Below are 280,702 nucleotides of genomic sequence, written 5' to 3'. Positions count from 1 at the left end.
CTACACTGCCTGGTGCAGGTAAAACTGACAAGAGATGAATTGTCCTTTCCTCCATTCTTGAGGTCATTGCTATTAGCATTTTGTGTGTACCATCTCCTGCATTGTAGGATGTTCAGCATTTTTGGTTTCCGCCTACTAAATATCAGTTGGGCATGCCAGTCGTGTGACAGCCAAAAATGAAGTGGGGGGTACCAGCTTCTGTTATTAATACCCTCAGGCCTGTGATCTCCTGGCTCCTTACAGCTCTTAGGAAGGGGACAGTAGTCCTTCCCTGCACATTGTTCTGTGCAGTTAGTAGCGACATACACTGACGCCCCAGGCCAAAGTTCCTACTGTGTCCTACTTGAAGGATGATTTTGTTTTCTTGAGACAGGGTCTGGCTCTGTTGCGTGGGCTGGAATTCAGTGGCACAATCTCAGCTCACTGTAAATTTCGCCTCGTGGGCGGATCTGTCCAAAGGATCCTCCCACCTGCATCTACCGAGTAGCTGGGACAACAGTGTGTGCCACACCAGGCTTTTTTTTTTTTTTTGTAGCGGGGAGTTTCACCATGTTTCCCAGGTTGGTCCCAAACTCCTGGCCTCAGGCGTTCCACCAGCCTCAGTCTCCCAAAGCCCAAAGTGCTAGGATTACAGGCATGAGCCACCGCGCCCAGCCTTAAAAGACTTTTTCAGGCTTTTTTTCAGTGTCTTTTTACTTAATGAAAACGAGACAGTTGCAGTTACCCTGTCTAGAAGGGTTTTTTCCTCTAGAGAAGACGGTGGGCTAGATGTCAGAACCTGGATTTGTCCTGTGCCACTGACATCTTGCGCACAGCTCAGCCTGTTTCCCTTTCTGGAAAGTGAGTTAAGACCACGTCAGGAAATTCGAGGAACTGGCAGATGGGGCCGCTTCATGTTCACATCCATCTGTTAGGTACTGGGGAGTCATTTGGGGAGCAGCAGGATCTGTTGCTGATTGGTTAGGCCATTGGTCTAGGGAGTCCTGGGGGCCCTTCCCATCCAGCTCCAGGCAATGACGCTTTCTCTTCCTCCCCACAGAGGATGTCACCCCCATCCCCTCTGACAGCACTCGCAGGAAGGGGGGTCGCCGTGGTCGCCGTCTGTGAACAAGATTCCTCAAAATATTTTCTGTTAATAAATTGCCTTCATGTAAACTGTTTCAACTCCAGTCTTCTCTCCTTCATAAGGGGCTACTCAGGCATTTGATTTCTTCCTCCTATTTGGCTTCTTGGGAGAAGGAACCTGAGGAGAGCTGAGATCCTGGTGCTGCATTTGGGGTCTTTTCCATGCTACTTGCGGCATTAAGTTGCCTTGGTCATCTAAAGCAGACCAAGGCGTTGGAGACCTCGTTTTGAGTGGAGATGCTGGTTCTAAATATGGACCAATTCTTAAAGAGCCAGAGTGGGAACTGTTGATCCAAGTGTAGCCTGAAGCGAAAGAGGAGCCTTCCAGACCCATGCCATATATAAACACACGTGGGTGTGCATTCTCCCCCCACACCTTCTGTGCAAAGCTGGGAGCTCACTCCACTGCGTCTTGCTTTTTTTCACTTGGCAGATCTTGGAGATTGTTCCACATCAGTACATAAAGTACATAAAGATTGTCACCCCACAAATACACACCAAGTCCTATTTTCATCAGCGATAAAAAAGAAAAGTTCTTGCTTTCCGGAAGCTTGCATGCGGCTCTGAGTACCCAGTGACACCAGATGGTACTCAGCGTTTTGCAAGGGATTACCACAAGGCCCCGTGATGGTGCCTGCCATGGTTAGGACAGGCTGGTGGCTGGGTAGGGTTAGTGAGACCCGGTGGAGAGGATGCTGTGTGTCACAGGCTGGAGAGGTGAGACCATTGAGGTAGTCAGTTGTAGAGGAAAGAAACCAGCAAGAGGGGAAAATCTGTTGGGATGCTGCTTTTAGCCTTTGATGGCGTGTTCCAGGCAGAGGGAATAAGCAAATAAATGGGTCCTGAGACAAGGGGTTACTGTGATGAGGCGGCGTTGGTTACATGCCAAACCTTGCTAGGGATTTTAATAATAACATTGAATCTTAACCTGATGAAAAAGATAACTGCTATGCTCATCATACAGCTAAGAAAACCAGCATGGGAAGTCACTTGGCAAAGGTCACAGCTTACAAGAGGATAACAGTTCTGACTCAAGTAATTTACATACAATTCACCTATAAAATGATTTCTAGCACTGTAGATTATGAAACAATCAAAATGAGCTTTAGGGCATTTCACACCCTGCCCCCCCAACCTCCACACGCACCAAAACCCATTAGCAATCTGCTCCTTCCCCTGCCTTGAACAATCATTAGTCCATCTATAAATTTGCCTATTGGCATTTCATATACAATTATGCATTGCTTAATGATGGGGATACATTCTGAGAAATGTCAGGTGATTTTGTGCAAACTATACTTAACAAACCTAGATAACACAGCCTGTTGATCCTAGGCTTCAAGTCAGTACAGCATGTTATTGTATTGAATTCTGTAGCCAATTATAACAATACTATTTGTGTATCCTAACTTAGAAAACGTAGAGTTAAGGCCGGGGGCTGTGGCTCACGCCTGTAATCCTAGCACTTTGGGAGGCCGAGGTGGGCGGATCACGAGGTCAGGAGATGAGAGACCATCCTGGCTAACGCGGTGAAACCCCGTCTCTACTAAAAATACAAAAAAAATTAGGCACATGGTAGCAGGTGCCTGTAGTCCCAGCTACTCCCGAGGCTGAGACAGGAGAATGGCGTGAACCCGGGAGGCGGAGCTTGTGGTGAGCCGAGATCGCGCCACTGCACTCCAGCCTGGGCGACAGAGCAAGACTCCGTCTTAAAAAAAAGAAAAAGAAAAGGTAGAGTTAAAACACAGTATAATCATGGGACCCCTGGTGTGTGTATGGTCTTTTGTTGACTGAAACATTTGGTGCATGACTGTAAGTGAAATCTACTTTGTATGGTCTCATGTAAGTTCCTTTTTTATTGCCAAATGATAATCCGTTGTCTGGATGTACAGACTGCACTCCACAACTCTTTTTTTCCCCCTTCGACAACCTTTTTGAATCTCTCTTTAGACAAAGTCTGGCTTTTGCCCAGGCTGGAGTGCAGTGGTGTGATCACGGCTTACTGCAGCCTCAATCTCTGGGGCTCAAGCAATCCTCCCACCTCGGCATCCTGAGTAGCTGGGACTACAGGCGTGTGCTACCATGCCCGGCTAATTTTTTTCTTTTCTTTTTTTTTTTGGAGACACGGTCTCACTGTGTTACCCAGGCTGGTTTTGAACTCTGCTCAAGCGATCCTCCTGCCTGTCTTCCAAAGTGCTGGGATTACAGGCGTGAGCCATTGTGCCCCACTGAATCCCTTCATCTTAAAAGGGTGTGGGCTAAGCACAGTTGCTCGCATCTGTAATCCCAGCACTTTGGGAGGCCGAGGTGGGAGGATGGCTTGAGACAGAAACAGCCTGGGTAACATACCGAGACCCCCGTCTCTTAAAAAAAAAAAAATTAGCTGGGTATGGTGGCGCTTGTCTGCAGTCCCAGGTACTCTGGAGACTGAGCCCGGGAGGTCGAAGCTGCAGTGAGCTGTGATTGTGCCAGCGTACTCCACTCCAGCCTGGGCAACCAGAGACCCAATCCCACTAAAAAAAAAAAAAAAAAAAAAAAAAAAAAAGGTTTTAAATAAAGGATGTGTTTAAGCCAAAAGCATAAGATAAATGAGTCTGTGTTGATATTGATGATTTTAATAAATGGGGGAGAAGGTACAGATCTTAGAATTCTAAATAATATAAGTAGATACTCACCTCTTCAGTTAAGTGGAACTGCCCACCCCTTAGGGTGTAGGTTGAACTTAGTGATTTGCTTTCCTAAGAACAGAATATGGAGGAAGGAAATAGTAACTTTACTGTGGAGAAACTTGGCACACGCTAATTTAACCAAATTGAGGTTGACAGCGCTTGTGAAAAATCACATTGATACATACTCTGGTTTCACATGATAAGAAGAGCAGTTCACCTCTGATATTCTCCTAAAAACCCATAACCCAGTTAGAGGATATCTACAAAATAACAGTACTCCTGGGGAGGCGGGAGGGATAGCATTAGGAGATATACCTAATGCTAAATGACGAGTTAATGGGTGCAGCACACCAACATGGCACATGTATACACATGTAACAAACCTGCACGTTGTGCACATGTACCCTAAAACTTAAAGTATAATAAAAAAAAAAGCTTGCAAAAAAAATATAACAGTACTCCTTAAATTGTTAAAAGTCATGAAAGTCAAGGACAGGAGATTAAGGAGGCGTGAAAACTAAATGCCCATTGTGGTATCCTGGATTGGATTCTGGAACCAGAATAGGGTATTAGCATAAAAACTAGTGAAATAGGATAAAGGCAGGGCACAGTGGTTCACGCCTATAATCCCAACACTTTGGGAAGCCGAGACAGGAGGAGGGATTGAGCCCAGGAATTTGAGACCAGCCTGGGCAACACAGGGAGACCCCATCTCTACAAAAAATAAAAAATTAGCTGGGCATGGTGACACATGTCTGTACTGCCAGCTACTTGGGAGGCTGAGGTGGGAGAATTGCCTGAGCCTGGGAAGTGGAGGCCGCAGTGAGCCGTGATTGCATCACTACATTCAGCCTGGGTCACAGAGCAAGATCCTATCTCAAAAACTAAATAAGTAAACAATAAATTAAAAAATATGAATAAAGTCTGGAATAAAGCTAGTAGTAATGTACCAGTGGTTTCCTACTTTTGGCAAATGTATCATGGCGATGTAAGATGGTAACAGGTGAAACCGGGTGAGTGGCACACAGAAACTGTATCTTTGCAACTTTTTGGTAAACTTAAAATTATTCCAAAGTCAAATTATTAGGGAAAAAAATGAGGGGTGCTTTTATACTGTCAGTCTGGTTTCTAAGGCAGGATGTGGTGCACAGACCCTCAGGAGGCAGACACACCTGGAGGAAAATCCTATTCCACAGCTTCAGACCGTTCAACCTTAGGCAAAGTACTTAACCTCTCAGCCGGTTAGTGGAAACTCCTGTGATGATGGCTGCCTCAGATGGAATCACACAAGATCAAAGTGTTCAGCGCAGTGCCTGGCACTGAAGAAGCTGCTGCTATTCTTACACTGGTGCAGGTCTTGTGCCAAGCAGCATAAAGGACAGCTGGCTGGAATCGTGGTAGAAAAATGCTGCCAGTCGCCGGAGCATTCTTTTTATTTCCTGTGGTGAGACTGTAACTTGTCCTGCTCTTTCCTGGTAACCAGGGATGCAATCAGCCGGGTCTTTGAAAGCAGTTCCTTTCGGGGGTTTTGCCTGAAAGGAGAGCCAAGTTGTGGTGTGGCTCAGGTGGGAACGTAGCAGCCTATTGACCGCAGAGGCGGCTGGGCTGCTGCCCACCTGAGACTGCAGCCTGCAGCAGAGGCGCCTGAAGCTGCGACTGCAGCCCCAACCAGGCCTCTAGAGACAGTCGCTGCCCCTCTCCCCTGCTCCCCTTCTGGCTGCCTTCCCATGCCAAGGTTTCCTTCCTAGCGTTTCCCAGTCTTCCCTCTGGCCTCTGCCTATCTCTAGACCACATTGCAACATGCCGTCTAAAACTAACTGGATTCTGTCACTCCCTGCTGTTTTCTTTGAGACAGAGTTTCGCTCTGTCACCCAGGGTGGAGTGCAATGGCATGATCTCAGGCTCACTGCAATCTCTGCCTCCTGGGTTGGAGAGATTCTCCTGCCTCAGCCTCCCAAGTGGCTGGGATTACAGGTGCCCGCCACCATGCCTGGCTCATTTTTGTAGTTTTTAGTAGAGTTTCACCATATTGGCCAGGCAGGTCTCAAACTCCTAACCTCAGGTGATCCGCCTGCCTCGGCTTCCCAAAGTGCTGGGGTTACAGGCATGAGCCACCACGCCTGGCCCTCCCCTGCTGTTTTATCACTGCCCTCCCTGTTGTCTTTAGAATAGGATCCAATCTCCTCAGTGAATCTCCTGTGTTTTAGCTGGCCCCACCCCATCCTCTGCCCTCCTCTCACTCTGCCCAAGCCAAGCCTGGTTCCCTCAGTTCTCCCCTCCTCCATGCCTTCTCATACTTTCAGCCTCTCCTCTGTGTCTTCCTTCCCAGCTTGGCTCATGGAGCATCTACTCTCCCCAGCTTGGCCTCACTATCATCTGCTTACCTGTTAGAATCTGTTTTGTTTTGTTTTGTTTGTTTTTGAGACTGGGTCTCACTCTGTTGCCCAGGCTGGAGTGTAGTGGCACAATCACGGCTCACTGCAGCCTTGACCTCCTGGATTCAAGTGATCCCCCTCCGCCTCAGCCTCCTGAGTAGCTGGGACTACAAGTGTGCATCACCACACCCACCTATTTTTAAATTTTTTGTAGAGACTGGGTCTCCCTGTGCTGCCTAGGCTGGTCTCGAACTCCTGCCTTGGCCTCCCAAAGTGCTGGGATTTACAGGCATGAGCCACCGTGCCTGGCCTGGAATCAATTTTTCATCACTGTCTCAAAAGTATCTTCCTGGAGGCTAGGCGCAGTGGCTGACACCTGTAATTCCAGCACTTTGGGAGGCCGAGGCGGGTGGATCACCTGATGTCAGGAGTTTGAGATCAAAAGGTATCTTCCTGGATGCCTTCAAGGTACCTCTCCACTGAATTCTCATAACACCTCTATTCCCCCATGGTACCACTGGTCACCCTCTATCACAACAGCCTACTGACCCCCGCACTGCCAAAGTCTATGAACCCTGAGAGGGAAGGGAGTATGTCTTGTTCGATGTCTGCCACATCAGCACCCAGCCTGCTGAGGCAGAAGAATCACTTGAACCCGGAAGGCGGAGGTTGCAGTGAGCCGAGATCATGCCATTGCACTCCAGCCTGGGCAAACAAGAGCAAAACTCCATCTAAAAAAAAAAAAGAAGAAAGGAAAAAAGAAAAAACCGAATGGAAAGCTGCAGGCGAAGAATGGTGGAGAATCCTGGAGAGCGGCTAGGAGGTTACACCTAGGTTCTATCACTCCCCATCCCCAACCCCAAACAAAGTGAGGGAGCTGAACTTGACATTCACATTAAGCCCTAAATACTCTGATTTCTGGGCTAGCGTGAGCCCAGGTAGGAGTGTCCTTGAGCTCTTCACAGAAGCAAAAGCACATCCTCTCTGAGTAAAGCCCTTGACAACGGAATCCCTCCAGTTTCCCACACATTAGGTAAAACTAAATATGGGCCCACTCCCTGCCCTCTCAGAGCTCATAGAAAAAAATCAACACACATGCAAATAAACCACCAGAATGAGGCAGCAGAAACAACAAACAGATTTAGATACCCAAAAGACTTCTGATGATATTCGAATTAGAATATAACTACATATGAAATGTTGAAAGAAATATGCAATGGAACAAAAAGAGTGGACAAAACCTATTAAAAAAATCATGTATATTCAAAATGGAACCAGAGAAAACCCTCAGAAAGAAAAATACATATGATCAATGAAATGAAATGCTCAGTGGATAGGTTAAATGGCAGATTAGAGCCAGCTGCAAGAAGAGTTACTGGCCAGGTGAAGTGGCTCACGCCTGTAATCTCAGCACTTTGGGAGGCCGAGGGGGGCAGATCACGAGGTCAGGAGTTTGAGACCAGCCTGACCAACATGGTGAAACCCCATCTCTGCTAAAAATACAAAAATTAGCTGGGCCTGGTGGCGCGTGCCTATAGTCCCAGCTACTCAGGAGGCTGAGGCAGGAGAATTGCTCAAACCTGGGAGGTGGAGGTTGCAGTGAGCCAAGATCGTGCTATTGCACTCCAGCCTGGGTGACAGAGCAAGACTCTGTCTCAAAAAAAAAAAAAAAAAGTTACTGAACTGCAAAATAAATCTGAAGAAATTATAAAACAGAGAAGATTCCAAGAGGATTTGGAACTGAAGACAATTCTGCCTGAGGGAGCACCGGCCTTGCCAGCCCCTCTGGTGCCCAGTGAGCCTCCATTCACCTGGGGGACCTTGCAGTGACCCCCTGTTGTCCAGAGAGGGCACTAGCAAGGCCATCCTCAATCTCTTGGTGCAGGATCAGGAAAACCTTTCCCAAGATGTGGCTGCAAAGGAGGGTTATTTACTTTAAATGGGCCAAAAAGGAAAACGTATAAGGGATTTCAAATAGGTAAAGTTCTGTCTCAGGGAAGAGGCAGCAGTGTCGTTATGTGTGGTCCTACAATGGTAGAAGTTGGCTAGGGAAGGAGTTGTAGAGAGGTAGACTTGACATCAAATAAACAGGGGTTTCCTTCCTTCCTTCCTTCCTTTCTTCCTTCCTTCTTTTCTTTTTCTTTCTTCCCTTCTTTATTTATGTTTATTTTTTTTGAAGACAAGACCTCTGCCCAGACTGGAGTGCAGTAGTGTGATTGTAGCTCACTGCAGCCTCCACCTCCCAGGGTCAAGCAGTCCTCCCACCTCAGCCTCCTGAGTAGCTGGGACTACAGGTGTGCATCACCATTCCCAACTAATTTTTTCCCCGCTTTTTGTAGAGATAGGGTCTCACAATGTTGCCCAGGCTGGTCTCGAACTCCTGGGGTCAAGCAATCATCCCACTTTGGCTTCCCAAAGTACTGGGATTACAGTTGTGAGCCACTATCCCTGGCCTAAAGAGGAGTTTTTTATTTTTATTTTTATTTTTTTGAGACAGAGTCTTGCTCTTGTTGCCCAGGTTGGAGTGCAATGGCACCATCTCTGCTCACTGCAACCTCCGCCTCCCAGGTTCAAGCAATTCTCCTGCCGCAGCCTCCTGAGTAGCTGGGATTAACAGGCACCTGACACCACACCCGACTAATTTTTGTATTTTTAGTAGAGATGAGGTTTCATTATATTGGCCAGGCTGGTCTCGAACTCCTGACCTCAGGTGAGCTGCCTGCCTCGGCCTTCCAAAGTGCTGGGATTACAGGCGTGAGCCCTGCGCCTGGCCTAAAAAGGAGTTTTCTAAAAGAGCTGCTCAGAGATTTAAACTGCTTCATGAGATAGTGATCTCTCCATCACTGGAGGCATACACGTGTAAAAGACTTCCAAAGGCTAGTTATATCAGAAACACATAAAAGAGAAAGGTGCAAACAGTGAAATTCAAATGCTCCCAAACCAAACATACCATCTCTCTTCTCCCCTACTGAAAACAACAATAAAACCCACTAGAATTAGCACCAAAGAAATACGACGTAAGCCACAAAAGTGAACCACATATGTAATTTCAAATTTTCTAGTAGCCATATTAATAAAGTACCAAAAAGTGACATTAATTTTAATAATATATTTCATTTAACCCAATATGTCCAAAATATTTTCACTTCAACATATAATCAAAATAAAAATTATTAATAAGATGTTTTACTTTTTTTTGTGGTAAGTTTGAGATTCATTGTACATTTACACTTATAGCACACTTCCATTTGGACTTGCCACATTTCAAGGACTCAACCACCATGTGGCAGAGATAATTGTGTCCCAGTATGCTTTCTCTTCATCTTCTATTGGAAATAGGAATCTCAATTTTTAGCTGCGTGTATGGCTGATCAGAATGAAGACGACATTTTTATGGAGGATGGTCTGAGCAACATTAAAATAGAAAAAAAAGAAGAAACATAGAATTAAGAGAAACAAGGAATAAAGACTACAATTTCCAGCCCCCTCCCAGGCAGCTAAGTGTCACTCACACAACTAAGTTGTGGCCAGTGAGAAGTAAGCAGAGTCATGAATGCAGTCTACAGTCTACAGGGAGAGTCTTGAAGAGGAGATGGCATGACCTTCTTCTCTTTCCTCTAGATACTCACTTTTAGATCTCTGCTGGAAACTGTCGCCTTATCAGACAAACTTCCCTGACATCACAGATCCATTAGCATCCCTCACCTCTGCCCATCATTCTCAAGCTATTTATCCATGTATGCGGCCAAATGTGTAGATCTTAGCCCCACTTGGTATTAACATCTATATCACCAAGTCAGTGGTTCTCAAACAAGTATGCATCAGATTCAGATTGCTGGGCTCCCACCCCGAGTTTCTGATTCAGTAGATCTGGGATGGAGGCCTGAAGATCTGCCTGCCTGCCTGCCTGCCTTCCCTTCCTCGCTGCCTTCTTCCTTCTTTTCTTTATTTCCTTTCTTTCTTTCCTTTTTCTTTTTCTTTCCTTCTTTCTTTCTCCTTCCTTCCTTCCCTCCCTCCCTGCCTGCCTCTTTCCTTCCCTCCCTCCTTCCTTCCTTTCTTTTCTTTTTCTTTCTTTCTTTTCTTTCTTTCTTTTTCTCTTTCTTTCTCTTTTTCTTTCTTTCTTTCTTTCTTTCTTTCTCTCTCTCTCTCTTTCTTTCTTTCTTTTTCTTTCTTTCCCTTCCTTCCTTCCTTCCATCTTTCTTTCTTTTTCTTTATTTAGAGGCGGGGTCTTGCTATGTTGCCCTCACTGGTCTTGAACTCCAGGGCTCAATTGATCCACCCAACCCAGCCTCCAAAATGCCGGGATTATAGGCATGAGCCACCGCACCCGGTCTGAAGATTTGTATTTCTAAGTTCCCAAGTAGTGCTGATGTTGATGGTTCAGAGACCACATTTTGAGAACCACTGGGCTTGGTGACTACTGGACTTTTCCGTTCAGGTCACTGCTGTCCCAGCACCTGAGACAATGCGTACCTGGTATCATATAAATATTTATGACTCATATTACAAGTATTACCTCATTCAGTCGCTTTGAGGTAAGTACTGTTATTATCAAAATTTAACATGTGAGGAAACTGAGGGTCAGAGAGGTTAAGTGACTCGTCCAGGGGCACACAGCTGGAAAGGGGCAGGAGCAAGGATTCAAACATACATACGCTTGTCTATAACCACAGACCGTGCCCTTAATCGCCACACTCTTTCACTTCTAGCAGGCTGGGGCTCAGTGCAATCAGGCTACCAAGGAAGTCGAGGAGGAAGAGGACCCGCCCTGTCTTAGCATCTCTTCAGAGGGCTGCGAAGTACACGGTAGCAGAGTCCTGTCCCTGAAGGGAGCCCCGTTGCCGTGGGAGCTTACATCAGTCATATATAGGTGGCCACCAGGTGGCAGCATTGTTCTGACAGGAAGCCGCCTGCTGCCTTGCTGTCTTAGTTCTGATCTGGGTTCTGCCACCCCTGGTTCAGTGGCCCTCAGCCTATCCATTTCTTATGTGCCTCCGTTTCCTCATCTTTACAAAAAGGAGATTGCATCTCTGTGATCTCTAAAGAGCCCTTGCACCTCAGATACCGTGTAAAAGAGAAAGGTGCAACCAGTGAAATTCAAATGCTCCCAAACCAAACCATATCTCTTCCCCCCACCACTGAAAACAACAATGAAACCCACGAGAATTAGCACCAAAGAAATATGATGCAAGCCACAGAAGTGAGCCACAGGTGTAATTTCAAATTTTCTAGTAGCCATACTAATAAAGTATCACAAAATGACATTAATTTTAATAATATATTTCATGTAACCCAATATGTTCAAAATATTTTCATTTCAACATATAATCAATATAAAAATTATTAAGATGTTTTACTTTTTTTGTGTGAAGTTTGAGATCCATTGTACTTTTTTTTTTTTGAGACGGAGTCTCTCTGTCACTCAGGCTGGAGTGCAGTGGCACAATCTTGTCTCACTGCAACCTCTACCCCCCGGGTTCAAGCAATTCTCCTGTCTCAGGCTCCCAAGTAGCTGGGATTACAGGCACCCACCACCACACCTGGCTAATTTTTGTATTTTTAGTAGAGACAGGGTTTCACCATGTTGGTGAGGCTGGTCTCGAACTCCTGAACTCAGGTGATCCACCCGCCTCAGCCTCTCAAAGTGCTGGGATTACAGGCCTGAGCCACTGAGCCCGGCTGGTCCCTTATATATTTACACTTATAGCACACTTCCATTTGGACTAGCCACATTTCAAGGGCTCAACCACCATGTGTAGCTAGTGGCTGCCATGTTAGACAGCACAGCCTTAGATATTAATGTCAAACATTTATTGAGATAGGTACTATGCCGAGTGTTTTACATGCATTCTGTCTCTTTTTTTTTTTTTTTCCGAGACAGAGTTTCGCTCTGTCACCCAGGCTGGAGTGCAATGGCACTATCTCGGTTCACTGCAACCTTCGCCTTCCGGGTTCAAGCGAGATTCTCCCCTTCAGCCTCCTGAGTAGCCAGGAGTACAGGCACCTGCTATCATGCTGGCTAGTTTTTTGTGTTTTTAGTAGAGATGGGGTTTCACCATATTGGCCAGGCTGGTCTCGAACTCCTGACCTCATGATCCACCTGCCTCGGCCTCCCAAAGTGCTGGGATTACAGGTGTGAGCCACTGCACCTGGCTGCATTCTCTTAATCAATCTTCACAACATGCTATGAAGTAGGCAAGATTATTATTATTATTAGTCCTGTTTTGCAGATGAGAAAACTGAGGCGTACTTAGGGAGACTAAGTGCCTCAGCCAAGATCACACAGCAAGTAAGTGGAGGAGTCTGGATCTGAACTTAGCTCTGTCTGGCTCCGGAGTCCGGGCCCTTCATCATGACATCATCCTGCCCTGATGGCAGATGCTTAGGGTATGCTGTCAGAGAGGCCCACCGACAGGGATTCCAAATCCAAGTAATGCAAATTCCTGGGAGTAAACAATCAGGCCTGTCAGGGCAGGAGGGGAGGCCCTGAAGCTACATTCTCCCACCCGCCACAGTTGTGTGTCTGGCAAAGTTGAGCTTGCCTGGCAAACAACCAATGACTCTGACAAGAAGAAACCATGATCTTGGGGAAATTATGTTTGCATGATGAAAAATGGAACTTGCGAAAAGAAAATCTGGCATCAAGTGGCTGGGCGCAGTGGCTCAAGCCTGTAATCCCAGCACTTTGGGTGGCCAAGGCAGGCGGATCACTTGAGGTCATGAGTTCAAGACCAGCCTGGCCAACATGGTGAAGCCCTGTCTCTACTAAAAAAAAAAAAAAAAAAAAAATTAGCCAGGTGTGGTGGCAGTCATCTGTAATCCCAGCTACTTAGGAGGCTGAGGCAGGAGAATTGCTTAAAGCCAGGAGGTGGAGATTACAGTGAGCCGAGATCATGCCACTGCACTCTAGCCTGGGCGACAGAGGGAGACTCCATCTCAAAAAAAAAAAAACAAAATAAAACAAAACCAAAAACTCTGGCATCAGGAGAAAATTAAAATTGAGAAATGGACTAGGGTGGCTCACGCCTGTAGTCCCAACACTTTGGAAGGCCAAGGTGGGCGGATCACTTGAGCCTAGGAGTTCGAGGCCAGCCATGGGGAGACTCTGTCTCTACAAAAATACCAAAATTACCGAGGCATGGTGGTGTGAACCTGTTGTTCCAACTACTCAAGAGGCTGAGGTGGGAGGATGGCTTGAGTCCAGGAGGCAGAGGTTGCAGTGAGCTGAGATGGAATCACTACACTCCAGCCTGGGTGATGGAGCAAGACTCTGTCTCAAAAAAGAAAAAGAAAAATTGAGAAATGCAGAACAATAGGAATAACCTGCAGGTGAGTGCGAAAGAGGGTAGAATTCCAAGGGACAGAGCTAGACCTAAAGTATGGAAGTTACAGGGAGGCAAGCTGTAGTGCGACTTTAGGGAAAATAGCACTAACTATACTGACGATGTTATACAGCTGAAATTTATTAAGCACTTATCAAGCAACTTAAATGTAGCAGCTTATCGGCTGGGTGTGGTGACTCACACCTGTTATCCCAGCACTTTGGGAGGCTGAGGCGGCTGGATCACCTGAGGTCAGGAGTTTGAGACCAGCCTGGCCAACATGGTGAATCCCAGTCTCTACTAAAAATACAAAAGTTAGCCAGGCATGGTGGCGCACACCTGTAGTGCGAGCTACTCAGGAGGCTGAGGCAGGAGAATCACTAGAACCCAGGAGGCGGAGGTTGCAGTGAGCCAAGATGCCGTTGCACTCCAGCCTGGGTGACAGAGTGAGACTCTCTCTCAAAAAAAAAAAAGTAGCAGCTTATTTAATTCTCATACTCACAGTAGGAAGTAGCATGCAAGTAGACCATCAGAGGTGTAAGGAAGTAGATACTGCTATTATTACCCTTTTTGTTTTTGTTTGTTTAGAGACAGGGTCTTGCTCTGTTGCCCAGACTGGAGTGCAATGGTGTGATCATAGCTCACTGCAGCCTCAAACTCCCGAGACTATCAGAGATGTGAGGAATTAGGTATTGCTATTATTACCTTTTTCTTTTTTTTTTTGAGATGGAGTTTTGCTCTTGTTGCCCAAGCTGGAGTGCATTGGCACCATCTCAGCTTACGGCAACCTCCACCTCCCAGGTTCAAGCAATTCTCCTGCCTCAGCCTCCCAAGTAGCTGGTATTTACAGGCATCTGCCAACTTGCCCAGCTAATTTTTATATTTTTAATAGAGACAGGGTTTCACCATGTTGGCCAGGCTGGTCTCAAACTCCTGACCTCAAGCGATCCGCCCACCTCAGCCTCCCAAAGTGGTGGGATTACAGGCGTGAGCCACCACACCTGGCCTGCCTCTTTTGGTTTTGCTTTTTCAGAGATAGGGTCTTGTTCTGTTGCCCAGGCTGGAGTGCAGTGGTGCGATCATGGCTCACTGCAGCCTCAAATTCCCAGGTTCAAGTGATCCTCCTGCCTTAGCTTTCAGAGTAGCTAGAACTATAGGCACACACCACCATGCCTGGCTAATCAAAAAAAAATTTTTTTTTTGAGATGGAGTCTGGAGTGCAGTGGTGCAATCTTGGCTCACTGCAAGCTCCGCCTCCCAGGTTCACGCCATTCTCCTGCCTCAGGCTTCTGGGATTACAGGCGCCCGCCACCACGCCCAGCTAATTTTTTTGTATTTTTAGTAGAGACGGGGTTTCACCGTGGTCTCGATCTCCTGACCTTGTGATCTGCCCGCCTCGGCCTCCCAAAGTGCTGGGATTACAGGCGTGAGCCACCGCACCTGGCCTAATTTTTTTGTTTTTAAGAGATGGGCGTCACCCTATGTTGCCCAGGCTAGTCTTGAACTCCTGGGATCAAGGCAATCCTCCTTCCTTGACCTCCCAAATTATTGGGATTAGAGGGATGGACTACTGTGCCAGGCTGTTATTACCGTTTTACAGATGAGGAAACTGAAGCACAGGATGCTAGTAGGCAGCAGAATTGAGATTCAGCCAAAGCAACTTAAGAGCATAGACTCTAAGCTGTCATGCAAAGCCTACTGCCTAGAATGGGTTACTCATGGAGATAGTGAGCTTTCTGTCTCTGGCGGCATGTAAGTAGACCGTCAGGCATGTGAGGAAACGCTCAAAAAGCATCATTCCTGGGTAGGAAGGAAGCCTGGAGGACTGATATTAAGTTTGTCTCGAAAGTACTAGAGGTAGGAATTGCCCATAAGAAACAATGATTGGGAAGGAATCCCATCTGCCTGCCTAATCCATCCCCGTGGGAACAGAGATTGCAGGTGACCTGATCCTAAGACTGCTCGAAGTAAGAAGCCTGCGGGAAGCAGTATGACATGGGGATTGAGAGGAAGTGCTCTGGAGACAGCTCAGACCTGGCTTCAAATCGTGGCTTTGCCACTTACTAGCACTCAGCTGGTGCTTATGCAGCTCATTTAATCCCCTGAAACTCACAGGGCTTGTTGTGACAATAAAATGAGAAGCCAAGTGGGAATAATTTACACTCAATCAAAGAGGTGAGGCTCAGGAGCCAGGGCCTTTGTGGGATTTGGAAGTTTCACTTTCCCTTCAAACCCAGCGGATGGGAACTGTGGTGGCAGCATTAATCAGAGAGCCTGGGCTGTGCGGGACCATTCACTGATTGACTGATTGACACAGGGTTTCCCTATGTTACCTAGGCTGGTCTCGATCTCCTGGGCTCCAGTGATTCTCCTGCCTCGGCCTCCCATAGTGCTGGCATTACAGGCATGAGCCACCGCACCCGGCCTGGACCCCTCCTTTGCTGCCTCCCCTCGTCAGCATCATTGGCTCTCCCTCCCCACGGAGTCACTCCCTCTGCGGACAAGCATGCTCGCACCCGGGGCTGCATCTTGTCCAGCCACTGCCTCACCTCCTGCCGCTGCTCCCAGTGCTGCTCCACCCAACCTCAAGCAGTTCACAAGCCTGCTCTTGTCAGCATCGCCGGCAACCTCACGTGCCCAAGTCCACCAGGCTTTCCTCTGCGCTTGTCTGACTCGTCCTCTCAGCGGTATCCGACACAGCTGACCACACCGTCCTTCAAGTCTTTCCTGGGACTATGGTGGCCCCTCTCCCAGGTTTCCTTCCACCTCCCTGCCCCTCCTCCTCACTGATCAGAGCTGCTCCTCCATCCACACTCTTTTTTTTTTTTTTTTTTTTTTTGAGACGGAGTCTGGCTCTGTTGCCCAGGCTGGAGTGCAGTGGCGCGATCTCGGCTCACTGTAAGCTCCGCCTCCCGGGTTCACGCCATTCTCCTGCCTCAGCCTCCCGACTAGCTGGGACTACAGACTCGTGCCGCCATGCCCGGCTAATTTTTTGTATTTTTTAGTAAAGACAGGGTTTCACCATGTTAGCCAGGATGGTCTCCATCTCCTGACCTCGTGATCCACCCGCCACGGCCTCCCAAAGTGCTGGGATTACAGGCGTGAGCCACCGTGCCTGGCCTCCGGCCCCCTTAAATCTGTGTGCTACGCATAATTTTCAAAGACAAACCAGACCCAGAACCTCCCGCCTGGCCCTCTGAGGGCTTCCCATTGTTCTTGGAATAATCCCCCAAGAGACTACCAGGCTACATGACCTGGTCCCAGCCTGTCTCTTCATCTGAAATGCCTCTCCCCGCTCATCAGACGCACTGCGCTCTTTCTGTTCCTCAAATGAGCTAATGCCTTCCTGCTTTTATGAATGACATCATCTTCTTTGCCACCTAAACGTAAAAGCTCAGTGGCACCTTGGTCCCACCCCTACCATACACAGTCTGGCCTGTGGTGTGTGGCCTTCTCCTGACCTCCACAGCCCCCAGCAGGCCTTGCCTCTCCAGCTTGACTTTCCACAGCCTCTTGACTGGGCTGCCTGACTCCAGCAGTGACCTGACCCCAGCCCCAGATGGACTCTTGACCCTAAGTCCAACACCAGCCTTCAGTAGTGTGGCCTCTAACACTTGACTCCTGCACAGACCGACTGAGCCCCACCAGAGACCAACTCCTCCAGAGATCAACCCCACCAGAGACCAACCCCACCAGAGACCAAACCCCACCAGAGACCAACCCCACCAGAGACAGACCAACCCCACCAGAGACCAGCCCTACCAGAGACCAACCCCACCAGAGCCCAACCCCACCAGAGACCAACCCCACTAGAGACCAACCCCACCAGAGACCAAACCCCACCAAAGACAGACCAACCGCACTAGAGACCAGCCCCAGCAGAGACCAACCCCACCAGAGCCCAACCCCACCAGAGCCCAACCCCACCAGAGACCAGCCCCGAGACAGACCAACCCCACCAGAGACCAAACCCCACCAGACGAGACCAACCCCACCAGAGACCAACCCCACCAGAGACAGACCAACCCCACCAGAGACCAACCCCACCAGAGACCAGCCCCACCAGAGACCAAACCCCACCAGACGAGACCAACCCCACCAGAGACCAACCCCACCAGAGACAGACCAAACCCACCAGAGACAGACCAACCCCACCAGAGACCAGCCCCACCAGAAACCAGCCCCAACAGAGACCAGGACTTAGCCCTTGCCAGGTGTCTCCCAATGTCTCTAGGTCCCAGCTTCTAGTCCAGATCAGTGCCTGGCCCATAACTGGCACTTAACAAATATTTGTGGAGTGAATGGATTTTCAGGGGAGGACTCAGTCCCGGTCAGCCGCACTACAGCCATCACAGGTCCAAAGGCTGCACTACTTAGCCACCTGCCAGATGGTATTTGCCCTGGGAGAAGAGTGGGAAGTCCCCGATCTTGAATTGGTTGTAGAACATATGACCCTGGGCAAATTATAACCCTCTCCTGAGCTCCACTGACCCTTCAATAAGACGGTTGTGAGCAGAGCCACTCAGCTCTCTCTCCTGGAAGCCCTGTAACCACACTCAGGGCCTTTTGTTTCTAAGCATTTCCTTGTCCAGTGTCCCCCCGTGACCTTCACAGCAGCCCGTGAGGCACGGGGATGATCTGCCCATCTTGTACAGATCCCCCACGCAGCAGCCCTAGCCACCCTTTCACAGCAAGAGTCAGGAGGCGACTCCTCTGCTCAGAGCTTTCCCACGGCTCCCGGCTTCACTCGGCATAAAGCCAAAGTCCAGTGGGTGGCTGCAGGATCTGGCTGCACACCTCGTGACCTGCCGTCTGTCCCTCCCTCTCCCTTTTCCTCTCAGTCGCTCCACCCCAGCAATGCTGGCCTCCTTGTGGTTCGTCAACCAGGCCGGACACATTCCCACCATGGGACCTCTGCTCTGGCTGTGATTTCTGCCCGGTTGTGGGCTTGGTGAACTTCCTCCCCTCCTTCAGGCCTATGCTCAAATCTCACCTTGTCAATGAGGCCCATCCCAACACCCTATCAAAGACTACAACCTGCCCCCAACCCTGCATCTCCAGAAACAACTTTCCTTTCCTCCATAGCACTTACCACTCTCTAACAAAAGGATAATTTACTGACCTGTCTCCTGCCCCTGGAATGTAAACTCCATACGGATGGGGATACTTGTCTGCCTTGTTCATCCATGTATCCCAAGCTCCTAGAACAGTGCCTGGCATAAAGTATTCAATAAATAACTGCTGAACAAGTGAGAGAAGGGATGATGTATACTTGCCTGGGGCACATATGGAAGGTATAGGACTAGAGCGCAGGCCTGCTCCCTCCACACAAACAGCCCCCTTTCCAGCCCCTTATTCGTGGCCAAGGTGTACTGGGGTCCAAGAGGCCCCACACAAGATGGGTGGGCTGGGCCATGTGGGCCGGTGGGCAGGGCTGGGTGCACACTGCCTGCCTGCTTCTTGAGGCAGTTCATCAGGGACTCAGGGACCAAGAAGGAGAATGGGGAAGGGGAGGTCTCAGGAGACTCCACCTGCCCGGCTCACCCAGGGTGAACTGGTAGGAACTCACACCTCTGGGGCCTGGAGTGTCCAGACCAAAAGAGGGCAGACATCTTAGAGAGTCACTCAGACTAGCTCAGGGGTGACACCAGGGATGAGACTCCCGAGATGAGAACCCCAGGAAAGTCCAGAGAGGGAGGATGAGGCTCCCTCTGGCTCTGTTGAGCAGCTCCAAATCTCTGAACATGCACAGGGTCCCAGATTCAGAATGAACATGTTTATGGAAAAGAACATATTGCTGAACTCTCTGACATGTATTGCACGCTGTCTCTATGCCAGCCATGTGTGTATTACTTCACTCAATCCTTTCGCAACCCAATGAGATGGGTTCTATTAGCATGCCCATTTTACAGGTGAGGAAACTGAGGCACAAAGGATTTAAGTAACTTGCTAAAAATCATACATCTGGTAAGTGGTTTGACTTGGAATTTTTTTCCTATGAAAATAGAAAACTGGCAGTGTCTCATGTCTGTAATCCCAGCACTTTGGGAGGCTGAGGTGGGCGGATCACTTGAGGTCAAGAGTTCAAGACCAGCCTGGCCAACATGGTGAAACTCCATCTCTATGGAAAAAAAAAAAATTATCCAGGCATGGTGGTGGGCACCTATAATCCCAGATACTTGGGAGGCTGAGGCAATAGAATCACTTGAACCCGGGAGGCAGAGGTTGCAGTGAGCCAAGATCGCGCCACTGCACTCCAGCCTGGGTGACAGAGCAAGACTCCATAAAACAAAACAAAAAACGAAACAAAACAAAAAAACACAAAACTGAAAAACAAAATAGAAAACTTCTCATAAAGTACTGAGACATTTTGATGAGGATTAAAACACACATTATGGGCCAGGCATGGGGGACCATAATGTAATCCCAGCATGTTGGGAGGCTGAGATGGGTGGATCACCTGAGGTCAGGAGTTCAAGACCAGCCTGACCAACATGGAGAAACCCATCTCTACTAAAAATACAAAATTAGCTGGGCGGGGGTGGCGCATGCCTGTAATCCCAGCTACAGGCTGGGAGGCTGAGGCAGGAGAATCGCTTGAACCCAGGAGGCAGAGGTTGCAGCAAGCCGAGATCGCGCCATTGCACTCCAGCCTGGGCAACAAGAGCGAAAATCTGTCTCAAAATAAAAAAAAACCACACACACATTATGTGCCTATGCTGTGAAAGAGCCCATTGTCCCCCAGTTGTCAATATAACCACAATGGGAATGAACAATGTCTTCTTGGCAGTGAGGACAATTCCTGTACAAAGGAAACTGAGTTTGTACATAATTGACTTAAAATTTTTTCTAACCATTTATTATGAAAAAATTTAACATACGGAAAAATTGATCAGATACCCACCACTTAGCTTCAACTACTATCAATTTCACTTCTCTCTCTGTGTTTTATTTTATTATTATTATTTTGTTTTTTTTTTTTTTTGGAGACAGGGTCTTCTCCTGTCACCAAGGCTGAATGAAATGCAGTGGCACAACATAGCTCACTGCAGCCTCAATCTCCTGGGCTAAGTGATCCTCCCACCTCAGCCTCCCAAGTAGCTGGGACCACAGGCACATGCCACCATGCCTGGTGAATTTTTTATTTTCATTTTTTCTTTTTTCTTTCTTTTTTTTTTTTTTTTTAACATTTTTTGTAGAGATGGGGTCTTTCCATGTTGCCCAGGCTTGTCTTGAACTCCTAGGCTCAAGGGATCCTCCCATCTTAGCCTTCCAAAGTGTTGAAACTACAGATGTGAGCCACTGTGTCTGACCTCTTACTTTTAATTTTACTTATTATTATTTTTTGAGACACGGTCTCACTTTGTCACCCAGGCTGGAGTGCAGTGGCATGATCTTGGCTCACTGCAGCCTTGACTTCCTGGGATCAAGCAATTCTTCTGCCTCAGTTCCCCAAGGAGCTGGGACTACAGGCACGTGCTACCACATCTGGCTTATTTTTTGTAGAGATGATGTTTCACCATGTGGCGCAGGCTGGTCTCGAGCTCCTGAGCTCAAGTGATCTGCCTGCCTTGATCTCCCAAAGTGCTAGAATTACAGCATGAACCACCATGCCTAGGTCTTTATTTTTAGTTTTTTGAAACAGGGTCTCTGTTACCCAGGCTGGAGTGCAGTAGTGTGATCATGGCTCACTGCAGCCTCCATCTCCTGGGCTCAAGCCATCCTCCCATCTCAGCCTCTCGAGTAGCTGGGACTACAGTTGTTTGCCACCAGGCCTAGATAATAAAAAAAAATTTTTGTAGAGATGGAGTCTCACTATGTTGCCCAGGCTGGTCTTGAACTCCTAGGCTCAAGCAATCCTTCTGCCTTGGGCTCCCCATGTGCTGGGATTACAAATGTGAGCCACTGCATCTGGCCTTTATTTCTATTTTTGAGAGAGAGTTTTGCTCTGTCACCCAGGCTGGAGTGCCATGGCATGAACACAGCTCACTGCAACCTCGAACTCCGGGGCTCCAGCGATCCTTCTGCCTCAGCCTCCTGAGTAGATAGGACTACAGGCACGCACTACTATGCCTGGCTAATTAAAAAAAAAAAATTTAAGAGGCAAGGTCTCTCTATATTGCCTAGACTAGTCTTAAACTCCTGGCCTCAAGCTGGCTTCCCAAGCAATCCTCCCACCTCAGCTTCCGAAAGTGTTGAAATTAACAGGTATGAGCCACCACACCCGGCCACTCTCTCTCTCTTCTCTAAACAATGTGAAAATAAGTTCAAACATCATGTCATGTTACCTCCAAGTACTTCAGCCTCATCTCCTAAAAAAATTCTCCTACCAGACTAAAACTTCATTATCATACCTAAGAAGATCAATAACAATTTCCAAATGTCCATCTGATATTCAAATTTCCCCGCTTTTAAAAAAATCTTTACGGCCGGGCGCGGCGGCTCAAGCCTGTAATCCCAGCACTTTGGGAGGCCGAGGCGGGCGGATCATGAGGTCAGGAGATCGAGACCATCCTGGCTAACACGGTGAAACCCTGTCTCTACTAAAAATACAAAAATTAGCCGGGCGTAGTGGCGGGCGCCTGTAGACCCAGCTGCTCGGGAGGCTGAGGCAGGAGAATGGCGTGAACCTGGGAGGCGGAGCTTGCAGTGAGCTGAGATTGAGCCACTGCACTCCAGCCTGGGCGACAGAGCCAGACTCCGTCTCAAAAAAAAAAAAAAGTCTTTTATACTTGTTTTTTTCAAATCGTACATCTTACAAAGATTTACAAATTGCATTTAGTTTATTGTTTTTTAAATCCTTTAAAATACAGATCCCCATGTATCTACACATATACACCTTTTTTTGTGACATTGATTCTTTGGAGAATGCAGGTGTTATCTTTTTTTTTTTGGAGACGGAGTCTCGCTCTGTCACCCAGGCTGGAGTGCAGTGGCGCGATCTCGGCTCACTGCAACCTCACCTCTCGGGTTCAAGCAACTCTCCTGCCTCAGTCTCCTGAGTAGCTGGGACTACAGGTGCACACTGCCATGCCCGGCTAATTTTTTGTATTTTAGTAGGGATGGGGTTTCACTGTGTTGCCCAGGCTAGTCTCGAACTCCTGAGCTCAGGCGATCCGCCCACCTCGGCCTCCCAAAGTGCTAGGATTACAGGCGTGAGCTGCCGTGCCTGGCAGCAGGTGTTATCTTATAGGCTGTCCCTGGATATATCTGATTGTTTCTTCATGGTGTTATTTAACTTGTTCTTCTACCCCCTGTATTGACTCTAAACTGGAGTTTAGGTCCAAAGCCAGATTCAGGCTGGGTGTTGTGGCTCATGTCTGCAATCCCAGAACTTTGGGAGGTCAAGGTGGTAGGATCATGAGGTCAACAGTTTGAGACCAGCCCGGGCAACATGGTGAGACCCTGTCTCTATTAAAAATACGCCCCCCCACCAAAAAAAAAAAAAGCCAGGTGTGGCTCTGCATGCCTGTGCTCCCAGCTACTTGGGAGGCTGAGGTGGGAGGATTGCTTGAGCCAGGGAGGCAAGGAGGTTGCAGTAAGCCAAGATTACCCCACTGCACTTCAGCCTGGGTGACAGAGTGAGACTCTGTCTCAGAAAAAAAAAAAAAAGGCAGATTCAGGTGAACAATCTTTGGTAAAGATACTGCCCAGCTCATGCTGAGTATTATTATTATTATATCCCATCCAGAGACACATGTCAGATTGTTCCACTATTGATGATGCTAAATTTGATCACTTGTCTGAGGTGGTGACAGCAAGACTGCACCATTTTTTACTACTGTAAAACACCTCTCCCCTTTGGCAACCAGCAAGAGGCTTCAGGTGGACTCTTTGGCATGTGACTGTTCTGTCCTCCCCTAGCCTTTCATCCCAGGGTTCTGACTCCCTGGATAATCCTGTCAATTATTATATGATCAATTATTGATCAATTATTTTACAAAGGGTTACAACAAGATGATTTTCTATTTCTGTCTTTTCTTCTGCAGAAATGCAAGAAGCTTGCACTCTTCTGTAAAGAAGAGTTTTTTTCTCATCAACTGGGATTGAACTACAGCTCCTTCTAAAGAGGCAGGACAAATTATTATTACTATTATTATTATTATTTTGAGATAGGGTCTCTTGCTCGGTTGCCTAGTCTGGAGTGTGATGACGCAATCACAGCTCACTGCAGCCTCAACCTCCTGGGCTCAAGCCATCCTCCCACCTTAACCTCCCAAGTAGCTGGCACTACATGTGTACACCACCACGCTTTTGCTAATTTTTAAATTTTTTATAGAGACAGGGTTCTTATGTTGCCCAGGCTGGTCTTGAACTCCTGGGCTCAAGCAATCCTCTCGCCTCAGCCTCCTGAAGTGCTGGAATTACAGGTATGAACCACCAGGCCTGGCCAAATTATTCTTATTGAGGCTGGCATTGTTCCGTATTTGGCTGGCGGTGCCCCTTCAAGTTGGCTCCTGGGTCCTTCTTTCAATCCCCAGGAGTCTTTGAGAACTTCTTGGCTTTCTGGAAAGAAAAAAACAAAGATGTCTCAGCATCACCTGCATTCCCCCATCTCCAGCCCTGAAACCAGCCATTTGGAAGCTGGGATGTGGCCCCAGGCAGTCTGCCTCAAGTTCTTTTGTTTTTCACACTCATGGCAAACTGCAGGGGCCAGTTCCAGTTCTGGGGACCTTGCTGTGTGACCTTGGGCCAGTTCCTTTCCCCTCTCTAAGTCATACTTTCTCTGTATGAAACTCTGTGGAGCTGGGTTCCACCTTACTCCATCTCCCCATCAGGGTGTGGCATCCAAGCCCCACTGCTTCCTGTTACTCTGTCTCCCTCCTCCTGTGGTCAGAGGTAGGTGGGACAGGGCTCCTCCCCTGGGCGGTGGAGCCTGTGTCACAAGTGAGAAACTGGGACTTCTTACCCTGTAAGGAAAGATGCAGGGAGCCATTGTCCAGGCCCTCTGGGAAACTCAGTCTTGGGACCCTCCCTCCTGGCTGGCATCAGTCTCTAACCTCCAAGGGCATGGGCAGGATGACCGTGGGATTTCCCTCAGCTGTGTCCTGAAACTGCTGCACAGAGAAAAGGGTTTGGACTGCCATTCTATCACCATTGGTTTAGAATCTAGTGACTGTGATGCATTATTCCCTTTATTTTAAATTTAGGCTGGGCGCGGTGGCTCACGCCTATAATCGCAGCACTTTGAGAGGCTGAGGTGGGCGGGTCATTTGAGGTCAGGAGTTGGAGACCAGGCTGACCAACATCGTGAAACCCCGTCTCTACGAAAATACAAAAATTAGCCAGGCATGATGGTAGGCACCTGTAATCCCACCTACTCAGGAGGCTGAGGCAAGAGAATCGCTTGAACTCAGGAGGCGGAGGTTGCAGGGAGCTGAGATCACGCCACTGCACTCCAGCCTGGTGACACAGTGAGACTCCGTCACTCACACACACACACACACACACACACACACACACACACACACCCCCCAAAACAAAAAGACTATAAATTTAGTTTTACCTTGTATTGAAGTTGTAAATTCACATAGTCTAAAGAATCAGGCCGGGCGCGGTAGCTCACGCCTGTAATCCCAGCACATTGGGAGGCTGAGGCGGGCAGATCACCTGAGGTCAGGAGTTCAAGACCAGCGTGGTCAACATGGTGAAACCCTGTCTCTATTATAAACACAAAAAAATTAGCCTGGCATGGTAGCACGAGCCTGTAGTTCCAGCTACTAAGGAGGCTGAGGCAGGAGAATCACTTCAACCCAGGAGGCAGAGGCTGCAGTGAGCCGAGATCGCTCCACTGCACTCCAGCCTGGGCTACAGAGTGAGACTCTGCCTCAAACAAACAAAAAAGCATCAAATAGTTCTACAAGATTTGCTGTAAAATGAGTAGCAGATCTTCACCATCCTCTTTACATCAGTTTCAAACTTAAAAAAATTTTTTTTTTCCATCTCCGTCCCCAAACCGCCTACCCAATTTAAAACTTTTTCAGCTGGGCATGGTAGCTCACGCCTGTAATCCCAGCACTTTGGGAGGCCAAGGCAGGTGGATCATCTGAAATCAGGAGTTTGAGACCAGCCTGGCCAACATTGTGAAACCCCATCTCTACTAAAAAAAAAAATACAAAACTTCGCCAGTGGTGGTGGTGGGTGCCTGTAATCCCAGCTACTTGGGAGGCTGAGGCAGAAGAATCACCTGAACATGGGAGGCAGAGGTTGCAGTGAGCTGAGATTGTGCCACTGTATTCCAGCCTTGGGTACAGAGCGAGACTCCATCTCAAAAAAAAGAAAGAAAGAAAAAAAAAGAGAAAGAACTCTAAAGTCATTCTGATTCCTAATCTTCTGATTCCTAATCCTTTGTATCTGTCTTGATTTTTCCTTTCTGGAAATTTGCAGAATCTTCTCTTTGTTCTTATTTTGCTGAAACTTCACAACAGCATCCCTTGCTGTGAAATTGCTTTCACACCTTGTCCTCAGTGCTCACTGGGCCTCTTCAGTTTGGAAATTTATGTCCTTGAGTTCCGGAAAATGTATTGACTTATTTCACTGATGATTTCTTCCCCTCTATATTTTCTGTTCTCTATTTCTGGAACTTGGTATTTGGCTGTTGGGCCTCCTGGACTGGTGTTTAATTCTGTTATCTTTTCTGTCTGATTTTTAAATTTATCTTTGTGGTCTACACTTTGGGAGATTTTAAAAAAACACTTTATCTTCCATCTATTGACTGTTTAATATCTGCCCTCATATTTTAAATCTTCAAGAGCTATGCTTTGTTCTTCTATACTACTTATACTTTTATAGCATCCTATTCTTGTTTCATGGGTGCAGTATCCTCCTTTTTCTCCCTAGGGCTATTAATGACAGTTCATTTCCTCCATAGTGCTTTTTTTTTTTTTTTCCTGTGTGGTTGTATTGTTCACTCTCTTTTATGTTAAAGGCTTTCTTTAGATGTCCCAGGATTCTGGATTATCTAAAAAACCTGATTGTCTAAGACAGCTGTGACCCATGAGTAGGACTTATCCACCAAGGGCTTCCTATAGGGTATTCTGGTTGAGTTGTTTCATCAGGAAACTCCCAGTGTCAGAGTCCTGAGGCTTTTTTTTTCCTGGGATGGTCATGCTCCACAGAGAAGCTTCCTCCAGGCTGTGGCTTGGGTGAAGGCCTGGCTTTCACACTGTGGGTAGGGGAGAACACTGGGCCTCTCAGCTTCAGTACCAGGCTCACGTTCTTTATTTGTCTGGGAAAGACACTTGCAATTTTCCCTCAAGGAGGGGGATGGGTGGCCCTTGGGGAGGGAGAGGGCGTGGGTATCTCACTGCCTCAGAAACAGACTTCCAAACTACCTTCCTCTTTTTAGCCCCACCTCTACTCGCCACCCAGGTACCCAACACACCAGTTCCTGAGTCTGTTCTGCCACCTAACTACGTGGCTTCTCAGTTTTTCTAGCCGCAGGTTTAGGATGCAGTTTTTTTGGGGTCTACTAAGGGACTTAACACTTGCTCACCTGCTTTCCTGCTTCTCAAATTCTATTGTTTTCTCATCTCCTGTTCTCTTTGTTCTTGTAGATTTACACTTAAAACAACCTATGGTCATTTTAGTGACAAAAGCAAAGTGAGAGAGGAAGCAAAAGTAAATGTGTGCTCTATCCATCATTACAATCTTCAAAAAATGAGACCTAATTCATGTACCATAACATTCACCCTTTAAAAACTGTATAAAATTCAATGGTTTTTTGTACATCCACAAAGTTGTGCAACCATCATATCTATTCTAGAATATTTTCATTACCCAAAAGGGAGCCCCATACCTGTTAGCAACCACTCCCCCTCCTTTCTTCCCCACAGCCCCCAGCAACCCCTAATCTATATTTTGTCTCTGTGGATTTGCCTATTTTGGGCACTTCTCATAAATGGAATCATACAATGTATGCCCTTTTGTCTCTGGCTTTTTTCACTTAGCATAATGTTTTCAAGGGTCATCTATGTTGTGGTATGAATCAGTACTTCATTATTTTTTAAAGTAACAGTTTTATTGAGTATTCATTCCTCTTTATGACAGAGTACTATTTCATTGTATGGATACACCACATTTTGTTTACCTATTCATCAGTTGAATGTTTGGGTTGTTCCTACTTTTTTGATATTATGAATAATGGCCCTATGAACATTCATTTGTGGGCAAATTTTTGTGTGGATATAGGATACCATTTGTCTTGACTACACAGAAAATAGCTTAATAAATATTTGAGCTGGGCACAGTGGCTCACGCCTGTAATCCCAGCACTTTGGGAGGCCGAGGCGGGTGGATCAATTGAGTTCAGGAGTTCGAGACCAGCCTGGCCAATGTGGTGAAACCCCATCTCTACTAAAAATATAAAAAAATTAGCCAGGCATGGTGGCGCACAGCTGTAGTCCCAGCTACTCAGGAGGCTTAAGCATGAGAATCGCTCGAACCTGGGAGGTGGAGGCTGCAGTGAGCCGAGATCACATCACTGCGCTCCAGCCTGGGTGATAGAGCAAGACTCTGTCTTAAATAAATAAATAAATAAATAAATATTTGAACAGTACAGTTTCACTTTTTTTTTTTTTGGTGGGGGTAATATCCATCATCTCAAACTTTTATCATTTCTTTGTGTTGGGAACATTCAATATCCTTTTTCCAGCTGTTATTGAACCTAGCGAGGTTCTGCTCACATGGCATCATAAGGCCAAATATTTATATCGAGGTTTGTAGTGGAATAAAAGAGGGTATTTATTTGTAGATGACCAAGTAAAAGAATTGGGCATCTCATGCTTAAGAGCTGACCTTGGTTGGGTGCAACAGCTCATGCCTGTAATCCCAGCACACTGTGGGGCCAAGGCAGGAGGATCACTTGAGTCCAGGAGTTTGAGACCAGCCTGGGCAATATAGTGAGACACATGGTCTCTACAGAAAAATTAGCTGAGTGTGGTGGTGTGTACCTGTATCCCCAGCTACTTGGAGGCTGAGGTGGGAGGATCCCTTGAGCCTGGGAAGTTCAGGCTACAGTGAGCCATGATTGCATCACTGCACTTCTTCAAGGGGGACAGAGTGAGACCCTGTCTCAAAAAACAAAACGAAACAAAGAAACCCATCTCCAATGAGTGGCTTATAAGCAAGGATTTTTTTTTTTTTTTTTTTTGAGACAGAGTCTCGCTCTGTCACCCAGGCTGGAGTGCAGTGGCGCGATCTTGGCTCACTGCAAGCTCTGCCTCCCGGGTTCACGCCATTCTCCTGCCTCAGCCTCCAGAGTATCTGGGACTACAGGCGCCTACCACCACGCCCGGCTAATTTTTTGTATTTTTTTAGTAGAGATGGGGTTTTGCCGTGTTAGCCAGGATGGTCTCGATCTCCTGACCTCATGATCCGCCCGCCTCGGCCTCCCAAAGTGCTGGGATTACAGGCGTGAGCCACTGCGCCCAGCCATAAGCTAGGATTTTAAAGGCAGGGGTAAATCTGAGGAAAGCAGAAGTTATAGGCAAAATTCTAAATCAATACATGAAGGTTATATATTGGTTTGACCTAAAAAGGTGGGACATCTTGAAGTGGGGGTCCACAGGTCATGGGTGGATTTAAAGATTTTCTCATTTGTCATTGGTTAAGGACACGAACGTTTGTCTAAAAATCTGGGGTCAGAAAAAAGGAATGTTAGCTCTGGCCTGTGGGCATGACCTCCAGGCCCCTCAGAAAGAAATTTATTTATTTTTAATGTTTAAAATGTATTATTTATTGAGATAGGGGCTCACTCTGTCACCCAGACTGGAGTTTAGTGGGACAATCAGTGCTCACTGTAGCCTCAAACTCCTGGGCTCAAGTGATCCTTCTGCCTCAGCCTCCCATCTAGCTGGGACTACAGATATGTGCTGCCACACCTGGCTAACTAAATTTTGTTTTGTTTTGTTTTGTTTTTGTAGAAATGCGGGGGGGGGTCTTGCTTTGTTGCCCAGGCTGGTCTTGAACTTCTGGCCTCAAGCAGTCCTTCCACCTTGGCCTCCCAAAGTGCTGAGATTACAGGTGTGAAAGGAAGAAATTTAGAGCAAAGACTGGTGGTTAGAGTTTAGTCCTCTGCTCCCCCTTGTCTGAGATCTATGAGCCAGTGGATCTGTTTGGTGGGGGTCTGGGTTTATGAAACGCAATGCAGGGACATAAGTTAAGATGTTATCTTTAGTTTTTATAGGGAGCCAAATACCCCATGATTCTAACTTTTTTGGCTATTGTCTTAAGTTATTACTATATTTTTGTTTATCAGCTTGCTCATTTACTTCTCAAGGCTAGCTAGGTGCCTGAAATACTTTTGAAGAAACGTAAGTTTCTTTTTCTTTTCTTTTCTTTTTTCTCTTTAGAGATGGTCTTACTCTGTCACCCAAGCTGCAGTACAGTGGCATCATCACAGCTCACTGCAGCCTGGACACTCAAGCCTCCGGGGATCCTCCTGCCTCAGCCTCCTGAGTAGCTGGGACTACAGGCACGTGCCACCACGCCTGGCTAATTTTAGAAAAATTTTTGTGGAGACGGGGGTCTCACTGTGTTGCCCAGGCTGGTCTCGAACTCCTGGCCTCAAGCGATCCTCCCACCTTGGACCTGCTAAAGTGTTGGAATTACAGGTGTGAGCCACCATTTCTGGCCTAGATTTTTCTCTCTTTTTATGTTGGTGGGGTGCTCGGCTGGCCCCTAAGAAGAGTCCCTGCTCTGTCTCACAGCTATTTGAAACTGTATGTTATTGTTAACTATAGTCATCCCACAGGGGTATAGAAAATGAGAACTTAGTCCTATCTAGTTGCAATTTTGTATCCTTTTGCATCCCCGTCCCTCCCTTCCCCCTACCCTTCCCAGCCTCTAGTATCCTCTGTTCTACTTTTCACTTCTATGAGTTGAACTTTTTTTAGCTTCCACATATGAGTTAGAACATTCTGTGTTTAACTTTCTGTTCCTGGCTTATTTCACTTACAAAATGTCTCCAGTTCCATCCAGTTTCATATCTTCAGCATCTTCTATGGTGCGAGGCTCTGGCTAAATGCTTATTTAGTCTAACAGCTCTGCAAGGCTAGTATTACCATCCCTGCATTACAAAGCAGAAAGCAAAATCAGAAAGGTTGAGGGGCCAGGCGTGGTGGCTCACGCCTGTAATCCCAGCACTTTGGGAGGCCAAGGCAGGCAGATCACGAGGTCAGGAGATCGAGACCATCCTGGCTAACACAGTGAAACACCATCTCTACTAAAAAAATACAAAAAATTAGCTGGGTGTGGTGGCGGGCACCTGTAGTCCCAGCTACTTGGGAGGCTGAGGCAGGAGAATGGCATGAACCTGGGAGGCGGAGCTTGCAGTGAGCCGAGATCGTGCCACTGCACTCCAGCCTGGGCAACAGAGCAAGACTCTGTCTCAAAAAAAAAAAAAAAAAAAAAGAAAGGTTGAGGGACTGGTTCAGGGACTCACATGCCTAGGATGTTTCTGACTTGGGATTTGAACTCAGGTCTGGCCACATCAAAGGCCATGTCTGCTCTTCGCTCTCCTCCCAAAATACATGTACTATCTCATTTGACTCTTGAAATCCAAAACTCATTGAACCTTCGAACCACAAGTCTAAATTTATTTTTAAAAAAAATTATTAATGCAAATTGTAAAGCACACACAATACATAAAGATTAATAAAACAAATATGGTATATAAAAGGAAACTTGTTTTTTTACACTTACAGCACTTCTGACACCAAATGTGTGGATTTTTTCTACACCAACAACAAATGTTCTAACTCTCTGGACACCAACTGGGCATCCTACAATTCAATTCTGTTCAGACACTATCTACCTGGGGTTAGCATCTGAACCCATAGGTTGAGGCTCAGTCAGACAAGACTCATCCACTTCAGATGCCAATCCTAAGTCCCGGGACTCCAGTACTTCTGATGACTTGGCTGCAAATTGGGAGTTCCCACGACTCCCTCTTCATACTTGACAAATGGCTACAATGGCCCACAGAACTGAGAAGCACTTTACTTACTATTACCAGTTTATTATAAAGGATACAGATGAGCAGCTGATGAAGAGGTCCATAGCGTACGGCATGTGGGAGGGGTCCTGAACACAGCAGCCTCTGTCCCTGTCCTTGTGGAGTTGGGGTGCACCACCCTCCTGGCACATGGATGTGTTCGTCTACTCGAAAGCTCTCCAAACCTAGTTGTTTGGGATTTTTATGCAAGTTCCATTATGTAGACATGGTTGGTTAAATCACTGATTGAACTCAACCTCCAACCCCTCTCTCCTCTCTGGAAGTCGGGGTGGGGCGGGTGGGGGTGAGGTCTGAAAGTCCCGACCCTCTCCTCACATGGCACCCAGCCTCCATCTGAAGCTCTCTAGGGGCTTTCAGCCACCAGCATTTCCTGAATATATAAAAAAAGACATTCTCCTCACTCTGGAGATACTTTTTTTTTGAGATGGAGTCTCGCTCTGTTGCGCAGGCTGAAGTGCAGTGGCGCGATCTCGCACCTCCGCCTCCAGGGTTCAAGCGATTTTCCTGCCTCAGCCTCTCGAGTAGCTGCGATTACAGGCACACGTCAACATGTCTGGCTAATTTTTGTGTTTTTAGTAGCGGGGTTTCACTATGTTGGTCAGGCTTGTCTCAAACTCCTGACCTCATGATACACCCGCCTCGACCTCCCAAAGTGCTGGGATTACAGGCGTGAGCCACCGTGCCTGGTCTTTTTTTCTTTTTTTTCTTGTTTTTTTTTTTTTAGACAGAGTCTTGCTCTGTCACCCAGGCTGGAGTGCAGTGGTGCGTTCTTGGCTCACTGCAGCCTCTGCCTCCTGGGTTCAAGCAATTCCCCTGCCTCAGCCTCCCAAGTAGCTGGGATTACAGGCGTGTGCCACCATGCCTGGCTAATTTTTAAATTTTTTGTAGAGACAGGGTTTCACCATGTTGGCCAGGCAAGTCTCGAACTCCTGACCTCAACTGATCCTCCCGCCTCAGCCTCCCAAAGTGCTGGAATTACAGGTCTGAGCCACCACACCCAGGCTTACTCTGGAGATTCTTTGGTTCTCAGTGGTCCTTGTGTCAGGAACCAGGGACAGAGACCAGAGACGTTTTTCACTATGTCACAGCACAGGAGCCTTGCCAACACAGTCCCATCCTCCCAGGCACCCTTTCCCAGGCTGTCCTCTTCCCTCCCAGCACAGGCCCCCATTCTCCTGGATCTGAACCACACAAGGAGGCAGAGGGGTAGAGTGGTTAAAAATGCAGGCGCTACTACTTTCTGGAGGTGTGATCCTGGACAAGAGCCCCTGTGTCCCTATCTGTAAATGGAGATGATAAAACACTCCTCAAAGGGCCTCCGTAAAGATCACAGGAAACAAAGCATGGACAACGTGCCTGGCACGAAGGAGGGCTTGGTAAGTGGAGGCAAGTCTGAGTGCCAGAGCCTTAAAACCATGGACTCTTAGGTTTGAAGGAAATCAAAATATTCCTCTCTAAAAACCTGCAGATTTTAGTTAAAGGTAAAAGGTTAAAACCCAGGGGCACCCTCTGCCCCTTCTCTCTGTCTTGATCAGCTCAGAAGCAGAGCTCAGAGGATCCTGGATCAGACTTGACTCTTCCCATACATTCACCTTCCCACATTTCCAGCCCTTTGGAACCCTGAAGATATCCTCTTCTCTGTCCTGTCACTCTATGGGACTTACGGCTCTTTGTTAAAATACTATTTAAGCAAGGCCCCTAAGCCACTGCCTTGAGAGAGAAATACTTCTCAACTGAGGCCTCTACTGCATAATGGGTACAGCATGTGTTAATCAACTTTGGCTGATTTTTCTTTTGTTAAGTTGACTTTTGTTTCCAGGGGAGCGTGTCAACTAAGAACCTAAACAGGGAAAGAAAAGAAATGTTTTCACCCCTGCACGTCGTCCAAACTTCCTCCTGCGTGTTTGAGACGACATAACGGAGGCCAGAGAAGAGGACTTGTCTGAGCTCACCGAGGGTGCACAGCCCCTTTCTGCACCCACTCATCTGTGGATGAGAAGGGGAGACAAACAAAGGTGTCTTCTGTTTCAAAGTGCTTTCCTGTCTAGGGAGTGGACATTTGCCTGTTTCTTGAAACATTCAAAGAGCCTTATGAATCCAAAGGCCTGCCCAGAAACAAGTGATGAGGGCCCTGGGCAGCCAATGGGATCGTGCTGGCCTTTCTACCTGCCTGGGGAGCCCCCCCGCCCCACATCCTGCCCCGCAAAAGGCAGCTTCACCAAAGTGGGGTATTTCCAGCCTTTGTAGCTTTCACTTCCACATCTGCCAAGTGGGCGGAGTGGCCTTCTGTGGACGAATCAGATTCCTCTCCAGCACCGACTTTAAGAGGTGAGCCAGGGGGTCAGGGTCCCAGATGCACAGGCGGAGAAGCAGGAGCTGTCGGGAAGATCAGAAGCCAGTCATGGATGACCAGCGCGACCTTATCTCCAACAATGAGCAACTGCCCATGCTGGGCCGGCGCCCTGGGGCCCCGGAGAGGTATGTGTGAGCACCAGGAAAGGGCACACCGATCCTGGACTGCAGAGCCGTGCGCATGTGCTGGGAAGAAGCACTGGCCAGGAGTCACAGGAAAGAGGGATTCAGGCTCTGACTCTAACATTGACTTTTTGGGTGATTTTGAGCAAGTCTTTGGCCTGCTCTGGGCTCCGGCTCCCTCTCTTGTCAAATGAGGGGGTTCCTTTAAGAGCAGGAGTTTGTAACTTTCCTTGCATCACACCCCCTCCTTCTGAAAAGCAGAAGAGAGCATGGGTTCTTTCCCTAGAGTTTCACATGCTATGCAGGGGCTTTGAGACCCCACTAAAGCTGGGCTGTGAATGCTAGGTTAGAGGCCTTGGAACAGGCTGTGCCTGGTGGCTCCCGCCTGTAATCCCAGCACTTTGGGAGGCTGAGGCGGGCAGATCAGCTGAGGGCAGGAGTTCGAGACCAGCCTGGCCAACATGTTGAAACCCCATCTCTACTAAAAATACAAAAATTAGCCAGATGTGGTGGTGTACACCTGTAATCCCACCTACTTGGGAGGTTGAGACATGAGAATCACTTCAACCTGGGAGGCAGAGGTTGCAGTGAGCCAAGATTGTGGAACTGTACCCCACCCTGGGTGACACAGTGACACTCTGTCTCAAAATAAATAAATAAATAAATAAAGACCTTGCACCAGATTTTGAAAATGTTGAAGATCCCAGTGGAGAAAGAGTTTCTAAAAGAGGATGGTAGAAGCAGTTCTTCACAGAGGAGTTCTCTCCTAATTACCACGGATCAAGGGAATGATAGTTGCAGGTGTCTGTAGAGTAGATGGAGACGTCTGCCATCACAGGAGGGATTGTGAGATGTTGGGGGCAGGCAAGAAAGGAGGGACAGGCTCTGGTTAAATTTCTGGAGGGGGCTCAGGGTTGACGGGGGTCATGTCCTTGCCTGTGCCCCTCTCCCTTGCAGCCAGAGGCCAGCACAGCCATCCAGGGGACCCCAGGCCCCCACTTCCCAGCCCCAAAATAGCCTCACCCATGTGTTTCCCTCAAAAAGGGCTAGAAGGCTATTACCCCAATGCCCCTGCTACCCCCAGTCTCCAAAAAGTAATTTGCGATCTACAGGGACTTACAGCTAGGTGTGATGTCAGCTGTTGCCAGGCAGAAAGGGGTTTGGGAGAGCCCTGCAGAGATGTTATGACAAGCTATGTTCTGGGGAACAAGGTAACCTGCTGCAGACCATTAGAGCTGTGGCCTGTGAAAACCCCAGGGAATCCCATGGCAAGGAGGGAGACTGTTTTGTGAGGAATGGATTCAGGTCTAGGCCACGCGTGACCTTGGATAAATCACTGCCTCTCCCTGAGTCTCAGTAATAATATAATAGCCATAATAGTTCTCATCCACTGTGTACCTGTCACCAGGCCTCAGCCACTGTTAGTTAGTACTGTGATTATTTACATACGTAAAGGCTAAACTCAATTTTAATTCTTACAGTCACCCTATGAATCAGGTACTTTTGTTGTCCCTTTTTACAGAAGAGGAAATTGAGGTCATATTGGTAAGTGACTTACCCAAGTAATCATAGCTAGTGAGTGGTTGGAGGCAGAATTTGAACCAGGACTAGTCTGACATCAAAGTGTTAGCTCACTCCACCATTTGGCCCCCTTTCAGAGGTGCATTTTGTGGGAAGGGGAGGTGAGACCCCTCTGAGCTCAGACCACTCAGTGATCTACAGACCCAGGTGGGCTCAGTGTTCAGAGTGCATGTCCCCTTGTCTAATCCTTGTCTAGTTTTCCCTTTATTCAGTTACTGCTTCTAAAGCTGGCCATGTGTGCTTAGGCCATTCCAGACTGGAGCCTGTTTTGGAGGCTTTTGTGAATGCTTCTGCCTGGCAACATCTGTGTCACGATTCCTGCTAGCTCTGGTTGGCTCCTGACTTTGGCTTTTTTTTTTTTTTTTTTTTTAATTGCAGAAGAAGGTAGTGTAAATGAGGAAATAAAGAGGGGGGTGACAAGAGTTGGCACTCTACCAGAACCAGGGGACAGGCGTTCAAGATGCATAAAGAGGAAGAAAAGCAGATGCTAAACTTAACTACGAACTCCCCTGAGAATTGCACTGAGTGTAATTTATTTATAGAGTGCTAACAATGTGCTAGGTGTGGAGCCAAGAGCTTTACCCTCATCATCTTATTTAATGTAACAGCCCTTGGAGCAGATGTTTTACCCGATTTTACTCACACAGAGGGTTAATCAACTTAGATGGTCCCAGAACTAACCGACTCCAGAGCCAGGATTCCAATCTAGGTTATGTGGTCTCGTCTTCAGGGTGAATCTCTAGGTTCTTAGGCCTCCTGAGGAACTGTGGTGCAGACAGGGGAAGGTACTGTCCCATGTCATGTGTGGGAGGTAGAGCTGGGGCTAGAATTGGGTGTGGGGTTGCAGAAGCACTGAACAGGTGGAGGATGAGGCTGGAGAGCCTGAACACAGGCCAGGCCACCCCTGTTCCTTGAGAAGGCCAAGAAGTAGAATTTGTTTTCCCTTCCTGTCTGGTCTCCCCACATCCCCCCCGCCCCCCCCCTCCCCCCGTCGGGTTTTTGCTGTTTCCTTCCTGAATAACTCTCCCTTGGGCTGGGTCTTATCCCAGAAAGCACAGACTGGCACACAGCAAGCCAATGAGAATGAGCCAGTCTGTGATGTCATGAGTTACCAGGCACAAGGGACTCCTGGAGCGTCCTAAACTATCCTTGCTGGTTGCTGGAGTAGGCAGGGTGCAGCCTCATCCTTGCAGTTCCCAATGGGTCTGTTTTAGTCCATTTTGTGCCGCTTTAACAGAATACCACAGACTGCGTAATATACAAACAAACAAACAAACAAAAAAACACCCAGAAATTTATTTCTCACAGTTCTGGGGGGCTTTCTTTTTTTGTTTTGTTTTGTTATGTTTTTTGAGACAGAGTCTCACTCTATCCCCCAGGATGGAATGCAGTGGTGTGATCTTGGCTCACGGCAACCTCTGCCTCCCAGGTTCAAGTGATTCTCCTGCCTCAGCCGCCTGAGTAGCTGGGACTACAGGTGCCCACCATTACGCCCGGCTAATTTTTTCTTTTTTTTTTGAGATGGAGCCTCACTCTGTTGCCCAGGCTGGAGTGCAATGGCATGATCTCAGCTCACTGCAACCTCCACCTTCCAGGTTCAAGTGATTCTCCTGCCTCAGCCTCCCGAGTAGCTGGGATTACAGGTGCTCGGCACCATGTCCGGCTAATTTTTGCATTTTTAGTAGAGACAGGGTTTCACCACGTTGGCCAGGCTGGTCTCGAACTCCTGACCTCAGGTGATCTACCTGTCTTGGCTTCCTAAAGTGCTGGGATTACAGGTGTGAGCCACCGCGCCCGGCCTAGCTTTCTTTCTTTTTTTTTCTGAGACAGTCTCCTTCTGTCACCCAGGCTGGAGTGCAGTGACATGATCTCGGCTCACTGCAACCTCCGCCTCCCGGATTCAAGTGATTCTCCCACCTCAGCCTCCCAAGTAGCTGGGACTAGAGGTGCACGCCACCACGCCCGGCTAAGTTTTTTGTATTTTTTGTAGAGACGGGGTTTCGCCATGTTGGCCAGACTGGTCTCGAACTCCTGGCCTCAAGTGATCCACCTGCCTCGGCCTCCCAAAGTGCTGGAATTACAGGCGTGAGTCACCACACCCAGCCTGGTGAGGGGCTTCCTTGATGTGTCCTCATATGGTGGAAGGCAGAAGGGCAAGAGAGAACCAACTCCTTCCATCAAGCCCTCTTACAGGGCACCTAATCCCATTCGTGAGGGAGAAGGCCTTGTGGCCCGATCACCTCCCAATACCTTCACATTGGCAACACCTGGACTAGGGTCTTAGTAGTCCCACCCCTGGGGTCGTCAAAGAACAGATCAGAAACTCCCGGGGTGTAGGGGCAGGATCCTTACATCCCCTGTATTGTAACATATGCATGCACCCCCCAATCGCATCCAAGTCCCACAGATACAAAGGCTTGCTGAGGTCCGAGGGTCTGGATGGTGAGTCCAGGGAGCATGAGAAATTCATCCAGGCCACACAGGCTCAGGCACCTATACTCCTGCCTACCCCCTGCAGGGTGGATATTACCATTTGAAATACTTTGGCGCTTGCAGTGAGATCTTGCTTAAAAGAAGAAACCCACCAAATTCTAGAATCGCAGAGGTGGGGTCACCTATGTGACAAATGAGGGAACAGAGGCACAGAGATTGGCAGGGACATGCTCAAAGACATGGAGAGCCTGGGCAGAGGATGGCCCCAGAGTGGGTGGTGCCTGGCCCTGCTTCAGCCTGACATTGTCCAAGCCTCCCCCAGCCCACTCCTAAAATGGCCAGGCCCCACTTCTTCCCAGGTGGGCTACATTTTCTGCTGTCCCGGTCCCACTTCCTTACCTTTTCTCCTTAAATCTGATTTCACTGTGAGGGTGGGAGGTTGGGCAGAGGGGTGAAAACCCTCTTCCCCTTACTTGGTAAGCACATACAATTTTTTTTGGTTTTGTCAATTAAAAAAAATAACATACCTGGTTGATCCTGCCAGCAGAAAAAAAAACAAAACAAAAGCCTGGGCGCGGTGACTCACTCTTGTAATCCCAGCACTTTGGGAGGCTGAGGTGGGTGGATCACGAGATCAGGAGATCGAGACCACGGTGAAACCCCGTCTCTATCAAAAATACAAAATAATTAGCCAGGCATGGTGGCAGGTGCCTGTAGTCCCAGCTACTCGGAGAGGCTGAGGGAGGAGAATGGCGTGAACCCAGGAGGTGGAGGTTGCAGTGAGCCGAGATCGCGCCACTGCACTCCAGCCTGGGCGACAGAGCAAGACTCTGTCTCAAAAAACAAAACAAAACAAAAACCAAACCTGTTCCCCTTGAGGGCAGCCCTGATCCTCAGGAGATCCGCACGGCAAAGGGAGCCTGGGAAGACCCCCCCACCTCAACCCCTCATTGCACAGGCAGGACCCTAAGGTCCAGAGAGGACAAAGAGCATGCCTCTTTGCTCTTCTCTGTTCAACTCAGGCCCGTGGCAGCTGCAGGGTCTCTGCCAGGGAGGACTTCAGGCACATCGATGGTTGGAAGGAGGGGTGGGGCGAGGTCTTCAAGCTGCGTTTCCATAGCCAGCTTACTGTTTGTGCTTCAAGTGCATTGTTTGTTAGGGGTGGCTTAGGGGTCTAATGGAGATGGGGGTATACATTTCCCCATTCCTAGCCAGCCCTTGGGGCAGCCACCACTGTGGATCCTCCTCTGACCTATCCTCCCCACCTCCCACAGCAAGTGCAGCCGCGGAGCCCTGTACACAGGCTTTTCCATCCTGGTGACTCTGCTCCTGGCTGGCCAGGCCACCACCGCCTACTTCCTGTACCAGCAGCAGGGCCGGCTGGACAAACTGACAGTCACCTCCCAGAACCTGCAGCTGGAGAACCTGCGCATGAAGCTTCCCAAGCGTGCGTGCACCCCTACATCCTGATACCCCCCACCTCCCACCATCCCTCAACTCAGAGACCCGCATCCCTGCACCCAGCTGGGCCCACTGTCCTCTCCCTCCGGTTTGGAATTCCAGCCCTTCCTCATCTGGGTCTGATACCCCCCTCCCTGGGCACCGGGGCCACACTTACCCTCGTTCCTGTCCCCACAGCTCCCAAGCCTGTGAGCAAGATGCGCATGGCCACCCCGCTGCTGATGCAGGCGCTGCCCATGGGAGCCCTGCCCCAGGGGGTAAGGACAGCCCCAGGGTGGTGGGAGGAGCAAGGTTATCCCGTCTGGATGGAGGACAGTGCCAAGGGGAGGGGCAGGGAGGAGAGCCCAGCTGGGGAGGGGTCCTGACTGCTGCGGGAGGGACAGTGCCTGCCTCAGGAAGAATCGGGCTCCCCAGGTGTGGAGGGCACAGGTGAAGAGTCTCTTGGTGCCATCCCTGGGAGGAAGGCTCAGCCCTCTACAGTTTACAAAGTGCTTCTCATTTCCTATAGCATCTCACTGTCCTCTCCCATTCTCAAAGACCTTGCTATCATGCATTGACAATATTTATATTCACAATACTGTGCTGTGGACAAAACCCTGGGCAGGAAAGCTTATGCCAGTTTGACCAATGAGGACATTGAGGCAGGAAGCTAAAGTGACTTGCTCGAGCTCTCATGTTTGGAGGTGGCAGAGATGGAACCATTGACCAAGTGCCTGGGATTCCAGTCTCTTACCTAGATCCCAGCAACTGGCTCCTGCTCCATACCCCCTGCTCCAGGGACCAGCTCTGGTAACCTTCTGTTACTTCCTCCCACAGCCCATGCAGAATGCCACCAAGTATGGCAACATGACAGAGGACCATGTGATGCACCTGCTCCAGGTGAGTGCAGGGAGCTAGCTGGGTGGCCCTGCCTGCCCACCCAGGACCCTGGCCGGGCCAAGCTCCAAGGCCTGTATACCTGGCTCATGGCAGACTTTCAACATGTGCTCTCTGGATTACTGAATACAAGGGTGACCCTTAAATGTTATATGTAGTCTGGCCTCTGCATTTTTGAGATAAACAGGCTCGGCTGGGTGCAGTGGCTCATGCCTGTAATCTCAGCACTTTGGGAGGCCTAGGCGGGCAGATCACCTGAGGCCAGGAGTTCGAGACCAGCCTGGCCAACATAGTGAAAGTCTCTACTAAAAATACAAAAATTAGCCGGATGTGGTGGCAGTCACCTGTAATCCCAGCTACTCAGGAGGATGAGGCAGGAGAATCGCTTTAACCCGGGAAGTGGAGGTTGCAGTGAGCCGAGATCATCACGCCACTGCACTCCAGCCTGGGTGACAGAGTGAGACTCCATTTCAAAAAATAAAATAAAATAAAAATAAAAAAAGAAACTGAGGCTCAAAGTTTGGAAGTGACTTGCTCAAGACACCCTTTTTTTCTCCCCAAATTTGTACTGCGTGTCTGTCCTATGCCAGCACTGTGCAAGGCTCTGGGCCCACAATGGGGAGCAATTGGACCCAGCTCCTGAAGCCATGGGGATCCCAGGCTAGTGTGGGAGACAGACAAGTGACCAGGTGATGACAGAAGTGCAGGGGGCTTTGTGAAGAAAGAAAGAGGCAGAGGACTCAACCTAGCTGGGGACAGTCAAGGTTGGGTCCTCACCTGCTGGAGCAGGTGAGACCTGAAAGCTGAGCAGCCATCCACAGGGAGGACACTGGGGCTTGTTGGTAGAGCTGGCCTGGAATCTGGAACTCGACTCGCAACGCTGCAGTCTTGTAGCTGAACAGCTGGACTACCCTTACCCGTACCCTCCCCTCCCCTCCCATCATGGCTGAAGTCCAGGGTTTAGGCTTGGTGCAGCTCTGGTCCATTCCTCAGAATGGAAGACCAAGGGAACGTGGGCTACACATTTCACACTGCCTGCCAGGGAGCTCTTCTTGAACCATCCTTCCTGCCCTGCTACCCTGTAGAATGCTGACCCCCTGAAGGTGTACCCGCCACTGAAGGGGAGCTTCCCGGAGAACCTGAGACACCTTAAGAACACCATGGAGACCATAGACTGGAAGGTCAGCAGGTTTCCCTGCATGGGAACTCTCTCTTTCCTCTGGTGTCTAGGGCAGGGCTAGGAGAGGTGGGGTGAGGGTGGGCTGGGGAAGCCATTCTCAGGAAGCTGAAGGGGTTTACCAGCACTTCCAAAACCTGGATGCTGCAGAGTATGTGGGGTTCAGCCCCATGGGTCTTTAAGAGGGAACCAGGCTGCAGCTGGACCCGGGTGTTGGGGCCCTATTTGGCCCTGCATGTTTCTGTCCCCAGGGGCAAAGCCAGGCAGTGTAGGGGCTTGGTGGTGGCCATCGAACCTGACCTCCACCTCTATCCGTATTAGGTCTTCGAGAGCTGGATGCACCATTGGCTCCTGTTTGAAATGAGCAGGCACTCCTTGGAGCAAAAGCCCACTGAGGCTCCACCGAAAGGTACAGGGAGTGGGAGCTTTAGCGTGCCAGGGCTTCTGGACCCTCGGGGCTCTCCTGGAGCTGCTGAGGCCAGGGCCTCCAGCACTCCCTGGTCCCAGCACCGCGGAATCTCCCATCCTCTCAGCTCTCACTTCTTTCTCACTTCTCTCTCTCTCTCCTGTCTGTTCCTTCTTGGTTTGGCTGTCCCCCTCCCCTGACCCACCCCCATCTTGTCTAAGGGTTCCTAAGGGCCCACAGAGGCCTGTCACCACAGGGTACAGGTGACCTCTCTCATAGAGGATGGTACAGCACAGGGTGCCTGGGGTAGAACCTGCCCGAAACACTGCAGAAAGGAATCCTTGTAATGACCTTGCCCCAGCGCTGCCCGCAATCCAGTGAGGGCGCCAAGGTCACAGCTGCTGCCAAGAGAGCCTTGGGCGTTTCCCACCTCATGGACAATGCAGACTAGGATGTTTTTAGACCCAAAGACAGAGTGCTGTTTCTATCCCGGTGCTGTCTCTAATTTGCTATGTAACTTTGGACAAGTCTCCTTCCCTCTGGGATTCAGGGTCCTGAAGTAGAAGGTCAAAGGGCCACCCTGCCTGGGGCCTCAGTTTCTGCATCAGATTCATAGAAGGCACTTTACATGCTATCTCCAACTCCTAGCTGATGCTTAAACCCCTCTAAGACCAACAAACGGTAACCCCCATTTCTATTTGAGAACTCCCAGTAACAGGAAGCTTAGACTTACCAAGGTGCCCATTGCTTTTCTCTAGAATCAGAATCGCAAGTGCAATTCCAAACTGTAATGGTGCTTTTTGTTTGTTTGTTTGTTTTTGAGATACAGTCTGGCTCTGTCGCCCAGGCTGGAGTGCAGTGGTGCGATCTCAGCTCACTGCAACCTCAGCCTCCCGGGTTCAAGCAATTCTCCTGCCTCGGCCTTCCGAGTAGCTGGGATTACAGGCATGTGCCACCACGCCCAGCTAATTTTTGTATTTTTAGTAGAGACGGGGTTTCACCATGTTGGCCAGGCTGGTCTTGAACTCCTGACCTCAAGTGATCCGCCCACCTCGGCCTCCCAAAGTGCTAAGATTACAGGCATGAGCCACTGTGCCTGGCCCAAAACTGTAATGGGCTTTGAGTGTCAGAAGAAACCATCAACTTCTGAGGTGAATTGGACACATGGCCATTCACTTCCTTTTTGATCTCAGACCTTGCTGGTCTAGGCCTCAGTTTTCCCATCCGTGTGATGGCTGGAGTGAGTAAAGCCACTTGGGAAGAAGGCATTAAGCCCACAGCAGTGGTGTGTGGGTCTTTAGCTCTGCTCAGACCCTGGTTCAGAGCTCACTCACTCACTGTGTCCTCATCATGCCTGTCGCTTCAGTACTGACCAAGTGCCAGGAAGAGGTCAGCCACATCCCTGCTGTCCACCCGGGTTCATTCAGGCCCAAGTGCGATGAGAACGGCAACTATCTGCCACTCCAGTGCTATGGGAGCATCGGCTACTGCTGGTGTGTCTTCCCCAACGGCACGGAGGTCCCCAACACCAGAAGCCGCGGGCACCATAACTGCAGTGGTAAGCAGTGGCACTGTGCCAGTGTCAGAGGACCAGGAAGGACTAGGAAGGTTGAGGGGCAAGAGGTCCCCTCTGAAGCACATGGGACCAGGACACCTGGGATGGCAGCTCCTGGGGGCAGTGATGTAGTCATGCGTCCAGCCCTTTATCCATCCACCCACCTGTGCATTCCTATTTGTCCATTTATCATCTCTCCTCTTACATCCACTCATCTATTTGTTCACTTATCCGTCAGTCCTTTCATCTGTGAATTTCATCCATCCATGCGCCATCCTCTAGCATCCAGGAGTCCTACAGACCCACCCATCTCATCACCCCCTTCTCACTGGAGCCCCCATTACACCTCTTTGTTGCTGCTTGCAGCTGTCCTTCCCTGGGTACCTTCTTTCCCAGGCACTAAGCCTGCGGCTAGGTGGGAAGCACTGCCCTCAGGCATCTTGGGTCAGGTAGGCTGCACTTCAAGTGACAAATGGACTTGCTGCTCCTTTGCAGAGTCACTGGAACTGGAGGACCCATCTTCTGGGCTGGGTGTGACCAAGCAGGATCTGGGCCCAGGTAAGGGCCTTGCAGAAGGGCATCTGGTCACCAGCAGCTCATCCCCAGCAGGGCCAGCTCCTTTGTGGGCAGGTGAAGGAGTGTGACGCTGGGCCACTCTCCAACATTCCTGGGATGTCCATTTCACAGATGAAGGAACAGGGTTGGGGGGCTGTGGGGAGTTACACAAATCCATGATGGTCATTATTGGACCTGAGCAGGGGGCAGGGGAGGGTGGACAGTCCTTAACTGCTCTGCAGGTCCAGGATGTTAGAAAGGGGCAGGGACAACAAATGGGTGACCCCAACCTCAACCTGCTGCTTCTCTCTCCAGTCCCCATGTGAGAGCAGCAGAGGCGGTCTTCAACATCCTGCTGGCCCCGCACAGCTACAGCTTTCTTGCTCCCTTCAGCCCCCAGCCCCTCCCCCATCTCCCACCCTGTACCTCATCCCATGAGACCCTGGTGCCTGGCTCTTTTGTCACCCTTGGACAAGACAAACCAAGTCGGAACAGCAGATAACAATGCAGCAAGGCCCTGCTGCCCAAGCTCCATCTGTCAACAGGGGCGTGAGGTCCCAGGAGGTGGCCAAAAGCTAGACAGATCCCCGTTCCTGACATCACAGCAGCCTCCAACACGAGGCTCCAATATCTAGGCTCATGGACGAGATGGGAAGGCACAGGGAGAACAGATAACCCTACACCCAGACCCCAGGCTGAACAGGCTGACTGTCCTCTCCCCTCTGGCCTTTGGCCTTGGATTTTCTAGCCTATTTACCTGCAGGCTGAGCCACTCTCTTCCCTTTCCCCAGCATCACTCCCCAAGGAAGAGCCAAGATTTTCCACCCATAATCCTTTCTGCCGACCCCTAGTTCCCTCTGCTCAGCCAAGCTTGTTATCAGCTCTCAGGGCCATGGTTCACATTAGAATAAAAGGTAGTAATTAGAACACTCTGGCTCCTGGCTCCTCTGTTGAGATCTAGTTCATTTATCCTAAAGAGGTAACTAAAGACGCTAAATCCAGTCACTGAGGTGGGAGAACGCAGCCCAAGTAACCCACAGAGATGCCTGCGGGGCCAGGCAGGCCTGGGGAGGTGGGGGGGCCTGTAGTCTTTGGACACAGACATACTTGATTACATGTTTAACACACACGAACACTCTACTTCCAAAAAGAAATAGGCTCTTGCCTAGTTTAAGCACAAGCTCTTCTTGGTACAGCTTTCATTTTCCTATGTCCCCAATTTCATTTCTATACTAAGAACAGTGTGAATGTGATGACAGATGGCAACCGACATAGGGCCGCCGTGTCAGGATGGACAGGAAGTAGGGGACGGTGGAGAACTGGGTGCCCATGCCTTACCTAAGGGGCTGACTGCTACTCAGCTCTATCTGGTTGCTGCCAGGAGGAAGCACAGCCCCCGTTGCCAGATGTTATCTTTTTAAGAGGAGCCAGAAATCAAGAACTGCAGTGAAATCACCCCATTTTTAAGTTTAAAGTCTTGCTGTGGGTCAACAAGGCCCAATGAGGACACTACTCTGTAGTTCTGTTCTAGAGCAACATGCTTGAGAGGAGAGAGGCCAGATGGTGGAGGGTCTGGCCCCGGGCCCCGAGTCAAGGGTGCAGCTGGATGCCAACCTGGGTCTCCGACACCTCCAGCCATGCATTCCTTTTCTGCACTGCCTCTAGCTGTTTCCAGCATGAGGCTAAAAGCTCTGGAGACATCTCCAGGACCCCTGGTGTTCCACATCGCTCTGGGCCCAGGGAAGTGGGCTTCTGCATTTCCAGGCTGGAGCAGCAGACCACCTCCTTTGCTACCCCTCCCCTCCCTCAGTCCACACCCAAGACATCATCCTGTCTTTCATGTTCATCCACTTCTTGCCCTCACCACCACAGAACCATGGTGAGCTTGATGTGAGGGGCAACTCACTTCCGATTTTCCTAGACCTGCTGTGCCTGCCACAGCTGTTCACCAGGCACCTCCAGGGAGCCTGCCCCTAGCTCGAGGCCTAACTCGAGGATTCTCAGCCCCTTCCATTTCTTGTCTTTGGGTATTTACATGACTTACTCTGGCAACAGGAAATCAACCATGACCATCCTTTAGTTTAGATGCCACCTCATCCAGGAAGCCTTCCCCACCAATTCGGCACTCAGGCACTTCACTGCTCACTGCCTGTCCCACTAACCACAGTCACCCATAGCCTCAACACGCAGGCAAGAAGGAATCCCGAGTGTCGGCGAGACAGTCCCTTCCAAGAAACATGTGCCCCAGATGCACTGGGAGCTTGCACCCTTCCTCCAAGTCTTTTATTTTTTTTTTGAGTTATTAAAAAAAAACAAAAAACACAACCAAAAGAACTGACGAGAGGAAGACAAAGCCTCGGGATCAGCCAGAGACCGAGCGGCATGGGATGAGGCACAGGTCAGGCCTAGCTGGATCTGTGGAGCAAGGTGGTGGGAAGTCCCGAGGCCTTTGGGCATGTGGGGTCTGTGGAAGGAGAGGAGGTCACTTAAAAAAATACATATACTGTACACATCTATATGAAGCGTCCCGTGTTGGGGGAGTGGGGTGAGGTCATGGGAGCTGGTCCACTTTCTCCTTGGACCAGCCTCCCCACAGGCTCACTGGCTTGGCCAGCACAGGGACCCCTGCAGCTGGCTGTCTTCTTCTGTGGAGCGAGGGAAGGTAACAGTTTAGTTCCAACCCATGGTGGGCAGAGGTCGGTGGAGGTCAGAGGCATGGGGATGGCCACTGCTCGGCTAGGAAATCCCTGGGGGAAGGAAACACATGCAGATGTCAAATTTCCTGACCCTTTTCCCCTGCAAGGAAAATGAAATCTGGCATCTCCAATGCAGGGGGGAGGCATTAACCACAGTGGACATTTTTTAGCACTTGGAATGTTCTGGGAACTGGGCTGAGTCCTTTAGTGTTTAGTTTAGCTTCACATAAGCCTCACCACTGGCCCAGGAGGCGGGCTCTGCATCACCCCCATTTACAGGAGGCTGGGTGACCACAGGGCCAGCAGAGCCAGGTGGAGCAGCTAACTGTCACCACCACTTGGCAGGGCCTGTCCTCCATAAGGAAGCACAGATCCATGACGATAGCTCATCTTGAGTAAACCATCGTCCTTCCCAAAAGAAAATGCCCCCAAGTTACAGGATCATGAGGAAAATGAACTGCTCACAATTGAAGGAGGAACCAAGCTGTATCCGACCTCACCTACAAACAGGCTCCATCCCAGGGCACACCCCCTAAAGCATGCACAACCCCTGCACCCAGAGTGCACTCGGTGTCACCACTGCCATTACTGTTCGGGATCCTTCTGATGCTGCAGTGCCAGCTCCTGATGTCACCCCACTGGCCCCATGGACCCTTGGCAACAGAACCTCTTTCCCCAGCCTCCTTTCCCCTTAGAGCCCATCTATCAGGTCTGCCTGGCTCTCTGGGACCACAGGGGACACCAGAGCTGTCCTCCCACCCTGAATGCTCAGGAATGATTGGGAAGTGTACCTGTGCCTGGTGCTGGTGCTCGTCATACAGTCTGCTCTGCTGTCTTCTTCTGTGAGGAGGGAAGTACGAGAGGCTCTCAGACCTGCAGCTTTTCCCCACCCACTGCTGCCCCCACCTCCTGAGGACTAGTGAATTCCTCTAGAACAGACACTGGGTCTGCAGGGACCTCCAAGGGCAGAGGCAAACAGATGTTCAGCTCTCCTAAATACAGCTGAGGCCCTGCTGGCCAAGGTGAGAACTTCATCTGTGTCTGAGGTGCTAAGGCCCCGGGCCGTGAGGACAGCTGTTGTTCAAGGCTAGCCTGCCAGCCGGGGCACACGCAGCCCAGGCAACGTTTCCTTTCACCTGGAAACCTGCCACAGTCTACCTGGTTTCCCTGTGCTGGGGGGAGTCTCTCCTTCCTTCCCCAACACCCTTCTACCTCCGGCAGGCCACTTCTACGGCTTCCATGTGCTCAGGGAACATGCCCTGCCAGCCTCTTCCCTGGTGTGTCACAACCCCTGACGCCCCCCACTGGGCCCCGAAAATGGGAAGGGGGCAGGAACCAGGTCTGGGTGTGTAGGAGGGGGCTTGGGTTTGGGTCTGTTTTCTGGCCTGAGACACCCCAGGAACTCTCTACCTTTTTCTTCTTTTTCTTCTGGGACGGTGACTCAGAATCTTTGGTTGAGGCCTTTTTTGCTTTCTTCTTCTTTTCTTTTTTTTCTTTGTCTTTTTTTCCTAAGGGAAGAAAGTAAAGTTCCTGAACAACAGATGGTAATCCTAAGTGCTGGGGTCAATGTTGGGAGGTGCACAGGGCAGGGCTCCCAGCTTTCCCCACACCACCAGGAGCCATCACAACAGGCCAGCAGGGCGGGGCGTGGAGGTTCATTCCTGCAATCCCAGCACTTTCGGAGGCTGAGGCGGGCGGATTGCTTAAGCCCAGGAGTTCAAGACCAGCTTGGGCAACATAGTGAGACCTGTCTCTACAAAAAATACAAAAATTAGCTGGGGATGGTGGTGCACGCCTGTGGTCCCAGCTATTTGGGGGGCTGAAGCAAGAGGATCGCTTGAGCTTGGGAGGCTGAGGCTGCAGTGAGCTGCGTTCCTGACACTGAACTCCAGCCTGGGTGACAGAGCAAGACCCTGTCTCAAGAAATAAAAATAAAACAGGCTGGCAGCTGTGGTGATCACCCAGCAGGGCCAGTTCACCTGCCCCCTGGAGGCCAGCTCATGATTTCTGTCCCATCCATGGACCACCTGGATGACTACCATTTTTCTTTAGCTCAACTCACTTTTTAAAACTCCCGCAAATTTATTTTAAATGGACACTATCTATCCCTACTGTAAATGGAAATCTAGCACAGTTCTGAGCACCAAGGGGCTGCAAGTCCTGCTCTGAGGGTGCCCGACTTTTGTTCCAGAACGAGCTGGCTCTTCGGGCATCACTGGCAACCCACCGTCCAGGGCGATGCTCGAGAGTGCTGCCTAGGTTTGACTCTGGCTCCACCTAGCAAAACTCTGTGGCCCTGAACAGCATCTCTACTTCTCTGAGCTGCAGTTTTCTACCTGCTGAGCCTCATTTCTACCTAAATGAGGTCCTGCTGCATGCGGAGTCTAGAACAGCACTCAGTAAAGGGCCAGTGTTACTATGGAGGGAAGACTGAGGTCTAGAGAGAAGATAGGGTTTGGGATGAGGATTCTGACAGTCTGGTTCCTGGTCCATTCTGCACCCAGGAGCTGGCTGGAGAAGCAGGTTCCTCCAAGATCTGCTGCACTGGGCTTGGGGAAAGAGGACATGACTCCTCGTCCTTCTGGAGCATTCCTGGCAGTGCTGGCTCAAGTGCTCTGGAATCGAGTTCTGGCTTTGCCACAAGCTGCCCCTGTGACTCTGGACAAACCACTTCTCAGCCTTTTTTTTTTTTGACAGTCTTGCTCTGTCACCCAGGCTGGAGTGCAATGCATGATCTCGGCTCACTGCAAGCTCTGCCTCCCGGGTTCAAGCAATTCTCCTGCCTCAGCCTCCCATGTAGCTGAGATTACAGGTGCCCGCCACCACATCCAGCTAATTTTTTGTATTTTTAGTAGAGACGGGGTTTTGCCATGTTGGCCAGGCTGGTCTCAGCCTCTCTTTTCTACATGGGAGGAATGATACCAGGTGCTGGCTGAGGGTCCCTCCCGCCCCCGTGGGGTGCCCAGCAGCCCTTGGGGTGGGCTGGGAGAAGCGGTCACTCACTCTTGTCGGATTTCTTCTTCTCCTTCTTGCTCTTTGGGTTGCTTTGATCTCCACCTTCAACCTTCCCCATCCCCTTCTGAAGCTCCTCTTCTGGCTCGTCCTTGGCCCCTTGGGAGCCAAGAGACCCCTTCCCTTTCTTCTCCTTGACATCACCACTCGCTTTGTCTCTCTTTGCTTTCCCCTTGGAAGTCGTGGAGGTCTTTTCCGGGGAAACAGAGGCCTCCCCACCTTCCCTGGCCCCCAGCTTCTTCTTCTTCTTGCTCCTGGGGGTCCTGGCAGCCAGCTGGTCTCCCGATAGCTTGCGCTTGCGGCTCTCCCAGCCCTTCCTGCTGCTCTCCTTGGTGGTGTCCACCACCTTCTTTCTTTCCTGTTCCAGCAGCTCAGTCAGGACCTTCACCACTGAGGCCTGCACCTGGGCCTCATTCAGGGGCCAGGGTTGGCCCAGGAGGCACTGGGCGATGTTGCTTTGCAGCGCCAGGGTTGAGGCTTGGGGGTTCCCAGCCCCTTTCTTGGGCTTCCGGGACTTCTGAGGTGTGGTGCTTGAAGCAGCCTCTTTTCCACCTATGGAGAGAGAATGTGGGGTCACAGATCTCGGAGAGTTGGGGGACAGATCTTATAGTACTTAAGAGCAAAGAGGGTGCAGGGAGTGACTCCATCTTTTCTTACAATGGCACAGATGGGGAGAGCAAGGCTTGGCGGTCACTCTGCCCCAGCTGGTCTCCACACCTTTCCACCAATTTCACACTCTGACTTCGTTTCTAACTTACAGCTTTTCCCTGTCTCTTTATACTAAAAACTCCAGTTAGGGTGGGGGACAGAAAATGACTCCAGAATGTTAATGAAAGGGCCTGAAATCTATCAATGGAATGAAAATTCAGAAAGGAGGGAGATGGAGTCTGGAGCTGGGAGGAAGGAGACCTGGGTTCTAGGTCTGACTTTCCCATCCACTTTCAGTGTGATTCTGGCCAGGACCCATCTCCTCCCAGGGCTTTTGTTTCCCTGTCTATAACGTGAGGGGTGGATGAACAGTAAGGCTTCCTATGATACACTGTAGATTTATAATAAAAGTGGGGGCCATGCAGACATTCAACTGATGATTACCCACACTCGGCCCTTCCTGGTCAGGGGGTCCAGGCAAGGTGGGGAGCTCTGGGTGCAGTGTATATACACATGGTGGCTGACTAAGCAGGTTTACTGCCTGCCAGAGAGACTTCTGGTGCAGCCTTTGTTTAGAATTTTCCACGCCTCTGCTTGCCTTTGATAATTGTGTGCTGACTACACGTGTAAAAAAAAAAAACCTTCCACAGCCCCCTCTAAAATGTCTCCTTGTCGCACCGCCTCTCACAGAGAATGTTGGGGAAGAAAGTGAGCAGCAATTCCTCTTCCGACCCAGCCTGGGGCAAGCTGCAGCTGAAAGCCCCATGACTGGGTCTCCTCACCGGCTCTAACTTCCAAGTGACTTGGAGGTCTTTGCCCCATTCTGGGTCTCATGGGCACAACACTCCTGCACGCTGGGCTCTGAAAGGTGGCTTGGTGGTTTGGTCCTGGAGGTGTTTGCCTGGAGGAAGGCCCAGGTGGATACTCCATGTCACACTCTATGTGGTACTCATGTCACACTGAGGCTAGGGCTGCCCCCTGCAGCATGCAGTGAGCCTGGCCCCTCAGCCCCACCCAGGATTTCTGGCGACTTTTGGCTCTAGAGCTGCGGTGGGCTGGGGGAGGTGGACTGGGCAGGGCAGGCCAGGTTAGGCAGAGGGGTCCCCGGGACGGCTGGAGGCCCAATTCCATCCTCTGGGGATTCTTCAAGATGGCAGGAGCCAATGGAGAGGGAAGCTGGGGAGGGCAGTTAGCCCCGGAAACCTCTCTCCCCAGAGCCTACATTTCTGCTGCTGCCTTTTTTTTTTTTTTTGAGACAGAGTTTTACTGTGTTGCCCAGGCTGGAGTGCGGTGGCGCAATCTCAGCTCACTGCAACCTCTACCTCCCAGGTTCAAGCGATTCTCCTGCCTCAGCCTCCTGAGTTGCTGGGAGTACAGGTGCCTGCCATCATGCTGGCTAGTTTTTTGTATTTTTAGTAGAGACAAGGTTTCACCATGTTGGCCAGGCTGGTCTCGAACTCCTGACCTCAAGTGAGCCACTCGCCCTGGCCTCCCAAAGTGCTGGGATTATAGGCATGAACCACTGCGCCAGGCCCACTTTTCTGCTGCTTATCTGCAATCACCCAGAACACCAAGGCTGGGGAAGCCCTGGAGCTGTCCCAAGTGTGCCCAGCTGGTACATATTTGACCCTTAGCTCCAGTAGGGTCAGGGATAGTGGATGCCCCAGGTTGGGTGAATTGAATAATCCAGTCTGCCCTCCAAATACAATGTGACTATTTTCTACATGTGCCATGCCTTGACACGGACTGGATACATCAACTGCTGTTTTGTATGGTTAAGACACAGAGGTCCAGAGTGGCCAGGGGATTTCCAAGGCTTTACAATAAGTCAGAACAGCCTGGGGCCAGTCTACTGCCTGGGGTCTCCTGCATGTGCTGAGTGTCCGCCAAACGTGACTGTCAGCCTATTGTCTAAGCTATCCTCTGAGGCCCATGGCCCACACCCCACACCGTGAGCCTATTTACAGGGAAGAAAAGTTGATGGGGATGGTTGGAGAGAGCCAACGCTTGCTCCACAAGCCAAAAGACGCAGCTTCCTCTGAGGCAAGGGCTATCCTACCAGGTGCATCAGCACCACCCAGGGCTGGATACACCCCCACTTCCAGGCTGTCCAGGGCCATAGGAGCCAGACACCTGGGCGTGGGGCCCACCTGTAATTTTTTTTTGAGACAGGGTCTCATTGTACCACCCTGGCTGGAGTGTAGTGGCATGATCATGGCTCACTATAGCCTCAACCTCCTGGCTTCAAGTCATTCTTCTGCCTCGGCCTCTCAAGTAATTGGGACTACAAGCGTGCACCATCACACCGGCTAATTAAAATAAATTTTAGAGATGGGGTCTCTCTGTGTTGCCCAGGCTGGCCTTGAACTCCTGGGCTTGAGCAATCTGCCCACCTCGGCCTCCCAAAGTGCTGGGATTATAGGCATGAGCCACTGCACCTGGCCCCACCTGCACTTTGATGAGCATCTTCAGGTCCAATGCAAGGCCACAAGGTCTCACTTGGAGAGGCTCTGGGGGCAGACAGGACCATGTTGGGAGGACTGTTGCTACAGGAGGGCAAGAAGGGGCCCACTGCCCTGTCCCTCTGTGTCCTGCTATGTCCCTCCTGCAGACCTTAACTTACCTGTTTTAGGGGACAACATGCCTGCTGCCTGTTGGGGCTTTGCCTCCTGCTTGCCATCTGGGTCATCTTTGGCGGCCAGAGTAGAGGAAACTGAGGGGCTGGAGTCTAGCTTGGGAGTGGCTTTTGAGGCCTGGGAATTGGCTGGGGTTAGTCCAGGGGTCACATAACCTGAGAGGAGAGACTGAAGAAGCCCATTGTGAAAGAGGCTGCCACCACCCCACCCCACTGCCATAACCCAGCCCGAGTCATGGCCTGCTGTGAGGAAAGCAGCCTGGGGCCTCTAGGATCACCCTGCCCTATCAGTGCAGAGTGGGTGGACAGCAAGGCACAGAGCAGCACTTCAGCCCTTGGCGTGTGCCTCCCGAACTATTTTAATTAATACACTTTCTAGACAGGCACATTTAAAAAGGAAATTTCTTATTAATACAAATGGAAAATTACTAGCTTTTGCCACATACAGATAGTAACCTTAAAATAAATCTGCTAAAGAATGTTTTTGTCCGGACATCACCCAGAATCAAGGTCAATCCCTTCTACAGACCCCAAGGGTCAGCTACTCAGGGCTCTATGAGGGGACGGAGGCAGCCTGGCTGTGGTCTGCTGGCTGGGCCACACGTGGTGCCTTGCAGACAGGACCTTGCCCAAGGCCTCTGTGAAGAGAGGGGACCCAGACCCCTGACCTGAGGGATCGGGTAGACAGGAGCCTGGTCTGGGGCTCCACCCTAAGGCCTATGGGCTGCCAGTCCTCTCCCTTGCAGTTACCTGGGATGGCGCCACCACATCATCCTCGCTGGACTCTGCTGCGGTCTCCTCCACCAGGGTCTCTGTCCTGGAGGGGGTGGGACCTACCGGAGAAGCACAGTATCCTGTTGGTAGCCCCAGGTGGCCCCTGCCAGCCGGGAAGGGCAGAGCCCTTCAGGAAGGCCCTGGTCTCTCTGCAGGTCCCTCACCCCCATCCCCTGCCCCGCCTCACCACAAGTCTTCCTACTGCTTCAACACTCCTTGCACATTCATCGCTAGTCACATCATGCTAGGTGCGACATCTGAATGCCAAAGCCTTATTTCTAATTCCTGAGGCCCCATTTCTATTTCCCTGCTTTCCACTGTTCCAGAAACATGGCCCTGGAGTTTTTGGGAGCCAGTGAAGGGAGTCTGATACCAAAAAGCTGAGAGTGGTCAAACAGCAAAGTCAGGTCTCTGAAATCATTTGGATTGACTTCCTCATGAAGTTGTACAGGTGGGGAAACTGAGGCCCAGGCTCAGCCACAGGTGCAGAATGAGTCTGAGATACGGAGCTGAGGCCAGAGCTATGGCTCCACCAGGCCACACAACACCCTCTTCCTGGCCCACCCTTGCCTTTCCCCTGGCACCCTCACCCAGCGTGTGGGCCGACTTGGCCCCCTGGGGCCCTTCAGCATCTTCCTCACTCCCTGAAGAACTGTCGCTGCTGTCCTCACTGTCATCTGAGCTCTCAGGGGCTTTGGTGGCCTGCTGGACCTCAGGAAGCTTAGGTTTTCTGAGCTTGTTGGTCCCTTTGGCCTGGACGGAGCTGCTCTGGGGACTTGTTGCAGGGAGTGTTCCCACAGCACTGTCAACCTAATTCGGTGAAAGGAGAAGGAATGGAAGGAAAAATTAGGGCAAGTAAGACCTGGTCCTTCCTGAACACTTCAGTAGGGCCAGGAACTGTGTTAGATGGGGCACACATGCAGCCTCATTTGATCCTTCCAACTACGAAAAGTACTGTAATTCCTTCTTACAGATTAGGCCACTGAGGCCCAGGGAGGCAAACCAAGTGCAGAGGTCATGGGGCAGGTGAGTGCTGGTGCCGGGATGCAGGGCCACGCCTGCACCTTCTATGCTCCGTGGGCTTGCTTCCCCTGGCTCCCCAAGCTCACCCCACTTGAAGGCTGGGTCCTGGCAACAGGAGGCTGAGCCTCACTGGCTTTCTGGGCGAGGACCTTCAGGGCAGCCTGGGTCAGTGGGAGGGAAGCTGGGTTCTTCTTTGACACCTGTGGGTGGCAAGAGGTAGCCCTGAGACTCACAAGTCCTTGGGATGCCAGCTGTGCCACACCCTGGTCAGATGCTGTCTGGCTGGGGTGAGGGCTGGAGCAGGGACTGAGGGGCAGTCAAAGGGGCAAAATTGGTGGCAGGCTTCAGGTTATGAGCTAATCACATTGTTCTCAAGGAGCAAGGGACAGTTCCCAGCCCAGGGCAGGGAAGCAGCTTAGGCCCCACTACTCGATCTGCACCTTCACTGGGGATAATCTCCAACCTGGTGGACCCCCATCTCTACTTCTTATACCCACTAGCAGTCAGGGAGAGTGGTGGGCATGGAAATTGGGCATGACCCCTTGCTGAGAGCCTTCAAATGTGGCGTGGCCCTTGCCATGGCCTGGCTCATCTCCTCTCCCCCAGCTCCTCATCCAGCTGTCCCCACCTCTCAGTTTCCCTCATCCCCAAGCGCTTCCCCCAAAGACCCGGTCCCTGCAGTTTCCCTGCCTGGAGGGTGGCCCAGCTCATCCTGTGACTGGCTGCTTTTTCTGCTTAAGCATCGCTGTCTCAGGTGGCCTTCATATAGGTCACCCCACTAGTCTCTAGTTTTTATTGTTTCCTCTCCTACCAGCTGGTGAATACTTTTATTTATATGTGGGTTTCCTTGTTTAATCGCTGCCCCTCACCACTCCCTGACTGGCCTGGGAATTCCTTGTCCCTGTCTTGGTTCCTGCAGTATCCCTAGGGCCTGGCAGGAACCGATGCTCATGGATGCAGTGACCACAGCCTGACTTCCCATCCGACACCCATGTTCCCAGAAGTTTTTGACCTGGAGCTTGTGATGAGCCCAGGGAGTGGGTGGCACACCAGCCCCGCCCCCTACAACACCCCCCTAGCCCACCCCTCAGGAAGAGAGGTCAGAGTGTGTCATGGACTTCATCCTCTCAATGGGATGGGAAACCAGACTGATATGGCCCAAAGAGCAATGAACTGGGTCTCAGAAGACCCGGGTTCCGGCCTTGCTGAATGCTGGTCACATTGCAGCCCTTGGGGTGGGGATGTGTGCTAAGTTTTATGATCTAAACAATGCACCAGCCATTAACCCTAAAATGCCCAGCTTTTAGATTCAGGCAAGGACCAAATAAAAATGCACTGAAGATGGTGAAGGCTTGGAAGAATGCTGAAGTCACTATTACAAACACCAAAAAAGGGCAACTTTTGTTCATGGCATTCCAAAACTGGAAGAAAAAAAATCAAAAGCCCCACTATGCTGGAAAATCTCGTGAGGGACTCGAGTGCTGCAGGGCTTGCTTGGCCAGGAGGCTGTGTCCCCAGATTACTCTTCCTCATAACTCAAAGGTGATTTGGGGGGTTGTAGCTAGGAGGCCAGAAAGCCTCTGGCTGTGAGGCCACGACCTCTGGAGTGTGGGGGTGACAGCAATTGCAGGCCATCCCATCAGCACATGTGGGTAAGTATGGAAGTAGGGCCCCACCCCACTGGCCTGCATTACCCTCCCTTGCCCACCAGGTACCTGAGTGGCTGGTCCCTCCTGTTTCTTGCCATCTGATATCCGACTGGACTCCTTGCTGCTGCTGGCCCCAGCCATGCTGGCTTTGGGGGCTATTCTTGGGTGGGCAGTGGGCATGGTCACCACATTGGTTCTGATGCCTGAAATGGAGCGAGACGGGGGCACATCAGGGCACAAAAGCCCCATCGCCTCCTCAGCAGCGGCAATAACCCAATTTACCGGCCTGTGCTGGTGATCTAGAGCTGTGCTCAGGGCTTACAGAGGTAGAAGCTTGTTTACTTCCCTCTCCAAGCCTCCCAGGCAGGAGATGTCATTATGTCATTTGACAAGGCTCAGGGAGCTCAAATGGCTGCTCTGGGGGTGACCCCAGGCTTCCTCATCCCCTCCCCTCCCATCTGGTCGGACTGCCACTCCTGAGCAATGGGCCAGAGCACCGGCACCAAACGACTCTCCTTGCAGTTAAAATCATCTCTCCTAAGAGTCCCCGTGGTTATCTGCAGAGGCCTGGTTACATGCATGTTCTTCAAAGCACTGTTTATAACAGCCAACTCCCTCACCCCTCCACCCTGAAACAAAACCCTCTGCTTCCTCCAACATGGTGCTGGCTACACACACTGTGGCATGTCCACCCAAGGGATTTCTTTGTAGCCATTAGGAATTGTGCTGCAAATATGTAAAGATGAAAAAAACCCGATGTCATAAAATATCCAGTAAAGGTTACTGAGCATTAGATACAGTATGGTCTTGCTTTAAAAACACACGTATATTTTAGGTTTTTATAAAGTTAGCATTTGTCAAATGTTAACAGTAATTATTTGGGGCAGAATTACAGGTGATATAGTTTCTTATGTGCTAATCTGTATTTTTATTAAAAAAAATATACACACACATACACACACACACGTATATGTACATGTATATGTATATGTATATGTATATGTATATGTATATGTATATGTATATATGTATGTAGGTAGGTAGATAGGTAGAGATAGGGCTCTCACTATGTTGCCCAGGCTGGTCTTGAACTCCTGGGCTCAAGTGATCTTCCTACCTTGGCCTTCTAAAGTGCTGGGATTACAGGTGCGAACCACCATGCCCAGCAGTAATCTGTATTTTGCCTGCTTTCTGTTTTTTTGAGACAGTCTCACTGTCGCCCAGGCTGGAGTGCTGTGGCACATCTCAGATCACTGCAACTTCTGCCTCCTGGGTTCAAGCGATTCTCGTGGCTTACCCTCTCAAGTACCTGGGATTACAGGCGCCCGCCAGGCTAATTTTTTGTATTTTTAGTAGAGACGGGGTTTCACCATGTTACCCAGGCTGGTCTTGAACTCCTGATCTCAGGTGATCTGCCTGCCTCAGCCTCCCAAAGAGCTAGGATTATAGGCGTGAGCCACTGCACCCGCCTGTATTTTTAAATTGTCCTATCAGGGTCAGGTATTATTGCTTGTAAAACTGTTACAATAACTGTAATAGTAACATTAACCCCTTTCCTGTTGTCATTGGTAGAATCACAGATTCTCAGAAGTCAAAGAAACCTCAGATTGGTCCTGTCTCTCTGATAGATGAAATCTATCCCTGTGATGTCTCTGGCTTAGGAATTGCCTAACCTACTTTACATGCCACCAAGGACGGGAAGCTCACTACCACCCTGACCACTTGTTCCACAGGCAGTCAACTGATACAGAATTCTTTCTTAGACTATGTAGGAACCTGGTCCCTGCAGCTTCTAGCCACTGGTCTGGGCTCCATGCCTGGGGCTGCCACAAAAAAGCTCTGGCAACTATTCCCCCAGAACTGCAGGTCTGAGCCAGGCCCTAATCAGAATGGCTAATGCAGGGCCCAGAGACCTGACCCCAAGCCCCTCCCGACCAACACCTTGCTATGTGACTCAGCCAGTGTCCTGTCCCTTCTGGGCCTCAATGTGGGGCAGTGCTGGCAGCCCCTCCCACCACTGCATAAGGGCTGCGCTCACCAGGAGTCAAGCACTGTGTAGCGGGGATCACGTCCTCATCCTCGCTCTCGGAGGAGGAGCTCCTGGCTGTGCTCTCCGAGGCTCGGGCCTTCCTCGGGGTGCTTGCAGCCTGGGCTTGTGCGGGTGTAGCAGCTGGGCCAGCTGGACTACGATTAGGGTCGACAAAAATCAGAGGGGGTTTAATCACCTTGAAAAACAAAAACAAAACACCCCCCCAGTGATTAAAGGCTTGGCCAGGGAAAGGAGGTGATGGGGTTAGGGAGTGTTTTACAAGGCAAGGGGTCCACTGAGCTCGGGGCAGCTGGGCACAGAAGCCATTCCAGCTGCCCAGGGTGCCCCCTCCCACCCCACACATCTGCTAAGACCCAGCACAGCACTTCACAACTCACAGAGCCCACCTGACCCTCACAGTGAAGCCCTACATTCAGCAGGATCAGCTCCCTTATACAAAGTGGGAAAACCACAAGCCCAGAGGGAAAGGGAGCGACCCAAGGCTGCTGTCCCTACTGGAAGCAAAGCCACGGCCAGAATGTCCAATTCTGCCTTCTTTCCCCGGCTGGCTTCAGAGTCAGTTACTTGCTGAATGCAGGGAGTGGTCTAAGCAGTTTTCCAAGGCTGCCTGGTTGGAATATGCAATTCACCTGGGGAGGTATTTACAGTCTAGTTGCCCCAACCCCAGAGGTTCTGACGCAGCCCTCCTGATACATGGCCCAGGATGAAACTCCCCAGCTATACCAATTCAGTTTCTTCAACAAAAAAATGCACAAGAGAAACAAGGGTTGGGTGAGTGGGTGAGAACCAACAGATTAAGACTTAGAGGATTAATAACTCAATGCCGTATGTGGCCTTTAACTGAACTCCATGAGACAATCAGGGAAATAGGGACACTGACTGGGTAGATCAACTTATTAGGTGTGACATTGTATCGTAGTTGTGCTTAAAAAAGTCCTCATAACTGAGAGCTGCATACTGAAATCCTGGTGGATGAGCTGACATGTCTGAGACTGGCTGCAAAGTAATCCAGGGGCGTTGGGGAACTGAGTGGAGGGTTTGCGTGAAACGAGCCTGCTCAGGAGTTCCTAACTGTTGAGGCTGGGGATGGTACGTGGGGGTTCTTTACATTATTCTATCTTTGGGTATGCTTTAAATTTTCCAAGGAAACAATAAAAGAAAAAGCAAACAAGCAACAGCAGCTCCCTGGTATTCTGCAGGCCAGTCTGGTTTTGAACTGCACCATCCCTGAACATGTTCACCGCACACGAGGGCATCTCCAGGCCCATTTCCTTCCTGAACCTCCAGCTAACGAGAACACACATGGCTGTGAGCCAGGGAGCTGGTTAGGTCTACTTTCCATTCCCCAAATGTCAGATCTGGTTTGAGCTCTGCTCCCTCTCTGGCCAGTGAAGAGCTGGAGGGCAGGAAGAGGGAGCTGCCTGAGGCTAAGAGAGGAGTGGAGTCAGGTCCAGACTGGTCTCTGTTTCACCATCCTGTTTACCCCCTGAGCCTGACTTAGCACACCTGGCTCCTCAGGGTGCTAAGGTGCTGTGGAGAGGCATAAAGTAAAAAGTAAAACAGAAAGGTGCCTGCCTGAGGGTGGAAGCTTCTCTGGGCTTAGGCCTTTCCTACCCCTGCCAAATAGCCTCCCCCGCGGCTGCTCTGATCTGCCACTTCCAGAGCCTTCCTTCCCACGATATAAAAAAGAGAAGGATGGAAAGTGGGAGAAGGCTTACAGTTGAGGGAGGGGGGATCTATATATATGTGAAGACAGGAACAGATTGTCGGGGACGAAGAGAAGCAACGAACCCACTGAGGCAAACAATAGCGTCTTGGGATGTTAAAAGCAGCTCAGCAGCAAAAGCCTCCTGTTAGTTCCACCTGCCCACGCCACCCCACTGGGCCTCTGGTCCGTAGGAGGGAGGTGGTGCAGGGGGCTTGGCTGTGGGGGGTTGGGGCGGGGCATTAGCCTGTAGAGTTCATAAAGGTGGGCAGTGAAGCTTGCCCAGGGTATAGGGGGAGACCTGCTTCTCATTACGCCTCTCTCATGACTTCAATGTGTGGTCAAGCCCCTCAACTTTCTGATCCTCAGTTTCCCATTTAATGAAACGGCTAGTAGTTATCCCAGCCTGGGCTCATTCACTGGAGGGGTTCTAATGCACTGTGGAAACTGCAAAGCACAGTATACACAGGAATGTAGTTCTGGGGTCAGTTAGAAAAAAAACTGATGGGAGTGAAGCAGCAAAACCAGCACTGCCTGAACATTTGGTTGTACTTCCCTATAGGTGCTGGGCAGTAAGGACCCAGAGGGAACCCTGGGATACCCCTCCTACCTGTAGGTCTGATGCCTGCAGAACCAAACCTAAGGGCTTTCTGGACAGTGCTCACCCCCTCCTGTCAAAGCTGAGCTCATTCTAACTGTGCCTTCATTCCAGCAAGTCACAGAGTGGGGAGAGGGGGCTGATGGCCTAGGCTGCGGACCCTGGCAAGGGACATGACCACAAAGGCAACAAACACTCCAAGAACCTCTCTCAGAATTGCCTGGGGCTGCTGCTTAACAGATCTAGGCCAGCCCCACTCCAGGGGACTGAGAAATTCTACTGTCTGGGGATGTGGCCTGGAGCCTCAAGGTCCACCCCACCCACCCAGGAAGTCTCATCCCAGAGATTGAGATGAATGAGGCTCAGAGAAGGCAAGTGGCCTCACCCAGGGCAACCAGCAAACTGGTGCCAGAGCCAGGATTAGAAGTTAGCTCTCCAGGCACCAGACTGGAGCTCCTTCTAAAACCAATTATGCTAGGCCTCAATTTAACACCAGAATTTAGTTTCTTACAGGTTTCTTTTTTCTTTGATTCAACCTAAAACTTCGAGAGCAGGGCCTACATCTTTGACAAACTAATAGAAGAAGTTGGCCTTAAAAAATTATATTACTGACAAGTGAAACTGCATATATTTGTGGTATATAACATGATGTTTTGATACACATATACATTGTGGAATAGCTAAATTAAGTTATTTAACATATGTATCACCTACTTGTTTTTAAATCCGGAAGCTGTCCTGACCCCAGCACAGACTCTGGCCTGAGGTCTACTCTGCACAACAGGGCGGAGGCACAGCGAGGGGTCTAGGAATGGAGCCAAGGTATCTATCCCTGCCTCCTAGCCTGGGACTCTGCCCACCACCCTGGCCTCAATCCCTTTCCCCACTGATGGGCTAATAAAATCAGACTGAAACTTGTCAATAGAGAGGTGCTCAATACATGTACAATAATGAAAATAATCATAATTAGTGAGCTGGGGATTAGGAACTAAAAATCTCTCAATCAGGAAGAGGCTGCAGCTTCCCCGGGCTATGCCCGTCTTCCCCGAATCCTCCTGGGGGAATGTACAAACCGCTGACTTCTTTTCTGCTTTTTAAATAGAGACTCCAGAATCTTCAGGACTAACATACCAATTAAATGGTTCAGTTTAAGCAGGATGTTCATTTTAATTGTGTTAGTCCACCCCCATAGAGAAAGGGGGAGCAGTCCCCTCCCTCCCAGTTGTTTAGCTCCCTCAGAGAGGCAGGTGGCCTCGTAAAGGCTCCACACAGAGCCAGAGGGCAATGCCCAAGCCCGGGAGAGGAGAGTGTCGGGGCAGCGCCAGGCAATGGGTCAGAATGTGAATGGCCTGCGCTCAAACACCAGGTCTGTCCACTTGTCATCAGCCATGTGATGCTGGGACAGGTCCCTCAACTTCTCTGAGCCTCATTCCCAGTTCCTTAAAATGCAAACAACAAAGGAAGCCACCCTCATAGGGCTGTTGTGGAGATTAAGCAGAAAAATGCGAATACAGGGAGTTACCGATGGTGGTGGTGGTTGTTCTTTACTTTTGTAATCTGTGCCATTGGAAAGTGAGAGGCAGTGAGCACCCTATTGCTGGAGGTGTGCAAACAGCATCTGACCTTACTGATGAATTGATAACAATGTGGTTTGTGATATTCAAGGGGAGGTGGTTCATGAGACCGCTCTGGTCTGGAGGTTGCAGAACTCCAGGATCTGTGGTTAGGCCCTGGGACAGGGGAGCTGGTGCTCTGAGGTGCCTGGCAGAAGCTTCTGGGAGCTTGGGGCTAGAGGAGGACAAAGGGTAATGCTGTCTGATGGAAGGGCCAGGGTTCACACAGAAGCTTGGACCACACCAGCATGGCTGACTTGGGCCTCTGGAGTACAGGAAGATAAGGTGGGCCTGGTCCCACCCTTGGAGGTGTAGCCTGAGCAGGACTGTGGCTTAAGCTCTGGGTGCAGTGGAGCACATGAAGGTATGCCACAGGTGCTTGAGAGAGGGTCCTGGGCAGAGCTCATGGGATTCAAGAAGACTCCTGGTCCTAAACAGAAAACAGAGAGATACAGGGAGCCAGGGGACCAGCGTTTGGACTTTTCCTCAGCCTCTTATGAATCATGAGAATTTGGGGAAACTGCTTCAACTCTAAGGCTTGATACCCAATCTGTCAAATGGGGCAACACTCCCTGCCCTTCTCACAGTTAACAGGCACCCTTTCTTAGGCAGGGGACTGTGGCAAGTACCTTGTGTGCTGGCACCAGTGCACAGAGGCAGGAGAGAGGTGCCAGTACTGTCCCCATTTTATGGCTGAAACATTGAGCCTCACACAGGGGAAAAGGCATCTGCCCAGGACCACGGGGGCTGTTGGGTGGAAGAGCTGGGCTTCGCCCCACCACCACCTGGCTCTGAAGCCTGTATGTTTAACTGTCCACTGCTGCCTGCCTCACAGGGCTCAGATGAATGTCACAATAGAGGAAAGAGCTCTGGAAGCTGTGAGGTGCTGTTTAAATATGGCGAGATTTTCCCTATGGGCAAGATCTACCCTCTCCTGCAAGGCCCGCCAGCCCAGCTCTGATCCTGCAGCATCTGCAGAGAGAAGGCATGGCGCACCTGGGTCAGTGGCAGCTCTTCCTCACTGCTCTCCGAGGACCCCTCCGTGTTCCTCTCTGGGGGTGCTGGGGCCAGGGTCTTGCTTCTGGCAGGTTTGGAGTTACTGTCCTTCTGAGGGGACAAGACCTGGATAAGCACGTGGTCGGGGAGAGGGGCATTTGCTGAGGGGGAAACAGCCAGTAGGCAATGACCCTCAGGCACTCTGGTTTCCAGGGGAGGCAGCGTGGCCCCTTCCTGCACACGCACAGGGATACCTGCTGGCCTGACCTGCCCCACAGCCACTGGAAACATGCTTCCACCCTGCTAGCTCCTTCCAGAGCTGACTCCGAACATGAAAGGGATTTATGACTCCGATGCAGCTAAAACCTGAGGGCTGCAGGGCTGTTGGCCCAATGTCTCGACAAGAGGTGACAGCAGCCTGGGACAAGGTTGCAGGCACAAGCCAGTGGTCCCAGCACAGTTCACCTCCGGTTGTAACACCCCCAGCCAAAAGCAGGAGCCGCCTAGAAGTGTTCCACTGGCTATCATCCCCTCCTGTTGGGGCAGGCGTGATGATGGGGGCTGGAAGGATGAGCACTGCAGTCAGAGGAGGACTCAGAGATCTGGGTGGAAATGCTGGTGGTGATGGCAGCTCAGTGGTCCCTATTGGAATGGGGGCCCCCCTTTTCCCTACTCAGCCTAGCCAAAGAAGTAGGACCCAGGCTGCCTGAGCTTCCAATTTCTCAAGAGAAGCTGGAAGATTTGTACATGTCATTTCCAATTTTTAAATGGGGCAACTACAATGCACACTGCAGGCTGCCTCCTAACAGCCAAGCCCCCATCTGTTCCTTGCTAATAGAACCCTCACTCTGTTCAGTGGCCCCTACCACATGCTTCAGGGAGGGTGGGCCCTCCTCCCAGCCAGTCATGGGAACTACCGGCCTCTTGTCTATGGCTAAGGCGGTAGAACGTCCAGCCTGAGGTCTGAGTAGCCTTAAGTCTACCCCCTAATCTCTTTTTTTTTTGAGATGGAGTCTTGCTCTGCTCACTCTGTTGCCCAGGCTGCAACCTCCTCCTCCCCAGGTTCAAGTGATTCTCTTGCCTCAACTGGGATTATAGGCCGGTGCCACCAGGCCCAGCTAGTTTTTGTATTTTTAGTAGAGATGGGGTTTCGCCATGTTGGCCAGGCTGGTCTTGAACTCCTGACCCCAAGTGATCCGCCTGTCTCAGCCTCCCAAAGTGCTGGGATTACAGGTGTGAGCCACCGTGCCCGGCCTGCCCCCAGCACTTTAGGAGATGCTGCAGCCCTGCTATGACCATAAAGCTAGTGGAGTGCAGAGATGAAGAAATCTGGTCACCACTGACACTCACCTGAAGGAACCAGCTTTTCAGCAGCTGGAACCTGGGACTTTGTGCACTTTAAGACAGTCAATCCCCTTATTTAAGCTCGTTTGAATGGGGCTTTCTCCTACAGATTAGGCCATTCTGACTAAGAACTCATTGAAAACTTAAAAACAAAAAAACTACACAGCCCAAAACATGGCCGGGGCCTATGTCTTAGTCTGGCATTTAGGTCCTCCATAAATCTACCAGTAACAAGCACCTGGGAGGGCCTACGGCCTGCAGGACAGCTGCCTTCAGTGACCATGCGCCTTCATGCCCAGCCCCTCTGCACGCACTGAGGGGCCCTCTCCACTTTTGTGCCTGGTCATCCTTCAGGTTCAGCTCAATCATCTCCTCCTCTTCTGGCCTCTCAGAGACCTGCTCTTTCAGCTGTCAGCACCACTAGCATACTCTGCGATAATCCGGTCACCTGTCTTGCCCCACAGACTGTGAGCTCCTTGAGGGTGGGGCCAATGTCTTTCACCCCCAGTAATTGTTGGTTTGGTGTATCAAAGGCAGAGGTTAGGGCTAGGGAGCATTCATCTCGGTGCTTGTTTTACTCATGAAGAAAACAAATCTAAGAGGTTATGGAGCTTGGCCTGGCACAGGGACTTCCAGCTTCCCTTAAGAAATGGAAGATCTGGCCACACAGAAGGTCCATCTCCACAGTCATGACTGGCTGAAGCTGATAAGAACTGCCCCTCTGCATGGGGCAAGGGCTCCCCGGTCTGCCCTACTTGCTACCACTATCTACCATCTCTCCTGACATTTATCATCTCTTTTTTTTTTATTTTTGTGACAGAGTCTCACTCTGTTGCCCAGACTGGAGTGCAAAGCAATGGCATGATCTTGGCTCACTGCAACCTCTGCTTCCCGGGTTCAAGCGATTCTCCTGCCTCGGCCTCCCGAGTAGCTGGGACTACAGACGCCTGCCATCACGCCTGGCTAATTTTTGTATTTTTTTAGTAGAGACAGGGTTTCACCATGTTGGCCAGGCTGGTCTCGAACTCCTGACCTCATGATCTGCCCGCCTTGGCCTCCGAAAGTGCTGGGATTACAGGCTTGAGCCACCGCACCCGGCGGACATCTATCATTACTGCCAGGCCTGCATCAGTCATTTCCATCACACACCTGTGCCTTGGCAGTGCTGGAGTTTGTCATCCTACACTTCTGTAGGATGTAGCAAGCCCTGCTATCTTCTGCAAGCAGACAGAGGGAATTGTTCAGATTTTCTTTCTCCCCACTCTCCAGGGTCCAGGCTTTGCACTAAGCTAGACAAGCCCTGCCTGAGAAGATGCGCCTGCCTATGTGAGGCTCCGGGCCAAGGTGCAGTTTGAGACTTCCTACATCTCTCCAGGGCCTCAGGGGGACCTGTGCCACACTCCAAGCTTCCCTGGGACTCTGACAGGGCGAGTCATTTTGTATTACGTTAACGTATGCACAATAACTAACATGTAGATTCTTGGTCTCATATGCCTTGGTGGGAAATACTGGCCTAGCTTATAGAGCTGGTGGAGACCTTGACCTAGATATAGACCCAGGACACTTTTAGCTAGGGAAGTCTTCGTTTGGGGGGTTTTAGTAGCAGGTTTTACCTAAGGAGATGTGGATGACAGCAGACGGAGGAGGGCATGGTGGAGCTGGAGCCTTAAGCCTTAACCTGGCCTTCCTTTCTTTTCCTTACCTGGCCCTAAACCCTGGTTTTTCACTTTTCTTTTTTTTTCTTTTTTTTTTGAGACAGTCTCACTCTCATCACCCAGGCTGGAGTGCAGTGGCATGATCTTGGCTTGCTGCAGCCTCCGCCTCCCAGGTTCTAGGGATTCTCCTGCCTCAGCCTCCCGAGTAGCTGGGATTACAGGCACCCACCACCATGCCCAGCTAATTTTTATATTTTTAGTAGAGACGGGGCTTCACCATGTTGGCCAGGCTGGTCTTGAACCCCTGACCTCAAGTGATACATCTGCCTCGGCCTCCCAAAGTGCTAGGATTACAGGTGTGAGCCACTGCGCCCAGCCCTATACCCCCGTTCTGAGGAGTGAGTGTTGGTGGCTCAGAGGCTTGGCAAGTCTCACCTGGGCAGAGGTCACAGCTGCCGGTGCTTCCCCATCACTGTCTGATTCCTCGCTGCTGCTCCCTGAGTCATCCTGCTTCCCCGCCTGGGCAGCCGAAGGCCCTGTCTTCCCAGGAGGTGTTGGGGCAGCCCCTTTCCTGGGGGACTCCTTGGCAGGAGCCAAGGCAGCTCTGATCTGGGGGGTCTTCCCTGAAGGCTTCGCCTGGAGTGAGAAACAGGATGAGAGGAGAGAGCCTGGAGGGTGGACGTGTGAGAAGACAGGAGCTGGATGTGGCAAAGGTGTTACATCCCATGTAGGGGATGATCTCCATTCCCTCCCCCTCACCTGAGCTAGCGTCTCCACCTCCTCCTCACTGTCTGACTCCTCCTCACTGCTCCCTGAGTCCTCCTCTGGCCCTGTCTGGGCCTGAGCTGCTGTAGCCACGGCCTTCCCCACAGATGGCACAGATGCTGGGCCCCTCGCCAAGACGGTACTGTTCTGGGGGTTTCTCACTGGTGGCTTCACCTGAATTGCAGGGGGATAATAGTATTGGAGGCAGAAGTGATTCCTTTCAGGTCCCACTCCCCACTATGGCACAACTCTGGGTGGGTGGCCTGCCCATGCACGGACCTTCTCCTGGCTGGGCTCAGTGACTGGTCCTCCTCTCTACCCCAACCCTCCACACCTCCTGTGGCTTCTGGCCCCACTTGCCTTGGATGGAGATCTCTGTTTGACTTGAGCAGCTGCAGTGACAACTTTTCCAGGGGCTGAAATTGTCCCTTTTGCTGAAGGTGCTCTGGCGGCAGCTGGGTTGGCTTTGGCCTGGGTTTTCTTTACTGAGGTTTTCACCTGAGTGGAGAAAAGGGAATTAAGGAGGGAGAAGGTGAGATAGAGTAAAGCAGCTAGCCAAGAATACAGACTCTGGAGCTGGAGCCCGAGTCTGGATTCTGGCTCCTCCACGCAATAGGCGTGTGAACCTAAGCACATCACTTGATCTCACTGGGCCTCAGTTCAGTCCTCTATCAAATGGAGATAATAGTAAGGCGCACTTACGGGTTATGATGAAGACTAAATAGGAGATTCAGAGTTTAACATGATGTCTGGAACATAATAAACACTCAAACTCATTGTGCGTGCCTTCCTTAGCATTAGCTAAGCACAAGACTACCTAAAACAAAGATGTTTTCCAGGCTCCCTTTCAGCTAGGTGGCAATGTCATTAAATTCTGGCTCATAGGATGTAAGTTGAGTGCCATAAAAGGTCAGAAACATGTCTCTTCCTCCTCCAGGCTAGATGGAATGCTGAGGTCAGAGCTGGAGCTCAAGCAGCCACGGCAGAACAAGATACTTGTTGTTTAAGGTTTTCTTCAGCTTAATCTAGCCTTAACCGATATCCAGAGACCCCCCAAAAGGCCTGTCAGGGATTCCAACAAATAGAAGGAGAACAAAGAAAAGGGAAATTCCCAGAGTGAGATCCTTGACAGGAGTGACAGCAAGCCTAAGGTGAAACAGAACAAGGACTCTGGCAGCATCTCAAGGCCCCTGCCTCACTCAGGGACGGCATCTGGTCAGTGTCAGAAAACAACCCCATCCCCCAGCATTCCTCAAACACATGAGGTCAAGTGAGGTGAAGAATCAGGACTTCAAGAAGATTCCCTACAGTGTGGACCAAGTATGACTCAGGCCGAGGTGCTCATCAGTAGAGCACGTAAATCCTCCAGAGGGGAGCCATGTTTTCCACAAGAAACAAGACACAAGACTGACTTGACCTAACAAGTCTCAATACACAAAAAAGGATTGAAATCATACAAAATATGTTCTCCAACCACAATGTGACTAAATTAGAAATCAACAAAAAGAAACCTGGGTAATCCCAGATATTTGGAAATTAAACAGCTTACTTCAAAATAGCCCATGGTTCAAAAAATAAAAATAAAACACCCACCTCATGGTACAGGTGGGAGGCTCAGAAGGGAAGACAAATATTTAAGTGATCTGCATAATGAAACTCTGTAAGGCATTGGGTCTGGAATGTGCCTGCAGCTTGGGAAAGAGTAGAGGCGGCTCTGGAAGGGGCCCCTGCAGAGCTTAAAAACCTCAATGGAGGAATTCGAGGGCCCTGAGGTCCCACAAGTCAACGAGAGGCGGACAAAAAAAAAAATCGGTAGAAATGTGTGCTCTGGTACAGAGAAAAAAGAAATGACTAATTTCTGAGTGGTTACAGAAAAAAACAGAGCGACAATTAAAAATAATAAACAGTGGGTGGGTGAGTGCAGGGAGTGAGCCATCTTTTCTCAGCTCTTCCAGGCTTGGAGACCTCACTCCTGATCTGTTCCACATTAGCCTGGCCCATCGTCAGGGTGACAGAGACAACTTGCTGTGTGCAGCTCCCTTGCTGGGTGTAGCAGGTGAGATCTCACCTAAATTCTCACCCAGACCTGTGAGGGCTGATTTCCTGTTCATAGGAGAGTAAGGGCTCTGAGGGCTTACAGCACTTGCCAGGCTGTGGAGCTGAAACTTGAACCCAGGCGGTCTGGCTCTAAACACCTGCCAGCCATCCCACCACAATGTGCCGCCTGTGGCAAGGCACCCAAGCCAGGCACTCTCTCATTCCCTGGCCTCGCACAGACTGCTTCCTCTGCCTGGAACACTCTCCCTGCCCATTTCACCTGGCCAACTCTTTCAGCCTATGGCTCAGATGCTGCCACCTCCTGTAAAAGGCCTAGATGCTCTCACCTGTCATGCTGCGCAGCCCAGGCTCACACCCTCTATCTCAACCCCATCGCTCCACACTGCAGGAGCATGTCCATGCTCCACAGAGACAGGACTTCCCCGAGGAACAGGGCCTCAGCAGCCCCAGACAAGGGCAGCACCTGGCAGGGTGGGAACTCCAGAGCTTGTGAAAACCACAGGGAATCAATCAGCAGGAGGACCTCAAAAGGCAAACAAGACAGAGACCCTGGAGCTCTGATGGGCAGAGGAGACATGGAGTGAAAGATAGGGAAGGAAGCTGTGTTGAGGCTACCGCTGAGGCTTCTGCACACCTGCAGGCAACACTAGCCCCCAGTCAAGCCCATCCTCAGCCCTGGCTCAGGAACAGGTGTGGGTGGGATGGGCCTGCTCCTTCTAGGTCTCACCTGTGCTGGAGATGCAGCTGCCTCCTCACTGTCTGACTCCTCCTCACTGCTCTCAGAGTCTTCCTGCTTTTCAGCTTTCACCTGGGTGACTGTAGGCCCCGTCTTCCCAGGGAGTACTGGAGCAGTCCCTTGCCCCAAGGACCCCTTGAGAGGCACTGAGGCCGCTTTCACCTGGAGGCCTTTCCCCACAGACTTTGCCTGGGATGACAAGTGGAAGAGAGGTGTCTCCAGGAGTCCAAAGGACCATGTAGGGGCGGCCCTGAGGCCCGCCCAGAAAACACAGGCCTCACCTGTCCCACGGTTACTGCAAGACCTGTCTTCTCTTCCTCACTATCTGATTCCTCACTGCTTGAAGAATCCTCTGCTGGTCTCTGGGTGCCCCCAGCCACAGCTGGGGATGAGCCTGCTGGAGAAGTCGCAGTTCCTGCTTTCCGGGGGGCTTGGGTGCCCACTCGCACAGGGGCGACCTTGGCAGATGCAGTGGTATTGGTTTTCTTTGGGCAGGCCTTGGTCTGAGGAATTTTCAGAGCTGGTTTTGCCTGAGGGGACACCAAAGAAAGGCTGGAGAAGGTTCCTGAACTCAGAGTCCCCCATCTGTTCTGCCCCACCAGCTAGAACCCATGCTCTGCCTGAGGGAGCACAGCTCCCCGGGGGTGCTGACTGTGGTGTGGCAGATCAGGCCATGTGGCAGCCTCCTTCCCCAGGCCTCACCTGAGCTGCAGTCATGACTGCTGGTGCCTCCTCACTGTCCGCACTGTCCGACGACTCCTCGCTGCTCTCCGAGTTGTCCATGGGCTTTTCAGCCTTGACCTGGACGGCTACAGGCCCTGCCTTCTGAGGGGGCCCCTTGGCAGGACTGGAGGCAGGTTTGGCCTGGAGGATGTTCCCCAAGGACTTTTCCTGGAGTGAGATACACAGGATTGGGAGAGGGAGCCCAGGGTAGGTGTGTGCAGACATTAAGAAACTAAGATTGTAGACAGAGTCCCAGTGTGAGGTTGGGAGGCCACAGGCAGCTCCACTCTGGCGGGGGGGGGGGCGGGCAGGGGAAGAGCCTTACAGGAAGGGGCCTCACCTGAGCCGGGGCCACAGCTGTGGGCACCTCTCCATCACTGCTGTCTGATGACTCCTCACTACTGCTCTCTGAGTCCTCCTCCCACTTCCCCACCTGGGCCGAGGGGGTTGCAGGCCCCACCTTCCCAGGTGGCACTGGGCCGGCGCCTTTCCCCAAGGGCCCCATGCCCATGGTGGAGGCAGGTTTCACCTGGGGGCTTTTCCCCAAGGGCTTCACCTGGGAGACACAAAGGACAAGATTAGGGAGGGAGTCCAGAAGGAGAATGTGAGTGAGGGGAGGAGAGCAAACAAAGCCAGCCGCACAGGGCTCTAGGTTCAGACAGGAAAAGTCAAAACCACAGGAGGTCTTTTGAGGCAGGGCACAGGCCATGCAGGGCGGCTTCCAGCCTCACCTGAGCTGCATTCATGGCTGCCAGTGCCTCTCTGTCACTGTCTGACTCCTCGCTGCTGCTTCCTGAGTCCTCCTCCTGCTTCCCCACCTGGACCTGGGCGGCTGCAGGCCCTGTTTTCCTAGGAGGTGCTGGGGCAGTCCCTTTCCTGGGGGACTCCTTGGCAGGGGCCGAGGCGGCTCTGACTTGGGGGGCCTTCCCTGAAGGCTTCGCCTGGAGTGAGAAACAGGATGAGGGGAGAGCCCGGAGGGTGGCCGTGTGGAGACAGGAGCTGGATGTGGCAAAGGTGGCCACACCCATGCAGGTGCTGGGGTTTAGGCATGGGGCTACTCTCCACCCCTCCCCTCTGCCTCACCTGAGCAGGCGCCTCCTCCTCACTGTCCGATTCCTCACTGCTGCTCTGCGAGTCCTCCTCCCGCTTCCCCGCCTGGGCCTTGGCAACTGCAGGCCCTGTCTTCCCAGGGGGCGCTGGGGCAGCTCCTTTCCTGGGGGACTCCTTGGCAGGGGCTGAGGCAGCTCCGACCTGAGAGGTTTTTCCTGAGGCCTTCGCCTGGAGAAACAAGACAAGGGGAGACAGCCCAGAGGATGGATGTGTGAGGAGACACAGGACACCAGGTACAGAAGACCAGATAGGGCAACTGATGCCACACAGTGAGAGGGGAGTAAGGGGCTGGGGTCTGAGGCACGCCCGGGGCTCTGGCCCAGAGTGGGAGAACAAGTCCTGAGAAGGCCTTCTGGGGACGGGCCTGGCTGCATGGAGTCTCCCTCCTCAGGCCTCACCTGAAGCAGGGCCTTGGCAGCTGGCGTCTCCTCCTCACTGTCAGACGACTCCTCGCTGCTGCTCTCTGAGTCCTCCTCTGGCTTCCCTGCCTTGGTCTGGGAGGCTACAGCTCCTGCCTTCCCAGGGGGTGCTGGGGTAGCCCCTTTCCCAGGGGTCCCCTTGGCAGGGGCCGAGGCAGCTCTGACCTGGAGAATTTTTTCAGAGGCCTTTACCTGGTGAAAAAGAAAGGGCAGCTTGCTCTCCTGCTTGTGAAAACTCTCTGGTGATGCCTTTCGGATAAAGTCCAGAGGCCTTAATGAGGCTCCTAAGACCTCTCCTGCTTCCCTCCCCACTCCCCACCTTGACTGATACTTTGGCCACACTGGCCTCCTGGTTTCTCAAAAATCGATCAGCTTCACACACTTTCACTCCTGGAGCCTCCATGCCCCCTGTTCCATTTCACTTAGCCACTGCCTCCTCTGTCTCTGGCTCCCTAAGAGACACCACTTCCTTAACATGGTTCCCCCTGGTGCCCCAGCACACTGGGTAGTTAGAGCCTGTCCTCTGCTGGGCTCCCACTGGCCAGAGAGCTCTGGAGCACTGGCTTATCGGGAGCATCATCAGACTGGGCTGTGGGGAGGGGGTGTGCAAAGGCCCAGGGAAGGGAAGGAATGAAGAGGCAGTCTGAAAGTGGGGAAGGGACTGAGGGAGGCCCTCACTGGACTTTCTGCACATGGACAGCAGCAGGATCCCTGGGAAGCCCACCCTCAGCCTCATGGGGCAAGGTTTGCACACCTGGCCCCCTCTTCACTAACTCCTCGGTGGGGCTCTGCACTGTCTTGGGGCTTTGGCAGGGTGGCTGCAGGCCCTGTCTTCCCTGGAAGGCCCTGGGTGTTCAGCCCTGGGCCAACAACCCTAGAAAACAGCAGCTCTGATCTTCTAAGAAGCTTCTCATGCAGAAAGTGCAGGCTGCTCCACACAGGTCTTGCTTGGCTAGCTCCTTTTTAAATTTTTGAGCCAACATGGAGAAAGCAGATTTTACATAAAAGTTCACATTTATGGCCAGGTGCGGTGGCTCGTATCTGTAATCACGGCACTTTGGGAGGCCAAGGTGGGAGGACTGCTTGAGTCCACAGCCTGTGAAACACAGTGAAACCCTGTCTATACACACATACACACACAAGCTGGGTGTGGTGGTGTGTGCCTGTATTCCTAGCTACTCAGGAGTGAGGCTGCAGTGAGCTATGATTGCCGCTACTGCACTCCAGCTTGGGCAACAGAGCAAGACTCTGTCTCAAAAAAAAAAAAAATTCACATTTGTGTTCCTTCTCAAAGTGGATGCCCATCCAACACTGTGTAGCCCCCAGACACTGCAAAATAGACAGCCGAGGAGTACAAGTTCCCTGTAGATGGGGTGCGAACAACAATTTGTCACAATTCGTAGTCCTACTTCCACCTCAGGGCCTTGACACTTGCTGAGCCCCTGCCTGGAATGACCTTCCTAAGAGTGCTTCCTCCTTCTGGTCTTTACTGAGACGCCTTCTCCCAAGGCCAGCCCAAAGCACTCTGCTTCAAGTTGCCATTCCTATGTCCCCCACCCGACTTTCCTCTTTACCATTTACCAGCAGCTAACACAGGGGATCTGCTTATCTACTGCATGCCCCCGCCTTGTCCTGCCCCAGGCCTGGGGCTCGGTGGGTGACCCTCACTCTTCCTCCTTCCTGCTCTGACTTCCATTGCTTTCCAGCCCCTCTGTCTTACCCTTGGGATGCACCCAGGGCCTTGGGGCTGCAGCCCTGCCCACTCCCAGCAGATGGGGAAGGGAACTGGATTCCCTTTAGCTAACATAGTGTTTGCCTGCTCAGGGTCTGGTTTGTCCTGAGAAGTCAGAGGATTAGGCAATCAAAACTTCTCAAGTCCCTCACAGCAGGACTGGCTGGGATGAGGACAGCGGCCCATTTACTAGGCAGAGAAACTGAGGTAAAGTTGGTCACAGACAAAGTGGAGTGCAAGACTCCCCTGTGGGAAGCAGGCTGTTCTTGCTCTTCAACTTCACACCATACTCCTCCCTCTCCCCAACTCCAGTGGCAGAGGTGCTCATGGCAGAGTGCTCAGGCTGCTGGGGGACCCGCAGGTCCTCCAAGGGGCAGCCCTCCTCCAGGCCTCACCTGGCTTCGTGTCCCTGCAGGGGCCTCCTCCTCACTTTCAGATCCCTCCTCACTACTCTCTGACTCCTCTTCTGGCTTCTTGGCCTTCTTGGCTGGCGGCAGGGCCCCTCCTTTGACCTGGGGTGTCACATCCCCCACCTTCCCAGGGGCTGGGGCCGCCTTTCTTGCTGGAGACTCCTTAGTAGAAACTGATGAGGCTTTGACCTGGGCTGGTTTTACTGAGGGTTTCCCCTGGAACAAGAGGATGGAATTAGAAAATGAATAATAATTACTGTTTCCCCCTAAGGTTCTGTATTAGGTGCTTCAGCAGTTGATGAAGCTCTTTCCTAATGTCACTGGATTTTTAAGCAACTCCCTGAGATGGCTATTAGCTTTAGATCCATTTTCCAGAAAAGTACAAGAGGCTTAAAGAGGTAAAATCACTCATGATCAATATGAAGGGACAGAGCCCCACTGGAACCCTGGACTGTCTGACTTTGGAACAGATCTCAAAACCATTATGTTCATCTCCCACCTGGCACACACAGGGCTTGGCCTAAGAGAACGGCTTGCATCTCTCAATCAGGAGAGCTCATCCTGTCTGCCCCTTAAACTCAAGTATCTGATCACAGCAGCCCTCCTGAGGGCCAGGAGTTCAGGATGTGAACACCACCTCTGCCACTGGCTTGCCACACCTTGGGCAAATTCCTTCCTTCTGTGAGCTCTTTCCTACACTTCCACAATTCAGACATTTCCCAGGCAGTCAGTGCCCTACTTCTACCTCTGAGATCCATCAGACCCCTTGCGGCCCTGGGTTTCTGGGGCATCTGCTACTGGAGCTCTGCACAGCCTCAGCCCATTGAGGTTGTGTGTTTATGGAGGGCTGGGAGTGGTCTTCTTCCCTTTGGCAAGGCCTGGGGTGACAGAAGCCAGGGATGTCCTTACAGCTGGTGGTATCTAGGGCCCAAGGGTGAGGATGGAAGCTGGAGGGCAGCCCTTGGTAAGGCCTGGGGTAGATGGGGGTGAGCTTTCAACCTTCACAGGGTTACTGGGCCAGGCAGCACAGTAAAGTGAGAAGTTCCCTGGGCACCAGATCAGTTCATCCCTGACTTGTGCTGGTTTTCCCTTGAAAACATCTTTCCAACTGTGGACACCTTGGTCTCCCAGCCCCCAGCCTCTTATGCCAGTATCAGTATTACTCCAATAGTCTCCTACATGGTCTTACTGCTTTTATTCTGCACTGCCCTCCAACCCAGGCTACAGCCAGCAATCTTATTAAATGCAAATCAGGCCATCTCTCCTTGCTGGCATGGCTTCTCACAGCCCCTAGAATAAAACCCAAATTCCTTATGGTGGTCCTCAAGGTCAGACAGAAGATCTGGCCCCTGTCTACCTAGGACTTCATCTTGTGTCACTTTCCCCATAATTTATTTGTTTTTTTAAAAAATAATATCTTGTAGAGACAGGGTCTCACTATGTTGCTCAGGCTGGGTTCAAACTTCTGGCTTCAAATGATCCTCCTGCCTTGGCCTCCCAGAGTGCTGCACTTAAGGTGTGAGTCACCATGCCTGGTTTCTCCCTCTCATTTAAAGATCAAGGTTTTGGCCAGGTGTGGCGGCTCATGCCTGTAATCCCAGCACTTTGGGAGGCCAAGGCACATGGACCACTTGAGGTCAGGAGTTCGAGACTAGCCTGGCCAACATGGTGAAACCCTGTCTCCACAAAAAATACAAAAATTAGCCAGGCGTGGTGGCGTGCACCTGTAATCCCAGCTACTTGGGAGGCTGAGGCACGACAATCGCTTGAACCCGGGAGGTGGAAGTTGCAGCTAGCCAAGATCGCGCTACTGCACTCCAGCCTGGGTGACACAGTGAGACTGTCTTAAAAAAAGATCAATGTTCTTTAAAAGCACCAAACTCTCTTTGCCGCCTTCTCTGCACATGCCATTCCTTCTGCTTACGCCTACTCATCAATGTCAGGTTCCTGCCCTGCGTGGCCCTCTACATTTCCACTTCATAGCAGCCATCACCAGTTAAATATCTGAGGGACGCTCCCTTGCCCCATGGCAGCAGGAACTCTGCCTGTCCTGCTCATCACTATATTCCCCAGGTCTGCCACTTAGTAGGTACACAATAAAAAGTAACCTGTGGAGACCTCTTCCAGGTCAAAGTTCACAAACCCAAGAGTCCTGCCCAACTCTAGCCAAGTGTCTAGGCCTGGCATTCACCAGTTGGCCCAGAACCCTCTCAGCAGCCGCAGCCCTAGCCAGACCACGACAGCCACACTGTTGCCTCTGGGCCCTGTTCTTGCCCCATTTCCTGTCTGGAATGCCCTGCCTCCTCCGCATCCCCTCCCAGTGAAGCCCACTGTGCTTTGAGGCCCTACTCCAGGGCACCTCTCCCAGGAAGGCTTGTCTAGTCTCACAGGCAGGAGGGTGTCCCTCTCCTGCCCCCAGGGCTGATCTCACACTCAGAGTGCAGCAAGCAGCACCAGGCTCCTCTCCCTGCCCCTCCCCGGCTGCAGCCTTTCCAGCTCCTGGTCACCCTGCCACAGTTGCTGAACTCATCTGGGCCCACTGGTGTCTGAAGCCCCAGACAGGTTCCTGGAAGGGTTAGAGGCTGGGAGAGGGCAACTCCTAGGGATGGGTGGCAATTACCTCCACGTCTGTCTCATCGCTGGAGCTGGAGGTGTCCTCGCTGGAGCTGTCGGCCTGGCCCGCTGACACCATCCCTGAGGATCGGACACGGAGGGGACTGAGGGACTCCCTTTCCAGCCTCACCTGCCCCTCCCCAGCACCTCCCCACAAACCAGCTGCTCATCAAAGCCAGGTGCTGAGCGCTCACCCCTCGTGTGCCTCACATGCACTGAGCTGTGAAGCCCCCTTCTGAGATGGGTACCATCACCATCCCTATGTTCCCACACATCTCTGAGGCCCTGGGAAGGGCTGTGAGGGGACCCAACAAACATGCACCAGCACCTGACAGTCTACAGAACCTCCATCCACCATCATATCCACTGATGCAGGCCAGACAGATGTCTACTCTACATAGGAAACAGAGGCAAATCAGGCCTTTCAGTTTAGTCTCTGAGCTGCCAGTTGTCCCTGTAACTCACCAGGGAGTCATAAAGCAGAAAATGCTCCAACCACCAGGTGGGCTGTTCAGCCTGAGGCCAGGTCCCTGTAAGCTGACCCTCCCTCGTCTAGGTGACGAGAAAAGTCCTAAGATGCAGGAACCTGGCTGTCTTGGAGACAAACTTTTGATTCCAGAAATGTCCCAGAACTTAAAGCAATGCCTAGGCCTGCCTCACCAGCCCAAGTTCTGGGGACTAGGTTCCTAGAGGTGGGGGCTTCTTACCAGGCTTGGCAGCAGCTCCAAAGGCCAGGACGCTGCCCTCCTCCTCAGTTTCTGAGACCAACGTAGTATTTGCTGAGGGCTCTGCTGACTTCCTGGGAGACTTCCCAGAAAGAAGGTTGGCCACCGTCTTCCCAGTGGCAGGGTGTGGCATGGAATTCCCAGTCTTGCCAGCTTTCTCTGTCTCTGCCTACAGAGAACAAGAGTGACAGACACATCTGGTATGGCATGGTGAACTAAGAGCACAGGCCCCTTGCATCTGAACCCAATCTTACCACTTCTTAGCTGTGTGAGTTTGGGTAAACTACCCCTTCAATCTGTTTCCCAATCTTTAAAGTGAGGTTAAAAACAGCACCTCCTCTCACCCGAGGTGTTGAGAAAACAGAATCCCAGTTCTTGGGACATGGTAGTTATTTACCAAGTGGTAAGTAGCAGTTTGTTGTTGATCTTATCATTACTTCATAATTACTTTGAGACATTGTTGCTAATGCTCCAGGCAATCGCAGAGGCACAATTCTTTATACATGTATGTATCTAACTCTGCTTTCTGGATTATTAGAAAATGACACCTTGTTTTTTGAGCAGTTTCTAGTTTGGAAAATGCTTTTAGAGTTTCAGAACCACAGATGTCTTGATCACTATGGTGCCTCCACACCTAGCACAGTGCCTGGAACATAACGGGTATTAGTCAAGATCTGTTGAGTGAACGGGTGAATGCAGGCATGAAAGAGAAAAGAAATCGCCTACCCCAGGTGTAGAATGTGCCCAGTGGCCCACTGCAGCAGGCATCATCCTCATCTTTATAGAAAAGTAAACTGAGGCCCAGAGAGGTGAAGGGACTAAGATCCCACAACTGGTGACACAGGTTGAGCTCTGAATCCAGGTGGGGCAATTACTCACAACCCTATCCTTCTCTGACATGGAAGACTGTCCCCTACCAGGCACCTTAAATCCCATAGGCAATAGCTTGGAAGGCAGTTCCACTCACCTTGGCTTTTTCTTTCATGCTTGATGGCAAGTCCGCCCCCAGGACTGAGGAGTTGGTAGATGCTAGTCTTGGGGCTGCAAGAAACAAACATCTGCTAAAGGAGCCAGATGAGCTTTTCTCATCTATGAATGGCAAACAGGTTTCATCTCACCTAACAATTCTATTGGTATTGGCTGCCTGGTGCTGGCGTGAGGATCTGAGGCTGAGCCCAGACTTGCAGGAATGAGCTCTGTGATGCATCAGCCAGGTCCACCAGGAGCAAGAGAGAAGAGGATGGTAACATGAAGCTACGTGTCTGCATCCCTGATGGATTCCCAACTCCCCTGCAGCATGAGACGTGGAGGCCCCTGGAGGGAAAAGGACTGGCCCAAATTCTTGCTGCCTACTGGGCACTGCACACTGCAATGGGCACCATTCACACAGGCCACCATACTGTAGCCCTGAAAGCTGTTCGGCAAGAAGGGGCAGTGGTCAGGCAGGCAGCCAGCCTCAGGTCCACAGAGAAAGTTGCCTGGAATTCAAATGGCTTCTTAGTGGAGAGGTGGCTGAACCATGCCACCTGGGCCCTGTTAGATATCGATATTCACTGATTCTCAGTGCTTATTATTTACTGGGACAGAGTCTCGCTCTGTCGCCCAGGCTGGAGTGCAGTGGCACAATCTCGGCTCACTGCAAGCTCCGCCTCCTGGGTTCACACTATTCTCCTGCCTCAGCCTCCCGAGTAGCTGGGACTACAGACGCCCACCACCATGCCTGGCTAATTTTTTGTATTTTTAATAGAGACGGGGTTTCACCGTGTTAGCTAGGATGGTCTCGATCTCCTGACCTCGTGATCTGCCCACCTCGGCCTCCCAAAGTGCTGGGATTACAGGTATGAGCCACCGCACCCAGCTTCTCAGTGCTTTTATACCAGGGTATTGTCTCCTTAAATCTCAGATTTCTTTTTGTTAAGAAGAATGTTGCTGAGATGAATGGCATGATCTAATTCTTTTCCTGGCACTTCACTCCATCTCTCTCTCTCTGTAATTATGGAAAATTTTTAAGTAGTAAATAGAAAGGAAGAACCAGGCAGCTCTAACCATTAGCAACTTGTGACCAATCTTTTCATCTCATGTATTATCTCACTCACCCTTCCCCATTAAGCATTACTTTGAAGGAAATGCCAGATATCCTATCACGTTGCCCACAAATACTTCAGCATGTTTCTCTCTCAATGAGGATGCTTTTTTAAATTTTTTTTGAGACAGGGTCTTGCTCTGCTGCCCAGGCTGGAGTACAGTGGCACATTCATAGCTCACTGCAACCTCCAATGCCTGGACTCACATGATTCTCCTATCTCAGCCTCCCGAGTAGCTGGGACCACCAGTGCATGCCACCATGCCCAGCTAATTTTCTTATTTTTCGCAGAGACGGAGTCTCACTATGTTGCCCAGGATGCCAACGAGGACTCTTCTTCCTTTTTTTTTGAGACAGTCTTGCTCTGTTGCCCAGGCTGGAGTGCAGTGGCACAGTCATGGCTCACTGCAGCCTTGACCTCCTGGGCTCAAGTAATCCTCCCACCTCAGGCCTCCTAGGCAGCTGAAACTACAAGCACACGCCACCATGCCTGGCTAAATTTTAAATTTTTTGTAGAGACAGGGTTTTGCCTGTTGCCCAGGCGGGTCTCCAACTCCTGGGCTCAAGTGATCCTTCTACCTTGACCTCCCAAAGTGCTGGGATTACCGGTGGGTGTGAGCCACCATGCCCAACCCAGTGAAGACTTTTAAAAAAATAAAATTACATACTCGGAGGCTGAGGCAGGAGGATCACTTGAGGCCAGGAGTTCAAGGCCAGTCTAGGCAACATGGCAAGACCTCGTATCAAAAAAAGCCCCAAACAAACAAACAAAAAAATGAGACCTCGTATCAAAAAAAGCCCCAAACAAACAAACAAAAAAATGTAATTACACCTCCATTATCACAGCTTATAAAATTGATTAATACCAAATAGCCAATCAGTAAGAAATTTTACCATTTGTGTTTCAAATAGCATGCAGGTCTGTATATACGCACGTAAGAATACATGTTTGAATGAATATAGAGGCAAAGGAGGAAGTTTTAAAGGTTACCTACGAGGAGATGCACTTAGGAATGATGGGGAACAGGGTAGGAGAACAAGAAACCTTTAAGTTTTCTTCTATATGCTCTTCTACAGTTCAAAGTGAACTCGTTTTGCATTTATAATGTAAAATTAAGCAATATATAATATATATCCAGGGCGCAGTGGCTCATGCCTGTAATCCCAGCCCTTTTGGAGGCCAAGGTGGGCGGATCACCTGAGACTAGTCTGGCTAACATCGTGAAACCCCGTCTCTATTAAACAAAAAAAAAAAAGAAAAAGAAAACCCACAAAATTAGCTGGCAGTAGTGGTGCATGCCTGTAGTCCCAGCTACTCGGGAGGCTGAGGCAGGAGAATCACTTGAACCCAGGAGGCAGGGGTTGCCCTGAGCTGACATCACGCCATTGTACTCCAGCCTGGGTGACAAGAGTGAAACTCCGTCTCAAAAAAATAATAAAATATATATCTAGTATGATCTCAAACACTTTAAAAGCAGACTCAGGAAGCTGGGCATGGTGGTATGTGCATGGAATTCCACCTACTCAAGAGGCTAAGGCAGGAGGATCACTTGAGCTCAGGAGTTCAAGACCAGCCTGGACAACATGGCAAGACTTTGTCTTGAAAAATAAAAAATAAGTATTAAGAAATGTGTCTTCTATGTAAGCAAAAGAAGATAATATGATGCAAAGGAGACACAGCAATTCCTCTGTAGAGTTATGGCTGCTGTTGGGGAAAGTACAAGGAGCCCTGGGACCTTAGAAGAAGAAGGGGCTATAAAAGCTTTGACTGAGTTACTCCTGCAAACGGTGTAAAACCAGTGCCCAGTACAGCCTTCCAGTGCTAATGGGTACAATTCTAAATGAACACGAAGATCAGCAATTCCTAAAGCATCCCACAGGTCACACAGAAAATGTGTCCGCTAGCTGCTTTCTGAAACCCCTCCAGCAGTACTTCTGAATGTGTGTCTTCTTTCCAGCTAATAAGAATCACCTGGGAGCCTGTACCAGGGCAGCTCCTGGGCCCCATACACCAAATGAGACTGGAAGGGCCCATCTGGTTGTTTTGGTTCGGCCTTGCACCCCCAGAGCATGGAGATACAATGCCTGGCACAGAGGAAGGGCTCAAATACTGCCAAAGATATGTGGTGCCCCCCTCAATCTCCTCCCCAGGGTCTTTTAGGTCTTCTAGTGATAAGAGAAGAAGCTGGAGGTAGACTCTACCCTAGAACAATCAATATTCCATAGCCTGTTCCCAAAGCTGCAAGGCTCTTACTGGCTTTGGCGGTTTCGGCTTCTGCTTCCTCCTCCTCTTCCGAGCTCTCTGAGGTGCTGATGGGGTCTGACACACGGGTTTTCTTAGCTTGCAGTGCCGCATCTTCCTCTGCCTTCCGCTTCCGACCAAGCTCTGAGGTTCTGCAGGACAAGGGTGACTGTCTATACCAACTGGGTGACAGAACAACTCCACAAGAATTGACTAGACAGACCTTCCCGCATCCTTCCAGCTCTTAAAGGCAATGTGCATAGAATCTAAACAGTGGTGAAAACACAGTATCGACACAATTTTGTATTCTGCATTTTCACTCACTTCATAAAGTGCTTTTACAATTCTTGATTAGTCTTTAAAATAATCAGGAATGCTGGATAATGTTATATAACAGCTGCAGCAGCTACCAGTCTTTAAGTGAGAGGAGCTGACCCATGCAGGCACCTCACAGAACCGCCCAGGCTCTTCCCCCTGCAGAACATGCTGTGTGTACTGTGCCTTCTTGGAAGACTCTGCCCAGGTCCTCGTCCTTCCCATCTCAACTTTAATGTAGCCCCCCAAGAGAGGCCCTCGAAGATTGCCCCTCTTCCAAGGCATGCTCTGCCCTGTGATCCTGTTTCATTTTCTTCATAGCTTTTCTCTATCTCCTGTTATTTTACTTACTTCCTAGACTCCTCCCCTACACAGAAAGGCCCAGGGAGGAGGGCAGCTGGCAGCTCACTACAGTATCCTCAGTGCCTTGCACATGTCTCAAAAACTGAACAACTAAGTGACTTGCTCATGGCAAAGTGAGTCTAGGGCATGGGTAGGATAAGCACCCAGATGGCTGAGGCCCTGGACCTTCAAGTCTCACGCCCATTGACCCCCATCCCAGGGAGTCACTGTCTAGGCCCCAGGTTTCCCAGATGAGATGGACTCTGCTCTGTCATGGTTTGGGATGTGATACTCGGGTCCCTTGTTCCCAGGAAAGCCACTTGTCAGGATTCTCCTGTTAAAAACAGGTTTCATTTTTACATGTATCAATTTATTCTGCCTCTTTTCCCCCAACAAAAATGTTGAGCAGGGATTTTGCTCTGGTTTGTTCCCAGCTATATCAAGAATATTGCTGGGTTGTAGTAGATGCTCAATAAATACTGAGGTGGGTGCAGGAAGTGGGGGAGCCTCCAACCGGTAGTTTTAGCACTTTATATGGAGCACTGTGTCTAACCTTCACAATGCAATGAGATAATTGCCATCATTATTTTCATTTTATAGGTGAAGACAGACTCAGGGAGGCCAAGAAATCCACTCAAGGTCATACATACAGCTAGTTGCTGGGTTTGAACTCTGCAGGGAATTGCTAGGCTAGGCTGCCTTTCGTGGGTTTGAGGTCCTTGTCCCCCTCACCCATAGAAGGGGCCAGTGGCAGGGAAGAGTGTGCAGAGCAGCTCACTGAAGCAGTTTTTTGGGGGAAGGAAGTACTACGAATAACACCCATTCACCTGGGCAAGTCAGGGTGAGGAAGTGTGGGCTGTGCCCTGTGCTCTAAGCTCTCCTTAGCAGGAGAGGACAGCCAAGAACTGAGGGTTGGCAGGGTTTTCAATGACCTTAGCTCTCCACCAGAGGCTGTAATCCCTTCCACACCATTTTTGCCTTTGTTTACACACCTCTAATGACAGGGAGCTCACCACTTCCACCTAGCCCACCTCATTTTTAGATAGCTCTGATGTCGTTATATTCAGAAGCTGAAACCTGTCTTCCTGAAGCAGGAACATTTGGGGCCCACTTCTGTCTCCAGGGCCTCAGAGAACGCACTATTCTTGGTCCTCAAAGATGTGCAGTGGTCCCTCACACCCCTCTCCTGCCTCCTTTCCATCCAAGGCAATTCAGTACTCTCTACCATTCCCCATGGGATATGTCTGCACGTCCTTCACTCCCTTAGTCAGCTGTGGTCAGGCCAGTGCATGAAGAGAACACAATTACTCTCTCCATTTTCCAACCATTCCTCTCTTGATACATCCTTGGATGATTCCCCCTTCCTTGAAGAGTACATAAATTTTACATGTTTAAAAGGCATCTCACACTCAACATGTCATTGAAATCTTTCCCCTCCAAAATGAGTTCCCTTCAAGCTCTATGCATGGGTACACAAGTTAGATGTGGAGTCAATCAGATACTTCCTCTCCCACTCATCCACAGGCCCTGGTTTCCTCCCTATGATTCTTGGGAATCCACTTTCTACCCTGTTCTCCCTGTGTCAAGCCCCATCAGTTCTTGCCTGGACGATGGTGTCCATGGCCCCACCAGTCTCACCATGGTGCAGAGCAATCTCCTCACTTTTTCACCCTACCATGGCCCCACTGCTCTTGGATAAAGACAAAATTCCTCACCATGGATAACCAGCCCATGCGTGGCTATCCATGCGATGACCTAGCCCCATCTGTACTGTCCACCAGCCACAGGACTTAGCATTAGCAATTTCCACTGGCAGGTACCCTCCGCCTGCCACTCTCTACCCACTGCATAGTTCACTCCTCCAATTCCTATAGCTCTCAAGTCAAAGATCACCTCAGGGAAGCTTCCCCTGGACCCCCAGATGAAGCCAGACTTACCCATTTATGTGGCTGTGGCAATAGGTTCCTCTCTTTTGTAATCCTTACTACCACTGTAATTTAACATTCATTTGTTTCATTCTTTGACTCATGCCTACCTCCTTGGCTACAATGTCAGCTGCAGGAAAGAAGGAACCATGTCTGTCTCACTTGTGACAATATTTGCATACTAAGTAAGAACAGGACTTGGCTTTCAGGAGGTGCTCAATATACGTTTGCTGAGCAACTGACAAGCTGGTAAGAAGCTCTTGTTCTTAAGAGATCACAGCTCTCAATGTCCCCTCCCACTACCAGATATCCACACAGAAATACCCATCCATGTGATATGAGCTGGCTTTCTGGAGGCAACAATGGTGTCCACAGTGGGCTATGGGGACGGATCTTAGACCAGATAGGTATCCCAGCTTATTCCAAGCTGAGTTGCTTGGGGTGTCCCTACTCCACCCTGTCGGCCCCACCACTTACTGTTGCCAGTGTGTATAGATGTCCAGAAGGGTTACGGGCTGAGCCAGGAAACACTTCTGCAGAGAGATAAAGAGAAAGCCACAATTAATCACCAGCACAGTAAGGATCCTTCTTGGGCCCAGATCTCCCCAAACTCATGACTTGTATAGACAGGTGGTTCAGAAGAGGGTCTTTTTGGCTGGGCATGGTGGCTCATACCTGTAATCTCAGCACTTTGGGAGGCTGAGGCAGAAGGTCACTCGAGCCCAGGAGTTCAAGACCAGTCTGGGCAACATAGTGAGACCGTCTCTATAAAAAAATTTAAAAATTAGCTGAGAATGGTGGCATGCACTGGTGGTCCCGGCTACTCAGGAGGCTGAGGTGGGAGGATCACTTGAGCCCAGGATATCGAGGCTGCAGTGAGCCATGCTTGTGCCACCGCACTCCAGCCTGGGCAACAGAGCAAGACCCTTTCTTTAAAAAAAAAAAAAAAAAAAAAAAAAAAAGAGGGTCTTTTTGCTCTGGGAAGTATGTCTGCTTGGCCCTGCCAGTTCTGTCCAAAACCTTCCAGAGACAAGAAGAACAACCAATCCCAACTAAAACCTTTTTAGACAACGCCTTTGAAAGGCCAGAGGTGGAATGTTCCAAGCTAGCATTCATCCAGCTCCCAGCCTCTCTGGCACTATCCATGCCTAGTGGCCATGAGACAGGGTTTTCCCCACCTTTGACCTTTAAAAAAGCTTTCAAAGACGTGGCCAGCCAATCTTCCCAAAGCACGAATCACAGCCCAGACACCTGAGGCATCCAGGTGGCACGACCACAGTCTACTAGTCTGCTGGGAGAAGACTGGGCCCAAATGGTACCAGTCCCTTGGTGGAAGCAGAGGGAACCAGGTGGAATCCAGGCCTTTGGAGCAGAGGCCAGAGGGCCCACTGTCTCTGTAAATGTCAATAAGCCAGGATATCAAGTACTCTAATGAGGCTAAGCAATGTGGGGCACGGGTGGACTGAACTAATCTCGTCACGTCTTCAAACTTCAGATTTCTACTTAACATGGGGACAACAGCGATACCCACCTTGCAGGCTGCTATCTGGTTTGAACAAGACCATCTGTCAGTGCCCAGCAGTGAGGCGGTAACACTAAGATTTCAAGAGTCAGTTTCCCTCTGCTCCACCTCAGGCAAAGTGTCCTCCTTGCTGTCCTCAAATGTGTCAGGCCACCCTGCCTCTAATGCAGCCTTGCTATTCTTGTTGTCTGGAATGGTCTCTCCCCTGTTAACTACACAGCGCACTCCCTCATTTCCTTCAGGTCTCTGCCCAAATGACACCTTCTCAATGAGACTTCCTTGACTACCCTACTTACAATCGAAGTCTGACATCCCTTATCCCCCTTGCCTGCCTTACTTTTATAGCAAGCACCAACCATCATTGGATATACTATATCATTAACTTATTAAACTTTTTCTATTTGTCACCTGTCTGCTCCTACTAGAATGTGTGCTCCATGACGGCAGGATATTTTTGCTCCAATGAAGATGGGTACTATCTCTTGCTCCCCTTATCTGTGAAGTACCATAACTGCGGTAGGAAGAGCAAGTGAGGTTCAGAGAAATTGGGAAAAGCATAGATAACGTCTTAGGGCCCATCACCCTTCAGTCCCTCCAGGAGGTTCTGAGAGCAAGCATTAGGAGCAGAGCCTACACCACAGGGCAAAGGGATCTGACTACTTAGGATACTGTCTCACCAGTTCAAAACTCTCCATTGGTTTACCACTGCTCTTCCAAGGAAGATCAAACTGCCCACCAGACCACTCCAGTCAGCCCCTGCCTCCATCTCCCCAGGGGCATCTGGCCCTTGTACTTCACACTTCAGCCACTATGGACATTTTTTTTTTTTTTTGAGATGGAGTCTCGCTTTGTCACCCAGGATGGAGTGCAGTGGCTCAGTCTCAGCTCAGTGCAACCTCTGCCTCCTGGGTTCAAGTGATTCTCCTGACTCAGCCTCCCGAGTAACTGGGACTACAGGTGCACGCCACCATGCATAGCTAATTTTTGCATTTTTAGTAGAGACAGGGTTTCACCATGTCGGTCAGGCTGGTTTTGAACTCCTGGCCTCAAGTGATCCGCCTGCCTCGGCCTCCCAAAGTGCTGGGATTACAGGCGTGAGCTACCGTACCAGGCCTGCTATGGACTTAAAAAAAATTTTTTTTTGAGACAGTGTCTTGCTCTGTTGCCCAGGCTGGAGTGCAGTGGCATGATCATGGCTCATACTGTATCCTCAAACTCCTGGGCTCAAGAGAGTGGACTTTCTCCAGGCCAGTGTGTACACAAGTTCCCTCCTACCACAAGGCATTTACACCTCAGCTATTCCTGACCAGGGCAATCTGCCATCCATCTCTCTTTTTTTTTGAGGCAGAGTCTCGCTTTATCGCCCAGGCTGGAGTGCAGTGGCACGATCTTGACTCATTGCAACCTCTGCCTCCCGGGTTCAAGCAATTCTTGTGCCTCAGCCACATGAGTAGCCAGGATTACAGGCGTGCGCCAACACGCCCAGCTAATTTTTGTATTTTTAGTAGAAACGGTGTTTCACCATGTTGGCCAGGCTGGTCTCGAACTTCTGACCTCAGGTGATCCGCTAGTCTCGGCCTCCCTAAGTGCTGGGATTACAGGCGTGAGCTACCGTGCCCGGCCCATCCCTCTCATTCTTAACACTTATTGCGGTGCTAAGCATATAGTCACTTTTGTGATTCTTTGATTTGTCTACCTTACTAGAGTGTAAGCTCCAGGAGGGCTGAGAGACGGTGCTCACCATTCGAACACCAGGAAGCACCGAGTACCGGATTAACGTTGAATTAATCAAGTAAGAAATGACTGTACCACGAGTTCGAGTACCAAAGCTGACCGTCTCAGTACAGACAATCGCTAAAGGCCTGAGTTCCAGCTCAACTAAGAGGCTGTAGGGTCCCTTCTCCAGGCGCTCCCCCGAGGGGCTGGTCGCAATCCACCCCCGAGACTCGCAGCAACCTCCTTGCCCCAGGGGGGGCCGCGCTGAGCCTAGCCACGTGGCGGGAGACTTAGGAAACTTAAAATACCCGCTACCAGGAAGGGCGTGGAGGTAAGGGAAGCGGGAATTACAAAGTTCGGCCCCTGCGAGCACACTTTCTGGCCCAACCCACTGCCCGGATGAGGAAAGTGAGGCCCAGGGGAACTGAAGTCGCAGTGGGGAGGCAGAGATTGCGGCTCCTCCGGTACCCCTGGCCGCGCCGTCGAGCACTGCGGGACCCGGCTCCGGGCGCCTGCCGGGTCGCCTGGGGACGGGGCGCGGGCCGCGGGCCGCTGATCTCCACATCTTGCACGCGGCCCTCGCACACGGCCCACGAACGCTTACCTGGCCGCTCTGCTCCTTCACTTCCCGCGCCGCACGCACATAGCCAGCCCGCAGCAGATGGTGGTAGATCAGGGGAAGTAGCTCCCGCCGCTTCCTGGCCTCGGCCATGCCCGCGACCCCCGGCCGGCCGGCTACCTGCACGCCCCGCCTTAGTCCCCGCCCGCCACTTCCCTCGCGCCCTTAGACCTCGCGCGCCCCACTTCCGGCTCCTCTTTCGCTCCGGCCGCGCGGCGCGCCGGGAAACGTAGTCCCCTCTCCGGGAGTGGCCGGCCCCGCCCCTCAAGGCGAAGGGGGCGGAGACTCGTGATCAACAAGACCGCCCATGGGCGCGGAGCAGGCGGGGCTAGACAGGGACCCGCCCCCGGGGCCGGCCGGGACTTGGACGACTCTCTTTTAATCCTTCCGGCTGGCTTCTTGAAGAGATTTATCTTCCTTGTTAATTCTCTGATGGCTGGGTCTGCGTTTTACTCATCTCTGAACTCCCTAATCTGGATCTTTCTCTAGATCCGAACTTTGTACTGCCATTACCTGCTCATTTATCCATTTCGCACGGTTTTTGGTGCCCATGAACCAGACACGAGTTGCCAGTTTATTCATTCATTCATTCGCTAACTGAACAAATCTGTAGTAAGCACCTAACTTGGGCTAGCACCCGGCTAGGCTAGGGGGATTCAAAAGATGCATAATACATGGCAGTTGCCCTCAAAGCTCACAGAGACGACTGTCCGTAACCAAGCAACTATAGTTCAATATCTGGTGTGCCTTGTCAGGGACAGATGCAGCCTATGGGCGCCCCAAGGAGGAGCACCGAACCCCAGAGAGATAGCTGAGGCATAAAGACACCCGAAATTGCTGGGTGCAAAGGAGAGGACTGGCAGAGGGCGCTGCATGAGTCTAGGCATGAGAAAACACCCTGCTATTGCCTGGGAACCCTAAACCCAGAACCCCTAGTCTGTGCTGCTGGGCTGTCCAGGTGGGGTGGGGTGAGGTGGGGAAGAGGGAACAAATGAGGGCACATGAGGATGAAGAAGTAGACAAGGCCTACAACTCCCCCACCCCCAACAGAGTTTGGACTTGCTCTGAGGGCATTAGATAGTCTCTGACTGGCTTTTCTGAGGAGGTTGACCCTGTTTTGTGTTTTTGAAAGATTGCTAAAACCAAAGCACATACCATTAATACTAAATGTGAGGCTGTTGTAGTTGTTGAGGGAAGGATGGCAGGGAAAAGGTGAGGTAGGCTGGAGAATGTTAGAGTGAGCTGTTCTTAACTTCATGGACCCATTGAGAATCTGAGGGCAGCATGTTTCTTACGGGTGCAGGAGTCTCTAACCCTAGGAGGTCCAGGTATGTGGTTATCTTTGTCTTGAACTTGAATGGAAAATGTTATGTGTCTGTACACATTCAACATTTCCCTTTTTCTTGAGCAAATATTTATTGAGTACCTACCATTGGGGTTGGAATAGTCTCTACTCCTATAGAGCTTACAGTCTAGTGATGGAATTGTCTCTACTCCAATAGAGCTTACAGTCTAACGGAGGAGACACATACTAAACTAATAGTCATACAATACAGTGTTACAAACAGCGGGTTAAGTGCAGGAAGGAAAAGGATAGTGTTTTCTTATGTAATAATATAGTGTTTAAAAGCTGCACTGGAGTCACACTGCCTGGGTTCAAATTCTGGCTTTGCCTCATTAACTAGGTGACTTTGGGCAAGTCACTGTGACTCAGTTTCTTTATCTGTACAATGGAGATAATTATAATTTCTACCTCACTGGGTTGTCATAAGGAGTAAATGAATTCTCAGCAGAAATGCTTAGAGGAGCTCTGAACAATAGCACTCTCTGTGTGCGTGTGTGCTATTATTGTGAAAGCATATAACAGGAAGGAGGGATCTATTTTTTTCTTGGGAGTTAGGGAAGGATTCCCTGAGAAATTAATGGTTATGAGGAAACCAGAACTGTGTGTAAGGGAGAGTCAGAGAGAAGAAACCTGAGCAGAGGGAAGAACCTGTGCAAAGGGCTTAGGGCAGAAGGTACAGCTGAGAGAATAGACACAAAAAGGCCTTTGTAGCATGGTCCGGAGGGAGAGCAGGGGGACTGGGGAGTGTAGAAGGTGGGCAGAGGGCAGACTCCATGTGAAGGATTGGCCACATCAGGGTTTTTTTTTCTCCATCCTAAGAGCCATTGGAAGCCACTGACGGTGTAAGCCCAAGAGGTACAGGATGAAATCTGAATTTTACTGTGACCTGTGTGCCTGCCCAGTGGAGAGTGGAGTGTGTCTGGTGGGTATGAGTAGATGTGGGAAGACAAGTCAGGGTTAGGAGTGCAGGCAGGCATCCAGGGAGAAGACAGTGTGTGTGTGTGGGGGCGGCGGGGGGGGGGGGCGGGTGGTAGGTGGCGGGGGCAGCGGGGAGGGTGCTGGTGGCAGTGGAGTTGAAGAGAGTGGAAGGTTCCCAGAGTTAATCAGGAACTAAAGTTTTCACAGAGGTGTGTTGGAATGGGAGGGGAAGGAAGAGGCAATGTCAGAATGGACCTTGAGGTTTCTGTGCAAACAAGTAGGCAGTATCTTTCACTGAGATAGAAAAAACTGGAAGAGGACTGAGACAGGGGGGTGGTTTGATTGAGGAGAGGAGGATGTGGACAGAGAGGTGAAAGTATATATTCTATATTAGACATCTTGAGCTTGAAATGCCTTACAGTCACCACATGCAGATGTTGAGAAGGTTCTTGGAAACCTGGGTTTGGACGTGGCGTGGAGGTCTGGGCTAGAGATGAAGATGAGAAGTTGTCGATAGAGAGATGATAATTGCGGCTGTGGATGAGGAGAAGCTTACCCAGGGAGAAGAACGTGGAGAGAGAAGAGAGATGGCCCAGGATGAAGTTTTGAGGTACATCTACAGATTAGGGCTGTGTACAAAAGGATCTGCCTGCAAAGGCTGATCAGGAGTGGCTGGACAGCTTGGAGAAAGCCCAGGAGAGTGGGCTTATGGAAGGAGGCCAAGGGAGACATTTTAGAAAGCTGGGAAGACTTGATGGAGGGAATGCTCTGAGAGGTCAGATAGGAGGAGGGTGCAGCCCTGGGCTTTGGTTTATGGACAGGCGTGGAGATTGTTGGGGACTTAGGGAGGGCTATTTACGTGTGGCATGATGGAGGGGGTCAGATGGCAGTGGTCAGATGAGTGCAGGAGGGATGAGGGAGGCAGTGGGTCTTTCGAGAGGTTTTTGTATAAAAAGGACGAGAAAGATAAAGTGCTAGGGCCAATATGTATGTTAGGGGAGGTGTGTTTCAAGGTAGAAGAAACCTGAGATTTGTTTAAAAGTGAATGGCAGATCCAGGAAAGAGAGGTTAACCAAGAGTGTAGGAAATAGGGGAGATAATCAGCGAGTAAAGTTCTCTCAAGCATGTGCGAGGGGCTGGGATCAGGCATGTGGGTTGGGGGGGTTCGTCTTGGGGAGGAGGAAGGATGAGTTCTCTAGAACCCAAAAGCAGGAACAAAGAGAGGATGGGTGCAGATGTAGATGTAGGTTTATAGTGGGATGTTAAGGGAGATTTCATTTTGAGCTTCTATTTTTTCTGCAAAGTGGGAGGCAAGGTCTTCTGCTGAGAGTGAAGAAGAGGTGGTGAGGAGTTTGAAAGAAGAATGATCATTCAGAGTGTTGAGAAGCAACTTGCCCACAAAATCCCCAATTGCCTGACAGCCTTGGCTCCCCAGTTGAGGTTGGTGGTCCTTATGTATGTGTGTCTCGTCCTGTCCTGCTGAGTGAATTCCTCCATCAGGGCTCACCTACCCAGCTGCAGGCTGGGGAGATGTATGTACATAGTGGGATTTATCCAGGCCTAGGGCTTTGCCAGATGGGTGGGGAAAAAAGGGCACAGGAGTCTAAAGTATTGGCAAAGAGATGCTAAAATTCTGGGTCCTGGGATCTACACTGGGTAGCGAGGGAAGCAAGGCAGATGGGATGTTTGCAGGGAGAGAGTGGAATCCTTCACGGGCCAGGCCTTATGAGGGACCCCTGAGATCAGAGAGGGCTGGGAGCTGGAACTGGTGGTGACACCCAGGTTTCTGCTTGGGTGGCTGGGTGGGTGATGAATATACATGATGAGCATACAAACCATTGTAAGATCTAAGATTTTTTTCCACCAACACCTCCAGGAACCAGTTTTCATTTCCTCGAGGGCATCAAGGCCCCATTTGAGAATGCATGCCTTAGTAGAATGTAAACTCCCTGAAGGCAGACTTACCTTTGCCTTGTTGGTTGCATTATTTCCAACATTTTGCACAGTGCCTGCATACAGCAGGCACTTAATAAGTATTGGCAAGTGCAGGAATGGTTACAGACCTCTCCTGAAGAAGAAGGGAGGGCAGGGCAGGCAAGGTGCTCACTGAGTTTAGGCCTGGAGGCAGGAATGTGGAAGGCTTTGGAAGGCAGTGGGGAAGGAACTGGATTGTGCATCCTTGGCTGACCCTGGAAGAAATGCAGAACTGGAATTAAATTAAAGAACGAAAACAAAACCACACCAGGATTGTCTAATACCTTCTGTCTGGCAACAGGTTGTTTGTTTTTGTTTTGCTCCTAATAAAATTCATTGTCGGCACTTATGCTTTGTCCTCGGCTCCTGGGAGGCTGTCTCTTCTGTGGACAATTTCTTTATTTCCCTCATTTTCCAAATCATACCCTTCACTGAATTGCCTCAGGGCCCAAGCACAAAATTAGAACATTAAACTGATAAAATATAACATGGCAACAATTAAGACAGCAACAAACAAAACAGTGCATTAAAAAAAAAATTAGCCTCAGAGCATTTCTCTACCAGTAAGAGAAAATGCCTTTGTTAGTGGTAGAAGCCAGATGCTCCCAGACCACTGAACTGCAAGTGCCTCTCGGGGAAGCAGCATGCTTTAGTCACCTTGGATTCCCATGCAGGGCACGGCGAGGTCACTTAGGAAATGAATGAAGGAAGAATGAACAACAGAAGAGAAGGAAGCTCAACAGATGGGGCACTCTACCTGTCTCTCCCAGCAGGAATGGCTCTGACACAGAGGTGGGAGGTAGCAGCGATACAGGAGAAAGGTTACTGGGCCTCTCCCCTGTGTTACTGTCAGGAGTCAGGCCCTTTTCGCCTGGCTCAGCTGTGTGACCTTGGGCCAGTCTCTTGCCCTCTCTGGTCCTCAGCATTACCTTCTGTTAAATGAAGCTGTTGAACAAAGACCCTTCCAGTAGTGGAACTCTTAAGAGAAGGGCCCATCTGGGAAGGGTGCCCTTCCCAGTAGCTCCCTTCATCCATTGTAACAACAGGTTTTCCCTGGGCCAAGTCATTTTGGCCAGTAGATTTCCCAAGACTTCCTTCCCTTTCGTGAAATGACACGAAATCTTTAATCTCACAGGAGCTTTTAAAGGTTTACAAGTTGTTACTGAAGTAACAAGTTAAACAATTCAGAGATATATTAAGACAAAGTCCATCATTTTTCCCTCCCTCTTAGCCATTCCCAGCCCACTTCTCCACACTAGAGCCTCTTCCTTTCCCAATCAGAAAGAAGCCTGGTATTCAATCCCTTCACATCATTTCTCTGCCCAGACAAACACAGACATCCTTCATATGGTTTAGTCCTCCTTCTCCTTTTCCTTTTTCACTTCTCTTTACTTCTTTTCTTTTTTCTTTTTCTTTTCTCTTCTTTTTTTTTTTTTGAAACGGAGTCTCGCTCTGTTGCCCAGGCTGGAGTGCAGTGGCCTGATCTCGGTTCACTGCAACCTCTGCCTTCTGGGTTCAAATGATTCTCCTGCCTCAGCCTCCCAAGTAGCTGGGACTACAGGCATGTGCCACCATGCCCAGCTAATTTTTGTATTTTTAGTAGAGATGGGTTTCACCATGTTGGCCAGGCTGGTCTTGAACTCCTGGCCTCAGATGATCCACCCGCCTCAGCCCCTCAAAGTGCTGGGATTACAGGCATGAGCCACTGCACCTGGCTTCTTTGCTTCTTTTCTTACAAAAGGGAATCATACTAAACACTCAACTCTGCAACTCTCTTTTTTCACCTAATAACAATACAGCAGAGCTATTTCTCCAGATGCTGGGATCTGCCACACTCTTTTGAGTAATAGTAACAGCTATCATTTGTTGAGTGTGTGCAGTGAGCTGGAGCTGTGCTTCCAGGCTCCAACACTAACCAATCAAAACCTCACAACATCCTATAAAGCATGTCAAATGGTTGTAGATGAGGAAACTGAGGCTCAAGACAGGCTCCAGCTGCCAGAGGGCTCATAACCAGTCCCTCGGTAGGGCCATCAACAGACAGAGATGGGAGATGATATGACACAGGTTATTCGCCTCTAGTTTTTTGGCTAATAGAGTAGTGTTGCTCTAAACATCCTAGTAAATACATCCTTGCAGACTGGAGCTTTAATTCTGTATGATGTAATTGCAAGTGGACCAGAGGGGATGCATGAGTTTTATTTTAATAGCTAAAGCCCAATTAACTGCCAAAAGGGTTGTAGCAATTCATAGCCTCATCAGCATAATTTCTTATTTTTGTGGTTTTATTTCTCAGAGCTACAAGGGTCCTTGGAGAGCATCTAGCCCAGCTCGCTCCTCTTGCTGATAAGGAAACAGGCCCAGTGACAGGAAGTGACTCGACAAGGACCCCAGCAGGTTAGAGGCAGAGGGAAGTACCTGTCTACCTTTCCCTGGGCCATAGCCACATCCTCTTCCCTCCGCGCTGCCCCTGCCTTGTCCTCTCCTGTCCACTCTCCATGCTGCACTTGGAATCACATCACTTCCCTGCTCATTAAACCTCCCCTAGCTTAACCGCTGACCACAGGCTCAAGTCACAGCTTCTTCTTAGGCATTCAAAGCCCATCCCAGTCTGTTCTCTGGTGTGTCTCCTATCATCCAAACCAGCAGCTAAATCTTGAGTACTCTCTGTCCTCAGAACATCTCACTCCCTTCACACCATTTGGACAGAACTGCCTTTTTGCTCTTTGAAGTTTGACTGTTTCCTATTTATCTTTCAAAGCCAAGTGCAAAGGCCGCCTCTGCGATGGTGCCTTCCCTGACTGCCCAGCCTTCCAACCCCGGGCAGTCAGTCATCTGTGTTCTGCGACAAGGTGGCCCTGCCTCCACCCCTGGCTGCTTCCTCCCGGAGGTCATGTGTTGCAGAAGAACCAGCCAGGAGGGGGCAGTGCACAACCAAAGAAAGTTCTCTCAAAAGGTCAAGGTCACCAGAGTGCCTGGGGCCTGCCCAGTGTGGCCACCTGTGGATATCAGGTTCCACCCCAGTGGCAGGACCTTTGGCTAGCTCCACCCCTCCGTGGGCCTCAGTTTGCATCTCTGTGCAAAGGCAGGGTTGGACTAGCTCAGTGTTTCTGAAAGTGTGGTGATGCACAAAGTGACTTCAAGAGATAAAAAGATGGACATTTTAAAATGGAAATCATTATGTATTTATTTTAATGTGTATTAGACAAAAAATAACTAGCACATCAAACCTGTTATTTCGCAGATATTATTGCTTAGAATGGGGCTAAAGTAGGCATTCAAGTAAAAAACAGTGAGTCAATGTAAAAGAAAGTACCAATTAAATAATATACAGGTGGTAAGACAGCAGTGAATGGCTGCAATCGGGAAAACATTAGTCTGCTTTGATGTCTAGAATGCTGTGATTTGCAGACTCCTGCCTTTGGTAGGGGTGGAGACAGGGAGAAGGAGCTGCTCCAGGGCTGGGAGGCTGGGCCTTGGGCAGAGGGTCAGGAACTCAGCAGATGGGCCATGTGCCCCTGCCCCCCAGACCCTCCTCCACCTGTGGAGGGTACGAGGGCTGGCTCCCCCTCCCACCTTCTTTCTCAGCTTCTCTGCGGTTACTAAGGAGTGGGAGGCTGAAAGGGGCCTCATTCTGGAAGCTCATCTGCTCCCTCATTCTCACCCAGCACCCTGCTTGGCATAAACTATTCAGGGTGATGATGATTAACAAGGATGCAGGAAGGCACTGGGGATGGGGAGAGAAAATAGGCGATGTGGACAGAGTTTGCTCACATATCTGAATGTCCAACCTGCCACGATTGTCTAATGATTCCTAAGTTTAGCTGTGCAGTGGAATCACCTGGCTAGTCAATGGAAATACAATTCCAAGGCCTCACATCAAGCAACTCCCATTTTGGGACCCCCACATCTGGGCTTTTAAAATCTCTCTAGTGGATTCTGAGGCTTCAAGGTTTCGAAGTGCACACCTCCCTCAGTGTACCTGTCGAGATTCAGAGAGGTTGTGTCACTTACTCAAAGTCACCCAGCAAGTCAAGAGCAGTTGTCCTGACTCCCAGCTCAGTTCTTCCCACTGAGTGTCCCTTGTTGAGCCTAGTCCATGGTTAGCAAAGACAACTCCGCTGAAAAAGTAGTGGGGTTTCTTTGAGCCTCCCTCTGGGCTTGTCAAGGACTTTCTACAGAAGAAAACAGGCTGTATGAGCTACCATCTGCTGAGAAGGCCAGACAGGTGGCGAGGGATGGTGGTGGGAGAAGGTGGAGGGAGATGCCAATGGAGGGGGTGGCTGGGAGACGTGGCCTCCTCTCACAGTTGCCAGCCTGAACAGTCAGCCTGCTGAGGGCAGGAGCTAGTCCACATGCATGCCATTAGCCATTGGATTTTCACATGGGATCCTTAAGGAAGAGAATTAGGGCCAATGAATGGGAAGTTAATTCCAGATGAAACTCTCAAACAGTAATCAGTGACCTGGAAGACAATTGACCTTAGGGCAACTGTCCAGCTCCCTGATTTTTAATAACTAAGATATTTGGCATGTGAAAAATGCAGGGACACACACATACAGTTCCATGTTCCCATGATCTAGATTTCTTTCGTTCTTTTTGAGACAGAGTCTTGCTCTGTTGCCCAGGCTGGAGTATAGTGGCACGATCTTGGCTTATTGCAACCTCTGCCTCCCAGGTTCAAGCAATTCTCCTGCCTCAGCCTCCCAAGTAGCTGGGATTACAAGCATGCGCCACCAAGTCCAGCTAATTTTGTATTTTTAGTAGAGATGAGGTTTCACCATGTCATCCAGGCCAGTCTCGAACTCCTGACCTCAGGTAATCCAAATGCCTCAGGCTCCTAAAGTGCTGCGAAAGGTGTGAGCCACCATGCCCTGCGTAGATTTCTTTTACTTTTTTTTTTTTTTTTTAGAGACAAGTGTCTTGCTCTGTCACCCAGGTTGAACTGAGATGGTGATCATAGCTCACTGCAGCTTGAAATTCCTGGGCTCAAGCGATCCTCCTGTTTCTTCCTCCAGAATAACTGGGACTACAGGCACACACCACCATGCCCAGATAATTTTTAGAAACTTTTTGTAGAGACAGGATCTTGCTTTGTTGCCCAGGCTGGTCTCGATCTTCTGGCTTCCAGTGATCCTCCTTCTGCCTTGGCTTCCTAAAGTGCTGGGATAAGAGGTGTGAGCCACAGCAGCCGGCCTAGATTGTGAAAAAAGACATTTCAAATACATAAGAGCATCTCAGTTCATTTCCCTTCCCTTTGCCCAGAGATAGTCACCAGCCCATTCCCGGAAGTTGGCATGAGTTGTTCCTGCACATGTTTATGTATACATGCTATACATGTATTCATTCATAAAACATAGAAAGTGTTGCTTTGTAGCTTTAAACTCTCTGTAAATGACATAATATTGTGCATAGCCTTCTGCAACTTGCTTGTTTTCATTCAACATTGTGTTTGAAATTTATCCACATTTGATGTGCAGAGCACCAGTATACACATATCCACTATTCAATCAATTTCATTGTAGGGGCATGTACTACAGTTTATCAATCCATTCTCCTGTTGATGGGCATTTGAATGATGTCCAATTTTCCATAATAAAAACCGCACTGCCGTGACCATCCTCATGCGTGTCTTGCATGTGCCTGGGGAAGAATGGCCGGGTGTGTGAGTATCTTGGGGCTCCCTGCCATTGCCTGACTGTATCTGAAAGGGTCAGTTTCTGTGGCTCCACATCCAGACTTGACCTGGCAATAGTCAGACTTTGGGATGTTTATCACTCTGATGGGGGCCAAATGTCTCTCGTTCTTGTTTTTAAGTTCTATTTCTCTGAAGAGTAGAGTTAAACCGTTTTCATAATTGTGCTAGTGGTTTGGATTTCCTCTTCTGTGGATCGCCTTTTGTACCCCCTGTCCGTGTTTCCATGGTGCTGTTTGTGTCTTTCTTATTGATTTGCAGGAGCTCTAATCTTGTGGTCTGCTGCGACTGTCTTTTGTTAGTCTGTGAATTATTTTTTCACTTTATTTGTGCAGTCTTGCGATGCACAAAGGCTTTAGGTTTGAATATAATGAACTGCGTCAATGTCTTCCTCTATTGTTTGGGGTTCTACAATCCGCAGCAAGCTGAGGCCATTTCTTGGCGTGGCACTCTCCTCAGGAGGCCTTGACCTCAGGTGGAATGTTAGGAGCACGGGCTTTAGAGCAGGGCCCACTTGGGTTGAAATTCAGGCTGAGTGATTTATAGGCTGGTGAACTTGGGGATAAGTCATTTTACCTTTGGGTTTCAGCTTCTTTACTTGTAAAATAGGGAAGAGAACTGTCTTGAGCTCTCAGGGGTGCTATGAGGCTGGAGGAAGCAGGTCAAGGCACAGTGGGAAGTCTTGAAATCCCCCAGGGAGAGGGAGGACTCACTGAGAAAAGCCTCATAAGACGCTGCTCCCTGAGAGCCATCCAGTGTGAATGTCCTAATCTTGCCTGGCCCCAAGATTACAGTCTCTTCAAATCTAACTTTGCATCTGCAAGTGGAGCTGAGTCTCTGGAGGAGCTGGGACATGCGAGACATGAGACACCAGTCTCCCTCCTTTTCCCTCCCACCCATGGCCCTGGGTTCTGAGCTGTTCCTGGGGCCATGCTTGGTGACTCTGGAAGCAGGAACTTATGGAAGTGGCATACGTGATGTCTCAAGAAAACCGGAAGAGGACGGAGGATGTATCCCATGGCCTCCATACACCATGGCCACTCAAAGCTGCCCAGTCAACCTCGCAGCAGGGTGGGGAGGGCATCTGAGGGCTCCAAGAGAATATTTGTCTGGGGAAAGAAAAGGACACATGTGCCTTGTCACTTTCACTCATATGTGACCACATGCCAGCCCACACAAGCAGATCTCTTGAGGCCATGGCAGGGGGCTACCCCATCACCTCTGAGCAGTTCAATCCTGGGCACAGCATACACAGGAACAGGTTTGGAGGGGAGGTGGGCAGAGGCCTCTGGGTCCAGCAGCCTCTTGGACAAGGCCACAGAACCCATGGCAAATAGGTCTGGATGATGCCTCCTTCTTCGTCCCACTTACTGACCGTGAGTCACCCCACCATCACCACCTCTGAAAGGTCAGCCTGCTCACACGGCCAGAGCACTGGATTCCAGTGGAGAATGTAGTTCAAAAACTGAAGCCTGTTTTTGGAGAAGATGATGTATACACATGATGCAAACGTGTAAAGGTATGCAAAGGGTACCGAGAAAAGTAAATCTCCTGGGCTCCCATCCTCTGTTCCCCAGCTTCTCGGTTCTCTTCCCAGGAGGATGCAATATTACCAGGGCTTAGATATGACTGCATACACACACACACATACACACACACACGCACAGGCACACAATATTGATAGTAGTACATTATATACGCGAAGGTAAACCTTGCTTATTTTTTCACCCCATCTTCTCTCCCACAAATGTAGGACCTGGAATGTAACAGGCGAGAGTGAATGCAGAATGGATGCATTAGTGGATGAGGTGGTGGAAGGATGAACAATGTCCGTCCAGGTGCAGGCTTTTTCTACTCTGTGTTTTGAGACTCATCCTGTCCCTGAGAGGATCTCTCTCCTTTGGCACATCGCTGCAGGTGGGTAAATTCAGGCCTTCTTGACCCTGGCACAGAGCCATAATGGGGGAACTAAGTGAACCAGGCAGCTGAACAGCTTAATTGTCATTTCCACCAGCAGATGGTTACCAGGGAAACTCAAAGAATGTTAGAACGGGGAGGGGTTTTCAGGCAATGTGGAGGCAGCCTGACAGAATCTCAGAATGGGAAAGGGGACGGTTCCGACAAGTTCTTCAAGAGTTTGATTTTTAATTTTCATTTCAATGATAATCTAAAATAATTAAAAATTTTAACCGGGTGCGGTGGCTCATTCCTGTAATCCTAGCACCTTGGGAGGCCAAGGCGGGTGGATTGCCTGAGTTCGGGAGTTTGAGACCAGCCTGGGCAACCCGGTGAAACCCTGTCTCTACTAAAATACAAAAAATTAGCTGGTGTGGCAGTGCGCATCTGTAATCCCAGCTACTCGGGAGGCTGAGGCAGGAGAATTGCTTGAACCCAGGAGGCGGAAGTTGCAGTAAGCCGAGATTGTACCACTGCACTCCAGCCTGGGAGACAGAGCGAGACTCGATCTCTAAAAAAAAAAAAGAAAAAGAAAAATTTTAGGCCAGGCACAGTGGCTCATGCCTATAATCCCAGCACTTTGGCAGGCTGAGGCGGGTGGATCACCTGAGGTCAGGAGTCCGAGACCAGCCTGACCAACGTGGTGAAACCTGCCTCTACTAAAAATACAAAATTAGCTGGGTGTGGTGGCAGCGCCTGTAATCCCAGCTACTTGGGAGGCTGAGGCAGGAGAATCGCTCTAACCCGGGAGGTGGAGGTTGCAGTGAGCTGAGTTTGCACCATTGCACTCCAGCCTGAGCAATGAGAACGAAACTCCGTCTCAAAAAAAAAAAAATTATATTTTTCGATAATTTGAACATCTGCCTTATAACATTGTATGGACAAGTGATTTCAATGCTGTGTTGATGTTTGCCTTTGTGATCACATTGGCGCTGGGATAATCAATGACTTTACAGCCACCTGAATAAACCAAGATTTTTCTGTAAATCAAACTTAGAAGGTTCTTAAATTTGTGTCTGCAGACTCCTAAGATTTCTGGGCATATTCTTGGGCCAGTGAGAATTGTTTTGGAGGCATCTGTATGTTACTCAAGTATGAGAAACCCTGGTGAGGACAAAAGGACCCCAGGTAAGAGTTGGAAGCTTGGATTCGGCTCCTGTCTCTGCCTCTTCTTATCAATTGGGTCACTTGGACTCTTCTGTCTCTTCTGCTTTAATTTCTCCACCAGTAAAATAGGATCAAAATGCCTTCTTCACAGCATATTAAGAACACAAAATGAGGTAGTGAATGTGAAAGTTCTGACTTTGTAAGCATGAAGCATTTCATCTTATAAAGGAGGGAAACAAGACTTGAAGAGGTGAAACGACATCTCCGTTATCAAACCATCATCGGCAGAGCTGGGCTGGGAGCTTGGGCTTCTAACCCTCAGTTGCCCTGGGCACGTTGGCCACTAGCAGTAATGGTGTGACTAATTCTGGAAAGCATAATAACGTCTCAGGTGGGGCCTTTTGCTATTTGGGCAAACATGCTATCTTTATTTTTATTTGTTGAGAAGATTAAATTAGGGAAGCCAAACAAATAAATAAGCACATTGAATTTCCCACAGCTATACCTCTCTTCCTGGAGCAAAAACAAACTCTTTCCTCAGGCAGAAGGTCAGACAGGAGGCATGTGGGGACAAAACACCCAGGTACTTCAGTGTCAGCCTCCTGGATTTGCTGTTTTGCTGGGTTGAAGGGCCACTGAGCCAGGCGTGTGGGCTTCATGTCAGTACCCAGCTGCTCTGAGGAATGTGTTTCAAGGTTGGGGGCACCCAGGGCAGGCTGAGAGTTCCAGAAAGCAGGGACTGTGTGTGGCTACTGCTGTTTCTCCCAAGCTCAGCTCGGTGCCTTGCACATATGGGTGTGCAATCAATATTTAAAGAATAAGGCCGGATGCCGTGGCTCATGCCTGTAATCTTAACACTTTGGGAAGCCGAGGCGAGTGGATTGCCTGAGCTCAGGAGTTCGAGACAAGCCTGGGCAACATGGTGAAACCCAATCTCTACTAAAAATACAAAAAATTAGCCGGGTGTGGTGGCACATGCCTGTAATCCCAGCTACTCGGGAGGCTGAGGTAGGAGAATTGCTTGAACTCGGGAGGTGAAGGTTGCAATGAGCCAAGATCGTGCCGTTGCACTCCAACCTGGGGGGACAGAGCGAGACTCTGTCTCAAAAACAAAACAAAACAAAACAAAACAAAACAAAACAAAACAAAACAAAACAAAACATAGGAATAATGGAAGGAAGGAATGAATGACTAGAGTCACAGTCTTTGTGTTTAAATATTTGGAGTGGTCTCAGAGAAGATGTATCTTGCAAGTCCAGGTTCAAAATCAGATCCGGAAACAAGGGCTCTCAGGGCAAAATGGTCTTCTGGCCTGGATTTCAGGAATCAGGGAGGTAAGTAGGAAGTGAGGCCCAGTGCAGAGGCTGAAGTCAGTCACAGTGGATCGACTGACTGCTTTGCTGTATCACAGTCTGTTCACTGAGCATCTTCCTCTGTGTCAGGCTCTGTGCCAGTTGCTGGGGATCCCAAGTGAAAAAGGCCCACATGCCAAGAATTCCCACCTATGGTAATGTGCCCCTACTAGTGAAGAAGAGTTTGGACTTTGAAATCACAAAGACATGGGCTCAAACCCCAGCTCTACGATGTATGACGTTGGGCAAGTTATAGTACTTCTGTACGTTTCAGTTTCCTTACCTGTAAAATGGGATTAAGAATGCTAACTTCTACCTTGGATGGTAAATAAGATACAACCCTAAGGCACAGAGTGAGCATGACCATCTGCCTGGGCTTGGATCCCACTAGAAAATGAGCCTATCTCAGGTCATGAGGTCAGGAGTTCGAGATCAGCCTGGCCAACATAGTGAAACCCTGTCTCTACTAAAAATACAAAAATTAGCCAGACGTGGTGGCACACACCTGTAGTCCCAGCTACTCGGGAGGCTGAGGCAGGAGAATCGCTTGAACCCGGGAGGTGGAGGCTGCAGTGAGCCGAGACCTCACCATTGCACTCTGGCCTGGGTAGCAGAGCAAGACTCTGTCTCAAAAAAAAAAAAAAAAAAAGAGCCCATCTCTTCTGTCTGTCCTGAACCCTGCAGGAGCTTCTTTGAGCTGACAGAAGGAAGTGGCTTGGTTGGGCATCTCCCTTGCATGGACCTGAGGTTATTTATAGTTGTTTGGTTATTGTGGTTGTTGTGGTTATTGTTATTTCTATTAAGAAGATTGATTCTACGAATAACCTTGTGCATTTCTCTTGGTGCATGTGAGCAAGGGTTTCTCTAGGGTGGACACAATAACAATAAACAACTGGAGAGGTGAGGGCACTGAGCAATCAGAATGGATGCTGTGGAGCTGGAATGTGGTCCTGGGGGTAGTCTATGGGGTATTAACATTTTAGTTGTTGGATCATGGGGAGTTTGGGTGGATACCTAAAGGAAAGGCTGGGGGCAGCTGGATCACAGGTGGTCACAGGTAAATGGGTGGGGGAGACTTGGAATAGTAGCTATTTACCAACTGGCATGGAAGAATTTCAAGATTCTATCAACCAGTGTGTTCATAATGGTAAGCATGGGTGTGTATGTGCTTGGGAGTATATGTTGCCTAGGAGGGGAACTGTGAGACTGCAGGGAAAGTGATCGATCAGCTTTACAAGATCATACTGGAATGATTTTCCAAGTCACTTATTCCCATAGACATTCCTCCCAGCAGTGTATAAGCATCTGGTTGATCCACATCCTTGCCAACACTTGGTATTGTCAGGATCTTTAATTACTTGCCAATCCAGTGGGTGTAAAAGGATGTCATAATGGTCTCAATTTGCATCTCTCTGAATTCTAATAAGGTTGAATATCTTTTCATATGTTTATGGGCCTAGAGCTGTTTGCTTGAAAGTCCTGGGTCCTGTATATATTAAATATGTGCAGTTTTTGTTTATCAACTACACCTTAATAAAGCCATGAACACACACACACACACACACACACACACACACACACACCACAAAGGCCTGTAATTTTATCCCTAATACAATGGCTAACAGTTAATAGGTGCTCAATAATATTGAATTAAAAAAAAGGGGAGCCTGGTTCCCTCACACCACAGTGAACATTCCACTAAATGCCTTGGACAGCAGCCAGGTAGAGCGGTAAGAGCACAGGACAGGGAGCAAGGATACCTGGGTTCCAGCCTCAGGATGACCACACCATAACTCTGTGGCCTTAGGCAAGGCGCATTGTGTTTTCTGACCTTCACATTTAGAATTGGCCAAGTTGAGGAGAGGCTTAGTCTGCTCACAGGGAGGGCAGTTAAGGGATCAAGTGAGATTATGAAAATCGATGTGTTTTGGGGACTGAAAAGTCCTGCACCAGTCAGGGATTAGTGTTCCCTCTCTGAAGACAATTTAAGAAGGCTCTGGAGCGCAAGGGAGCAGGAGCAGCCAGCCAACCTCCAGCAGGCAAAGAGCATCAGCACCAAGGCTTAAATGCACATCTTCTTCCTTTACACAGCCCTCACCTCCAGGCACCCATCAAGCAGAGAGGGAGCAAAACTCCATTAACTCCTGACCTAAGCGTGCCTTAGGCTACCCTGAGGGTCCATGGGAACCAAAACTTGTGCCAGCCTGCTCTAATGTGAAGCCAGTGGCTCCCTGGTACCTGGTCCTTTCCTGGGAGACCTGACACTGCAGGCTGTTGGACCCACAGGCAGCCACAAGCTTAGCTCCTTAGGCTGAGATGCAGCAATGTGGCCAAGCCATCAGGTCTAATATGTAGGCTCATGGCTCTGTCCTGTGTTCCTTCTGGCCCCACGTGCCTCACTTGTTCAATGGCACGACTGTTAGCTACACAGGCATTTCTGACAGCATGTGCTGTGTGACATTCACCACTGTGGATGATGGTTAAATGGGGGTGGAGGAGACATGGATAGGGGAAGTTTCTGTGGTCAGGTTGAAACATTGAGTAAAATTATTTATGCAGCTAACATTTACTGATTGTGACAGATGCTGGGCTAGGCATTTTATAAGCGTTGCCTCTTGACAGTTTTTTTTTTTTTTGTGATGGAGTCTTGCTCTGTTGCCCAGGCTGGAGTTCAGTGACGCAATCTCAGCTCATTGCAACCTCTGCCTCCTGGGTTCAAGCAATTCTCCTGCTTCAGCCTCCTGAGTAGCTGGGATTACAGGAGCATGCCACCACACCCAGCCAATTTTTTTATTTTTAGTAAAGATGAGGTTTCACTATATTGGCCAGACTGGTCTTGAGCTCCTGACATCAAGTGATCCACCCTCCTTGGCCTCCCAAAGTGCTGGGATTACAGGCATGAAGCACTGCGCCCAGCCATCCCTTGACTTCTTACAATACCCTTAGGAAGCAGGAACTATAATTGGCTCCATTTTACAGGTAAGGAAACAGGCTTTGCAAGGTTAATGACTTACTCAAGCGTCCCTCAACTGATAAGTGGCAGAGCCATGATTCAAACCCAGGCAACCTATTTCCAGATCTCTCGTTCTTCACCAGGTTGAATGAACAGGATTTGCTGACTGGTCAGAGTATGGGGGCTTCGGGAAGGAGATGGAAGCATTCATGTATCTTTCTTTGATTCAGCTCAGTGTCAGTGTCCTGGGAGCTGGCAGAGGAAAGTAAGGGAAGAAAAAGGCCGCACCTCTACCCTCCCAGAAAGAACTTCAGGTAAGGAAGTAAGTTCAGCAGAGTATGGAGGCACACCGAGGTTGGTTTTGGGAGACAAGCCTTCCTAGTGTGGTCTCTTCCAAGCCATGACTTCAGGGATCATCAATCACATGAAGATCTGGGGAAATGGAGCATCGGGCAGAGAAAATGGCATGTGCAAAGGCCAGGAGCTAAGGGAGAGAATGTCAAGTCACATACTCAGCTGATTGAGGGGGTGGGGCATGGGAGGTGAGGCCAGATGTCAGAAAAGGCCTTAACTTTTTTTTTTTTTTTTTTGAGACATGGTCTCACTCTGTCACCCAGGCAGGAATGCAGTGGCAGGATCATGGCTCGCTGCAGCCTCAAACTGCCAGGCTCAGGTGATTCTCCTACCTCAGCCTCCCAAGTAACTGGAACTACAGGCTCACCCACCACACCCAGCTAACTTTTGTATTTTTGTAGAGATGGGGTCTTGTTATGTGGCCCAGGCTGGTCTCAAATTCCTGGGTTCAAGTGATCCACCCCCCTTGGCCTTCCAAAGTGCTGAGATTACGTGCGTGAGCCACTACGCTGGCCCAAGCCCTCAACTTTGAGGCTTCTAGATTGGGGTGGTACAAAGGAGAGACGAGAATGTTGTGAAAGTACCCAGGAACAGTGGAGCTGCTGGCTGAAACTGGGAACATGAGCAGAGCAGTGAGTGAGGGGCTGAGGAGGTGGTGAGAATGAGCTTGGCTTTGGCCCTGATTTTCAAGGGGTCTCTGCTAAGGTCTGTCCCAGTGCTGATCTTCTCAATGTCCCTGGAAGGAAGGCACATCTCACTGTGGCCCCTCCACCCCCACATATTCTGGGCAGGAAGGAGCAGGATCTGTTTTGTCAACGCAGCTTGCAATAAAGACTCTCATTCAGAGAGGCAAACAGCTGCTTGACTATTAATAGGCAGGGCGGCAGCCACAGCCTGCTGGGAGGGCCTCCGCATGCAGTTCTGGAAAGGTGAATCGGTTCCTTCTGCCTGTCTGGGTTTTGCACCCCCGTGGTGGGACAATTGGCCAGGTGCATATTCCTCAGAAGGTCAGTTACCCCCAGTCGTTTCCTGGGGCAGCTTGGGAGCTGTGTGGGCTGGCCCTGCTGGGATGCTGACTCTCTCCCAGGCAGAGGGAGAGGGGGCCCAGAGGCCCCAAGCTGACCAGAGCAGTAGGCATCTAGGGTGACTGGGGTTGGGGGTGATGTTTGGGTGGGGTCTCATAGCTGCTCCTGTGGAAGATCAGGCACCCACCCTTAAGGGGATCATGAAGAGATCAGGGTTGGGTGGCTGGAAGGGAAGGGTGTCAGTCTAGAAGCAAGAGGACTGATAAGAGCAGCTGGGGATAGACAGGGTGGAGGTAGAGCCTGGGATCAGGGAGAACCATGAGGCATCCCTGATCAGGAGCCAGACCAGGCCGAGAGGAGCTTGGAGTCCAGACATGAGAGGGTGAGGCCTAGGGAAGGCCACAGTCTCCTTCCGGCCACCGCCATCATGACGCATGACCTCATTGTGGCCTGGCCAGCCAGATCGCCCATCTGAATGGGCCTGCAGAGAGGGTGGCTGGGAGTGAGCTAACAGCAACCCGACAGGCATCCTGGGCCCCACCGAGGCCAAGTCTTGCTGTGCTAGAGGCCCCGTGGCTGCAGCCCAAGCGGGCGCAGGGCTCACAGGCCCTCGTTGTTATCCGCCACTCAGGTGGCTGCTTCAGGTGGTGGCCACTTCAAAGAAGCCCCATTTAAAGCAGGGCCTTGCCTCAAGTTTCCTAAGGGCCCTGTCCAGGCTAATGAGATCATTAAGAGGCTCCTTGTTAAATGGGTTTAAATAGAGTTTGCCTGTAAGGCCTCTGGCTGAGCCCTGTGCCGTGGCTGTATTTTTTTTTTTTTAATATATGTGTATTTGTACCTGTGTGTGCACCTAACCACGTGCTGGAAAGTGTAGGCTCTGGCCTCACATGGCAGGGAATCCTGGCCCTAGCACTTTTTGATAGTGTAACCTCTGGCCAGTTACCTAACCCCTCCTTGGTGCCGCAGTTTCCCATCTGTAAAAGCAGACTAATAACTGGTGTTGAATTGTACTGCAGAACCTTCAGTGGCTCCCCATTGCCCTCGGGGAGGTGTCCAAGTTGGACACTTGGAATGGTTAGACTTCTGCAGCTTGCCCTTGGCCCCCTCAACAGGTCCATGTCTCACACCTCTCTCTGTGACCACATGGAGCAGTCCTCTCGGTCCAGCCTTCTGAATGCTGTTCATTCATCTTGGAATGCTCCTTCCCTTCACCGTCCTTGGCCTCACCCTTCTTCTTCAGGTGTCAGCTGAAGTGCTTTTCCTGGGAAGCCTCTGTTGATGGGCTGCACTGGTTCCAGTTTGTCCGCCATGACGGTGCCCACCACGCTATGCTGTCATGCCCTGCCATTGTTGGTTTTCTGTGCTTGATGGTAAACTCCATGAGGGCAGGGACTATGCCCCACTCCTCACTTCATCCCTAGGCCCCAGTGCTGCTTGTGACAATTTCAGTAAGTCTCTGTGGTTTGCTTCAGTTGATTTGAAGATTAAGGCTCTGAGTCTCCTTCCATTAGCTGTTCTTGTAGTTGCTCCCTGCTCCTTCCCACCTTCTCACTGGCCTTGACTTAGAGCCTCACTGTAGCGAAGTCTGTACCAGGAATGGGGCACAGGAGGGCCCAGACCTAGATGTCTACGCCCAGCCCACCTGAAAGCACACTACCTTTTCCTTATCAACACCATCCATGATCTCCAACCTCCTGATACTCAGCGTATTGAGAATTCCAATGGAATGCAGAGCATTCCAAGTCTTTGTGATTTTCTTCCAGAGCTCCATAGCAGGTGCCTAGATTGATCCATTTGTATAACCCTGGTGGGCAGGAAGGTAGGGAGGCCTAGGGGGTGATACATAGCTTTGGTGGGAGGTCTACAGGCTGTCTAGCCAGCAGGAGTTGGGTTATAGTCATTACTGAGGGGGTAAAGCATTTTTCAAGTCAAAGTGTAGGAAAAGGGTAAAAATGGGAGGCAGAGTCAAAAAGCAAAGGTTGGGGGCAGGGCAACCAAGAGAGAAGGAGGGTCAGCTTTGAGAAGCACACGGAGGCCAGTAGTTCTGGATCAAGCCTGTGAACAGAGTGAACCCCACATCTAACTTGTTCTACACCTGGGCTAAATACACATCTCTCCATGAAACCAGGGGCTCCTCAAGTGGTGGGACCATATACTCTTCATCTCAGTGTCCCCTTTATTACAGAATGAATCAGAACTCCTTTCAGGAAGTTGGTGCTTAACGGAAGAGTTCTCTCCCCCGGGTGCTTGAAATTGATGATACTATGCTACTACTAATAAAAATAGGTATCATTTGTTGAGCTCTTACCAGGTACCAGGCACTGTGCTAAATACTTTACATTCATCATTTCAAAGACCATCAGATCCCCGAGAGCAGGAACTGAGTCTGCTTTGTCTCACCATTGCATCCCCAGGGTCTAGCACAAGCCTGACACATAGAAGATGTTAATAGATGTTTATTGAATAAACAATCATGCCTGTTATTCCTATTTTACAGATAAAGAGCTGAATCTCAAACAGGCTAAGTAACTAATATTATTCAGCCAGTGGGATAAGGAAGCCAAGATTTGAACTCAGACCTATCTGACCCCAGAGTCCATGGATTTAGCTGTGCTGTGCTGTCACTGCCATTATTTTGACCTGGGAATCAGCGTCATGGCATCACCTGGGCACTTGTTCATGCAGGATCTCAGCTGCATCCCAGTCCTATTGAATCAGAATCCAAATAGTAACAGGATGCTGGGTGACTCAGATATACATTAAAGTGGGAGAAGCTCTCACTCGGGAGTCATTCTGCGCCCACAGTCACTCAGGGGGTCTATGTCCTTGGCTCAATCAAACTACATTTTGCCATTGTGTCCTTTGTCCTTTGCCACGAGACTGCTGAGTGTAATTGTAATGCTGGTGGTGTTGGCCGTGGCCTTTAAAATGATTACCACTTCAGGATCAAAAGCATATTTTCACCTTTTAAATCTTGTTATATGTCCATCAGATTTCTACCACCCCAAGGAACTCACTCATGAGAACAGAGGCAGGGTTTTCTAGCCAGTGGCCTTGCCTCTGAATGGGACCATCTCGGATGAGGTCTCATCCCCATAGGGGCCCTTCTTGATTCCTTGCCTGTCTACATCTAATCATGGAGGTTGTGGATTCTCAGGCTGGTCTCTGTTTGTTATGAAGAGATGATTTAATTCATAAACAATTCCCCAGTGATTTAAGAGGCTCTGCTTGTTTATGTTTTGAAGCTTATGAGTTTAGCCTTCCGAAACAGCATAAAAAATTGCTTCATCTAGCAGAAGAGACAGAGAAGGTGGCTCATGGCTTATTTCACCCAAGCTTCCCCATGCCCCCTTCTCTCTGATCAAGACCTCTCAGGTCCTGGGGCCATCGATCCCAAAGTGTCTCTAGCCTCTCCTACAAGCTTGTATGGTGCCCTTGTTCAAGAATTCAAGTTAGGGATTTGCTCCAGACTTGCCTGACTTCTGCTTACAGGTTTATCTAAATCAATAGTTCTTAACCTTGATTAAGAACTGTGATGAGTTCTGTGAGATGAACTTGAAGGCCTGTGATCACCTGGCAATTGTATGTAAGATTTGGTGCATTTGGTATGGTAGGAGTGGGGGGAGGCCAATAATTGTCTCAATTTCTCAGTGGGGTCTATGACTTCTAAGAGAACTTTCTTGCCTTTTACTGGTCTCTCCTGCCTCTGAACTTTCAGGACCCACATCTGTTTCTCTCATCGTATTCAAGTTGCTTGGGTTATATCTTTGCTAGGCTGTAAGCTCTGTCCAAGTCAGGATGATAGCCAGTGCCATTCACACCAGAGCTTCTGCCCTTTCAAGTGTGAGGCCCTTATGCAAAGTTCATTAACCTCCTGTCTCCAACACACACAAAAGGAATCGTAATTTTGTATATTATTTACAGATAATGTTTGATGCATAGACTACTTCCCAGACCTCTTAAAAAAATTCTAGTCCCTCTGCTCTGGGAATCTGTAGCTCACAGGTTAAGATGTTGATCATAGATAATAAAAAAGGAAACATCCTTCGATATTAACAAGTCCAACACTCCATTTTGCAGATGAGGACGCTAAAGCCTAGAGGAGAGAAGTGATTTGCCCAAGATCACACAGAGAGTTCCTATCAGAGCTGGGGCTGGAAACCAAGTATTCAGATTCCTCAAATTCCATGCCTGTCCTTCACACTCTTTGTAGCCCCAGCTACACAGATATTCTCAAGTAGAAAAGTTAACTATTGGGTACTGAGCTTAATACCTGGGTGACGAAATAATCTCTACAACAAACTCCCATGACACAAGTTTACCCATGTAACAAACAGTCACATGTACCCCTGAAACTAAAATAAAAGTTAAAAAAAAGAAGTGTTTGTGGAATCAATGATTGAATACTAGGCAGGGTGAAAAGCTATTAAAAAGCCTGAATATGCCCATAGATTTGAAGTTTTTGGCTGGGCGCGATGGCTCATGCCTATAATCCCAGCACTTTGGGAAGCCAAGGCAGGCAGATCACTTGAGGTCAGGAGTTCGAGAACAGCCTGGGCAAAATGGCAAAACCCCATCTCTACTAAAAGTATAAAAATTAGCCAGGTTTGGTGGTATGTGCTTGTAATCCCAGCTACTTAGGAGGCTAAGGCACGAGAATTGCTTGAACCCGGAAGGTGAAGATTGCAGTGAGCTGAGATTGTACCACTGCCTGCCAGCCTGGGCAACAGAGCAAGACTCTGTCTCAAAAAAAAAAAAAAAAAGTGAGTTTTCTCTAGATAACTAAAATAAGTTAATAGAGCCTGGTTCTCCTCTCTGCCCCCGGCCCCAAGCTCAGGCTAATGCTGCAGTTTGAGCCTGGAGGAAAAGAAAGAGGGGGCTTCTCTCCTTGGAGTTTAAAATCAAGGAGTGTTAACTTGATTGCATTTGACTTCAACTTCAGTTTTCTAATAAGAATGCTTATCATACAGTTCAAGCATACGTATATTTATTTGATCATTATTTGTTGAACAACTTTTATGCATTGAACACTCTGCAGATGTGAGGGTTAGTAAATCACACATGGCCTCTCTCCTCTGGTTGCCTACAGTTTATGGGATAAAGGCTATACACATAGGCCATGGAGCTGATTGTCCCCATTCTCCTGATTCCAAGTTTGACAGGGTCTTCATTGAGCAGTTGACTCTAAGCAGTCAGGGTCATTTCCTTTTCGTGGTGGGCACTACTGCATCTGTCATTCCCAATGCCACGACTGGAAGGAGCTTGGAGGTCATGCAGTTCAATCCCTTTATTTTGTATGGGGAAACTGAGGCCCAGAGCAGCCAATCAGAGAATCTGGGGCCGAGCCAGGACTATTAATATTACCTGGGTTTTGGAGGTTGGTTCTGAGGGCTGGATCAAGCCATGGGGAGAGAGGAGGTCGTCGTAGGGGAAGGCAAGAGCAAGAGCAATAGCAAAGGCCTGGAGATGGGACTCTGTGTGGGGTGAAGGGAGCAGGGGAAAGGCAGCCCTGGTTTTTCATGTATTGTTCTGGAGTCAGACAAAGAAAGGCTGTCTTCAATGTGAGGCCGATGTCACTATCACAGAGAAGTCATCAGGCCAGCTTCAGAAGCTGAGCCCAGGCCAAGGACTGATGCTGCCCTCAGGCACTAAGGTGCCTGGCAGGAAGGAAAAAGAAATATTGTTATCAAATATACGGAGTACTTCTGTGTATCAAAACGTTTCTGTATGTTGCCCCTGTCAATGAGAAAATTGTTGCTCATCTCACCCTTTCTCAAAGAATCATGAAGACCAAATAATAATTATTGTTATAATGATAATAGCAGCAGCCATTTATTTGAGTGAAACCATGTGCTGAAGATAGAGTTGTGAGCCAGGAAGCATTCTTATACCCCTACTCCTTGCAGAGATAGTCAGAGCCAGTATGTGCACCGATTGTACAGAGAGGATGTTGCCCTGCAGAGGAAAAGGGCCTTGCTCAAGGTCACACAGTGGGCCAGCAGCAGGTGGGATTAGAACCTGGGTCCTCCTGCCCACATGTCAAGGCCTGGCCTGATACCACCCTGGCTCTGCAGCCAGCCCCAGAGAGGATGAGTCCAGCCTTGACCCTCCCGGGGTATGCTGAGCTCTTCCAACAGGCTTTTTCTGTAGACCCCCACTCCCGGCTCTGGAGGCAAGCACCCCCAGAGCTGTGTCTGCTCTCTTTGCCCCACAAGCAAAAGCATCACTTGCAGGCCCAGCTGTCACCAGACCTGCACTAAAGAAAGTGTATTTCTGTCCAGCTGAGTCCTGTCGGCAGCTCCAGAACCACTGACATCTCTAACAATCTCCAGGTGATAGGCTTGTGGGGTTTTAGTCTGCCTCTTCTTATCCGGGGAAGACCATGAGAGGGAAGCCCCAGGTCTGAATGTGAGGGACTGCTTTTGCAATAATGCAAAGCTCTTCCTAGCTCAGAAGAGAAGAAACCAAATGGACTCTCTGGACAATATTCGTGTGGCCTGAGAGGTGAGAGTTTAGGTTCCTTTACCATGTGGCAGAACAAGGAGTTTTACACTAGGTGAACCTAGTGAAGGGACATGCCCCACAGTGAACCTAGGTGATGCCCAGGTACAGCACTGAACAACATGGAACCGCTTACTGAGAAAGAGATGAAAAGTTCAGTTATATTTTCAATCCTTCTCATTATACCATTTCAATTCGATGCTAACGTGTCTTTAATACCTCTCTAAACCTTGCTAATATATATATACACGTATGTATATTAAAACATTTTTTTAAAGAGCAAGCCTTGGACTTGCAGCCTTTGGCAAGCAACAATATCTAGTTAGAATTTAATAGCATTGTTTTTATTGTATTTATTTTTACTTTTAGCTCTTATTTATGGCAGGTGAGACTGGTTTTCCATTTGCAATAGTGATATAAAGTTTCCATTTTAAAGACATTTATTTAAGTTAAAAAAGCTTCTATTTAAAGAAAAAATACTAAATGAATAATAATACAGGTGGTATGCAGACGCAGTCTATGTGCTAAAGGTGGTACGGGAACAAGTAAAATCTGGGAAACTCTGACATATGCAATCATGGAATGAAAAAGTCATATACTCTGAGAATCAAAGACCATTGAATTTCAGAAGCTGATGCTTCTAGGATCCCAGAACACAGCATCTCAGCACCATAAATCCTAAAACGAACAATATAATCTATGAGATGCCTTAAAACGTAGTCTCTCACAAAATATTAGCATGTGGGAGAGAAAGCCTTGAAGCCATCTGTCAGTTCAATTCCCTCATTTTGATGTGAAGAAACTGAGGCCCCAAGAGATTCAGGACAGAATGAAATAACATATGTGAAAGAGCCTTATGAAACATAATGTGTTCTTCAAATATTAAGATATTTGTAAAGGGTCTCCCAAAGTCACAGGGCTTTCCAGCAGAGATCTGGGACTGAAATCAGCACTCTCGATGCCTTTCCCTGCAGATGGTACTTTCTTGGGCCCCCTCAGCTATGGCGAGGCTCTTGAGGCTCAGGCCTGGCCTCTGCTGGAGCTGGGAGCAAATCTGTGGGGGGATGGCCTGCTGGGCCCCCTCCAGAGATGAGAGCAGAGGAAGGGGAGGCCATGTTCAGGGGTCCTGGGCAGAGGGAATGGTGCAGTGCTGTGTGGAGGGGGTTGGGGACATACTTAGTCTCCTCTATTCTCAGAGCTGTACAGTTCTCACCTGCAAAACCAGTGTGTTGCCAGATGGCCTCCAAGGGAAAATCCATTCTATGACTTGAACTCAGCTTTTTTTCTGAGGCCTCAGTTTCTCCTTTTGTCTAATAGTCAGGCACCTAAGCACTCTTTTCCTGTCCCACAGGGCTGCAAAGTGGATTTCTGGGGTCTTATCTGTAAACAGAGTAGGGCCTCATTCCATGGGAGTCTTGGAGAGTCTCAGTGGGGACCATGACATTAAGTAAGGCAAGGTCTTGAGAACTGTTGGTGTGATGAAGGGAAGAGAAATCCATCATCCAGCTGAGAAAGAACCCTATCTCCCTGCTTCTACAAGCATGGACTTCATTTCTTCATGTACCTGGAATTTATGGGCCTTCCTTGGCCTGGGGGCAGCTGCCCTGGAAATTAGGGCTTCAGGGTATGGTTCTAAGTTGGGCCATGTGGTTAGGTCAGAGATGCTGTTCTGACTTCGTATTTCTGGGTATCCAGCTTTTAGAAATGCCTACCTAGCCACAGGCACAAAGTGTGGTCCCATCGGGGTCCAGGCCTTCATCGCACCACAAGGAGCGGGTGGGGTCGTGGGGCTGCAGCCGGGCAACAGTTTCCTCCAACCTCACAGCCAAGGGGCCCTTCCTCCTGACGATCAGATTGAGGGGAATTCCTTCAATGAAGTCTCCAGGATGTACAAGACCACAGAATTGCCCCTTTCTTGTGGATAGCACTTCTTGTCTGCCAGGCCCAAATTTTCACAGCCACCTCCAAAGTGTGTTCTCTCTCCCTGTCCCCCAAGAACTGTTTCATGTGGCTGCTGGGAGGGGAAATACCAGGGGTAGTTGCTTCTCTAGAGCTGCCTGGCTGGGACTGCAGCAGCCCCCTCTTCCTGAGGTCACCCGCAGCCCACCTTCCGGGTGCCAGGGGCCCTGGGTGTTCAGTGATGTGGATTCCTGTGCAAGTTCCAGGTGGCCCCGCAGCCGTCCCTATCAACACAACTGACCCTTCCCTGCCACCATTCTCCAGACAGGCGCCTGGGGAGGAGGGAAAAAAAGGACCACTTCTCTTCGCCGGCCCTCAACAGCGTCTAAGCCATTCTCTCCACATTAATCATGGAAAAGACAGCGTGCCCCAGCCTGGGAGGGAGAAAGTGCCTTTTTCATCTGTCTGGCTACATGTGTCTCAACACAAAGCTCAGTCCTGGCTAGGTTCTCACTCCTGACAGCTGTCCCACCGTCTCTAACCCATCTCACCTTCTTCCACCCACACCTTCAAAGTGTAACAAGATTAAGTCAATTTCATTTTTCTGAGAAGCTGATCGATAGCCTGTCTTGTCCACTGTGCCCAGCGGAGGCCAGCTCATGACTCCTTGGCACCCGTCTGTGGGCTCCCTGCCCTCCCTGGCCGTCACCCTGGGCTGGGCCTGTTAAGTATTTCCTCATTAAAGCTCTGGCAGCTCAGTTCAGGTCTGCAAGCCAACACCAATAGTTACAACCGCCCCGGAATGTTCGGACAGATTTCTGCAGTTACGAGTTTATGAAGTTGAAAGGTTTTATAGATGGGGGACCATGTTGGTGTTAAGGGAGACCATTTCTCCAGAGGCCTGAATCTGCTGTCTTAAGATCTCAGCAGCAGGAAGAGGAGAGGAGAGGGCCAGAAGGAAAACCGGGGGGGCCAATCAAGGAGCAAGAATAATAGAGTCAGTTTCCTCCAGCTGAGCGGATCTGCTGAGTTAGAGACAGGAGTGTGGGAGGGGGCACCAAGACATAGTTTTGGCTCCAAATGAGGAAATATAAACTCCGCAAAGACAGAGCACCAAGTCCTGAGCACCTTTTACAATCAACGGTACACCCATTTGATCTTTGTTGTCTTCTGTTCCCAGATCTGAAAACCTCAGAGCATGATCAGGGATTCTGGGGTAGGCTTCAAAGGGGGTGGGGACCTCACTGGATGCACAATGTTATGTCTGTGCTTTCCTGAGCAGAGGATCCCTAAATTTCATTATATTTTAAAAGACATCTGTGACCAGAATGATTGAATTCTCCTTACCCTCTAATTGTATTGCTAGGCACATTGAGGCCCATTCAATCATTCATTCATCAAATATTTATTGACTGTCTAAGCACTGAGGACAAAGTGGGGAACCAGACAGTAGGTCATGGGCATGGTGTTCAGTGTCATGGGACTGGAAAGATGGGGGATGTGCAAAGATAATGAACATGAGAACATAGAAACAGGAAATGTTAGATAACAATGTGTGCTGTGAAGACGCTGACATGGGCTCATGGGATAAAGAGCTGTGTAGCTAGGGAAACCTCTCTGAGAGTGACATTGTGGCTCAAAATCCAAAGAGGCAGTCCGGGGAAGGTCTGGGGAAGAGAGTTCCAGGCAGAGGGAACAGCCAGTGCAAAGGCCTGTTGGGGGAATGAGCTTGACACAAAAGCAGGGAGGTCAGTGTGGCAGGCGGGGTGTGAGCAAGAATCAGGAATGGGAGCAGACAAGGCTGGCAGAATGGATTGTGGAGGACCATGGTAAGGAGTTTGGGGTTTATTCCGGAGGCAATTGGAACCATGGAGAGTTTGAAGCAGAGAGGACAGGGGTCTCAAGAGGGGCAGATATTGCTCACTGAGTATTTCCAAATTAGAGTTCCTCTTCCCCCTATACCACACTGCCCTGCTCCAGATCATCCTGCTTCACTCCCTCTCTGCTGTTTGTGGAAAAGGAGGAAACTCAAGAAAAGGTCTTGGTGGCTGGAATTGCTTCATTGGCTGTTGCAGTCATTGAGCTGTAGACCACACTGTGTTAAAGGGCCCCACTGTAACATCAGGCTCAGAGAGGGAAAGGGACTTGCTCAAGGCCACACAGCGCATGTCTGGCAGAGCAGGGAATAGGCTCAGTTTCTCTGCCAGGGCCATGGTCTTTCTGCTGGCCCACATGCTCTGGTTGATCACAACACACTCTCGTTCTGGTCATCAGCCATTGATTAGAGCCAGGCTGGGGCCCCGAAGTGGAGTGGGCAGGGGTCCAGAGCCAGAGAGATGATAGGCAGAGAGGAGCCAATTGGTCCTGGAAGGGAAGCTGGGGGAATGGCCAGGAAACCCCATAAGTCTTTCCTGTCCTACAGGTGAAACTACTAAAACACAGCAAAACACCCACTTCATTTCTATTGTAAAGAAATTCATACTTATATTAAAAAGTAGCTATATAGAAAAGTAGAAAAATTCCCCCATGGTCTCACCCTCCAAACAGCCATTGATGAATAATTTGGTATATTGTATATTATACCTGTCTCAATAGGGACATTGTAGATTTTTAGTGAATAGATAATTTTAGGTTTTGCTTCCTCTGTTTAACTTAACTCCACCATCTAATGGAAAGCAGCGGTGAACAACGGCAAGAGCTGGACTCTCAAGCCCAGAAGCAGGGTTGCTGTCATGGGTGTGTGACCTGAGCTGCTGCACAGGCCTGCACTTAGAAGGGCCCCATGCTTGGTTGAACAGTCTGCTGTCCCCGTTTTAAAATTCTCAATAATTTATGAGTAAGGAGCTCCACATTTTCATTTTGTACTGACCTTGCAAATTATGTAGCCAGTCTCACAGAGTGGCCTGGGTGAGAACCCCAGCTCTGCCCCTGATTGCTGCATGACCTTGACCGTGACTTTAACCTTACCGTGCCTCAGTTTCCTTAGATGTCCAATGGGAATAACTGGAGTACACTCATTGCAGGATTGTGAGAAGTAGATGCGATCAGCGTCTGAGGGAGCCCTTACACACTCAGGTGTCCTTAGAACAGGTTCTGCTGCCTCTTCCTTCCCTCTCCCTGGAGTTCCCCTTGGCTGTGGAGGTGAGGTGGTACCTGCCTTCCATGGCCCAGGGATGCACTCCCCCTCTGAGAAGCCTTCCCCAGGGCTTGCATCTGCAGCGACTGCCCCTGAACCATACTCTGCACTTTGGCAGAGTCTTATGAAGGCCCCAGTTTCTACTTCAGGGTGAGATAACGTGTCCATCTCTTTCTTCCTCCTCAACTGAAGAACTGAGATTTCCCTAACCAGGCACATTCCAAAAGATTAAGAACTGGGAGACTGAGGTAGGATTGCCAACTATTTTCTTTTGCTGAAGACACTTTTAAATAACGTTTGTTTACCGTAGTCACAAATTCCTTAAAGAAAGGACTTTTGACATCAAACAAAGCAGGAAGGGCATAACCCCCGTAAAAGATGATCCTTTCAAAAGAGGGAATGGAGCTTTGGGAAAATCTCCCTTTTCTTACTGCCCCTTTGCCACAGAGCTAAGAACACGCCCCCTGGACCAGAATTTGGGGCTGTTCCTCATCACATTCAGCCTAAGCAGACCCCTGGCATGGCTCTGGATGATTTTTTTCCTCCAGACCCCAGCAGCTGTGATATTCAAGGGGTTATTTTTTTCACCTTGAAAGAGCAACAGGGTCCATGGATTCCAAAAACTGTTATTAATCCTTAAAAACTTCCAGATTCCAACCAAAACGTGGATATGCTTTTCAATGTTTGTAGTGCCTCCCTCTCCCTCTCAGCTTTCAAGGAGCGAGGACTTCAAAGGCCATTTCCTTGCTGAAATAAACACTGGGGCTAGAGGGAGGTGAGAGAAACATAGGCTTGTTGAGTGGAAAAGAAAATTGTATTTTTCTTCTGCAAGGGATCCAGACCCATCACTGTGTAAATGGCCTCTAGACTGGAGGACAAATGTTCAGAAGGTTGAGGACAGGGGCTTGGGGTGTCTGTGGGATGTGACAACCCATCCCTTTGTCCCTGTGTGTCCCAATGCTTGGGTTGAAGGTAGCCTGGACAAAGTGCTATGTTAGTGACTGCCTGAGAAATGCTTCAAAGGGAAGAGCTTGACTGCAGAGCCTGCTGGGTTCACTTGCAGCTCCAGCACTTAGTAGCTGTGTGGATGAGTTTTCATGCCTCAATTTCCTCATCTGTAAAGTGGGGAGGATAGTTTTTGTGTGGATCGAGCCAGTGAGCACACATGCAATTGCTTAGAACAGTGCCTGGCCCAGAGTAAGCCCCAGGTGAATGTCAGCTCCTGCGATTATTAATATTTATGAGAATATCCAGAGGACAGGATCCCTATCTAATTCCCTTCTCCTGGGTCTTGCTCAAGCTTGGAAAGTTCTATGATTTGAGTCCCCTCTCAACCTATCCCACCCCCTCATTAGAGGAAACAACTGGAGTCTCTGGAAAAGGAGCAGGCCCTGGGCAAGCCCTGCACAGTGTCGCGGAGTAGATGGGCTCTGAGGCCACTGCTCTTCCAGAGAGGCATGGAGTGGAGGGGATGCACAGAAGCACAGAACCCCCTGGGTTGGAGCCCCTGTTCAACTACTTACTATGGTGAATGTCACAGGCTTTCATCTGTAAAATGGGACTAATGAGAGTTCTCATGAGGATGCATGAGATGACACATGTGGCACAGGGAAGCACTTTATTATTAAGTGGAGCCCACCCGAAATTGGCTACCTTGGATGTCCTGCAATGTCACCTGGGGCTCACATGGGAAAGAAATGCGAGGCTGCACCTGAGCTCCAGGGAAAGGGAAAAGGTGAGTAAGGCAGGAAAAAAGTGGAAGGATTCAGTGAGATGATGTCCTACAGGCAAGGCTGCAGAGAAAGGAACCCAGTCTGGAAGCTGGTGCCCAGCAGAGACCAGGGACAGTCTCCAGAGACCGACCCCATCATGCGTCAAGAGGGAGGGGAGAGGGGTGCTCCCAGGAGGGTCCAGGCAGCCGGAAGTCCACGGCAAGGGAGAGGCAGCTCAGAGGGAAAGGATCTGGCCACCTTGGTGTGCAGAGGGTGGAGGGAGGGCCCTGCCTTAGCTGGGACAGGGAGGCCCTAGGGTGGGTAGCTAAGGAGAAAGCATTCCCACAGGAAATGATAGCAAAGGCCACAGCTGGGAGGCTGAGCCCTGTCCCTGCACTGCCATGGTCCACACCAGGAGCCAGTCGCACCAGCCCCACCAGCCTCCTCCCCAAACCCTAAGTGACCACCCAGGGCCCACATCACCTGCACTGAGAGGCCCTCCGACCCCTCCCTGCCCCCTGTCCTCTGTCTCCTAGTTACATTCATCCCTGTTCTCCTCCTCCCCTCACTGACCATAGTCCTGGTTACTATGTAGGTCAATAAGATCAGAAAGAAGGTGGGGGTATCAGGTTCACCTTCCGATCACCTGGGCTTAGCACCACACCTGGGCAGAGCTGGCCAACCGTGCATATTGGTTGAACAGATAAATACAAGCTAGAAAGACATAGCCTAGCAACAGCAAGGGTGAGAAAGAAAAGGCATTTTACGTTATCTTAGGCTAACTTCATACAGATAGGTAAAACCCTCCTTCCTTTCTCCCTCCTTCCCCACTCCCTCTTTCCTTCTTCCCTCCTTCCCTCTCTTCCTTCCAAAATACATCAAGTAGCTACTAGGTGCCCAGCTCTATGTTAGGCACTGGGGTGCCATGTTGAGCAAGTTAGAGAGATACCTGCCATTATGGGGCTTATATTCTATTGGTGGGGGGTCGGGGGGGCTGGCAAAAAGACAAAGTACTGATAAATGTGCAGTATGAGATCAGGTAATGATCAGTGTTTAGGGAAAAAGAGTATCAGGGCTGTGTATATGCATGTGACTTTAGGTTGGGTGGAAAGAAGAGGCTCTGCTGAGTAGTGAAAACCTGAATGAAGAAATGCACCATGTGAACACAGCGGGGAACGGTGGTCCTGGTGGAGGGCATAGCAGATGTTAAGGCCAGGTGATGAGGATGACCATGGCATGTTCCAAAGGTGTTGGCTGTTGGACTCCAAAAAAGCCAAACTGTAAGGGCTTTCATCCAGGCCAGTCTCTTTTGTGATGGCAGGGGAAAAAGCCCTAAAGAAGGGAAGGAATTGGCTGGGCTCTGTGGCTCATGCCTGTAATCCCAGCACTTTGAGAGGCCGAGGCGGGGGGAATCACCTGAGGTCAGGAGTTTGAGACCAGCCTGACCAACGTGGAGAAACCCCATCTCTACTACAAATACAAAATTAGCTGGGCGTGGTGGTGCATGCCTGTAATCCCAACTACTTAGGAGGCTGAGGCAGGAGAATTGCTTGAACCTGGGAGGTGGAGACTGTGGTAAGCCGAGATCATGCCATTGCACTCCAGCCTGCGCAATAAGAGCAAAATTTCGTCTCAAAAAAAAAAAAAAAAAAAAAAGGGAAGGAATTGCCCAAGCATGTCAGTGGCAGAGCAGGAGACAGGACCAGGCATCCTGGCGTTTGTCTGAACTCCTGCCACCGTGCCTATCCTCAGGTCAGGACCCAAAAGTGTCCTAAAGGACCACCCCAAGCTAAAATCACACAAAAAGAAAGGTGGCAGGGCCTCTCAGATCACCTAAAGCCCTCAGGGTACAGACTGCCGACCAGAAGACTAAGGACCAGAGAGACGGGCCCGTCCCCAAGCCACACAACAAACCACTGGGGTTTCCAAACGAGCAGGGCCCATCCTTTCTGAAGCCTGGCAAGGAACTGAGTGTGGCTGAAGCAAAGGCTGCTAGAGGGCTGCCTGAGTGAAGGCCTGGGGGCTAAGTAGAGAGGCAGTGGTCTCCATGTCCCGCTTTTCTGTATGTCAAATGTGGTATTTCTCTATGGCGATGATGCTTGCTTCAATATAAAATCAAACTAATGAGGGCTGAGGGAACAGCATCAGAAGTGCCTAATTAATAAGGTTGTGTAGAAAAAGTACCCTTGCAGGAACTCTCTGTCAAACTCACGGGTGAAGCGTAAGAGTACAATTAGGGCCTAGGAGAAGTTCTTCTCATCTGTGCATGGTGTTTGGGCTGCAAAGCAATTTTCCTACCTTTACGCTCCCTACCTTATTTGGGTTTCACAAGAACCTATCTGGTGAACATGGGGGACACTTTTCCTCATCTTACCATGAAGAAGAATGAGCTGAAGGCAGGGTCCAGGTGTCCTGGTTCCCGGGCCAGAGCTCCCCAACTCACCCCTTCTCTCCTAGTTTCGATGACCCCTTCTCTCCTACTTTCTATGAAATGGGGGAAGCCCAAAGGTCCCAGTCTCCTAACTCCTGGTGTTACGGATTGAATTGTGTTTCCCCAAAAGGTACGTTGAATGCCTAACTCCAGTTCTTGTGAATGTGAGATTACAGTCGTGAATTGCGTAATGACGCTTTGGTCAACAACAGATTGCATATGCAACAGTGGTCCTATAAGATTACAATGAAGCTGAAAGATTCCTGTTGTCTGGTGATGTCATAGTACAATGCATTATTTACGTGTTTGTGGTGATGCTGGTATAAACAAACCTATTATGCTGCCAGTTGTACAAGAGTATAACACATACAATCATGGGCAGTTCATAATACTCTTGATAATGACAATAAACAGCTGGTATATTTCTGGTTTATGTATTTACTATATATTATTATTATTTTATTTTTAGTTATTTATTATTATTTTTATTCGTGTTATCAACATCATTATTTTAGAGTGTACTCCTTCTACTTGTACATAAAAAAAATGTTAGGCTGGTGCAGTGGCTCATGCCTATAATCCCAGCACTTTGGGAGGCTGAGGCAGGTGGATCACTTGAGTCTAGGAGTTTGAGACCAACCCGGGAAACATGGCCAAAAGCCATCTCTACAAAAAATACAAAAGTTAGCTGAACATGGTGGCACATGGCTGTAGTCCCAGCTACTCAGGAGGCTGAGGTGGGAGGATTGCTTGAGCCCAGGAGTTCAAGACCAGCCTGGGCAACACAGTGAGATCCTATCTCTAAAAATAATAACAATAAATAAAAAAATAAAAAGTAGCCAGGTGTGGCAGCACATATCTGTAGTCCTAGCTATCCTGGAGGCTGAGGTGGAAGGATTAATTGAGTCCTTCCACTCAGGTGTTCAAAGCTGCAGTGAGCTATGATTGAGCCACTGCATTCCAGCCTGGGTAACAGAGTGAGACCCAGTCTCAAAAAAAGAGTTAGTGTAGCCTAAGTGTCCAGTGTTTATAAAGTCTACAGTAGTGTACAGCAATGCCCTAGGCCTTCACACTCACTCACCATTGACTCACTGACTCACCAGAGTAATTTCCAGTCCTGCAGGTTCCATTCACAGGAAATGCCCTACACAAGTGTAATGTTTTTTATCTTTTTCACCTATTTTTGTCTTTTTTTAGAGATAGGGTGTTGCCATGTTGCTATGTTGCCCAGGCTGATCTTGAACTCTTAGAGTAAAGGCTGAGTCCCAACCTCAACCTCCTGTAGCTGGAATTACAGGTGCGTGCCACTGTACGCAGCTTTTTTTTCTTTTTTAATTATCTTTTACATGGTATTTTACTGTGCCTTTTCTGTTTGGATATGTTTAGTTACTCAATTACTTACCGTTATGTTCTAATTGCTTACAGTATTCAGTACAGGAACGTGCTGGACAGGTTTGTAGCCTAGGAGCAATGGGCCCTCTCATATAGCCTATGTGTGTAATGGGCTATCCCATTTAGGTTTGTGTAAGTGCACTCTATGATGTTCACACATGATGAAATTGCCTAACAACATATTTCTCAGAACATACCCCAGCAGTTAACTCACACATAACAATATTTGGAAATAGAGGCTTACAGATTAACTCAAATTAAGATGAGTTGTACTGGATTTGTGGGGAAGTCTAATCCAATGTGATTGGTGTCCTTATAAGAAGTGAGGAGACACACACATGGAATTCCATGTGAAAACACAGACACACAGGGACAATGCCACGTGAAAACAGAGGCAGAGATTGGAGCGATGTGTCTACAAGCCAAGGATTGATGGCCACTACCAGGAAGGAAGAAATTACAGATATCAACAGACATGGTTCCTGCCATGGAAGAGGCAAGAACAAATTCTGCCTAGAGTTTCAGAGGAGCATGGCCCTACTGACATCTTGATTTTGGACTTCTAGCCTCTAGGACTGAGAGAATACATTTCTGTTGTTTAAGCCACCCACTTTGTGGTTCTTTGTTATGGCAGCCACAGGCAGCAAATCTACCTGTATTTGGTCTTTCCACCTGAAAGTGAGGGAGAGGGCCCCAGGCTTTTGATGCACTGACTTGATAAGACCAGCTCCTCCCAAGAGGCAAGGCCAACACTCAGAGCCTTCTTGTCCCTGCGTGAACCTCAATGATGCCCAAGGTAGCTCTCCCTACCCTGGACTATTCTGTTCAATGTAACCCCCATTCCTTGGTCCTCCTGTATGCCAGGCCACTGTGGAAGGAGGTGGGGATATCCAGATGATGAAGATGTGACTCTGCCCAAGGAGCTTACAACCTAGGGAGTTTGAAAGCACCAGGCAATTTGCCATAAGAGTGGGCAGAGAGTGCTTCCATTTGGGGGACCTCAGAAGGCTTCATGGAAATGGTGAAATGTGAGCTAGTCCTCAAAACGTAGGCAGGATTTCAACAAGCAGGGTTGCTAATGATAGCTTAATGCTGATAAATATCTTACTATGTGTGAGACATTGTTCTACATGGTTTCCATATGTTAACACACTAAATCCTCACAACAGCTCTGTGAATAACAGAGTCACGACTATCCCATTTTACAGATTAGGAAACCAAGGCCCAGGGAGGTTAACTGAGGAGCCCAGATCACACAGCTGGCAAGTAGCAGAGTCCACGTCGAAACACAGGCAGCCTATCTCTTTACCATGTCTCCAACTGGGGCAGAGATGGAGGTATATATCATTCCTGGCAGAGAGAAAAATGTAAGCAATGCTCTGACATGGGGAGAGTCAAGGGCACTTTGGGGAAATGGGTAGTTTTCCAAGGTAGTGGACTTGGGGAAGGAGGCAACAGTAAAGGTAAGAGCATTCCACAAGGAACATTAAGGCTTTGCTCCAGTCTTGGCTTGGTCAATGTCTGGCACAACACAGCAATTAAGACTGTGGGCTTTAAAGACAGGGGCTGCATCTTTAATGTGATTTTAGATGATATGCTGTATGAGTCAGAATAGCTTAGGTTACGCTGCAGTAAATAAACAACCTGAAAGTCTTAATGACTTATAACACCAAGCTTATTTCTTGCTTGTGTTACATAATCACTGTGGCTTAGCTGGGGGCTGTCTCTCCTCTTCACTGACCTCACTCTGGGAACCAGGCTCTGGACAAGAGAGGGCTGGCTGGCCTCACACCAGGAATTAAAATGTTCTAGCCCAGAAGTAATGTGCCATTTAGAAAGGGCCAGAACTGGTCACATGGCCCCACCCAATCACAAAGGAATCAGGAGGTGTCAACCCTCCATGTGCCTGGGAGGCAGAAAGCCAGAAATGTTTGCTGAACAGCACTAATGATGACTACATAGCTAAACCATATTAAATAACAGTGAAGCACGCAGTGAAAAACTGATTCCCTTTTCAATCTCATTTTAGCTTGCAGATTATTTCAAGAGAAATCCTGACTCAGTTCAGTGCTTGTGTATCATCAATACCTTTCTAACATTTGTTAATCTCTCTTGTTCATCAGTTGAATAAAGGTTTCAGATTTAGCTCTTTGAACAGCAACAGTATCCAGCTGGAATTTACTAACATTATTTCTTTTTTTTTTTTTTTGCTTTTATTTTTACTTTTGCCTAATACGTGTTTCCATTAATAGTAGTATTATAATAAGTTCTTTTTGAGAAAAAATTAATATAAGGAAATCAAACACAATGAAAACCAGAGTGAGCTCTAGAGTCAGAAGGCCGGGGTTCAAATCTTGAGTCCTCTACTTAGTAGTTGCTTGATCTTGGGCTTGTCATTAAACCTCTGAAGCCTCAATTTCTCCATCTGTAAAATGGCAGTAACACGAGTACCCACACCAAAGGTTTGTTAGATGTTACTCAAGCTCTGACCCCACTGCCTGACCCATAGTAAGTTCTTGATGTTAGCAATTGTTATTATCTAGCTGGGTGGCCCCGTCCGTCTCTGGCTTCAGAGGATGATCTGTGGCAGGCTGTCTTCCCTGCTTAGGATAGTCAAGGTAGATACAGTTCCTTGAATGCCAGTGTGACTGAACTTTGCAGGCAGGGAGAGGACCCCAGCAAGCCTGGGCAGCCCCCTCCCCTGCCAGGCCCGGTCCCTTCCTGCAGGTGTTGTGCTGAGCCTCTGGCTGACAGCTGTGTTTTCTCTGCTCAGCAAAGGCTTTAACCATAAACGGGAGAAATCGGGTGACCCCTAGTCCCCGGAAAGCCTCACCTCAGGGGCCTGGGTGAGAAAGGGCTCCTTCTGTCTCAGGTAGGGGTGGGCTCTGCATTCCTCAGTTTCAACCATTTGGTCAGATTTCCTCCTGGAATGCAGCTGGAGGGCCCGGCCCCCCCCGCCAGAAATAGCACAGTGCAGGGTGGCTTTGCTGTGGTCTCCCTGCCTGCTTTGGGGAGGGGCTCACTTTCCAAGGTCCCTGCTGGTGCTGAGAGGGCTGATGTTCACAGCTGTCTGGATGGGATATGGATGCCCCTCAGAAAGACGGTTAAGCTCTTCTCAGCTTAGTTCTCATTCAGGTATTCAAGAGTCTTACTCTGAACTCCAGCCTACAGAGGCATGGACTTGCATTTAGCAAGAAATGAACATGTTTTAACATGGCCCACAAGGTCTGGCCACTCCCTGCCCTCATCTCACCCTGCACTGCTCCCTTCTCCCTGCAGTCCCACTGCCTCCTTGCTGTGTTTTCCACAGCAAAGCCTTCTCCTGACACTGGTGCCTGCCTTGACCTTGCCATGCTTGAGACACTCCTCCTGCCTCTTCACAAGCCCAGGCTCCCCTCATGGCTCAGCCCTCCTGGCTCAGGAAATGCCACCTCTTCAGAGAGGTTACCCCTGGCCACTCCATCTAAAGTGGCCTCTTCCTTTCACTCTCCACTGTATCTGTCATTCTCTTGTTTATTGTCCATTTGTCTGTTTATTGTCTCATTTTCCCCCACTAGAATATAAGTTCCATGATGGCAGGAACCATGTCTATTGATATCTGTATTTTCTTTGCTCAACGAAGGGGTTAACCATGAACATCAGTGATACGGTTAGGCTTTGTGTCCCCACCCAAGTCTCCTCTTGAATTGTAATCCCCATAATCCCCACATGTCAAGGGAGAGACCAGGTGGAGGTAACTGGATTATGGTGGGTGGGTCGCGATAGAGTTCTCATGGGATCTGATGGTTTTATAAGGGGCTCTTCCTTTTTTGCTTGGCACTTCTATCTGCTGCTTTGTAAACAAGGTGCTTTGTTTCCCCTTCATCTTCCGCCATTATTGTAAGTTTCTTGAGGCCTTCCCCAGCCATGCTGAACTGATGAGTCAATTAAGCCTCTTTCCTCTATAAATTACCCAGTCTCAGGCAGTTCTTTATAGCAGTATGAAAACAGAATAATACAATTAGCAATTGGGTGACCGTCAGTCCTCAGAAAGCCTGTTCTGAACTCTGTCCACAACTCCTATAGGTACTCAATACATAAATACTCATCACATGAATGAATGAGTGAATAAATGAAAGGAGAATGTTAGAAGAGACCCTGGGTAATGTCTACTATAATATTATCTAAATAATAACTACCAATTTCCAAGAGCTTTATCAGTGTCCTATACTGTGCTAAGTGCATTACATACATGATCTCATTTAGTTTTGCAGTAGCAGGCACTGGTTTTCCCAGTTTCCCTTTTTCAGAGGCCCAGAGAGGTTAAGTGACTTGCCAAGGTCACACTGTTAAGAGGCAGACTTAGGACTCCAACCCCAAACTAGGTTTGCCTTGTGGCAAAACCCATGCTCTTAACCCTCACCCCCACAGCCACCCGGAGATGGGGGGTGACTTGTACTCAAAGGGGTAAAGGAGGTTATCAGGGAAACTTCCCACTGCCTCCTACCATCCCTTCCCAGCCCAGACAGTTGCTGGTACTTTCTGCCCAGTACTACTTCACAGAGTCAGTGTCCAGCTTCCGAACAGCATGGAGGCAGCTCTGAGTCATCCGAATCCCAGTGGCCCCCACAGGTCAGCTCTCAGGCCATGACCCAAGGCCACTCATCCGCTGACTCTTTTACTCCTAGCCTAGCTGGAGGATGTGCCAGGCTCACCAAGGTACAGGGGAAGGGCCCTGAGGTTGAGCTGCGCTGCTCTCAGCCACAAAGAATGCTGCTGACTCACAGCAGTGAGGCAGGCAGACGGTGACTCAGGGGTCACACAGGCACAGCCCCCAGGGAGGAGAGGGTCTTGTGGTAGGATGCGGACCAGGCCCCAGTTCATGGCCTGACACGCAGTGAGGGCTCTCTCCATGCCAGCGATTATCATCTTGCTTAATGACTCAGACTGCCTTCCCCTCAGTGGGCCTTGACCTCCCTGCCTGTGCATGGAGCGGATGCAGAGGATGTCCCATGATGGGATGTCATCTGTGATTAAGGTAATCAAAGCGGGTGAGAACCAGGTGATGCAAAGCTGCGAATACCAATGTGAAGAATCGAGACTGGATTTTCTGGAGGCCAAAGCCCAGACCTGAGAGTTGGGAGTCCTGGGTTCGAGCCCTGCCCTTTACGAGGACTCACTGTATGACCTTGGTAAACATTACCTTGCCTCTCTGAGCCCTGATTCTTGCATCTGTCAAAAGCAAGCTTCTAATGGACACAGTGTCCTGTCACCAACTTGACTTTGTCTACACTCTGCCCTCTGCTGAGAACGCTCTGGCCACCGTCTCAGCCTCCTGATTCTTCAAGGGTCTGTTTTCAAATGCCACTTCCTCAAAAGAGTCTTGCAGAATCTCCTGTTCAAAATTAATCTCTCACAGATATTAAAATGATGGCATAAATCTACATTTAATGACATAAAAAATGTCCGAAATATATTAAATGAGAAAAAAGCAGGAGACAGAATAAAATGCATTTTAATCTATATATATGTCTATGAATGGAAACGCATAGGAAAAAAAAGGCCTAGAAGAATATATATAAATGTTAACTATGACAATCTCTGAGTCATGGAAATTATGTCGGTCTTTATTTTTCTTAATATTTTTTGAGTGTTTCTAAAATGCATGCAACAAGCATGTTCCTTTTATAAACAAGAGACAATAGAGCTTCTTCCCAATTAAAAACATCATCTCCACTTTTCCTAAACTAAGCCCTGAGTGTTGGTTATGGCTGCGGCCCTAAATTGTTGTGTGTGCTTATATAAGATGCTTCATCTCTCTAGGCCTCATTTTTCTCACCTATAAAATGAAGAAGTCGGCTGGGCATGGTGTGGCTCATGCCTGTAATCTTGGCACTTTTTGGGAGGCTGAGGCTGGTGGATCATCTGAGGTCAGGAGTTCAAGAGCGGCCTGGCCAACGTGGCAAAACCTTGTCTCTACTAAAAATATAAAAATTAGCTGGGTGTGGTGGCGGGCGCCTGTAATCCCAGCTACTTGGGAGGCTGAGGCAGGAGAATCGCTTGAACCTGAGAGATGGAGGTTTCAGTGAGCCGAGATCGTGCCACTGCACTCCAGTCTCAAAAAAAAAAAAAAAAAAAAAGTCATACTCTGCAGTCTCTAAATTAATGTTCTTCAATATAACTTTCTGTAATGATAGAAAATGTCTACGTCTTTGCTACCCAGTTTGGTACCACTAGCTTTTGAAAGGTGGCTATTGTTATTTAGGAATTGAATTAATTTAAATCTAACTAGCCACAGGCAGCTAGTGGCCACCATGTTGATGGAGTAGTTCTAAGTTTTCTCCTATCTCCAATGTTTGATTGTGTCACATCTTGTTTATTAAACTATAGTTTAATAAATAAATACTCTTTTCCAAAAGAGTACTCTGTCTTCCACCCTGCAAGAATGTGACTACCCTCAACTGTAGCCACCTGACTCCAGTGGGAGCTGCCCTTTCTTTTGTAAGTGCCACCCTACACCCTGTTGATTGATCATCATTTCAAAAGGAAACCCTCTCCATTCTCCCTTTCCCGTAGACCCTGGCAACCACCAGTCCAGGTTCTGTCTCTATGAATTTACCTATTCCAGATATTTCACACAAATGGAATTGCACAATACACGAACTTTTGCATGTGGCTTCTTTTACTTAGCGTAATGTTTCTGAAGTTCATCTGGGTTGTAGTATATATCAAGACTTCATTTCTTTTTTATGGCCGAATAATATTCCATTGTGTGTATTTACTACAATTTATTCATTTATCCATTGAAAGGACATTTGGGCTGTTTCCACCTTTTGGCTATTGTAAATAATGCTATGAGGAACATATATCTGAATCCCTGTTTTCAACTTTTTTGGGTATATACCTAGGAGTGGAATTGCTGGGTCATATGGCAATTCTGTGTCTAACTTTGTGAAGTACCGTCAAACTATTTTCCACAGGAGCATTTTACTTTCCCACCAGCCATGTCTAAATTCTCTGATACATTTTAACTTGGACCTAGAGAGTGGCTCTTAGTTCCTTCCTGGTCATGGTGAGCGCTACTTGTCTGGAAGGATGACAATGACGCCCAAAGAAATGTAAAGGTGAAAGGTGGAAAGAGTTCAAGTCATCTCCGAAGCTTGATTCCATCCTGTCTCCTTCCCTGTGGTTACCCTAGTCAGGAAATTCCTCCTTCTTCCCTAAGCTGGCAAGTTGGGTTTCTGTCACCCAAAGAGTTCGGACTGATGCCCCCTCGGTGCTGGGTTCAGAGTCTTGTATTTGAGGGTGCTCTAGGTAGAACCATCTACAATGTCAGCCACCAAATGCCAGCCTGGACCCTGCAACTGAATCACTTTTTGATTCCCTCTGTTCTTCCCCAGGTCCTGAGCCAAGAGCTTCAGACAGAACCCTAAGGAAAACTTGACCCCTGGCAGGTCACCTGAATATGATAGCAAGCCAGAGAGGCTAGTGGCAAAGGCAGGCAGGAGGTGGGTTGGAGGAGGAGAAGAGGGCTGGGGTTCCCCTGAGGACACTGTGGAGCAGGGAAGGGAGCCTGGAGGCCTGGCTGGGGGGAAGAGGAGGAGGAGGAGGAGGAGGAGGAGGAGGAGGAGGAAAAGGTGGAAAGAAAAACCCAGTGGAATCGCCAATGTTTAGATGGCCTTTCCCAGGGGAATTGAGACAGCTCATCTGTCCGTGGCCAAACATGAAGGCAACATTTTTTCAGGTTCTGAGAGGAAATAACTCCAATTTCATTTTCTGGCTGGAGGAAAGGAATGAAAAATGATGAAGAAGGGCAGTTTTGGAGACAGAGTCCAGGCCACTCTGACCCCTTAATTCTCTAGAACCTCAAACCTGATATCTGGGCCCATGGGAGCAGAGCCCAGCCAGTTGTTTCTCTAAATAGGACCCAAAGAGCACACTCAGGCACCAGGGAAGTCCTAGATGCAGACAACAGAAAAAAGGCCCAGACTCAGGAGCAGTGTAGTGTTGGGAGGATGAGCACCGGCCACAGGTGTCACCACAGTCTTGACAGGAAAATGGTTTTGTAATCATTTTCTAAACATAGAATGGAAAGATAATCCATTCTTCCCCCTTGCATGGTTAATTGAATTTTTCTCTTTAATTTTTGATGGTTGGAATGCATAAAACATGAGATGTAGTCACTGTGTGTAATGCTGCTGCTGGTTGGTGGGCCACAGACGTGGGTTTTCTGGTAAATTCTCCTTCACGTGCTATTGGCTTGCTAGGGCTGCCATAACAAAATACCACACACTTAGCAAGAGATTTAATTTCTCAGTCCTGGAGGCTAAAAGTTGGAGATCAAGGTGTTGGCAGGGTTGATGCCTTCTAAGGCCATGAGGGAATCTGTTCCGGGCCTCTCCCCCAGCCTCTGGTGGTTTGTTGGCAGTCTCTGGTGCTCCCTGGCTTGGAGATGTGTCACGCTAATCTCGCCTTCATCAAAGCTTGGTGTTCTCCTTTTGCACGTCTGCCTGTGTCCAAATTTCCCCTTTTTATAAGAATACCAGTCATATTGGATTAAGGGCCTACCCTAATGACCTCATTTTAACTTGATTATCTCTGTAAAAATCCTATTTCCAGATCAGGTCTACATTCTGACACATTCTGAGGTAGGTGGGGTTTAAACATTTCTTGTTTTTTTGTTTTTTGTTTTTGAGGGGTGGGGACATAATTCAACCCATAACACGATATCCATCAAAAAAAGAAAAAGAAAACAGAAGTCCAGGCATGGTGGCTCATGCCTGTGATCCCAGCACTTTGGGAGGCTGAGAGGCAGGCGGATCACTTGAGGCCAGAAGTTTGAGACCAGCCTGGCCAACATGGTTAAACCCCGTCTCTACGAAAAATACAAAAATTAGCCAGGCATCGTGGTGTGCACCTCTAGTCCCAGCTACTCGGGGGGGTGAGGCAGGAGAATTGCTTGAACCTGGGAAGCGGAGGTTGCAGTGAGCAGAGATCATGCCATTGCACTCCAGCCTGGGAGACACAGCGAGACTTTGTCTCAAAAAAAAAAAAAAAAAAAAAAGAAAAGTCCTAGCCAGAGCTAGGGAAAAAAAAAAGAAAGAAAGAAAGAAAAAGGTTTTGGTGTGTGTATTTATAATGATATGTACTGTATTGTAGAATATTCCTGACAGGAAATAATTTCCATTTTGTTTAAGCATCTTTGAGCACTGAGTCTTTTGCTTAGAATTTTACAGGTCTGATAATTGGAAGAATTTTCCACAGCTTAGCTCTTGGCTCCTTAGATTTCAAAATTGTCCCTCTTCTCCGACACATATACTTCTATTGCTGGGGACTGGAAGACACCTTCACGCTGCCATCCAAGCTTGGGGCCTGCACCTTTGTGTCATAATATGTCAAGTGAGTCAGCTCAGCAGACAGCAAGAGCCCTGGAAGACATTTCTATACCGAGACAGCCGACTTAACTGTGCATGTATCCCCAGTTCAACTTCCCGTGAGCCAGACCCCCAAAATGCCACAGTCCTTCTAAGGCCATCTGTCCTGAGGAAAAATAACAGTGAAGAGGTCAGAGGGAAGAGTCATTGACCACAACTGATTGCAGTTAAGATGACAGGCTCAACTTTCAGATACATGATCATGTGAACACAGTGTTGGAGCCCCCCTCAGGGATTAGAGAGGACCCTGTGCTAGGGAGGGGTCTGGAAGCTTAAGCTGTACTAATTTCATGGTCAATCTGTCTCAGAATGGGTGCCTCTCCCTATCTTAAAATAATCGTATGAACAGGCTGGGCGTGGTGGCTCACACCTGTAATTCCAGCACGTTGGGAGGCTGAGGCAGGTAGATTACCTGATTGTCAGGAGTTTGAGACCATCCTGACCAACATGGTGAAACCCTGTCTCTACTAAAAATACAAAAAGAAAAAAAAATTAGCTGGGCATGCTGGCAGGCGGCTGTAATCCCAGCTACTTGGGAGGCTGAGGCAGGAGAATCGCTTGAACCAGGGAGGCGGAGGTTGTGGTGAGCTGAGATCGCGTAATTGCACTCCAATCTGGGTGACAGAGCAAGATTCCATCTCAAAAAAAAAAAAAAAAAAAATCCTACGAACATTCATGAGATACAGACTTACTCATCTACTATAAGTCAGGGTCTGTGCTAGGAACTGAGGAGGCAGAGACAAACTAAGCCAGCTGAGTGCAAATCCAATTTCTAGGTATCACAACCTCCGTGAGAGACCTGGCCCTGAGAGACTGGGTTTGCCCAAGAGACTAGGTTCTCCCAAGGGTAGGTCATAGGATAAAGGAAAAAATAGGCTCAGGTTAGGCTATAAGATGGGGCTTTTCCCTTTGATAAGCATATTGAAAATCCCTGTGAGATGAAGCCTCCCTCCAGGGTAATCTTGATGCTGAAAGGCCTCTTCATAATCAGAATTCCAGACCAAAGCGAGTCCACCCATAAAGCCAGGAGCATGGGAAGTGACACCCTCAAATGAGACCTTGGAGCCATGCTGCTCGCAGGAAACTATCCCCTGCCTGGAGTCCTGGATCCAGGGGACGAGGGCTCAGCCTCCAGGTCCAACTGCCAGCGTTGGTCTGGAAGCTTCCTGCTGAGCAGAAACTCACTAATCCCTAAACCAGCTCTTCCTGCCAGTGACCAGCCAATTACCACTGCCTGCCTCAGCTCCAGCCCAGCTTCATTCAGGACCGAGGCACTCTTAATCATGTGAAGGACACATATTTTGGGTTGTTCTCCTCTCTGAGCCTCAGTGTCTTCACAAGTCTAAGGGAATGACAATGGACCATCAACTCCAAGAAGGCCAGGTGGTTTGTCTTGTCCATATCTGTAGTCTTAGTCCCAGTGAGTGAAAGGCACATAATAGTTGCTCAGTAAGTGCTTGTTGAGTGAATGAATTGGATAAAGAGATCCTTGATTTCTGTGTGGATAAGACAGCATTCTCGCAGTAGTTGGTACTCATCCAGTAGCAAGTGACAGACGTCAACACAAATTGGTGTAAGAAAGAAGGAACGTATTGTTCCCATAACTGAAGTCCAGGGGAGTAGTTCTAGCTTCAGGTAGGACTGGAAAGGACCCATGTACTCAAATGGTGTTATTGGGAATCTGTCTTTACCTCTCACTTTGCTTTTTTCTCTTCACTACAGTTAGCTCCAGGCAGGTCCAGGCTTCTAATCTTCTTGCTCCAAGTCTAGCAGCAAAGAGACAATGAACAATCTTGTTCTCAAAAATCCAAACAAAATTCTCAGAACTGAGTCTCACTAGACAGTCTTAGGTCACTTGTGCATTCCTGAACTAATCACTTTGACCAGGGACATTTGATGCTCTAATTGTCCAAGCCTGCTCCTGGAGTCAACCCATCAGTGGAAACCCATCAAAGAAAATCTAGGTTCTGTTTCCAAGAAAGGGGAGCAGCTGCAAGGCAGACAATAGGTGCCCATCACAGTATTTGACTAAAGTCTGAACACTTAGGCAACTCTTACCTTCTCTAAGCCTCAGTCTCTTCATATGTCATTGATAACAATGATGACACTAACAAAATTCCTGCCCCTTTTACATCCTAGAGCTTTTGTGAGGTCCAAACAAGATCATGAGTTATGAAAATAATTAACATTTATTGAAGGATCACTGGACATCTGGCCCTGTGCTAAGTAAACCCTTTACACATTTAGTTTTATCTTTACCACAATCCACGTTACTGATGAGAAGCAGGTTGAGAGAGGCTACAAGGCTTGTATACTGGTCACACAGCTAGGAAGGGTAGAGCTGGGGTTTAAAGCAGTACCCTCAAGCATGAAGCTATATATAAACTGTAAATAATTTTACAAGTGTAAGGGATTATTAGTAACGGCCTGTACTATTAATAATAGAAAATATTTAAAACCCTGAAAGGAAATTCAAATAAATTCAAACAAATGTTTGTTTAGCACCTACTATGGGCTGATCACTCACCAGGGGCTCAGAAAGAGACACATAAATAACTCTGAAACAGGCAGACTGTGATCTAATAGAACCATAAACATGCCCCAGGGGACTGTGGAGAGCAAGAGATTGACTCTGAATAAGGAAGGAAGGGAGGAGGAGGTCTAGAAAAGTCTCTTGGAAGCGGTGGGATTTGAGCTGGGCTTTAAAGATTAAAGGACTTCAACAAAGGAAGGGAAAGGGAAAATCAACTTTTAAGAGACCTGAAAGGATCTAAAGACTCAGAACAGAGTTCTTGGATAAGGGTTCAGCACTTCTATGCAAAATAACTTTCGCACCAGCAGGAACTTCAAAAGTGATTGACTTAGCAGAGCACAGTAGTTGCCATGGGAACAGAGGCAAGCCTCATCCCTGTCATTAGAGAGCATCTCTGGCTTTGAGCAGTCTAGCCAAGGCCAGGAGGCAGCAGGGGCTGGGTTGTGCTATCCCTTAGAAGAAAAACCCAGCAAGATTGCTGCCCCGACAGACTGACTCTCATTTCACAGGGAGGCAGAGCTGACAGGTGACATCTGGGTCTGAGAACATAGAAAGCCAGAGGAAGCCTCTGCCTCAAGGGGCTTTGGGACATCCTGAAGCTATTGGAGCAGGCAAGGGAGCCTCAAGGAGGGAATGGGAAGGGCAGGGGACAAGCCTGAGAGCGGCTTCCAAGATGGATCAATTCCCACTCAGTCTGGGAGGAGCGGAGCAGTGCTGGAGGCAGCTCCACCCAGCATCCCAGCGTGGCAGGGGATGGAGGGCGTCTCCCAGAGCATGCACTCATATCACTCCTAGGCCCACTCGGATCTCTCAGGCCTCTGGGGCCCACTGCCAGGGCATTCCAGTGCATTGGGAGTGTTGGCATCTAACCACTCAAGTGCAGAGGGGACCCCATTCACAGGCTTGGTGACAGGAGAGCATATGGTGGGGACTTTAATGCAGCAGGCAATAGGTTTGACACCTATATTCAAATCACGGCCTTGACACTTTCTAGCTGTGTGACTTTGGGCAAGTTACTTACCCTTTCTGTGTTTCTCGGTTTCTCCATGGGCAAGATGCAGATAATGATAATAATTTTACCTACCTTATAGGTAGGTAAGAATTTAGTGAGATAATGGATATAAAGAGTTATGCATGGTACCTGGCACAGTAGATCTTCAATAAATGTAAGCTATGATATTATTGTTATCACTTCCGAATTTCAATTTGGTATCGAGTCAGGTTTTTTTTATTTATTTATTTTTATTTCAGGCAGTGTCTCTTATCATTTGTGCTAAAAGCCAGTTTCTCCAAGTATAGTAGATGATGACAATGACAGCAGTAATAGTAGTGACGGGACCCATTTACCTTCCATATATCCAGTGACATTATCATGAAGAAGGAAGGCAAAGTTCTAGTGCCGAATGCCAGGCTAAACGCTTGAGCTTTTTATTTCAGGCAGCTAGTGGCTATTGAAATTTTGGAGGAGAATAACTTGATCAGGGGAAATGTAGATTTTTGCCCTGAGGCTCTACACTTGTAGAAATAGAATCTAAGTATAACAACAACAAAGCTTAGTAACAAAAACAGTAATAGCTACCATTTTCAGAGAGCTGATTGTATACCAGGCACTGTGCTAAGAGCTTCAGAAGCCTTGTCTGTTGTAATCCTCACAACAATCTTATGAGGTTATATATTTCTCATTCTCCTTCTCCTCCTCCTCCTCCTCCTCTTCTTCTTCTTCTTCCTCTCCCCCACATTTTACAAATAAGAAAACAGGGCACAGAGAGGTTAAGTCATGCAGCTAGCAAATGGCAGAGCTGGGCTAGAACACAGGTGATCTAGTTCTAGGAGTCTCACATTTAACCAGAACACGCTTTTTCCTTCCCTGAACCTTGGAAGGCCCTCGTGGTGGGGTTGGGGGGCAGCCTGCCACCCTCACTTTTGGGAGCCCCTCTCTTTGTCTGCATCTGAGCACTGCCACTCTCTATTTGATTCTCTGGGACTTCACCTCTTTCTTTGAAAGTATGTGTGTGTTTGTATGTATGTGTGTGGGGGGGGTGTTTGTATAAGAGAGAAACTGCAGCTGACCAGTGATGACAGAAGCCTCTGGACATCAAAGTGGGCAGAGCCCTGGATGGATGGGCTGGAGGCAGGCCTGGGTCCCATTAGGCTAATTCCTCTCAAGGTTGGAAGAGGCCAGGGCGGGAACTTCTGAGAACATGGAGAACAAGTCCTTTCATACGACCTCCCTTTGAGCAGGCCTTGGGGTGGGACCGGGGTCGGGTGGGTGGAGGGTGGGGAGTGTGTGGAGAGGGGAGGCCACAGTCAGGCTGGGCAAACAGATTGGGCAGCGGCTGTGAGCACAGAGCGCCCATTGTGTACCCAGAGCTCTGCTTTCAATAATCTTCTCGGAAGAATGTTTCATTGAGCGCCACAGAAAGGAGCCATTGAAATGCCAGGGCTGGGCCCTATGAAGGGTTAAAGACAAGGAGGCCATGGGTACCTGGGCTCTTGCCACTCCTGGCTCAAAGACCTGATATAGGGATCCTGATCACTAAGACAAGGGCACTCAGTGAGACCACCCAGAGGTCTGGAAGTGAGGGTCAGAGGGGGTTGTATGTCTGCCCCAGAAAGGCTAAAGTAGGTGCCCCAGTATCAAGGAGGAAAACCCCTGTCTTCCCAGCACCATTTTGCCCAAGTAATATCCAAGAAGATGTTAGATACCTTCTCAGATACCCCTTCAGCCTGCCTTCTGTGGAGAGCAACCCATCGGGCAGACGTGTCTCTGCGTGGACTTCCTGCGTGGACCCATACCACGGGTCCTGCAATCCATTCTCCACAATGCAGCTGTATGGCTTCCTTAAACACCTGTGGCCTTTCCATTAATCAGTAATTAATTATAATGAATGATGCTGAAGCAGAGAGTGTGGGAGTTACGGTAAGAGCCAGTGGTCACTAAACTAGGTGACCAAGGGAACATGTAGAGTTTTCTCTTCCAAATAGAAAGACCTGCTCATTAGAGGGATATGGCCTGGCTGTCAGAGAGGGCACCAGAGTGGGATTCTCTGCTTCCACACTGAGTCCCACGTGTCTTTGCCAGCTACTGAAACTTGTGGGGCTTGAAGTGTGGGTAACACCATGCTGGCCTCAGTGGGCTGCACAGAGGAGGCAGAAGTTGGATGAGAGGGGCCTGCCACTGGGGAGGGAGAGCACTCTTGTTGGGCAGCTGAGAATGACCTCCAGCACCACCATGGAACCCGCTGAAGATGTTGCTGCCTCACTGAGCCTGTGTCTGCAGAGAGGATGTTCTGCAACTGAAGCTGACCTTGCACTATGAACCGTTCATATTAACCATTTTGGATGGAAACCTTAAAAAACAGATGATGCCTTTCTGGCTTCTTAAAAAGAGATCCTCAACTCTTAAAAAGAGATCTAAACTCACTTCTGTGCTGAACGGTGATTTGGCGATGTTTCTGGGTCTGTTCAGGTGAATATAGTTCTTGGCTCCTGCACCGATAAACCCCAAACTCCCAGGCTTTTGGAATTCATCAGTTTGAATTTTTGTTTATTCTTTTGTTTCTCCTTAATTTTTCACTGTGAAACATGTAAGCATATTTTGCTATAAAATAGGCAAGTGTCTCACTTTCTTATATATTCCATCTGAGCTGCTTCTAATATTCTCGGACTGGGAAAGGAAATGATTGGCCTTATAAGAATTGTGAATGAAATAAGAGTCAGTAGACTTAAGAGTTAGGAAGGCCTGAGGAGCTCTCCTCTGAGTTAAGTGATTGAACTCTGTGATATTTTGAGTGTTCAGAGGCCTTCTATGTTTTCTTTTGGTCTTTGATTTGATCCAGCCTAGACAAATTGACCCCTAGAGAGAGGACGACAGCATGCATAATTTATGCATAAGGTCTTTGCCAAGGGCAATAAATCAGAAGGAAATAATATTGGTACTTAGATAATTTTAGTTCAAAGATGGCCAAACATACACATATACCTAGCCACTAACATGCACACACACACACATACACACGGATAGCAATGAGAGACAAAGCCACAAAACCAACTAACCCAGTTTTTCACTTTTATATCTCCGCTCCCTAAAAAGTTGTCTGGGAACAAATGATTAAAATCGTAACATTTTCAAATGGGAAAGAGCTTTCAAAGTCCTTTCATTTTGCTCCCCTCTTTTTAGTTCAGGAATCTCTTCTGTTATCTCCTGGATAGACAGGCACTTTAACCCCCTTCTTGCATGGATCCAGTAATGGGAAGCTCAGTACTTTCTGAAGTCTGATTTCATCAATGGAAATCTGTGACAGGAAGTAACAAAACTACACCCTGCCACATCTGAAATGCATTTTGTATGCAGATATTAGGCTTTCTGTAGTGTTTTAATGTGGATGTCGTTTGGGGGTTAAGGGAGGAGAACACATCTGTGAGAATGGGGGGACAGATCTTTCCTGTGTGGGGTGGACATTCCTCTTGTCAATTGTCTTGGAAACAGCTGAGTTCTGAGACAGAAACTGAAAAGGCTAGTTTAGCTTGCTGGAGAGGGAACGTCTGTGTCTCTAAGTCTTAATTCTTGGGCCTGAACTTGAGACATGTTGGAATTTTGGGAGTCTGTGTAGGTTGGGGTAGGGCTGATGGGCATTGTCCCAGGGAAGAAGGCAGGTAAGCACCTTGTCTTGTAGAGAACACAAAGGGAAGATAAGTGAGCCAATCTTGAAAGCTATATGACCACGATTCACATTACACTTTGTGTTTATTCCCTCCTTGTCATCCTTGAGCCTTTGGAAATGTCTGGTTTAAATGTTGCAGCCTGGCCTAGCTGTGTAATGGCATCACTGGAATTGCTGAGGGTCAGTGTTTATTTCCTTAGAATGATAGAGGGAGGATAGTGCTCTCTGAGGCCTCTGTGGATTTTGGTGATTATGGAGACTCTTAAGAAAAAAGTGAGTATTGGGGAACAAGAGTTGGGCCCTAAGTCCACCCACTCCCCTCCACATGGTGATTCACCAATCACTGTCATCCTTTTATTAAGCAGGTGGCCGGATTTCTTACAAAAGCAATCCCTTAAATTGGTCTGAAATCTGTTTTCCTGTAACTTTCACCCACAGGACTTAGTCCTTCCTCTCAAAAGCACAGAGAACAATCATCGTAACCATTCACATTCACCAAGTGCTTACTGTGTGCTGGGCACTTTACTGAGCATTGTAGTAGATCTTATATATACTATTATCCCATTTTACAGATGAAGAAATTGAGGCTAAGGGAGGTGAAATAACTTGTGCAAGGCCAGACCCCAAATGAGTGGCAGGATTTGAACTCAAATAGTCTGATAGCAGAGCCCACTGTCTTGAATTCTGAAATACTACTTATCTCAGTGACAGCCCCACAGAGGTCTGCCGCCTGTGATCTTTCCTCCCTGGGCCTTTTTTGATCCAGGTGGAACCCCCACCCCATCCCCTTGCTGCTTCTCTTTGTGCTTGGAGTAGAAGGGAGGCAGCCCTGCCCAGTTCCTTTTGCCCTGGGGCAATAGAAAGAATGCAAAACCCTAGTCCACCTGACCTCTGGTGACTTGTTCCACTTCGACCCCCCAGGACAGACAGCCTTGTGGAAGCCTCTGGAAGCACCATTTTAGCAGCCTTCCCCTCAGGAGGCTGTATTTTTCCTGTCTGTCCTCAACATGTCTTCTGCCAGAACAACAAGCTCAGTTTTCCCTTCTGATAAATCTGGTCACCCTAAATATGGGGCTTTGAGCAAATGGGAGCGGCTGGCCCCACGCAGCCCTCATTTCAAAATGCAGATTCACACGGGCTGCTATTTTGGAGGTCTGGTTTCTTTCCCCACACGCAGTGGTTTTAAGTAAGAGGGAAGGGATCATGACAGAATCTTGGCAGGGGAAAGATGCTAGGAGAGAAGATGCACCTGGGCAGTCTTTGTTTCCCGAAGTCCCCAAACACTGGCCCTTCAAGAAGCTGGCTGGGGGGTGGGGGGAGCAGGAAAGAGGGTCCATGGTAACATAACACTGGGAAATACAGCTTAACCAGCCCCTCCTGCAGATCAGCAGTGTGCATGTTAAACATTTGAAATCCTAGAAGTAAAGAAGCCTAACTGGTTTTGTTTAGCCCAGTTTTTCCATTTAAAAATGTAGCCTAGTAAAATTTTGCAAAACAATGATGCAGAGCAGAGCTTGCAAACCGGCACCGATGGTCTGATATATTCCTGGGAGAGGTCTGATTTGGCCTACGAAGTGCTTAAATTTTGCTTTCAATTAGTCACTAACATTTCACAATTGGAATAGTTCTCCTAATAGATAAAGAGGGTATTCCTCTTGAAAAATCAGAAGATCTGGAAACACTGGTCCGTATTCTTGCCTGACTGTAGTCAGCTGGGAAGCCAGGCTGTGGTTTTTAACTTGCTGCAGCCCCTGTGTCTCCTTAGGGCAAGACAACTATCTCTTGCTCTACTCATTTATGATGCTCATCGGGTTCCAGAGTCCCCCAAACTTGCCTTCTCTGGTGTGGAGGTTTCCTTGGGTAGGCTGGCCTAGGTGACCATTGGGGCCCATTCATCCATTCATTCATGCAACATATACTGATTGAGCTTATACTGTGTGCTGCACCCTGTGGATACGAGATGGATAAAACAGCCCCTGCCCTCTGGATTCCAGCGCTGGCATTCTAAGATTCTAGTTGGGAACTGCAGAACGAGGAGGAGGGAGGGGTTGAGGAGAGGGGAGCTGGCAAGGCTACAACCAAGCTTCCTGACTTCCAGCCGCGGGGGCTTGCCAAAGTGCTTGCCATTCTCCATCGCTTTCTCTACCGGCTCACCGAAGGGAGCCGCCACTCCAACAGCCACGGTGAGCCTTAGAGACGTAGCCACTGACTTGTTCTGTGACTTAGACGCGTTGAGGCTCATCTCCGGGCCTCAGTTTCTCCATCTGTAGAATGACCCGGTTGGACTAGGAAATGATGGGCTTTCCTTCCAGGGCTGGCACTCAGAGAGGCTAAGACTCCATGATCGAGGAATGTCTGACCCAGCCATTCCGGAGCTGTTCCATCGAATTCCAAGCAGCCCCACTCCCTCCTTTCCCCATCCCGGTCAGGGGCGGGCGCTGGAGCCAGCAGGCCGAGAGGGCCGGGGCTTCCCGCCCGGGAGGTGGAGCCGCTGCTCTGCGTCCCGCCCCTCCACCTGGGGCTCGGCCCGGCCCGGCAGATGTTACAACTTTTTCGAATTCTCTCCCGCCGTGTCCCCCTCGACCCGCCCAACTCGTGCCTCCCTCCCCTTCCCCTCTGGGGTCCTGCCCACCTCCCTGCAGGGAGCTGGGCTGTTTTAAGGACTCCGGGTGGGGCGAGAGGCCGGGAAAGCAGAGGAGAGAGAAATTAGGAGGCGGGAGAAATCCAGGGCAAGAAGGAAGAGGGGAGTCAGAGGATGGTAGAGAGCACTTTTTGGAAGCTGCCACGCCGCGTCTCAGGCTGGCCGGGCTGAGCTGGGGAAGAGGGAGCAAAGGCGGCGCAGGGCCTGCGCTTAGGCAGCGGGAGGCAGCTCGGCGCGGGCCTGACCTCCCCAGAGCGCCCCGCTGCGGCCGAGCAGATCCGGCCCAGCCGTCCGGCAGCCAGTCCCGGACCAGACACTGGGCCGTCCCCGGGGGGCGCTGAACTCCCTCGCAGCATCCGAGCCGGCGGGCCGGTGGTGCGCCCTGGGCGCGCGAGGTGGTGAGGCCCCAGGAGCCCGGCGCGCCGGGACGCGCGGGCCGGCTTGGCGATGCACACCCTCACTGGCTTCTCCCTGGTCAGCCTGCTCAGCTTCGGCTACCTGTCCTGGGACTGGGCCAAGCCGAGCTTCGTGGCCGACGGGCCCGGGGAGGCTGGCGAGCAGCCCTCGGCCGCTCCGCCCCAGCCTCCCCACATCATCTTCATCCTCACGGACGACCAAGGCTACCACGACGTGGGCTACCATGGTTCAGATATCGAGACCCCTACGCTGGACAGGCTGGCGGCCAAGGGGGTCAAGTTGGAGAATTATTACATCCAGCCCATCTGCACGCCTTCGCGGAGCCAGCTCCTCACTGGCAGGTAGGCGTGGCTCAAGGCCCCGGGGCTGGGCATCTAAACCCCAAATCAACCCAGTTGATAGATTTCTCCTGCCAGTACCACCCCATGCTGGGATCTGGGAAATCTCCTATTGGCTGTGTAATCATTAGTAAGTCCCTCGCCCTCTCTGGGCCTCAATTACCCTTCCTTTACACTGAATGGGCTTCATCATCTTTGAGGTCTTCTTGCTTTGATGTTCCAGGACACTCACATTCCACACAACGTGGAGACATCTGGTCATCCCTTTGTTAGAGGAACATGGCAGCCTCTGACATTTACTGCTGCTTCTATTTATGGACCCCGAGACCCTGAGCAAGTCATTTAATTTCTCTAAGCCTCAGTTTTCTTGTCCATACAATGGAGCAAAGAACAGTTTTCATCTTGAAAAGGAGTGGCAAAGTTGGAATGAGTTGTGTGTAACCTGCTTGGCTGTCAATATATGGCAGCCTCTATGTCTCCTGAGGGATTCAGGTCCCCATACTGCTTGATGAATACATTGGGAGAAGACCAAGGAATTGATAGGTGGAAGAGAAAGACACATAGGATACCATGACCTGTGTAGCCTTAGGGTGGTTACTTCATTTCTCTGAGCCTCTGTTTTTTCATCTGCAAAATCCTCCCAAGTTGGCTGGGAGCCCCAAGTAGACATGCTGCTTCCTCCACAAGGAAATGTCCACAGGCGAGGCAGCAGGATTACAGGATTAAAAGAGCAGGGAAACAGGAGGTGGGGGTATGGAAGGCAAACTCTGACCACTTAGGAGAAAATCCTTTGGCAGTGCTGAAGCTAATTCTCCTTGGATGGGGTCCAAGGCATGCTTTCTCCCAAGTTCCACCCAAGAGCCACTAATGTGATCTCAGAAACCAGAAGCCTTAGTCTCCCTGTTTCTTAGTTTCACTATTTCTTGGATGGGAGAAATTGAGGCAAGGACTCAGGGAGGGCCTAGTTTGGTGCCTGTGCCCAACTTCAGGGTCTGTGGGAGATAGGATTGAGAGGCCAGGTGTTTGGCGGGGGTTCTGGAGCTGGGCATCAAATGGTGTCCTTTCTTCCTTCGATCTGGCACCCAGCGTTTAGATCCAGGAATCAGAAGGAGAACAGAAGAAAGAAGGAGGGGTGTGGGGTGTGTATGTGTTGGGGTGGTGGTGCAGGTTAGTGGTGTAGTGGTGAAGACCAATGTTGACCTGCAGAAGAGGGTGGAGGAGTCTGCATTCCCAAGAGTTATACACAACTTAGCGTTTCTGTCCTAAGAGGTGACTTTTGGTTTAAGTAGCGGAATGAGCAGACAGCAGCAGGGCAGTGCTCCAGTCCCCTGATCTGCGAAGCTAACTGAACGTGGCCGGCCAGTGCCTGCCCTCCACCCCCTGCAGCTGGCTCCATCTCATTGATGCTTACAGCCCTCGTTAGTGTTTGTTAACACATCCAGTTGTGTTTTGTGACACTGGAGAGAGGCAAAGTTTCTCTTGTGACTCACTTGCAGGTGGGCTTTGGTGACTCTTAGCTGGCCCATCCGCTTTACAAGCCAGCGCTCCACAGCACCCCACCTCTATGAAGACAGGCCCAGTTAGGACTCAGGGCCCTAGGGCGCTTCTCATATCAAATCCAATAATTTATTAGCTTGATTGAGGCCTGGAGAGGCCATTATCACCAAAAGATTTTGAGCATGACTTGAGTGGACCCGGGTTCAAAGCTTAGCTCCACTGCTTGTCAGCTGTCTGAACTTGGGTCATTGCTGCACTTTTGGGGGACTTGGTTTTATCATCTGTAGAGTGGGGGTGGTAATAGACTTCCCTGTAGGTTTTTAAAATGAGAGTTAAATGAGATAATGTATGTGTATGGCACATAGTGTTAAAAATGGCAGTAGTAGCTAATTATAGCTAACAACAATAACAGCTTTAAGATAAGGAAACCAAAACAGAAACTCACTCCTGTGCTCTGGTTAAAGATGTCAGGTATTCAGGGCTTGGCTTAATTTGGATGCCTGGGGGTGAGAAAAAGGTGTGGGATTTTGACATACTTGTGAAGTTCCAGGCTTCTTATTTACTCTGGGACTTTCAAGACTTGAGTAAAGGCAAGACACCATAAGCAGATCACATGGGAGCCTTGACCACAGAAGGGGGAAGATGGGATATGAATGGATAAATGAGGAATTCAGGATTTGCCTAACCATTTACTCCTGCCTCAGGGTGATAGCCTGGATCAAGGGGTCATATGAGCTCACAGGCAGGCACTTGGGAGCTGGTCTTAAAAAACTGGGAAACTAGACGAGTCTTAGAGATTTCCCATTTCAACCAACTCCTATACAGGAGCAAACTGAGGCCCCCGTGTGGGAAGAGATACGGCAGCCCAGTTTGCTGAAAAAGAGTCCCTGCTTAGACTCTGCTTGGATTTATGTTCAAGTCCTGGCTCTGTTCCTGACCACCGAGCGACCTCAGTTAAGGCCCTTCCCCTTCCCTTAAAAAGACCTTACGTCCTTTTTAAGATGAGGTGAGTGAACTAGAGAATGAATTGGGTCCCTTCTGGCTCTAAAACCCTCTTGAGTGTCATTCATTCATTCATTTCATAAATAATTGAGTGCTCTTTGAACATCACTTGGGTGCTAGGAATAGAAGGTTGAATAAAGGACAGTCTCATCACATGTCACTGGGCGCAAGAGCATGTGCAGACGAGTATAATCCCACGGCCAAGTAAGAAAACGATGGTGTGTACTAAATGCTAGGGGAACCCAGAAGCAAAAGTGACTAATTCTTTGGGAGAGTTATGAAAGACTTTATAGCATGGATAACATTTGGACTGAGCTTTGAAGAGTGAGTAAGAGTTTGCCTGGGAAAGCAGGGCTTGCTCTAGGCCCCAGTGCAAGTTAATAGCTTAGAGCTTAGGGATTCCGAAGTCTGGAGCCAGACTGCTTGGGTTATAAATCCCACTCCAACTACTAGCCGTGTGAGTCACCGGGCAACTAATTTAATTTACCAAGCCTCAGTTCCCTTATTTGGAAAATGGGAACAATAATATGTACCTCTGAATTTGTGGTGAGGATTAAGTAAGATAATTCACATAAGAGGATTAGTGTAATGCCAAGCTCACAGTGAGTGCTCGGTATTAGCTATTATTATTGTCATTATTACCCTGGGTTCAACTTTTAACTCTCCAACTTCCTAGCTGTGTGATCTTGGGTGAGTGGCTTAGCCATTCTGAGCTTCAATCTCCTCATCTGTAAAATGACAATATGATGTACTTCCAGTGATTTTGAGGATTTGATGAGATAATGCATTTGAGGTGCTTAGCACAGTAGATAGTACCTGGTGGTTACTGTTATTATTTTTGCTGGTAGTGCTGGGACCACAGCCCACCTCACAGTGGTACTGGGGACTGGATGGCCAGAGCAATGGTCTGTAGCTTACCTGTGCCTTCTGTGCCTTCCCCTCCTCCCCACCAGGTACCAGATCCATACAGGACTCCAGCATTCCATCATCCGCCCACAGCAGCCCAACTGTCTGCCCCTGGACCAGGTGACACTGCCACAGAAGCTGCAGGAGGCAGGTTATTCCACCCATATGGTGGGCAAGTGGCACCTGGGCTTCTACCGGAAGGAGTGTCTGCCCACCCGTCGGGGCTTCGACACCTTCCTGGGCTCGCTCACGGGCAATGTGGACTATTACACCTATGACAACTGTGATGGCCCAGGCGTGTGCGGCTTCGACCTGCACGAGGGTGAGAATGTGGCCTGGGGGCTCAGCGGCCAGTACTCCACTATGCTTTACGCCCAGCGCGCCAGCCATATCCTGGCCAGCCACAGCCCTCAGCGTCCCCTCTTCCTCTATGTGGCCTTCCAGGCAGTACACACACCCCTGCAGTCCCCTCGTGAGTACCTGTACCGCTACCGCACCATGGGCAATGTGGCCCGGCGGAAGTACGCGGCCATGGTGACCTGCATGGATGAGGCTGTGCGCAACATCACCTGGGCCCTCAAGCGCTATGGTTTCTACAACAACAGTGTCATCATCTTCTCCAGTGACAATGGTGGCCAGACTTTCTCGGGGGGCAGCAACTGGCCGCTCCGAGGACGCAAGGGCACTTATTGGGAAGGTGGCGTGCGGGGCCTAGGCTTTGTCCACAGTCCCCTGCTCAAGCGAAAGCAACGGACAAGCCGGGCACTGATGCATATCACTGACTGGTACCCGACCCTGGTGGGTCTGGCAGGTGGTACCACCTCAGCAGCCGATGGGCTAGATGGCTACGACGTGTGGCCGGCCATCAGCGAGGGCCGGGCCTCACCACGCACGGAGATCCTGCACAACATTGACCCACTCTACAACCATGCCCAGCATGGCTCCCTGGAGGGCGGCTTTGGCATCTGGAACACCGCCGTGCAGGCTGCCATCCGCGTGGGTGAGTGGAAGCTGCTGACAGGAGACCCCGGCTATGGCGATTGGATCCCACCGCAGACGCTGGCCACCTTCCCGGGTAGCTGGTGGAACCTGGAACGAATGGCCAGTGTCCGCCAGGCTGTGTGGCTCTTCAACATCAGTGCTGACCCTTATGAACGGGAGGACCTGGCTGGCCAGCGGCCTGATGTGGTCCGCACCCTGCTGGCTCGCCTGGCCGAATATAACCGCACAGCCATCCCGGTACGCTACCCAGCTGAGAACCCCCGGGCTCATCCTGACTTTAATGGGGGTGCTTGGGGGCCCTGGGCCAGTGATGAGGAAGAGGAGGAAGAGGAAGGGAGGGCTCGAAGCTTCTCCCGGGGTCATCGCAAGAAAAAATGCAAGATTTGCAAGCTTCGATCCTTTTTCCGTAAACTCAACACCAGGCTAATGTCCCAACGGATCTGATGGTGGGGAGGGAGAAAACTGTCCTTTAGAGGATCTTCCCCACTCTGGCTTGGCCCTGCTGTTTCTCAGGGAGAAGCCTGTCACATCTCCATCTACAGGGAGTTGGAGGGTGTAGAGTCCCTTGGTTGAACAGGGTAGGGAGCCTGGTTAGGAGTGGGTGGGAATAAACCAGACTGGGATGCCTGTGTCTCAGTCCTGCCTCCTCACGGACTTGCTCTGTTACCTCAGGTGACCCACACGAGCTTTTGGCCTCAGTTTCCTCATCTGTAAAATGAGCTCTAATGACTTTGTGACTCTCTGGTGTGGCCCTGGAGCCTGGGGCCACGGTGGAGTTCCTGGCCGGCCTTGCCACTTGACAACTCCTTTAAGGCTTCCCCCTTAACACGGGATCCCTGTGGTAGTGTTTGGGAGTTGCCTGGAGGCAACTCCAACCCTGGCCCCCAGCTGAAGCATGGCACTTTGGCTGCTCTCTACAGGGACCCCCAAGCGCTGTGGGTGGAGGGCAGGGGTCGGGGGGGTTGACCTTCCTGGGTCTTCACATGGCCTAGGCCAGTCCTCGGGTCAGACTGGTGTCAGGCACCGTGGTGCAAAATTCCTCTTCTGGCCCCTCCAGTACCCAGAGAAACTGGCTGGGCCATTAACTGCTGCAGCACTAAGGGTGGTAGAAAGAGCTGTGAAGAGTCCCCAAACCAGTACCAGGACACCTGGGTTCTCCTGTGACCTGGGGCACAGTTCTTGCCCTCTAGGCCTTGATTTCCCCACCTGCAAGTGGGGATGCTAGCCCTGGCTCTGCCTCCTTCATGAGGCTCTGGAAGACTGGCCAAGGTTGTGGAGGAGCTTGTGAACTTGATTAAAGTGTCGTAACATGGAAGTGAGGGATGCAGTGCTGTCTGACTATGAGCATGTGTGGGTGTGTGCATGTGTGTCCAGGGGGCAGGTATGAGCTCACGGTCAGCCGAGTGAACAGGAGAGGAGGTGGACAGCCTGGCTAGGAGGTGGGGGAATGGGAGTCCTGCCACAGACCCACTATGTGACCTCAGGCACATCCCTGACCCTCTCTGGGCCTCAACATCCCACTATGTTCAGTGATGATCTAAGAGCACTTCCCATTTGGCCATTCTGGGCTAGTGTGCATGTGTATGTGTTGGGGTGGGGGGCAGGCTGAGTGGTAGCGAGGAGGCCACGGGTGTTGCAGAGCCCGCCTGCCGCCTAGCGCGCCTCCATCCGCACACTGCGTTCTGCATATCTCCCTTCAGGTTCCAGTCGGCGCAGTGTGTGTAGGCGAAAGCCCTGCTGTGAATTTTGAAAATAGTTATTTTTGTCACTGGCAAAGGAGGCCTGTTAGGACTCATCAGCTTGTGGATGAGCAGGATGGGTGGGGTGGGGTGGGTGCGGTATGTGTGGGGGTTCAGGTATTGGTTACAGAGCTCCATCCCCACTGCAGATGTGGCTGAGTCCAGGAGTGAGGGTCTGGCCTGAGGCTGTTGGGTGGAGGTGACCATTCATGCTCTAGGCCCCTTCCTCCTGGCCCTATTCTTTTTACCCCTTATCACCTCCCCCAACTGGCATCTTTCCCTGCCTCTATGATGTTGATGCCCAGCTGTGTCGTGGGGCAGGAGCCAGGATAGGCAGAGGCCTCTGGATTCCAGTGACCTCCAGCATTTCAGTCTGCTCAGGAGGGAGGCTCTGAAGAAGTAAGTCACCTGTTAGGGCGGTGGCCCAGGCCTGACACACCCTGGGAGATGAGCTGTCCATAGTTCGCCCACTCCTCAGGGTACTCTAGCTCTGCTGGGTGCTTGTCCCAGCTGTGTGGGTGGGGCCTTTCCAGGGTGGCATGGAGCCAAGGCTTCCCTGCCGCTCCAGGCTTGCACGAGTTGTATGGAGGCCTCTCCTGTGCCTGCTGAGTCAGCCCTGCCCGAGGCCTACCCTCCAGCTCCAGCCCCCACTTCTCTCCCGGGGCCCCTGCCCTTTGGCACCGCAAGTGCAGGACAGTGAATGGCCCTTTCTGCTGTCCCCTAATCACCGAGGCTTACTGCCTGTGACCAACCTAAACCAAGAAAGACCAGCTGGGGAGGGGGCTGGCACCTGTTCCTGGTGCCCTGAGAAGGAGACTTGACCCCAGGTCTTGGTCCAGTCTCAAATCCAGCCCAGAGCTTGCCTAGCTGAGTCCTACCCAACCCAGCACTCAGCAAACAGCCCGGTGGCCCCACGCAAGCTTGAGCCTGCAACCTGGTCTAGAGGAGCTGGCGGCTGGCCTAGGCCTGAGATTGGTGGAGGGTCTTGGGTGCCCCAGAGCACTCAAGCACTACGATAACAGGCTCAGCCTGTGGTGACTTCTGCTCTTCCCAGCAATCAGCATGGCTCCTGCCAGCCCTCTCCCATCTCCTGTGGCCCAGGTTTCCTCCAGCCAGGGCACCTGGGTCTGGACTCTGTGCCAGGCCGCCAACTGGCACTGCCAGGCAAGTGCTCGTACCATTTGAGCACCTGTGCTTGTGGGGAGGGAAGGGAGGGCAGATCAGAGGCAGCTCCGGTCCCTCGGGCCACAGATCTGGGGAAGTGGAGCCCAGAGATGCCTGGTGAGACCCCCTGTTTCTTCCTTGGCTGCACCAGATGGCAGCTGATCTGCCAGCTGTAGGGGCCAGAGCCAGGGGGCAGCCTGTCCAAGCTGGGCCCTGCCAGTAGAGTCCTGGGCTCTGGTATCCCATTCCCCAAGGGCCAAGTGATAGCCCCACACCTGGATGGAGGGCCAGTGCTCTGGGCTCCATCTTTCTCAGGAGGAAGTGTAGGTTCTACTGGGGAGACCTCCTGCAAGCTCTTCCAGGACTCGAACTCAGGTCCTCTAACTGCAAGGAGTGCTATGCAGCCCTCGGCCCAGTAGCCATTGTCCTCTGTCCCATGGCTCTCTGCTTCACTCTCCCCTGCAAGAGTGCCTCCTGTGTGGGAGACCTCAGGGACAGTGCTGCTCCCTGATCCCTGACTTCCCCCACTTCTTCATGTAGGCCTAGCCTTACTTACTGCAATGAATGAACCCAATCTCCCTCCACACAGACCCTCAGCAGGACCATTTCTCTCTTGGCCCACTTTCCACCAATTCTGCCCCCCATGCTCACTGCCCTTAGTGGGACAGGCCCTGTGGGGACCCTTTGGATGGCACGCTTTCTGTGGTGCCTGCCCAGGCCCTGCAGGACCCTGGGGCACTTGGGCATATGTGTGTGAGCACATATGTGTGTGGGCTGTGGAAGGTGGGATTTGAGTCAGCTGTCACAATGCCACTGGGGCTACAATCACCCATGCAGGAACCCAGCCCTGGTCACTTTTCATCCCTTCTGTCTCTGTGGGGCACTGCCTGTGTTCACGTGCCAATCCCTATTCTGGCATGTCAGGACTGGGTTCAGCAACCTCCAGGGCTCCCACCCCTGGCGACCAGCCCATAGCATGGAGGCCTGCTCTCGAATGCCACACGCGTGTTGCAGATGGGGGCACACGTGCTGCCTCTCGTGTCTGCTTTGGCCCTGGGGAGTGGGGAGTTTGGCAGGAACAGTCCCCCTCCTGCAATCATCGGCTCATTCTCTCAGCGCCACAGAGGCACGGCTGGCTCCTCAGTGCCCGCCACCACCGGGCACAGCTGCTAGCCTCGCGGGCTCAGGGGAGGTGGTGAATTAGCAGTCATGCCTTCTCAGCAGAGTGGCTATTACCCTCAGGAAGGTGGGGGGTGCCTGTCCGAGGCAGTGCCCACACCGCTGAGCTAGGCTCTGGAAGGCTCAGAGGGGTGTGTGTGTGTGTGCTCATGTGTAAGACTTTCAGAGGGGACTTCTTCCTCTTCTCCCTCCTCTTCTTCTCTCTTCCGCCTCTCCAGCCATCTCTCTGCTATCTGGATCCTGCAGCCCTCAACTTGCCCATCCCCCAGGACCGCATGCACAGTGCAGGCCAGCAGGGGAGGGAGAGAAGAGTGACAGAAAGAGAGGGAGCTGGAAACCAGAAAGGAAGTAAAAAAGATGAGAAAGACGGAGAACTGAGAAGGAAGGATGCAAAGGAGGGAAGAGGAAAAATGAGGGAGAGGGGAAGGCAAGAGGAGAGCAGAAAGGAGAGTGGAAAGGAGAGATGGAAGTAGGGAAGAAAGAGATGACAGGAGCGGGGCTGTGCTGGCCCTGCTCCCAGCAGCCACAGAGGCTGCCCCCATGGTCCACATTACATACAGGGAGAGAGGTGGCCATCTTCCTGCCTCCATTCCTTCACACCTTCCTCTGAGGGACCTGATGCCAGGGTCTTCCCCATGTGCTCTGCTCTCTTCTGAGCATGCTCCATTTCATCAGTGGGAATGGGGAGAGGAAACAGGGGTCAGGCCAGCACCCAGCCACGCAGGACTGTCCCAGTTCAGAACATTAGATTTCCATTAATACAGCCTCATAATCTCACAGCATAGTTGCTTTTTTGTTTTACTGTGAATTTTTAAAACAGCATCATCATTCCTTTGGCACCTGATGAGCTGGAGAGCCTTGTGGTTCCTCTCCTTCTAGCTCTAGTTCTTTGTTCTACAGAAATTGCTGCAAACTAGGCTTAGACAAGGTGATTTCCAAACCATGAGCTAAACTCCAGTGCAGACTAAGGGAACAGTGCCCTGAAGTGCCGGGACTCAAGATGATGGTGTGTGCTTCCGTGATTCAGGGAGTGGTGTGTGAGGGGAGAGGACTTTTGAGTTTCTTGATTATAATTTCCCATTTATTGAGCATTTATAGTGTCAGCCACTGTGCTTGTCTCATTTAATCTACAGAACAGCCTGGAGGTAGGGAATATTATTGACCCAATTATGCAGATGAAGACACAGAGGCACAGAGAAGTTAGGATATTCATCCAAAATCACATAGCCCGTAAGTCGTGGAGTCACCCTAACTACTAAGCAACACTGCCTCTCCTGTCCCTGTGCAATGGCAGGTGGCCTTGGTGGTCACTAAGGGCTCTTCCAGCACTTTCTTGTGTGGAAGCCATCCCCTCCTGGGGGACAGGCTAGAGGGTCTGGGACAGGAGGGTGGCAGTGCAGCCCTCCCCCACCTCCCCACATAGGCCTGTAGCTTGGCCACCGTGTTCTGTGCCCTGCCTGCTGCCCACTGGCTGTGCGGCCCCCAGGCATAGGCCTCTCCACTCTGCCTCTGAATTGCAACGTTGGCGGCAGAAGCGGGAAGCATATTGTGCGCAGAAACAAAACTGAGTGGTTTTCCCTTTTCCCGAAGGTGGTAATGGTGCAATTAGTGGCTAAGCCATTACCCCCCTCCTCCCTTGCTCACTTCCCCTCTTCCCCTCTGCCGCCCTCCCTCTCCTCTCCTGGGAACAGCGGCTGAATGGGAGAGCTCACCCTTTATTCTCCCCCACAGCCCACTCCCAGGAAGAAGGGCAGAATGGGAGGGTTATCCAGATGTCTCCAGGGGGCCCCTGCAAGTAGGGTAGTGAGTCAGGGACTTCGTGGGGTTGGAGAATACCAACAAGCAGATAACATGTCCTGCAAGTGAGAGGACTAGCAAGGCAATGTGGAGGTTCAGAGCGGGTGGGCTAGAATCCCTGAGGGTCTGGATGCCTGGATCCTTTTGTCCAACCCATGCTCGCTGGGGGCAGGTGCTGGCATGAAGCCTCTGCCCATCAAGCTGCGAAATGGGCCAAGGCACCCTTTTTCCTCAGTGGAGAGGGGAAGGGGTATGCAGGGTCTGAGATGCCAAGCCCAAGCTAGAGTGATGGGGTGGTCACGGGCCAGCTTTAAACCTTCATTTTCCTCCTCTAGAGCCTAGAAAGAGGCCTCCTATCTACATAGTTCCCAAAGGCCTTCACAGCCCTTAGCCCACTCCATCTCCACAGCCTTCCCCTGCAGGGCGTCTTCATTCCCCTATTGTGTAGAAAAGGAGCTGGAGGCTCAGAGAGGGTGAGTGACTTGCCCGTGATCACTCAGCTAATAAATGTCCAAAGGCCGGGCATGGTGCCTCACACCTGTAATCCTAGCACTTTGGGAGGCTGAGGCGGGTGGATTGCCTGAGCTCAGGAGTTTGAGACCAGCCTGGGTAACATGGTGAAACCTTGTCTGTACTAAAACACAAAAAATTAGCCAGGCGTGGTGGTGTGCGCCTGTAGTCCCAGCTACTTGGGAGGCTGAGGCAGGAGAATCGCTTGAACCCAGGAGACGGAGGCTTCAGTGAGCCGAGATTGCACCACTGTACTCCAGCCTGGGTGACAGAGTAAGACTCTGTCTCCAAAATAAATAAATAAATAAATAATATAAATAATAAATGTCCAGGAATCAGAGCTCAAACTCAGATCCTTAGTCTTAAACTCCAGTCCCTTTTCTTCCTAACTCCAAGACCTTGGAGTAAGATCTTGTGGCTGTAGGTATGGCTGATGCCCTGAAGAGTTGAAGTTGGCAGGGAAGGTGCCCAGAAAATTTTGGATTGACGATTTCATGGCAAGTCTCTGGCCAGTGGCCTAGCCTGGGTAAGCCATGCCATGCTCACCTCCCCACAGCCCCCTCTCGCCTTTTTTTTTTTTTTTTTTACCTTGACTGGAAGCACAAGCAGAAACTGGGACATGAGCACCAGGAGACCAGATTTCCATGGTCCCGTTGGGGGCATGGGGTTGGGGAGAGGTTGCAGAGGAGGGCTCTGGAGGGGAGCAACTGTCACAGCTGTGAGAGGTGGGGGTGAGCAGGCAGTCAGGGCTGTTCCCTCCAGAATCCTGGGGTGTCCTCTGCACTTCTGCGCCAAGCTGGAGTGCTAGTGTGATGGACAAGGTGGTAAGAGAGCCGAAAGAGCACGAGCATAACAAGAAAGACACAGGCAGAAGCAAAAAAAAAAAAAAAAAACAAAAACGGAGGGCAACAGAGAGACAGTTACAGAGACTACAGTGATCCACAGAGGGAGAGCCATCCCTGTGAATTAGCCATCATTTCCCTGTAAACCTTAGAACCCAGCTGTTGCCAGGGCAACGGGGCAATACCTGTCTCTCTAGAGATGAAGTTGCCAGGGTAACTGCATCCTGTCATTCGTTCCTGGGGACCATCCGGAATGCGGCACCCACTGGCTGTTACCATGGCAACTGCCTTTTTGCCCCACTTAATCCCATCCCGTCTGCTACAAGGGCCCCACAGTTGGAGGTGGGGGAGGTGGGAAGAGAAAAGATCACTTGTGGACAAAGTTTGCTCTATTCCACCTCCTCCAGGCCCTCCTTGGGTCCATCACCCCAGGGGTGCTGGGTCCATCCCACCCCCAGGCCCACACAGGCTTGCAGTATTGTGTGCGGTATGGTCAGGGCGTCCGAGAGCAGGTTTCGCAGTGGAAGGCAGGCAGGTGTTGGGGAGGCAGTTACCGGGGCAACGGGAACAGGGCGTTTCGGAGGTGGTTGCCATGGGGACCTAGATGCTGACGAAGGCTCGCGAGGCTGTGAGCAGCCACAGTGCCCTGCTCAGAAGCCCCGGGCTCGTCAGTCAAACCGGTTCTCTGTTTGCACTCGGCAGCACGGGCAGGCAAGTGGTCCCTAGGTTCGGGAGCAGAGCAGCAGCGCCTCAGTCCTGGTCCCCCAGTCCCAAGCCTCACCTGCCTGCCCAGCGCCAGGATGGCCACCATCACCTGCACCCGCTTCACGGAAGAGTACCAGCTCTTCGAGGAATTGGGCAAGTGAGTTGTGCCTCAGGAAGTCCTGGAAGGCATGGGGGGCGGGGAGGTCAGGGTCTCTAGTGGGGTGTGTGTGCCTGCAGTGCTTGGGGAGCATTCCTTGTACACAGATGAAGGCAGGCTGCATGGGTTTGGGGGCACCTGCCTGTGTACAGAGCGTCCAGAGTCGGGCGTGGGCATGTTTGTGGGTGCACAGATGTGCCAAGCTAGCCAGGCCAGTGTGTATGTAGGGATGAAGGGTTGACAGTGTATGCCAGTGCACACACATACACACAAAATGCACACAAGTACACACAACCTGGATACACACAGATTCTTAGAGACTTAGGGTTAAAAAGGGATTTTCCTAGTCGGCTGGGTCCAAAGCTGGAATTCCTTCTCTAGTTTTGCTTGAGGTGGCCATCCGCCCTCCACTTAGATACCTCCAGTGACAGAGAATTCACCAGCTCCCGGTAGTTCTTCCTTACTTTAGACACCCACAGTGACTGTACAGAGTGGCCAACTTCTCCCTCCCTACCTCCCCTTTCTCAGCTCCTGCCAGGAGTGAGGGCATCAGTACAGTAGGGGTTAATATCTGAGCATGACAGGCTTCCCGGGTGTTGGGAGGTGGGGAGGGGAAATCAGGCAAGCTGTAGCGGGGAGCACCGCTGTTTCAGGGGCTAGGGTATGAAGGGTGCAGTGGCTCTGGACAAGCAAAGTTGCCCAGCCCAGAGCTCATTTTCTGCCCTGATGACTGCTGTGTAGAGAAGGATGGGAGGATGAGGAAAGAGGGGAGGCCCTTGTGGGTGGCCCAGTAGGGTGTGGAGTGTCAGGGAGGGATTCCTGGATGTCCCCAGCTGGGTTTCTGGAGGATCCTGGGATGGGTCAAGGGTTGGGTGCATTTTGGAGGCAGAGTTTGCCTTGTGGGCAAAGGAGCACCGATGCCCTGGTTGGTTTCTGCTGTGGCAGCAGGAGCACGGGGGGAGGGGCCCTGGAGGCAGGTGTGTATTGGTGTGAGTTCTGAATGTGTGTGTACTAGTGTGCATTTTGAGGAGTGATGTGTGTGGCTGTAAAAGGGCTTTTGAGGGAAATTGCTTGTGACACTGGGGTACGCTGGTGTGCCCTGCCAGGGTGTGCAAGCATTCATGCATGTGCACCAGGAAGAGGTGCTTCGTGTGTAAGGCCTGAAAACGCAAGTGTGCCTTGCAAGGGTGCATGTGTGTGAGTATTACAAGAGTGCTATTGGCTGGGTTGAATGAGAACAAGGGTGTAAACATGACTCATTAAATGTGCACATGTATGGCAGGTTAGAGCTGTGTGCACATAGGAAGGCACATGTGTGTGAGGTCTAGGGGTGTGTGAGGATGCTCATATGAGATGCGGACACAATGGTGTTCCTGTGAGGTCTTGATATGCACATCTACGTGAAGACTGGGGTCATGCACACAGGATGATGTACGTGTGTGTGCACACGCATGTGTGTGCATGTGTGAGGCCTGGGCTCACAGGGTTATGTGGGAGTATGGGTGTTATAGGCATGTGTGAGCTCATGCTGGTGTCTGCATATGTGTGGGAGGTGGCCCTGTGACTGTATACAGGAAGGCTGCTTGCACACACACACACACACACACACACACACACACACACACACACACAGGCTATCCTACAGGCATGCACCACCTCCCTTGAGCACATATACCCCCATGTGTATGTGTGTTCACTCTTATCTGCAGACTTTCAGCTTTTCTGAATGTGCTTTTTTTGCGGGTAGGGGCAGGAACAAAATGTTTGGGGCTGCTCTGGAGGACTGAGGCTGTCTACAAACTTGTGCAGGGACCCCTCTCCAGGTGTTTTCCAGTGCTCGCCTAGAACCCAAGAATTCCCTGATTAGCCACGAAGCTGCCTTTCAGGGAGTGACCAAGACTGGGTCCTGGCAGGACTGCGTCATGAGTACAGTGAGATGGAGTTGAGATGTGACTCAAGTGCTCAAAGTGAAAATAAAAGTGATGTTTTGCCCCAAGAGGAGATGGATATCATTAAGACTGGGTTTTGTGGGGGCAACTTGGTAGAGAGACCCTTCGTGAGCCTTCACAGAGAATTTCAGGGGCAAGGGAGCCCTGGTGTGGCCATGGCAGGAAAACCGAGGGTAGCAGGCATAGCTAGGCCTTGTTTAATCAATTTCAGACTTCTTCCTTCCAGAACCATCAGACTGCTCTTAACCTTTTTTAGGTCACATATTCCTTCAGGAATCTGATGAAAGTCTAAATCTACGTTCCCCAGAAAAACGCACAAACCTACGAAATGTTGCATGCAACGTCAGGAGCTTGCAGGGACATCGGGAAGACTGTGTATGAGCCTAAGTTTGCAGAAGCTTGTGTTAGAGACAAGGGGATAAAGTGGACTGATTCCGCACCCCTGATGTCTGTGTTAAAAAGTCCAGACCACATCATTGAGGAGCCTGGGGCTCCTGCTCTCCACAGCAGCTTCAGTCTGAGCATCCAGTGGTGCAGGGAGGGGCAGTGCCCTGCGTAGCCATTAGGGACACAGGCGCTGTCCCTCATCACCCATAGCTCTGTGACACCAGGCAGGCTATGCTGCCTCTTTACCCCCACCTGTAGTCTGGAGATAAAAAGGGCTGTGAGCATTCAATGAGATGGTGCATGTAGAGATGCAGCCTCGAGCCTGGCACATGACAGGCCCCCAGGGCCGATTGCTACTGGGGTGACTGTTGTTGTTCTCAAAGGCTGGGCAAGGCTGAAAGTGAGGAATGGGATCTGCTTGTACCTTTTGTCTGGAGTTGGCCCATCCGGGGCTGGGAGGAGGTTGACCAAACCGTGCTTCCCCCCTGGCTGGCCTCTTCTGTGGGAGGAAGCTATGAGAGTACCTGCAGGGCCCATCCTTCAATTGATGATCCACCGTCCCTGCCAGCTGGGACACTGCAGTCACCACCCAAAAGCTAAGCCCCCGTTCCAGAACCCACTTCAGATCACTAGCAGGGTGACTGGAAAAGGCAGCCAGGTTGGCCCTAAAAGGGCACATGGGAGCCTTTGGGTCTGCTTCAAGGCGTTGGGCTGCCCAGCAGGAGAGGAGGGCAAATCCCTCTGGAGGGCTTCTGGCATCCTGCCCAGTGAGGTCTGGCTCAGGACTGCAGGCCTTTGAGGAGCCCCGGATAGGGCTGGCTATGGATGTGAGAGTAGCTGCTCTTCTCCAGCCCTGGTGGGCAGCCCTCTGGGAACCTGTGACTGGGGCCAGGGCCCCAGGCAGGGCTACTGGAGCCTCTTGATGCTACTCGACTGCAGGTTCCACTGAAGCATATGAATTCAGATGAGTCAAGAACTTGATTCCGGTCTCCTAGAAGGTTGGGGTGGGGCTGTCTCTTGGGATCCAGAGATGAGCTCATCCCTCTTCGTTTGACCCAATCCTCTTCTCTCCTGAGGATGAGAGAAATAAAAGCCCAGATCCTAGCGGCACCGAAGCTTGCAGGAGGCATGCTGCACCAGCTCCAGGGTTCAGTGTGGACTGAAGTGGTCAGGCCAGAGCTCCCAGCATACCCAGCCTTCTCCAAAGACCTCTCTGAGAAAGGGAAGAATGCTGGTTATTGGGCAAAGGGGTTGCCACGGATGCAGCAGAGGGCCCAGGGAAGGGGTCACATTCAAGGAAGTGGAAAACGAGCCTTTTCCAGCCATTGGCATTCTCCGGGCTTCTGATCCTACCCCCAGGAGAGGTTAGAAAGGTAGAAAGTTGCCCTGCAGCCTGTGTCATCACTGGGCTGTATAGGAAGAGTCTCTGAAGGAGATTTTACTTGAGAGAGGGAGAGAGAGGGAGGAAGAGAGACTAGAGAGAGAGCTCAGCCCACTCTTTTCTCTCTAGAAACAGAGATCTGAAATTGACTCAAGGCAGAGTTGGGGTTGGAGAAGGGGTTGCCAAGGCTGCAGTTGGCCAGCATGGTTGACAGGGAGGAGAGGGCAGCTTCCTCGACCTAAGCTCCTTCTCACCTGGGTTGATCCACAGGTGGCAGTGTGGCCCAGAGGCAACTCCCTGTACTGAGGTCCTGGGGCCTGGGTGCTCAAGTCCTCTCATGGGACCCAAACTCTAACATCTGTAGAATGTGCTTAGCAATCCTGCCTTTCCCAGGCAGAGCTGTTGGGTGGACAATGTCACGTTGGAGAGAGGACACTGGGCATGTACCCAAAGACTGGGGGCCGTGCTTTTCTTCCACCTCTTATACCCTCTCCTATCCACAGCACTTTGGGGCCGGCAAGGCTTTTCATCCATGAGCTCATCTCTGAAGGAGGTGGGCAGGGCTTACTCATCCATCTTACAGATGAGGAGACCGCAGCTTGAGGAGGTGGAGAGACTGGCTCAGGGGATTATGTCCAGGTCTCCAGCACCCAGCATATGGGGGGAAGACTGCTGAGAGGGATCATGACTGGTGCCGTATCTGGGGAACATCCTCCCTCTTACCCACTAACAGGGGAAGAGGAGCAGTGGCCATGTGGGCAGGGAAACTCTGATGTTGCTGATTTTCCAATCATGATTCTGCCTCTAATTTACTGGGCCATCCTGGGTGAATCACTTGCTGTTTGTGTGCCTCGGCTTTACCATCTGTAAAATGGGGATCATAATACCTCTGGAGATGCCTGCAATGCCCCATTAGAGATGCCACCCTCTGTAGCCTCCCTCTGTGGAGGGCACATATGGGAAATTGCAGACCTCCAGAACATCAGAATTGTAAGGACCATGGAGATGCTCTGCTCATTGCATAGATGGTCCTTGCCTTGGTCTCTGGGAGCCAACACTCAGAGAGAAGTGGTTTGTCCAAGGCCACAGGAGAGAGAGGGCCCAGGCTAGGGGACTAGATGACGTGCAGGGACCAGAGGCCAAAGGACAGGAAATTGAGGGGCAAGACCTCAAGGAAAGGGTGGCAGGAACAGGGAAGGGACGAGCTTTCCTCCCTCTCCTCCAAGCCATCAGAGCGGCAGGCACGCACATGTTCTGGTGCACGCTGCAGCCCTCCGCCCCCGCGCAGCCGCCCCCACACAGGCTGAGACACACTGACACTCTGCTGAGCCTCCCTCCCTCCCTCCCTCCCTTCCTCCCCACCTCCCTCCACAAGCACACAGTGACACTGCTGCCAGCATGCCCTGCAGTCTGGGCCATGGCCCTCTCTGTGGGGTGAGGGCAGAGCCTTGGAGTGCAACACTCGCATCCTGTTGCTGATGCATGCGTGCTCACACACACACATGCGTCTTCACACAGCTCACGGGAGCACACACATGCACATGGACACACACACACACACTGGCTGTGACAGGGCATAGAGCACGAGTCCATCTCCCAGTGCAGGGATAGCAAGATGGTGCTAGCAGGGCTTGTCTTTCTCTGTGTTCTTCTCTCCATCTCTCTGGTCTCACTCTGTCTCTGTCTCTCTGGTCTCACTCTGCCTCTGTCTCTGTCCCTCTTTGCTGCAGTCCCCTTCTGCATGTGAACCACCTGTGGCATTCTCTTGGAGCTTCTCTGTGGCACTGTAGGAAGCCTCCTACCCCAGGCAACCTGCTGAGTGCAGGTGCAGCCCAACCTGCTGAGACCCAGCCCAGGTCCTCTAGGTCCTCGTGTGGCATGGCTGTCTACCACGGTGTCAGGTGGGATTCTAAGGCCAGTGAGACTTTCTGTGCTGGAGAAGGTTGAGGGCCTTGGTGTCTTAGGGTCATATAAGAAGAGGAACACATCTGGAATCCTTGCATCCTTTCAACAGGTATTTCCTGGGCAGGTACTCTGTTCCCAGGCCTAGGTTGAGCCCAGCATGCACCACATGCAAGACTTAAGTAGTCTCTGCCTCACGGGGCTCACAATCCAGTGCAAAGCCAACATTAATTAAATCACTTCAGAAATCATTATTTACATGCAACTGGATAAGGGCTTTGGCCACACACATGGAATTGTGAGCTGCAAAGAGACCTCGATTAGTTGGGGTGAGGGAGGTATCAGGGAAAGTTCCCTGAGGCGGTGACATTAGGGAGCTGGAGGCTGAATAAGAGTTACCCAGAGGTTAGCTGGGCACAGTGGTGCACGCCTGTAGTTCCAGCTACTCAGGAGGCTGAGGTGGGAGGATTGCTTGAGCCCCGGAGTCTGAGGATGCAATGAGCTATGATCATGCCACTGCACTCCAGCCTGGGTGACAGAGCAAGACCTTGTCTCTATCTTAAAAAAAGAGAGAAAGTAAGAGAGAGGAGGAAGAGTTAACCAGAGGGAAGAGGGTGGAAGAGTGTTCCTGAGAGTGGGAACAACCCAGACAAAAGCTCTGAGGTATGTATTTCAGTGGAGCATGTCAGCCCTGGGGGATCTGGGGTCCCACTCTTCTCTGGCCTGTTCAGCCTGACCCCAATTTCCAGATGCTGGGTCCTAGCAGGACTATTAAAAACCTGTAGATTGTCTGGAAGAGGGGGCCAGGCAGGGTGGTGAAGATCTGGAAGCTGAATCAAGTGAGAGAACACCAAGGAATTGAGGGGCTTTAGCAGACAGAAGAGATCCCTTGGGGACTATGTCTCCCCCTTCCCCAACATCTCATGTCTGCAGAGATGTCCTGGGGCCTGAGGGGCCCTAGAGGCAGAGCTGCCGACTCTGTAGAGTAAGGGAGGTAGCTTTCAGCTCCACAGAAGGAAGACATTCCAATGGTCAGAACTGCTCCTGCATCCCACAGCTGGCTGTGGCCTCAGGAGCTAGTGCTCTGGCAGCAGAGATGTGCAAATTCCCACTCTCATCCATGGCCTTACCTTCCTTGCAGGCCTCCTGCCCTAGGTCCCTACCCTCATCTGGGGAGATGCTTTGCTGAAAGAATGATATGGGAGATGGTTTAGAGCCATGGTACCCTCAGTTCGATTCAGTATATTGGAGGGAAGAGGGCTCCATTGTCTTACAGATGGTGAGCTAAGGCCCAGAGAGGGTGAGGGCGTTGCCCATGGTCACACAAGCCAGTGACACATGAGAACTGGACACTCCAGTGTCTGTCCACTCCAGTGCTTGGCTGTCCTACCCCTGGAGGCCTCTCTCTCTCTGACGCTTGGACCTCTGAAAGCCTTTGTGGTGTATACTCTGGACAGGGACAGGCCATCGAAGACTGAGGAGTAAGTCACCCCTTGGCATGTCCCTTGCCTTGCTGGGCTCTGGCCCTGCCTTTAAGCACTGTAAAGAGAAAATAGAATATTTTTCTGTTTTTCTTTTTGTGACCCATACAAAAAAACCCTTGCACAGCCAAAACAAGGAATATGTTGGAACTTCTGTTGGTTCAATGTTCCCTGCAGCAAACAGATTCTTCCGGTTCCCAGCCCTTCTGTGTCCCCCACGAGACTTCTGCTGGATTGGTGTTTGGGGGCGGGGGGCAGTGTGGGACAGCTCGAGCACACTGCGTCCCTGCAGCATCTTTTAGAGTCTGGGAGTGGGTGGCTGCAGCCTCAGGCGGTCGAGAGGACTGGAGAGGTGTGGTTTCAGTAACAGGTCCTAGGATTTTCTAGCTGTATAATGCTTTGTTCTGTGGAGTTCTGCTTACAGAGCTGGGAAGAAGTGGGGAGAGTCAAGCAAAGGGGATAGTGAGCATCCAGCCCCATCTCCTCTGATCTATTTGCCATTTGAGAAGCTGCATAGCTGTGTTTTGTTTGTTTATTATTAACAAAAGGTACTAATGCCTAAATGGGAAAGAAAGAAAGAGAAGGCTTAAAAATTACTTATCAACAGTTGATTTCACAGATGGGTAAGCTGAGGCCTAAAAGCTTCTCATTGTTTCTGAATGAAACTGACCCCAGCTTTTTAACTGTTTTGGGAATTAGGAGCCCTCAGAGAATCTCAAGTAAGCTGTGGGTACTCTCCCCCTTCCAAAATGCACACTCACTGCAACATGCAGAATGCTGTTATTTTCCACAGGTCCTCCTACTCCAAGCCCAACTATGGACCTCAAGGTCGGACCCCCTCTAACCTGAGAGTACTGGGTATTGGAAAAAGCAATGACTATGAATCAGCAGTCCTGGGTTCAAAGTCTTGGTCCCAGTTTCTTCAGCTTTGGAATAGGAGGGGGTGGACTTCAAAAGTAAGACATTATGGGCTATACAAGGTTCTGATGCAGCCACATGTGGCCCAAACTCTAGCCCAGTGTGTGGTGCTGCCTCCGTGGCCAACCCCAGCTCTTTCTCTTCCCCCAGGCATTCTAACCTGTCTATTCTGGGTTCCACGTCCTGGGTGATCAAATCAGCCAGCTTGGGCTATGTGTTACTGACCACCAAGGGGTTTTGGATGCAGATTCTCTTACAGGTAACAGATCTATCTGCATTTGACCAGGAACTTTCTGAAATACCCCCAGCTCATCTCAGAGAAGTGAAATGCGTAAGTATCTTAACCAAGAGTGGGGAAATTTTGGGGAAGAGACTGGGCTTTGATTATGAGGTAACTGCCATGTAGCATCTAGGCAAGATAATGAGTAGCTAAAAATAGGGGGCTAGAGTTCCTAAGACAGGAGGGGGCTCTGGATGTGGATTTCAGTTTTGGGTGATGGTCAATGGCTTTAACTATTTGCGGAGTCATGGACTGCTTTGCAGAGCTGATGACTACGCATCCTTTGCCCAGAACAATGCACAGACACAGAATCATTTTAATACAGTTTTAAGTGGGTTCACAAATGCCCAGAGCCTCCCCAGAGATCACAGCTAATGGCCCCTGGTAGAGGGGATGGGCGGGAGTGGTAAGAGGGTGGGTAGAAAGAGGCCGGGAGCAGCAATACTGAGGGAAGGTGGGGCAGCGAAGGCGCTGTCAGTGATGGAGAAGGCCGGGAGAGCACGGCGACCCAGAAACAAAAGGAAGGGCGAGCTCAAAGCTGTGTTCAGTGGGGCCAAATGCTACCTGGGGTGGGGCAGGCAAGGTGCATTAGGCTCCAGCGGGGACTGCAAGGGGTAGTGGTGAGGGTGGGAGGAGGCATGGGTGGGCGAACCTGGCGCAGGCATTTCTTCCATGGAGCCCTGGGGGCGGCAGCCAGATTGTGGTGGGTTCATGGAGTGTGGGAGGTGGGAAGAGGAGGCGGCGGATGTCGGACATTTGTTCTGGAAGTTTGGCAGCAAAGAAGAAGGGAGGAAGGAAACAGCCCAGGCTGCTGGGTCGAGAGAAAGGTTCTCGGTTGTTTTGTTTTATTTGAGGAGAGAGTTTTATTTTTCTGGAAGGAAGGAGACCTGAGCGTGTTTGAGGAAACAGTCAATGAAGAGCAGACACTAAAGACTACCGTAAGGGGCCCAGACAATCAGACTCCCACGGAGAACAGAGTGGAGGGAAGTGTTGGGTGATTGCTGTCCCCAGAAGGCCGCGATAGATAAAAAGTGTTCCTGTTTGCTGAGACTCACAGATGTAACGTGGCTCTGAGTGGCTTGGGGTGAAGGTGAAGAGGCTTCCTTTAGAGAAAGTGGCAGCAACCAGTCTTGAGTAGCAGAGACCCCTCACAAATAGCCCCAGAAGGGAGCAGGGCTGGTCGCATCTTTCAAATGAGGAAACTGAGGCCCAGAAGAGTAAGCAAGCTGGTAGCCAAGCTGAGTGAGGGCTCAGGACTTCTGACTCCCCATCTAGTGCTGCTGGAGCTGCACTTGGCTGCCATGTCAACTCTTCCTGCTGTTTCAGGCCAGAGAGGGCAGTGGGCCCCTTTGGGCTGGCAGCCAGCTACACCCAGGCCACCTTGTCTGCCAGGCAGCTAGAAAGCAATTTCCCAGCGTGAATCTTGCTTTTCACAGCCCATTAGCACGTTCCCACATTCTCAGCCATGCGCCGGACCCACTGTCACTGTGCCCTCTCCGTCTGCCTGCCGGAGTGCCGGAGGGGGGCCTCCCTGCCTGCCCACACTCCTGCTCGTCCATCCTCAGGGGCAGGCTACTCAACCCTGGTGAGCAGCCCCTTCTTTACCTCGCTGTGGCTCCCACACACCTCCACCTTGGCTTGCTTCTTCCCCGAGCTTGGCAAACAATGTCCATTTTGTTTCTGATGATGCCAGCTGTCCTCCTCTCTTCACGGATAATGATGCCTACACAAGGCATTGTTCCTTGAGCATTTACTATACCCCAGGGACTCTGCCAAACTCATTGCCTACCTTATTATCTCATTGAATCCTTGAAACAACTGCATAGGGTTGGTACTATTATTATCCGTATTTTGCAGTGGGGAGGAAACAGGCTTACTGAGGTGAAGTAGCTTGCTAGGAAGTAGCTGACCCACAATGTGAACTCTGCTTGGTCTGATTCAGGAGTGCCTGCTCTTCTCTATGTTGAACCGCGCTCTCCAATGTGGCAGTCATTAGCCACATATAGTTATTTAGATTAAATAAAATAAGAAATTTGGTGCTCAGTTCCACTGATCCCATTTCAAGTGCTCTGTAGCATCTGTGGCTAGTGGCTGCCGCAGTGGACAGCTCAGGGTGTGTGCATCATCACAGGAAGTTCTGTTGAATGGCACTGGTATGAAACACGAGAGCTGAAAAGCCACTGCGTTCCTGAGCCTCATCCTTACCCCAGCCTCCACATTGTAGATGAAGAGACTGCGGCCCTCACTGGGGCTGGTTCTTGCCCAAGTCCTCCCAGCAGGGCTGAGGGCTGAGACTTGGTTCCTCCGGTGTCTGCCTGTCTGTCTCTCCCCCCACACACCCCTCCCTGCCTACATTCTGTGACCCTCTGGCTCACATGGATGCACGCCTCATACCTAGGGTGATATACGTGTGCTTTGTCACACCTACAGCCTCACAGCATCACACTCTTAGGGGCTAGACCAGGTTGCCAATACACGCCTATGGCCAGACACCCGCCCCTTGCACCCAGGAACACTTCCCCCACCCCTCCTCCTTTGCACCCAGGGGCATTCCCCTACACCCCTCGAGGAATTCAGAAACACTTTCACAGGCACTTCCAGGACTGCCCATGGCCATCCGCCACAGCCCTCACACGCAGGCCTTATCCCTTCCTCTTGGGACTCTTGGCCATCGCTTCCCACCCTTGCCCTCCCCAACTTGGCCTCGTTGCCTCTCCTGCCCTGTCCTGTTCCCAAGCTCTGGCCCACCCACCCATCTGCTGGCTGCCTGCTCAGCTCAGGGCCACAAGAGGAGTGGGCTGGCTCTTCTGTTTGCCAAGGTTTCTGGGCTATGGCCACTTGTTCATGCAGGACAAGAATACAGAAACATGCTTTTTTTTTTTTTTTTTTTAAACAGAAGATAAAAAAGGGAGGAGGTTAGGGCTGCCGACTCACTGCCTTCACTCTCATTTTGGCTATGACTTTCCTCTGATCCCCACTGCCATGGCAGGCAGGGATGGAGCCTGGGGCTGCCTAGGTAGCAGCCCAGCCCCTTTCCTCACCTCATTCGGACCCCCTTCTTTCCCAACTATGTCTCATGTGCTTGGTACTGTGCCAAGTGTTTTGCACTAGTTACCTCACTTAATCTCCCCAACAAACCCAGGAGGTAGAGGCTATTATTGCCCTCTAACAGGAAGACGCAGAAAGGTGATGTGTCAAGTTCAGCGTCACACAGTTGGGGGTGAGCTAGGATTGGACTACAGGTCTTTGTGACCCCAGAGCCTCTGCTTTTGAGGACCACATTCTTCTGTTGTTGGTTGAGTCAGAAGAAAAAGTGCAAGTGACCTGGATTCTCTTCACAGCCTCAATTAAGAATATGTCTGCTCACTTGAGGCCTCAGTTTCCTGATCTATTAAATGGGAGACCAGAATTCCAACTTCACAGGATTGCTGTGAGGATCAAAAGGGTGCTTAGTGGTGAATGTACATTTGAAGGGAAGAAGACTTCTGTGCTTGTGAGGGGCTGGTACCCTCTGGATCAGCAGCTCTAAACTTGTTTTGAGAAACTCCTCTCTCTGAGCATCTGATAAAAGCCATGCACCTTTACCTGCCTCCAAAAAATGCAATTGCTTACATTGGGATGTACAGGATATCCTTCAAGGGGTTCAGGGTCCCCACACTACCCCACCTACGGCATGGACCTTCAGTGAGGAGCCTCTAATTTACACAAAAGCTTGGTGCTGTTCTGAAGAGGAACTTCAGCAAGTATGGCTTCTCTTGTTTTATAGACGTAGCTCTTACGGCCTTGGCTCACTGAGCCAGAGCCCAGGTTCATGGGGCCTGTCAGGCCTCCCTGTGCAGAACCCCCCTCGCTGGCCCCCATCAGTGCTGATTTCCAAGGGAGACAGGATACACAGCAGGACTTCCCCGGAAGGCGTTGGGCAGTGCTGGGCTGCCTGGGAAAGAATCACCCACAGACAGAGTTAAAATGAAATTACAAATTCCCTGGGCCTACACCCAGAGGTGCTGATTTAGGAGGTCTGGGTGGGACCTTGGAATCTGCTTATTTTTTCTTTTGAGACAGAGTCTTGCTCTGTCACCCAGGCTGGAGTGCAGTGATGCTATCTCAGCTCACTGCAACCTCCCACTCTGGCACTTAAGTGATCCTCATACGTCAGCCTTCTGAGTAGCTGGGACCACAGACGTGTACCACCATGCTCAGCAGTAGAGATGGGGTTTCGCCATGTTGCCCAGGCTGGTCTCAAACTCCTGGGCTCAAGAGATTCTCCCACCTTGGCCTCCCAAAGTGCTGAGATTGCGGGCGTGAGCCATCACGCCCGGCCAGAATCTTTTTTTTAAAGATCCTCCAGGGGATTCTGAGGCAGCCAATTTGATAATCACTGATCTAAGGTCTTTACCTAGAATGGAGTTTTGCCTCTCTAATGGAGAAATTATACTCATCCCTCCCTCCCCCGTCCAACCATCCCTTCCTCTATCCCTCCATCCACCCACATATATTAATTGAGCTGTAGCTCTGGACCAAGCTTTGTCAGGTGCTGGTGAGCAGGACGAGACCCAGCTCCTGCACCCTGGAGTTCACAACCTTCCCTGCTTCCTGCCCTTCTCTTCCTGGAGTTCTCAGAACCTTGCCCAGATGTGGCCACTTTAAGCTTCTTTCTCATAGGGCTTTTGAGAATCATGGCCCCCAGCTAGAGGGGGACTTAAAGGTCTTTGGGGTCCATCCCCATGCCTGGGTAGGGTGGGCACCTTTGAGAGACCAGTTGTCCCCCACCTTCCTTAGATGACTGTTCCTATTCCTAACACCCCATCTGAAAATGTCTTCTCCTGTCTCACTTCAGTTTCTCTCACTCTTGCTGAAATCCACCTCCTTCTCCTGCAAGTAACACTCATGGAGGCTCTATTGGCACTAGACGCTGGGTATTCAAGCACTGGGGGCAGAGAGAAGAAAGTGAAAGTCCTGGCCCTCAGGAACTCACTGTCAGGGTGGGAGAAATAAGCAGGTGGAGGAGCCACCACCAATCTAAGTTAGATGGGGATGTAGGGTTGTGATATGATGTAATAAGAAATCTAGAAATAAATAGTTGGTCATTGTCCCTGGTTCTTGGCACAGAGCTCCCCAAACCCTTGTAATTTTCTAAGTGATGGGGGTACTAACAGCATCTTTTGTTCTAATATTTGGTCTTAGAGCCCAGTTCCTGACTGAAAGCTCCCAACTGCCTTGGAATTTCCTGGGTGATGAGAACATCTTTTGTTCTAATGAGGCAGCTTTGGGTGGGTGCCTGTATGGGAGCTGGTCACAGAAAGACCAAACCGTGGCCAGAAGCTTGGAACTTTCAGCCCCTCTCCCCATTCTCAGGGAGGGGAGGGGGGCTGGGGATTGAGTTAATAATCAATCATGCCTAGTGATGAGGCCTCCATAAAGGTCTCTTAAGTTTGGAGCTGGGAGACCTTCTGGTTTGGTGAACACATCCACATACCCCGAAGGTGACACACCCCAACTACATGGGGACTAAAGTTCCTGTGTTCAAGATCCTTCCAGACCTTGCTCTGTGCCCCTCCTCATCTAGCTGTTCATCTGTACCCTTTATCATAACCTTTAATGTAAACACACACACACGCACAACTGGTAAATGTAAGTAAGCGTTTTCCTAGTTTTGTGAGCCATCATAGAAAATGATAAAAGGAGGGGGTTGTGGGATCCCCCAGTCACTAGCTGGGTGGACAGAATTGTGGGTAACCTGAGGACCCACTATTTGTGATTGGTATCTGAAGCAAGGGGAAAGTCTTGTAGGACTTAGCCCTTAACCTGTGGGGTCTGCACTAACTCTAGGTAGTTAGTTTCATAACTGAATTATAGGATACCCAACTGGTGTCCAAAGCATCAGTTGGTGTGAAAAAAAACCCCTTCATAGCTGGTGGCCAGAAGCGTGGGAATGATGGAAGAAAAGTGAATTTTTTCTAAGCAGGGGTGCTCTGGAAGCACGGAAGAGGGGCTGCATAGCAGGGGAGAGTCTCAGGGAGGGGACTGGGGTCTTGCTGCTTTCTTCCTGGTAGCATATGGACAGGCTGCACGCCCCAAGGAGGAGCCACAGCTGTGTGAGGCCCTCTGTGTGCCCATGAATTCTGGCCCTCTCTAGCTTTCCTACAAGGTTATATTTCTTGGTCTCTAGTCCGTATCCTGGCTCCTTCCTCCTCATCCTTCTGCACAGTTTCCCAGCCGCTCATTTCCTGCTGCCCAGACATGAAGCCAGTGATACCATGTTCAGGGCTGTGTGCAGAGCAGGCATCTGTGCTAGCCTGCAGGTTTCTTCGGTGCCTGCCAGCATCCTCCTCTGCCTTGTCAGCCTCATCTTTTTGTGGGCTCGGAGCTGCCCATAAGCTTGGGATGGGGCATCCAAGTTTGAAGGATGTGATGGGTGCAGCCATGTCAAAAACCTGGGCATGGCCCAGCATGCCAGGAAGTGGAAGGCTTACTTGGTGTGGAAGTCACATACCCAAGAATGCTAACATCTGAGTTCTAGATACAGCTCTGCCTGTTATGAACCATGTGACCTTGGGCAATCTACACTGAACTATACTGGAGCTCAAAGTCTTGAGGAATCATAACCTGCATTTTAACAAGGTGCCTGGGTGATTTCCATGGACATTTAGATTTGGGAAGCCTGCCCAGGAGACTCTCTTCTTGCCATTAGCATGGGGTTAGGGTGCCATAGTGGTGACCACGGTCAGTATCGGGCCCTTTAGGAGTCTCCTCTGTAGATGAAGGGGTTGGAGCACATGGCCTTTGTGGCAAAGAGTGCAAAATGGCATCTAGACTCCAGATCTAGCCCTTAGACAACTTTTGTTTGGCCGAATACCATCCTCAAGTTCTTTTGGAATAGGTGCCAATATTTAAAAATTGGGAAACTTCTCATCAATATCCAGACTTGTAGCTTTTCCTGAAAAATCAAATGAGGTAGGAAATGGGCCACATTCTACATGGTGACAATGTTTTTCCCCTGTGAGCCGGAAAGCTCACAGACCTTGCCCCAAGTTCTCTTATAATTACTAATAGTTTGAGGATAAAATCCCAAGAGCCTCTTAACACATGAAAAGATGCTCAGCTTCACTCTTAATGTGACAATTACAAATTAAATTACAGCAAATCGCCATTTTCCACCTGTCTCTTTAGCAGATATAAAAAAGTTTGATAATACACTGTGTTGACAAGGGCAAAGGAAACAGGCACCATTGCATTCTAGTGGGAAAGTGAGTTGGTACAATCTTTAATATGGACAATCTCTCATTATCCATTGAAATCAACAAACAACACCTACCCCTTGACCAGATAACATAAGTTCTGGAAATGTATCCCACACAGACACATGCATACATAGGAGATATAATTCTAATGCACACATACACGGCTAGTCATTGTAGCATTGTTTGTAATGGCTATAGATTGAAACTAATCTGAGTGCCCATCAGTAGGGGACTGGCTGAATAAAGGATCGGACAGCCATACAATTACATACTAAGTAACAAGGAACTCTTATGTTATGATATGGAAGGATGATCTCTAAAAATATATTATTCACTGAAAAAAGGAAGGTGGAGAACTCTATACAAAGTCCAGTCCATTAGTGTGTGGGACACCATCTGTGGAAAGAGACTCAAGGACATGGTAACAGTGGTAATCTCTGGGAAGGGGACCTCAGAGGCTGCAGTACAGGGGCGGGAGGGGGTCATTTTACTACCTATACCCTTATATCTTTTGAACTTTGAACCATGTCCACGTTTACCTACTCAAAGAATAAAAAACTAAAAACTTTCAGAGACCTGGATTCCACGGTTCTAACACTACATGATTCTAATGTTTTACAGCATGATGAGCCCGACTTTGATGACGTTGGCAGGCTCCTCTCACTTGAGGCCAAGCTTCTAATCTTCTGCTTCTGGATCCATCTTCTGGGTCTCTCTGGCCTTGCTCTGTCCCTGAGTTTGGTCAGAAGCCCCTGTGAGCTTGAGCAGCTCTGATGAAGGGCTTCCGTCTAGCGTGGGGCAGTGATGTGAACTCCAACATCTCCTAGGGACACAGCCCTCAGGCATTCCCTCACCCTCTCCACTTTCTCTGTCCTCCTAGGGGAGCCTTCTCGGTGGTGCGAAGGTGTGTGAAGGTGCTGGCCGGCCAGGAGTATGCTGCCAAGATCATCAACACAAAGAAGCTGTCAGCCAGAGGTAGGTGCCTGATCTCTACCCTGCCCACCCTCCAGGGCTCTCCTCTCTCCCCTTACCTGTACTGCTTGGTTTAGACCAGGACCCAGGGCTGAGCCCCTGGGTGATACTTATGGCAGGGGTGGGGGCTGCTCTTCCTGGGGTGTCATGAGAATAGACCTTCCCTTTTTCCTTCTTTTCCTTTTTTTCAAGGCTGGAGAGCACAGACTCACCCAGACAGGCCAAGCTCTGTGCCTCACGGGTGAGGGCTGAGACACCAGATGGGCCCTCCTTTCCCTACTCTCTTGCCACTTGCCATCACTTCTCCCCTCCAGACCTCTACCCTTGCCATTCCCTCTGCCTGAACGCCATCTCCTGGCTCCTTTCATGAATGGCTGTTTCTCAGCCTTCAGGTCTCAGCTGAAGGTCACATCCTTTGAGAGGTTTTCCTGACCCCTCAATCTGATGAGGCCTCCTCCATTTTCTGTCTCTCTCTCTCCTTTTTTTTTTTTTTTTTTTTTTTTGAGATGGAGTTTCACTCTTGTCACCCAGGCTGGAGTGCAATGGTGCGATATTGGCTCACTGCAACCTCTGCCTCCCGGGTTCAAGTGATTCTCCTGCCTCAGCCTCCCGAGTAGCTGGGATTACAAGCATCCACCACCATGCCCGGCTAATTTTTTCTCTTTGTATTTTTAGTAGCGATGGGGTTTCACCATGTTGGCCAGGCTGGTCTCGAACTCTTGACCTCAGATGATCTGTCTGCCTCGGCCTCCCAAAGTGCTGGGATTACACGTGTGAGCCATCACGCCCAACCTATTTTCTCTCTCTTATTACTATTCATTTCCTTTATGGCTTTCCCTGACCTAGACTCATCCTGTTTACTGATTAGGCCCCTTGTTTAATACCCACCTCCCTTTCTGGGCTGTAAACTTCAAGAGTATGGGCTACTCTGCACCCAGCACCTAGGACAGCACCTGGCACTCAGAGAGGGGCCAGTGAACTCCAAGTGTGCTTGGCTTCAGCCACGCCACTCTCGGGTCCTCCAGAGAGTTGGTCTGGGGTGTGATCTGGGTTTTGGAAAAGATGCCCAGATAACTCTAATTTGCAGATGAGTTTGAGAACCACTGCCTTAAGACCTTAGAAGTGGTCCTGGGCCAGCGACATCAGCATCCCTAGCAGCTTGTTAGAAAGGCAAAGCCTAGAGCCCCACTCCAGACTTGGAGAATCTGAATCTGCATTTTAACAAGACACCGGGGTGATCGTGGACGTTAAAATTTGGGAAGCCTGCCCAGGAGATGCGCTTCTTGCCATTACTCTGTGTTTGAGACAGTGATGGTGGTAACCATGGTCAGTGTGTTGGAAAGGGTTATCTTCAGAGAGGCCAGTCCCCACCCTGAATGAAATGGTGTATAAGCTTTCCTTGGGACCGCCTGGTGGTGGAGGGAATTCTGTTGGGTGAGGTGGGTGCAGGTATGGGCTGTACAATCCATGGTTTGTGCAGTGCGGGAGATGTTGTGTGAGGGGCTGGCAGAGTGTCCAGGTGTTTGACAGGCGCAGCTGTGTGGGGCCAGGGCCCAGCAGGTGCAGGTTCGTGGCGGTCCTCACAGTGGCTGGTACAGGAGGCTCATGCTGCTCCCCGCAGGCCTCCCAGCAGGCCTCATGTTGGACTGTGTGTTGCTGCCTTTCTTCTCTGGCTCAGTGTTGCTGGGAGCTCAGCACTTTCTTCCAGTTACCGACCTCCCCACAATGTCTTGCAGGTCAAAGAGGATCAGCAGAGGGGGTGGCTGGGGTTAGGGTGAGGGTCTCTGAAGGACCAGGAGCCCCACGTGGTATACAGTCAGTATGAAAAGTCCAAGCTTGTGGAAGGCTGGAAACTAGAGACAGGGTGGGCAGGAATGCCAGCAGAGGTGTTGCCTCATGGCCAGATGCCTGGATTGGCCTTGCCATTGCTGTGTGACTAGCAGCAGTCTGGTGTCCTCTCTGTGCATTGGGTGTTGAGTAACCAAGGGAGATGTCCCAATCCCTGAGATACAACAGGGACAGGGGGTGACGGGTTAAGGTTGCCCCAGTGGGAGAGAGGGTCAGGCACCAAGGTGGTCCCTGGATGCTGGGGATCTCGGGTTAGTTCACCACACTCTCGAGGCACATCCACACACACACTTGCACGTTGACTAAAAGAGACAGATGTGTATGGGAGGGTGGAAGGGCCATGGCTCCTGTTTTGGAAGGTGACTAAGCACTCCTGGGACAGTGCAGACCCTGGGCTATGCCAGACAGTCACTGTCCAAACCGCCTCTCTTTGGCAACTTGTTGAGTCCTTGACCTCTTGGAAGGAAGGTGGCCCGGCCTAGGTGAGTGTTGAGGGCGGGGGTGGGGAGGTTATCAGGGAACCTTCTGGAAAAGTCTGCCAACCGCCAGCCGCTTTTCTTCCCAGCGGGAGAGGAGGAGCAAAAGCTTCTTTTAGCAGGATTCTTTGTTTGCCGCTCATGGTGCCTCGGGGGCGGGGAGGGGGGGTTAATGCTGAATATTTGGCAACACACTCTAAGCATCTCCTGCTGGTGCTCCTGGGTGACTTCTGGCAGCACCCGGCAGGGGCTGTGCCCACCCTCCCGGGAGCTGTGGCTTTCTTTTGCCCACCCTGCCCAGCCTCTTCTAGCAAGCGATTCCCAAACCCACGATATATTTGTGTATGTATTTTTAATCTAGTCTTTTAAAAAATGTTCATAGTATAAACAATTCAAAGAAACCATGAAGAAATGAAGTGAAAAGTGAAAATTTTGCCTGTTCTAATCCCTGCCGAATACCTTTGGGAGCTTTTTAAAAAAGGCAGCTGCCTGAGTTCCACCCATGAGGGTTGGATTCAGTAGGTGGGGCCCAAGCCCCTGCATTAAAAAAATCCTATCATCAGTAACAGTAGCTATTAACACCAACCTAATACAATAATACAGGCTCAGTGCTAACCCCCATCAGGTGCTGTATAGCCTCCTAGCTCATCCTCCCCACAGCACACACAGAGGTAGAATTCTAAGGGCGCGTTGGGCACATGCATGAGGCTGGTGCAGCCAGAGGTGACTGGCCTGGGCACTGTGACCTCCACAGGCCCCACTCTCCAGCTCGAGCATGAGGGGGTCACTTCCTCGGCTCCCCAGTGACAAGTCTCGGGGCACCAGGTGGGGAGCATGACGAGTTCATCCAGCCTGCACTAGAGTGTCATTCAGTTCCCTGCAAGGAAGCCTCTGAGGGGACGGCAAGACATGTGCTTCCCATCTCTCCTGTTCTCCTCCCCACCCCTTGCCTGGCACTCTTGCTCCCAGGATCAGGCTGTCCTATGCAGGGAGCAGGTACTTCCTGTTCCCAGACTTCAGGTCTCTTTTCCCTCCTGGCTTGTGTGTCTCCTGCTGGAATCTCGGGCCGCCTGCCTGCTGGAGTCCACTAATTATTAGAATGGGGCTGGGTTTGGTGGCTCACGTCTTTAATCCCAGCACTTTGGGAGGCCAAGTTGGGAGGATCACTTGAGGCCAGGGGTTCAAGACTAGCCTGGGCAACATGGTCAGACCCCCGTCCCTATTAAAAATATAAAAAATTAGCCGGGCGTAGTGGCGGGTGCCTGTAGTCCCAGCTACTCAAGAGGGAGACTGAGGAGGGAGAATCACTGAGCCCAGGGGAGTCCACTCCCTTCTGGAGGTAGAGTCCTGCCCATTTGTGTGATTGAAGGTCTTCCAGGCCTGCCCTGTCCTGTCCCACCCTGCTGGGACTGTCTGGCCCCAGGGACCTCACCCCAGAATGTCCATCCACCTCTGCCTGCTGAGCTCTGCTGAGCCTTGCCATGCTCTTAGCCCCCACACCCTGGAGGTGACCCAACCATCTGGGGAGGAAGCAAAAAGGTTCCCAAGATATCATCATGGGCATTGGGGAAAGCTCCCCCAGGTCCCCAGGCAGGAGGCTGAAGACTTCTAGGTTCCCTCAGATCTCTCACCATCATGGGACTCTGCTGAGCCAATGGATCTATTCATCAGTTAATTAATTATTAGAATGGGGCTGGGTTTGGTGGCTCATGTCTTTAATCCCAGCACTTTGGGAGGCGGAGGTGGGAGGATCACTTGAGGCCAGGAGTTCAAGACCAGCCTGAGCAACATGGTGAGACCCCCATCTCTATTAAAAATATAAAAAATTAGCCGGGCATGGTGGCGGGTGCCTGTAGTCCCAGCTACTCAAGAGGGAGGCAGAGAAGGGAGAATCACCTGAGCCCAGGAAGTAGAGGCTGCAGTGAGCCGTGATCCTGCCACTGTGCTCCAACCTGGACAATGAGAGTGAGACCCTGTCTCAAAAAAAATTATTAGAATGGGAAGCAATATAGTATAGTAGCTATGTACATGGATTGAAATCTCAGCCCTGCCACTTGTTTGCTATGGGATCTTGGACAAGCTGCCTAGCAGCTCTACGCCACGCCCTGGGAACGTGGCAGTGACCAACAGAAAAGGTCTTACTCTCATTGTGCCCGTTTTCTGGGGAGTGAGACTGAAAAGAACATTAAACACATATGTCAGCTGGGTAGCTTCAGGTAGTGACAAGTGTTAACCAAGAAAATAAGACAGGGTATGGGGACGTGATGTGGCAGGAGGGACATGCTTAGAAAAGGCAGCCAGGGAATCTCTCTAAGGAGGTGACATTGTGCCGGGGCCTGCCTGAGGAGAAGACCCAGGGAAGAGCTTTCCAGGCAGAAGGCACAGCAGGTACAGAGGCCCTGAGGTGGGAAGGAGCTTGGTGTGTCAGGGCAGAGAGGAGGCCAGTGTGGCTGGAGCTTCCTGGCTGGAAGGTGAGGCCGGACCCAGTGAGGAGTTTGGATTGTGCTCTAAGTATATTGGGAAGCTGTTGGAGAGTTGGAAGCCAAGGAGGGACAGGGTTTAATTGATGTTTTAAAAAGAGCTCCTTGGCGGGTCCGGGCGCGGTAATCCCAGCACTTTGGGAGGGCAAGGCGGGCGGATCACAAGGTCAGGAGTTCGAGACCAGCCTGACCAGGCCAGCAGGGTAAAACCCCGTCTCTACTAAAGATACAAAATATTAGCCTGGCATGGTGGCATGTGCCTGTAGTCCCAGCTACTCGGGAGGCTGAGGCAGGAGAATTGCTTGAACCTGGCAGGCAGAGGTTGCAGTGAGCCAAGATCGAGTCACTGCACTCCAGTCTGGCCGACACAGCGAGACTCTGTCTCAAAAAAAAAAAGCTCCTTGGCTGTGGGGAGGAGTTGGGGGAAGATGCAGGGGTAGAGGCCTCAGAGCTCTGAGTTTTCAGAGTGATTTTGGTGAGTGATTTTGATAAAGGGACTCTTCCTTTGTCAACAGGCCTCAGTTTCTCCATCTATATAACAGAACACGGCCTCGGAGGTCAAAAGAAACATGGTGCCTACATGTCTTAAGGTTCTCTGTATATTGGAAAATGAAAACACTGCAAACAGAGTTACCAGAAATATTGTGTAATGTATATGTTTACACTCAGTAGGATGAATGCTTTCAACAGTGACAATGCAGGTTAATTGTACCATGCATAAAATGATGATAAGATTTATACAATTAGTTCCTAGCATTTCCAGCAATAAGGTCTGGTAACCAGATACAAGTTTACAGTTGCATGGCCAGCGTTTTCTTCTTTCAATCCTGTCAATATTCTCTGCTCCTGGGTAACCTCACAGGGAGAAAACAGCAACATTCTGGATTTGGGGCTTCCGCTTCCTGAATGTATAGCCTAAGCCAGAAGCCTCCTTCCCACTCTGACAGGCCTGACCTTGACCTGCCTGAGTTCTGGTTCTGCTGGAGGTGGGATGAGGGGTAGGGCATGGGACGTGGGGTAGGGCATGGGACGTGGAGCAGGGGGAGGGCCCTGCCTGGTCAGCTCTGGATGGGCATCCCCTCCTCTGCCCAGAAGTCAGCCTCCCCTACCCTGGAGGATATGAAAGGAGCCCACGGAGGAAGGAGGAATCAAGGGATGCCCCCCAACTTGGCCCCACCTCCTTATCCCTAGCTTGCAGCCGGTTTTCAGCTGGGGAGTTGAGCCATGGAAACCGAATTGGATGTAATTGCTTTGCTGGTGGAAAAGCCACCTTTCAGTATTGATTTTGGCTTCTGCAGCCCTTGGAGGACAGCCAGTGATTGCTCTAGTGAAGGGGGCAGGGGAAAGGGGAGCTGGATTCCTGGGAATAAGGGCTGGAACTTTCTTCATTCTCACCACCCCCCCACACGCATACCTGCCTACTCTGAGAGGGCCATTCAGGGCCAGGGTTCTAGTGTTGGCTTGGCGTCTGAGTGTTGGCATGAGTTTCCTTCTGTGGGTCTTAATTTTTCTATTTGGGAATTGGGGGCAAGTGGAGGTAGTGGTTATGAGCTGGGGCACAGAGAACAGTATAGCCCAGGATTGAAAGCCCAGCTCTGGAGTCTAACTGTCTGGGTAAAAATCATAGCTCCACTGCTCACTGCGGGATTGACTTTGGGCAGGTACTTAACCTCTCTGAAGCTCTGTCTCCTCTTCTGGAAAGCCAGAAAAATGATAGTAACCCCCTCAAAGGATTGTAGTGAGGGCTTGAAAGGCATATAAAGTCCTCTGCACAGTGCTTGGCACAGAGTTTTTAAAAAGAGATTTCTTTTTATGGTTTTGTTTGTTAAATTAAGGCGTTAACTACCAAATTGTGAAAAAAGCACCAAAAAGGAAAATGGGAAATGCATTTTCAGTTCCAGCTCTGCCACCACGGAGGCTTCAGCTTGTTCAGGCTGCAGTTTCCTTATCTATAAAATGGGGAGAGTGGTGGTCCCAGCCCAGGATTGTTTGGGGGCACAGAGTAGGATCATGTGTCCCACTGTTCCCAGCAGCTGGAGAATCAGAAGCCACAGTGGCAGATCCCGAACAAGGCCTCTCTCCCGAGTGTGTGGGGAGCCCCAGGAGACTTGCACAGCAGTCCAGAAGGCAGGAGGGAGAGCTCTGGGTGGGCCCCTGCAGATTCTTTGGGGCTCTCTGTGTCCCTGGTCCCAGAGTCTCCTGAAAGGGAGGTGGCTTCTGGGAATCAACACAGCCCTCTGGAAGAATAGCCACTCCCTTAGAAAGGCACATTCATTCAATCATTTATTCTTTCATTTAGTTATTTCTTTTTTCTTTCTTTTTTTTTTTTTTTTGAGATGAAGTCTCTCTCTGTCGCCTAGGCTGGAGTGCAGTGGCGTGATCTCAGCTCACTCCAACCTCCATCTTCAAGCAATTCTCCTGCCTCAGCCTCCTGAGCAGCTGAGATTACAGGCGCCTGCCACCACGCCCGGCTAATTTTTGTATTTTTAGTAGAGATGGGGTTTCACCATGTTGTCCAGGCTGGTCTCTAACTCCTGAGCTCAAGTGATCCACTTGCCTCGGCCTCTCAATGTGTTGGGATTATAGGCATGAGCCACCGCGCCCAGCTTCATTCAGTTATTTCTTGAGCACCTAGTATGTGCCAGGTGTTTGGGTAGATGTCAGGGGTACAACACAGACGAAGTCCCTGCCCTCAAGGAACTAGAGATCCATGAGACTGAGTGGGTCATGCTGTTCGGGGGCTCTGAAAGCACAGAGGATGGGCCCCTGCCTGCCGCCAGCGGCCTGAGACTAAGGATTGGTAGGAGTGAGTGATGGCCAGTGAACGGCAGGTGGGAGGTAGAGTAAGTGTTTCAAGCTGAGAGAACCGCATGTGCAATTCTCTCCTGAAGTGAGAGGGCCCAGCGGGGTCTGCTTGTAGAGGTGAAGTCGGCCATTTAGTCTGGCTAGAGTATAGGGCCTGAGGAACAGGCCTGGAGGAGTCTCGGAGAAGCCTCACATTTAAGAATCATGGAAACGGAGGCCAGAGAGGGCAAGGGATGTGTTTGAGTCACTGCAACCCAGGCCTCTTCCTCTTTCCACTGCACCCCATGGTCTTCCTGGAGAACTCAGAGGCCCTGGCCAGAAGGTGAGCTTTCCCAGCCCCCAGGGGCTGCCCTGGGAGGTGGAGATAATACGAGGCTTTGAGAAGGGGGAGATGGAGGGTGATGGTTCCTTCCTCACCGGGGACTCACCTCAGCCTCTGTGTTTCAGACCATCAGAAGCTGGAGCGTGAAGCCCGCATCTGCCGCCTGCTGAAGCACCCCAACATCGGTGAGCCTTGTGGGATGAGAGGGGCGCAGGGGAGCCAGGCCCTGCTCCCCTGCCCACCCTGGCACGTGGGTGTTTGCGGGTTGGGTGGAGAGCAGCTGCTCTCTTCTCTGGGGATGGAGGCAGCAGAGATGGGAAAGGGGGCGTCTTTAATGGTTTCCACATTCCTCAGAGCCAGCTTGTTTCGGGGGAAGGTGAAGAAAGGCCCTTCCTCCCATCCCACACTGCCGGCAGCCTCCTTCGGAAAAGCTGTTTCAGGAAAACTTCTAAAGCTCTGGGAGAGATGAAAATAGGCCAGGGGGATACGCTTGGCCTTGACCGCTGTGGCCCGTTCCCCATACCCACACCCATGCTGATTCAGCCTGGCACCGTGGCCCTGCCCTCCTCCCTCGACCTGGCACCTGCCTGCCTACAGGGTCAAGCTCCAACTCAGGCCCTGGCCCACAGGCCGGGCACAGGCTGCATAGAGAGGCTGGGCCATGGCAGGCTGGGACAGAGCCAGGGCAGCAGAACCCATGGGGATGGGCTCTGAAACAACACCTCGCTGCCTGGCCCCCCTTCTTCAGCCCTTGTGCAATTGGGGGGCTGATCCCTGCCTATCAGGGTGCTGAGTCATGAGGGCAGGAAGTGTGGCTTTGAGGGCTAATTCTGTCAGGGAATTGCTGTGGGACCTTGGGCAGGAGCACTGCCCTCTCTGAATCACTTCCCCCCATCCTCTGAGGGAAGGTCTGTCTGAACCAGCATCTTGGGCACCTTGTGAAAAGGTAGACTTGGATTCACTGGGCCTGGGATGGGGCCAGGATTTTGCAGTTCTAACACGCTCTGAGGAGATGCCAAGCCTGCTGACTCATAGACCTCACTGAGGAGCAGGGCCTAGGTGATGGCTAAGGACTCTTCCAACTCTGACAGCCACCACGCCTTCTCACAAGGCAGGGAAGCCTCTCTCCGTGCCCAGGGCCCCAAGGGTTAACTCTCCTGCCAGAGAGAAGCATCTCCATCTGCTATTTATACCCAGAAGGCACCTCCCCTTCCCTGCACAAACAGCAGCCAGAGGCTCCGGGACCAGCATCAGAGAGACATCCCTGGGTTGGCAGGGAGCAGCCCTGGTTGAACCCTGGTCCCTGACCTACTAATGTCCTCACCATGTGGCCTTCAGCAGCCCCTGCCCATTCTGGGCCCCCAACCCCCCAGCTGTGTGATGGAGGGGGTTGAGAGTGATCTCTGACTGTAAGATCTTATGGTCCTTACAGAGGCTACCTCCAGTGGAAGGAGGGGAGTGTGTGTTAAGTGTGTGAGAGTGTGTGGAGTGTGTGAGTGAATATGTGTGTGAATGTGAGTGTGAGTGCGAATGTGTGCGTGTGAGTGTATGTGTATGCATGTGTGTGTGTGTATGTGACAGTGTTGGAGTGTGTGTGAATGTGTGTCTGTGTAAGTGTGTGTGTGATTGTGTGTATGTGAGTGTGTGAGTGTATGTGAGAGTGTGTGGAGTGTGTGAATGCACGTGTGTGAGTGTGTGAATGTGTGTGTGTGAATGTGTGTATGTGAGTCTGTGTGTGTGTGTGTGAATGTCTGTGTGAGTGCATGTATGTGAGTGTGTGTGAATGTGTGAATGTGTGTGTGTGTTGCTGCACAACTGCAGCTATCTCAGGTCAACACTGCCTCCTCATGTTCACACCTCCCTCTCCCTCTCATTCCCAGCTATAAAATGGGGAGCAGTAGATTATGGCTTTGGAGCTGACAGACTACAGCTCAAATCCTGAGTTTGCTGCTTCATTGCTGTGTGACCCTGGACATGTTGCTCCACCACTTTGAAGCTCAGTTTTATCTGCAAAATGGAAATGATACCTAGCTCATAGGATTGTGATGATTAAATAGACCACAGCACAATGACAGTCATTATCATTAAGCTGCCCCCCTTTTCCCCAATCAACACCTTCCCTCAGAACAACCTTGCCTGAAGACATCCTCTTGCCTAAAGCTCCATATGATTGTCATTCCTTGGGGCCATCAGGATTTTTAGTCGTCACTGGAGGCACTATATTATATATAACATGGTGGTTAGGAGAATGGGGTTTGCAGTCAGACACCCGGTTTCAATCTCAGCTCTGCCGTTAACTAAGTGTTTGAGCTTGGGCAGACTGTGAACCTCTTAGCCTCAGTATCCTCCTCTATGAAGTGGGGATAATCACAGCACCCACCTTCTAGGACTGTTGGGAGGGTAAAATGAGATAGCGTTAAGTAAAGCACTTGGCACAAAGCCTAGCGTGTGGTAAAAGCTCAGAAATGGTAGCTATCATCATCATCATCATTGAGTCATTTACTCCTTCCTTCATTCACCTGATGTCAGGTGCATCGTAGACCCACCCCATGCCAAGGTCTCTGCTAGGCACTGAGAATATGCAGGAGAAGTGAGGATGGGGAATGGGAGTGGGGGTGGTGGCGATACGCAGGTGGGACTGGAAAGCAGAGCTGAGCATCCAGCACAGGAAGACCCCAGAGGAGCTTTGAGCTGCTGTCAGGGCTGGAAGGTTCCTTGGAAGGTGCACTTTCCTGATCCTCCAAGCATCTTCCTTCAAAATTGTAATCTTCCCAAAGACATGCAAAGAGGTACAGATGTGGGCTCAAAACCCGAAAGGTGAGCTTGTGCCTAAAGACACTGGACTGAGTCCTGTTCAGCCTGCTTGGCCAATCTAGACAAGGTTACTACTGGTCGCTGCTTCTGTGTGGCCACTGCCCTGGTCCCCAGGGGACCAGGTCAGTGAGGTCCCAGGTCCCCAGGGGACCAGGTCAGTGAGGTCCCAGGTCAGTCCAGTCCCCAGGGGACCAGGTCAGTGAGGCTCAGCACAGGTCAGTCCAACTGTGTTGTGCACAAAGCATTTACCTCCCAGATCCTTCTTGGGAGAGGTCGGTAACCTGCTGTCTGTACCATCACCACCTGCAGATGAGGGAGATGCCAGAAGGCCACCCCAAGGCACAGGGGACTTGCACTGTGCTAGGGACAACCTGAAAGTTTAGTAGGTGATTTGTGGTGGGGAAGGGAAGTATGGTAGGTCAGTGATGAAGATGACAATATTTCCATTTATCGAACTCTTCCTAGTGCCAGGTGCTGTGCTAAGTGGTTTACAGGAATCATCACATTAATGACTATAGCAGTCCAATGGTATTAGCATTACTGTTTGGAAGGGAGGCTCAGAGAGGTTAAGTCATTTGCCCATAGCTACATAGCTTGTAAGAAGTGGATCTGGGAGACGAACTCCGCAAGTCTGACTCCAGAGCCCTTGTTCCCAGTCCTTCTATTTAGCTTTCCAAGTGGATATCACATATGTGGTGTCAGGGGGACATGCAAATAAGGGAACAAGTACTGTCCTTTAACCTCCAAGAAAAAAATGCACTGTTGGAAGATCACAGGCATGCCAGAAGTGCATGAATCAAGCTACATAAATAAAAAGCTAGGTTACAGATTTGTTTGTTCTATGACAATATTTTAAACAGTCAAAAGTGACAGAATGACTCAATGGGCACAGACATGCCAGTCACTGCACCAGGAGACAGGACCATGATGATAGCCTATGGCCCTTGAATCTTGGGCTCCGGCTGAGTCGTTCCTCAGGCAGCCTCCACTGATGGAAGGGGAGGCTTTGTGTGTGAAAACGGCCCTGAAACAGGAAATCCTGTCTCCTGGGCTCTAAGGTGTGACTCGACCTCAGGGACTGAAGCCAACTCTAGTACCATCACGTGTGTGGTGCACTGCAAAAGTAGGGGCTGAATTCCAACCCATGTGCCCCTTGCCCAGCTGCTCAGAGGGGTAGCCTCTTACCATCAACACAAAGTCACCATCTGACTGAGAGTCAGCTCTGGAGAAAACCTCCCTCAATTCTGTCCATTTCCCTGAGACCTGAGGACATTCTCTAAAGGGGCTGAGGCCCTGGGTCAGAGGGTAGATCTGGGACTTCAGTCTTCTTGGGGCTCCTTCCAAAGCCTGTTGCCATGGTTCTAAAAGCCCTTTCTGAGATGATTCTAGCTGCAGCTTGGCTTCTCAGAGCTTCTTACACTCAGGAAAGGGAGGTTAGAGACGATGGCCCACCAGAAAGAATAGGAGAGGGTTCACTCCCCAGAGACCATGTGGAGGAAGGCAGGGAGAGGGAAGAGTCTTTTGCAAAACTTTACCTTGATACACTAACAATACAAGTTTATTGCAGATAAATGAGAAGACAAATTCTTTTTAAAGTATCTTCTAAAACCTCACCTCTAGAATTAACATTTAATGATACGTGCTACCATATAATATATGATATATGTGCCTTCTCAAGGACTGTATACTTACATATATCATCTCAGGTCAGGTTCCCTGGAAGCAGAGCCTGAGTCAGGGATTCAGGTGCTGTTAGCATCCCACACTCCAGCACGTGGGGTTTGGATGCACCAACTTACCAAAGGGCTTCTGGGCAGGGCCCAGGTATAGAATTGCCAGATTCTACACACCAAAAATACAGTTAAATACACATTTACACTTTTTTTTTTTTTTTTTTTTTTGGGACAGAGTCTCACCCTGTCACCCAGGCTGGAGTGCAGTAGCATGATCTCGACTCATTGCAAGCTCTGCCTCCCGGGTTCACGCCATTCTCCTGCCTCAGCCTCCCGAGTAGCTGGGACTACAGGTGCCCACCACCACGCCTGGCTAATTTCGTTTTGTATTTTTAGTAGAGATGGAGTTTCACTGTGTTAGCCAGGATGGTCTCGATCTCCTGACCTCGTGTTCCACCCGCCTCAGCCTCCCAAAGTGCTGGGATTACAGTTGTGAGCCACTGTGCCTGGCCAATACACATTTACACTTTAAAAATTAAGCCTGCATTTACTTTGAAATGTACTAAAAATTAAATAAACCAATGGACAGAGGAATGGATAGAAACGTAATAGTGCAAGTATAGGAAAACATTAATGATAGAACCTAGGTAGTGGATATCTGGGTGTTCACTTAACTGTATCTTTGAATTTTTTTTATTTTTTATTTTTTTATTTTTTGAGATGATGCCTTGCTCTGTTGCCCAGGCTGGAGTGCAGTAGCGTGATCTCGGCTTATTGCAACCTCCGTCTCCTGGGTTCAAGCGATTCTCCTGCCTCAGCCTCCCGAGCAGCTGGGACTCCAGGCGTCTGCCACCACACCCAGCTAATTTTTGTATTTTTAATAGAGACGGTGCTTTGCCATATTGGCCAGGCTGGTCTCAAACTCCTGACCTCAGGTGATCTGCCCACCTCGGCCTCCCAAAGTGCTGGGATTACAGGCATGAGCCACCGTGCCCGGCCTGAATTTTTTATAAAAAAATGTTGAAAGGAATTAAAGCAGAATTACATGTGCCTTTAAGATTTTGCTTTAGAATATATTTAAAGCATCTTTTAGTTATTATTTATAAATATATGTCATCATTAAAGAATGTTTTAAAATTTCATTTTGTTATTATTATGATTATTTTGAGACATTCTCACTCTATTATCTAGGCTGGAATGCAGTGGGGCAATCTTGGCTCACTGCACCCTCTGCCTCCTGGGCTCAAACAACCCTCCCACCTTAGCTTCCCAAATAGCTGGGACAACAAATGCCTGTGCCACCATGCCCAACTAATTTTTGTATTGTTTGTAGAGATGGGGTTTCATCATGTTGCCCAGGTTGGTCTTGAACTGCTGAGCTCAAGTGATCCACCCACCTCAGCCTCCCATAGTGCTGGGATTACAGGGTGAGCCACTGCACCTGGCCTAAATTTTTATTTTATTTTATTTAATCTTATTTTATTTTAGTTTTTATTTTTTTGAGATGGAGTCTTGCTTTGTCGCTCAGGCTGTAGTGCAGTGGCACGATCTCGGCTCACTGCAAACTCCACCTCCTGGGCTCAAGCAATTATCCTGCCTCAGCCTCTGGAGTAGCTGGGATTATAAGCGTGCGCCACCACACCCAGCTAATTTTTGTATTTTTAGTAGAGATGGGGTTTCGCCATGTTGGCCAGCCTGGTCTCAAACTCCTGACCTCAGGCAATCCACCTGCTTCGGCCGCCCAAAGTGCTGGGATTACAAGCGTGAGCCACCGCTCCCAGCCTAAATTTTCATTTTAATCTGTGTCCCTTCCCTCTCCATCTCTGGTGCCCATCCACCTCTCCCTACTGGCACCAGCTCTGGGGTATCTGATGCCTGCCTCTCTCCAAATTTTATGTGCAAATACAACAGCCATAAACAATTCAGGGGACTCAATATTGAGTCAGAAATATATGCACATGGCAAACATTCAGATGGCACTAGGATTCATAGTGAAAAGTGAGTCTCCTCTCATGACCCAACTCCCCCAAGTCCCCTCCCCAGAGGCACCCCAGTGCCTGCTTCTCTGTATTCTTCCAGAGAGACTTATGCCATATATAAACTTAAATACATCCTTTAAAAAAGTACTACGCATACTGTTTTGCACTTGGCTTTTTCACCAAGCAACATAATTTGGAGATGACTCTGAACCAGTAGATACATAACTGCCGCATTATTTTAGCAGCTGTGCCATTTTCCATTGTGCGGATGAATCGTCATTCACTGAGCCAGCACGCCCCTGCATGGACATTTTTAGGCTGTGGTGCGGGGAAGGATGTGAGCCCTGTCCTGTGAGAACTTGCTCTTGACTGACAGGATGTGGTCCCAGAGTCAGCCCCAGGACTCAGGCCCTTCCTTCTAATAGCTCAGGGGTGCATGCTGGGAGCCCTGGGCTCCTGGGAGCTTTGCCTCTGTTCTGGGTAAATGGGGTGTGAAGAGATGACAGCTCCTCAGCATGCCAGAACGCAGGGACCCTTTCACTCCTGCCTCTGGCCTCCATGCTCCATTATCTCCTCAGACTTGGGAGCAGAGCAGGATATTAGCTCAGGCAGCACTGAGTGAGCACCAACTGCATGCCTCCTGGAACTCTCATAACAAGCCTGCAAGCCCAGGAGTTTCATTCTCATTGTCCAGGCAAGGAAAGAGAGGCTCAGAAAGGCCTAGCAACTTGCCAGAAGTCACACGGCTAGTAAGTGGCAGAGATTGGAGCCACAGGCTTTCCATGACTTGGGCCTGCCCAGCAACCAAACAGGGTTTCGGAGAGGGGAGGGCGCTAAACTCTGACCTAAACAGGCATCTTTCGTGTTGAAGCCCAGCCCTCTTTCAGTAATGCCTGAGGTCTATTCAGACTCAATGCAGTGAGCCCTTGTTCACCGGCGCTTGTCAAAGCACCTGGCACCTGGTGTGTACTCAGTGACTGTCTGGGAGCGGGGGGGGGGGGGGTGTTGGATATACACGGGAGGGGAGAGAGGGAGGGCGGGCCTGTGCAGCAGTGTGTCCCACTGTAACCAACTGCCTTGCCCCGCCCACAGTCCGACTACATGACAGCATCTCAGAGGAGGGACACCACTACCTGATCTTCGACCTGTGAGTTTGGCCCCGCCCTGGGATGTGCCAACGGTGTTGGGGCTGCTTAACCAGTGATGGCCTCACTGGACCTCTTGGGCTGAATTTCCTCTTGTGGTCCAGAGTTTCCCCAAATGTGGTGGGCCTGCCACCCAAGCAGTGCAAGCTGACTTTCCTAAAACACCAACAAACACTTTTAGCTTTCATCCTATATTTATTTTTGCTTCTCTTCTATTTGTGGCCAGTGATGCTGGTTTTCCATTTTCAGTGGCAATATAAAGTTTCCTTCTGGAATATGTTTAATTTTTTTTTGAAGAGTGTTGATTCAAAGAGAAGCAATAATGAAATGATAGGCCACAGTAGTTCCTGGTATGGCAATGAAAATCAGTGATGGGGCCAGTCTTATCGATAAAAATAGCCCTTGAGATATTGATCATGGGGGAGGCCATAGGCTTCCTAATGAGCCTAGTGATGTGCTCTGACTGTCCCTAACCTCCAGACTCCAGCCTGGGTTAGGTGGGGAAGAAGGGCTGGGGATGGAGGAGGAGAGGGGACTGGAGTCAATGGAAGGGTGCTCTGGAAGACAGGAAGGGCATTGCAGCAGGGGACACCCCCATGACCCTGGGGCCCCTCCTTTTGTGGCTGAGGTCCTGAGGTCCCTGGGCCCCATCCTTAGCTTCCTGGAGACTCCTCCAGATGAGGCAGCACCTGTTGCCTCTATCAGAGGGTGATTCCATGCCTGTCTCCCCAGGGTCACTGGTGGGGAACTGTTTGAAGATATCGTGGCCCGGGAGTATTACAGTGAGGCGGATGCCAGGTGAGTGTCAGGTGCTGCCTGGCAATGGCACCTGGGGACAGGGCACTCTTGCCTGCTGTCAGCTTCCCAGGGGAGGCCTGTGCTCACACCACCATGACCCCTTCCTCTCTCTCTCCCTAGTCACTGTATCCAGCAGATCCTGGAGGCTGTGCTGCACTGCCACCAGATGGGGGTGGTGCACCGGGACCTGAAGGTGAGCAACCCACCGTGGGTGTGGCTCACCCCGGGAGCCCCTCTCTCCTCTGCACGTCCCTACTCCTGCAGAGCTGGACATGATCAGAATCGCTTTAATTTCTCTGTGTTAGGCTGGAAGGTGGGGTGGGTGAGATTATTTTCCCCACTGTTCAGATGAGGAAACTGAGCTCAGGAAGGTAGAGCGTCTGTGTTTGGGCCCCTGCTCTTCCAACTCCCAGCCCATATGCTTTGTGCCAGGACGGGTGAGCTGCAGTTATACTGTCATGACTGGCTACAGTGGGTGGGGAAGAAGGCAGGCTGGGTCCAAATCTCAACCAGGCCACTTTCCAGCCATGCAGCCTTTAGTAGCATGACCTTCCTGAGCCTCAGATTCTTCACAATGGGGGTTGCCATAGCAACCTCTGCAAAGGGTTGGTGAGGATATGAAATGAGATAGCACGGGACCTGGTATACAGATGCATTCTTAGTCTTGTTCCTGCATCTCTGGCAGGCCAGGGGAGAAGAAAAACCAGACTCTAGGCCCGTGCAGTTCTCCTTCCTTTTACCTGAAGGAGATTGCAGAGTCTAGGACTGGCACCAGCTGCACAGCCTTGCTCCTTCAGCAGGGACTTCATGGATCTCCGCTGCTGATCCTCATGGTATCAGTGGCTGGTAGTTCATATTGTCTCCATTTTGCAGAGCAGGAAACTAAGGCCTAAGAGTTCAAGCAATTTGCCCAAGAACATGCAGTTCAATTGTCCTTAGCTAGGGCGGGGGAATTCTGGCCTTCTAACCCCAGATCCTGTGACCTTGGGAGTCTGGTGCCAAAAGGTCACTCTATCCAGCTCCTGCTTCCTCAGCAGCCCCTTCTAGGGTGACCCTGCCAGATGTCCATCAAACCTCTGCTTTTTGTTCTTCAGTGACAGCAAACTCACTTCCCATGGGGTAGCCCCTTGCACCACTGGGGAACACTCTTCCCTGCTGGAGGGGCTTTGCCCTGAACCTCAGTTCTGCCATTTGGAACCACACAGAGACCAAACCTCCAGCTTGAAGAGCCCTAGAGGGACTCCAGCAGCTTTGTTGTAGCTGCTAAGTCCCCTGCAGGATGTACCCACCCCTGCCACGGTCCTCCCGGAGTGTGATTTTCAGGCCAGCCTCATCCTGGGCACCTTCCCTGGGCATGCTTCCACTGGTCTGGGTCCCTCTTTGGGGCACAATGCTCTGAAGAGAGACCCTGCCCCTCTCTGACTGTCCTGGGCAGACATGGCTTCTCTCCTGAGCCCTAGGCAAGCTCCCTGTGGCTCAGTCTAGATGAGACGAGTGTGCACTCCAAGAGGGTCTCCAGCCAGACTGCAGGGCAGCTCTCCCAGAGGGCCTGTTCCCATTATAGCTGCAGCCCCTGCACTGGAGGAGGAAGGAGGAGAGGCAGCCCAAATTTAGGCCACTCTGGATACAATAATTAGTGACACATTCATCAAATCAGGGCAGGACGGTTACCGAGACCCAGGACATGTTAGGAACATTGTCCCCAGAGGACAAAGGAGGCCTTTGAGCCAGGCGGAGGGAGCTATATTTGTTTGGGTCCAGCCTAGCTTTAGACAGTGAAAGGTCAGAGGTGGGACCCTTCAGAAGTCCCACTGGGAAGGGAATCAGAGGAGGACTCAAAACCAACAGTCTTCAGAGACTCTGAGCCCCTCCCCAAGCCGAAAATAGAAGTACTAACATTTACCAAGCACTTACTGTAGGCCACAGCGAAGTGCTTACACAGATTATCTCAGTTAATCCATGCACCACCCCATAAGGTAAGCATTTTTCTCAGAGGAAACTAAAGCTCAGAGAAGTGAAATAATTTGCCCACATGTCATGGCATAGAGGTAGGCAGCATTGGGATCAGAAACTGGGACTATCTAAGCGAGCCCACAGTCTTAGCGCCCCTCCATCCTGAGTCTCAGGGTGAAGGGACCAGCAGGAAGTGGAGGAATTCTGGAGGCTGAGCCAGTGCAAAGCAGCAGCCTCGATGCCCAGAGGCCAGGTGTGGGACCTTCCCAAGTCAGCTGCTGGCCCCATGTATAAGCCTCATCATCTTTCAGCCTAGAGCAGTTAAGATAGAGTCAGACTTTGCCTCGATTCTGGCTCTATCCCTTACCAGCTGCGTGATCTTGGCCAAGTCACTTAACCTCTCTGAGCTTCAGTTTTCTCATCTTTATATACATGACAAATACTTATTAAGTGCCTGCTGTGTGGCCCCCCAACCTAGGTGCTGGTGATACAGTGGTGAACAGGACAGATAAGGAACTCACATTCCCCAGGGCTGACAGATGATAAACAAGCACATAGACAGATGGGAGAAAACACTGCAAATTGTGATGAGATCTATGAAGGTAACAACAGGAGCAAAGACACAGGATGCCTGAGGGCTTCCCCTCTAGATAGAGTAGCCTTGGATGGCCTCCTCCATGGGGTGACATGAGACTGAGGGCTGGACAAAGTAAAGGGGCCACTTTGAAGCTTGGGGGAGAAAAAATTAGAGGAGGAAAACAGGAAGTGCAAAGGCCCTGAGGTGGAAACAAGATGGACTGTTTCAAGGGGCGTGAGAAGGCCACTGTGGAAGATGTAGGTAATAATACCTACCCGAAAGGGTCGTTGATACATGAGATGATGCACGCAGAACACTTAACCCAGCAGCTGACATATAGTAGGGGCACAATCAATGCTGCTGCTGCTGCTGCTGCTGCTTTATTATGGTGGTGAATGTACTACCCCGCTCTCACCTCAGCCCAGCCCCAGATCTTGAAGTGGGGAGGGAGGAGTGGCTGATGGAGAAAGGGCCTTTCTGTTGTAGCGGATGGAGGTCTTGCCATAGGATAGTCCCCTCTCTGGGGACTGAGACTCAGGAGCCTGAGGCGGGGCTGGAGATGAAAGCAGGGGCCCCGGAGGGCCGGGCTGTTCTTCCTGTGAGCCCAGGCCCCTAGAGGTGAGGCTCTGAATCTGCTGACTGTCTCTTGGCGCTTTCCTCCCCTTCCTCCCTCTTCTGTGGTCCTGACAAGCCTGAGAATCTGTTGCTGGCCTCCAAGCTCAAGGGTGCCGCAGTGAAGCTGGCAGACTTTGGCCTGGCCATAGAGGTGGAGGGGGAGCAGCAGGCATGGTTTGGTAAGTGGGGTGGGCTGGCAGAAGTGTTGGGGGTCAGCACCCATTTGTGTTGACACATAAGCCTCTGGGAACCCCCTGCCTGAGTGGGTATGGCTGGAGATGCTGTTGGGCCAGCCGGGGCTGGTAGAGCAGAGGCCCTGTCCCACCCAGCCTCTGAGCCAGTGGGCAGCACCTATCTGTGTCCCCAGGGTTCAGGCATGGGACCCTACGGCCTTCCACAGGGCTCCCTGGGGCCCCCTCTCTCCTTTCCTGTCACTCCCCTCCGCCATCTCTCCTCCCCAAAGGGCTCCCTGTGGTTGAAGGCCTTAGGGAAGTTTCCACAGAGCTGCCCTAATAGTCTAGGTGCTTGAGATTATTATCTTGATTTTATAGACGAGGAAAAAACTGGCAGAAAACTTGCAGAAGGTCAAGAAAGTTTAAAAGGGATAGACCAGGACTTAACTCAGATGATCCAGCCTGCTTTGTGATTTTGGTATAACTGGGTCTCTTTCAGCTACCTGGGAGTACTTTTTAGTGGGCAATATTGAGCCATGGTTAAGAACCAGAGTTCTGGGTTCAAATCCCGACTCTGCTACTTATGAGGTATGTGACTTTGGCTAAGTCACTTCACCTCTCTGTGCCTTCATTCCTCATCTGTAAAATGGGAATAATAATTGTGTGTTCCTCAGGAGTGGTGTCAGAATTAAATGTGACCAGGCATATGAAGTGCTCAGCCCAATGCTTAGCATACACTCTCAGTAACTTGTAAGTATTCTTAAAAGTGCTTGTTAGAATACCTCAGGTGTCCATTATTTGAACTGACCGGCTCAACAACCCTGGGAGGCACTTAAGATAGGAATCCCTAATCCTTCATTTGACAGATGAGGAAACAAGGACTAGAAGATAAAGAGACTTACCCAAGGGGCAAAGTCAGTTAGGACAGGCCTCCCGACATCCCATTACCAACTCCAACAGGGGGGTGCAGAGTGGGCTTAGCTCTCAGCCTGGGGCTGACATGGCAGGTGCTTTTCATCTTGAAGCCACCAGCAATGGATCACTAGTGGCTCCTGGAAGAGTGGTGCTGAGAAGCTTATGATCCTGAGTCAGGACCCAGTAGGAAGGAGTTCTGTGGCTGATTACCACTGGCTCTGAAGTGGGAAGTGGTGACAGGTGTGCTAGGTAGTTGTCGATCTGATCTAGAGGCTTTGCTGGCTCATCAGGCTTATGTCTTGGGCCGACTGGGGTTGCACAATACAAGCCCAAGTGCACCTGAGGGGCAGGGGCTGTTTTCCTCAGCTCCAGAGCAATCCTCATCCCCTCTTCCAGCAGGATCTTGCTCCAGGTTACTTACGAGACAACCTCTGTGTATGTGTCTGCCTGTCTGTGTGTCTGGGAGCAGGGTTTGCAGGGACTCCTGGATACCTCTCCCCAGAAGTGCTGCGGAAGGACCCGTACGGGAAGCCTGTGGACCTGTGGGCTTGTGGTGAGTTCATCCTAAGGCCCTTTTGTGCCCCTGGCTGCACCCCGGCCTCTGGGGCCCCCTCTCTCCTTTCCCATCACTCCCCTCCCCCCATGTCTCCTCCCCACAGGGGGTTGAAGGTTCTCTGGTCCTCTCTCCAGGGGTCATCCTGTACATCCTGCTGGTTGGGTACCCCCCGTTCTGGGATGAGGACCAGCACCGCCTGTACCAGCAGATCAAAGCCGGCGCCTATGATGTGAGTGTCGCTCCTCTCTTCAGCCCCCATCATCCTCTGGTGCCCTTCCAGTGAAAGCCAGCGCCAAGCCACTCTCTAGTTCTGGCACAGGGGTGAACCCCAGGGGAGCATGAAGACTGACCAGGGCCAGGTGGTTACCATGCTGTGCCTAATGATTGGAGATTTATCTTGCCCCAGAAGGCAAGAAGCAGCACCAAAATGGAGTGAGGAGTAGGGGGAGGTGCCTCCCAAGCCAGGGTTTCTCTCTTTCTCTCTCGTATATACAAATAATAATAGCTAACAATTCTATAGCACTCTTCTGAATGTTTTACACATATTATTACATTTAATCCTCACACCAATCTATGATATAGGTGCTGTTATTATTCCCATTTTACATATAGAGAAGCTGAGATACAGAGAGGTCAAGTAACTGCCTAGATCACACAGCTAAGAAATGGTAGAGGTGGGATTTGAACCAGGCAGTCTGGCTCTACCATCCATGCTTCTAACTACCAAGCTATATTGCTTTTATGCAGATAGCTATTAAGCTCTGTGCTGTATGTTTTATATTGTATTTAATTCTCACAACATCTCTAGAGATAGCTCAAGGGGTCATGTGACTTACGCAGGTTACACAGCCCAGGAGGCAGAGCCAGGACTTGAACCCAGGCCTTTTGATTCTGAAGTCTGGGCTAAAGCCACTGACCGGCTGCTCTGCAAATAAGGCACAGTCTCAGAAAGATGGTTGGAGGGAGGCCTCCTTTCCCTCTGCCGTGTTCTGATTTGTATGGGGCTAGGGCCCTCCCCTGCAGTGAGGAGCCCCAACTCCTCCTGGTGTGGATGTCCGAGTGGATGGGCAGTAGGACCCCTGCCTGCTCCCCTGCCAGTCAGGGGCTGGGGGATCGCAGGGGTGGCCTGGGGCAGGCTGGGCAAACCTGGCCTCTCTGCCCCTTCCAGTTCCCATCGCCGGAATGGGACACTGTCACCCCGGAAGCCAAGGATCTGATCAATAAGATGCTGACCATTAACCCATCCAAACGCATCACAGCTGCCGAAGCCCTTAAGCACCCCTGGATCTCGGTGAGCCTTCCTCAGCAGGACTTCTCCCAGGAGCCTCTCCAGACCTCATGATCCAGGCCCCCACAGAGTTCTGGCCCTTCCCCTGGCCCATGGGGCCAAGAGGGCTTAATCCAAGAGACTGCCCCTGCTGTGGTTCTCAGGGGTAACGTGGAAACGAGGAGTGAGTGTTCTGGGTTGGCATACAACTGACGGTGCTACTGGCATTGAATGTCTGGTGCCAGGATGCTAAACACCCTGAAGCATCTCCTAGAGCAATGAATCGTTCTCCCCAAGATGTCAACCACACCTCCATTAAGATGCCCTGCTGAAGGGTACCCTTGGGTGGGCCTGTCTTCCAGCCTGCCTTCCACTCACAGCCCTCTCCCCTACTTCCTCCAGCACCGCTCCACCGTGGCATCCTGCATGCACAGACAGGAGACCGTGGACTGCCTGAAGAAGTTCAATGCCAGGAGGAAACTGAAGGTAACAGGTCCTCACCCTCCACAGTCCTGGCCATGGGACTAGCTCTGCCTGGGTCTCCACAGAGGCCAGGAGACTCGCTCACTAATTCTTTCCTTCATTGATTCAATAAGCATTTATTGAACACCTACTGCATACTGGACAGCAGGCTGGGCTTGGGGAGTGAGCGGTGAATGACTGAGCCCTTGCTCTAGTGGAGAGGACAGACAAGTTCCTGGGGCGTTACGGGGCAGTGGTGAGTGCCATGCCTGGGAAAGCCTCAAGATGGTGGCAGAATGCAGCAGGACAATGGTATTCTGGGTCTGGAGCCAGGGGCATTTAAGCTGAGACCTTGGAGGATAAGCAGGTATTAGCCAAGTTAGAGTCAGAATGGGAAAGTGTGGCCGGGCGCAGTGACTCATGCCTGTAATCCCAACACTTTGGGAGGCTGAGGTGGGCAGATCACCTGAGGTCAGAAGTTCAAGACCAGCCTGGCCAATGAGGTGAAACCCTGTCTCTACCAAAAATACAAAAATTAGCCAGGCATGGTGGCACATACCTGTAATCCCAGCTACTCAGGAGGCTGAGGCAGGAAAATTGCTTGAACCTGGGAGGCAGAGGTTGCAGTGAGCGAGATCGTGCCATTGCACTCCAGCCTGAGTAACAGAGAGAGATTCTGTCTCAAAAAAAAACAAAAAAACAAAAAAAAAAAGAATGGGAACGTGTTCCAGACAGAGGAAACAGCCTGTGCAGAAGTTTGGAAGTGCGCCTGACCCCTTAGGGGCACCACAAGTGGTTCAGAGTGGCTGGGGAGAGCTTTTGGGGGTGAGACATGACTGAACATGAGACCCTGGTCAGGGAGGCGCCCCAGCTGCCCAGTACTGTGGAGGAATGGCTGAGGCACTCAGACAGTGATTGTGGCCCTGAGGAAGCTCAGTGGGACCCAGGTGGTCCCAGAGCTTCACACTCTTGCAGGTTCTGTGTGCTCTCAGGGTGGTGACAGCTCCTGGCCTGGCCTTTGCCAGGCACTGAGGGGCCCCTGGCCAGTGGAACAGAGGAGCCGTCAGCACGCTGGGGATGATGAGGGAAGAGGCGGAGGCCCCAGCTCTTGTGGAACCTCCTTATCTGCTGCTCCCAGGCCTGGAGTGGAGGCTTAGGATGGGGACACAGACCAAGGGGTGGTGGCCAGCATGATGCCAGGAGAACTGAGTCCCATCCCCATCCTGCAGTGGAAGCTGTGTCACAGAGGAAGTCTCAGAATATCAGAATCAGGGATTCTTAACATCATAAGCAGTGGGATTCAGACAGTGTCAAGTCAGGTCTGAATCAGATGGCTCTGGAACAAAAGGGGCCATTAGCCCCCAGCCTGCTTGTTGATGGAGGAGGCTTTCTCTACATTGAGAATCCTCCTGGGATTCAAAAGATTATAAATCATGGTACTATAAAGACACATGCACACATATATTTATTGCGGCACTACTCACAATAGCAAAGACTTGGAACCAACCCAAATGTCCAACAATGATCGACTGGATTAAGAAAATGTGGCACATATACACCGTGGAATACTATGCAGCCGTAAAAAATGATGAGTTCATGTCCTTTGTAGGGACATGGATGAAGCTGGAAACCATCATTCTCAGCAAATTATCGCAAGGACAAAAAAACAAACAGCACATGTTCTCACTCATGGGTGGGAATTGAACAATGAGAACACTTGGACACAGGAAGGGGAACATCACACACCGGGGCCTGTTGTGGGGTGGGGGGAGGGGGGAGGGATAGCATTAGGAGATATACCTAATGTAAATGATGAGTTAATGGGTGCAGCACACCAACGTGGCACATGTATACATATGTAACAAAACTGCACGTTGTGCACATGTACCCTAGAACTTAAAGTATTATATAATATATATATATAAAAAATAAAAAACTTGGAAATAAAAAAAAAAAGAGAAAATCCTCCTGGGGTTCTCTGAGCCCAGGGGCCATGGAGGGATGAGCTAGTCCTGGAGCAAGATGCTCTCAGCACGGGGCAGAGGGCTAAGAGGTGGAGGGGTTGGGGGACACGAGGTCTGCTGTTGTTGCCCAAGCAAGAAAAGTTCATCATCTTCAGGAGCCTCTGCTGGTAGGTGTCCCTCAAGCTCTTCAGCTTGGGCAGGCCAAGGGGCCCATTAATATCTGCCCCTAGGACGGCCTTGTCCCAGGAGCTGTACTGGCTAAAGCCTAGCTCACCCTGACTTCTCCAGGGGGCGAGGGATGGGCTCTGGGCTGGGGTTGGGGTTGGGACAAATGGAGGGGCAGGGCAGAGGCTTTGGCTTCTTCTCTGAATGCAGCACCTGCCTCTCCTTCCCCGTGGCCCTCCCGTCTCTCTGTCCCTCCTGTGTCCCCTCACTCCGGCCTCCTCTCCCACTGCCCTCTTCTTATGTCTTGCAGGGAGCCATTCTCACCACGATGCTGGCCACCAGGAACTTCTCCGGTAGGTGGCAGGACCTCAGGGTCCCCAGTAAGCCCTGCACCAGTTCGTTGGGGGCACCGTCCTGTCAGATATTGGAGTGGCCCCAGGCCACTGGGCCTGGGGAGAGGGAGTTGTAGAGGACCCTGTGACTAAGGGCTTAGCTCACCTGCCACGGCCTGTACCCAGAAGTGAAGAGAGGTCAAAAGTCAGCAAGCCCAGGGCCCACCAGGACTGGTTACAGATTTAGTCTGGCTGCCCACTCCTACAGCAGTGCTGGGGTTCTCAGGCTGGGCCGCCTAGAGGGGAAGGCTTCTGATTGCAGGGGATTGAGTTCTAGATGGGGTGGAGCCAGGTCCAGGGAGTAACAATATTGCCCACCATGATTGGAGCCCTGTGCTAAGCAGTCCCGTGCTTCCACTCAGGTGGCCTACATGACAAGGCAGCAGAGGGGATGATGGGGGTGCTGCCATCCCTATTTCTGGGATGAGGAAGCAGAAGCTCAGGAAGGTGAGCTCTGACTTGTCCCAGGTCGCATGGCTAGAGAGGCAGAGCCTGCATTCAGCACAGGTTTGACCAAACCCAGGGCAAGTGCCTTTAACTGGACTGGGTCACCAGTGAGTCCAGGGCAGGAGCGTCCCAGGCCCTTGGCCAAACTGGGCTGGTTAAGGCAGGGAGTGCCCAATCACCTGAGGCATGTGGCTTTGCAGAGAGAAGGGGAAGGGATTATTGTCAGGGTTTAGCAAGAAGCTCCTCTTGGCACATCAGAGAGGGCTGGGGCCAGTGCCCGCCAGAGGCTTCCTTCTGGGGAGCGCAGGCCGTTGGCAGGCAGTAGAGGAGATATAGATAGCAGATAGAGCAAAGCTCACCCGAGGGGCCCTCTGACTGGGGCTGGGGCCAGCCGAGAAAGCTGCTGCAGATTTGTGGCCAGCACCACAGCAAGAGGGCAGCTCTGAGAAGGGGGCAGCTGGCTGCATTGAGTGGGTCCACCTGCCCATGTAACCAGCTGGGAGGAGTGAGACCCAGAGGTGGGCAGATACTAGAACTTCTGACTGGGCTTTTCCTACCTCGTTAAACTGCCTTCCCACCCTCTCCCTGGACAAGGATCCTGCCATTCCGTAAACTGAAAGATGAGCTACCCAGATAGTCAGAGTCTTTTTTTAACAACTGAAGCACCCTAGAGAACTCTAGTCCTGAGCTCACAAAATGGCGGCCTGTGAGCTGGATTGAATCTCTTGATATGCTTTGTGGAGGTAGGGGTGTTTTAAAAATTTTTTTGAATGAGTTTCTAACACTTAAAAATTAGGAAATTTCATAGAAAACCCCAGATTGCTGTCGTCTCTTGAAAATTAGACGCTGTGGCCTCACTGGACCCACGATCCTGTGACAGTAGGCTGGAGCTGAGAGGGGCGTCCACCTTGAGGCTCGAGGAGAAAGCACTCCCCCTGCCCCACTGCACATCCTAGTCCAACCCTCCAAAGCCTGTGGTGAATGGACAGCCATTCCTGTCAGCTTCGGGATCCAGAGGTGGCCCCTGCCTTGGTTTGCAAGTAGGGAACTTGGAATGAGAGCCTCGAAGGGGTCATAGGTGGAAATGTGGGGGTGACTGGGAAGGTGACCTGCCATGAGCCCCATGCCTCAGAGCCCCTGGGGCATCAGTGGCTCATATGACCCTCCTCCCAACTCCCCCTCTCAAGGCCACCAGGAGAAGTCTTATCATGGCTACCATTTCCTGAGCATGTGCGGCATATGGGTCAAGTGCTTTGCTAAGTACTTCACAGATACCTTGTTTCATTTAAGGTATTTGCTTAAGTCTGAAGCAGCCGGATGCCTGTGGGCAGGGCTGGACATTCAGGCCATTTCCTGGCTGATGCCCACTTCCAGGGCTCTGGCCAGGAGGTGAGGAGGGAGGTAAGGGGAAACGACAGCAGGGGAAGCCCCCAAAGAGCTGTTGCTCTGCTTGTCCCTGCCACCCGGGCCATAGCCAGTGCCAATATGGGGCTCTGGAGTCTGAGGTTGGGGAGGCCTATATGGCCTGAGGAGAGAGGCAGGGGATGGGTGCTCTGGCAGGGTGGGCCCCAGTGGGGGCATCTGCTTCTTGTCACTGGCAAGACGCAGCCTGCAGCTGTCCGGAGTGAGTAGGCAGGGCTGACACATGACCTCCGCAGCAGCATGGGGCTAAAATTAGAGAGGGCCAGGGTGGGGAGGGCGTGTCCAGCCTGGGGCCAGGCAGCCAGACCTCGGGTTGGCCACCGCCAGCACGGTGGTGACGGGGATTCAGAGGGAATCCCCGGGCTGAAACAGCAGCCCACAGTCCTGGGACATGTTGGACACCTCCCTCAACCCATGAAGCCAGAGGGTTACGCTTGAGATTGCTGAGAAGGCGGGGAACCCAGGCAGTCCCTGGGCCTCCAAGGAGGGAGGAGGAGGAGGAGGAGGCCTCCCCCAGGATCGCTGGGCCAGCTCTGCTCCCTGCAGTCTGCCCTCCGGCTGCGTGTGGATGCTGCTCTTCCTCGCCCTGTGGGCCCTGGTGCCCTGCCTGGTGTTGTTAACCCTCTACTTTTTCTCCTCCACAGGAGGGAAGAGTGGGGGAAACAAGAAGAGTGATGGTGTGAAGGTAAGCCCCTCCAGGAGCCTGGCAGGGCTTGGCTCTGGCAGCGTTTCTGCCAACAGAGACTGGCTTTCAGGCCTGGAGCAAGACCCGGGCCTTGCTGATGGTGTCCTGGGCAGACGTGGGCCACATTTGTGGCCAGGCTGTCTCCAGACCCACGACCTAGGCTTTGGTGCCCACCGTTGCGCCGTGACTGTTGGGGGGCAGATGGGAGAGGGGGGACTGGAGGAGGGTGGAAGTGACAGGTGTGCTGGGGTGGGGGCAGGCGCAAGGAAAGGGGCAGGTCAGAAGGAGATTTCTGTGGTTCTCCGAGGCTGGAGAGCTGGTGTGCAAGAGAGGGTGCAAGAAGAGGAGAGAAGTGGTCATGAGGGGTGACCTCCGTCCTGCCTATGTGTGGGCTGGATCGGGCCCCTGCCCCGCTGTACACCTTAGTTCCACCCAGAAAGCTTGTGGAGGATGGACAGCCATTCCTTTTGGCTTTGGGTTCCAAGGTGCCCCCTCCCGGCAAGGCTTGCTGGTGCTGGTTCAGTTCCAAAATCCCCTCCCGGCTCCAAGGGCCTGCCCTGTCCCACCCCTAGAGCCCGAGTTACCCTGTGGTCCCTCCACATCCTGCGGTCCTCCTTCCCGTCTCTTCTCTCTTCTCCCTCTGCTCTCTGGGGCCTGGTCCCCTGCTCTCTGCAGTTCCCTCCTCCTCTGCCACTCGATCTTATCCTCTCTTGAGACCCTGCCTTTTTCTGGGCTCAGAGCCCTGCCTGGCTAGGGCCCCAGGGCTGGGATGTGCCCAGGACATTGGAAGGTGTGGGATGCTGTATGAATACAGCCAGGTGTGCTGGTGGCTTGATGGCTTTGTCTAAGGAGGCATTTATGGTCTCTGGCCGCTGGTTTTGGTCTGTCAAGGTTGCATGCGAGGGAGTCTGGGCTAGATGTCCAAGGCCAGGATTGGGTCTCCCCTCTGTACTTAGCCTTCTCCTCCCAGCTTGAATTTTCCCCTAAGTACAATGAGTGGGGTGTGGATTTGATGATCATTTCCAAGATTGCAGCTTTAAAAACAAACAAAAAAAGCAATAAAATCCTATCTAATCATTCTCCCTTCTCATCTTGGGTGCTAGAGAAATACATAATTATTTGGTTATTAGTCCAAGACAGTGGTTTTCAAATTGAACTCTTTAGATCCCAAAGGTACTGACTGGGGAGGCACCTCTGGCAGCGGATGGGGTGCTGTGGGATGTGGAAGGGGGATGCCAGGTTAAATGGTTCTGGGCTTCTCATACCCACTTCAACCAGAGCATGATCATGGTGAAGAGAGCCCTTGGGCTTGCCTGCAGCTGGACCTCGGCTGGGTATTTATATTCCCTGAGCCTGCGCTTCTTCATTCATGCAATGAGGTTAAAAGAGATCTCCACCTCCTAAGCCTATTGGTGAGGATTAACTAACACAATGCGCCCTGAGAGCTTAGCATGGTGCTGGTATGTAATACACACTCATGAGATGCTAGGCACTATTATCTTTCCTCTATTTTATGTATTAGACTTTTGGGTAAAATTTCTCTTGAAAACCAAGTTTTCTCAAGAATATTTGAAAACCACAGATCTAAAGCCAACTTAATTTATAAAGTTAACAGGCACTCATTCCAAATCCTGTAATGGAATCTGGCATTGAATTTTGGCTTGCCTGCTGTTTTGGGTTAACCCTGAGCCAACCCCCCATCCCTCTATGTGTAGGGGTAACAGAGGGATGTGCAATGTGGGAGCTGCCAGCTTTGGAGTAGCTGGGGCCCTCTCTGACCCCTGTGTGGAGACGCTGAGCTAGGGGTGCTGGGCGCCCTGGGGAAAGCAGACTTCCTGGTTCCAATTTGGGGGATGTGGGGATAGAGACCAGAGACACCCGTGGGTTGTGGCCCAGGTAACCAGAGGAGAAGGAAGTAGAGAGAAAAGCTGCCCTGGTCTGCTTGGCTCTTGGATGTGGCCCTGGTAGAGGCTGGGCAAGGGGTCAGGAGAGGCCTCCGTCAGGCTGGTTCTTGGGAAGAAATGCTAATTAGCTCTTTTAGGGCAAGGCCAGGAGGCAGAAGCTGCCAGATGGCAAGGACAGCTCACAGCATGGTGGGGCTCTGCTGGCCACTGCAGGCTTTCCAGTGGGCACAGCTGAACAAAGCGTCACTGCTTCCTGTGGCGCAGGACAGACTTCTCAGGGTGGCCTGGGTGTGGAAGAAGGCAGCTCAAAGGCAACTCCTGGCCCAACCATCTCTTTGTAGCTCAGCCTCCTTCACTCCCTTGGATGGAGGACAGAAGAAGTCCTGTTGGAAGATAAGAATAACCTGGGGGCCTGGCCCAGGATTTGGGGAGCCTGGCCTGCCATGTCTTGCTCCCGGAAGGAGTGTGAGGAGAACGGCGGAGCTGGGGGTCCAGGTGCATTTTCAGTACGATTGAAACTGGATCGCAAGTCAAGAAGCCATGGTTTCGAGTGTGGGCCCTACTGTTCTCCCCCTGGGTGACCCAGGCCAGCGATTCTGTTGCCTCTTCCAGGGGAGCACAGCAGTTCTTTGCAGGGGGCTGGTGAGAGGGTCACACTAGAAGGGCCTGGTGGAGCCACATCACAGGCTCCTTTCACTGTCTCACCTTCAGCCCAGTGGGGAGGCACACGTTCCTCCTACCGCTGGGCAGCTGGAGACAAACCCCATTTCATCCGGGGCTTAACTGAAGAGGCAGTGATTGGCTCCAGCACTGCAGGAATGGCAGAGATGTGAAGCTATATTATACTTTATGGGCCTTGGAGGGCTTTTCAAGGCTAATTTTGACCATACTGTTTCTATCATCCTTGCTAACCTTAGAACCATGCTTCCACATGTGATTCTAAGAGATGCGGTTTCTACTTTTGGTGAAAGAGGGAGATTTCTACTTTCAGTGAAAGTCCCTTTAAATCAAACTAAAGTACTGATCAATACAAGATTATTAGCATCATCGTTTGTGACTCAGGGAAGTTAAGTCTTTCTATCACCAAGAAGCAACGTCCCCCTCCCGGCCACCCCAGGCCTGGACTTCTAGGAGGAGGGCCGACTGCTCATTCCCCTCAGCCCCACTCACTGCCCCTGTTGGTGTCCCATTGTGCATCGTGACCTCTCTCCCCATGTCCCATCCTGTCACTGTGCGTCCGAATCTGATGCAGTCTCTGCTCTGTGTTTCCTCCTCGTGTCCCGCCTGGAACCTCCTGGCCCCTGCGCGGCTCCTCGGGTTTCTGCTGACAGCTGAGCTGTGTGGGGCCTGGCCCCTTCCCCATTCTGTGCCTGGCCTGGCTCCAGCCAGGGAGGGAGGACAACCAGGGGAGAGGGGAGGGGAGTGGAGGAAAGAGGGGAAGAAGGAAGAGAGAGAGGAGGAGGAGAGGAGAGGGAAGAGGAAAGGAGAAGAGAAGAGAGGAAGAAAAGAGAGGGGAGGGGAGGAGAGGAGAGAAAAGAGGAAAAGAAGGAAGAGAGGAAGGAGGAGGAGTTGAGAGGGAAGAGAAAGGGAGCGGAGAAGAGAGGAAGAAAAGAAGGAGGAGGGGGAGGAGAGGAGAGGACAGGAGAAGAGAGGAGAGGAAGAGGACAAGAAGGAAGAGAGGAAGGAGGCAGAGGAGAGGAGAGGGAAGAGGAGGGGAAAGAAGAGTGGAAGAAAAGAGGGAGGAGGAGAGGAGAGGAGAGGAAGGAAGAGAAGGAGGAGAGGGGAGGGCGAGGGAACGGAGTAAAAGAGAGAGGAGGGGAGGGGAGGGGAAGAGAAGAGAGAAAGAAAAGAGGAAGGAGGAGAGAGGGAAGGAGACAGGGGAAGAGAGGAAGAAAAGAGGAAGGAGGAGAGGAAGGAGAGGAGGGAGGAGAGGGGAAGGGAATCGGGGAGATGAGGGGCTGACTGCAGGCTGCTGACTGTGGAAGCCACACCATCCAGCCCAGCTGGGGAAAATGCAGGGTCTGTGAGCATTTATGCCCCTGTGAGCACACGGGCATTGGAAGTGCCCGGTGAGCCACCCCATCCCTTCTGTGGAGGCCCCGGATGGAAGGCACAGGGCCTTGAGTTCAAAGGCCACTCCTGGCCCAACCATCACTTTGTAGCTCAGCCTCCTTCACTCCCTTGGATGGAGGCGGGAAGAAGTGCTATTGGAAGATGAGAATAACCTGGGGGCCTGGCCCAGGATTTTGGGGAGCTCACTGGATCTTGGAGTCAGAAACCCAGAATTAGACCTGAGACCCTCAAGGCATATCCAGTGCCTCCCATGGCAAAGGCCTGCCCTGTGGGCTCCTCGAGTCCCTTCTTTCCAGCAGGGAGAGGGGCCTCCTGGCCTCTCTGGTATAAGGGCATCTAGAATAGGATGAGCCTTTGGAGAGGGTCTGACTGTGGGTGCCTGGAGACCTGGACAGAGGAAAGAGCCTGAACGCAGGGCCTGGGTTCTAGCCTCAGCTCTGCTAGTGGCTTGCCGCGAGGCCTTGTGCAGGCCACTGCACCTCTCTGGGCCTCAGTTTCTCATCTGTGCAATGCAAGGGTCTGTCTTCTCCTACCATCTTCTGTGAATGGGAGTCTTTAAGACTCCTGGCTTGGAGAGCTGAGGGAAGGAGAAGGTAGTTTACGTTTGTCCCCCTCTCCTTCTCTTGGTACCGTAGCCAATACAGGGGATGCTACAAATCCCCAAAATGCTAGTGTAAGCTGAATGGCAGGGCCAAAAGACTCAAGTTCTAGACTCAGCTCCACTTCTGGCTGAGCCTCAGTTTCTCCATCAGCATAAAGGGGTGGAATAGGCCAGCCACCAGGAGGTTGTGAATGCAAGCTGGATTGCAAAGGCTACTTAGAGGACTGGCTCCCATGCTTGGCCCTGCTTTGGCATCACCTGCAGATATTTAAAATGGAGATGCTCAGGCCGCACCCCAGACCTAGTTATCAAACTCCTCAGAGGGGACCTGATTCTGTTTATTGTAACAAGTTTCCCAAGTGACTGTGACAGTCAATTGGGAATGAGGTCCTCCTAGCCGAGATGCACGGGGAGCCTAGGAGAAGACATTGGGCCTCACTTCCAGGCCTGAGCACCCTTTGTCCTTCAAGAGCATTGGATTCTGGAGGCCTCCAGTGACTGGCTTCCAGAGCCAGGATTGGCTTTTGCCATCAGAGTTAGGCAGGGTGGGTAGCCCTGGTCCCAGGGAGGCTTGGCCATGAGCTTGGCTGTTAGATCGCTAGACCCAGGCAGTGTGCATGAGGACTCAGAGCTTCAGGCCGAGGACTGGCCCCGCCAGGTCAACTGTTGCTGGTGGCCTTGACTCCTTGTCCCGATGCCAAGCCGACAAAGGACTACAGAGGATGACCCCGAGGCCCATCCTCCTCCCGAACCTCCCCTGTCGTTCCTCTGCTCCCTGCCGTTTTCACGCTGTGTCTTTTCCTGTCCCATCTCTTCTCCTTGTTTTTCCAGAAAAGAAAGTCCAGTTCCAGCGTTCAGTTAATGGTGAGTGTCTGCCGTCTCCTAACGCCGGTAAATGCTGCGCCTCGAACCCTTGCTCCTGCCTCCCTCCTGCAGGCTGCACTGGGAACCTGGGGCGGGGAGAGGGTGCTCAGGGCGTGCTTGGTACGTGTGCCTTGTGTGACAATATGTGTGTTGTGTGTGTGTGTTGTTTGCGTGTTTCTGTTGACACCTCCAACTCCACGGCCCAGACCAGCAGGCTGACAGCAGACCTGAGATCCTCCTCGGGTATGAAGGTGGATCTGAACCCAGTCCTATGTCCAGACCTTGGCTTCTCGCTTCTCCCTGCCCCTCTGCTCTAGAATTCATCTCAGGCTTGGTTTGTGCCAATCGCGGCGAGGGTGGGGCTTGGTTTGGCCAAAGTAGTAGGTGCCACAGAGGCCCCTCTTGAGCTGGTGTAAGGCTACCAGGCCCGCCGGTGGCAGGGGAGCCACCAGCCCTGCCTCTGTCTAGGGTCCAATGGTGGCATGGTGGCCCACCTCCCTCTTCTGGTTCCATCGCTGTCTCACTCAGTCGTGTGGTTTTTCTCCCCTCTGAAGAGCCCACCGTCTCTCACACTGGGCCTCCCTCTCTCTCTCTTCCTCCCCTGCCAGTGTATGTTCCTCCCCACTCTGCGGCCGCCATGGTGTCTCTCTGCTCCTCCACACCCCTTCTTCACCCCCTCGAGCAGAAAGGACCCAGGACCCCCCTCAGTCCTTCCAGAAAGGCCAGGGTTCTCTTTGCAGCCATCCCTTTCCCCCACCCGGCCCCTGGCCACCTGCTCAGCTGGGCCCTCCCCGTCTTGAGGCGGGAGAATCTGACAGGGTTTTCAGGACAGCATCTGGAAGGCAGAGCCTGTGAGGCTCACAGAAACCAGCCGCGTCACCAGGCAGCCAGGGCCTGGCCATGCCTCGTCCCGCTCCCAGGCAGGCCTCACCATCTCCTGTATTCTCTTTGGCAGGAATCCTCAGAGAGCACCAACACCACCATCGAGGATGAAGACACCAAAGGTAGGGAGGGGCCTTCAGTGTCGGGACCCCTTAGACTTCTGGAACCAGCTCTGAGCAGACCTCTTTTTCCTGACAGCTCCCACGTGCCAACCTCATTTCTTGTTCTTCTACAGAGAGCTTCGCTCTGGTGCCTTATAAACTGGGCACACTGGGAGGCATCATTCCCATGGGGGGCGGGGGGTGGTACTGGAACTACTGCTGGTACGTAGATAGGTTTTCTTATTTTATTTATTTTTATTTTATTTTTTTGAGATGACGTCTCGCTCTGTCGCCGAGGCTGGAGTGCAGTGGCACGATCTCGGCTCACTGCAACCTCTGCCTCCCAGGTTCAAGCGATCCTCCTGCCTCAGCCTCCCAAGTAGCTGGGATGACAGATGCCTGCCACCACACCTGGCTAATTTTTTGTATTTTTAGTAGAGATGGGGTTTCACCATGTTGGCCAGGCTGGTCTCAAACTGTTGACCCCAGGTGATCCTCCCGCCTCGGCATCCCAAAGTGCTGGGATTACAGGCATGAGCCACTGCACCTGGCCAGTTTTCTTATGTTAGAGGACATATATTATATGTGTATTAGAGAAAAATTTAACATATTCAAGTCATAAGTGTTTGGTAATGGTATACATGTTCCTTTTGAAATAAGTGTTTTTGAGTTTTTTTGAAAACTGAATTGATTTTAAAAACAGTAATAACTGTAAAGGAAGGGAGAGCAAAAATCCAGAAAGCTCCAGTGGCTGGAGTATGGGAAACGCTGCCTAAGACCCACCAAAGATGCCGGCGCCACTGGAGCTAGTGGCCAGCAGTCCTCAAAAGCTCTCAGGTGGGGGAAGCAAAGCATCAGGTAATTGATTGGATTGTGAGTAAGGATAAAACAAAAATAGTAATAAGGGCCATCATTTATGGAATGCTTGCTGTGTGCTAGCCCCGGTCTCAGCACCTTATCTGGACTGACTTCCTGGAGTGTCACTATAGCCCATGAAGTAGGTGCTGCTGTGAACCTCATTCTACAGCTGAGGAAACAGAGGACAGAGAGGCCGGGTATGTTGGCCTGTACTCTGTTGTCCCGTGGCTCACAAGGATGTGGCTAGGGTTTGAACTCAGGCAGTCGGATTCTAGAGCTTGGCTGGTAACCGCCACTCGGAAGGCCTTGGTGGTGGAAAGTGCCCTTGGAGCTTGGAGGAAGGGGCAGGGATTGCTGACTTCTGCCCTGGGGACACCAAATCCTCCAAGTGTTAGCAGCCAGACCTCCTCCTTCCCCAGGACAGGGAGCTCAGTGTTTCACACACTCAGGTGTGTAGCAGAGATGCCTGGTGGTGGTGGTAGTAGGGGGGGGTCTCTGAAATATAAAAAAAGGCCGTTGACCTGGAGGGAACTCAGCAGTACCAGTTTAGATATTTTGCCTTAGAATACAGAGATGGGAAAAAGAGCATTGTATTACGTAGGAAACATTTTTGTAAAATTGTGATTCAGGCTTTAAGGCAGTTTTGACGCACCACATACCAAGGCTGCCTCCTGACGCTGCCAGGATGCCTGGAAGATGAGACCTGCCCCGTGTGTGTCCCTTCCTGGTCATTCCCAACCTGGGCGGTGGTGGGTACTCTATCACCACAACCTGACCCTACAGCAAATCCATCTTCTGTGATGGCACCAGGGACAACTTATAAAAATACATTATCTTGAACTACTCAGGAGGCTGAGGCAGGAGGATCGCTGGAGGCCAGGAGTTTAAGGCTGCAGTGACCTATGATGGTGTCTGTGAATAGCCACTACACTCCAGCCTGGGCAACATAGCAAGACCCTGTCTCTTAAAAAAAATGAATGAATGAACGAATGAGAAAATACACTATCTTGAAGAATTCCCTGGTAGGGTCAAGTCAGCATTCTAGTTTCACAAAAGTCCAGTGTTCTAACCACATTCCCAGCCCTGCCCTGTGAATTATGACCCCAGGGGCATGTGGCAGGCCAAGAAATGGTGCTTCTAAGCTGTTCCCCTTATTTGAGGCTAGCTGCCCAATGATAAGAGTTGGGCCCTGGGATGTTGAGGAGACTGGATAGATATAGCCACATAATCCTGGCCTCAGAACAGGCAGGGACCGTGGAGGTAATCTGGCTCTGTCTTCTCCACTGGAGTCCATTTGCTGAATGACCTCAGACAACTTACTCAACCTCTCTGAGCTTCAGTTTCCTTCACAGTAAAGAGATAATGAAAATAGTACCAACCTCAGAGGATTGCTGTGCAGATGAAATGAGAAGATGCATATGAAGTGCACATATAGTGTTTGGCCCAGAGAAGCTATTTAATCAATCTCAATTTCTTTTTTCAAACTGGAGTTCGTGGTTGAATGACGGGAAGCCAGGTGACATTTTCTTGGAGCACCAATTTTACTCAAAGATTATTTTAAGACAAATTTAAATGTTAGAGAGAGAAATATTTGGAATACAATACCAAATCTGTATGCACTATTAATGTAAATTAGGAGCCATCAAGGACGTTTTTTCTCTTGGGGTAATGGCTTTGGGCTGCATCCCTGAGGTCTCACATTTGCCGTCATTATCCTCTGCTTTAGAGCGATCAGGATGGGGCAATTTGCAAAGTCTTGAATTTTGGCTCACTTTCCAGATTTTCCCCCTTTCCAGAGGGAAATTTGAGGCCTAGGGAGGAGAAAGGGCACATATGGCTTATTAATGGTAGGACTGGGACCCTGTTTCCTGCCTCAGTTTCCCCAAATGTAAAAAACCCCAAAAGCCACGTCTGATGGAAGAAATGGTCAGCCAGGAGCTTCTCCCCGTGTTTGGCAGGAAAGAGGAGTCCTTGTGCCTCCCCCAGCCTCTCCCGGCCTCAGAGAAAATTTCCAGGGAACCGTTTTCTGGTGTTAATTTGTTAAGTCTTCTTACTAAGTGAGAATAACAGCTGGTGGGGTGGACTCTGACCTGACATTAAAGTTAATTAGAAATGTCATCCTCCAGGGAACATAGTCCCCTGAGGAGAGAAGGAGACATTAATATTTCAAAGCCCCTCTGGCTCACTGCACAGGCCTCTTGCCCTCCGAGCTGCCTGGGGCTCTGCTTCCTTCCCACTCCCCCATCCCTCCTGATTCGCTCCTTGAAAAATTAATTTCCTCTCCAACTAAAGAGCTACCTCTGCCTCGGGCAGAGACATTCTGGGAAATATCAGTCAGGAATGCTGATCCCGTCTCAGTCTTACCATGCTGTATGATCTTGAGAGAGTGTCTTAACCTCTCTGGGGTTTGGGCTTTCCCATCTGTAGGGGAGCATTCCCGGATTGTCTGGGTGAACAGCTGGCAGATGAGAAAGGCCAGCGGTTGCTACTAAGCAGCTGCTGAATGAACACAGCAGTGGGGCTGCTGAGGGCATGGTAGAGGCCCAGAATCAGAGTGGACTTTCCAGATGTAAGAAGCACCAGGCCCCCAGATCTTCTGTCCCACAGAACAAAGCTAGGGAGATTCCTGCCCACTAGGCTTTATTGTTGGTAACTTGGTGTCCCAAGTAGCTGGAGACACAGCCAAGTCAGGCACTGTCTCAGGCTACATTAATAGAGGTATAATATCCAGAATTGGGGAGGGGATAGAGAGTGCTACCCCAGACATGATATTCTGCATTATTCAGGCCACACCTGATATTGTGTGCGCGTACTCAGAGAGGTATCTAGACAGCTCCAGGACTCTCAAGGATTAATGGCCAGCTTGAGTCAGTACCACAACCTGGAGGCCTTCAGCTCTGAGAAGAGAAGACTAGGCATAGAGGCTGGGGAAGCAGGTGTTCACTTCAGGGCCCCAGAAGGCAGAAAGAAGACAAGAACTGTATCTAGCGGGTTTCGGAAGGACAGATTTCAACTTGAAAGGAGAAGGAAGTGAAAATAGCCAGGGCAGTCCAACATTGCAGCCAGCTTCCGGGCGGGCCACAAGCCCTGGGTTCCAACCAGAGCTACACCCCCTCATATCAGGCTGCTGGGAAATATCCCTGCCCTGACTAGAGACTCCAGGATGTCCTCAGGAGGAAGTTCCAATTCAGAGATTCCCAGATGATAATAACCACACTCTCATTTCCCAAGAGCCAGGCACTGTGCTAACTTCTTTACATAATGCAGCATCCTTTACATAAGTGCTTTGATCTAAAGGACTCGGAACAGCAACTGGCTCTCTGTGAGGACCATGTACATGTTAGCTATTTCTATTGACATATTCTTAACTCAATCCTTAGAACAACTCTACAAGGTAAGTACTATTAGTATCTTCATTATACATATAGGGAAACTGAGGCACTGAGAGTTCCCTTGTCCAAGGGAACAGCTATTAAGTAAGTGGCATAGCCAGAATCCAAAGCCAGGGACTTTGGCTCCAGAATCCATGACCTCAGCCACTGTGCTAGACTCTCTGAGATGGCAGGGAGAAGCAGACCTCAGGAAACAGGCATTGAGCACAGGCTCCTGGAACGGTGAGCCAGAAGGGTCTTAAAGTCCATGCAGAGAAGGCAAGGAGAGTGACTCAGGTCTCACATCAGGAGCACGTGGGTTTGCTCTGGTTGTCACCCCTGATTCCATGTGGGAGTGGCAAGAAAGAGGTAGCTCTGGACTGGGCACAGTGGCTCACACCTGTAATCCCAGCACTTTGAGGCCAAGGCGGGCAGATCACCTGAGGTCAGGAGCTCGTGACCAGCCTGGCCAACACGGTGAAACCTCGTCTCCACTACAAATACAAAAATTAGCTGGGCGTGGTGGTGCATGCCTGTAATCCCAGCTACTCAGGAGGCTGAGGCAGGAGAATCGCTTGAACCCACGAGGGGGAGGTTGCAGTGAGCTGTGATCACACCACTGCACTCCTGCCTGGGCAATGCAGAGAGACCCCATCTCAAAAAAAATGAAAAACAAAAAACAAACAAAAACACGAACAAACAAAAGAGGTGACTGGCTGGGCTAGGCTTCTTCCCATACTCAGTCTCCAGCTTCTGGGAAGGAGGGCACAGGTGATCAGGAAGCCAGGTTCTGGGTCTCCTAGGGACAGTGGCTACCAGGCAACTTGGGCAAGTCCAAGGGGCAGGATGAAGATAGCAGTCCAGACTCTGGTTTGGTCCCATTCACTCATTCATTCATTCACTCAACACGTATGTATAGAGTGCTGCCTCTGCCCCAGCCCCAGGAAAGTCCCCAGAGAGAGAGGTGCAGCAACACCTGTGTGACCCAGTGGCACTCATGGTCTAAAAATGGACTCATTCCCAGCCCAGGTGATTCTGACTGGAGCCAGGAGAGAGAAGGGAATTAGCTGTTCACAGTGGTGGCTGACGTTGAATGATCACTGCTACATCTACCATGTGCCAGGGGCGGTGCTGGGTGTAGTGTGGGAGAATGTGATGGGCTTTAGAGCTGCAAACTCTGATTAGGGTCCCAGCTCCACTGGAGCTAATTATTTAGCTTCTTTCACCTTCAGTTTGCTCATCTGTGACGTGGAAATAAAGTTGTGCTGTGAGGCTCTGGAACTTGGTAGACTAAGCACATAGCACATGGCCTGGTACACTTATTCATTCATTCAGTGATAAAGGCCTATGGGGCCAAGCCTGTTCCAGGCTCCAGGACGCAGTGAGCAAGGGATGTCACAGCCCAGCCCCCATGAGCTCATCTATGAGCTGGGGCATAGATAAAGCATTCGGGCAAAACAATTGCGTGAGGTTAGTGTCAGGACAGACAGTGAGCTGGGGCCTCAGGGGCCTATGGAAAAGGCCCTGGGTGAGGAGCCAGGCTCTCCACCTGGTATGTGCCATGTCCTTGGGCAAATCACAACCCCCTCACTGGGCCTCAGTTTCCCTAAAGTTTGATAAGGAGGCTCTGGCCTCCAAGGGTTCTTCTAGCCTGGATGTTCTATGATTCTGTGTCCTCTGGGCCTGAGGTGTGCTCCTGTGTGGGGTGGCGTGGTGTGGGCAACTGGTGAGGACAGGGCTGGTGAGGGCCTCTGGTAGGCTTGGGCTCCCTCCCAGGCTTCCAGACTGAGAAATGCTGAGGCCAGGCCTGAGCTTGCAATCCTGGCAATGTGTTCATCTATTCACCTGAGACAACTCCAGTGGACCAATGAGCTGGCCAGGTTTAAAGCCAAGCTTAAGCCTGTGGAAGGAAGGAAAGGGGCCTGCCTCTGGGAGACAGAGCAAGGCTTCTGTTAGGCTCTGCCAGGAGCCAGGACACCTGGCTTCAAATTCCTCCATCACTGAGGCTCAGTCACCTTGTATGTGAATTGGGAGGAAGCTGACCTTGCCTACCTCCCAGGGTATTAGTGAAGAGCAGAGAGGCAACCCCTGGCAGGGGCCTAGGGAGGCAGGGCATGGTCGCACTTATGAGGTGCACCCACTATGTGCCAGGCTTTGGCCAATGCTTTGTGTACATCACATCACCCCACCCTCATAGCAACCCTCGGAGAACACTATCATCTCCATTTCACAGACCTTCAAACCACCTTGTGGCCCGCAGTTGCACAACTTGAGGACCTGGACAGTCATTTAAATAAACATCTGTCTAAGCTGAAGCTTGGATTCTGCTCACTATGTATTTGGCTCTGAATGAATGAGAGGTGGTGGTGTCCTCATTTTACAGATGGGAAAACTGAGGCTCAGAACATCACACATCTAATAAGACGGCCATCTAACTCCACCAGAAAGACCAGCTGTTTGTGGTATTTCAGTGGCAGATAGGGGAGGGCCAGGTCTCAGCAAATGGGATTCATTATGCCTAGAAAGTTCTGGACAGCTCAGTGCCTAATTCCTATCGGCACCCAAATAGAGCAAGAAGCTCATCTAGGCTCAAGGGATGCGTATACCCTAAGATTTTTCTTAGTGGTGCTGGTTTTGGCCATAAGAAAGCCCCTGGCTCATGGCTATCAGTGACAGTGCCACAGTTGATCCTGTTTTGATTTACATGGCAAAGCAAAGGTGGTAGGAATAAGTATTTGGGAGCCAAGACCTGGATTTACATCAGGCGTAGAGTCAGAATGTCCACCATGTATTAGAGGCAAAGACCGCCAACAGAGACGCTGGCTCTGGCCTTTGTAGTTGAGGAATTTTCACACCTTTTTTTTTTTTTTTTTTTTTTTTTGCCTTTCTGGGCCTCAGTTTCTTCTGTGAAATGGGGGTGATGATGCCTAGCCCCCAGCAGCAATGCGAGGATAAATGAGATCATCTGCATGAGGTCTTCAGGTCCCAGCACAGAGTCTGGCACATGATAAGGACTCAAGAAATGGTAGTTGGTGCTTCATTACCATCACTATTATTATTATTATTATTATTTCTGTGTCCCCTTCTGCCTTACAGTGCGGAAACAGGAAATTATAAAAGTGACAGAGCAGCTGATTGAAGCCATAAGCAATGGAGATTTTGAGTCCTACACGTGAGTCAGCTGGGCTCATTCTGCATGTCCTGCCTGGATTGTTGTTCAGGGGGTACCAATGGCTAACTTTGGGGGTCCTTGTCTCCGATCCTCATCCACTCACTTTGCATGTGCTGTGAATCGGGCTGAACTCATATTTCTATTTTGCATCCGGACTTGATGCTTCTATTGAGCTTTCTGTTCGCGACATTGCTCTATATGTCAGTCCTCCTCCTCCTCCTATCCTTCCTCCTCCTCACATCTTGTTCCCTGGGAGGAACTCCAACAAAACTCCCTTGCTTCCCCAAGGAAAGAGGGGGTGGACAGTATCACAGCATGGGCCTCCTCAGGAGATGAGCTGGGAAGGTGGGAAGGGAGGCACGTTCCCTTCATTCCTGCCCAATAGGCCTGAGTGCTCACCCTAGACTCCCTTGGACCTCTGACCTCAGATGGGCAGGAGCAAGCAGGATCCACAGGGCACGTCCCTTCAGTGAGCAGGCATGAGCAGAAGTAATTCTAAGCAGAATCTGAACTCCTCTGAGAAATAAGGCAGCTTGCACAAAAATAACATAAAATGAGACATCCCATACACACCTGGACTTGCCTTTGGAGGGGCAGCTGTGTGTGCATGGGCTGAGCCAGAGCACCCTGTGCTGCTCACTCACACCTTTCCTGGCCTGGCCCAGAAACAAACTTCACTTGGGCCCTCAGCTGGCCCCCGGGAGAGCAAATATTTTGGGCTTAGTCCTCAATATTTTGGCCAGTGCTGACAAGGCCTGGGCCTAGAGACCAGACATAAGCTTTTTGGAGGACAAAGACTGCCAGCCAAGGCAGAGTTATTTTTGCCTGTTGGGTTAAATTGAGTTGGGCATAACCTGGCTGGGGTTTGCTCCTTGGGCAGCCTGTTCCTGATTTCCAATGTGCCCAGAGCTGAAGTTTGCCTCTCAAAGGCTTGGCATACCAGGTGCATTCTTTTTTTTTCCCCTTTTTTTTTTTTTTTTTTTGAGATGGAGTCTCACTCTGTCACCCAGACTATAGTGCAGTGGCACGATCTCGGCTCACTGCAACCTCCGTCTCCCGGGTTCAAGTGATTCTCCTGCCTCAGCCTCCTGAGTAGCTGGGATTACAAGTGCACGCCACCATGCCCAGCTAATTTTTGTATTTTTAGTAGAGACGGGGTTTCACCGTGTTGGTCAGGCTGGTCTCGAACTCCTGGCTTCATGATCCACCCACCTCAGCCTCCCAAAGTGCTGGGATTACAGGCGTCAGCCACCGAGCCCGCCCGGCCTGCCAGGTGCATTCTAATTGTGGGAGAGTTTTCAGCAGCAGCAGGTGGCAAAGCCCCCTAGAAGGTCACTGGCTCCCTCTGGAAGAACAAGGGGCTTAGAAGATGCATGTGTGGAACTGAGGGTGATGTGTACATATGTGTATACATGCACTTGTACACATGTGTGCACGTTTAAAACTGTGCACAAGGAGGGTGCGCAGGTGTGTGTGCATGTATATACCTGAGTGTTGCATAAAAGCATGGAAATAGGCTGTTAAGCTGGTCTTGCAGCCAGTTCTAGAAAGAATGGACTTGGAATGTATCATGCAAGTGGCTCTGGAAGGACACAGCCAGGGAGTGAAGGAAAGACACGTGGCCCCTGTGGTCCCCAAGCTCCTCAGTGGCACTTCTGGGGGTCCTGGGGAACCCCTCCCACCTATGTGATGTCACCTCCTCTGACATCTGCAGCCTGCTCTAGGTTCTGACCCCTTGTCATGACCTCTGGGGTCCAGGATGCCCTGTGTAATCTTGAACATGTTCCTTCATCTCTCTGAGCCTCAGTTTCCCCATATGTACAATGGAGTTGGGGCAGATGTCTCCAAGTCCCTTCACTCTAGGAGGCAGGAACACCCAGGTGCCTCCAGGGTTGGGGCTTCTTCAGTGGGGGCGCTCAGTCTCCCACATGTCCAGACCCTCACTCTTGGGGGTTTCTGGAGCTGGAAGGATCCTGGGCATCCCGTTTGGTCTGAGCACAGTCCCCCAGCCCCTGGCTTAAGCCATCTGGAGAATTTGGGGTCATGAGTAGAGAAGCAAGTTGTCTGGGGTCACCCAAACAGACAGGACAGAGCAGGGACAGTGCACCCTGTGAATGCTTTCTCCAGCTCAGACGGTGCTGGGCCTGACACCTTCTCCTGGGTGTCTCCAATTCTACCCTGGGTTGGGAGCTTTGCTTGTCCTGGGACATTTCCTGCCCCTGGCTTCATTGCTATTGTCACAGGGGTCCATGTTATACCACAAAAGATCCCACAGACCTGGAGTTGGGAAAGACAGCTTGTTCCCTTCCCCTGCCTGGCTGTCAGGATCTCCCAGAAGACTAAGACCTGGAAGGGAATAACAGCTGAAAATACACAGCCTCCGTCATGCCCTGTGCTTCTCTTCCCAGATATTACCTCATCTAATGCTATTTTTCTCATCTTACAGAAGAGGAAACTGAGGCTCACAGCCAAGGCTGCTGTTAACAATAGGGCACCTTTGTTCAAATTAGAAAACTCGTCCCTTCCAGGTATATACCTGGCTTGATGAGCAGAAGTCACTTTTGTGTGAAGGAAAAGGAAGTGTCCCCCATCCCGACCCCACAGGAAGACAAATTAGAAAAAGCCCCCTCTGGATCCACTGCCCTGAACCAGGGAGTACAATTTGGAGAGTAGAGAGCAAGCTGAATTTCCTCCCCACCAGCACCTTTAGTGCACTGCACAGCCCTGCACACCATTCATGGTGCTCTTGCTTAAAGGGATTAAGCCACTTGCTTGGGGCCTCACAGCCATTGGCAGAGCCAGGGCCTGAACCCAGGCTTCCCGGATCTAGATGGCACCAACCAGTCAGTGATATCCCATAGTTTATAACTTGCAAGCCCCTGGCCCCTTCCCATCTACTAACTTCAATGATCCTGTGAGGTAGGTGCAATCATTCCTATTTCACAGGCTCACCCTCCAAGGGTCCAATGAGAAGCCGCCCCAGTCCCTCTTCCCTCTGGCTTCTTTCCCCCAGGAAGATGTGCGACCCTGGCATGACAGCCTTCGAACCTGAGGCCCTGGGGAACCTGGTTGAGGGCCTGGACTTCCATCGATTCTATTTTGAAAACCGTGAGCAATTCCTTCTCTCTGTGGTGCCTGTTGTCTGCTCTCGTTCCATGTCCTGCTGGATGGCACAGCAGGGTGACGGGCAGGGCCCCAGGGGCGGCTCAGGAGCCAGCGAAGAGGAAGCTCCCGTGTGGACTGGGGTTGGTACCCTCTTGGTTCCCTCTCCTAACCCTGGCCCATCGACTACCAGCTGCCCCTCCTGTGGTTGAAGATGGGGCAGGCGAGGTCCCAGAGACCAGGAACACACAGGACAAGCCCTCCCAGGCCTCTCCTGCCCATGACCCTGGGAGGGGCCTGGGGAGGGCCTTGATTCCCATATTATAGATAAGGGAGGCTTCCCACTGGCACACACACCAGAGTTACAGTCATCTTGATGCCTGGGGCCATCCCAGCTGCCCAGCTGGTCACAAGCTGGCTGGTGGGTTGTTACGCAAGTGCCCTCTGTGGGTGGGCAGTTTGGGAAAGAGGAGGACAGAGAGCTCACACTGCTGTGCCCCTGCCTGTTTGTCTAGGTCTCTGTCCTGCATGTCTGTCCTTCCTGGGCCTCTCCTTTGCAGGAGAGACCTTGGCAGCTTTGCAACCAGGAGCTTCAGGGGGTTGAGGCTGGGGCTGACCCAGGGTGCTTTCTGCCTGTGTCTGTCTTTCCCTAGGCCGGGGGTCAGATAGGGATGAACCAAAACGCACACAGGTTAGAATCAGGCAGCTTAGGACAGGGAGGAAGGACCTAAGAAGTGGTATATTCAGAGTCCCCCAAATCAAGGGCGTGTACCACTGAGGCTACACAGTGATTTAGGGTGTATGTGGGCACCACTTAAAACAGCATGAGTTTACACAGCGAGAGAGCTCTTTCCTTCTTAATTCTCTCTCAATACTCTGGCTCCATCAGGGGGAAAGACTCTGCTGGGTGCTAGCCTGTTTTCAACACCTCTCTGCCACTTTGTAATTTCCCTCTTTATCAAAGAGAAAGCATATCTCAGGCTCAGATCTCTTTCAGGCAGGAGCATGGTGCAAGGATTATGTAACTTTCTTTCATTTTCACAGGCCTTATTATTAGAACTTTATTCATGATACTGATTGTTCATCAATGACTATGTCCATAAGTTTTCTTTTAAAATAAATCTATAGCCGGGCGCGGTGGCTCACGCATGTAATCCCAGCACTTTGGGAGGCTGAGGCGGGCAGATCACTTGAGGTCAGGAGTTTGAGACCAGCCTGGCCAATGTGGTGAAATCCCATCTCTACTAAAAATACAAAAATTAGCTGGCCATGGTGGTGGGTGCCTGTAATCCCAGCTGCTCGGGAGGCTGAGGCTGCAGTGAGCCAAGTTCGCACCACTGCAATCCAGCCTGGGCGACGGAGCAAGATTCAATCTCCACAAAAAAAAAACCAAAAAACAAAAAACCTATAGAAATTAGTAAAGTCAATCAATTCAGGAAAATCCCCCCTTTTTTTTTTGACTGAGTCTCACTCTTGCCCAGGCTGGAGTGCAGTGGCACGATCTTGGCTCACTGCAACCTCCACCTCCTGGGTTCAAGCAATTCTCCTGCCTCAGCCTCCTGAGTAGCTGGGATTACAGGTGCCCGCCACCACACCTGGCTAATTTTTATATTTTTGGTGGAGACGGGGTTTCACCATGTTGACCAGGCTGGTCTCAAGCTCCAGACCTCAGGTGATCTGCCTGCCTCGGCCTCCCAAAATGCTGGGATTACAGGTGTTAGCCACCAAGCCCACCCCAGGAAATACTTTAATGAAGTATGTACAGTGGCACTTGTGAATGGCAAAAATAACAAAGAAGGTACTTCAGTGACTGAAGTAGGATCTAGTCCAGCTCTTCATCATACAGAGGGGAAACTGAGACTCAGAGAGAAGTGACTTGTCTAAAGGAACCCAGGAAGCCGGTGGCAGAACCTAGACCTGACTCACCCCAGTGCCCTTTCCCTTCCCTGTAGCACCTGCTGTATCTGCACATTAGCAAACCCCACTGGGACTGACACTCCTACCCTGGCTTGCACCCTCTCTGACTGAACTTTATAGAGTACAGAGGCCAAGGACACCCTCCAAAAAGTTGTGAAGAAGAAAACAACATCTTCCTTTAATAAATCAAATGAATTCTCCAAGGCTAACAAGGAAGATTGAATTCTCGGCCGGGTGCGGTGGCTCACGCCTGTAATCCCAGGACTTTGGGAGGTTGAGGTTGGGAGGATCACCTGAGGTCAGGAGTTCAAGACCAGTCTGGCCAACATGGTGAAACCCCATCTTTACTAAAAATACAAAAATTAGCCAGGTATGGTGGTGCACACCTGTAATCTCAGCTACTTGGGAGGCTGAGGTACGAGAATCACTTGAACCTGGGAGGCACAAGTTTCAGTAAGCTGAGATCATGCCACTGCACTCCAGCCTGGGCAACAGAGCAAGACTCCATCTAAAATAATAATAATAATAATAATTGAATTCTCATGCAAGGAGAGGTAGCTGGACCCCATACGTCCCTATCACCCTGGAGCTCCCTCACTGATCACGGTAGCCACCATCCTACTGTCTGTCCTCTGGGGGCACTGGTCCCCCAGTGTGAACTTACAATCCCCACAAAGCAGGGACCAGGCTAAGGCCCAACTGTAAAGGCTCAGGGATGGCAAAATTGAAATAATCACAAAGAGGAAGCCATGCAGCCCTTGGCCTCCCTCTATGCAGCGGGCCCCATCTTAGTGCTGGCCCCCAGACTCCAGGCTTAAACATCTGCTCACCTCCAAGGCCGAACCCACAAGGGCAGACCCAGAGCAAGTGCTCACTCCCGGCCAAGTTCCACCCTCCAGGGCCCTATTTTTTCCTGTCGAGGACTTGGTTCTCTCCCACCCTATGCACAGGGGTAGATATTGGAAGCCGCCTATCTTTTCAAAAGACACCACGTCAGGTGACGTTTCTTTACAAATGCCTCCTAGGACTCCAGCCCTTGCTGACTGCAGCAAGGCCCAGTGCCCCCAGCAATGCTAAGCTCTGTTTGTTCCTTCTGGGATTGTTCTAGATTGTTCTAATGCAGTCTCACTTGGAAACTGACTTTTTTTTTTTTTAATTTTATCTATCCATTGTCTCTCTCTCTCTCTCTCTCTCTCACTCTCACTCTCCCACTTTCTCTCTGTCTCTCTCTCTCTCTCCCTACCTACCAGGTTATGAGACTGGCTATTTTTTTGTATTTTTTGTAGAGACTGGGTTTCACCTTTTTGCCCAGGCTGTTCTCAAACTCCTGGGCTCACGCAATCCATCTGCCTCAGTCTCCTAAACTGTTGGAATTACAGGAGTGAGTCACCGCTCCCGGCCAAAACTGACTTCTTTTAGATTCCACTACGTTTTTTTCAGGAATTAGCCCAGCTTGGGACGAGTCAGATTGCTTCTCTGGACCTGAGTTTGCATATCTGTGGAATGGATATGTTGGTCTTGTATGCCTCCAGCCCTGAATGCTGTCAGGGACGCTTATAGAGCCCTTCTCAGATTCTATAGTTGGGCTGCTGGGTGACCTCTGACCTCTGAGGTCACTCCCAAGTCTATGATGCTGAAACCCTACATTCTGTATGTCTGAGAGCCCAAATTTGAAGTCTGTTATTCTATGGTGCCTAAGACTTGGTGATTTTAAGTCCTTATTCAAAGCCTGGGTGTAGCATGCTTGTGATATTTAGGGGATGGGTGTTATTGGATATTTTCTGTAATCCTGAAAAAAAAAAGACATTTTACATTTTTCAGGAAATAAGTGGCTCACAAACCTGGCTTGGCACCAGGATCAAGTGGTAGGGAAGGAGAAGGGAGATTTTTAATATTAGAGATTCTTGAACTGGGCTCTCTAAGGGTGGGGCTGGGGAAGCTGTGTTTTAAGTCAGCACCTCACATGATTCAGACCTATATTCGGGCTACACAAAGGGAAGGGCTCCTCTCAAGCCCAAGATACAGATCACCACTGTCCAACCCCTCCCTGGGTCATTGTCTTTCTATGCTTTCATTTCCTATCTTGAGGAAAACATCGAGTTTCTAGAATTAATTATAATAATAGTCCTGGTGATGCCTCATGTTTCATCTGGTGGAAGCTGGTGTCAGGGACTTTGTCAGCCCCATCATGATTCCAAGAGCTATGCATCTCTCCCTAACGCTGGAAAGCCCCATGACCTCACCCCATGACCACCAATACCATCCTTATCATTTCAAGGTTCTAAGATTCTACAATTTTCATATTCCTCCACGTTTCCACAATTCTGTATATCTACAGTAGAAGTAGATGATATACTTCAGACAGGCCCACGGGCCGTGTCTGAACTGTAGATATGTTTCACTTGGCTTGCATGATGTTTTAAATTTGAATTAGATGCCAATACTAAAAAATGAAGAGTTTTCATATAAAAATTCAGATTTCCAGATTCTCTTGAAAAACGAGGCACGTCAACACTGCCTCGTTTTTCAAGTGAGTGAGTGGTCTCACTCACATGGCAACCACCAGGGAAGCTGTGTGCAGGATGCCCTCTTTAGGTGGGACAAGACATTCTATTTGCCACAGTCCCCATCACTCCCTATCGCCTCCCTGACCCAGAGGCAAAGGGTCAGTTGTCATTTAGCATCTTATACCCAGCTCAGCCCCCGTTGTTTATGTGCCTGCCTGGTACCTGGGGAGATCCGGATTTGAGACCGTGCTCACAGCTCTTCTGGTTCTATGATCCTCTAGGCTTATTCCATGTGGCTAACGGTCATGATTCAAACATTCCATTTTCTCATGTTTGATGAATTCTGCATGTCTGAACTCCACTGTATCTAAACTAGGATGTGATGTCCCCATCATCTAGAAGTTCTACCTTGATCCCAGGTAGCTGAGTCCTGCCACACAGGCCCCTTCCCTGCAAATGAGGCAGGCAGGGTGCCTCCATTGAGAGGGCTGCTGGGAGTGGAGAAAGTGAAGAAAGTGAGACAGGAGGCCCCCAGTTGCATCTCCTCTGCCCCTCCCATCCCCGCCTCCAGTGTGGTCCCGGAACAGCAAGCCCGTGCACACCACCATCCTGAATCCCCACATCCACCTGATGGGCGACGAGTCAGCCTGCATCGCCTACATCCGCATCACGCAGTACCTGGACGCTGGCGGCATCCCACGCACCGCCCAGTCGGAGGAGACCCGCGTCTGGCACCGCCGGGACGGCAAATGGCAGATCGTCCACTTCCACAGATCTGGGGCGCCCTCCGTCCTGCCCCAGTAAGAATCCCTCCTTCCTGCCTCCCAGGGTAATGTAAAGGATGGGAGTGTTGCCCTGGAGCGGGTTACGTCGGGGAAGCTGCTGCCTTCAGCTCTGAAAGGCTGCAGAGTGGGGTGGGAAGACCCCAAGAAGGGGGCCAGGCCTGCAGGTCTGGGGGGAAGAGCTGGGCAGGAGCCACCGGGGACCGCTTGGACTCCATCTAAAGCGGCAGGGTGGGTGGGTTGCCCAAGCAGGAAACACCATGCCCTGAGAAGCACCCCGTGTGTGTCTTACAGCTGAGGGACCAGGCTGGGGTCGCTGCGTTGCTGTGCCGCAGAGATCCACTCTGTCCGTGGAATGGAGCTGCTGGTTCTCCCAGGTGGATTTTGCTGGAATTCTCCCATGTCATCACCCCACCACCGTCACTTCTGTACCTGCATCAAGAAAACCTGCTTGTTCACAAAAGTCATCGCAACTTCAGAGCGAACGGCCACATCTCCCCACCTCTCACTCCCACCCTCTCCCCTGCCAGGCTGGGGCTTCCTCAGGCATGGGTGTCCACAGCACTGGCCCCCTCTCCCCAGCCTCAGCTGCTGTCCGCCTGGCCTGTCTTGGGCTGTAGGCTAGAATGCCCGGGCTGTGTGCCCACCAGGGGCTGGGGAGAAGGAGGGGTGGCATGATGAGGAAGGCGGCATCCGTCCGTCCCTCTCCCAGACCTCTCCTCTTCCAGTGTCCCCGGGGAAGGGCAGATGACACTCCCTTCCCCCTAAGCCAACCGCACTGAAGGAGTGGGGAGAAGAGCATACGCCAGGAGCCTCCTGCCTCAAAGTGCTCCCCTAAGTCTTCTTCCTCCTGTGCTGACCTCAGGGTGGTCTGACCCTTCCCTCGGTGTGGGGGATGTGGCCCTCTCAGGTGCCCCTACTTGCTTTCTGCTTCCTTCTGGTGAAGTCCACCTCCAACATTAACCTGCCCACCCCACTCCCGTCATCCCTGGAGAATTCCAGCTTTGTCATATCTCAGAGAGGGAATCTAATTCTTTTTGGGGGGCAAAAGAAAGCAACGTTTAGGTATCACTTCTACTTGGACCGCATGCCTTTTTATAGCCAAATTTCTGTGTATTTCGTAAATGGATTTCGCGTTAATGGATATTTATGTAATAACTAGACTTCTCAGATTATTGTGAGAAGGGTCAGGTTGGAAGGGGTGTAGGAAGAGGGGTGAGGGGTAGTTTTTTTCTGTTCTAGTTTTTTTTTTTTTTTTTTTTGTCATCTCTGAGGTGGACCTTGTCATCTGTGGTTATTGGGGCCAAGGCGGACTCAGCTCCGGGGAGAAGGGCCTCTCTGCCATTTCGGTCCCAAGGTGAGCTGACACAGGCGTTCCTTTTGGGACTGTGGAAGCATCAGATGCCAGCACTGACTCAGGAACAGCAAGTCAGGGCAGAGAGGAGGAGGGAGGCTGTCAGGATGGAAATATCTGGACTTTTCTTTGCTTCCCTCGCAAACTGGGGTCTTCTCTACCGAACTTCCCAGGATTTCATCTCACCATATCTGTGTGCCGCCCCCAGCACCCCCCACCCACCTCTGGGGGGCCCGTGAGCGTGTGTCTTCATTGCCTCTCTCCCCTTGGCGTCTGATGACCACAGCAAAGCACTGGGAATTTCTACTCTTCATGCCTCATCCTGCAGCCTCGGGTTCGCATTCTCTCTTTCTTTTCCTCTTTCCCTCTTTCCCTGGGATTGACTCTGAGTGGAATACCTTGGCACATCCACTAGGATCTACTGTCTGCACTGTTTTCTTTGCATGACTTTATACGCAGTAAGTATGTTGAAAACAAACAAAAAGAAGAAAACACTCAACAAAACCAATCTACATGTTTTGGACTAAAAAAAAAAATAGAGGTTGTATTCTCAGTGTCCGACTCGGAATTATGTTGCTGCCTCTCTGTGCTTTTGGCCTCTGTGTGGCCGTGTTTTGCCAGCATGAGATACTGTCCCCTCTGGAGGATTTTAGGGGAGGAAGAGCCACGTCCCCAGGGATTGGAGGAGGCTCCGGTACCCTCGACCCTCCTGGGTGTTGGTTGGAGCAGAACTGGTGAGGATGTTTGACCCGAGATTTTCTGAGCTCTCCCCAGTCACCAGCTGTCTGCTGGGTTCTTTTCTCAAGTCCTGCTGCCCAGGCCCAGGTGAGACAGGCAGCGCCAGGTCTGCAGGCCAGGAGAGATGCTGCCCAGGCCTCCCGGTTTCCAAGCTGGTCCATCACTGGCCTCTGTCCTTGGCAGAGACCTTGCTGCCCAGGCCCAGGGGCAGGCTCTTGGCCTGCCCCAGACCCAGAGGACTTCCCAGTAAGGCCCAGTGATCCCATTATCCCAGGGGCAAAACCACCTGTCCCCCTTTTGAGCTGCCAGTTCCCTACAGCCATCCCCAGTCAAGGGTGAGGGTGTGGCCTTCACCAGGGGCTGCTGTAATTACCGAGCAAGGTCTGAGCTCTTCTTCAGCCTCAGTTTCCTCATTGGTTAAAAGGGTTCTTTGTTCCCATCCAGCCGATGAAGGAGCAAATGTCTAGCTATGTGAAGCCTAATTTACCTGCAGGAACTGGCAGGCATAGTCACTGGCTGGACTCCTGTTTACTTCTAGACCTGGTCAGGCTCCATCCCCTCCCCCACCTGCCCCTGATTCCCCTCTTCGGTGCCTGTCAACTGCTTTTCAGCAGTGGACTGCAGGGGAAAGAGCAGTGATTTGGGGTGAGTAGGCTTCAATTCCCAGCTCTGACCAGACTTGCTGTGTGACCTTGGGCAAGTTCCTTTCCCTCTTTGGAGCTTGGTTTCCCTGCCAGAGGAAACTGAGCTGGAGGAGCCTGAGGTCCTGCCTTTCATTGGCTGACACACCTCCTGTCCACTGTGTCACTCTCCAAGTGCCAGAGAAGTGGAGGCAGATCACTACCCCAGGCTGAGATGGCCCCCACTGTGAAGGCCACGCCTGTGGGTGGGCAGCCACCTGGTGCCACCACAGGGCACCAGGGATGATCCTGATGCGGCAGGCAGGGGAGACTCAGAAAAATCTGCCCAGCGCCTACCCTCACCAGACAAACTCTGTGCTCCTCCAAAACATCCTTTAGATGCAAAAATAATAATAATAATAATAAATAAAAATCCAAACCCAAGTCAAAACCTTGGCTCCAGCATGAAAACACGTTTACAGGAAAGTGTTCTCCTGGGTTTGTGCCCACCATGGTGCGAATCCTGACCCAAGGCCTCCTGTCTCCCTTCAAAGGGAGACCCTTTTGGGGGATGAGTTTGCCAGACTCCCCGTGCTGGTTTCTTTGTTACTATTTGTTTGGGGTTTTGTTTTAGTTCTTTTTTTTTTTTTCTTTTCTTTTTTAAAAATATGTGGCTGTGAACTTGAATGAACACTGCTCAAACTTTCTGCTATTGGGGGTGGGTGGGATGGGAAGAAGGGGCGTTTGTTTTATTCTTGGTGTTTTCAGTGCAATAAATAGCTACAAACTTCTGTGCACTCTGTGTGTCCCTGTCTTGGTCAAGCCCCTGAGCTGGGAGGTTTTTGTTAGTTTCCAGTTCTAGATCTGCCCCATGGCAAAATAAAAGTCCTGGTCTTCATTCTGATTGGACCAACTGTGGTCACATGCTCAAGGCTGAGCCAGTCACTGTGGGATTATGCCTGGACCACATGCCCCACCTGTAGAGCCAGGGATGGGGTCAGCTTTCTCCCAGGCACATGGGGTACCCTCAACAAGAGCAAAGGGGTGGCTATGGGTTGCCTGAGCAGCCAAGAGCTAAAGCCTCTCTTGGGCCCTGGGGCAAGGTTCTTCTCCTCTGGGCCTCAGTTTCCCTGTACAATGTGGAGGTTATTCCACAAGTCCCCCACCCATTCTCTTCCCTCAGCCCAGCCTCACAGATGAGTGCTCAGGACTCACCATGCCAGAGAGTGCTTTAAAGAATGGGGAAGGGGAGGAAGGGTCTCTTTACCCATAAACATATGTCTGGACCTAGTGCCTGGGACGCTTTGGTCCTTGGAGCCTGAGCTGCTGGCTTCTGGCAGGGCAGAGCCAAAGTGGTGATGCAGAGGCTTTGGCCACCTTCAGGCCACGGTAGAGTGGCCAACCTTCCCGGCTACCTGTGTGAGATTTTCAGTGCTCAAAACAGGACAGCACCAGGCCAACCAGACAAGCTGGTCACTCATCCATTGCCCAGAGGCCTGGATGCCACGGGGCCAAGGAAAGGTGCCCATCGGAGCCCACAGTTCCCTCTAGACCATACTCCGGGTGCCTGGCACTCCAGAATCCCTGCACCGGACGCTTTCCGGGTCTATCCTCACTGCTGGTGTGTGGAATGGCCAGGGGCAGTGTCTGTAGGGAGTGTGCCCCTTGCACACAGGGGAGGACCTTCACAGTAAGAGCACAGGCCAAGGCTGAGAAAAGCAAGAGAGGCTTGGGGGCTTCCATTTGCCACCTTTGCGGATGATGTTTTAAATTTGAATTAGATGCCAATAGTAAAAAATGAAGAGTTTTTTATTATTGCGGACATCACCGATGTCCTCAAGGGCTTAGTGGCAGGCGTCCTCCCAGCCCTGCCTTCACTTGCCCCAGCGGCTCCTGCCTGGGCCCTGCAGAAAGCTTTGAGGGCTTGGGTGGTCATTGTGTCCCTTCACCAGCAGGTGGCAGCACAGGAGCAGGTTTCAGGCGGTCCTTGGCCCTAGCATGTCTACCACGCCCTGTGAGATATCCTTTAACTCTCAAAAAGTACCGACTCCACTTAAAACACTATTATTATCTCACAGGAGAATGATGCTCTACAGTTCACAAAGTGCTTTCACAACACCTCTTGTCCTAGTTACAACAGTCCTATTTTGAAGATGAAAATGATGAGACTCAAAGGCAAAGAGACTTCTTGTAAGACTCTGACCAGTGCTCACCCCAGCCTTCTAACTCAGAGCACAGTGCTCTGTTCCCTCCAGGGGCCTCCCCTGCCCTGGTCGGTGCTGCCCTGTCCCTGGTCTCTGGACAGCCAGCGAGGAGTGACTGGGATTCTTAGGACCTCCTCCCCTTTTGACACTCTGTCCCCTTCCAGCTACTGCCTTCTCTCTCGGTTGTCTACACCCACAGTCTCCATACTCCAAAGGGCACTGCAGAGGGCCATTTCCCTTGCATTTTCCCACTGAGCGCACTGTGACACCTTCTCACCCTTCAGGACATGGCTCCAGCATCTTCTCTGGGAAGTTCCCTCGCCCTCCCCAGCCTCCCCCGTACCCTGGGCTAGGTCCCTCCATGGGCTTCCACAATCTGCTCCACCTTCCTCACCACAGATCTCTGGTTTGAAGTCACCTAAGCAAGTTTCTGCAGAACTGTGTGCTCCTTGAAGGCAGGACAGCATCTTGTCCGTGCTCCGGATGCACGCGGCAGATACTGTCATTCTTGCATAGAGAAGACCCCTAGCAGATGTGCCCCTGGAATGAAGGAGGAGTGGAGGCTGTGTGGGCATGAGTATTCCACCCACCCAGAAATAACAACGGTTCACAGTGGGAACTGACTGAGTGCCAGGCACGCCCCACCTCTTTTATAGGTGCTCTCTCAATCTTTAGCATACCCCTCCACTGAGGGCACTGCTATTCTCTTTATTCCATTAATAAGAAGGTGCCCAGAGGAAAGGAACCCACCCAAGATGGCCCAGGGCACGAGGGAGGGAGGTGAGATTGAGGCTCTCAGCTGCTGTGAACACCTGCTTCCCACACCTGCTTCCCTGGGGCATGCTGTGGCTGGGCTGGGCTCCAAGGAGGGCTCAGTGATAAGCTAGACCTGTCTCATGACTCCTGTCCCCCAGGAATCTCTGATGCCATTCCAGACAGTGAGAGACATGCAGAGAGCAAGAACTCAAGGAAGGCTGGGATGGGGGCTGGATCTGGAGATGCAAAGTGTGCAGGAACCCAGAGGAAGGAGAAGGAGAGATGGTGACTGGGCTGGATAAAACTTCATGGGGTGCTTGATGGTATGGAGGCAGGGAGAGTGTGGAGGCCAGAGCAAAGGCTGGGAGCCCAGAACTGTGGCGGCAGGGTGAGCAGAACAGGCTTGGGAGGAGGCCATGGGGGCGGGAGGTGTCTAAGGGCTGAGTGAGCCCCGAATCTGCCATGATGTGGTGCCTTCTCAGGGCATGGGTAGGCCCCAGCAGTGGAAACGGCCTTCCCCAGGCCTGGGTTGTGCTAAATCTTTCAGGAAACGTCCCCTGGCAGGTGCTGGGGGGTGTCCATAGGGCAAGGTGGGGCAGGTCCAGTCCTGTGGAAATGCCCTCTCCTTGTCCTTCCTCCTGGGACCAGCCCTGCCCTCCCTTCTCCACCCAGGGCTACCAACGTCTCAGAGGCCACTTCCCTCAGGACGCCCTGGCCCAGCCATTCCTTCCCAGACCCAGGGCCTCAACTGGAGGTGGAGGGAGCTGGAGGGGGATGACTCCTTCCTTCCAGGAGAAAAGGGAGGACTGTCAGCCTCCTCTCCCAAAGTGACCTTGGAGGAGTCACATCCCCTCTCTGGGCCTTAGTTTCCTCATATTACAATGACACTGAACCTGTGGGCCCCATATGTGAGAACTGAGCTGGCTGCTGCAGATTCACCAGGGAGTTTGCTAAACATACAGATGTTTTGGGCCCCACCCTCAGAGAATAAGAGCCATTCTTCTGGGCAGGGGTCCAGGCAGCTGTAGTTTTAGTAAAAGCCCAGGTTTGGGAATTTGCATGGAGCATCCCTTCCCCCTCCCCGCATTGTCCCCACCCCGTTTCCACAGTCACAATGGCAGCCTGAAGATGCAGTTATCAGGGAGCCCCACCCCAGGCTTCCCACTTCCCTGTCCTCCCCTGACTCAGCTAGATCAATATTGACCATAGGCCCCTCCCCTGCCTCTAAGTCCTACCACCCTAAGCCCCAAAGCTCTCTGAGACCCTGACCTTGGATCAGCAGAATCAAGGTCAAGCCAGGCTTGGGACGGTGATGATTTTATTGCTGTGCCCACGCTCACCCTGTATCCCCCTACTCCTAGTGATTGGGCAGGGCATTTGGCTCACTGGAGAAATCTTCAGGACTCTGAATCCTTAAACTCATCCTGCAAGAGAACTGAGACTTCCTTCCCACTAGGCAGAGCCAATCCCAATCCATCTCTGAAGAGGGGTGCTGCTCCCCTCCCTAGCTCCCGTGGCATGGTCCCCAGCAGAAGGCTGCATGGAGTGGGTGGGAGCAGACAGCTCCCCTTTCCTCACCTCCCTCCACCAAGGCACCTCTGCAGAGCCCTCTGTCCTTGTTCAACCCACTTGTTTTATAGATGGGGACACTGAGGCTGGGTCCTCAGGGCACACAGATGGTGCTGGCAAGCCTGGGCCTCCAGTTTAGCCTGTCCCTGGCTCCAGGCACACCAACTCCCAGCCTCTTTCTCCCCAGGCTGGTTGGAGGTGGGAGCTGAGCCTCAGTTTCCTTATCTGTACAAGGGAGAGCTGGCTAATGAGACGCATCCCATCTAGAGGGTTCCTGCATGCCACATTTTGTGCTAAGCACTTTGATCACATTTAAAAAATATGTATTGAGCATCTAATTTATCTCATTTAATCCCCTGCCAAGGGAAAGCTATTCTCCCCTTTTCACATCTGAGAACACCGGGGTTCAGAGAGGTGAAGCAGCAGATTCAGAGGGGCCATGGAGCCAGGGTTCCACTCTGACCAGCAGATGCCTAAAGCCTCCTTGGCTCCTACTGCCCACAGTTTTCTTTTCTTTTTAGAGAAGGGTTCTTAGCCTGTCACTCAAGAGATCCTCCCAGCTGGGTAAGGTGGCTTAAACCTGTAATCCTAACACTTTGGAGGCTGAGACAGGAAGATTGCTTGAGCCCAGGAGTTCCAGACCAGCCTGGACAACAAAGTGAGACCCTGTCTCTACAGAAAAAAAAAAAAAAATTGCTGGCGTGGTGGTGTACACCTGTGATCCTAGCTAGTAGGGAGGCTGAGGTGGGAGGATCGCTTGAGCCTGGGAGGTCAAGGCTGCAGTGAGCTGTGATTGTGCCATTGCACTCCAGCCTGGGTGACAGAAGGAGAGCCTTTCTCAAAAAAACTCCACAAAACAACAACAAAAAAAGCAATCCTCCCACCTCAGCCTCCTGAGTAGCTGAGACTACAGGCACAAACCACTAAGCCTGGCTTCTAAAAAATGTAGAGATGAGGTCTTGCTACATCGCCCAAGCTAGTCCCGAACTCTTGGCCTCAAGTGGTCCTGTGGCCTCCGCCTCCTGAGCAGCTGGGATTACAGGCACCAGCCACTGAACCTGGCTCCCTGGCTAAAATTTTCTAGGGTTGCTGCTCACAGAGCCTATGGACTTGAGCAGGAAAAGGCTTTCTTTCCCAAAACCAAAAGTGATTCTGAATGGGGGTGCTGAGAAAAGGCCTCCCTGTGGCCAGAGGAGGCGGGCTGCTGCTCTGTCCTGGGGGAGAAGGCCAAGGCAGCAGGAAGTCAGGCGGAGACAGAGCAGGGGGGACTGTTGGCCAAGGATCCGCAGACGGGCAGCCAGCCCTGGACGCCCTTCCAGGGCAGGACCAGCTTCAGCGAGGACTCAGGCCCCAGAGGGAGTGGCCTGGAGCTCAAGGAACCAAACTTTCCATGAGCCACCAGCAAAAAATGAGTCTGGAGGAGCCTGTCTACCGCAGACCATGGGGCTCAGCAACTAAGGGTCACGTGGGATTCTGAGGGGCCTGCGACTGTCTTAACTCTTTGCTGGATATCCCCAGAGCCACCCAAGAACTGTGTTCAGTTTGATGCTTCATGGTGCAAAGCTGTGAACCAGCCTTGTGTAGTCACTGGGGTGACTGAGAGATGAGGAGAGTCCAGTCTCTGTCCTGGAGGAGTTGGTAGTGGGACAGAGATGGTAGACACAAGTGTGTTCCTCCAATCAATAAATGTGTATCACATGCCCACCAAGCCAATGGGTGATGCTGCTACGAGGTAGGAGCTGTCATTGCCCACATTTTACAGGTAAAAGAATGAGAGCTTAGAGAGGTTAAGTGACTTCCCTAAGACCACACAGCCAGGGAGGAGCAGGGCTGGAAATAAATCCAGATCAGTGTGGCTGAGCAGCCTGAGGCCTCTGCACCATGCCCTGCTGTGGCCCCAAAGCACTCTGGGGTCCAAGGAGAGTCTTCACTATGTGGAAACAAAATGCACTGTCTCAAAAGGATGTGAGTGCCCTGGGCAGGCAGGGCTGGGCTGTCAGGACTCACCAGATGTAGGGCTGAGTCAGACCCCCTGAAGATTCTAGGCGTCCACATCTGGTTAGGGAATTGAGGAAGGCTTACAGGGGAGGGTATATTCAGGAGGGACTTAAAGGATGGCTAGGATCCCAAAGGGTGGGCAGGAAGACACTGGATCAAGGCGGAAGGCCCTGCCTAAGCCAAGGTTGGAAGACAGGACAGCCAGGGCCTGCTCAGGAGCATAAGCTGGGCTGGGGTGAGGGACAGGAACACAGGGCTCGGGGCCCACTGAGGACCGAACACTCAGGTAACCAGTGTGACCCCTGGAGCCTGTTGACCCTCACTTGGCCTCGGGAATATGGCTGACCTAATGGTGTGGGTAGGAGCCCCTGCCCCTCCACTGCCTTCCCTCCTTCCCCGCCACAGAGACCACACGTTGGCAGTGGCTGTGTATAGCCAGGCTTCTCATCTCAGCATTTCCTGGTGCCCAAGGGCACCCTCTAACAAGCCCCAGAACAGGAATGAAGGGCCCCGGGGCACCCTACCCCACACTCCAGCCAGGCACGTACGATGCCTCCCAAGGCTCCACACCAGCCTCCCAAGTTCAGGGGTCCATGGACACACAGATCAGATGAGACAGGACATTAGAGGACTGAGTGAGGGTGGAGAGCCCTGGGGTCTGGCCTCAGCTCCAGAACATTCTCCCCATGGGACCTGGGTAAACCCTCTAGGCTGCTCATCCCTTGAGACTGCAGAACAGTCAGCCTGCAGAGAGGCTGACAGGAGGCCCTAACTGAGCTGGGCTTACAACTTTTTTTTTTTTTTTGAGATGGAGTCTCTGTCTGTCCCCCAGGCTGGAGTGCAGTGGCACGATCTCGGCTCACTGCAACCTCTGCCTCCTGGGTTCAAGCGATTCTTCTGCCTCAGCCTCCTGAGTAGCTGGGACTACAGGCATGAGCCACCATGCCCGGCTAATTTTTTGTATTTTTAGTAGATGGGGTTTCACCGTGTTAGCCAGGATGGTCTCGATCTCCTGACCTCGTGATCCCCCCGCCTTGGCCTCCCAAAGTGCTGGGATTACAGGCATGAGCCACCCCGCCCGGGCCCATTCTTACAACTTTTAAATCAGTCATCCACATTGCACATTGGGAGATTTCTCATAAAAATCCAGATTTCCAGCTGCCCTTAAAAAGCCCGGAGATCTGGCAGCCTGGGCCCATACTTCTGAGAGGTGGCCTCCCTCTTAAGATAGGCGTGCTTTCTTGTCTAGTTCACCACAGTCCCTACCACTCCCTCTTGCCTCTCCAGCACTCATGGAGGGTCAGTTGCCACATATTCTCCTGCTCATACCAACAGCTTTCCTCACCCAGGTTCCTGGCTGGCCCTGTAGGATGTGAGTTTGCCACCGGGTAGGACATTCGAGGTTTGCAGGGTGGGATCCAACTCCAGACAGGGCTGATGTTTTCTCTGAGCTGCCTGCTATGCTGTCGTGGGTTCCCCTAGCTGGAGCTGCCTGTTCCCCAGTCAGTTCCCACTGTAATCAGGGCCAGGCTGGGGGCTGTTCTGAGCCAGGGAGACCTAAAGTCAATACAGGGATCAGGACCGGAGCAGTTGGGAGATGTTGCCGGCAACAGAGGGAGGAGAAGGTAGAGCGGCAGGAAAAGCTGTCTGAGAGCAGAGGAAATGGAAAAAGCAGGAGAAACTGGAAGACTGGGCCAGGGAGGGCAGGACAGGGACCACAGGCCCGGTGGCAGGAGCGGGCAGGGGTTGGGGAGGCAGGAGGAAGTGAAGCTGGTGGGACCCATGGACTCCTACAACCCTCCAATCTCACACTTGGAATCTGAGGAGAAAGGAAGCCTAGACTCCCAAGATGCTCCTTTCCTGACTGCCAGGACACCTGGCTGCAGCCGAGAGGCTGGTGAGGAATATTCGAAAGTCCATGGCCCCGTGCCCAGGCAGAGAGCACCTCCTCCCCAGACAAGGCATGCTGAGAAGGCTGAGTACCAGGGCGCTGCCAGCAGGGCTGGAGCCTGCCCCGTGGGAAGAAGCACCTGAATTCTGAAGACCATTCTCACACACTTTGCAAATTAGCAAATTCATCTCTTTCCCCTCACCCAGAGCCCCAAACAAAGAGGAGTGGGAGGGGGGCCTGGCCCTTTGTTAGGGGGAATTTATTAATATCTGAAATATGCAGCCGCCCTTCCTTTCCACCCCCAATCAAAGCCTTTGCAAACACCTGGGCCTCGCATTTGAAAGGCCCTGGGGCTCTTTTATATGACAAGGCCCTGCCAGGAGGGGGTGGGTGGAACCCAGAGATTCTTCCGGCCTGGGAAACTCTTGGCTCCTCCTAGCCCTGGTCTTCAGCTCCAGCCTTCACCTGCAGGCAGGGCTGAGGAGGAGTGGGAGAGGGAAGGAGGCAGCGGGCTCATGGGCTCCGCTTTGCTGGCCCCTGCTGCGCCAGGCTCTGCCCGGCTTGGCTGGGTAAACTTGAGCAAGCCTCCTTCCCTCCGTGGGCCTCGGTTTGTCTGTCTGTATAACAGGGAACTAAGTAGTCTGTAAGGGCCTGGAGTTGTCTTCCTTTCTGAGCCCCACCCACCCCCCACGGCCACAGGGAAATGTCAGACCCAGGGCAGAAGCCAGGAGAGCCGGGGAAGGAGGGAGCAGAGCCTGTTTCCTCCCCTGTCCAGTGGGAGCTGGGGAGCCCTGTGCTGCCCACCTCACAGCTCTCAGCAGTAAGGAGACGGGGTAAGGAGCATGACCTCATTTGATATTTATTAACAATGAACCAACAGAACACAAGGGGTTGGGGGGACACAGCGAGAGACAGGCATAGAGGCTGGCCACAGGGAGGCCTGTTGCATGAGGGAACCCTGCCCCACGGGAGAATGCTGTGTGCATGAGCCATGCTGAGGCATTTCTGCACCCCACTCTCCTCTTTGAGGGACCCACAGTACCAAGGGCTACCCTCTGCCCTCTGCGTCTACCCCCACACCGGGCCCGGGCCCATGTCCTGGAACAAGGTGGGTGGCCTCAGGACCAGCCAGCCATGTGTATGGGCCACCTCCTAGTCCCATGGTTGCCCTGTCACCAACAATGAAGGCCAGCTTCCCAGCAGCTCCTGGAACTGGAAGAGACACTGAAGGCCACCAGGACAAGGGAGATGGGAAGAGAGGGGCCCTGGGCCCTCACAGTGACCCTTCCTACCTCCCCAGCTTTTGTGGCTTGGGGTCCAGTGGGTGAAGGGGTGGCCTTTGTCTGAAGTGCTGGGGCCTCCTTTCCCCACCCGCAGCCCCAGCACCCTGGCTCAGGCCACCGGCAGCTCTTCCCCACTTTGCACAGGCCTCCCCGCTCCACCCTGTCCCCTCCGATCCGCTCTGCACAGATCTGGAATGATATTCTTCATCATGCAAATCCCCTGCCCACCCCATCATCCCTGGCTCCCCCTCTGTTAGTTTTCCTTCTGTCTTGAACCCTCCTGTAACCTGGTAAAACTAGTGTCTCCAACCCTCTTGGTCTCTGTCCAGGCAGCTCAGCATCCTCTGGCCCAGAGCTCCTCCCCACCCTGCCCTCTTCTTCCTCTCTCTGCAAACCTTCCCCATCCTCCAGGGCCCTCAGCTCCCACCTCCTTCAGGACTCCTGCATACAGGAGCCCCCAGGGATCTTTCTCCCCACCTAACTCATTGACCTTTGATCCCCGGGGCCTCGGAGCCTCAAGAGCCTCTGTAGCCCTGACCCTCCCTGCCCAACTCAAGATTCTGGTTGTGCTGAGGTGTGTGGGGACAGGATCCCCCAAAAAAGGGAGGGGTGTAGGCCCTGAAGAGAGATGAGAAGGTGGTGCCGGCTGCCCCATGGGAAAGGGAGCTGGCTGGTCAGGAGGCGTGGGTTCAAGTCCCCTCTGCCATGCGACCTGGGGCAAGTCCCTCCCCTCCTGGCCTTAATATGTCCATCCGCAAAGTAGGGCTGAGTTGGATCATTCTCAGCTTTGAGTGGGTCTGAGTATGCCTGTGTGTGTGTGTAGGGGGTTGTCAGAGGTTTCAGGAGAGGCAGAGGCTGCAGGAGGGACCCCCATTGGGGGACTGGCATCCCTATGGCAGGCCCTCCACAGCCTCTCAGAATCCCAGAGGGCACAGCTGACCTTTGCAGGCTTCTAAGAAGGGACTGTGAGGTCCCGGGCAGGGCCTTCTGCCCACCTGCCTCCTGCCTCACATCATCGACTCCTCCTCCTCTGCAATCTCACGGTCCACCTCGATGGCCGTGTTCTCGAAGCTGGTGATGCCCCCGTACTTGCGCATGTGCACCATCAGTGGCTTTGGTGACTGGCTCCCAGCCAGCGTGGCCACATACATGCCCGTCCGGTTCTCCTCCAGCGATGGTCCCCAGTCCATGGCCGGCCGGCTGGCCTGTTGAAGCCGCTGCAGCAAAGCAACGAGAGCAGTGAAAACAGGAAACAGGCAGCGCTGGTGGAGGGTTCACTGTGGCCAGGCACCCAGCAAACACCTGACCACATCACTGGGTGAGTCCTGGCCACAGCCCCCTGGCGGGGAAGTGGGGGGCACTATGACTTCCCCAGGGGAGGGATCCACCTGCTTGGGTGAGAATCCTGTTCTACCACTTGCAAGCTGGATGGCTCTTGGCAATGCCGCTCGGCTCTGGGTGCTCTGCTTGCTGGTCTGTAATTCGGGAATCCCAGTCCTGTCATAGGGTTGTTGTGAAGGCACTGAGATGACGCACTTAGCAGGGTGCTGGGAACAGGGTAAGGCCTGGGAAGTGGCGGCTGTTGCTATAATTACGCGGCGGGCCCCTCCTCAGAGTGTCTGAATGCCGATCCAGGAGCCTTTCCCTAAATGCTGAATCTTAAGGAGCTGGGGGCTTTTGGAAAAGAGCCATGAACCGGGAGAACTGCGGTGGGCTTGTAGCTGGCTTTCCCGGTTTCTTCCAGCCCCGACCTGCCTCCTTCTGCCTCTGACCTTTCCCTTGTAGAGCCCCAGTTTCCATGGACGGAGTCGGGGTGACTAAGATGATGACTAAGCCTGGAGATTCCAGAGTTCCTTCTTCCTCAACCACATTCCCAAATCCCTCTGCCTGTCATGCCAGGGAGAAGAGAGAGCCCCTGTGTCCTTAAAGAAAGGAGGCAATTAACATTTGGGCAGCCCACTGGGCAGGTTCCAAGGGAGATACCATGTGTGATGCCTTTAGCTGGGGTCTCCCACAGCTTGGTACTCATAGCACAGTGATACTTAGGAAGATGTGTTGCGCGCATGCTACCCCACTGCTCAGAAGCCTGCCAATGGCTGCACATCTCACTGGAAATGAAATCCAAAGTGTGCACCAGGGCCTCCAGCTCCTGGCCCCTGCCTACCTCCCTGATATCAGCTCCACCAGTTCTCTCCACCCCCTCTGCTCCAGCTGCAGCACTGGCCTCCATGCTGTTCTTAAACATGCCAGCCCCCTGCCTCAGGGCCTTTGCACGTGTTGCCTTTCTGCCTGGAATGCTCTTATCCTAGATACCTACATGGATCACCCTGTCCAGTTAGTCAGGTGCCACCTCCTCAGAGAGGTCTTCTCTGACCATCCTGGCCAAAGTACCACTCTCCATTTATTCCTGTACTCCTTTATTTTTTTAAGTGCAGAACTTACCTTTACGTATTTCTTTATTGCCTGTCCCTCACAATAAAATACAAGCTCCCTGAGAACAAGGACTTAGATTTGTTTCCAGCTGAAAACAGGGGTGCTCAGACCAGTTTCTTAACCTGAGTGCTCCTGACATTTTGGTCTAGAGAATTCTGTGTTATGGGGGCTGTCCTGTGCATGGAAGGTTGTTTAGCAGTATCCCTGAACTCTGCCCACTAGATGACAGGAGCACTCCTCCTTGTATCCCTCTCCCCTCCACGACAACCAACAATGTCTCCAGACATTGCCAAATGTCCCCCAATGGCAAAATCACCCCCTGTGAGAACCCCTGGCCTAAAATTGAGCACCCAGTGCACTCCAGCTCTGTGCCAAGCATTGGCTAATTTAATCTTTACAGTGTCCTAATGAGAGGGGTATTAGTACTTTTACCATCCGCCCGCACTGATATTATCTGAGTATTAAAGCTCAGAGAGGTCAGTTAAGTTGGCCAAAGTCACACAGGTGGGAAGTGGTGGCGTTGGGATTTGAACCCGTCCTGACCCCATCCTGAACCTGTAAAATATTTTGCTTTTCTGACTTTCACAATGCAGACTATATTGATAAGCTTCTTTTCTTCTCATAGCAGGCCTAAAAGTAGGTATCACTCTCTCCATTTTAAAGACAAAGACACTTAATCCCAGCACTTTGGGAGGCCGAAGTGCGTGGATCACTTGAGGCCAGGAGTTTAAGACCAGCCTGGCCCTGTCTCTACTAAAAATACAGAAATTAGCTGGACGTGGTGGCAGGTGCTTGTCATCCCAGCTACTTGGGAGGCTGAGGCAGGAGAATCACTTGAACCCGGGAGGCGGAGGTTGCAGTGAGCCAAGATGGCGTCACTGCACCCCAGCCTGGGTGACAAAGTGAAACTCTGTCTCAAAACGCAAACAAAAAAAGACAAAAAAAACCTGCCTATTGGATACTATGCTTACTGTCTCCACTGCACTGCACTCCAGCCTGGGTGACAGAGCAACACTCTGTCTCAACAACAACAACAAAAAATAAAATTAAAATAAAATAAAAATAAAGACAGAGAAGCTGAGGTTCTGGGAAGTGCAGTAACTTGCTTAGGGCCACGAGGCTGGCAAATGGCAGAGGCAGGATTCTGATCCTAGGGTCAGTGCTGGAAGCCCTGGCCTCTGAAGCTGGCACTCCTGAGCTGGGGAATGCCTCTTCCGCAGTGTTCACCACAGCTCTCGAGCCCCCCAAAACATGCCCCTTCCACCTGGCTGTGGGACAGGGCAGCAGGGCAGCGGGGCGGTGGTGACTGCTGGAGAGCCCAGCATTCCTAGTGGCTCATTAGCAAGGCTTGGGGACCATGAGCTTCCTGGGAGCTGGAGCCTCCCCCCTGAGCAACTCCCCTCTCTTCCCTCCCTTTGCAGGTACCCTGGCTCTCAAGCAAGGAGCAGAGGTGGAGCTCCTGAGGTTCAGAGAAGGGAAGGAGTTTGCCCCAAGTCACACAGCAATTGGAGGCAGTGCAGAGGCTAGACTCCAGGGTGCCCTTGTGGTCTGGCAGCAGGATGGGGGAGGCATAAACCATTTCTGCCTCCTGAGCAACCCCTGCAGGTGGAGCCTTGTGGTGGGGGAGCTGAGGGGCAGGAGCTACACGGGGGAAGTGGAGGAGAGGCAGTAGTGTGCTGGTAAGCAGACTGTGGGGTGGGGTGCAAGGGAGGCCCGCTTTGTAGCCATTTTCTGTGGTGTAAATATCTCCACCATTGCCAATTCCTAGCTACCAATGGTTGAACACCTAGCTCACACATTCCTGAATATTTAAGGATGAACCAGTGCTAGCTGGCTCCAGCACACTTCTGGTGGGATGTGTATGTTGTGGGTGCCTCCAGGCTCTCTCTGGATGCCATCCATCGGGCTCACTAAAGCTGCATTCATTATGATGGCCTCTTGCCACCGGAGGACTCCACACCAGCGGCGGCGGAAGTGCTGGCCTCAGTGTTCAGAGGGTGCAGTGAGGCTCAGACCACACCACTTCTGCTGGCCCACAAAGGGTCACTACTCCTCTCTTCCAAGGCCTCAGACCCTGTGGCAGAGTGCACTCTCTACGTTTGTCTGAGTCCCTCCCCAAAACCCTAGGCGTGGGCAGGGCTCACACCATCATTCTATCCCGGGCCACCAGTGGGACACAGCAGGACTCCTGGGCACAGGAGTAGGGTGATAGCCTGCCCTCTGGGGTCCCTCACTGTCGCCACTTGACCCTGAGTTCCAGAAGCAAGCTCTGGGCTGGTGACCTGAGTTCAAGACCTGACACACCCCCAACCCACGGTGGGACCTGGGGCCAGTCCCTGGTTAACAGTGGTCTTTAGATTGTGCCACCCACTCCCCTAAGGCTTCATGTGGTACAAAGTGCCACAGGGCAGGACTCCAGCCCCTGAATCTGCCTCAGCCCAGGCAAGTCTCCTCAGGCTGAAAGAAGCTGGATAAGGCATGGGTGCATATGTTTTCTGTTCTAGCAGGGGGACCTAGGGTCAGGCCACAGGTCAGGAAGGCTGAGAGTGGACAGGGTGGGCAGACTCACCTCCCAGAGTGAGCCCTCTTCTCGAAGCACAGCCACCAGCATGCCAGCTGGGATCATGAGGCAGGACAGCAGGCCCATCAGGATGCCCAGCAGCTCAGCCCAGGGCGGGAAGCGGTAACTGCCATACTCCGAGGGCTGGTACTTGACGATGCTATACACCAGCAGGGCCTGCAGAGTGGGGACTCCCAGCATCACTGCGGGCTTTTGTCTAAACCGCCTTAAGGCCCGAGGTAGCCCAGCCTAGTGCCAGCCCAAGGCCTGAGACAGTCCAGCCCAGAGCTACCCAGGATCCTAAGCTGTACCGGAACCTGAAGTGGTCCATCTCTGGAGCCTTTGCAGGGCTTGAGCCAGCCCAGCTCGAAGCTGACCCAACACCAAGGCCTGCAGCAGCACAGTTCTGAAGCACCCCAAACCCTTAGCTGCTCTAACCCCAAGACAGAAATCACAGCCTAAAGGCTCCAATCCTGAGGCCCTGGGTCCTGGGAAAGACCCACCCATTTAACCAACTGAACTAGGGCCAGGCCCAGCACAGCTACAGAAGCTGGGAACATCAGGGGAGGGGATGGACTAGGATTCTGGTGGCCACCCCACAGCCCTCCACTGCGGGCCAGGGTGGCCCTACCAGACTGAACGTGCAGAGGGGACTCCCGCTCTCAGTTCTGGGGCCCCAGCCAGAAACCCTCCCACCCTCCCCAGTTACCAAGAGCGTGGCTGGGGACAGGAACAGCCAGCAGGCCCTGAAGTAGAGGCCCGGCTTGAAGCCCAGCATCATGTGGATGTCTCGGCAGAATCTCTGAATGCCTGCACAGGGGAGGGGAGGAGGAATGGCCCCACCCGCCGGCCCCACAAGCGCCAGCAGCCCCTCCTCTACCCCAGCTGCCCCCACTGGAAACCCTGGCCCTTGGGACCAGGGACCCAGGTACTGGGGCTCCCCAGGGTAGACTCCCATTCTCCCACTGCGGAGAGCTCGACTCCGCCTCCCACGGCTCTTCTCACCATACACCCGTGTCACGGCAAGGCACGTGGTGATAACCACCACCATCAGCCCGAAGCTGGCGCTGTAGTCATCCAGAAGGACCAGCCAGTACATGCCCCCCTAAAACACAAGCACAGTTCTGGTGTCCCCTTCCTGGGCCTCGCTCTCTGCTGCAGCCCCTTCTCCTGGCAAGAAGTGAGCAGGAAGCAGCCATGCTGACAGGGAGCACAAGATGACAGGGTGACCACTGGCTGCCAGCCCAGCCCTTCTAGGCCTTGTCTTATCTGAGTCCCAAGACAGCCGTCTATTATAGAACCTTCCTTTTACTGATAAGGAAAAACAGTCTCAGGGAGGGGAAATCATTTATCCTGAAGCCCCCTCAGCAAGTGCAGGAGTCAGGTTTGAACCCAGATCTTGCAGACGAAATCTCCACAGCCAGGACTCTGGATCACAAGGCCAAACTGCCTCCCTTGGGAGATAGGGCCGGGGAGGGACTGGGTTCTTTGCAAAGAGGAAGATGGAGGGGGCCCAGCAAGTGCTCAGCTGGGCCAGAGATCTCGTTGCAGGCATCTGCCCTTGTCCCGCCCACCTGCCATCCTCCCTGCAGCGCCACTCACATCAGTGGTGAGGATCAGCCCCATCAGGTACATGGCCACGCAGATGAGCCCTGAGAACACTGCCTTCTTGGGCCGCAGGTAGTATGGGAACTCATCTGTCACAGCTGTCACAATGGTTTCCAGAAAAGCAAACTGAGGAGAGAGGAGGGGCTGGGGGTCAGAATTCTATCCCCACCACACACACACACACACACACACACACACACACACACACACACACACACACGGGGTGCCTGCTGCCACAGACGAGACTAACCTGGCTGTCTAGGCCGAGAGTCAGAAGCATGAAGAAGAAGAGGAAGGACCAGAAGGGTGACAGAGGCAGCATGGTCATGGCCTGTGGGTAGACGACAAAGGCCAGGCCAGGGCCTGGGCCAGGGGCACACGGGGTCAGCAGCTTGGGTCATGCGGTGGGCTCCCATATGCACACTCAGACACACACGGCCACTTACACTCATTTGGGCCATTTGTTTCGCCTAACCCAGAGATGCCCACTTAAATGCACCCTCTGACACTTCCTTAACTCCCAGGACCTACGCCAGCACATTGTAGGTGCTCGATAAACATAGGTTGATAAACAAACACAAGACCCCAATATAAAACTTCATTGAAATATACTTATGTATACAATTATTGGTACAAATAACCCCACTAACACACACATTTACATGCATCCACTGGCAAAAGACACAGTGATTCACAAGATCATTCTCACCCTTTTCACTTGCACATAGACACCTCCACACACAATACGACTTATTTGTGCAACCAAAGCACAAAACGTGACAATTTTGCACAGAAACTCATTTGCCTCCAGACATGGGTTAATGCACACTCGTTTGCTCACCCATCCCCTTGCACATGGACCACCAGAGACCAGCTAGGACATGTTCCTTTGCACGTACATGTGTGCATATGCACACACATGACATACCCATCCACAATCTTTTTTTTTTTTTTTTTTGAGGCGGAGTCTTGCTCTGTTGCCCATGTTAGAGTGCAGTGACCCAATCTTGGCTCATTGAAACCTCCACCTCCTGGGTTCAAGCAATTCTCCTGCCTCAGCCTCCTGAGTACTGGGATTACAGGCATGTGCCACCACACCCAGCTACTTTTTGTATTTTTAGTAGACACTGGGACTCACCAGGTTGACCAGGCTGGTCTCGAACTCCTGACCTCAAGCGATCCGCCCACCTTGGCCTCCCAAAGTGCTGGGATCACAGGCGTGAGCCACCGCGCCTGGCCCCCATCCATAATCTTGCTGGTCCACTGGCCCAGCCCCATCTCTACCCAACACACATGCTCACCCCACTGAGGCCTGGCAGCCTGCCCACCTGCTTTGGCTACTTGGTCCACAGGCACGCCCAGCTCCTGAGACATGTAGCCCAGCACGGAGAAGATGGCAAAGCCAGCCAGGATGCTGGTGATGGCGTTGCCCAGAGTGACGATGAAAGTGTCTCTACCAGAAGAAGTCCAGGTGCGGGCCAGGGTGAGTGGGCCTCCCTTTCAATCTCTGAGGCCCTCCCTGGCCAGCCACTCTCCTCCCTGCTTTGGACCCCAGGGTCTGGGAGGCTGTGGGACACTGACCTATAGATGTTCTGGTGAAACGTGTTGTAGGAGGCAAAGGTGAGGAGCCCCCCGAAGCCCACACCCAGGGAATAGAAGATCTGAAGAGCAGCTTCAATCCACACCTGTGCCAGGAAGGATGGAAAGGGAGGGTGTGCGGATGGTCAAGGACAGAGAAGGAAGGCAGTGAATGAAGACGGTGTGACAGCTCCAGGGATGGCGTGGTCACGAGGGATGGCGTGGTCATGAGCCTGGCTCACAAGTGACGTGGACCAGGAGCAAAGCCTCCCCCAACTTCCACGGTGGGACATGGGCAAGTCCCTTCCCTTCCGCGGGCTTCAGTTTCCCACCCAGGATCTAGAAGATGGTCTCTAAGCTTGGTCCAGTTCTGAAGGACACAGAGCCTAATGTAAAGTGTGCAGGAGATTTGTATTGGCAGTAAGCCTGCATAACCCTTTTACTTCCTTTCTGGAATCCTGGCACCTGGATTTGGACCCCAGCTTCACCATTTTCTAGCTGTGCAGCCTGAACAAGCCAGGTCACCCCTCTGGACCGCAGGATCCCTATCTGTAACGAGGGGATAGGAATAGTGCCTACTTCATGGGAGGAGGGTGGGTTAAATCACTACACACGTGCATGTTAAACACTAGGGCAAGGTCAGGCACAGTCCCCAGTCAATAAATATTAACATTAGCTGTCAGTACCATTGTTATCACCATCGTCACTAATGCCCTCCTTGGGGTTTACAGTCACACAAATCTGGGCTGGGATCCCTGTTCTGCGATCCCCTAGCTGTATGACCTTAAGCTTAATAAGAACCCTTTTGAGCCTCAGTTTATTCCTCTGTAAAATGAGGATAGTGTTTACATGATTGTTAATAATAATAAATGAAGTATAATATGCAGTTAGTGACAATATATCGTATTCTTGGAGAATGCTAAGAGAGTGGATGTTAAGTGTTCTCACTACAAAAATGATAATTATGTGAGATAATACATATGCTAATTAGCTAGATTTAACAGTTCCCCCAGGTACATATGCTTCAAAACATCATGTTGTACATGATAAATACATAAAATTTTACCTATCAATTTAAAAATAGAAAAAAATAACAATAATAATAAATAAAAAAGACGCAAGAAGGGCTGAGCAGAGTGCCTGGTACTGCGGTGTCCCAGGGAGCCCTCTTTCCACTCTTCAGCTCAGGCCTGGCCCCTCCCTCTGCACCCCGCCCGGAGGGGCTCACCTTGGAAGACAACAGGTGGTGGAACTGGGGGGTGAGATAGAACTGGATGCCCTTCCAGGCCCCTGGGAGGGTGACTCCGCGGACCAGCAGCATGAGCAGGATGAGGTAGGGGAACGTGGCCGTGAAATACACCACCTGAGAGATGATAAGTGACGAGCTGATGGCATCGGGGACCTTCACTCAGTGCCATTCCTTGTAAACTCATCTGTGTCACTTGCCTCCCCAGCCTTTGGGTAGCCCAAGCCAGGAACCGGCCTTCATCCTGGAGGCTTCCCTCCTCCCTTCACACACCCAGCATCGGCAAAGCACCACCACCTTGCTTCCCAAGGCCATGTCCACTGCAGCCCCTGGTCCAGGCCGCCATTGTTGGTTATAAAAGCCTCCTCCTCCCCGTGTCCACTCCCTGCCCCTGCAAACTCACTCTGCATCATCCTCAGACATTCAACATTCCCAAACTCACTCCTCCCTCTTTCCTTCTTTTCCCAAACTTCCAGCCACCCCTTCAGCAAACACCATCAAGTCTCAGTGTCCTCACTGCCTTGGCTTTGACCATAACCTCTTCTCTCTTTCTATATGGTTTCTACCCTGTCTTTTTTGTCTTCAATGGCTCTGTTCCTTGTAAATGATACTTCTGGTATCGTCTGCATCTTGCAGAGGAAACAAGTTCTGATTTACCAATGATTGGGCAAGCCATCCTGAAGGTTTCTGAGTTTTTCTTTTTTTTTTTTTTCTGAGACGGAGTCTCACTCAGCCTCCCAGGCTGGAGTGCAGTGGCACAATCTTGGCTCACTGCAACTACCGTCTCCCAGGTTCAAGCGATTCTCCCGTCTCAGCCTCCCGAGTAGCTGGGATTACAGGCACTGCCATCATGCCCAGCTAATTTTTGTATTTTTAGTAGAGACAGGGTTTCACCATGTTGGCCAGGCTGGTCTTGAATTCCTGACCTCAGGTGATCCACCCACCTCGGCTTCCCAAAGTGCTAGGATTACAGGCTTGAGCCACCACCTCCGGCCCCGAGTTTTTTCAAAATGGCTTTATTGTCCTTTCCACCCCTTCATCACCTAAAGTAGACATCCGTGGCTTTGTCTTCCAGTCTCTAGTTTACCTTTTTCAGATAACCGTACCTGACTTTCCCACCATGGAGCTGACTCCATTCCCAGCTCCAGGGGTGGATACATGACCCACGCCCAGCCAAGAAAAGCATTCCATCCTCCTGGCCACAGGGATTAATTTAGGGATGGGTGCACAGCCCTGCTCATCCAATGAGACTCAATTCTAAAATATTTGCAAACTGGGGAAAGACAACCCTTTACCAAGCTTAGATGTACGCCTAGAGCTGCTAGGGTGACCTCATGAAGAATGAAGCCTCAGAAGGAAGCCATCCTGGAAGGAAGCACTACTGACAGACCCAGAGAACCAGCTTCCTGATGACACTGATTGAACCCCTAGACCCAGCTGTGCCTGAAGCACACCCTCTGGACTTTCCAACTGAGTGTGATAACTGGGTTCTGGTCACCTGCATCACAAAGAGCCCCCTAACTCACGTACTCACCCTCTAAGTGTTCAACAAACTCTTGCTGAGCTCATTCAAAGTGCCAAGCACTGGGTCAGGACACAGCTGAATGTAGACCCTGCCTTGGTGAGCTTCCAGTCTAGTAAAGCAGCCTTGCCCCCGTGCGTTCTCACCTCCATGTCTCTCTTCAAGCAGCCCTCATCCCCCAGTCTCAAGGCTCTCTCCCTTCCCCTCTTCCCAGCTGAAGTCTCTTCATCTTCTCATGCTCAGTCCATGCCCTGCCTTCTCCAGGAAGCCTTCACCCCATCCAGTCCCTCAGGCCTCTGGGGCCTCCCAGGCTTCACCTTGCCCGAAGACTTCACACCCTTGAGGATACAGAGGAACACGATGACCCAGGCCAGCAGCAGGCAGAGGCAGAGGTTCCAGCGGATCTCCCCAGGGCTGCCGATGCCCTGGCTGCCTTGGATGTGGAGGACGTAGCGGCTGTGGGAGACAAAGGTCTCAGTGTCCCCTGGTCACCCCGCCAGGCTCCACAGACATGGAGTCAAGCCATGTCCAGCCCGCAAGGCTCTACTGCTGTTCTCCACTTGACGCCCTCTTGATCCCTCTCCAAACTTCTCTGACCAACTCTGACCCAGGAGGCTGGCCTCACCAGACCTTACCCCTTCCTCAGCTTTGGGAGGCTGAGGAAGGAAGATCACTTGAGGATAGGAGTTCGACACCACCCTTCCTCTTCTTCCTTCCTCTTCAGCTTCCGTGTGGGTTTGGCTAATGGGAGGCAACAGCGGGATACTGCAGTGAGGGGAGGAATGAGGGGTCTGGGTATTTGCATATACATGTGTATACCACACACACACACACACACACACACACCATCCAGGGCCTGGCCATGACTGTGTTCTTTAGGCAGCCCCTCTTCCAAGGCTCTGATTCTCTCCTGGTTCCCTCCCATTGCCTCCTAGGTTCAGGGGTGGTGATAGCTGTCCCTGTTGCTAGTCACTGATGCTTCACTTTTTGCTGTGGCTTCCATGACCCTCTGAAAAGTCCCTTCACTAAACTCCCTTCAGTGAAACCCTCTGACAATCCATCGGCCTCCTGCCTGCATCCTGACTGATGCAGTGGGCTGTGGCATGGCCATGGAGACCACCCTGGCAGCTGCCAGTGACTGTATCAAATCCTTTGGCTTTAAGCTGCAAACTCAGGCTGATTCTTTCCCACTGGTCAGATAAATTCTTCAGCAGGTGCGGATACTTCAGATGGACTTGAAGTGGACAAATGAATGAACTATGTACTACAGGCAGGTTAAAGACCAAAACATTTCAAGACACGGAGCCTATCTGGGAGAAATCTCCTAACAGCAATCCTTTGTAGGTGAAGGGATGGGGTTAATAGGGTCTGTGTTCTCTGGCCAGCCAACAGTCCCACCTAGGGACCAGGCTATTTTAGAATGTTCCAGAACAGGATCAGGACTCAGGAGTTCTTAGTGTCAATACCATCTCTGTCACTAATTACTGAGCAATACTGAGCAAGCCTCTGGGCTTTGCTTGCTTGCTTTCTTTCTTTCTTTCTTTCTTTCTTTCTTTCTTTCTTTCTTTCTTTCTTTCCTTTCTTCTTTTAAAGGCAGAATGCAGTGACAAGGCTTTGTTTTATTGACCATAAAATGGGGCATTGGGATAGGCTGATGAGTGCAACGTCCTTCCGACACCCACTATTCCCAGGACCCACTGTGTGCCCAGCACTGTGATAATGGTTTCACCTGCATTACGTTGTTTAATTCTGATGACAGTCCCTTACTCTATTATAGTCCTATCTCTATTAGAGGAGTCTGAGATGGTCCTTACTATGTACGTCCTGGCCTTATGCTAAGTGCTTTACCTATGATATAGCAGTTGCTCAATAAATATTTATTAAAAGAATGAATAAGTGGGTAAATGACTAACTGGATAACACCTTATGAAGCAGGTACTGTTACCAACCCCTGTTACAGAGGAGGAAACTGAGACTCCATAATGTTACTATTACTGTTATCATCATCATCATCATTCTCAGCTAGTATTTATTGAGCACTTACTATCCACCAGACTGGACTGCACAATTTATTAATATATGCTTTCTCTCCTTTAATCTTCACAACAACCTTTCTGAGATACCTAGTATTATTGCCCTCATGCTACAGATAAAGCAACAGAAGCCAAATAAATTGTTCGAGGCCACACAGCTGGTCAGGTGAAGAGCTGGGATTAGAAGCCAGAGTCCACCTGCCATCACCACCTGAGCTCATCATGGCGGTGCATGCTGAGCCTGTTGGGGATGCCCTCTGGCCACCCTCAGCAGTGCAGGGTCCCCTCAGATGCCACGGGGCCAGCAGCTGCCTGACCTCCAGTACTCCTCGCTGGGGCTGACGGTGCAGGTGAGGTTGAGGGGCAGGGCCCCGTTGCCGTCCTTGGAGACTCTGTGCTCCAGGCAGAGTTCTGTGTTCCACCAGTTGCCACAGTGCTCCCAGGGTAGGTCGCTGGTGAGGGAGGCGAAGAGGTAGAAGAGCACGTAGGCGATGATCATGTTGTAGTAGATGGCCACCAAGCCCACGATGAGCAGCATGGCTGCGCCGGCGCCTGGTGTGGGGAGAGGCTGCTGGGCTGCCCAGGCCAAGCCCTCTGCCAGCCGGGTGGAGTGGCTTCCGGGGAGCTGGCAGCTATCTGGGCTTCACTTCCATCTCTGCCTGGAGCTGGCAGGGGTTCTGGGGGCAACCTCCCTGCCTCCCCCAGACCCTGAGCCCTTCCCTCCCTGGGGACCACTGAGGCCTCACCTTTGAAGAGGGGGCTGATTTTCCAGACAGCCAGGGGCCCTAGGCTGGAGAACTGGCCCAGGGAGAGCTCCAGGAAGAAGAGGGGGATGCCACAGATGGCCAGCATGAGGAAGTAGGGCACGAGGAAGGCGCCTGCCGGGAGCGGGGTGGTCAGCAAGGGCCTTGGGGGCAGCTCCCCCAAAAGCCCAGCTCTAGCCCCGCCCCTCCCCTGGCCTGCAGATGCCCCCTCAGACCTGATGGAACACTGTAGGTTTCTTCTCTTCTACACCAGACTGCTGAGGGCCAGAGTGGCCAGCAGGGATTTACTCACCTCTGGAGCCCCAGTGCCCAGAACAGTGCTGGGCTCAGCGCAGACGCTGAGAAACGCCTGCTGAGGGAGTGAATGAATGAATGAGGGAGAGAATGTGTGAATTTCCTACTGAAGAAAGTGCAGACTCCTCAGTACAGAAACCAGCACCCTTCAGAATCTGGCTTCACTCTATCTGCCTGCCCCTCCCCACCATGCCGCCTCAGGTACTTGTGACTGCCACCTGTGGTTCCGTGGGCCCAATAGCCCTTCCCCTTTGGTTCTCACATTGGCAGTCACTTCTTTAGAGAACTGCCCACCACCATATGGCTCTGGAAGGGCTGCCAGTCACATCAACCAACCCCCTCCGAGGCGACCTTGGGCAGAATTAGTTGAAAGTGTTTTATCATAACCTGGGGCTGGGAGGAGGGAGTTCACCACCCTCTCCTCCTTCCTCCGTGGGCACCTATCCAAAGCCAGGCCTATCAGAGGCCTTCCCTGCAATTCTGCATAGATTCATTCAGACAGAGCAGTTCTGCAAAGCTCTTGGGTTGCTAAACCCATTTGAGGATGAAGTCATTGCAGAGTCGTCTGTGGCCACCTCCCCACAAGGCCTGTCCCCCACCAACTGCGGGGAGGAAGCCTGTCTCAGGACAAAATGAGGCCAGCACACAGAGAGGAAGAGTAGGGACATGGGGAGAGTGCTTGCCGAGAGACACCATGGGTGTCATCAAGGTCCTAGAGCTTCAGAGGCCAGCTCCAGTCCCACACATCCTAGTCATGTAAATTTATCCTTTCTTTGCTTCATCTAGCTTTATTTGGATTTCTCTCACTTTCTCAATATATGCTTCCTTCAGAGTTTGCTAGAGACAGAAGGAGATACAGAGTACTGGTGAGAGCACACTGGCTAGGGAGGAGATAGTCCTGGGTTGGAATGTTGGGTCTGCCACCCTGTGACCTTGGGCAAGGACGCTGGTCTCTTCAAGTTTCAGCTACCTCATCATATCCATGGTGCCTACCCAATAGGGTCATCACCAGGGTTAAATGAGATGGGCACAGAAAGCACCAAGCCCAGGGCCTGGCAGGTGGTAAGCGCTCAGCCCCAGCTTTTGCTAATGAGACTTGGAACCGTCACTTGATGGAGAAGCAGGGACGAAAGGAAATTTGTTTAAGATGGGAGAGACTTTGTGTTTGCAGCCTGAATGGAAGGAACCAAGAGAGGAGGAAAGATTGGAGACTCAAGAGAGGGAATGATTGATGGAGCACAGCTCAGGAGGAGGTGGAGGAAGGAGGGGGTGGGGAGAACACTGAAAGTGCAGTGATCATCGGCAGGCAGATACAGCTCCTTATCACGAAGCAGAGGCAGCTCCCTCTGCCCACCATGCAGGGCGTGGCGTGGCCAGCCTTAGAGAGGGAACCATGTGGGTATCCTTCCTGGGGATGAGAGGGAGGAAGGAAGGGCTTGGGTGATGAGAAGGACAAGACAGGGTAAACTCCTTCCTCCCAGCCCCAAGTTACTATAAACCACTTTCAATGAATTCTGCCCAAGGTCGCCTAGGAGACAGTGGCTGAGGCCACCTAAAAGCTCACTCTACCCCAGGGCCTTGGCCCATCAACCCAGACACCCTCCGACAGGACCTCAGGCCCATACCTCCTCCATTGGTGTACGCTCGATAGGGGAAGCGCCAGACATTCCCCAGGCCTACACAGTAGCCAATGCAGGACAGCAGGAAGTCCAGCTTGCCTGTCCAGTTCCCCCGGTCTGCAGCAAAGTCCACATCCAGGTCGACATCGCCCTGGTCACTGGGGGTCATCAGCAGGTCTGGGGTGACAGGCTGCCAATGAGAGAGACCAAAGAGGTTGGGGAGAAGACTGAGGCCAGGCCAGAAATGTGACCTCAAGACAAGACTCTGGAATTGAACAGGGCTAAATGAAAAGACATTCTCAGTCCAGATAATCAAGTGCTCTCAACTGGACTAACCTTGTCATACGCAGGAGAGCCTCAGGATTTTAGGCAACCAAAACTTACTGGGCCAGCAGGGTAGCTTAGGCACTAACAAAGCTACCCTGACCTTAGTCTGGCTAACACAGATGTCAAATCAAGGGATGGTCCTTTTTTTTTTTGAGAAAGAGTCTCCCTCTGTTGCCCAGCCTGGAGTGCAGTGGTACGACCTCAGCACACCGCAACCTCCACCTCCCGGGTTCAAGCAATTCTCCCGTCTCAGCCTCCCGAGTAGCTGGGACTACAGGCGCCCACCACCACACCCGGCTAATGTTTTGTATTTTTAGTAGAGACAGGGTTTCACCGTGTTAGCCAGGATGGTCTTGGTCTCCTGACCTCGTGATCCACCCGCCTCGGCCTCCCAAAGTGCTGGGATTACAGGCATGAGCCACCGTGGCCGGCTGGATGGTCCTATTTTGATGAGGATGAGGATGACGAAGATGAAGAGCATGATGATGATCTTAGTAAGTTACTGTATATTGAGCACTTACTATGTGCCCACTGCACTAGACATCTCACTCACATTACCTGATTTCATTCTCAGAACAACTTTTTGAGCTCAGTATTCATCTAAGCTCCATTTTCATCATGAGGAAAACTGAGGCTCAAAGAGGTGTCATGACATACCCAAGGTTTCTACCAGGTTGGTGAGTGGAAGAACTAGGTCTGGAGCCCAAGGCTTCCTGATGCGAAAGCCAGGTCTCCTTCACCCACCAGTGCTGGAGTTTTGTTCCTCCGTTCCGGGCACCGTATTTTAAGAAAGATGCAGACAATATGGAGCATGTCCAAAGGGCAGGTGGCCAGGCTGGAGGGTGTTCAGGAAAAGAGGTGATAGGAGGACAACAGGAAGAAGCTGGGAGCCCTCAGCATAGAAAGGAGAGGACTTGGAGGGACCTGGAGTTCCCCTGAGGGAGGGAGTCCACTTATGCTCCGTGGCTCAAACGGGGCCTACTAAGAACCAAGGAGATCTGACTCCGGTTAGGACTGGTACTTTTCAGTCACAAGCCAGAAAACTTCCCCCAACACTCCCCCTCCCTGCATGCTGACAGCTTGGCTGGGGGGGGGTCCAACCCCACCAGGCAAGTTAGGGAGAGCCTGAGGTCTGGGTGAATTTTGTGAATTTTGGCTCATGAGCAGGAAGAAGGTACTTAAGCCGTGATCTGTCTCAGAAAGTCATAATCTTGCTGTCCCTGGAGAGGAGATGCATGCCCAGAGGGGAGCGGAGGCCAGCTGTTCCTAAGGTCTCCTTTCATGCTTCAAAGTGGGTGAGAGGTCCATGGGGCATTCTCCCTTAGGAGACCCTCAGTGATGGTGACCACAGTGGTGATTTTGCCAGAAACTGGCTATTGGCCACAGGGGCCGTGGTGACAGGAACAGCCAGACATCATTATGGGTGATGATGACAATGACAGAGCATGAAGAGCTGTTTTTAACGTAACTAGGCTGCAAGGGATGAAACAAATACATGCCTGGAAGTTCTTTAGCTGTGATCATGGACATGCTGAGGTGACAGGAGCAGCAGATCCCAGACTTACGTGAAACCCACCCTTCCCCTCCAATGCCCCTTTCCCTGAGGCTGCCTCTCCAGCTGGGTGAGCATCAGCCTTCAGCAACCTCTCACTCCCAGGTGAGCTCCGGGAGGAATGGTTGCCACTGTTCCTGGTGTTGGGTGGTGAGCAGGCCTGTTACCCTGAGACACTCCCTGCCCATCCCAGCACCATTCAGGCCAGTTAGCAGGAGGTCCCAGTAATGAGGCTCCTCTGATCCCTCCAGAGAAGCTGCCCTTTCCATGCTCACGGAGCGGTCCCGGTTCTCTGTTTCCATGGTGACAAGAGTTCCAAGAGCAGGATGCTGCCAGCTCGTCCCCCTCCTCCCCCAATCAGAGGGAAGCCTGCTTCTGCTCCAGGGGCAGGAGATGGGGTCCTCCAAAGCTGAGCCAATCAGGAGCCCAACTGGAGTTCCCAACCCCACCATGGGGTGAATCCCAGGAGGCTGGCACAGTGAGGATGGGGCTGGTTGGGAGATGGAAGAAAGCAATCAAATAGCTGGGGCAGGGCTGGAAGCTGAATGAGTTGCTTCATACTTCTTCCTGGGTGTAAGGCTCCCACTCCTGAATCTCCCACTCCCTACCCCAGGGGCATGCAGGAACACACAGGTGAGTTTGTCAGACCTGCATGCTCGCCTTTAGGGACTCACAGCAGGGGCTGCGAGACTCAAGACTGCCCAAGCCAAGACTCTTCAGGACAGAGAGAGACAATAGGAATCTGGGGTCCAACTTCATCATTGTGCAGATTAGGAAACCGAGTTTCAGGAAGAAGGGATGAGCCCAAGGTCAAACAGCAAGTTAAAGGCACAGCAAGACTTGGACCTAGATCCCCTGACTCTAAGTCCAGTGTTCATCTCTGAGCAATGCTGCTCCTTTGCAGAAATCTGGCATTTTCTCATTCCCGCCCAATTCTGCTTGAGAAAAGGGAAAGGACCCTGAGAGGAGGTAGCAACCTAGAACCAACCCTCTGCCCTGTTGGCTCTAGGTTGCCTAGCCTGCCAGCAAGTAAGCAGTGAGTCTCACCCCTCTGTGCCTCAGTTGCCTTATTTATAAAATGGGGCTACTAAGACCTAGCCCCTGAAAGTGTTAAAGGATTAAATGAGATAAAGCTTGCTAACCCCCAGCCCAGCACCCAGCAAGAGGGACAGGGCCTCTTGTGGGGAGGGAGGGCAGAGAGGGAAGAGAAGGAGAGTGGGAAAGAATGGAAACAGGACCCAAGAGACTCACAAATGGTCTCAAGAAGTCACTCATGTCAGTGAATAAAAAAGACATACCAGCTGGGCGCAGTGGCTCACACCTGTAATCCCAGCACTTTGGGAGGCCGAGGCGGGCGGATCACGAGGTCAGGAGATCAAGACCATCCTGGCTAACACGGTGAAACCCCGTCTCTACTAAAAATACAAAACATTAGCCAGGCGTGGTGGCGGGCGCCTACAGTCCCAGCTACTCGGGAGGCTGAGGCAGGAGAATGGCGTGAACCCGGGAGGCAGAGCTTGCAGTGAGCCGAGATCGCACCACTGCACTCCAACCTGGGCGACAGAGCGAGACTCTGTCTCAAAAAAAAAAAAAAAAAAAAAGAAAAAAGACACACCACAGTGGTTCCAAGCCCAGCTGCCCCAGAGCAGAGAACTTGAATGAATGAGTGTGTGTGTGAGTGAGTGTGAGTGTGAATGTGTGTGTATGTAGGGAGGTTGATAACACCAGCCCCTGAGAACAGTCTTCTCACATCTACCAGCCCTTTAGCATTCTTCCCCACACCTCACACACCCAGTGGGGCCTGTTTTGGTGCCTCCAGGCTAGGGCTTAGCCAGAGGAGGTTCAGGTTAGAGAATGAACTTGTCCAAAGTCACCAGGCAAGTGGCAGCGGCAGAAATAGTACTCAGGAGATCTGACTCCTTAGTTAGGACTGGTACAAGCCAGAAAACGTCCCCCAGTATTCCCCCTCCCCATATCCTGACAGCTTGACTGAGAGGTCCAATCCCACAAGGCAAGGTAGGGAGAGCCTGAGGTCTGGGCCCACGCCACTCTCCCATACCAGCTTCCATCTTCATTGATCATATCCTCCTGCCTCCGATAGCCCCCTCCCTGTCTTTGCCTCCCTTCAGCCCTGCTGAGGGGCAACCTGGGGTCTCAGCAGGCAAGCTAAGGGGGCGGGGAGGGAGCAGGCAGGAAAGAGGAGAGTCTTCCCGCAGGCTCAGGGAGCCGGCTTCAGTATGGATGACCGCCTCCCACTCCCCACCCCTCAGATGAGTCCAGCTCAACGCTCAGGTATTCCAATACCCCCCACACCCGGCAATCAGCTCCTGGCGGGGAGCAGCAGGGTGGAATTGGGGAAGAGGTGGGTGCCTGGCCCCGGCCGCCCCTACCCCGCGCCTCCGGGGACTGCAGACACCTGTTCATAGGCCTGGCCCAGTGAATCAGGACTCCCCTCATACTACATCCCGAACCCCAGATGGCAGGGGCAGAGGTGGGGGCGCAGACCGTGACCCTGACCCTCCCTGTTATCCAGCTGAGTCGGGCCTTCCCCAGAGCCCGAAGCTGGTCTGGGTGCGTCCTCAGACCTTCCCCAGGGGCCTCGTTGGGGGCGGGTCTCTCCAACCCTCCTCCAGGTGCACCCCCAGCGCCCCCGCCCTCGTGCCCTACCTTGCGGAGGTGAGCTCCCTGGAGCTTCTTCATCTTGGAGAGCGGGTGGCCGGGGCTCAGCTGCCCCGGAGCGCAGAGAGCGAGGGCACGAGAGATGGTCCGCTGGCCACTGCGCCTTTGCCCCCGCGGCTCCCGCGCACCGGCTGGGGCGGGCACGGACGCAGGCGCTGCCGTCTGGCGGCTGCGGGCGTGGAGCGCGGGCAGGGCGCTGCGAACGCCTTGTCTGTCCCTGCGCAGCGCCCGAGGCTGGGGAAGGGTGCACTGCTGCGCCCGCGTAGACACCCAGACAGACAGCTGACGGACGGACGGCGGGGGGATGCGCGCGCCCCCGCACGCAGAGCTGCGGATTGGAGAGCCCTGGGCGAGTCGGGAGGGGGGTTCGCGACGGAAACCCTCGGCTTTCTGCGTGACCTTGGGCAAGCGACCTGCCCTCTCTGGGACTCCCTTTCCACAGTTGGGCAAGGAACACTAACAGCCCACCCCCCTGCGTCGTCTTTGCTGTGCGACCTTAGGGGATAAGAATCTCTCCTCTCTTACAGGAGTGTGAGCAATTCAGGAAGATGGAGCATAGAAAACATCTAGCACAAAGAGCCTGACACTTAGTAGGTGCTCAGTTAACATTTATTCACTGACTGTGGGTTGCCCACGCCACCATTAGTCCAATTATTCAATCTATCAGTATTTATTGAGCACCTAAAATGTGCCAGGTCCTGAACTAGGTGTCCTATTTTCTCAACCTGGAGAGACAGGTGTCGTTACTCCTATTCTACAGATGAGGAAGCTGAGGGACAGGGAAGTTAAGTTACTTACTCAAAGTCACGGGGCTAATGAGTGACACCAGGGACAGAGTCAGGCTTCATGGACCTTTAGGCTAGTAGAGTCTTCAACTCTCCTCCTTTCCTTAAGATGAAAGCAAAATGGGGAGGTTTGGGTGAGCAGAAGGGACAGGCAAGTGCCACAGTGTCACTGTGATCTGTGACTTAGATGATTAGTAACTGGTTTCCTGTCCAGCAGCAGTATGGCTTCTGGAAAGTTCTAATTTCATATCTGTAAAATGGGCCACGAGCCGCCCATGCATTGCTGCCTCAGAATGTTCTGAGGGTCCAGTGAGCCTGTGGCTAGGATGGGAAATGATGAGCTGGAGCAATGGCACACATTGGTTTGCTGGGACTGACTGATAGACACTAGTGGATCAGTATATACATTACAAATTGTGTCCTTTTCACCCTCGCAAGTGTCCCAGTTTAGACATTAACCATACATCTGTTTGGCTCACTATCAGTTGACATGGTGGGAGGCCTTTGGGGAGAGATGAGAATAAGGGTCTGCTCTCTCCCACCTCTGGAGCTTGAAAAAAGGTTGGAGGGGTTTAAGTCAAAGCATGGACTTGGGTAAAGGCCTGGCCAGGCTCCAGTCCACCCCTTCCCCTGCCCAGGTCCTATCAAACTTCTCTCCCCTTTGAGCCTGGCCACAAAGGGCAAACCAGGGGCTCTCCAGACCCAGGAGGAAGGTGTCTCCTCTGCCCCCTGCCTGCTGACCCATATGGGGCCAAGAGTGGCTGTGAGTGTGAAGAGAAGGAGCATTTATGGAGCCCTACTGTGTGCATTATGAAGGATTTTTGCATCCAACATCTAATTTTTAATTCTTTCCAACTGTCTGGGAAGACATGTTTGTGCATCTCATTTTACACCTGAGGAAACTGTCCCAGAGGAGTGAAGTCATGCACTGGGCGTTGGGGATGAAGCCAGGAAAGCTGTGGGTCATGGCTGGGAGAGGCAGAAGCCAAGGGCTCCTGAATCCAAGGAGGCCCAGGCAGGAAACTTCCCCATCCCTCACCCAGGGCTTGTCAATGCATCTTGTACAAAAGAGGCTCAACCTTGCTCAACCACTCCCTCCCATTGGCACTTGGGTTTCATGAGACCCTTTGGAAGGCACAGAGGGCCACAGGGACAGCGAGCAGGGATGAGGCAGTTGGCTCAGGAGCCAAGAAGACTGGCCTCTTTATGACCCTTCGTAGCAGCACCTGCTCCTCCCACTTCACGGACCCAGCCCTGGGGGAGAAGAAGGGAGTGGACCAGGGCTTTAGCTTCCCTTGAGCAGACACATCAGGGGGTGACCACTGAGCCACTGTGGCAGTCACTGGGGCTGTGAGGTGCAAATGGATCTAGGCCCATGCCTTTCAGATGGGGAAACTGAGACCCAGAGGGGCAGGATTTGCAAAATCACTCAGTGATTCAGTAAAGACAGGATCATGTCTATAACCTAGGAGTCTGACCTCACCCAGGCTCTGCCCTCTAGCTCATACCTCTCTGCCACCATCTCCTCCATCCCCGCAGCCCTGGTGGGGAAAGTGTGCCCTTTCATAAAACAAACAAAACTCAAAGATTTTCTTTTCTTTATTTTTTTGAGACAGAGTCTTGCTCTATTACCCAGGTTGATGTGCAGTGGCTCCATCTCGGCTCACCACAACCTTCGCTTCCTGAACTCAAGCTACCCTCCCACCTCAGCCTCCCAAGCAACTGGGACTACAGGTGTGTGCCACCATGACTGGCTAATTTTTGTATTTTTTTGTAGAGACAGGGTCTTGCTATATTACCCAGGCTGATCTTGAACTCTTGAGATCAAGGGATCTTTCTGCCTCTGCCTCCCAAAGTGCTGGGATTACAGGCATGAGCCACTGTGCCCAGCCAAAACTCCAAGATTTTCTAAAAGACATTATCCACATAAATCAATCTACCCACTGAAGCTCCAATTTTATGATCATACAACTGGCCAGGAGTCTGGCAACCAAGCACATGTGACAATTGCTGTCACCACCATCTCCTCTCCCCCATTCCAGAGGGGGTTTGCTTGATTCATGGCAAAATGACTGCTTAGGAATCCAAATGGTAAATATTCACTCTCCCTTTCCCCCTTCTCTCCCTGTTCTGATCTCATATCAAACCAGAAGTGCAATGGAGATGTGTGTGTGTGATTTAAGGAAAGTGTCAGATGAAACGTACTTCCTTTTATTATATAGGGAGATATTTTTAAATGTATATAAATAAACATTTTTAATTTGCTTAAATATTCAGATTTTATCACTGTAGAGCATGTGTTTTGTCACACTAGGGAGTGACGACTGTAAAAAACAAGGTTCCAGGCTGCTAGTCCATCTGGAGTGGTTCAGAGGAAGTGATCCCAGAGCTGCCTGGTTGGAACGGGATTGCCCTCCAAAGCTGCCCTGGCAGAGGCTGGCTGTGCTCCCCAGCTCTGCATCCCTCTGGCAGATCATCTCAAACACTCAGAGCCGGGCTGATTTCCTCAGAGCTCCACAGTCCTCCGTTCTAACCCTTGTACCCCTATCACAGCCCATTACACACACACACACACACACACACACACACACACACCCTTGACTGCTGGAGCCCTCCTCTCTCAGAATACTCCATTCCCCACCCCAAGTCCCTCCCTAGAGTAGTGCTGCAACTGTTCTGCTCAGTCCACACCAATCTCTCGGCAATCAATGACGGGATTGGCTTTTCCATAAGACAGGTTCTCAGCCCAGGGTTAGGAGTCTATGGACTCCTTGAAATTGTATGTAAACAGTGTTGACATGCACAATTCTGATTTGCTAGAAGACATAAGCAGTCTGTGGGCCTTGGAGGGCCAGCACAAAGTCACTGTACGCAAAGCAGCATGGGCCATTCCTGATAGGAGAGCTGAACACCTCTTACCCCTGGGGTGGCTGTAAGATTTGACTAGATTTTGCACTGCTTGGAAGTTGTCTTAGATGAGTTTCCTTTTTCATGGGGCTAAACACCCATTGGTAGGTGAGCACCAACCCAACCTGTGGGTCGCATCCAACCTCCTGACCTCCCATGTGGGCAACTGCTGCAGCTCACCCTTTGATGTGGTAATGCGCCGCTGTGACTCTATCAGAGGAGTGGCCACTGACCTCCTGCCGGGCAGAGGTCTTCCTAATGCGGAGACAGGCTTGTCCTCCTTCAGGTGGGTAGAACATCAGCCACGCCTGCCAGCCTCTCACACTGGGATGCAGCAGCAGCCCCGTGAGCAGGTGGCTCAAAAACAGGCACTTCTTATGTGCTGGGCCCTGAGTGAAACACAATTCTAAGCTCAGTTAGACTATTTTATTTCCATTTGACACATGAGGAGGCCGAGGCTCCAAGAAGCTAAGTAACTTGCCTGAAGTCTTGCAGTTTGGAAGTAGTCACGCTGAAATCCAGGCCATTTGACGACAAAACCTGCTGCTAAATACTGAGACACAGAGAAGGTGAGGCCCTCCAGCCTGAACATCCCAGCACTGCAGAGTGTGTGGAGTTCAGTGGGATGCTGGGAGGTGTGAGTAGGGGCCTCCTAGGTAGCAAAGCACAGGGGAAGGCCAGATGAAAGAAAATTCAAGGGGTTTCTTTGCTGTGGGGCTTGTCAGAGACTTTGATGTGCTAATGATCCACTGTGACTCTATCAGAGAAGTGGCTTCAGCAGGATTTCCCAAACTTACTTGACCAGAGTTATTTCTTTTTGATAGACAACTTCCCCAGGTTTACAGATGGGGCAATGCAGGCCCAAAGAGGGGAAGCAGTTACCCTAGGGTCACAGAACATATTTTTTGAAGATCAGAAAACTCTATTCAGTCCAGGCCAGCCACCTTTTCACCAGCCCCTCTCCCTCTACTCTTGGAACCCTGGTTCTTTCCCAAGCCTCAGGTGTCCACCATTACTAATGAATGCCCACTGTCTCCCAGGCCACTGGTAGGAGGAGAGAGAGAAGTACCTGCTGCACTTCAGGGGCCTGTGCCAGGCCAGGATCCACCTTGTGCACTGTTATCATGGGAGCAAAGGGCGATGTCAGGCAGGCTGTGCACACTTTTTATGGCCTGGCCACCTCCCAGAACAGTAAACAGAGGGGCAGGCAGCTGGCACCAGAGCCCCCGGGGAGAGAAGGCCCCGGGTAGTAGACTCCCGAGTTCAAAAAAAATTATACTTTCAGTTCATATTGCTCAAGTTCCTTTTCTCCTTTATTCCCTTCTTGGCCTGATCCACACTCGCTAGTCCTTTTCGGTCTCAGTTCAAACATTACCTCCTCCAGGAAGCCTTCCAGGATAAGCTAGGCATGTGCTCTGCTCTCGTTGGATGCCCTGGCTCCCCTGACGCTCAGATTGGCCCTTATCCTGTTATATTAGTGTCATCTGTGTGCATGGCAGTCTTCCCCATTGGACTGGGGACTTCTGCAGAGCAATTCAGGACCCCTGAAGTCAGACCCTAAGGGGGGCTTTGTGGCTTCTCTCCTGCTCCAGCTGCCCAGACCACATGGACTCTGAATGCATTCTCCCCCTCTAGATCTTGCTCTCCTACCCTGGAGATGCCCTTCTCTGTAACCTTCCCCCTCCACATCTTCCCAAGACATGATCTCACACCCCTTCTCCAGTCTAGGGGACAAGGACTGTGTGCTTCCCAGGCCCAGCCACGCGTAGCACATGGGGTGAGCAATGAATGTCATTATTGAAAGAAAAACCTGAACTGAACATATCTGAAAAATTCAAAAGACTGAGATGTTGAGTCTGATGATTCTGCTTACAAAATGGACTCACATTTTTACGTAGTCTCATAGACCTACATGAATGGTGTTCTGTTTTGATCTTTCAAATGTATTTTAAAGGTGACCTTGTTGTGGGCCTAAACCAACGGGAAAGGAATACACAATTGCTGGGTGAGGATGATTTGTACTTCTCAAAAATGTTTCTTTAATGCTATGTATAATGATTTTTATACATTTTTGAAAAGAGAAGAAAAATGTATTCTTGAAGCTGCATCCAAGAGATTCCGCTCTATGTACAACACCTGTCCAGCTGTGAGCTCTGCTTGGTCCGAATAAAGTCCTCTGGGGGCTCCCTGGGCCCTGATGGGCAGCCTGGTGGGGGTGTAGAAACCTGGTAGGGAAGACTCTGCCCCCTTCTCTCCTCCCAGGGCCTCCCTCTCAATCCAGAGCCCTGACTGAGAATGATCATGAGGGCTGTGATTCTGTAACCCAGTGGAGCAGCCATCAGAGCCCAGTGCTATGGGCTTTGTGCTTAGTATCCAGCCTGGGAAGGGCTCAGTGCCCTTATGATGGGGGCAGGTAGAGGTGAGGCTGCAGGAAGAGGCAGGTGTGAGTTGACCACGTTCCTCCCTCCTCAGGTCATGCTCTGCAAGCATTCCATCTTTTTTAGCTCCATCCCTTTTCTCCAGGATCAGTGTGGTCCCCACAGCAGCCTCCAGCTGCACCTCTGAACGTATGGAGGAGGAGGTGGGGCCTGGAGCCTTGTCTAGGCCCCTCCCCCAACCATTTGGGGCTTGAGATGCCCACGGGAGATTGAGATCATCCACCCTGGACTCCCTTATCCCCCAGCGGTCTAGAACACAGGAGCTGGAAGGTCTTTATCCAACAGGCTTACTGCACAGATGGGCCAAGGGGATGCAGAGGGTGGATAGGTGACTGTCCACCATGTCCCAGAAGGTCAGGGCTGAGACTCGGACCAGACCTCCTGGGCCCACAGGAGCCACACTCCCAGCACCCGAGTCCCCAGGTCCCCCGGCGCACAGGCTGGGCATGGGGCTATGGCAGAAACTCCTCTTTCACAGGCATTGGAGAGGAGGTGGCCAGGAGGCTGGTGTTGCTGGGACACAGGCCCCCCAGGGATGGCCCGGCTGGGGTGGCCGTGATGTCGTGGGCCGTCGGCGGCTGTGGGGGCTGTTGCTGCTGCTGTTTCTTTTTGTTCACTTTGCGCTCCTTTGCCCGCCGGTTTTGGAACCAGATCTTCACCTGTGGGGTTGGAGGACAGAGATGGAGTGGGCAGCAGGGAGAGAGTGAAAGAGAGAGTGCAAGAAGGAGAGACGAGGACAGTGAGCCCCTATTTCTCCATGTGGCTTTGTGGCTTATCTCCTCTCCAGCCTCCCAGACCTCATGGACCCTGAATTCATTCTCCCCCTCTAAACATTGCACCCCTACCCTGGAGATGCCCTTCTTTGTAACCTTCCCCCTCTCCATCTTCCCAGGCCACACTTCTTCCAGGAAGCCTTCCTTGTTATCCCTGTGACTGCTCCCCTAATGTAAATAGCACGTGCACCTCCTACAGCACTAATCATAGCCTGCTGTAGCCTGTGGCTAATCAGATCCCCTTACCCCTGCCTTTGGGGGCAAGGATATTGGGTTTTGTTAAGGGAGGGTGCTGGTAGCACCTCAGTTTCTGCTGTGCTGTGTGACAATGGCCTGGAGACTCAACCTCTCTGTTTTCCTCCTACTGAGCTCTGTACTCTGCCTGGCAGCCTGGAGACCAGAGTCCTCGCACTGCTCCTATGGCTGAGATAGGAAGACAGACACACCTGCCGTTCAGTGAGCCCCAGATTGGCAGCCAGCTCTGATTTCCGCCGGATTGTGATGTAACGGCTGTAATGAAACTCCTTCTCCAGCTCCAGGCGTTGGTGGTCGGTGTAGACCACGCGGTACTTGTCCTTGGTCCGAGTCTTACCTGAGAAGCAGAAGGAGCCGGGAAGGAAGGTGAGTTGAGAGGAGGAGGCTGCAAAAAAGGCCCAGGCAGGACCCCCAGGAGGAAGACAATCCAGGCTCCCTGAAGTAGGACCCTGAGGTGGGGAGAGACATACACTCCAGGTTCAGGGGAAACAGTCATTTCCCAGACTCAGACCCACAGACTCACAGTCTGGGAGGCAAGTACTCCTCCCATGCCCATCAGGGAGGCAGTGAGGTAGGCAAAACAACCAGCTCAGGGTTACACAGCAGGCTGCTGACAGAGCTGCGGCTTCAGCCCAGGTCTCCTGACCCAGAGCCCTATTCTGAAGGCCAGCTCCAACAACTTTAAACCAGCAGCGTCCAGATGTGGCGGCACAGCAGCCATTCTCCAGGAGCTTGTGAAGAACACAGGTTCTGGGCATCCCTGACCAGTTAGTCAGAAAGCCTGGGGGTGGAATCTGCATTTTTAACAAACTCTCCACTCTGTGGTCAGATATCAGATAGGTTTGAATGCTGGAGACACGGAGGGGATACCGGGCAGGCAAGGGTGATCAAGACTAATGAGATGGCAGCTGCTCCTTCCTCCTGTGCAAGAGAAGAGAGAAGGGAAGAGCCACCACAGGTAGAGGTGGAAGCAGAAAGAATCTGGAACTGTCCCAGGTGTGGGCTCCCTAGTTCTTGCCGAATGCCTGGGGATGGCCTCAACATCAGACAGGGAGGACTGGGGCTGCTGATGGACCCCTAGGACCTGCCAGTTACCTCAAAGGCTCTGGCTCACGATACCAAGCCCTGAGCTGGGCCTGCACCAGAGGCCGGAGGCTGGTCTGCCCAAGCCGTCCACACATCCCCCTGTGTCCAGGCACCGGGCAGGAGACATGCAGCTCACCCCACAGATCCTCACTGAGCTCCTGCTGTGAGCCAAGCTCTGGGCTACAGCACTGAGCAAAATAAAACCCCTGCCCTCGTGATGCTTAGCTTCTAGGGGAGGGAGATGATGAAAAGAAAAATAAACATAAAATATTTGATACACTAGTTGATAAGTGTTTCAGAAGAAAAGGAGGCAGGGAAGGAGGACTGGGAATTTAGGGAGGAGGTGGTCTGTGATTTTAAATAGAATGGGCCGTGAAGGCCTTGCTGAAAAGGGGAATTTCAGCAAAGGTGTAAAGGAGGTACAGGAAAGAGTCATGCAGGGCCAGGCGCGGTGGCTCACAACTGTAATCCCAGCACTTTATGGGAGGCTGAGGGAGGTGGATCACGTGAGGTCAGGGGTTCAAGACCAGCCTGGCCAACATGGTGAAACCTCATCTCTACTAAAAAATACAAAAATTAGCCGGGCGTGGTGGCATACATCTGTAATCCCAGCTACCCAGGAGGCTGAGGCGGGAAAACAGGAGAATTGCTTGAAACTGGGAGGTGGAGGTTGTGGTGAGCCAGGATTACACCACTGCATTCTAGCCTGGGTGATCGAGTGAGACTCCGTCTCAAGAAAAATAAACAAAAAAAAGAGTCATGCAGACATCTGGGGAGAGGCTTCTAGGCAGAGGGAACGGCAAGTGCAAAGGCCCCAAGGTGGGGCATGCCTGCTGTCTGCCTGCTGTCTGACAGTGAGGAGCTGTGAGGAAGCTGGTGGAGCTGAGGTGCAGTGAGAAGGGGGACGGGACAGGAGACAAGGGGAGGGACTCTGGGTTTTCCTCTGTCTGGGACAGGAGCCATTGCAGGATTCTGAGCAGAGGAGACATGAAGTCTGATGTAGGTTTTAATGTTACTCTGGCTACTGCATGGAGAACAGATTTGCAAGAGGAAGGGGAAGTGCAGGGAGAGCTGCCGTAACCCAGGAGAGAGGGCGGTGCCTTGGCTTCTTTATGAGGCTCAGCCTGGGGCCCAGAGCTGGATTTGAGGACCAGCTGAGGTTAATGTCAGGACTTTCTTTGGGACTGGGATCAGAGGTCTGTCTGGAGAGAATACTAAGAGTCATGCTTGGCCTGGGCTTGTGTGGGGCCTGGCTAAGCACCAGTTTCCTTTATAAGAAGCTGAGCACGTGGCTATAAATAGGAGGCGCACGCAAGCACTTCCAGACCCACACACGCTCCCACCAGGGCATGGCGGGTCTCTGAAAGACCATCAACCCCTCCCGCCTCTCGCAAGTGTCCCCACCACAGCCCAGCCTTCACCTTCTTGGGTTTCAGCCCTGGCCCTGCCTGTCCCTCAGCACCCCTGTACTAACCACTCACCCGCCCCCATTCTGACGCCTGTCCCCCTCCACCAAGCCCACGCAGCTTGGCAGGACAGCCACTGGGCTCTCCGTGAGCCAAATGGCTTTGTGGAGAATGGGAGGCAGCAGATGTTCCTGGGCAGCTTTTCCCTGGGTTTCCTGCCAGAGCAGAGGAACCACACCGGACGCTTCCATGTCCACTGACCTCAGTCCGCTGCCCAGCATCGCACGGGATAGCCTCGGCCTTCAGCCAGGTTTGGCCCCAGGAAAGGGATAAGGGAGTGGCTGCCCAGGCCTTGGCTCCAGATTGGGCCCCTCCTTGGCCTAGAAAATGCAACGCCGGCTCAAAAACAGTTCTGCCTAATGCCACCAGCACTGGAGGCCAACATGGCTCTGAATCCACAGACCCATTGGGTTCACTGGGCTAAAGCTGGAAGGGGTTGTGAGAGTTTAGTCTCCTCGCACTTTACTGAGGAAGAGATCGGGGTTCACAATGGTTGCATGGCAGCTGGAGGGCCAAAGAAGAGGCCTGGTGAGCCCTTCCAGTCCTACCTCCGTGTGTAGTCAGGGTCACTGAGGCCCAGGCAGGCACGGGCCTGCCCAAGGCCATGCCCCATGCTCTAGAGCTCTTGCTGCCTCTCCAGGGTACAATTCCGCATGCTGCCAAATTTAGGGCCCACTGAGCCTGCCATGGAGCCCCAAAGTGTTGGTAACAGAAGCTTAAATAGCAGACCACCCCTCCATTGCTACTTCTGGGAAAGGACAGCCCAGACCATGGTGAGGGAAGGCCACTGAGAGCCCCAGGCTGGGGGCCCTTAAAATGCCCAGAGGACTCACAGCCACCCCCAGGAGGACAGGCCTGAGGTAAGGCATGAGGCTCCCTGCCCACCCAGACCTTCGCCTAGAGATCACAGGCAGTGGTCCTGAAGGTGCTTTTTCCTTAGAGTCCTAGCATCCACTCCTGCCTCTTCTGACGAGCAAGCCCAGACCCACGAGAGCCATTTCATAGGTGGGGGGAAATGGGCTCAGAAAGGGCACTTGCAGAGGGCTGTCCTGACTGGTCATGGTATGAACCAGGACTCAGGTTTCTGACCTCAGGCCCAGCTCTTCCACAAGGGAGGGGGTCAGGAGTGAGACCAGATGGAGATAGGGTTTAGCTGCACAATTACTCCTCTCTCTCCTGGCAAGGCTGCCAGTGAAGACCTGGCCCACAGGCCTTGTCACTCCTCTCTGGGCTCTGGAGAGGAGCTGGTGGGCTCAGGAACCCATTGGCCAACTTCTCTCTGGTGGAGCTGCTTGAAAGACACAACTTTCGTGCAAGAAAATGGCTCTGCCAAAGAACAAAATGTTTGCTATCACACCGTGTGGCTCAGAAACCAGGGAATCCCATATGCTGTTCCAGGAGTGAGAACTGAAACATCCTCCTTAGCGCCCAACTTGGCGATATCTAGCCTCATTTAACAGGCACATACCCTTTGACCGAAGAATCCCACTTCCAGTAACTGATCCGACCAAGAGCTGCCCAAAGCTCCATCTGTTTCTGATAACACAAGACAAAAAACAATGTACATGTGTACAAGCAGGGAGCTGGTGAGAGAAGGGATGGTGCATTCGTGGAGAGGAGCATTATGCAGTCATTAAAAAGAAATTTCAAAACCCCATATGTCCCAGTATGGAGCAATTTCTAAGACGTGTGAAAAAAAAAGCAAGACAGAATAGTGTAAATAGTATGTTACCATTTGTGTATAAAAACGGGGGAGACACACACATACCCAAACATAGTTCTTTCTGAAAGAATATACAAGAAGCCAGTAATAGGGGCTGCCTCTGGAGAGGGCACCGGAGGTTGGAAAGCCACAGGTAGGAGGGAGACTTTGGGTTTTTTAAATCTTTATCAAGTGTATGTGTTAATTTGTATTTTTAATGACAGCCAGGAGCCCTGGGCTCCAGTCCCAGCTCTGGGCTGGAACTCCCAACTGCCCCAAGATACCTCTGGAGCCTGGGAAGGAGGGGGCAGGGAGGTGTGTGAGAGCAGTGGGGTGGGGAGAGGGCTGGGGATGAATTATTTACAGGCCCCTGGGACGCTGGAGCTAAGGGGGAAGTCCAGGCTCCTATAACAGGTGTCTGCTGAGGGGCGGGCCACTCCCAGCCACCTAATGAGTAATCCTCTGGGCCAGATGCCAGTGTGAATGGGTGGGAGGGAGAATGGGGAGCCCCCTCAGCTCTTCAGGGGTGAGCACAGAGGGGAAGAGCCTTGGGTAACTCACCGAAATGGGAGGCTTTCTCTCTCCAGTTTTGGGATGCGCAGAATGTCCCATCCATGTGGATTAGGCCACCATGAGAGGTAGCAAACTCCCGTCCCCTAATGCATGCACGGTACAGGCCAATGGCTCCCAGTGCCTGACCAGCAGCCTTGGAACTGCCTGGGAAGCTTTTTCACACTGCAGATTCTGGCCCCAGAAATTCAAATTTAGTGGCGCTAAAATGGGTCTCAAAATTTGGTACTTGAATAGTTTTCCAGGTGACCCTAACGTGTGGTTGGTTGGGCTTTAGCTCCATAATTACTCCTCTCTGTCCTGGCAAGGCTGCCGGTGAAGACCTGGCCCACAGACCTTGTCACCCTTCTCTGGGCTCTGGAGAGGGGCTGTGGAGCCCAACAGAGGTACACTCTGTGACTCCAGAGGTGTCTCGGGGCAGTCAGGAGTTCCAGCCCAGAGCTCCTGGATGTCATTAAAACTAAACCTCTGGGGTTGTGGAGTGCAGCTGCTCATTGGCTGGGTAACCTAGGACAGTCTCCCCACCTCTCTGAGCCTCATTTTCTGTATTTGTAAAATGGGGAAAATTAATATTCTAATAATAGCCAACACATCCATGTGCTGGGCCCTTTGTATACATCTCTCAATGACCCATGGAGTTGGGCAACTATCACTCTATTTTACAGATGAGAAAACTCAGGGTCAGAGAGGACCACGCATCAGGCAGGTGGGATTCAAAACCAGGTCTATCTGGCCTCAGAAACAGCAGTAGAACCTATCAATCAAATGGTACAAGGTTTCTTGTAGTTCTCTCCAACCCTGCGGCATACAGGGGCTCACTTGAGATAGATGGACAATGTCTAGCATGCAGGAGGTGCATGGGGAAGGGCAGATCTTACTCATTTCCAACAGTTGTGGGATGACCATCTGGCAGGAATGCCAGGGAATGGATCTGTGCAATGGGCGGCCTGCTAGAAATGACCGTTTACTTATAAGGTCCCTTCCAACTTGGAAACGTGAACCTCCCAATGTTTGTTGATTCTCTGATTGTGTTTGTTATTGTAGCTGAAAGAATTCTAAGACCAATTTCAGTCTGAGAGTCTAGACACTGGGCCTGCCCAGGGGGAGGATGGGGACAGGAGCCACAGTGGCCTGCAGTGGGGGCTCCCCATCCAGCCTGGGCCAGGCAAGGACAGAGTGTGGCCTCTGCTCCAGCACAATCAAATGGCCCCTAGGTCAGCACTTCCTTTGCCCTCTTCCTGCCGGGTGTGTGGCCCTGGGGGATGACCAGCTTTGGCCCCCCAGGCCTGGACCACAAATCCAGCTCCGAAAACCTTTGTGACTCCTCCCTGGGTGGTCCAGCCCCAGCTGGCTGTGCTTCAAGATCCTAACCCCAACACACACATGCACACAGGCATGCACGTCTGTACACACAAGGGCTTGCTAAAAATACAGATTCCCAGGCCCCACTCCAGATCTACTGCATCCTAATTTCTCTGTCATCTTTAACGAAGCCCCTGTGGATTCTGAACCACCAGCTAAAGTCAGTGGGTCCTGGTCCCAGTCCCATGCCATCTGTGTGGCCTAGAATTAGTTCCTCCTCTCCTCTGGGCATTGGTTTAGCCTGTGCACCAGTCCAAGTGCCCTCGAGACTCTGCAGTTTTGAGCCCTTTGTGCAGCTTTGAGCCTTCCCTTAAAGATCAGACCTCCTGGCCCCCCCTGCCACCTTGCTGCCTGCCACCCCAGGCAACCCCCACAGGGAGCACCTGCCCCACACGCCCTCCAGCCAAGTCCCTCAGAGACCCACACTGCATGCGGCAACAGGCGATGGGGAGCTCACCCGTGTCTGTGATGCCAGCCTAGGAATGACAAACGAAGGGCATAGGGCTTTTGGCAGGAGGGGGCTCAGGGGAGGTGGGAATAGGGTAGCCATAGAATGCTACTGCAAAGAGCCCCCTTTTCCAAGATAAGGAAGCAAGTCCAGAGAGCTTATAGGTCACTTGCTGTGGATGACTGCAAGGCCAATAGGCAAAGGAAAGGGTGGGAAAGAGGGGCTCAGGAGGACTGATCTCACCCCAGATAATACTTGTAGGAGCGCTGCAAGGGTGGCAGGCTGTGGGCCAGCTCAGAGGTGGTGGCACTTCTGGTGAGGGGCCTAAATTGTAGCAGCGTCACACTCTACTGAGGTTTGGGAAAGGCTGGGTGTTTGGGGCGAGCTTCTAGACCTTGCCTGGTGGCAGAGACCTGGGCTGTGGTCCAGCCTGGTCATCTTACTTGAAGGACTTGACAAGTGACTGAATTTCCCTGGGCTTTCCTTCCCCTGCCTGGGGAACAGAATGGCTGTGAGAGCAGTCTGGAAAGGGTAAAAAGCTATGGAGACAAAAAGGAGAAAACAGAACTATTTGCAGAAGTGGGCATGTTGGTGGAGTCCCTCGTGAGAGAGAGGAATGTCGCCTAATGGGGAGCCATAGGGCCAAGAACACACTGGCCTGGGAGTGGGGAGATCTGGCTGGCCCACCAGCTGGACATGTGATCCCTTATTTGGGCCTGTTTCCCCATCTGTACCACCAGGGGGAGGGCTCTCCACTGTGCCCTAACCTCACCAGCTCTACAATGGATGGATACCCTTCCTGGGACATCAGGCTTTCTGCCTGACCCATAGTTGGGTCCTTGTCTTGGCTGATCTGGCAGTCCCCGGCTGCTAATATCATGGTTCCTCACTCAAGCCCTGAGCAGGGATGAAGCTGGCATGGGGGCGGGGAAAGGGGGACAATGGCCAGGCCAGCCATTTTGGGAGTCCTACAGCCTTAGCCAGATTCTCCTCCTCACTGTCACCCTCCTTCCTAGTTAGGGTTCTTCATCATCTCTGCACCCTCCTCCTCCAGGGCCACCTTTGCATCATCTGCTGCCCTATCTTCTTCATCAAGGTCCACAATCTGACCCAGCTTTGGGAGGTAGCAAAGAGGAAGGGACTTTAGAGTCAGACAGAGACCGGTGGCCCTCCCCCAGTCTGGCCATGTGCCAGTGGTATGTCCCTGGGCAAGTTGCTGGACCTCTTTGAGTTTCAGTTTATTTATCTTTAAAATGAAGACATGAATACTTTCTTTATATGGTAGTTATGGAGACCAAAGTAATAACCTACTTAACAAAGTACTTATTAATAAAAACTATGATGATGATGATGATACTACAGAGACAAAGAAGCTGAAAGAGGCAGGAGAGAGGCCAGGCGAGGTGGCTCATGCCTGTAATCCCAGCACTTTGGGAGGCTGAGGTGGGTGGATCACCTGAGGTCAGGAGTTCGAGGCCAGCCTGACCAACATGATGAAACTCTGTCTCTACTAAAAATACAATAATTAGCTGGGCGTGGTGGCGTGCGCCTGTAATCCCAGCTACTCTGGAGGCTGAGGCAGGAGAATCGCTTGAATCCAGGAGGCGGACGTTGCAGTGAGCCGAGATTGCGCCATTGCAGTCCAGCCTGGGCGACAAGAGCAAAACTCCATCTCAGGAAAAAAAAAAAAAAAAAAAAAGGCAGGAGAGATTCCTCAATGCAAGAACAAGGAGCTTATGCAGAATGGATTTCCATTCTGGGAACTCTTGAGAGGGATTTTTCTGCACTGTCCAATATGACAGCAACTAGCCACATTAATTAAATAAAATATAAAATTCTGTCTCTCAGTCACACTAGCTGTATTTCAAGTGTTCAACAGCCACGTGCAGCTGGTGGCTGCCTACTGGACAGCACAGATCAGAGCATTTCCATCCCGGCGCAAAGTCCTACTGGACAAACGCTAGATCAAACTCCTACCAGGGTCCGGACGCCCACACTGCAGCACACGCCTACCAGCTGCAAAGCAGCCAGTTCTTGCATCTGCCACCCATTTATATCCTTCCTGAGTTTTTCCACAGGGGCACCCTGAGCCCAAGACAGCCATTTAAGATTTACAAACAGCAACTGCATCCCTTCAGGTCTTCTCCGAGGCCGAAGAACTTGAGGCCTCTCTGAACTGTTTCCTGGTGGAGTTTCCAGGCCACTGCCCCCCTGGCCATCTTCCACTAGACTAGTCTGAGAGTGAAGCCCTTGCTACTCCACTGTAGGTGTGGCTCCCGAAGTCTCACATTCGAGGTGGGGCTGCAGTGAGGGGCTCTGCCTCCAGCCCCTTCCTACCCCTAGCTGGCTGTGTGACCTTGGTGAAGACCCTCCCCTTAGGCCTTGGCTCCCTGAATGCTCTTTGAGGGTAGGGCCATGCCATTTAGCTCACCAGCACCTATCACCTGCCTGACACACACAGTGAGTACTTGATGAATCCTTGGTGAATACATAAAACAAACCTGCTACTTCCTCTGCTTCCTTAACTCAATAAACAGCACCTCCATCCTCCAGCCATTCAGATCAAAAGCCAAGGTGGCACCTCTCAGTCCTGTCTCCCTTGCTCCCCACGTCCACTCCAGCAGCTGCTGGCTCAGCCTCCAAAGCACAGCCTTCTGTCCATCTCCATTGCTCCTAAAGCTTAGTCCAAGCCACTCATTTGATGGAGAAGAAATGTGCTGTTCCGGGGACAGAAATCTTGCATTTGAAAAAATGCTGAACACACTGAGCACCCAATAGATGCTGGTTCGCATTATGATTACCATAATAACTGCTCAGTACTTATTTGATAAATAGTTCATTATCTCCTTCATGGCAGGGGAGGTAGATTAAAAACAAACAAATGAAATAATGACAAACTGGGATAAGTAGCAGGAAGGAAAGTGAGCAATGAGCTAAACCGACTGGTGAGGTGGGGGTAAGAACGCTACTTTACTTAGCTGGGGGAGGTCTCCAGGAACAGACCACATTTAAGCCAAGACCTGAGGTTGAGAAGGAGGCTTCCATGTCATGAACAGGGAAAGACATTCCAGGGAGAGTGAGAAGCAGGTGCAAAGGCCCCCAGGCAGGGAGGAGCAGAGTGAGGGCAGAGAGGGCAGCTCTCTGCGTGCAGGTGGACCCGTCTGCCTTGTTCAGGCCATCATCTCCAATGCCTAGGAGCAAGTTCAGGACAGAAGACACTCACTCAGAGAATATTACTGCTTGCCTGCTTGAATGAATGAATGAATGAGAGAGGCACAAGATGGGGCTGGAGAGGCCAGCAGATTCTGTAGGAGAGGGATATGGATTTGGTTTCAAGAACAAAAGGAAGCCATGGGAGGGTGTGGAGCCTAGCTTGCTCCTTCTTTCTGTTGATGGGGGGGATCCATGTGGGGTGCCCCCACAAGCCTGAGGGGTGAGCGTGGCATGGGGAGGGTCTGGCGTGCTAACATGGTGACGGCCTTGACTCCAGATGTGATTGTTGTTTCCATATCCCAGGAGCTCCAACACAAAAACCTGAGAGGCCGGCCCATTAAGATAACTTCCTATGGACACACCAGACCCTGCTGCTAACAAACCATTTTGGACCTTCACAATGATTCCCTAAGCTCTGAGCAGCAATATCTGCCAAAGCAGCAGGGAGAAAACACCCAACCAAAAAAAAGCCTTCTGCCACCTTCTAACTGGGTCATTCCCTTTCCCAGCTACATCTGAGCGATGAGGTGTCAAATGTAGCTTCTGCCTGGAGAATCGGTTCTAAACAGCCAGGCCCCTGCTGGGCCCCCTCCTCCCCCAGCCTCTTACAGTACATCCCCTGCCTGGCCTCCTTTCCCCCCAACCTGGCTGGGATGCCCATGGGGAAGGGGGGTCTCAGGCTCCCCTTCGTGAGTGTGTCTTTATTTCACAGACGATTGCTGGGCTGTAGACTGGGTGTAAACACTGTGCTGCCATGTCCTAGCTGTATGAGCTTGGGCAGGCCACCTTACCCTCTCTGAGCCTCATTATCCTGATCTATCAAATGAGTGTACTAGATCCTTACACCACTCAGGGCTATCATGAGACTTAAGTGAGATCACCCATGCAAAGTTATTGGCACAGTGCCTGGCACACAGTAAAGATTTAGCCAATGCCACAGTTATTTGCTTTATCACGAGCTCTTACTATGTGCAAGACAGGGTGAGGATGGGACTGATTAGGACTGGTCCTTGAGGGACTACAGATGGTCAGTGGCAGGGATAAACAAGACAATGAAAGTAGACAGGCAGTGGTAAGTGTCATGAAAACAAGGGCCTGATACAGTGCTTGGGAGGGAGGAATCAGGGAGGGCTTCCTACAGGAGACAGCCTCGGAGAAGGAGCAGCATTTGAGCCGGTGAAGATGCAGGAGAGGGAAGGGAGGGCAATGCAGGTCGAGGGACCAGACTAGAGAGGCTGGGAGCGTGAGGTGTGTGCTCCAGTGCACCTGCTGAGGACTGGTAGAGGTGGTCACAGGCACCGATGCCCTAAGCACCTACTGTGTGCCAGCTGCAGGGCGGTGCTTTACAGGCATCTCTTCTGAGATGCAATCCTATTATTATCCTGTTACAGCAGAAGCAGCCCAGGCTCCAAGAAATGATCCAAATTAACTTGTCCAAAGCTATACAGCTTCTTATGGAAATGCAATCCCAGCTCTGAGACTCCCAAGCCCTGGCTCTTAACTTGCCTTATCTAGGCAAAGTAGCAGGAGAATGGCTTCAATAGATGGTTGAGGCCAGTTCTCAAGAAGGCTCTGATTGCCATAGAAATGGAGCTGGATTTTACAACAAAGAAATGGCATAAAAGGCCGGACACGGTGGCTCACGCCTGTAATCCCAGCACTTCGGGAGGCCGAGGCGGGCGGATCACGAGGTCAGGAGATCGAGACCATCCTGGCTAACACGGTGAAACCCCGTCTCTACTAAAAATACAAAAAAATTAGCCGGGCATGGCAGCGTGCGCTTGTAGTCCCAGCTGCTGGGGAAGCTGAGGCAGCAGAATGGCGTGAACCTGGGAGGCGGAGCTTGCAGTGAGCCGAGATCGCACCACTGTACTCCAGCGTGGGTGACATAGCAAGATTCTGTCTCAAAAAAAAAGAAAAAAAAATGGCATAAAATGAAATGGCAATTCCATGTCAGTAGGGAGCCACAGAATGCTCTTGAGCAGGGCATGTGCCTTGAGAAGGTAAATATGGCAATGGTTTTAGAAGACAGCTGGAGCAGTACAGAAAGGCTGAAGGTGAGACAGCAGGTTGGTGGCTGTGGCAATGGGCCAAGGGAGAGGACCTGCAATGTGGGGGGAGGGGAGGATTCATATCCTTCATGGGCCTCAGTTTCCCCATCTGAAAGTTGACAGGGTTGGACCAAGATCTAAACCTTGCTCCCACAGTCTCATCCACATGAACATCTCCCCAGTCCTGAGACCTCAGCCACCCCAGTGGGCCATTAACCTGTGGAGCAGCTTTATTCAAAGGAATTGGAGGCTGAGCCTTCCACAGAAGGATGATGTGTAACCATCCTAATGAAAATGATGATATTTAAAACCCTCCTCATGAAAATGCAAAGAGAAAAGGAAAAAAAAGAACGTCTTGTAGTCATTTCCTATCCTGGCCTCAATCAAATGATGCTGATCACTCATAACTGATTAATATTGTCTTTTGGAATCGGAGACTGATTGAAGCCCAACAACAGCCTCTCTCTCATCTTTCCCATTGTCACTGCCCCCTCCTTAGAAGAAACTGAAGTCTTAGTCCCAGCCTCAGCAACCCCACTTCCCCAGGTGAGTTGGGGTACCATCCAAGTGGAGAGACAGAGGCAGCCAGGTTTCCATTGACCTGAACTGCTTGGCTTGACAGTCACAGGTCCCAATCCTAGGGCTGGGACCTCAGAAACCTGTGTGAAAGCCAAGATCTCACCCACTCCCCTGTTCCCCAGAGATGCCTTTTGTCCCTCACACTTGCCCTGTTCATTCACTCAACAAAATATATTGAGCACCTACTAAATGCCATGCACTGAGCTGGGTGCCAGGATGCAGTAGTGGGTTAAGCAGACATAGTTCTGGACCTCACGGGAATGGACAACATACAAACAAGTGTAAGGAAGTGAGTAGATTGGAATTAGTGCTCTGAAGGAAACACAGCAAAGATTCGTGATGGGTGTAGTGGGGAGTCCACTTTGGGAAATGATGGAGGGCTTCACAGAGGAGGTGACGATTAAACTAAGATCTGAAGGGTAAGAAGGTTCCACTCTTGCACAGAATCAGGGGAAAGAGCTTTCCTGGAAGAGAGAACAGCATGTGCACAAGATCTGCAGTAGGACTTGGCAGGTCTGAGGAACTAAAAGAAGTCTGGAATGGCTAGAGCTTGGAAGCCAAGGTGAGAGCAGCCGGGGATGAGGTCAGGGAGGCAGGCAGGTGCAAATGCTGTAGTCTTGTAGACCTCAGGAAGGAATGTGGGGTTTATCCTACATATGATGGGAAGCCATAGGAAAATTCTAAACCAATTCTTCTGACATCTAGCCCAGCTCAGTCCCGCTTGTGTGAAACTGGAACATTCTTCACAGTCTCTGTACCTTGGTTCCCTCGTCTACATGTGTGGTCTCTAACTGTCCAGTTTGTCCACTCTCGAATGCTGGAGGCTCAGAAGTGGGGCAAAAGGGGGCTAGCCAGGATTGGTGGCAGGCTGAAGACCTGGTGGCCAGTGCCAGTGGGGATTAGGAGGGCAGTGGCATGCACTGATCCTCCTTCAGCTGTCCTGGACAGCAGCACTGCACAGGAAGCACCCCTGGAAACCCTATGCCTTCATTGCCCAGAAGGAGAAACTGAGGCCAAAGACAGGAGGGGCTTGGCCTCTCTCTCAGGGAGAGTCAACAGTGCCAACCCAATTCTGCCCCCACTTCAGGAGCACTGAATAGACAGTCAGATGCCCCGGGAAGACAGGCAGCACCTTCTGGCTTCAAGAAGGTCAGGGTTCCTGCATCCTCTGCAGAAGAGGGCTAACCTGGCTCCAGGGAAGTCCCTTTCCTGGAGCCTTGGGAACCCCCAGACCTCCTTCTGCCTTTCCCTCTACTCTCGGAGAGCAAGGAGGGGGAAATGCTTTTTTGCCTGGGGTAGACTCATCTGCCTGCAGACAACAGTTTTCAAGCGACTTTTGAGACCAGAGGATGAGCCAGGTTCAGCAGCTCTCGTGCCTAGAGACACGAGGTGATTTGTATGGAAGCTCCTGGAAACTCCTCCAGGATACCCAGTCCCCTGACCCCCACTGACACACTCCTTTTCCCTTACACAGTGATGGCCTCTCTCCAAGTCCCTACCCATAGGGAACCTCCCCATTCATCTCCAAAGTCACCCCATGAGCAGGAAGCAGAAAGTGGAACACAGGAGCAGGAAACACAGGCTTCCTTCTCCAGAGCCTCACAGACTGGGAACTGCAGGATCCTGAGCACTGGTGCTGCCACCACCTCCTCTCATAGAACACAGGGTTCTTAACCCCGGATTTATGGATAAAGCTTCTGGTAGCCTCCAGAACCCCTGAAATTGCCCAATGATGCAACATTTGTACCTTTCAGCAGATTTTTCAAAGGAATCCTTTTGTAACTTAAACAAGGGTACAAACCACTGCATAATCTCCCTTCTCTCTAATTTCACAGACAGTAGAACTGAAACCCAGAAAAGATGACTGATTTAAGAGGAGCTGTTGTGTAGAGAATTAGAGCACAGACTTAGTGGTTAGTCCACCTGGGTTCAAATCCCAGCCCCACTAGTTACAGGTTATATGGCCTTGGGCAAGTACTTAAACTCTCTATGCCATAGTTTCTTCATCTTAAAATGGGGGTGATAATAGTACCTACGATGATGTTTTAAGAGTTAAAGGAGTTAATGCATGCAAGATCTTACTTAGGTCATGCCTGGTCCGTTAGTTAAGTGTTCCAAAACATTAGCTGTTATTTAATCAAGGCCACAGAAGCAAGTGGCAGAGTCTGGTTCCCTGCATCTCCCTGGAGGCAGATAGGAGGTTATGTATCCCCGGGACTTCCAAAAAGGGGATATGATTATGGCCAGAACCCGTAGCTCCTGATCAAGGCCAACCCAGCATCTGCCCCGAGGCAAGCTGGGTGTGTGTGGGGAGATGGGGGTGAAGAGTGCGAGGAGGTGGGAGAAGTCCCAGGATTATTCGCAGCTGGGGTAAGGGGAGGAGGGGCTGGACATCAAAGGGTGGGCAGGCCAGCTTCCCGCCCCCAAGGCTAGGTGGCCTTTGTCAGGACAGGCCGGACACAGTCCGGACAATGGAACGTCGTGTTCACTTTCCGGCCAACAGGAGTCACTACCGAGCCAAGGCAGAGCCAGTTGCATGACAAAGAGGGGACCCATAACGGAGGTCAAGCCGCCCCTCATTAAAGTTGGGCCCTTTGTCCTGCTCCCTACCCTGCCTTTGAAGAGGGCGGATCAGAGAGGCCTGCCTGGGGGCAGGAGGTTCACAGGCTCAGGAGCCAAACAGTAGCCCCCCTTCCAACTGCTCCCGCTTCCCCTCCCCCGGGGTCAAGAGTTCAGGGAGGACCCTGAGAAGGTAAGGTACAGACCCCTTGCCCCAGTCTGGCCAAAGAGGGCTCTTTTTCAGCCTGAAGGATATGACCCAGCAATGTCTTGACTGTGTGATGGGGAGACGCAGCCCTGGCCAGGAAAGTCACCTGCCCTGTTCACACAGTTAGTTAATCGTCCCTTCTGGGGCGAACTTGCCGCCTTTGCCTAGGGCTGGGTTAGGAGTGGAAGAAGCAGATGAAGAGCACGGAGTCGGTGTTGCTAAATGAGTGTGGGACACGAGTCTGGGAGCCTGCGTTCCAGTTCGGGTCTTGCTCCGCGGCCGCAGGCGCATTTCCGCACTTCGCAGGGGGTCTCGGTTTCCCTATCTGTACAGAGAGAGGGTTAGGCTGTGCTGCTGAAGGCTCCGATAGCCTGAGACTCAGGAGAGGGAGCCAAAGAGCAGCCCCCCAGGGCGAGGGTGGACAGGAGGGCCACACTCCCGGGAACCCGAGCAGGGCCGGAGCAGAGGTCAGACAGGGGGCGGCGGCCTGGGCCGCGCCCGAGCACCTGCAGGTCCAGAGGCGCAGGGCGAGGGAAGGGTCCTTACCGCTGCCACCGCCGCCTCCGGCCGCCACGCTGCGCCGCATCCACTCGTAGGGCGTCCGCCTCTGCGCTCCGGGCGAGGACGGTGTGCCCAGGCCCCCGAGGGGCTGCGCCAGGAGGCCCGGGCCGGGCCCAGGGGGCGCCGGCACCGGGCTAAAGTCTGGAGGGGGCCCGAATGCCAGCGAAGCTGGGCTGGCGGCAGGGGCCGCGGGGCCCGGGCCGTAGGCGGCGGCCCAGTCGTCCTTGGGCGCAGGGAAGGGCGCCCCCCAGGCCGTCGGGGGCGCGGGGGCCGGCTCCACGTGAGAGTAGCTGGAGAAGTCGGGGTACTGCGGGGGCGCCGGGGGCGGGGCCGGGGGGCCGTAGGCTTGCGGGCCCAGGCCGAGGCTGGCTGGCCTGGCTGGGCCGGGGTACACGGGCGAATCCTTGTCCAGCACATAGCCCACATACATGGTGGCCGCGGGGCCCCCCGCGCATGCTGGGCCCTGGAGCCGCCGCTGCCGGCCGCCCCGACGACGAGCAACCGCTCACCTGAACTCGGCTGTCCTGCCGCCGCGCCCGCCCCACCCAGGCCTTTTATAGCTCCGGGCCGCCCGCGGCCCCAGCCGAGGCGGGTTTGCATTTCAAAGCGGGGGGAAGCCTCCGGGCCGCGAATCAAAGGGGGAAACCCGTCGGGGGCGGGGGGTTCAAAAGGAGACAAATTGCCGCCCCAAGCGGGAGGTGGACTGGCCAGGGCCTGGAGGGGGTGGGGGCGCGGAGGGTGCGTCTTGGGCGAGGGTCGAGGCCGCGCTGCGAGTGGGAATCGCTTGCCAGGGAGCGGCCTAGCGGCCTGAACACCTTGTCCTTCCGGTGGCCGCGTGGACGGCCCTGCAGCCCCATTTTACAGGCGGAGGAACAAGCTCCCAGGGGCCGGGGGATTCTAGGCCAACTTCACACAGTGACCAGCTTGAGGTGAGGGGCAACGCAGACTTCAAACAGGGCTCCGGTCTGTAGGATCGCAGGTCCTTAATCTTTTGGCGGGGAGGGGTCACGACCCCTCTCGTCATGGAAGCTGTGGATGTTTTTCCCTGGGGAAATGCACATATGCACATACATACACGAGTCTTCCTTACAGTTGGGGGACTGCCTGGGTTGGCCTTCTAGAGAAAGTTCTCAAAAGGCAGTGTGTGTGGGGGGGTGTGTGTGTGTGAGTTAGGGGGGTCTTCTGGGGACATTACAGGAAACTTTTAGTAAATTATCTTGATGACTCTCTACCCTCTTTTTTTAATTGAGAGGTTTCAAGCATACACAAAAGTAGAATTGTATAATGAACTGCTGTGTACCCCTCACCCCGCTTCAACAACTATTAAGGTTTTGTCACACTTATTTCACCTACTCCCCGCTTTTCTGAAGTATTTTAAAACAAATTCCAGACATCATGTCATTTTACCCCTACATACTTCAGCACGCATCTCTAAAACACATGGACATTTTCTTACATAATATGCCATTATCACATCTAGCAAAATTAACACAAATTCCTGGGTATTACCTAACACACAGTTCGTATTCAAAGTACTCCAATTGATTCAAAAATGTCTTTTTAGCAGTCGGTTTGTGTGAATCGGGATCCAAAAGCCCTGATCCATTTATTATGGCTGGAGCCCCCTTGGGATTTTAAATGCATCACGTGTTCCTCCACCCCATATGAAGGACTGGCAAACATTTCATAGCTACCTAAGGGGGAGTGGGGGCTGGGAACACTTGAGGGGGTGTCAGTGAACTGGGAGTGGGGACAAGGCTGAGGGATTTGGGGAAGGGTGCATGAAGGACAGGGCTCT

General features: G+C 51.2%; 7 protein-coding genes and 1 long non-coding RNA gene across 23 annotated transcripts in view; 5 read left to right on the top strand and 3 right to left on the bottom strand.

Annotated features, from left to right (window-relative positions):
• RPS14 (ribosomal protein S14) overlaps positions 1–1,155 on the top strand; it is a 5,760-nt gene extending 4,605 nt beyond the window's left edge. For both annotated transcript variants that reach the window (XM_003829021.5, XM_008954445.4), the window contains exon 5: positions 1,040–1,155. In XM_003829021.5, coding sequence (XP_003829069.2) covers positions 1,040–1,107 — 68 coding nt within the window. In that variant the 3' untranslated portion in view covers positions 1,108–1,155. The remainder of the gene's footprint in view (positions 1–1,039) is intronic.
• A 32,523-nt stretch (positions 1,156–33,678) lies between these two features.
• CD74 (CD74 molecule) lies at positions 33,679–44,953 on the top strand. Of its 2 annotated transcripts, XM_003829020.5 has the most exons (9): positions 33,699–33,985; positions 39,271–39,443; positions 39,635–39,714; positions 40,274–40,336; positions 41,419–41,514; positions 41,832–41,919; positions 43,283–43,474; positions 43,967–44,029; positions 44,342–44,953. In XM_003829020.5, the coding sequence occupies exons 1-9, from the start codon at positions 33,861–33,863 to the stop codon at positions 44,350–44,352; spliced, it is 891 nt and encodes a 296-aa protein (XP_003829068.1). In that variant the 5' UTR covers positions 33,699–33,860; the 3' UTR covers positions 44,353–44,953. The 2 variants fall into 2 exon arrangements, with proteins under 2 accessions (XP_003829067.1, XP_003829068.1); XM_003829019.4 differs by lacking the exon at positions 43,283–43,474 and having other exon boundaries at positions 33,679–33,985.
• A 1,334-nt stretch (positions 44,954–46,287) lies between these two features.
• TCOF1 (treacle ribosome biogenesis factor 1) lies at positions 46,288–88,685 on the bottom strand. 11 transcript variants are annotated; one of them, XM_034960788.3, is made up of 28 exons: positions 88,465–88,685; positions 85,100–85,155; positions 82,053–82,192; positions 78,683–78,756; positions 77,698–77,884; positions 76,998–77,071; positions 74,363–74,593; positions 72,215–72,427; positions 71,790–71,984; positions 71,438–71,647; positions 71,047–71,262; positions 70,686–70,874; positions 70,265–70,513; positions 69,975–70,172; positions 67,550–67,687; positions 67,184–67,363; positions 66,860–67,060; positions 63,426–63,533; positions 58,502–58,688; positions 56,530–56,666; positions 54,901–55,014; positions 54,382–54,601; positions 53,768–53,850; positions 53,006–53,186; positions 49,726–50,286; positions 48,133–48,230; positions 47,514–47,562; positions 46,288–46,773 (listed from the first exon to the last, which is right to left on the bottom strand). In XM_034960788.3, the coding sequence occupies exons 1-27, from the start codon at positions 88,570–88,572 to the stop codon at positions 47,536–47,538; spliced, it is 4,575 nt and encodes a 1,524-aa protein (XP_034816679.2). In that variant the 5' UTR covers positions 88,573–88,685; the 3' UTR covers positions 46,288–46,773; positions 47,514–47,535. The 11 variants fall into 11 exon arrangements, with proteins under 11 accessions (XP_034816679.2, XP_034816677.2, XP_034816678.2 ...); XM_034960786.3 differs by having other exon boundaries at positions 63,426–63,536; positions 88,465–88,680; XM_034960787.3 differs by having other exon boundaries at positions 46,288–46,490; positions 63,426–63,536; positions 88,465–88,635.
• Positions 88,686–91,160: 2,475 nt separating this feature from the next.
• Positions 91,161–112,820, top strand: LOC117980405 (uncharacterized). The gene is made up of 7 exons (XR_010112236.1): positions 91,161–91,352; positions 92,047–92,182; positions 95,013–95,113; positions 100,165–100,328; positions 101,390–101,495; positions 106,010–106,093; positions 111,239–112,820. It is a non-coding gene; the product is annotated as an uncharacterized LOC117980405 (long non-coding RNA).
• Positions 112,821–142,692: 29,872 nt separating this feature from the next.
• On the top strand, positions 142,693–149,957 carry ARSI (arylsulfatase family member I). Its single transcript, XM_003829027.5, has 2 exons — positions 142,693–144,238; positions 147,688–149,957. The coding sequence occupies exons 1-2, from the start codon at positions 143,928–143,930 to the stop codon at positions 149,084–149,086; spliced, it is 1,710 nt and encodes a 569-aa protein (XP_003829075.3). The 5' UTR covers positions 142,693–143,927; the 3' UTR covers positions 149,087–149,957.
• A 6,468-nt stretch (positions 149,958–156,425) lies between these two features.
• CAMK2A (calcium/calmodulin dependent protein kinase II alpha) lies at positions 156,426–226,445 on the top strand. 4 transcript variants are annotated; one of them, XM_034960781.3, is made up of 19 exons: positions 156,426–156,735; positions 173,155–173,249; positions 181,303–181,362; positions 188,736–188,790; positions 189,521–189,586; positions 189,707–189,779; positions 192,808–192,910; positions 194,289–194,372; positions 194,510–194,604; positions 195,544–195,666; positions 196,045–196,128; positions 198,544–198,586; positions 201,139–201,179; positions 206,589–206,621; positions 207,577–207,625; positions 214,930–215,005; positions 218,019–218,113; positions 223,103–223,360; positions 223,608–226,445. In XM_034960781.3, exons 1-18 carry the CDS (start codon positions 156,674–156,676, stop codon positions 223,333–223,335), a joined length of 1,470 nt encoding a protein of 489 aa, XP_034816672.1. In that variant the 5' UTR covers positions 156,426–156,673; the 3' UTR covers positions 223,336–223,360; positions 223,608–226,445. The 4 variants fall into 4 exon arrangements, with proteins under 4 accessions (XP_034816672.1, XP_034816670.1, XP_034816674.1 ...); XM_034960779.3 differs by having other exon boundaries at positions 156,434–156,735; positions 223,103–223,331; XM_034960783.3 differs by lacking the exon at positions 206,589–206,621 and having other exon boundaries at positions 156,436–156,735.
• Positions 226,446–235,277: 8,832 nt separating this feature from the next.
• SLC6A7 (solute carrier family 6 member 7) lies at positions 235,278–256,303 on the bottom strand. Its single transcript, XM_003829024.6, has 14 exons — positions 255,930–256,303; positions 251,390–251,573; positions 249,453–249,584; positions 249,024–249,258; positions 246,991–247,129; positions 245,134–245,268; positions 243,909–244,012; positions 243,656–243,780; positions 242,578–242,690; positions 242,322–242,453; positions 241,725–241,824; positions 241,429–241,529; positions 240,729–240,896; positions 235,278–236,943 (listed from the first exon to the last, which is right to left on the bottom strand). Exons 1-14 carry the CDS (start codon positions 255,960–255,962, stop codon positions 236,734–236,736), a joined length of 1,911 nt encoding a protein of 636 aa, XP_003829072.2. The 5' UTR covers positions 255,963–256,303; the 3' UTR covers positions 235,278–236,733.
• Positions 256,304–261,645: 5,342 nt separating this feature from the next.
• Positions 261,646–279,433, bottom strand: CDX1 (caudal type homeobox 1). The gene is made up of 3 exons (XM_003829028.4): positions 278,890–279,433; positions 263,291–263,436; positions 261,646–262,730 (listed from the first exon to the last, which is right to left on the bottom strand). The coding sequence occupies exons 1-3, from the start codon at positions 279,332–279,334 to the stop codon at positions 262,524–262,526; spliced, it is 798 nt and encodes a 265-aa protein (XP_003829076.2). The 5' UTR covers positions 279,335–279,433; the 3' UTR covers positions 261,646–262,523.
• Positions 279,434–280,702: the final 1,269 nt, after the last annotated feature.

The sequence above is a fragment of the Pan paniscus genome, chromosome 4 (assembly GCF_029289425.2).
Source record: "Pan paniscus chromosome 4, NHGRI_mPanPan1-v2.0_pri, whole genome shotgun sequence".
NCBI lineage: Eukaryota > Metazoa > Chordata > Mammalia > Primates > Hominidae > Pan > Pan paniscus.
Note: the sequence above shows the minus strand (reverse complement) of the source record. Positions and strands in the feature narration are given on the sequence as shown.

What these genes read in the sequence shown, in the direction of transcription:
- SLC6A7 (XM_003829024.6), bottom strand. Translation starts at nt 255,962, where the DNA reads ATGAAGAAGCTCCAGGGAGCTCACCTCCGCAAG. An exon ending in ACCACCTGTTGTCTTCCAAG is followed by an intron (nt 244,013 to 245,133) that starts GTGAGCCCCTCC and finishes TTCCTGGCACAG; the next exon opens with GTGTGGATTGAAGCTGCTCT. An exon ending in TTTCACCAGAACATCTATAG is followed by an intron (nt 243,781 to 243,908) that starts GTCAGTGTCCCA and finishes TTCTTCTGGTAG; the next exon opens with AGACACTTTCATCGTCACTC.
- ARSI (XM_003829027.5), top strand. Translation starts at nt 143,928, where the DNA reads ATGCACACCCTCACTGGCTTCTCCCTGGTCAGCCTGCTCAGCTTCGGC. An exon ending in AGCCAGCTCCTCACTGGCAG is followed by an intron (nt 144,239 to 147,687) that starts GTAGGCGTGGCT and finishes CCTCCCCACCAG; the next exon opens with GTACCAGATCCATACAGGAC.
- TCOF1 (XM_034960786.3), bottom strand. Translation starts at nt 88,572, where the DNA reads ATGGCCGAGGCCAGGAAGCGGCGGGAGCTACTTCCCCTGATCTACCAC. An exon ending in TGAAGGAGCAGAGCGGCCAG is followed by an intron (nt 85,156 to 88,464) that starts GTAAGCGTTCGT and finishes ATCTCTCTGCAG; the next exon opens with AAGTGTTTCCTGGCTCAGCC. An exon ending in CAGCTGTGACCTCTGCCCAG is followed by an intron (nt 63,537 to 66,859) that starts GTGAGACTTGCC and finishes TTGTCCCCTCAG; the next exon opens with AAGGACAGTAACTCCAAACC.
- CDX1 (XM_003829028.4), bottom strand. Translation starts at nt 279,334, where the DNA reads ATGTATGTGGGCTATGTGCTGGACAAGGATTCGCCCGTGTACCCCGGC. An exon ending in CGGAGGCGGCGGTGGCAGCG is followed by an intron (nt 263,437 to 278,889) that starts GTAAGGACCCTT and finishes TCTGCTTCTCAG; the next exon opens with GTAAGACTCGGACCAAGGAC. An exon ending in TGGGGCTCACTGAACGGCAG is followed by an intron (nt 262,731 to 263,290) that starts GTGTGTCTGTCT and finishes CCAACCCCACAG; the next exon opens with GTGAAGATCTGGTTCCAAAA.
- CAMK2A (XM_034960781.3), top strand. Translation starts at nt 156,674, where the DNA reads ATGGCCACCATCACCTGCACCCGCTTCACGGAAGAGTACCAGCTCTTC. An exon ending in TACAGTGAGGCGGATGCCAG is followed by an intron (nt 189,587 to 189,706) that starts GTGAGTGTCAGG and finishes CTCTCTCCCTAG; the next exon opens with TCACTGTATCCAGCAGATCC. An exon ending in GGAGCAGCAGGCATGGTTTG is followed by an intron (nt 192,911 to 194,288) that starts GTAAGTGGGGTG and finishes GTCTGGGAGCAG; the next exon opens with GGTTTGCAGGGACTCCTGGA.
- CD74 (XM_003829020.5), top strand. Translation starts at nt 33,861, where the DNA reads ATGCACAGGCGGAGAAGCAGGAGCTGTCGGGAAGATCAGAAGCCAGTC. An exon ending in TGGGAGCCCTGCCCCAGGGG is followed by an intron (nt 39,715 to 40,273) that starts GTAAGGACAGCC and finishes TTCCTCCCACAG; the next exon opens with CCCATGCAGAATGCCACCAA. An exon ending in ATGTGATGCACCTGCTCCAG is followed by an intron (nt 40,337 to 41,418) that starts GTGAGTGCAGGG and finishes GCTACCCTGTAG; the next exon opens with AATGCTGACCCCCTGAAGGT.